Source organism: Camponotus floridanus, unplaced genomic scaffold, assembly GCF_003227725.1.
Source record: "Camponotus floridanus strain SB8 unplaced genomic scaffold, Cflo_v7.5 scaffold67, whole genome shotgun sequence".
NCBI lineage: Eukaryota > Metazoa > Arthropoda > Insecta > Hymenoptera > Formicidae > Camponotus > Camponotus floridanus.
This window is the reverse complement of record NW_020229835.1, coordinates 417,537-619,863: the sequence shown is the minus strand read 5'-3', so window position 1 is coordinate 619,863 and position 202,327 is coordinate 417,537. Positions and strand designations below refer to the sequence as shown.

Sequence of the window (202,327 nt, the reverse complement as noted above, 5' to 3'; positions counted from 1 at the left end):
ATCGATGCTGGCCAATGCTATGGATGGCCCATCCCACTTAGCGTTATAAATCCTTTGTATCCTTTGGCCAATCAAAATATGGATCAAAACAAAGGATCCCCACACGGTTCTTGAACATTGGTCAAGCATTTCACACAATGAAACTAAACAATGAATAGAATCTGGGCCAGTGAAGTCTGCCTCCTTTCATTTTTGAAGAATGAAACCTGCCTCCTGTAAAAGACATGATTTCATTACAATTAAAGTCCTATAAAAAAAATTAACAAGTATTCTTTTTTTTTATCAGTGCTAAGATGGTATAATTTTAACGTTATCAGAATTAATGATTTATGAAATTTTCTTAGATTAAATACATATAAAATATATGTTTTACTTAGAAATGTAGTTTTTCGTATAAATTTGATTAAATCCTGATTAAAGCAATTCTAGTCTTGATATCGAAAGATTATAATTTAGAAAATCCTGATGCAATTTCTTTGTTATTCAAAGAAAATCTTTTTCGCCGGAGCTTTAAATTAATACACTTGAATTTTTTTGAGCAATTTATCGAAATTGTATTAATCTAAATTTATTTGCGAAATTTCCTATAATTGAGTCCAATTCCAATAGAAATATCTGTAGCAATGTTTTCTTCAGCAAAAGATTTTTACTACGTTCGACAATCCTTCGATCTAGCCCATACAACACAGAACATTGCAATAATATTGTGGCAATATTGCAATGTTGCTGCAATGTTACAACAATATTAATAATATTGCTGCAATATTCTGTGCTGTATGGGAGGATGATTTGCCGGTTGGGAGGAAAAATGTCCGCGCTGGAATCGCTCAGCATATTTTCCAGCTAATCGATGACATTTTCGGACATCAATCTAATCGATCACTTTAATCTTTTTCTCGAAAAATCTCCAACATTCTCATACAGCACAAATTATTGTTATTACATTGCAGCAATATTACAGCAACATAGCAATATTGCTGCACTGTAACAATTCATACAGCACAGAATATTATAGCAATATTAATATTGTTGTAATATTGCAATATTGCCGCAATATGTTGCTGCAATATTGCTGGAACGTTCTATGCTGCGTGATGATGGTCAGTGCTGTATGGGATGGTCAGTGCTGTATGGGATGGTCAGTGCTGTATGGGATGGTCAGTGTATGAAATTCGAATACCTGGAATTTTCCACGCCTTTGTTCACATCCCAGCAAATCCCAGCAAACACGTGTTTAGTTATATAATTCCCAGCAAATGCAGAATATTACAGCAATATTGCAGCAATATTACAACATTGCAGAAATGTTGCGGCAATATTACAACATTGCAGCAATGTTGCTATAATATTCTGTGTTTGCCGGGTTGTTAATTGTAATTTCCCGCTCAACAATATAACTGTTACATATTATGTAACAGTTATATAACATGTAACATTTTTATTGTTGAGTGCGAAATTACAACTAACAGTTATATAAATGTTACTTGATGTTTTCTGGGAACCCATACAGCACAGATCATTGCTGTTACATTGCAGCAATATTACAGAAATATTGCAATATTGCTGCAATGTTCTGTGCTGTACGAGAATAACGATTATATACTTATTAATTGTAATTTCCCACTCAACAATCTACCTGTTACATGTCATGTAACAGTTACATAACATGTAACATTTTTATTGTCGAGTGCGAAATTACAACTAACAATTATATAAATGTTACTTGGTGTTTGCTGGGACAGCACAGACCATTGCAACAATATTGCAGCAATATTGCTGCAATATTGTTGCAATGTAACGACAATAGCCCGTGCTGTATGGGCGCGTGCCTAACATAATGCACACGTGCATGCCGGCGAATTTTGAAACAACGACGCGTCGCGTAGTTCCGGCCGCCATTGCTGAGGAGACGCCACCGGTCGGCCAATAGCGTCGCCCCTCGGACGGTCGTCGGTCGTGCGCGCTTTTGTGGGGACCAGCAGGCAGCGGGGGACCAGGGTGCTCATTTCCGTTTTCGATTCGACGTCACCTCCAACTCCGAAAAGCCCGTGTGTTTTGTGTTTCTTTCGGGCCACGATGATTATTATCGCTAATTTCACGTAAGTAAACTCTGTCGACCCCGTCCCTCGACCTCGCCTTGGCCGGCTCGCGCGGACTATCGCTCGACTATCTGGTTGCGTGGCCGCGAATCCGCGCGAACGCACGCCCCGGCCCCGAGGCTCCCCTTCCCGGGGGACGGGGGGGAAGAGGACTCCTCTCTTCCCTAACCCGACGAGACGACGTCGGACCCCGGGATCTGGAGCGACTCCTGGGGATCGTTCGACCCAGGTCGGACCCCCCTCGTCCCCCTCGTTTCCGGCCAGCCGAGGACCAGTCGACCTCGATCCACCCCACGGGACGAGTCGACCGGTCGAGAACTGGTCGTTGAAGACCCGGGCACCCGGTATAAACAAAGTAAACGGCGTCGGTCCCTCGGGATCCCGACCATCCTATTGTTCTCGTGGTCTCCGAGGGGGGCATTCTCGGCTTGTCCCGTTTGGCGCGTGGGGAGGGGGAAGAGAGACGAAGGGGCGTCTGTGGGCGGTCGAGCCTCGATTGTTTCCTCGGTTTTTTCTCTCTTCCTGGAGTACCTGAACGCGTTAATCGCCCTGGAATGTCGACCAAGCACATTGACAGATGATAGTTATATATATTTGACCTGAAAGCTTGACAAGCCAGCTTTTTTCCTTCTTTGCAGATTGAAGCTTTTGACACTGGAATTGAGTTTCTTCGGACATTAAGGCAAACACACATACACATACGTATATAAATAGTCTTCAAAATATACCGACGTAGCAGAGGAAACGCATTGCTGGTCTTACGACGCAAGGATAAAGGAAGATCCAGGAAGATAGCGAAACACATTCTCCGCATAAAGAGTAGTAATTGAAGACAAATTAAGGTGCGGAGATTGGTGACTGCAAAGCGCAACTCAGGAATATCGTAAACATGGGCATTCAAGACTTGCAAACTTTCCTGGACAGCAATTGCGTGCAAGGTGGATCCGTGCCTATAGATTTGTTGAAGATTGCACGTGTGGTTGCGCAAAAGTCACAACGTAATCGTGTAATTAAGGGACAACAGTTGCACACCTTTGGTAAATTCAGGCTAGTCCTTGATGGAGAGTGCTGCTTGGATCGATTATACGGTGGATTTTTCTCAGGTAATTATAAGATGATGAATCTCACAAGGTTCTCCTCGTGAAGTTGATATACAGAGCAATTATCTGCCTTTAATCAAACTGTATTTTATTTAAATTCATGCGATATGGTTTTAGCACACTGGTGATTGGTGACTAATATAACTTAATGAGAACTTAATAAAAACTTTCGAAAAGAAAGAATTCATTATAAAATTTTATCAAAATATAATTGAATTGCATTCAATGCAGCAGACTAATCGAACTATTAGAGTCACGTAGACAGACAATAGATGAACAAAATTGTTTTGCTAGAATATACAATTGTAAATGTCAACACACGTGTATCAAGACACAGCATGTAAAGCAAGATGCTCCGATTGACGACGAGTCGATGATCATTGAAGACAATGGCCTTCATCGCAAACCTTGCGTGATAATATAACATATTATTTTAATCATGTTATAAAGACACTTGAAAAGTTTAATTCAGAAAGACAGTAAAAATGACTTATATTTTCTATCAAAATTATAAACACGTGCAAATTAATAGCCGGCAAACAGGCGAGATTTAAAACTTAATCGTAACATATATTACTTTAAAAATAGCACTGATATAAAATATTTTCTGTTATTATAATAAACGTTTTAATTATTGGACTTAGAAGAAAGAAGGAAAGAAGAAAAAAGTAGAATTTATGATTGGGGAATAATAATTATATATTGAAGAATAGTGATATGATTTGCACTATTTTTAAACAGGAAGGGACCCTAATCATGCAGTGAGGGACCAGATAAATGACGATTTTGTAGCCAAGTTTTATGTTCATCAATACTATCCTAATATGTGACATATCGAAATATATCTTTTTCAAAACTGGTAACGCGATCATCTTATCATGTATATCACTTTTCGTATTTTAACATGACTAAAGTGTCATTAAACTTCTCCACGCATACCTGCATTTATCACATAGGTACGCATTTTATCAAACATTTATTAACAATATTTTTTTGTCAGTACAATATTATAATATAATATTTTATAATATTATAATATATATTATATTATTATATATATTATATTATTAATATAATATTTTATAATATTATATTATAATATTTTCATTATTATGTGTTATATTTTATATATCTTTACATCAAGAGTAATGAATGATAAATTGAAATATTGAATTGATAATCTCGTCACGAATTTTGAAAAAGATATATTACTATATTTATACATATGTGTATTTGTCTCTCTCTGCAATATATAATAAGATAGCTTTTTGCAATAAATTTTGAACGGATTAAGCCTTCGATTAAATCTGTTTCAATTTTGTTTAATAAATCACATATTTGACGTGCTTATCAAACTCACAGATTGGGCTTGCGGCGGACAGTGGAATCGCATGCTCCAGTTTCTCGCGGTTCTCATACAAGCGATGGAGATGTCAGGACTAGAAATAGCTGTATTCTTTAATGGATGTTTCGAGCCTCTCCGGCGAGCAGATTGGGTACAACATCAATTGCAAATGCGTGCAAAAGTTAACAATGTAAGTCTCTGCAGTTACGCCATTGGATCGAATAGAGAAAAATGATTCAGATGATGAAAATTGAGATTTATCAAATTATTGTACTAAACTATTAAGGTCCTGAAACACATAACAACGAAAGGTACGCCGCCGCCGAAAATCTGGTGGACTCCCCCAGTATGTTTAAGGACAAGCTTACGCATGGCTCTTAGGCATTTGAATGTCACAGTTGTAAGTTAACAAACATCTTCATTTTTTAATCATATTTTTGCACTTATAATCATCACACATTTCAAATTTTGATTGAAATGTAAAAATATGTATGTACAATAAGTTTAAAAATTATTAAACGTTGGCTAAATCAACAATATTAATTTTTTGACAGTTGTGTAGCATGGACGACCATCACCAGGAAGTCATTGCGTATTGTCGCGAGAATAATTACAATGGGTTGATAGCTGATGATGCAGAATACGCTGCATTCGACCCTCCACGATACTTTTCGTCTGAACAATTGAAGCTTACATACAAGGTATAGATGTGTTTAGCAGGGTTGGCAAAAAACTTGTTTTTTTTTATTTTAAACAAAAAAACATTGTTTTTTTTTGTTTAGAACAATGTTTTTGTTTTATTTGTGTTTTTAAGTAAAGTAAAAATAAAACATATTTTTAAAAAAAAGTATGTTTTAAACAAGCAAAAAACATAATATTAATAGCTTTGATCTGTGTAAATATTTAAATTTTTCGCTAGCGTTAAACTGTAAATAACGTTGCCAAAATTGACAACGCTATTAAAAATATAAATAATAAAATAAAAATAATAAGATGGATATTATTTTAGTAGAATATTTATTTTTGGATATTAAATAACAATCAATACAATAAAGATTACTTAGAAGATATTAATTGACTTTACATTTTACATTTTAGCATTTTAAATTAATAGTACATAACTCATAGCAGGTCAATAGTTCTAAAAAAAAGTTCTAGTTAATAATATTTAATATAAAATCTTTGGTTCCTTTCCTATTCTTATTAAGTAATCTCATGCTTAACTCTCAACATAAATTATAAATAAAAAATAAATAAAAAGTCACAATTCTTCTTTTTAAAAGAAATTTTTTTTAGAATTACTCACCTGCTATGAGTTATGTACTATTAATTTAAAATGCTAAAATGTAAAATGTAAAGTCAGTCAATACCTTCTAAGTAATCTTTATTGTATTGATTGTTATTTAATATCCAAAAATAAATATTCTGCTAAAATAATATCCATCTTATCATTTTTATTTTATTATTTATATTTTTATATCTATATGTTACACAAATATAGATAAAAAACTAAAAACACTAAAACAAAAACTTTTTTTCAACATACATAATATTAGTTTTTGTTTGTTTTTTATTTTTTTTTACAATTTCTCTTTTCCAAATGATCATATATTTTATTTACGATATTTTAAACGGTTTTAAATAATAGTTTAAAACAGTTTAAAACAAAAATGTTTAAAACAGTGGATACTGTTTTAATCAAACAAGTTTTAATCAAACAATTTTAATCACTGTTTTAATCAAACAGTTTTAATCAAACAGTTTTAATCACTGTTTTAATCAAATAAGTTTTAATCAAACAGTTTTAAACACATTGTTTAAAATATGCCAATCCTTTTTAGCAATAAAATAGCGAAAATTATTTTTTATAACAATAATTTACAATATATAAAATTTCTCTCTTCTTCCAACAGGGTTCTCTTGACACAAAAGAATATATGCTCTCTGAATTCACTAAAGCCCTCAACATACCATCCGACAGGCTGTGTATACTAGCAGCTTTACTTGGCAATTACATATTGACCGAAAGTGACTTGGCTGATTTCTACAAGAATCATAACATTAGTACTAACGTATTAAACAAGACGAGCGTCGAACAAATGATCAAGACGATTGCAAACTTTGTCAGGGAACTTTCGTCCGTAGAGTTGGATGTAGTTTCGCAAAAAGTCTTCGGTTCCACCTCGGACCCAAGGTGTTCTAAATTGAGACAGTCTGTCCAATATTATTTGAATGGAACAAAAGAGGGATTTCTACACTATAAGCCTGTGAAACCAACAAGAGGTAAGATAGCATAAAAAAGAAAAGTTTTCTTTAAACTATTTTCTTCTAAGTATTACAAAATATTTAGAAAAAAGAAACACAGGGTGTTTTAGACCACCCGTACCACCCATTTAAAAACTAGAGAAGTGGTTATTTCAAAAAAGTAAAAACATTTTCTTTATAAATCAGGCGCTCCATCGAATAGTGATATTTTCAACTTCTGGTTCCGGCCGGAAATAGGCGGTTCAGACCGGAAGTGTATTTTTTTAAACGAAACCCTTTATTTTTCATTGTATATTCTTGTAGCTTACCTCGAGAGCTTACCTCGAGAGCTTTTCAAAACATTATAATAAATTATTTTTTCATGTAGTACTTTTCGAGTTATGAGACTTGAAATAATTTCTTTATTTTACATAAACTATAAAATATCCTGTAAAATATTCATTTTTCGATTATCTTACCTTAATACTTTTATGTACAAAATAATGAGAGAAATCAATTGGGGTAAAGAAAACATACAGTTGTTTTTAAGAAAAAATATGGAATTGTTAATTGCAAATTACATATTTTTTCTTAGAAACAACTATGTGTTTTCTTTACCTCAATTGATTCCTCTCATTATTTTGTACATAAAAGTATTAAGGTAAGATAATCGAAAAATGAATATTTCACAATATATTTTATGATTTATGTAAAATTAAGAAATTATTTCAAGCCTCATAACTCGAAAAGTACTTTATGGAAAAATAATTTATTATAGTGTTTTGGAAAGCTTTCGAGGTAAGCTACAAGAATATGCAATGAAAAATAGGGGGTTTCATTTAAAAAAATGCACTTCCGGTCTGAATCGCCTATTTCCGACCGGAACCAGACATTGAAAATATTACCATATTCGATAGAGCGCATCCGATTTATAAAGAAAATGTTTTTACTTTTTTGAAATAACCACTTCTCTAGTTTTTAAATGGATGGTACGGGTGGTCTGAAACAACCTGTATATTTCTATATCAATCTCTTTCAGTTCACAAATTAGATTCCAAGCCGAGCTCACAGGCTCAATCGAATCTGTCGGACACGCCATCAGCCTCGGAAGGTGATTCCAACTTGGAAACATCGAGATTCGCGTCCGAAACTCTGGAGAGCGAACGCGAGAGTTTGAACGCGTACAAACAGGCAACTGCTAATGCCAAAGCAGCGCCGCAAATTGTGATCGATCCACCCGGGCTTCAGAGTCACGGAGACTCTGATAAAGACGCCATACGCACAGAGGATGAACAAAGTATACCAATAAAACAGATAAATGCGACTTGGCGGTTTATCAAGAGTTTATTCTCTAACTAAACATTCGGAATTCTTCCAACAGGTGATGGACACGCCATCAACGGTACTCACAATCTCCTGATTAGCTCGTCGAGTTCGAGTAGTAGCTCCTCTGCAACGTCACCTTCCCACGCAACAGCTGATTCTGCGAGGCAGCCGGAAAAAACGGCCAATATCCCCGTCACATCGCCGGAGGTCATGCGTACCGCTTCGGAGCGTCATCAGAAGGGACTGATGTCACCGTACATCTATCAAATTCTTATCGCAGGCGAAATCAAATTGCCAGTTCTGTTGGAGGATGAGAACCATCGCGAATTCCCTTCCATTCACGTGATTTACAGACCAATCCGACAAATGGTATATGCGATTCTGTTCAATCTTCATCATCGGATGTATCTAGCTACAAAGAGTAAAGAAAAGGGTGGTAAGTATCATACATTAATTTTATTTTTTATATTAAATCCTAATTCTGCGCGAATTTCTGCTCACTAGACAGCGAGAAAGTCGAAGTCCCAGATGTGATAATAAAGGAATGGGTATGGTCCAAGAGCAATCCATATCAGACTCCAGAATTGGTGAAGGCAGAACAGATTGGTTGGGGCGTTCCCACAATACAACGTTTATGGTTTGGGTAAGCAATTTATCTATTCAATTAAGTCGAAGAAATTCGCATGTAATTATTCAATTAGCGTTGTGTAAGTTAATTTGTTAAAATTGTCTGTAAATTGACAAAATTTCCTGTTCTTTAGCACAGTTATCGATGATAAGCGGCGTAGACTTAGGGGATTCCTAACTTGCATGAGGTCGGACACGCCTCTCATATTAAATACCTCATACGTTCCGCAACATCTATTGGTCATGGCTTGTGTCTTGAGGTAAACATCGGTTACAATTGTTTTAATCTAATTGTATAATTCATGTCTATATTATTTTTATTGGAAATAATGTAATCGACCAAAACTAGCCAAAAAATTTTTATTTATCTATTACAAATAAACAAAAAAAAATTTTTTTTGGCTAATTTTGGTCGATTACATTATTTCCAATGAACCTTTGATTAATTGATTAGCGATATTAAGATAATTTATAAAATTATTTTTATTTATTCATAAATGAAAACTGAAAAACTAATCAAGACCTAAATCAATCCTAGACGGATAAATCTTTGATATCTTTTCTTTCGCAGATACATCATGTCTTTCTCCGACAAGATAAAAATTCTACGCCGTCAAGAGCTGGATGCCTTCATCGCGCAAGCTTTCTCACCAGAACTTATGAATGCTCAGTATCTACAAGATCTGCAGGTAAACTTGAGTAATTTTTACAGCTGTTAGCTTCGATATTACCTCAGCAGACCGACGTTTAATGTATCATTGGCGTATGTAGCTTCCACTAGTGACGTCGCGCGGAGTACAACTGGCTACCTTGTTCATGGCTGGTATAGAGACCGCGCTATTAGCGAACGACGCTTGCGGCGCACCGATTCCATGGTTAATGTGCTGCCCCTGGCTTTATTTCGACGGTAAATTGTTTCATCATACGCTCGCTCGTGCCACTATTGCCAAAAATCTACTGGAGCTCTGCAGTGGCCACATTGACCGCGTGGTTAAAGTCGAAAGGATGAGGAAAGCGATACTCGAAGGAATTACCCCGATGTTTGCTCGCCCACCGTTGCCTGTCGCACCAGGTGTGTGACCAGATTCTTCATATTTCTTTAATGAAACTTACTTCTTGAGTCTATGGCGACATTAGCCAAGGGAGAAAGTGTTGGTGAAATCGTAGCCGAATTGGCAGAGCACTTGTTTGACTTCCGGCGAGTAATTAACTTTGTTCAATGCTTCTCTCCCTCTCTTCCAGTTTCTTTAGCATCCTACGATCTTTCGTAGAATGTTTTCGAATGGAAGTAGAGTAAAGCAGCTAATATTGCTTCGTGAGCTCCACCGATATGGCCTCACGAATCTCAAAACTGCGACAAAATAAATCAATAAGTGCATCTCTCACACGTGAAACTAATGTTTGGAAAAGATGGGATAGTACAAAATTAATAAACAGAAAAAATTCACTTGTAAACACAGTTTATTCTTATGTACAGGGTGTTTCAGATCACCCATACCACCCATTTAAAAACTAGAGAAGTGGTTATTTCAAAAAAGTAAAAACATTTTCTTTATAAATTGGGTGCGCTCTATCGAATGGTGATATTTTACACTTCTGGTTCCGGCCGGAAATAGGTGATTCAGACTGGAAGTGCATTTTTTTTTAATGGAACCCCCTATTTGTCATTGCATATTCTTGTAGCTTACGTCGAGAGCTTTCCAAAACACTATAATAAATTATTTTTCCATAAAGTACTTTTCGAGTTATGAGGTTTGAATCACTTCTTAATTTTACATAAACCATAAAATATCTTGTAAAATATTCATTTTTCGATTACCTTAATACTTTTATGTACAGATTAATGAGAGGAATCAATTAGTGTAAAGAAAATATACAGTTGTTTTATGAAAATATATGGAATTGTTAATTGCAAATTACATATTTTTTCTTAGAAACAACTATGTGTTTTCTTTACTCCAATTGATTCCTCATTATTTTATACATAAAAGTATTATTATTTTATACATAAAAGTATTAAAAGAGTAAGATAATCGAAAAATCAATATTTTTCAAGATATTTTATGGTTTATGTAAAATTAAAAAATGACTTCAAGCCTCATAATTGGAAAAGTACTTCATGAAAAAATAATTTATTATAGTGTTTTGGAAAGCTCTCGAGGTAAGCTACAAGAATATGCAATGACAAAGAGGGGGTTCCATTTAAAAAAATGCACTTCCGGGTCTGAATTGCCTATTTCCAGCCGGAACCAAAAATTGAAAATATCACCATTCGATAGAGCGCACCCGATTTATAAAGAAGATGTTTTTACTTTTTTGAAATAATTACTTCTCTAGTTTTTAAATGGGTGGTCTGAAACACCCTGTATATGATGAAAATTAATCGTTTACAAGTAATTTCTATAAAACACACACGCAAAGTATTATTTAATTTTATACTAATTTGTTTTATATGTATAATATCTCGTGTATTTGTCCACATATTAGTATAATATTAATATAATATATATTAGTATAATATATTAGTATAATATATTATCGACTCATTGATACATGTAATAACTTTACTCTTTATTATCACAGGTATTCGCGTATCAGTTCCCTCGAATATTCTGCCTGCTGGTTGTCCTCCGGCCATTAACGAGAATCTGATGCGCGGTGGTCGAGGCAGCGGAACGATGCAACCTCAACGGGGTCTAATGCGACGTCCTATCCCATCGCGAGGTGGTCAGTTGGAGATCGCTGGAGTGGTAGTGGGTCAGTGGGGCCCGAATTACGGGCAACCTGGTCGACCCATGCCACAACCGTTGCAGGGTCATCCTCGTGGACGAATTCCACCGCAGGTAGGATATAGTGGAGTTGACACACACTAGGCTATATGTGTATACATATATATATGCGTGTTTGCGATACCATAATATGTATATGGTTCCGTATCGTTGCGTGTATATGGGAGAATGTAAGGAGCACACGATGACGATATTCTGAACAGATTTTAGGGGAACGTTCGAGATATTGAATAGTCTCGATCCGCTTTCGCTATTTAACGTCGCCAACGTGCATTTAGGAGGGACATCACGTAATACCGATTTAACGCAGATTTAGTCGCATTATACATTTTATATAGTTTTTATACATATACTTATATATATATATTAATTTTTATATGTATAGACGCGTCTCCGATATCAGGTGGAAATGAATTAAAAAAACAAATCATGTGTATCTCCGAGAATTTATATATATATATATATATTAAGCAGTGGAGGATAATTACATTTATCATATATTATGCAATTTTGTGCATGTTATTTCCTTACTACGTTTAGAAACGTTTATGAATGCAAGTATTTTGACATTTGTATAATACTTTCTTTTTATAGCTTTGCAATCCTGTATTATCGCATTTGCATGTTTTTTGTATGTAGTATGGACACTGTTATAAAATAAAGGTCTTTATATCTTTTAATTCGGAATATTTTAACTTGTGTTCCTTATTTTAAGTTTTATTTCGATAGCTCGATTGAATGTTATGTACGGAATAGCTGGCTGAATCACAAGCAATATATGTGTACGTGAAGTAGTTTATATTTAGTTTATATATACATAGAAAAAAATCATATATATTAGATGAAATTGTATATCCATTTCCAAAAAGTACCTTACTTATTCCAGAAATATTGTATAATATTTATAAATATTCCCTTTATTAATTGTTTATGTAATTCACGCTATGTGTATGTAATTGTTATATTAATTGTTTAATTGTTCATTTATATATTACAAATTTCTCATTGATATGAAAAATATGATAATTTAGAAACGCTATTAAAATCATCATTAATCATAGACTCAAAAAAGATTAACAGAAAGATACAAGTATTTATTTAAATGAAACAAAGTGAAAATTTATGTAAATTATTTATTCGTGTAAATGTTAACAATGCATTGAAGATTTTCACAAATTTATTCAATCATATATATATATATATATATATATATATATATATATATATATAAAATAGAGCTCATCATTTATCCATAAATTGCCCCCTTGTAAAAGAATTATCATATGATATATTATAATTTTCTCTTCCTGTTTAATAATTTATACAAAAAAATGTCGCGCGTGTGTCGCAATCTAGATGACGATTTTGTTGCAGGTAACGTCTATTGGTGGGCTCAAGTACGGTCTTCCCCGTGGATTTAATCCGATAAATCGGCCGACCTTTCAGACACGCGGGACCAACCGTGCCCCGATCGCCGGACGTGGAAAGAAGACTCAAATGAAGGTAAAAGGATCTTGTAGGTATATAAAAGCGAGAAGAATAAATGTCGGGTACGAATAAATGAGAATCTTAATTTTCGCCTGTCGGATATCCGTTTTTATTGTTGAGATGTCATTAAGTCCTATAAATGAATATCTTTCCGCGTATGTTCTAATAAGACACTTTTCACTTGACGAATGAATGCATCTTAGTTTATCGATATTTTAGGTAACTGGCAAGAAGAAGACTGCTATTAAAAAGACTACTACCGAGAAAAAAGACGGCAGGAACCGTGGTACCATTAACGATGAAATCACAGATTATAAGTGAATATCTCAAGCTTCTCTCTGTCTAAAAAAAAACCGCGTATCGTAGAGCTAAAGATTCTTCCTCGCAAACCTGAGACTTTTTATTTTCTCGTTCAGTTTAGCGCAAAATTCACGTCACTTGTAATTTAATAATATATTTAATATATTATTAATTGTTCTCCTAATTAAGATTTTCATTACAATTAATCTAACATTTTGTCAATTCGTCCGTTATATATAGAAAATTACATGATTCACAGCATCTCATTCTCTATTTCAGCGAAACTGAAAGCGATGACGCAGCTCGTGGAGTGTTGACGAAGGACGCACTGCCAGTAGCAGGTCAGTTTGATGACGCGGTGGAAAATGGTGGTAAAGGCATGGAAAAGGGACAGGGTGATGCACCGCTCGTCGCTCCAGTGGCCACGGAAAGCTAGATATTATCGGCGTACAAAGAGAAAATCTCACGAAAATTGTAACCACTTCCCGACCATGACTTAAGACTGCTAACAATCTACGTATATGTTCTATGAGCGATTGTGCATTAGTAACACTTGAATATCCATTTCTGAAATTGTCACGCGGAAATCTTTCTTGGTAATGTCATTATCAAAATGTAATCGAAAAAATATTCACAGAAAGATTTATATATTATTAAGCTGACGTCAGACTATGCATGTACTCGTCATTCGTAATTCGTAATGGTTTGCGAAAATCCTGCGTGGATTCTCTATTCGCAATCGATATTTGCGATTTATGACTTTAGCGTTTATTGACAAATAGATGTCCATTTCGTTGTCGATTTGAAAATTTTCGTTTCATTACCAATTTTGTTCATTATAATTGATAATTCAGATTGAAAACAACAATTATAATTGATAATTCAGATTGAAAACAAAGAGATTATTTTATGCCACAAAAATGTTATAAAATGTAAAAAATAATATTTTGTTGGATGAAATCTATCATTTAGAGGAATATAATAATATAAACACATACAAAAATGTATATTATGCATACATCACAACTATTTATTATATATAAATAATATATTTATATGTGATTGTACATATATACATGGATATATTATTATATTCTGTCAACAGAAAATTATAGATTGTCAAATTTATTAACATTTGAAAACTATTTTTTAATATTATAAAACGACAATTCTAATTCTAGTTTTATTTTGCAGAGAGAATATGCAAATACATGATGCGAAACTTTAAGTTTGACAATGAAATGGATGCTTTATACATTTATCTCAATGCATAGTGTAGCGCCAGCTTTATGTGTAATGTTGTAAAGAAAGTTTTCTTATTTTATTTTCATTATCTTATTTTTCAGACAATTTATTTTTTATTATTCAATATCAGAAAATCTTTATCAAATAAATAACTGCAATGTGTGATTTAAAAACATATTTACTTGCAATTACCTGGCTTTATTTAAATTAAAATTTTGTAAAAAATATATATATATATATATATATAATATATATATATATATATATATATATATATATATATATATATATATATATTTATATATAATATATATATATATATATATATATATATATATTACAAAATTTTAATTTTTCAAAATTAAAACTGCATATTTGAGGATTAATATAAATATTTGTCAGATGAAAGGGATTTTCGAAGCATCAATGGCGTTATTTAAAAGCTGTCTGTTTCCTTAGTGTTACTTGCACAAAAGCTCGAATGGGTCCAAAATATTGAAATATTAATAAGAGACGAGAGATCTTTACTCAAACTGGTGAGTCCCGGTACCCCGGTGACACACGGTAAAGATTTTACCCATTTTTGACACGATGACCTCACTGCCAAACATACTATTCTGTATAAGATATAAAGAAAGAGACAAAAAGACGAGAAGAAAAGAAAAAAAAATCGTGCTTGTACTAAAAAAAAAAAAAAAGGGGAGAAGAGCGAGCAAATTTCGCTCGCATTATTACTCGACTGATTACGCGTGCGCTAATTTTACTACTCAAAGAACACAAATCGTCAGCTGCTATAAGTATTTAATTCTTAAGAATTATTTTTTTTACAAAAATATATATTTTCCGGTATTATATGAAATGCTCGCTGTGACGTTATCTCAGTGATCCGATCTGATCGATGAAGAAAGTAGTTCGACATTACGCGTACACAGATTACACATATATACATACACGCTGTACATTACACGATTATTGACTTTTGTAGATAAGAACGAGGCCAGATGGAGCATTGAGATAGTCATTAGCATATGGAGACTGATGCTTTTCATATAGGTAAAATATATATTGATATATATATATACATATTATTTAGATTAGAAAAGATTCCCACGCATATGCAGTATATTATACGTAAGTTGTGCCTGTGTACGATGCATGAATGTATTATACTTGCGAGTACATGAGAGCAATTGTACGAATTGTAGCGTGTGTATGAAAGTAAGAGGGAGAAATGAAGAACGAGAGAGAGAGAGAGAAAGAGAGAGAGTGAAAGGAGCCACGATAATGATGTACATAAACGTGGCACGTTATGCTGTTATGAATGCATATGTAACCTAGGTCATATATTTATTTGCGACGAAAGATTGTACGAATGAGTGTGTCTCGAGCGAAATTTGTGGTTTAGATACGATAGCGTTTCTATCTCGAGAGCAGACTTGAGGCTTATCGTGAGGGCTTATATAAAAATGTTGAGAAGAGTGATTTCTCTTACGGTATGCCTCATATTGTTTGGAAAATATGCTACATTACGGCTACATACGCGAGAGTTTACAAGTTGTTGATTCGAAATCATTTGTGGAGATACATACCTGACTAAAACGTATATTTAATTTTCGCAATTCAAGTGTGTTGAAGATTTGTTTGTTGAAAATTCCATGTTTAAGTTTGACAAAGGAAAAATGATGACACGTTCGAGATACATTATTGCCCTCCTAGATTAATTGTTAAATACGAGATTTGAGAAAAAGAGAGGATTAATATATATTACGTTTGAAAAAAAAAAAAATCACATCTTTTCGTACGCGCACGTCTAGTGTAGCATATTTCGAGAAATGTTCCTCCTTTAATTGTACATATGAACAGTTACTTTTTAGAAGTGACGAGTGTGATTGATATATATGATGTATATACAGAATCCAGGTGCGTGTGTGCTTATCACGCATCAGGGAATAGGAAGCGATTATGTTGAAAAAAATATACTATTTATGCGTAGAATAGTCTAAAAGACTTTCTACCAAAGATCATCGGAATTTAAGAGAGAGAAAGAGAAAGAGAAAGAAAGAAAGAAAGGGTTTTCTTTTGTCAGTAGAAATGATATATAACAACAAGATAACAAGACAGCACGACAGAACACGATTATTAAAATAAGTACCGAAGAGAGGGATGAGACGAAAACGTGTCCAAGACACGTGGGCGAAGGTAATTAAAGCGAGTAAAAAAAAAAGAGAAAACCATTTATTGAGGTAATATAATGAAATGATAAGATAAAATGTTATATTTTTGTAGATTTGTTATTGCGTAAAATGCATTAGGACACTGTGAGAAACTTTATATAATTTGAGTAAAATGACAGTTAACGAGCCTGAGAGTAGTTAAAAATGAAGTAAGATTTTGTGGGAGAGGGAGAAAGAGAGAGAGAGAGAGATACGAAAGTGCTTTAGATGGCATGTTAAGGAAGTGACATCCGTGGATAAATTTTGTCGAAAAGAAAAAGAAAAAAAAAAAAGAGTCGAGTCCCACGTTTTCCTATGTTTCCGAAGCTCTCAAGTTTTCCGAGTTGCTCGTAGGAACAGGAAAAAAAGAAAGAAAGAGATATATATATATACATATATATACACACGCATATATTAACATATATGAATACAGAGATGAATTATATAACTAATAATGTCAGCTTCAATGTGCGCCGAGCATGTGTGGAAGTAAAATTCGACCGTTTTATTTCGCGATGCGAAATCGACGTCAGCGTTCGCTTTTAACGCACTTTCTGCCCAAAAAAATTGGCGTGTGCATCTGTAAACCGTATATATCTTGGCAAACGCCAAGTAACATTTATATAATTATTATTTGTAATTTCCAACTCAACATGTTATATATAACGTTACACATGTTACATGTTATTGTTATATATAACGTTACGTATGTTACATGTTACGTAACAGTTATATAACAGTTATATAACATGTAACAGTTATTTATTTTTTTTAAATGGGAAATTACAACCAACAATTATAAAAAAAAGTTACCTGGTGTTTGCTGGGTACGTTTTTCACGTGACACATGATGTATGATTTCGAAATCATCCGAGTCTCTTATACGATAACGCAATTAGCGTGCGGCTTACTTTGCAAGGTACACGCGCCGATGAAGGTACGATTGCTGAAGAAAAAAAAAAATAATGTTTTTTTCCGAAAAACGTAAATTTCGAAAATTGACAATTGTATCGTTCGTTGTCGAATGATAAATGTTAACACTTATACACACACACACGCACACACACATACACGAAACATATACGACATACATACAACACGTACTAGAAGCCGACTTTCTTGAATCTGACGAAATACGAATTTGAGAGTAAAATGCCACTTTACGCTTTTACGTAAAGACATATGTGATTTTCTTTCCGAGAGAAATCGAACTCTTGATACATAATATATATGTATGTAATACCAGATATAAAACGAGTAAAGACACAAATAACGATGTAAATGCAACGTCATCAGTCGCCGCTGCGCTGATGCACGAGCAATATGCAATAATAATAATAATATAATAATAATAATGATGATGATAACGTGAAATAAATAATTTAATGTAAAAAAAACGCGAAATGCGTGTAATGCGTGCGAAAAAACGAAAGGAAAACGAGAATCCACATTGAATAACAAACGGAAAATACGGAAACTCGAACGACGTAAAAAGAAAAAAAAAAATGAAAACAAGAAAAAACAACAGGCGCAACCTTAAAGCTCGTCTGTGCTTTTCGTTATTGCGATAGATAGAAGGAGGAGAAGCGGGGCCCACGAAAAAAAAAACACACACACTCGTCTATGATAATAATAATACCGACATTACCGTTGTAAAAGAGTTACAAGTTAATCTATGCTCGTATTTATTATATATGAAGTAACAATCTCTATAAATGATCTTCTCAGATGCAATTGTATGTGTTGTGAACAGATAAACTAATAACGAGAAAAAAATTCACATTGTGCACCGAGTATAAAATATCGAGAGAGGGGCCCTCTCGAGGGGGCCGCCGATTATAATTATATATCTTGAAGAGACGAAGAGAAACGAGTCTGTTTTCGCTTTAAAAAAAAAAACGTTTAACGTTGATGAAGAAGGGACAAAATAAAATGGAAACAAAGCGCTCGAATGACGGCTGTTTTTCGTTTGATTTTTCGAGGACACGTATACTTTTTCTAGAGGGCACGAAGAAATATATAATATATTATTGCAGCCGATCGTAGGACTCTCGTTAATTAACGCTCTAAAAAACTCGTGTATTTCTAATGAATAGTCGTATCCTTTCTTCTCGGAAAAGAAACCTTAACTAACTATATATTTCTACGTTAATCTCAATCTTCTCTTTTTGTTTTAAACTTTGTAGAAACGTAGGTCCCCATACTCCACAGACCATTGTTGTTACATTGCTATAATATTGCTGTAATATTCTGTGATGTTGCTACAATATTGCTGCGACGTTGCTACAATATTGCTGCGACGTTGCTGCAATATTGCTGCGACGTTGCTGCAATATTGCTGCGACGTTACTGCAATATTGCTGCGATGTTGCTACAATATTGCTGCGATGTTGCTGCAATGTAACAATAATGGTCTGTGTTTTATGGGTCTCACAGAAACTTGAAGAAAAAAAAGGAGAGATCATTTAATTTCAATAACTTGTTTTAAATGATTCCAAAAAAAAAAAAGAAAAAAAATATATATTACGTTTCACTGTATGCTTTGATAGATGTAAAACACGCGCCAATGATACGTGTCATATTTTTTCGCGTGTCTCTTTTTATTTCTTAACTTAATTGTTGCTGCTATAGCCATATGTGCGAGTAGAATCAGAGATCTTTCATAGCGATCAAGGGTGAAATAACGTGAAACAGGAAGGGGGAGCTCTTTTTTAGGTTGCTATGTAATCACGACGCGATTTCTATAAATTTTAAGTTTTCTTTTGTCCTTAACCGTAGTTTTGCTTGCTCCATAACGTAAAATAACGCGAGATGTAAACTAAAGTAACGATATAGAAGCAAACACGCAAGAGTATATAATATTAATAAAGTAAAAAAGTATAAATATAAAAAAGAAAAAAAAAGATTGAACACTTATCGATGTAGCTGAAGAAAAAAAACGCGTGTGGGCCCCGACACACATAACACGTACACACACACACATACACACACACACACACACATGAAACACACACCCCCCCATGTATATTCTTATTAAAATATTAAACGTAACGTGTGTATATTCCGCTCTATTATTATTATTATTATTTTTTCTTTTCTTTTAATTCATAGCCGAGAAAAAGGAAAAAGGATTACACGCAATTAACGCGATAACATGTATGTTTGATAATCATTAGTACATTTATATATTTTCGTTTTTACTTTCTCTTCCTTAAATATTTAAAAGAGAGATGGAAGGATGTGTGTGGGATGACAAAGAGAGAAAGAGAGAGATGTACACCACGTGGGGCGTGGATGTATTCGTTGCGAGGGGTGAGAAAACGCCTTCAGGTATCTTTTAACATCCGGAATGTCGTTTCCGGTCTGCGAGAAGGAACCCAGCAAACACCCAATAACAGTTATATAACTGTTAGTTGTAATTTCTCACTCAATAATATAATTGTTACATGTTATGTAACAGTTATATAACTGTTACGTGTTATGTAATTATTATCTAATCATGTAACAGTTATATTGTTGAGTGGGAAATTACAACTAACAATTATATAAATGTTACTTGGTGTTTGCTGGGAACCTATACAGCACAGACCATTGCTGTTACATTGCAGCAATATTGCTGCAATATAACAGCAATGATCTATGACGTATGGGAAAAAGCGAAGAATGGAGAAGGAGGGAAAATCGCTGGTTGATCCGAAAATGATGAAAAACATGCGCTAAACTGTTATATCGATAATCATATAATTTGACCTCGGTGGGTCGGTCCGATGGTGGTCGAATCACTTTATCCAGGCACGCAAAATGAGCGAAAAAAAATGTAAACCTGCGTAAATTATGCATATAAATATATATAAATGTATGTGTGTGTTTGGAAATTAGGAACGCGCAGAGGGAGATAAATCCATCGTACACGATCCTAATCGATTAATCGACAATTCAAGCCAGATTCAAATTAACTCGTAGACCTCCTGGGGAGATTATATGGTAAATCGTCCACCCCACATACACCATAGCCGACCCATTCGCGGTCCCTCGCATTTATATAAACGCAAATTGATGTATTCTCTCGTTTATCAATACCATTGTAAACTTACTATTGTAACATGTATGCCCCATTCATGTCTAGTGTCGAGCAGAACTGATTCTACGCTTTCGCTAGTTCGAGAGGAGAGATCGTGTTTCCGAATATAATCTATTATTCACATGCAATTTTTATTACATGATGATTTGAGCCCAGCAAACACCAAATAACAATTATATAACTTAGTTATAATTTCTCATACAGCACAGAACATTGCAACAATATTGCAATATTGCTGTAATGTTGCAACAACATTGCAATGTTGCCGAAAATATTGCTGCAATGTTGCAACGACATTGCAATATTGCTGCAATGTTACAACAAACATTGCAATATTGCAACAACAATATGTAATATTGTCGCAATATTGCAGCAATGCTACTACAATATTCTGTGTTTGCTGGGATATAACTGTTACATGTTACGTAACAGTTACATAACATTATATTGTTGAGTGGAAAATTACAACTAACAGTTATATAAATGTAACTTGTTTTTACTGGGAGGGGACAAGAAGAGGAGGAAAGAGAATCAGTGCTGGCGAGGACACGAGGCAACCGAGAAAAAAAAAAGATTATCGTAAAACTCTAAAGTCACACACGTTTAAACTACCTTTAAACAAAAAGAAGGGATACATATTCGGAGAGTAGCAAAGATAAATAACTAATATAAATGTAGTGGCTCTAAAAAAAAACTCTATAATACTACCGCAAGGAGAAAAAAAGGAAAAAAAACGATGATATATACCGATGATTATTCGAAGTATAAAATGCAAAACGCACTCTTAATGAATGTTGTAACGATTTAGAGAAATATTTAAATTGCATTATTACTAATACTCGCTGTGTAAATCCGATTGCTTGGGGCGCGAGTGCTCCGCTCCCTCGATCATCCCCTGTGGATCCCATACAGCACAGAACATTGCAGCAATATTGCAGCAACATTGTAATATTGCTGTGACATTTCAGCAACATTGTAATATTGCTACAATATTGTAATATTGCTGCAATATTGCTGCAATGTTCTGTGCTGTGGGATCCTCGAGGAGGGGAAGAACGAGAGCAGAGCAGTCGGTTCCCAAGTGAAGCGGATAAATTTCAGTTTCTTTCTTTGTCAGTAATCTTTGAGCGTAATATTTAACCCTTCATTTATATATCTTCTCTATATAAGCAAAAACCTCTCACAACACACTCATACACACGCAGAATTAGAAGTATTTAAGATTCGTAGAGAGTCATCCGTTGAGTTTATTAAGAAGAAGCCTTTGCGCGCGACATGTAATGTGCGGCTTTTGTAAAAGACAACAAACTTTCAATCCAAGTCTTGTAAGAAAGCTCTTGGCGCGAGAGAGAGAGAAAGAGAGAGAGTGAGGTGGAGAGGGTGGCGGAGTGGCTTGGGTAGGGGGGCGAGGAGAGTTCTCGGATACGGTTGGCTGACATTTTCGGAAGTTTAATGATTTATTGAAAAACGTGTTGTCATGTCTTGAATACAATTAAAAAGAGTATGAAAAATTGCATCCCGAGCCAGTATTTTATTTACCAAGTACACACTTTTAAAACGCAATAAACACCCCCTCCTGAATTGTTCACGATTATCCTAATTCTCGTTTATTGCATTTTATCTCTTTTAAGCTCGCAAATTAAATAATTTATTTAATTAAAATTAAAATTCGAGGCGATCAACGATTTTTCAAAAGCAAAACTTTATCAAGATTTTTTTTTGTCTTTACATGTATTACTTAATTAAATCAGAATTGTGTGATTTAGTTTCAATTTTAGAATAGAAATACATAAACACGATATTATAAAACGAATTTAGAAGTATTTTTTTAATTTGACAGAATATTCATATTTTGATACATCTAAAACTTTATTCAAAATTTTTATATGCACAATTTTTCATCTGCATTGTTTAATATATGTACACAAAAATTTGTTCGTTTAACGTTACACAAAGTAGATGTATATTTTATAATTTATTTGTCACTAAAATGTATAACATATGTTTCCATTTTATTTTGGATTATTATAATATAAAAAAATTGCCACTGATAGTTGATATAGCCTATTGAAAAACATGTACAAGTCTGAAGATTTAAGGATTTGCGAGAAATCGCACGCGTTTTATAACATTTTCGTAATATATATTTTTATAATATATATTTTTTATTTATAATATATTTTCATCCTATCGTGTAATATCGCTTCCTAGATGCAAGAGTCAATTAAATAGAAACTTTTGATAAATAGAAAAGTATCGTAAAGTTTCAAGGCAGTACGACTTATTATTATTATTATATATTTCTATCTTCTTATTCTATTATCAGGACATTATTTAGTCGGCTTGAGAGGATTCTTTTTCTAATGATTCTTTGAGAGGATTAATCCCCTCGCTTACTGGATACACGTAGAGAGTTTTCTTCCATTCCTCTATGTCAGTAATATGATAAGCTTGCGTTTTTTTGTCCTGTTGATCGGTTATAAATTCCAAAGAATACTGCATCTTACGGTTATCCTCCGGAATACCTATAAATAAAAAATTGTTTAACAAATTTGACTTTCTAAATAGAAATACTATCTTGGAAGTGTACATGCATACTCTTATCTCGCAATTTTTAATTTCTTCATTCATACTTTTATGCATTTTTATTTGCAATCTTATCAAATTAATTCTAATTATTCACAGAATTATATATTCTATTGTGCTACAACAATCTTCATATCTTGCAAGAATGAGTAAAGCACTTGCATTGTAATAATGCTCTTTTACATGAAAAAATTTTGCTTATACACATTATATATTTATATTCGTCTTGAAGCAATAATGCAACAATAAGAAATACAAAATGTAAGCAAGTAAATAATACTATAAAACAATTTATACAATTGTAATATAATTTTCTGATAGAGTTTGGTGTACTTTGGTCGTTAAACAGTCAAAAATCGCTAAATGTAACAAGACTTGCATTCTTTATTACCCATTCATAAATAATAAGGTAGAGAGATGCAAGAATTATCATTCTCACTGATTGTTTTGTCTCCTTCGTTGTTTTCCTTCGAGTGATTTCCCACCACATGAATACTCAGTTTCCTAAAGTTACTTCCATGCAATGTATGCTTCGCAGTCCACTCTCTAAGATCTTTAAGCTTGATGTCCTTTATCGCGAGCACTTCTCGCTCAAGTCTGTCAAACATGTACTGCCAAGTCGTAATCTCGTTCCAGTTTCTTACAACTTCCTCATCTAGATCGATATCGGCGCACTGCTTCTCCTTTCTCAGCGCCTCCTTGACGTAGTCTAAGTCCTCTTCCGGTAAAGATTTCAGTGTCTTATTAAACGATTTCAAAAAGTCCTCGATCCGCTGGTCCACGTGCTCGGTCGTGTACTTGTTCGCCTGAGTTTGAATCGTAATCGAATATCCCAAAATCCCGTAGACGTCTTGGTGGGTGCAGGAAACATCGTAACCGAGCTGCTCCTTGGTTCTGAGCCGATTGAACAGCGGTTCCTCCATTATCATCTGAAATAATCACAGAACTTAATATTGAGCGGATAAAGCTAAATACGAATGTTAAGAATATTTGCCACATTTGGAAATCAAAATACAAATGTGAGACACGCAAATAAATATGAGGATTCTACAGATTAAGTATAATTGATGAGATGATGGGATTCATCCACTTACTATCAATAAATCAATCAAGACCGATAACTCGACCGACTTAGTTCCAGCCTGATAGTGATTCGTCACCACGGAATTCACGTCGGTCTTGTTGATGTTTCTCACTTTGCAATATTGTGTGCCTAGAGGTATCTGCGTAATTCTTATTTGCGGCATCATACTCGGGAGCAGCGGCTTGCAGTTGATTATTTCGATGTATTGTCGCACGTTCTCGATCACAGCATCTTGTGTCATGTTGCCCTGCACGAGACACTGGATGAAGAGACGTTCGTTGAAGGATGTGATGAAATTTCGGAATTTTTCGAAATTGGTGTCGCACAGAACGTTGTACAAGTCGATGTGCGTGTAATGGACAAACTTGAGTATATGCAACCTCACATCCCTACAAAAAAATCCAGAAACATATGCGTTAGTGATCAATTAAATATACAGGGTGGACCAAAAGTCTGGATACAGTCGAATATCTCGTATAGATTGCATTTTAGAACAAAATGCTTTAGACAAAAGTTGTAAGGATTAAAAAGATGTATTTAACTGTAATATCCATTTGACATTGAGTGGCGTCGCCAAGGCCACGGCAAGGTCAACTTGAATTTTTTAAATGGAATCCCCTATTTTTCATTGCATATTCTTGTAGCTTACCTCGAGAGCTTTCCAAAACACTATAATAAAATATTTTTCCTTCAAGCACTTTTTGAGTTACAAGGCTTGAAATCATTTCTTAATTTTACATAAACCATAAAATATTTTGTAAAATATTCATTTTTCAATTATCTTATTTAATACTTTTATGTACAAAATAATGAGAAGAATCAATTGGTGTAAAGAAAATACAGTTATTTTGAACAAAAAATATGTAATTTGCAATTAACAATTAAATATTTTTTCTGAAAAGTAACTATGTGTTTTCTTTACACCAATTGATTCCTCTCATTAATTTGTACATAAAAGTATTAAGGTAATCGAAAAATGAATATTTTACAAGATATTTTATGGTTTATGTAAAATTAAGAAGTGATTCAAGCCTCATAACTCGAAAAGTACTTTATGGAAAAATAATTTATTATAGTGTTTTGGAAAGTTCTCGAGATAAGCTACAAGAATATGCAATGATAAATAGGGGGTTCCATTTAAAAAATGCCCTTCCGGTCTGAATCACCTATTTCCGGCCGGAACCAGAAGTGTAAAATATCACCATTCGATAGAGCGCACCCGATTTATAAAGAAAATGTTTTTACTTTTTTGAAATAACCACTTCTCTAATTTTTAAATGGATGGTACGAGTGGTTTGAAACACCTTGTATAATTAATTTTACAATTAATCATTTTTTCTCGATTATTCAAGAATTGTGGCAGATATACTAAATATGAATAAATGAATAGGTACCTGACGAGTTTCTTGGGCTTTATAAATGTGTTGTACAGTTTCTTGAGTTGAAACTCCTTCAAAATCTCGAATAACTCCTTCGTAACAAGATTCGGGTAGTCCACTATGTATTTCATGACAGTGAGTACTAAGAGCTGTGAAATATAAGAATGTAAATAAAACTCAAAATTGTGTAGCTATAATTTAAATTTAGATCTTCTCTAAAAGGAATTCTTACAGGCAGTTTTTCGTTAAATCCATTAAACTTCATTTTAATACCCTTCTCACTAGAATATATGTTGAAATCAAATCCCACCACTATTGCTGCATATATTTCTTCAACCAATAGGAAGTGTAGTATATTGCAGTACAAGTCCAGGAGAGCTGCACTGAGATGTCATTAGTGTGAATGTTTTTTTTTGTTAAATAAAAGATGCAAATAAATATATAAAGTTGTAACATTTACAACAAATATATATTGAAGATAGATATTTTGAAATATGTATGTTCAAAATCTCAATTTTCATTATTTTTTATCTTAAAGGATGTCATGATAGTGACAAGTTTTTAGAAAAATTTAAAGTTTAAAGAAAATTAAAAGTAAAAAAAATAATAGAAAATTAAAAATAAAAGATTTTAAGTGAAAACAATATTTAATTGTAAGATATAAATTAAATAATAAACTACAATTTTTTCATTTTTCATTTCAACTTTCATTTTTTCATTTAGAATTAAAGATTTTAATTTCTCAGAATCTTGAAACTTGATTGACAATTCATTATCGACATATTAATAAAAAATTCAGAGAAATAATCTTCCAAAATATTAGTGTAGTGAAATATTTATCATTAGAATATTAATAATATAATTTAGAATAAAAATCATGTATATTTCAATACATATTTTTCACAGCTTTTTTGCTTATTGTTACTTACTTCTCCAGCGATCGAAGTCTCAGAGGAGAAACAAAGTGAAAGTTCATGTAACATTCTGGCAGACGAAACTTTGGATCCGGGCGATACCAAATCTCGGATATGGCATCGGTGTGAATTTTCACAGGATACTTTGGAATGTCCGCCGGAATCGGTATTAAAGTAAAGTCGCTGGTGAGGAATGTATTCGGTATTGGCAAGTGAAAATCTGGCAAGGGCTTGATGGTTTTCCAGCGCTCGACCCATTCCTGTGGTATTTCAACGTCCGTATACTTGGTATTGAACCAGGGCTCAGTCTTGTCCAACTCGGCGTTAAATTTTCCATTGAAGATCATGATATTCGCATTCTCCGGTCTCAGGTAGTTCAGGCACCTTTTTATGGCTTCCGGATCGTACTCGAAGTAAAGCTCGCTTCCAGTTAAGTAGTCCTGCGATGGATAGTAATGCATGCTGCCGCACAAATCCTCTACATACTCTATTGGATCCTCTTCGTCGGCAAATCTAGAAAGATCTATAGTTATATACTTGATGAAGAATCACCTGTCACATTTTGATACATTTTTACATTCCATTTTTTTCCCTCCAAAGCCACCTTAATCCTCCTTAATTTATTTATGAGATTCCTTTACCTGAAGTTATTCTCTCTGATTTTACAGGATTCGTCGTAGATCCTCTCCTGAGGGCCTTCTGTTCTCAACAAACTGATATAAGAAAATACCGCATCCAGTACTTCCTCCAAATGATTCTGTCCTTCATCCGTGAGCAACACAGTGACCTTGAATAAAGCGTACATAGAACTGTGCTCGAAACCACTCTCGGTGTTGCCGCTGAACAATTCGATTCCCCACATTTTTTTACGCAGATAACTAATTATGGAGCCTTTCCCTTCGTGCCCGACGAGCCACGAGACATATTCATGTGGTTTGCTTTTGTAGAAATCAAGCAGTGAAGGCATTGCCCATGTTATTTTCACCTGCGAAAGACAATCTCGATGTTACATGTAAATTTTTATAGGAGATATGAAGATTTATATGCATTTTAATTTGTATATTTCATTTAGTTTATGTAATAATCAGGGTTAGCATATTTTAAACAATGTGTTTAAAAGTGTTTGATTAAAACTTGTTTAAAACAATGGACACTGTTTTAAACATTTTTGTTTTAAACTGTTTTAAACTATTGTTTAGAACCGTTTAAAATATCGCAAATAAAATATATGATTATTTGGAAAAGAAATTGTAAAAAAAATCAAAAACAAACAAAAACTAATAGATGTGTATATTGCAAAAAAATTTTTGTTTCAGTGTTTTTAATTTTTTATGTATATTTATGTAACATATAGATATAAAAATATAAATAATAAAATAAAAATGATAAGATGGGTATTATTTTAGCAGAATATTTATTTTTGGATATTAAATAACAATCAATACAATAAAAATTACTTAGAAGATATTGACTGACTTTACATTTTACATTTTAGCATTTTAAATTAATATTACATAACTCATAGCAGGTCAGTAGTTCTAAAAAAAAATTTCTTCTTTTAAAAAAAAGAGGTTTTTTAATTTTCTTTTATTTATAATTTATGTTGAGAGCATGAGGTTACTTAATAAGAATAGGAAAGGAACCAAAGTATTATATATTAAATATTATTAACTAGAACTTTTTTTTCTCCAAAAATAAATATTTTGCTAAAATAATACCCATCTTATCATTTTTATTTTATTATTTATATTTTTAATAGCGTTGTCAATTTTTGCAACGTTATTTACAGTTTAACGCTAGCGAAAAAATTTAAATATTTACACATATCAAAGCTATTAACTGTTTTTTGCTTGTTTAAAACATGATTTTTTTGTTTAAAACATGTTTCTTTTACTTCACTTAAAAACACAAATAAAATAAAAAACATTGTTCTAATGACAAGTTTTTTGCCAACCCTGATAATAATGCATGAATAGATGCAATATTACAAAGATAAAGATAAAAAAACATTTAATAATTTTGATAATAATGCATTAAGCCAATGGCATTTCTTAATTAATTTTCCTTGGAACTATTACAACTCTTTAGATTCACAAATAAATATTATTTTATGTATGACTTAGTATATTATTATCAATCATTGAATTATAACACTGTATTTTAGATTTACATACTTGGTTAATATCTTCCACAGATTTAACTTTGTACATTCTTCGGAAAGCAGGAGTATCGAAGGATATGCCATCTTTGAATTCGGCAAAGTCCTCCGGAGGCAACCCGTTGCTCGGCACATCGGCGAAGCACGTGATGACGTATTGCTCTAAGGTATCCAGCGGCAATCTCGCCTGCAAACAGATGTACCTTACTATGAATTAGTTGATTAGATTCTCGTCGCAGTTTTAATGAAATAAACTCTACCTGTAGAGCCAGTTTCATTCTGTGGGCGCTGTAATGGTACTCTCTGAACTTGTGCAACTCCGCATACAGCTTGTCGTCTTCCACATTGTCGCGCAACGTTATCAGATTGCCCCAAATAAACTTGTTGGCTGGATGACCATCTCTCGCGAAGGAGGAGAACAATTGCTCCTTTCTATTGTCGTCGTAGGGCAATGCCGACTGAAATTCTACGTCAGAAAGCTTATCAAGACAAAGTGCATTAATATAACTATTATTACAATTATAATAAAATATAATACCGCTTTCCACAGCTTCTCGCTCGCGCGTGATGGCGTCTTTCTTCATCAAGGGTTTAATAAAGAATTGAGCGAAACGATCGAGGGCTTGTAACAGATGCTTTTCCTGGATATCAAAGTAAAATGTCGTATGCTCGCAATCTGTTTCAGCATTGGTGGAACCACCGCGCTTGCTGAGAAACGCATCAAAATCATTTTCCTGCGAATAAAATGGTTCTTGAGCATTTAAGTGCACGAACAAATGAATTTCTTTATAATGGATCTTATGTACTGTTGTTGAAAAATTATATTAATAGATATTAATTAAAAAATTTAATTTAATTATATATAATTATAATATAATATTATTATATAATTATAATTTTAATACCTGTTAATACCTATTAATACCAATTATTATATAATTATAGTTTTAATAAGTTATAAGTTTTAATAAGTTATAAGTTAATAGTTTTAATAAGTTATAAGTTTTAATACCTGTGGATATTTCTCTGATCCCATAAAAACCATATGCTCGAGGAAATGTGCCATGCCTGGAATTTCTGGTGGGTCGCTAAAACTGCCTACTCCCACGCACAAGCCACATGCTGCCTGTTTAAAGAAATAGATACATAGATTTATAAAGGTAGTAGACACGCAATCAGACTCAAATTATATAGCTTATTATCACCAATAGGTGAGGTAAATTATATTAGAAAAAATTAATATAATAACAAATCCAATTGTCTATACAAGTTTGTTGTATGTACCATCTTTTCATTTCTCTTGACTCGTTTAGTTGACGAAGAACTATCTTCATCATCGCTGGAATCTTCATCTTCGTTTTCATCCTCATCTTCTTCTTCATCATCTTCGTCACTATCCTCATCTTCAGTTTCATCTTCGCTACTACTTGCTATTATTGATAAATAACAAATATTACACATCTTTATATATATATATATATATATATATATATATATATATATATTACAAACAATTATGTTAATTTTTTTCTTTAATATACATTGTTTACGTTACCTATTTAAATACTTATTTTTCATATTAACATGATAAAAATATTTTTGCTCACTTTTATCCTGATCATCATCTTGGGAAGAAGATGTCTTGGGATGTATATCAGCTATTAGCAAAGCTGTCAAACCATTCTGTAATTTGATGACTCTAAAAAAATTTAGATATAATATTAGTGACAGAATGAGAATCCAATCAAAATTATAAAGTCAGTAATTATAAAAAAAATGTTTAGTCTAGTAACCAAATATTTTTAACAAAAAAAATATATATATATAAATTTTGCATCGAATAATCTAAAATGCAATCTTAAAAATCTTTTAAAAAATAACCCATAGATTTTCTTATTGTTATAATAAATTGATTGTAATATTGTTATAATAAATTAAATGCATCCAATATATCTTGTATGAATCAAAGATATTTTCATTAGTATTACAATTATATACAAACCATAAAATAATATAATAAACACTATAAAAAATATTATAAAAAATATAATAAATATGATACTATAAGAAATATCATAAAATACTACAAAAAATATTACTTTTTTCAAAAAGACGACTTTCCAGTTAAACGATTCAAAAGTGACTGAAATGACAGATAAAAAGAAATTATGATCAAATATCCGATATATAAAATAATAAATTGACAATTAAATCTTTTATGATATTTATGATAATTCTTATCTTCTATTTCTAGATAAGATGACACGTTATCAAGATTAAAAAAAAACCTCAGCTTTCCCAAAAAAAGGATATTCCTAGAAAATTAGACATGAGTATCTTTCGAGGCTTCAATTTTATTAATTGTCAACAAAGAGGGAAAAAAACATCAGTCTAACCTATACTCCTTCGTATCGTTCTCCGATTTTACGGGCGTCTCCAGGTACTCGACTTGATGACGTTTGTCGTCGCTTTCAACGAGCTTCACCTCCGGCATTATATCGGGACTAAGGTTAGATGGACGTGTGGAATAGGATCTAATCAAGAATTCTACGCCGGGATCTCGAGTTCCCTTCGGTCTCCTCTCAAACGGACTCTGCACGTGCTCCCTCAGCGCCTTAGCTGACAGAAACACGTGTCTTCTCTCGCATCTGACATCGATCAGCCGTAGAAGAAGAGAGAGACCACGTGTCATATGGGATAAAGCGGATAAAGTGACGACATTTTAATCATGGAAAGCGGAGATGTTAGATCGCAGAGTCTATTCTAATTTCAAGACTGCTTTAAGAGGCTAACACGGCTCTGTGATTGGTTGATAACAGCTTAAGGTTGTTCTCATGATGGGTTAAATATAAAATCGCGCTATGAATATCGGCCTTAATGTCCCCTCCGCTGATAATTGTAAGTGTATTGTAATTTCTGATATTTCTGATAAAAAAGTAATCTATCGAAATCGAACGAATCTCTAATTAATTCTGTCATGTTGTTACTGATGCTTCAAAGATAAAAATAATTGCATAAAATAAACATTTTATTTAAGGTAGAATGAATATGAATGAAGTGAAAACTGGTATGTATAATAACCATTTGACAGAGTTAATCTGATATGAATTTTTGATTTTTAAAAGCCAAACAAATTATAATGATGATGAAAGGTAAATATTTATGAAAAAAAAAAAACAATTTCTCAAAATAAATAAATGTATAAAATTCTAGAAATTTTTTTTTAATTCCATGATTCTTGGAATTTTTAATCTTTCTCTTTGTGCTATTTATTCTGTTGATTTTTTTTTCTAATCTCTTTAAAAATCCAATTTTGTCCATTCAAACTCTTTAAATTATTAGATTTTTTATTTTCGCAAATTTAGATTGATTAACATTTTTTAAAATATATTTATTGTTTAAATCATGGCTGATGATTTAAATGAATTTAATACGTTAAGCATTTATATCATTAGTTATATGTTTAATCATCAGTTGCATTTAAATTAATTATATTTTTATAAGAATATTTTTGTATTTATATATTTGTATTTTTATATTTTTATAAATCTACTCTTTATATGAGACTAAAAATATAATTAATTTAAATTTATCAAAATAATTATCCTTATATATTCATATAAAATAAATTCTCTTTAAGGAATAATATTAATATAATAAATAATACATCTAAAGGAATATTATATAATATATAATATATTTTTCAGGTTTTCGAAAATAAAAATCCAGAGGAGCCAATTTACTATTTAATAATAATAATAATTTTTTGGGCCAATTTTTCATTTTAATCCCGAGAAGAAACGCAAAGAATACACACAATGGAACAATTACTATTCGAGGTAAAACAAGAATACGCTTATATCGGAAGTTGGTTTCACCGAGGGAAACCGCGAATCGAAGTGGAACGGCCACTCGACACCGTGTGATTTAACGCGGGTAAGAACATGGCTATTCCTTCTCAAGGCTGTTCCTTTGTCTCATAGTCCCTCAATTAAGTTTTACTGCCGTAAACATCAGGGATCAGAGCCCAGAGTCTATTACCAGTACGATAATCTCTCACATATATACTCTGCAAAGGATTCGTAGGATCGAGGATCTTTAGAGAAGGCGAGAGGACGTCCGCGCCTTCCTTTTGCCTGCCCTCGACGAGGGAAAAGTCGTCGGGATCTTCGGGATCACGAGCTCCTTCGGGACACCCTGTAGAGAGGCATAAAAGGCCGAAGAGGAGAGAGGTGGAGTAATCAAGAGTGGGCATTAAGAGACGCAGAGCATGTGCGTTGGCCTCTGGTTCTGGTACCGTTGGTCCTTCACCCGCGATGGATCACGACGTATATAATGTAACCTTGGACCTCTCCCGTTTTATTTTCGTCAGTTTTCAAGTCTGGCTCCGGCTCTATCTATAAGATGCACTCGCGGTTACCCCTCTCCTCCGCGATGGGAGAAGAGGAGGAGGGAGGAGGAGTCTTGCGCCTACGACGTCTGTCGAGGATAATGCGCCAGTATGCGTTTCCTTTCCTCCTCTTCTCCTCTCCTCTTCTTCAGAGGGCTCTTCTCTACTTATTTCTTTCTTTCTTTCTCTCCTCTCATTCGGTTCAAGAGAGAGAATTTCCATTCAAAGAGATTAACTCATCTCCGGCAAGATGACCCGCATGGGACGATTCTCTTTAATACGAATGAAATTGAGTGACGAGATTTTCCGAAAAATGAGAGGGAAATCGGTGCGAATCTTCTCTCTTTTTTTCTATCAAAAACACGAAACGTCATGTAAATTAATAGCGAGTATTTTCTCCCAAATCTTTATCAATCTAGTCTTAATTTTATTTTTATAAATTATTATAGTTGGTATAAATTATCATATTATACTTTTTAAATTATTATTATTAATTATATTGTATTATTGTTTATTTTCTTATTTTATTTTTATTATTATCATTACTATTTTATCATTATTATTTTATCATTATTTTATCATTATTTTATCATTATTATTATATTATCATTATTTTATTATTAATTTTATTACTATTTTATTATTACTATTTTATTTTATTTTATTAATACTATTTTATTTTATTATTAATTTTATTACTATTTTATTATTACTATTTTATTAATTATTATTATTATTTATATCAGAGAGTTTTATTGTATCCTAATAGATAATTGTAGAGTCGAGTAGAAAAAGGGGCGCATTTTTCTCACGGTACAATTTATGTTAACAATTGAGATCTCTAACAATTAGAATGAATTCTTCGATAGGAGCGATTGTTTCATTTCACTCGCATTATCTCCGTCGTGTAGTTATTACTATGGAGTTTACGAATGCATTGTAGAGAGACCATAGTACTACGATGCGCCATGCATCGTGCACAGGTTCAGTTACTCGCTCCCCCTTCTCCCTGATACGGCTGATAACTCAGCATACATATATATATATATGTATATACATAGTATCCAGCTATCGCAGGCATCGCTCGAGTCATAATATACACGGTGTCGTGAAAATGACACGTAACTATAGCCTTCCTCTCGCGATACCACTGCTGAAAAATGAGACTGGTGATTCATTTGAAGAGTGAAAAAATTAGTCTTCTAGTTCATACGATTCAATAATTAAATTCAACGAATAAGGATAAATATTCCAAAGGTGACGTTCCCAGAAGCACAGAATATTATAGCAATATCATTAATATTACTGCAACATTGTAGCAATGTTCTGTGCTTTATGGGTTGTGATAAGATCAGAGGAGAGAATCGTCCCAGCAAACGCCAATTGTTGCTTGTAATTTCCCACTCAACAATATAACTGCTACATGTTATATAACAGTTATATTGTTGTGTGTGTGTGTGAGTGGGAAATTAAAACAGTTATATAACTGTTATTTGGCTGGGGTCATCTTTTATCGATTAGAGAAAAATCAATTTTCTAATTATGCTGATGCGATTTCTCGTCCCAGGTAGAACATGAAACTCATAATGACATCATTATGATGTCACCTAAAAGTCATTTTAGAAAAATCATAATGATCTCATTTGATATATTTTTGGCAATGGTGATTTATTAATATCATTTTATATATTTTGGTGATTTATTAATATCATTTTATATATTATGGTGATTTATTAATATCATTTTATATATTTTTGGTGATTTATTAATATCATTTTATATATATATATATATTACGCAATTATTTGTTTATTTAATTATTCATGTATATTTTAATTATATTTAAGCAACATAATCTTTTTAAAATTATATAAACATAAATGTTTATTGAACTTAAACATTTATGATTCTTGTTGTCATCTTTAACTCATTTTTGTTTAGGTAACTTTTAAGTGATAAATAAAATCATGATGACGTCATGATGTTATGAGTTTCATGTTCTACCCGGGAGGTGTACGCTTTTCATACGCATCCCGATATATATCTTACATACGCGTAGATGGAATATAAACGTAAATAGTCGCGTAACTTTTCGATCGGAGAGTCGTTTCTCAACTTTTGAGACGAGAGAAAGGATGGAAAACGGAGAGGGGAAAAGAACGAAAGTCTGAGAGAGAGAGAAGAAGCGAAGGAAAGTGGGAGAGGGGGATAAAGGGAGAGTACTACGAATGCTTGCGTATGGTAAGTGGACTGTAGTAGTTATGAGTCAGTCACACCCACAAAGCCGGTTGTGGGTTCAAGATCCTCTCTCTCTTTCTCTCTCCCTCCCTCTATTTTTATTTCTCGACGAGTGATATCTCTCTCTTTCACATCCATATCCGCACAAGCACGTGATTGTGCATACGAGCACGAGGTCACGCGTACGTCTCGAATCTCTCGGCCTTGTTACTCGTATATCTTGCTGATAAGAGCGCAAGGTAACGTGGGAATTTTCGAGGATTGACGATGAGAGAGAAAGAGAGGATATCTTCTATTTCGATTGGAATCTTTTAAATGGAAAATCATGAAAAAAAATCATGAGAAATGAATTTTCTTAATGTAATTATTCTTAATAATCTGTCAATGAGATATTTTTATCCTCGACTTAATTTTTTTTATTCGCCAGGTTGATCTGTTGGAGGCTCCTGGTTATTGATAAAGGCGCCACTTGGATCACTCCAGGAGCTCCTCGCGATCGTAAACCGGTCCTGAGTGTTGCGCGTTTTGTCGGTGCCTGAAACACCTGACGAAACGACGTCCGCGACGATGCAACTGATAAATAAGGGGAGATTCTCTGAAGGAGAAGGGCAGAAGGTAGGGCGCGCATTCGGAATGCGAGCGTACACACGGTCGAAACGCGATGCCTGTTTGTCTCTTTGTAGCTGGCCGAATGAAACGAGGCGATTCGAACCCCCAGGTGTATTTCCTCTTCCATTATTTTTGCTTTCGTTGATTAAAAATTGAGAAAAAAGGAGAAGAGCGAAGAAACTTGTACATAGCTTCGACGAACAAAACGAGATAAAGCACATTTGTTGAATTTCAGGAATGAAAAAGGTTTAGAGATAATTGTAGAAAATTATAAAAATTATATAAAATTAGAAATAATTATGTAAATTATAGAAATTATAGAGATAACTAAAATAGACAGTAAAAATAATAAAAAATATTATTTTTATGGCAAATTTACTGATATTATTTATGAAAAAAATTAAAAATTTAGTAATATTATTTATAAGAAAAATTATAAATCTGCTAATATTATTTTATAAAAATAAAAATTGAGAAAAAAGGAGAAAAGCGAAGAATCTTGTACATAGCTTCAACGAGCAAAACAATGAAATAAAGTACATTTGTTGAATTTCAGGAATGAAAAAGTTAGAGATAATTGTAAAAAATTATAAATAATTATGTAAATTATAAAAATTGTATAAAATTAGAATAATTATAAAGTTAGAAATAATTATGTAAATTATAGAAATTATAGAGATAATTAAAATAGAGACAGTAAAAATAATAAAAAATATTATATTTATGTCAAATTTACTGATATTATTTATAAAAAAAATTATAAATATATATATTGTATGTACAAAATAATAAATTCACTAATATTATTTATGAAAAAAATTAAAAATTTAGTAATATCATTTATAAGAAAAATTATAAATCTGCTAATATTTTATAAAAATAAAAATTCCTTAATATTAATAAAATATTAATAAAATAAATTCCTTAATTTCCTTAATACTTATTAATATTAATAAATCTATTAATATAAATATAAAATAAAAATTCCTTGATATTAATGAAATGAGTAACGTTTGCGTGGAAGGTGTTTCAATCTCGTAAATACTTCATCTCGTTATTCCCGAACGACGGCATAAAGAGAAACCGACGCGAGGCGCAGCGATACAAAGACGGCTGTTACAAAGTAAAGTCGACGGCGGGGAATCGTTTCAGTGGGAATCGCGGCCCCGATCGAGGGCCGGGCGGCGATCTCGCGTGAGCGAGGTTCTTTGTGATCGGGGCTCGACCGAGAAACCGGTTTCATTGGCGCGGAGAGTCCCTCTCCTCCCCCCCCCCTCTCTCTCTCGTACGCTCTTTATTTCTCTGCGAAGTGAACCGGCCTGTTTCAATGTAAACTCGCTATCGCCGATCGTATGTAATCGGACGACACGCGTGCGATCGCATATCGATAAACGTACGGTTCGCAGATGCGCGTCAACCGCTTCCTTCCTCTCTCACCCCTCTCTTTTTTTCCACGCTGGATTACGCAAGCGAAGCAGTTAGATCGGCGGGAGAAAATGAATAACGTCGCGTTACATCGGAATAAAATATTGAACGATCGACAAGTCGATCTAACAATAATAACATCGATCGTTCAAGAGGAGAGTACATGATTACTCGAATTAATATTGTCTCATGAGCGACGCCGCGAATAAAAATGATAAATAATCGATTTATAATCGACGAAGAGTATACATGACGTGAGGTGCGATCGCGATCGTGTTCCACGCGTGGAAGTGTGCTTATCAGCATTTTATTACAAATTGCAGTCATTGCACATATACATCATCTGTACGCATTTTTAAATGTCGTGCGTCCTACACGAACGTTACACACTCATTATACTTATGATAGAAATATTACAAACAGGTACAAAAACTACGCTACGCTAACTTAACTCGCTACCTTAACTCGCTATCGACCTCCCTTCGGTGTCGCCTATTTTGTTTATCGCTAAATGCACTGTAAGCGTTATGTAGAGCTTGGTCTCGCTCGCCTGGAATGAAATTCAACGTTCGAACGCAACGAACGATTTATCTATTATTTATAAATACGACGTACACGTGGTGTACATCGAGTTGTAACTAGATAAAATGTCGAAGATGGAATTTCGCGTAGCCACTTTCTTCTTCAACATTTGTTTTTTCTCGTTTTTTTTCGACAAAAATCTCTCGGTCCGAGTGGAAAAAGAACTTTGTTATCAAAAATTCACTCTAGTAGGCGGACATTTTTGTTTATAAATTTGAAAAATCTTGCCAACTATGTATTTCGACATTTATTTTATAATTAAAATTGTAAAATAGATCGGGGACTTTCTATTGCTAATTAGTAATATCAGTCGATGATGCATAAAAATAATGCCTCTGCTGAAAGAGCTGGATACAATAATTCGGTAGAGGAGAGAATTAAAAAAGATTTGTAAACATTTTACGCAATAATCACAGGGGAGGGATAGCAATATATACGTGAATTATATCGTCGAAAAATCGATATGAGATCGTATGTCATGTATCTTTACTGTAGTCTACACATTAACGCTAACGTTTTAATTTTATCTTTGACCATGCTTGGCAGTGTTGAGTTGCGAACTCCCTTTTCGTATATTTATTCCTCGATTAATTTATCTTCTATTCGCGCGGACGGTACGAGAAAGCCGACGTGCGTCATCTCTGTGCGCTTTTATCATCTTGCAAAAATCGCAAAACGAGAGAAATTGGAAAATCGATGATCGGAAAACGTTTATTACAAAATGGCACACTGAGAGAAAAATAATGCTGAATCAACGTCGATGGAATTATTTTATTAATTCAACAACGTTACCGAATCAATAAAATCTATTCCAATTCCAACACCGATGTTGTTTATTCAAGATAATTTTTTTCTCAATGAAACTTGATATATATCCGAAAGTTTTTAGTAGTGTAATGGAAAAATGAGATTTCTCCGTTTAGAATTTTCCCCGCGTGCATGTCTATAAAATGTACAAATAGAGTAGAATGCCAACTGATCGCTCATCGGGTGTGAAACTTTTCTACGCGCGCGCGACTGGTCCCGTGTCACGTTTGTAAAAAAAGGAAAAAAAAAAACAGCCTTTGTACACTGCATATATACACGTAATTTGTACATTTTAAAATTACAGTTATTTACAGGAGCATTGTATATATAAAAAAAAAAAAAAATACAAATTATCCATACAAAACACAAAATCGATTATTTACAAAATCTAGATATAAAAAAGTACCATACACAATTATTTACAATATAGTCTGGCGATAAAAAAGGTGCCTCGTGTAATCAGGACGAGAGGGTTATAGCCCAAGGGACGACTCAGTCGGCCTCGAGAAGGGACCCGGTGATCGCGCCAGTTCCAGGCCGAAGCGCAACCAGGTGCGATTTCTTTCGCGGCGACGTCGCGCTGACCTGCTGATAGACGTACTTGCTCTGTATCGGCGAACTCGAGAGGCTAGCGGTCTTCTGGCGTTTTGCGCATGAGACGTACTCGTACACGAAGGACTGCTCCTCCCTGGGGAAGTCGGTCAGCCGGGTGTCGAGGAGCTCGGCGGCGTCGCCGAGATCGAGGCCCTCGTAGAGCTGGCCGACGACGATGTCGTCGTCGACGATGTCGATGTGCTTGCTCTCGTCGTACGTGACGTTCTCGTCGTCGTTGATGATCTCGTCGGCCGCGGAGCCGCCCGTCTCGGAGTCCGCGTAGCTCTCGGCGTCCTCGAAGAGGATCTCCTCGTGCCTCTCACCCTCGTACTTCATCTCGCCCCGTTCGAGGAGCTCGAGATGATCGGGATGCACCATGGCTCGCTTGATCGCGATGGGATCCTTCCTCGACCACTTTCGCACCTCCTCGTCCATCTTGGCTACCTTCGACGGATGGATCGCCCAGAGGCAGCCCTTGCGCTGGCTACCGTTGCCGGGGGGCTTCTCGATCTTCTCGAAGCACTTGTTCAACGACAAGTTATGCCTCACAGAATTTTTCCAGCCCGTTGGCGCGGTCTTGAAGTAGGGAAAGTGTCGGCTGCGTGAAGGAAACGAGAAAATGGAAGATGAAATTTGCACTAATCTTGGATGGGTTTAATTAAAAATGTATGTATAATCTGATAGATAATTAATTAAATTAATTTGCGAAATTATATAATATCTTTGGCGAGTCGAATTTACATAAATAATTTATAATAGAAATAAATAACAAATTTTATTTATTTAAATTTCATCTTAAATAAAATAAGATATTAAAATAAATAAAATAAGATATATTTTAATAAAATTTAAAAGCCAAGTTTTTCTCCCTCCCTCTAATAAATATACTTCAATATATTAATGTCAAAGAATATTTGAAGAAAACAAAAAAGAAAACGAAAAAATGGAAGATTCGCACTTCTTGGATTTAATTAAAAATGTATCTCTAATAGATAATTAATTAAATTGGATAAATGTACGAAATTATATAATATCTTTAGCGAGTCGAATTTACGTAAATAAATTTTATTTAAATTTCATTTTAAATAAAACAAGATATTTTAATAAAATTTAAAAGCCAAGTTTTTCTCCCTCTCTCTAGTAAATATACTTAAATATATTAATGTCAAAGAATATTTGAAGAAGACAAAAAAGGAAAATGAGAAAATGGAAGATGAAATTCGCACTTCTTGGATACATGTAATTAAAAATGCATCTCTGATAGATAATTAATTAAATTAGATAAATCTACGAAATTATATAATACCTTAGCGAGTCGAATTTACGTAAATTTTATTTAAATTTCACTTTAAATCAAATAAGAAATTTTAATAAAATTTAAAAACCAAATTTTTCTCTCTTTAGTAAATATACTTAAATATATTAATGTGAAAGAATATTGAAGAAAACAAAAAAGGAAATGAGAAAATGGAAAATGAAACTCGCACTTTGTGTTTAATTAAAAGTGTATCTCTGATAGATAATTAATTAAATTGGGTAAATTTATGAAATTATATATATATCTTTAGCAAGTCCAATTTACATAAATAAATTATAATAAAAAATTTTATTTAAATTTAAAAGAAAAATTTATTTCTCTCTTTTTCTCTCTCTCTCTCTCTCTCTCTCTCTCTCTCTCTCTCTCTCTCTCTCTAGTAAATATATTTAAATATTTTAATGTCAAGGAATATTTGAAGAAAAAAATGTAGAAGATTATCTCTTAACTATGCTCATTCTTAGAGAAAAATTTCTTTGATATTTTAAAACCGTAAATATTTCAAAGATAAATTTCCTTTGCTTCAACATTTTTGTTTTGACAAAGTTTTAGTGAAACTATATTACAAAGTTATTTCAGTGAGACTCGAATGAGACTTCGTTCCATGAGTCGTGTTAGTCATAACGGCAGAAACATAGGCAGGTGGTAAACGACGAGAAAGCAGACCCCTGCTGTTGGTTTTAAAAGAGACTGTACCTCGGCATGTGCCCCTGGTTGTTCCAAGGGCCCCATACAAAATGGCAGCTTCTCGTTCTCTCTTTCAGCTCTCCTTCCCTCCCATAAAACCCAGGAATAAAGAGGAAAAAGACAATACTTTTGCCCTTCGTATCTAAAAGAGGAGGCAATAAACGACAGCACACTCCATTTATTCTTCCGCCAAAAAAGTCAAAAATAAACAAAGACAAATTAAAATAAAATTAGCTCGAATTTTCAAAAGTTCAAAAGATTTTGAGGAAAAGATAGTTTTTCTAAAAAGGTGTCTTTTTAAAAAATTAAAATCTGTATCGAAATTACTTTCTTCGTAATAAAATTAATTAATAGTAATATTTAAAATAATTAATATAATATTAAAAAATATAAGTAATATTGATAGTAATATTAAATTATAATAAATAAATTCAGATATAAATAATTTCAAATATAATAAATAAATTCAGATATAAATAATTTCAAATATAATAAATAAATTCAGATGTAAATAATTTCAAATATAATAAATAAATTCAGATATAAATAATATCAATAATTAATTGAGATGAAAAATAATTTAGGTTTGAAAAAAGAGATGATATAATGACTTGCAGCTTGAAAAATTTGATCGAAAGACCCGAGTCGAAAACTGGAAAGATTCCACTTTTCACGAAAATTAATTAAATATCTAAACGATATTTAATTATTGAGAGCAATTTTGACACAAAATTCTTTCGATCGCTCGCACTTTGCGACAATAATTTGCATGACACTCACCACATGAAATTGTAGATTTCGGAGACCGGCAGCAGGCCCGTTTGGCTGTTTTTCAACGCCATCGCGATGAGACACGAGTACGAATACGCGGGCTTAGGATAGGGGTTGTCGCGCCCCGTGAGATCCTTTTCACGTTTCGCTGCTTGAATCATCACCGTCGTCGTCGCAGCCGGGCTAACATCGTGCACATTATTATTATAAATCTGCTTGCGTATGTGACTGCCCGGGCTAGAGGTCAACATCTTGATGTCCATCGTGCCGGACACGGTCCCCATCTTGGGGTGCTGCATCTGCACCCTCGTCAACTGTATCGTCGGCGAGGAGGAGGCCACGGTCGTCCTGACGCCGGTGGACGATGACGACGACGATATCGACGTCGGGGTTTCCGCGTTCGAGGGTGCGAGCAGTCGTTGAGCCGCATCCTGCTGCTCGTCGTCCTCCGTCTCTTCCTCCTCCTCCTCCTCCTCCTCCGTCTCCTCTTCCTCCGTCTCCTCGTACTCCGTTTCGTTGTGCTCGTTTTCCTCGATCTCCTCTTCCTCCTCTTCCTCCTCTTCGCTTTCGTTCTCCTCGTCGTTTTCGGTTCGCTCGACCTCGCTTTCGTTCTCCGTCTCTTCCCCCTCGTTCTCAACAACGTTCTCTTCCACGCTCGCCGTCTCCAGCATCGCAGCTTCGCTGTTGGACGCGGGGCTACGGATGGGCATGCACATGTTGCGAGGCAATATCAAATTCGGATCCAACGTCAACGCCAGCTCGCTGTCGCTGTCCAGATTCAGCTCCTCCAGGTTGCTGTTGGAAAATAGAAGGATAGAAATTTAGATTTTCCGTTAACAATCATTTCACCGTGTCTTTCCCGACCCATCGGAGTAGATGCTGAGCTCTAGAGAGCCCCGAGTTCTCACCTGTTCGAGCTGCGGCTTTTGTCGTTGAAGCCGACCGGGTCCTCCTCGGTCTCCAGGACATCCTCAAAGTCGAACCCAAGACCCGGGCCGTGCCAGCCGATTCTGCCCGTGTTGTCGCAACGCCGGATGTCCATATGGAACATATCCGGACGGCCTTGGAAGGCGTCGGAGATGCTGTCGCTGCCGAACAGGCAGTCCCACGGATCCCCGGACAATCCCTGCTCCATCCCGATGATGCTGTACGCATTTACGGTATCCAATTCCATTCACTCGACTGCAAAGGACACGAAGCGGACTGTCAGAAATCTCTATCAGTTAATTCGCTGGATGAATTATAATCTTCGAAGGCAGTTTTATTTTCCTAAGAGCGCATCTATAATACTTTTATAGCCCTAAAAAAAGAACAAGCTTTTAGATGACATTGTTTTGCAATTTTTTATCATATTTATATTTAATTTGAGCGATATATTTTTTTATGATAATAATATTATTTATATATAAAAATATTTTAATATATATAAAATATATATATATATATATATATATATATAATATATATATATGAAATATATAATATATAAAATATATAAATATATATATAAAATAAATAAAAAAAAATATATATATATAAAAAATTTATGCATAAAAAAACATATAATTTTACACTCTTTGGCGCACAAAGAGAGAAGATACTCGTCTATCGGTTTATGCACTAGTGACTGCAGGGCTTCCAAAAAGTTCCCCCCCCCCACCCTCCCCTCCTGGCACTTCACCCCTGCGGATTCATCCATATTTCAGCATGTGTGCTTTTTTTAACGACACCCAGAATGCATCTCGGATTAGTACTATAGCTCAAGCTCTCTCGTAGATCGATCATTTTCATGGATCGGCCTTCATAAGGGCGCCCGGATTGGTACCTACGGCCCCGGCATGTTGTGCGCTTCGTCGAAGAAATAATAGCCCGCTCAAGTTGAGACGTGAGACTTCCCGAGAGAGTTCCTCGTCCCGAATGAAAGCAGATCTGTACATCGGGACGCTTATTCGCTGATCGAGACGGTTCAGGAAACGGTGGAGCTCTCGCGAATCTCTCGTGCCTCCTCGAACTCGTAAATTGCCCTCGAGCATGCTGATGATTTTTCCCTCCTGAAGAATTTTCCCCTTCTCTGTTTATGCTAATATTGCATTAATTTTATTCTTTGTGTATAAGTAGAAATTTGTACATATATATCACGAATTATATATATATTATATAAATATTATATAAATATTATATAAATATTATATAAATATATTAATATATTATATATAAATAATATATTATAATATATTATATATTATATATATATATTATATATATATTATATAAATATTCTATAAATGTTATATAAATGTTATATAAATATTCTATAAATATTATATAAATGTTATACAAATATTCTATAATTTATATTATTTATATTATTAATATTTATATTTTTAATTTTATCGAATTATTGGTGATAATTTTATTTGCAATTCTCGGTTCCTTCTGAATTTTTTGAGCGATTTACGAAGTAGATATGAAATAATTTGCTTCGAAAAATTTTTCACAATATCCCTATCAACATATTCCACACTATACGAGTATTGGATTGTGTTTTACTACGCCAGGTAAAGCCAATAGATTCACGTAGGTGCGCCAACGTGTCTACAGTTGCGAGTACACATTTGTGCATGTATGTGTATGTGTGTGTGTGAGAGAGAGAGAGAGAGAGAGAGAGAGAGAGAGAATGTGTACAACGAGGATCTTGAACCCACAATCGGCTCGTGGGTGTGACTAACTCATAGTAGTATAGTCGATTTACTATACGATTTATCAGACTCTCATAGTACTCCTCTCTCGCCCTTCCCCCTACGCAGCTCTTTCCTCGTCTCCTCTCTTTTGTCCTCCTGATTCTCATTCAAAGATAAAATAACAAATGACGAAAGTAAGTAATGCATGCGGAGAATTTTTTTAATTAAAAAAATAATAATAATAATAAAAGTTTGATATCTCGATTTGATATCCTAACTGATTTGATGGAAGAATTTTGAGAGAGAGATTGTTTCCAACATTGCTGAAATAAACGTTGAAAACAGAAACGAGGGAGATTATTTCTTTTTTTATTCTTTTTTTATTCTTTTTTTTTTTTTTAGAATAAATTCCAACAAACTTTGTTTACGCTTATTTGATTTTAAGCGCAGCTGAAACGAGCAGACCTATCTCTCCCCTCATTCTTGCCCATACACGCACTGAGAAAAATCGTTTGACTGTACCAACAAAATATATGATTGAAGGCATTTTGGTTAAATTAAACAAGAATTTCTAGTTATCATGATAAGACTCGATTTTTTATAACTAGAACGTTTAATAAATTTTACTATAAGGATTTAATTAATATTTTCTGGTTGGATCTATAAAATTTCTTGTTACATTAATTTCTTTGCTTACTTCTTAACTTAACTCGTATTCAATATTTGCCACGAAATGTATATAAAAAACTAGTATTAACATTAATTCCGAAGTATATATTTTTTTTCCTTACGAGCAGTAGTGCCAGAAAGAGGACGCTAGCTCTCTGATTGTATGTGTTTGAGCTGCATCCTCTTCTTGCATCACTGTTTATCAGTTTAATTTCTAACAAACTGAACTTAAAATAATTTACTCAATAATCTGGATTGAATTTATGCAATAATCGTGTTAGAATTCAGAATATTAAACAGACTTCTGAGATTAGATGGAACAAATTTTAGACGACTTGATGCTGGCGAGTTTAGTATTATTAACCAGAAAATTTGGTAAATTTAACAGGAAGAAATTAATCAGATTCATCTGATAATTCCTACAGGAATTCTGGTTCGTCCGTTTTTCAACAGACATACTGGTTGAATCTACCAAAATTCTAATTAATGCAACCAGATTTTTTTCTCAGTGCAGTTTAATTTCTAACAAACTAAACTTAAAATAATTTACTCAATAATCTGGATTGAATTTATGCAATAATCGTGTTGGAATTCAGAATATTAAACAGACTTCTGAGATTAGATGGAACAAATTTTAGACGACTTGATGCTGGCGAGTTTAGTATTATTAACCAGAAAATTTGGTAAATTTAACAGGAAGAAATTAATCAGATTCATCTGGTAATTCCTACAAGAATTCTGGTTCGTCCGTTTTCCAACAGACATACTGGTTGAACCTACCAAAATTCTAATTAATGCAACCAGATTTTTTTCTCAGTGCAGTTTAATTTCTAACAAACTGAACTTAAAATAATTTACTCAATAATCTGGATTGAATTTATGCAATAATCGTGTTGGAATTCAGAATATTAAACAAATTTTTGAGATTAGATGGAACAAATTTTAGACGACTTGATGCTGGCGAGTTTAGTATTATTAACCAAAAAATTTGGAAAATTTAACAGAAAGAAATTAATCAGATTCATCTGATAATTCCTATAGGAATTCTGATTCGTCCGTTTTCCAACAGATATATTGGTTGAATCTACCAAAATTCTAATTAATGCAACCAGATTTTTTTTCTCAGTGCAGTTTAATTTCTAACAAACTGAACTTAAAATAATTTACTCAATAATCTGGATTGAATTTATGCAATAATCGTGTTGGAATTCAGAATATTAAACAGACTTCTGAGATTAGATGGAACAAATTTTAGACGACTTGATGCTGGCGAGTTTAGTATTATTAACCAGAAAATTTGGTAAATTTAACAGGAAGAAATTAATCAGATTCATCTGGTAATTCCTACAAGAATTCTGGTTCGTCCGTTTTCCAACAGACATACTGGTTGAACCTACCAAAATTCTAATTAATGCAACCAGATTTTTTTCTCAGTGCAGTTTAATTTCTAACAAACTGAACTTAAAATAATTTACTCAATAATCTGGATTGAATTTATGCAATAATCGTGTTGGAATTCAGAATATTAAACAAATTTTTGAGATTAGATGGAACAAATTTTAGACGACTTGATGCTGGCGAGTTTAGTATTATTAACCAAAAAATTTGGAAAATTTAACAGGAAGAAATTAATCAGATTCATCTGGTAATTCCTACAAGAATTCTGGTTCGTCCGTTTTCCAACAGACATACTGGTTGAACCTACCAAAATTCTAATTAATGCAACCAGATTTTTTTCTCAGTGCAGTTTAATTTCTAACAAACTGAACTTAGAATAATTTACTCAATAATCTGGATTGAATTTATGCAATAATCGTGTTGGAATTCAGAATATTAAACAAATTTTTGAGATTAGATGGAACAAATTTTAGACGACTTGATGCTGGCGAGTTTAGTATTATTAACCAAAAAATTTGGAAAATTTAACAGAAAGAAATTAATCAGATTCATCTGATAATTCCTATAGGAATTCTGGTTCGTCCGTTTTCCAACAGATATACTGGTTGAATCTACCAAAATTCTAATTAATGCAACCAGATTTTTTTTCTCAGTGCAGTTTAATTTCTAACAAACTGAACTTAAAATAATTTACTCAATAATCTGGATTGAATTTATGCAATAATCGTATTGGAATTCAGAATATTAAACAGACTTTTGAGATTAGATGGAAAAAATTTTAGACGACTTGATGCTGGCGAATTTAGTATTATTAACCAGAAAATTTGGTAAATTTAACAAGAAGAAATTAATCAGATTCATCTAGTAATTCCTACGAGAATTCTAGTTCGTCCATTTTCCAACATACTGGTTGAATCTACCAGAATTCTAATCAATGCAACCAGATTTTTTTCTCAGTGCGTGTATGTGTGCATTATGGAAACAAACATCAGGCATTGATTCCAGTATTCCAGCCAGTAGATTGCGCGTAGTCGCGCACAGACACACATACACACACACATACATATAATAACAACATCCGTATCTCGCGATGGACCAGCCGTAGATACAAGGCAGCGCGCCGTCTCTGCTCAGCCCGCGCTTTTCGCCGAGTATCGATCTGATATGTCTGCCCTCTCTTCCCCTTCTCACTCTCCCCGACCTCACCCTCAACCCCTGTCATCCACCCTCGTCGTATCCTTTCCCCCCTGGCTGGTATTTGTGAGCTGCAAGAGCGTGCACCAATGCCGCGTTCGTATTCGTCAGGGTGGCACCCTTCCTCTCCCTCCCCCAGCGTATTCTCTTCCTCGGGAGCCCGTTTGAAAATTCACCCCTCTCTCTCTCTCTCTCTGTCTCACCCTATTTCTCGTTCTCCCCTTCGGGTCCCTCGCAGAGATCCCCAACGCAGACCGCTCGTTAACCCTTAATGTCGCTCGCTAGGGTCGAATTAATGCTTCTCCATCTTTGCGAACAAAAAGGCGGATTTTTATCACGGAATTTTATGTTACATGTTATTCCCGTTGCTTTCAGCGAGATTAAAATATCCGAGTTTCGATTCGTCCAAGATTCGCGCTTCTGTGTATTTCCGAGCTTAATAATTTACAAGCCCCCGGAACGTTTGTTTTTAAAACGGAACGGCTGCGCGAAAATAGTCTCGCGATCGAAGCGAGAAGCGCCCTGTACAACAGAAGATACGTCGCAATTATAAAAAAAGAGAGAGAGTGTGTGTTAACTGATCAATCGATTCGATCTTTGGAAAAAGCATATTTCCCCCTTCTTACACGTGTCATTAAAGATATCGATTAAAACAAGAGCCTATTTTTGGACACGCGTTAAATTTTATACAACCAAGAGTTCTTTTGCAGAAGGGCGAGGCGAGTTTATTCTCGCAATCGTCGTCCTCTCGACGGATTAATATCGATATGTGTCACTTATATGGGACGGCGCGTCGCACAATGACGTGTCTGTGCGCGCGATGACGTTTGCACGCGTGGCACTGAACGCACGTGGCCGCGTGGAATTGGCGCGAAAAAGTACGCCCTCCCCCCAACCGCTCTCCGCCCCCTCGCCGTCAACGTCGCGAAGTTATCTCGCGTGCCTCGCGATCCTCGGATTTTATATAAATGGAAGGATAGAAGAATGAGAAAATAAAATTGTCGCGTACTTCAGATTGTTATGAATTATTTTTTTATTATTAATTATGATAAAATAAAATAAATAAAATAAATAAATAAAATTTGTCGCGTATTTCAGATTGTTATGAATTATTTTTCTATTATTAATTATGATAAAATAAAATAATAAAATAAATAAATAAAATAAATAAATAAAATTTGTCGCGTATTTCAGATTGTTATGAATTATTTTTTTATTATTAATTATGATTGTTAGGTCGATGGATCTTATAATAACATACTTACCAAGATTAATCGAGCGTCAAAAAATTGTATGCAATTTTAATTATCTTATAAATATATAATTGTTACATAACTATTATATAACTAATATACAGGGTGTCACTTAATTGGCGCCCACTATTTGTACAGCGATATTCCTCGTGGAAAACTGAGTCGAAAAGTCCTGAACTATTTTTTTCTATAATGAAAAAATTTGAAACCATTTTTTTTGAAAAACCATTTTTTCTTCTATAATGCGAAAAACTTTATTTTGCATTAAAAATCATATTTCTTCCGTTAAGAGCGTTTCCTTAAAGAAAATTTCGTCAAGGAGGCTAAAGGTTGGTGCTTATTGGTGCAACTTTACTCAATAATTACCGCTTTATTAAGCATTATAGAAAAAAATGGTTCAGGACTTTTCGACTCAGTTTTCCACGAGGAATATCGCTATATAAATAGTGAGTGCCAATTAAATGACATCCTGTATAACTAACATATAACTATATAAATAAAATTATTTCTAGACATCCAGCCATCTTTTAGGTCTTTATAAGCGGCAATATCGAGATTAAGGAGAGTTTTGTGCATTAATGATTACTTTGCGATTTCGCTTACGTAAGAGGCGGCATGAAAATGGACTTCTCTCTAACTTAACGTCGATCTCACGGTATATTTGCTAATCCCGTCTACTGCTAATTCAATGGATTTCAGGCTTAGAATTCCTTGCTTTCACTGGCCAAACGAATGAGTCCAATCGCGAGGTCCTTTCCTCGAGGTCTTGCAAAATTTCGCACGTTGCCGCGAAACCAAAATACACGCGATCCACAATGAAACGCGTTTCTCAATGAGCCTTTAACATACATACACACACACATATTCCAATCTCTCTCTCTCTCTCTCTCTCTCTTGAAGATTCAAATGAAACGACGGACTAACACGAGTGATTCCATGCAATTGTGGAATTGAATGTTTCTAATAGAACGGGGTATATTATACTTTATTTAAGAGAGGATATTCTTCGTAATCGCGTAAATGAACATGTTGCAAATTGGCGTAAATCAGAGAAGACCGTGGACTTGGGCACTAAACGTTCTAAATGCGGACGGTCGGCTCTAAATTAGGCCGACCGTTAAAATCTTCTACGCTTCGTCCGCCTTGATATTATCAAAGCGCCGCGAAAGTGACCGGGCAAATGTTTCCATTCCGCTCGCGTCATCGCTAAAAATGCAGGAGAGACGCGACGCGAAAGCACAAAAGCACGAATGGCGCGTTGCAATCGCGAGATTATGATTAACGACGGGCGAAAATTGCCGATTGTCCCATCGCGAAATTCGTCCCGCGACGAAACAAGAGAGTCACCCTGTACATTCGAAACGCGCTTTCTCGATCTAACACCTGATGCTGCGGAAATTGAATGCGCTCGAAAAGTAATATTAACGGACATTCTGGACACATTGTATAGATTCGTGGATCGAGGTTTTATTCGATAATAAAAAAACTTTGCAAGAAGATATTCATATTTTTTCTTTCATCGAAATCTGTATTTTCTGAAGATTCATCCTTTTTGAAATTTATTATTATCATTTATCATATTCATTTTTTAGCGAATTTTTTTAAATGAAAAGTATAGGTATTCCTTGTCAAGAAAATAAATAATATAAAATAAATATGTATTATAATAAATATATTTTTTTCCTTCGACCGAAATCTAATTTCTGAAAATTTATTTCCATGATTTATTATTTTTATTATATTCATATTTTAATTTAATTTTTTTATAAAGTACAGAATTTCTTGTCAAAAAGATATTCATATTTTTTCTTTCATCGAAATCTGTATTTCTAAAGATTTATCATTTTTGTAATTTAATATTATTATTTATCATATTTATTTTTTAATGAATTTTTTAAATGAAAAGTATGGATATCACTCGTCAAAAAAATAAATAATATAAAATAAAAAATAAATAATGTATATTTTTTTTTGTTTAATCGAAAGTTAATTTCTGAAAATTTATTTCCGAGATTTATTATTGTTATTTATTGTATTCACTTTTTCAATGAATCTTTTTATACAGATATTTCTTGTCAAAATATGCATATTTTTCTTGTCAAAAAAATATGCACATTTTTTCTTTGAAATCTGAATTTCTAAAAATTTATCGTTTTCGAGATTTATTATTATTATTTATTATATTCAATTTTTAATAAATTTTTTTGTGAAATAGATATTCCTTGTCAAAAAAATATTCACATTTCCTTTGATGAAAATCTAGATTTCTGAAAATTCGTTTTATTGTTTCCGAGATTTATTATATTTATTTATTTTTTAACAAATTGTTTTATAAAATATAAGTATTCCCTGTAAAAAAAAATATATATTTTTTTTTCTCTGACCGAAATATTTAAATTTCTGAAAATTCAATCATTTCCGAGATTTATTCTTATTATTTATTACATCTGCTGTTTTTTTTTCGACTAATGATCCGAATGATCCTGCGCATTTTCTGACAAGGAACACTATCAATCTACTTTATCCTATCTACAAAAGGCCAGTATATTCTGGCAGAAAAAATAATTCCGTTTCTCTCATCCTTTTTTACATCGCAAACAAAAAAAAATCCTCAAGAAGAGAGGATGACGTTGCGTCATCCTTCTGTCCTTCGTTTCTTTGTCTCTCGTTCCCTTTCTCGACCCGCAAAAGTAATCACTCGAGGACGCGAGAATCGGCAAAAGAGGTGGAGGAGGAGGAGGACGAAGAAAATGTGAATTTCGATCGTGAATCGTAGAAACTGCGCACTTCCCGCGCGGTGGGCATCTGGCGTGGAAGAGGCCAGAAGGGATACCGAGGGGTAAGAGGGGTTTCCCGGAAGGTTCTCACGGTCAATAGCTTTCCCGGCGGTATGCGGCTGGAAAGTGCTCGAGGGGCTGCCCTTCCCCCCCGTCCATCCCCTCACCCTCAACCCCCTCGGTTCCCTCCTCTTCCGTCCTCTTGCCTGCAGGCTGCATTCGCATTTTGCGCTTACGTCCCTTATTCCGTCGTCCTTTCGAGGATTTTCAAAGTCGAATATTCCCCATACAGCACAGATCATTGGCAGCAATATTGGAATACTGCAGCAATATTACAATGTTGCTGCAATATTGTAATACTGCTACAATGTTGTAATATTGCTGCAATGTTCTGTGCTGTTTGGGTCAGCAAGAGTCCCTTCTTCCCTTCCCAGGGAAAATATAATACCTGGCGTGACAAATCGAAGGGACAGAGATGACGTTTGCGGAATTTCTCGGATAGATCGAAAGGTGGACGATGGAAAAAGTGAAACGAGGAGGCGAAAGGACGAGTCGGGTTATTCCGAGGCGGCCAATTAACGTTCGCGATCCGCGCGAAATTACTATTCGCGGCTATCAATGGAAATCGATACCGCCGTTGGCGGTTTCGGCGACGACGGCCGCCCGCCACCGGCCTCGGATAATTACGCGGGAAACGTCGCGGGACGACGGAGGAAGGAGAGGGAAAATTGGAAAATCGACGGATATTTCGGGCGATTTGCGGTTTCCGAAAATTCCCTCTCGTCTCGGAAAGGAAATCGAACCTCGTCCTATTCCTAAAATATAAGTAAGGCGGATTTTCTCCCATTTATATTTCGAGGAATCCTTCCTCCTTCCTCCTTCCTCCCCCCTCGTTCTTCGGGAAAGGAATTTGCATATTGCTCGTACTCTATCCTTCACGGTCCGCGGATTATCGGATCTATCCATTTATTTGATTCGCTTAAGGGAACGACGAGCAGCGCATATAACGCTTTCTTTTTCTCTATCTCTCTCTCCTCCTTTCCCCCTCTCGCGCCTCCCCCCCTTTCACTCCATCGTACGATACGCGCGCGCGCGCATAACACACACGCGAGTTTTTTGTTTACATATATTCCTGCAGCGACGTTCCTGAATACGTCGCATTGTTTTCGCCGTGTATTTTTAGAGATTCTTCCCAGAGCGCCTAATAAATTATCCTTTCTCTCTCTTTCATTCTATCTTTCTCCCCGTTTCTTTGTACATCACGCATCCCATACAGCATAGAACATTGTAGCAATTTGCTGCAATATTACAACAATATTATAGCAATATTGCTGCAATATTACAACAATATTATAGCAATATTGCTACAATATTACAACAATATTATAGCAATAATGCCGCAATGTAGCAACAATATTATAGCAATATTGCCGCACGTAGCAACAATATTATAGCAATATTGCCGCAACATTGCAGCAATATTATAGCGATATTTCGTGCTGTACGGGATCTTGGTTCTTCCCGCCGAAATTCACGAGGCCGACACTCCCGCGCCCGTGAACCGCTCATTCACACGCCGAGCGATTTGACACACAAGACGAGGCAAGGGAGGAGGGGGCGATGAACGGGGGTCTCCGATTTCCGAGTGTCGTCCCCTCGTCATCGCCGATGACGGATTATCGTCGCGCGCGATTCAGCGCCGTCGCGGAAATATAACCGCGAATCGACCGAAAATACCGACGACATGCGCGAGACGAGGACAGCGAGAGAAAGAGAAAGAAAGAAAGGGAGAGAGAGAAGACACAAGTGTCGTCGACGTGACGTTGCAAGGCGGGTATTTTTCGATCGCGACGTGAGAAGGAAATAAACAAAGGAACCTCCTCTCGCTCCTGACAGACGAAGGGAGAGAGAGAGAGAGAGAGCGAGCGAGAGCGAAAGAAGGAAAGAGAGAGAGCGCGCGCGCCGGTCGGAAGAGCCCGCGAGAGACGAGACGAGACGGGACGGGCAAGGATGCTTTTTACGCGCGGGGTATACAATTTTACGCGACGCGTAATAATGGCGCGAGGAGCCTTACCGTGTATCGATACCGTGCCTCCGAAGATCTCCCGTATCACACTGCCCGGTCGCGACCGCCAGCACTTTCACACATATATTTACGAGCGAGCCGCAGTGGATTTTCGGCGCAGCGACCATGTATAAACGTACACCGACACGGGTCCCCCTTGACGGAACTGAGGCAACGTTGGCCTGACACGAGCAGGCCCGTGAACAAAGACCACAAGATTTCAAATCCCGCGGCGCCGATTGGCCGGGGCGGGTCACGTGGCCGGGACGCGCGGCCGCCTATTGGCCGGGCGCCACGGGGCTGCCAGGACGTTTTGAACGATGCGCCGCAATGCACATGGCTGACAAAGAGCGGAATTTTCGCGGGGCCGCCCTCGCCGCCTCTCTTCCTATCCACTACGGGTCACCCGCGAGAAGCCGCGATCTGTCAAACGGGGCGCGCGCGCGATCAGCTGGATCGGCGCCGCGTCACCTGTCAAACGCGCCGACCGTCGCAACGCTTCCCCGACACTACGTATATACACGATATACACTCGTCTCTCGCACACGCACGTTTCCCTAACCTTCCCCACAGAGAAAATGGCCGAACCCAAACAACACTGCGCGCGCGGACACAGTCACTCACCTCGATGGCGTATCGCGATATTTATCCCGCCTCGTGGATCCTACGATCCAGATGGGTCTCCTGACAATTTTTCCCGGAACGCACCGAGCCGCGTCTCTCACGCGCCGCGCGACAAACAATCGCCGTCCCCTCGGACGAGGTTGAATCGACGATGGGCGAGTCCATCGTGGCCACTATAGAGGGGTGTCGGGCGGCTCCTCGGTTAAGAATGAAGCACACTACGCGATAATGGCGGGAAGCTACGTATGTACGCGGGCCACATGGCGATTTATCGACTCCGAGCGGGTAAATACCCCCCGCTCCTCCCGCAGCACCACTTCGCTCTCCTCGTGGAATTTCGCGCGAATTCGAATCCGATTTTTTTTTCCTTCCAGCTCCGGCAAATTCGTCGTCCCTTCGCTCCAGGTCCCTTACCTCCGAGATCGATAGACGGTTTCTCTCTCTCTTTTTTTCTTTAATTGAGAATTAGCTCTTTGAATATATGTGTGTCTCTCGAAATTTTTTATTTCCCAATAATATTCCTTACCAGTGATTATTACATGGCCCACTGTGATACTTTCTTAAAATAAGTATTATAATACATTGTTCATTTTATCTCAGTCTATTCGGCTGCTCGGTTACTTCGATGGGTATACATTAATATTTTTGTTCTCTTCGTTGCTTCAGTCCCATAAAAATATATAAATATATATGTATAAATATAATATATATAAATATATGTATATATATATATATATATATATATTTATATATTTATGTACATATATACTTATATTCAAGCTTATAAAAATATTTATTCTAAAATAACATTCATATATGTACTTTATAGCTTTGCTTATTTCAAGAAAATTCTCTATATTGAGCAATATGCGCGTATTACTTTGGTCCCAGTAGAACTATATTTACAGCACTGTTGTTTTTGTACTCCATTTTCGATGAATCCATAGAGATAATAAATAGAAACTGTTTAATCTTCATTGGATTATGCTGAATCCGACTCCAATTTTCTAGATTCTTGATATCGTTATTTACATTTTCTTCCATTCATTTTTATACATCAGTCAATCTTGATATCTCTTGTGTCCTGTCGTTATTAGACTTGAATCATTTTTCGTATTTGTTTCTTCATGAACATTGGCACGTTATTCTTCATCATTGTTTCCTTATATTTATTGCTCGAGGATATAGCTTTTCGAGATAAATATATCCAACAGTCGTAAACTTTCGAAATTGCGTAACATTAATATATATAAATGCAATATATATAGATATATATTGACTTGGTATAGTATTGCACATATAATTTGCAAGCTTAAGAAGAAGACTCAAACTACTATTATTGGCAAAATTGTAGAGCCACTATTGTATTCCCACTAACTCTAAATATCTAATTATGGCACCTTTTAGACTTTTATAGTATAATATACTGCTTGTTGTATATATTACTGTTGTGTTTAGGCATTTGCAACAGCCGGTATTATTTTCGTATATATTTCTACTCCCTTCAGAAATATGTCTTTGTTTAAATATTCATTGTGATTGTGAAGAAGTATTTTTGTCTTGTTCATTGGAGAAAAGCAGATAGCAGGAATTCCCACCTGAAAAATAAAAATATATTTAAAATTATTTTATTTTATAAAATAATGATAAATTAATACGATGAAGCAAAAATTACAATACTATAATGCTTAATTTATAATGATTGCTTATATTCTCAATTTGACATTTGGACTACGCATGATTTATTATTCAAATAAATAATCATCTTTAGAAACAAAAGTGTATAAATTTAAAGATTTATAAAAACGTTGAAAATAAAAATTTATAAAAATGAATGCAAAATTTTTATAACAATTCAACTATTAAAATCTTAAAATCTTAAAGCTACAATTTTAAAGTCATAAAGACAATACTTATGTAGTCTTTTCTACTTAAAAATAAAACATCAAATTTTAATATAAAGAGAGCAATTCAATATGCTCACTTCACGAATATAAATTTAAAATAAAGATTTATAAATATGTTGAAAATAAAAATTTATAAAAATAAATGCAAAATTTTTATAACAATTCAACTATTAAAATCTTAAAGCTACAGTTTTAAAGTCATAAAGACAATACTTATGTAGTCTTTTCTACTTAAAAATAAAACATCAAATTTTAATATAAAGAGAGCAATTCAATATGCTCACCACACAAATATAAATTTAAAATAAAGATTTATAAAAATGTTGGAAATAAAAATTTATAAAAATAAATGCAAAATTTTTATAACAATTCAACTATTAAAATCTTAAAATCTTAAAGCTACAGTTTTAAAGTCATAAAGACAATACATATTTGATCTTTTCTACTTAAAAATAAAACATCAAATTTTAATATGAAGAGAGCAATTCAAGCTCACCTGACGAATATAACGGCTATCTGTGCCTCCTGGAAAGATGGCAATTTTCAACTCAACACCTATTTCGTCGCAGGATTTTTTAAAAGCGATCCAGAAAGGATTAGAATCGTCAAGCTTCGTATTTTCGATTTTCGGATCTTTCGCGTCGAAGGAGTAAGTTACATCTGGACCGGCTTCCTCGCACCAACGTTTTATGGTAGCCTCGAGTTCTTCGTGATCGACACTGGGCGTTATACGAATATCGAATGTAGCCTTGAGCTCGGCGGGTATAACATTATTTTGCACGCCACCCTGCAAAGACATATTTAACAGATTAAATTTAGGAAATGTTGAATAGAAAGACTGGATAAGAAAGAGAATGTAGAATTCAATAAAACTGCAAATTGGCAGAGAATAAAATTCCAAGCTAATTGTGTAAAGTAAGGGAAAATGTAAAGCAACAAAATACAATATGATACGCATATCATCATCATCATTGAACGCAAATAATTGGATATATTATTAGGTGAACATATTAAAATACTCACTGTAGAATATGAATCCCAATGGAATAGACATGTAAAATAGTAAAATAAACAACTATCATGTAACAGCTTGAAAACTAAAGCTAATTCATTTATTTGAGAGAATAATCTTTTTTCTTCATTCTTCATGTAAATTCTATTCTTTTGATATGTAATTATATTCTTTTACATACACGTGAATTTAGTAGAAAATTAAATGGACAAAAATGAATGAAATGACTCAATGCATAACTTATGATTTCATTCTCAAAAATAACGAATCGATGCTCTTGCATCCGTTGGGTGGTAAAAATGCATACACAGGCGGTAAATACCTACCGAAATCTTTGTAAGATTGACAGACGTTACTTCGCCAAGTTTGATATCAAGGGGAGTTTCCAGCTTCGCTTTCTCGGCTTCTCTGAACTCCATGAAACGGTTGATTACGACTCTCAATTTCTCCCCAGCCGTATTGTTCAACATAACCGAGCCGTGACCAGTAGTGCCGGCACAATTTACAGTCACTTGCCAGATGGATCTCTCTCCATAGAACATGGCAAAATACTCCTCCGGACAGGCCAAACCCTCGTCCAGGGAAAAACCGATGTTCAGAGCTTTAAAATCCGCAGTGTGCACGAAATCCTTCATCCCGAGAACACCGCCAATCTCCTCATCCGGCACGAAAGAGATGTGAATAGTGCGTTGATAGCGTTGTCCATTCAGCTTGAGTCTGCGAATCGCTTCCAAGTATTGTATCCCGACGCATTTCATGTCCTGGCTACCGCGAGCGTAGATATTACCCTGCTCGTCCATGTGAGCGCTGAACGGTGGATAGGTCCATTTGTCCTGCATCAATCACGAGAGGTGAATCACGATATTCTAGTCTCGTTAACGTGAAATTTAAATGCCAATAAATGCCACTTACCTCGAAGACTGGCACAACGTCCATGTGGCTGTTCAAGAGGATAGCCGGTTTTGCCGGCTCTGTTCCTACCCATGTGAGAACCACGATCGGTTTATCGGGATGTATGTGATAGACCTTAACTGGCAAGTCGAGCGACTGCGCTTGTCTCTTTAAAAATGCCACGCATTCATCTGAAATGAAAGATACAGAATGTAGAATGTTTAGCCTCTAGAATCTTCAAGATTCAAACAACAAGAATATTCCAATAATTAATTAGATAATAATTTTAGTTAATAATTAGATGATAAATTAATATCTTATATAAGCAATTATTGGAACAATCTTCTTGTTTGAACTAATATAACTGATGAGTCTTATCTAGGATATTCTAAATAACATGTGGGCTCATAAACTTTAAGACTCTCTAATTTAAATCAATCTTTAATTTAAAAATCTTTGCATTGTAAACATGAGATCTAAAACGTTAACAGGTAGAAGCTGTTATCTTTAATTCTCTCTTATCATGTGAAAATTTTTGAACATCTTGAAGTATTTAGTGGCAAAATAGCATCTAAAAAAAATGTTAATCTCAATGTCGGAAATTGAGTCCCATCAACAGCAGCTTCATCACGCTTCATGTTTGTGTTTGTGTCTATTTTCCAAATATCTTCATGATGACTAGAAAGCTCAATAAATTTTTTAATAAAGCAGCACAATTTTTCAGCACAGTTTTGATCAATCATCCCTAAAGGAGTCTAATGAGACTTTTTCCAGGAACCTGTTAAAAAAAAGAAGTCCAGCAACTTTTTTCATTATTAAAAATTAAGGTCAGGTTGCACTAACATTAATTTGGACTTGAGTGAGATCGAAGTAGCCTGTCTACATCTTTGTCTTCCTTCTTACCTAAAAAGACAGACATATATCTTTGAGTCTTCTAGACCTTGAGACTAGCCTGGACTAATATTACTATAACCGGGATCCTAAATAACGTGGTACCAGCGTGACAATAACCTACATATCGCGACGACTAATTCCTCCGATACCTACCCGGCAATCATCCGAGGGGCTAGATGGTTGCAGCAAGTGAACGGAATTAGGCTTGATTGCCAATTGCGGCCTCTTATCTATTTTATCAGAGATAGACGGAGACGATAGATCAATTATAACTGCACGTCTCTTGTCAGGGAACCGGGGGGGCAAATTTTCCAAGGACTCGTAAATCATAGGCCCCGAGCACGAGACGGGATCCCGGTAGCCCGAATTACGTAACCAATTTGCTAGATGAACGTTCGAACCCGAACGATCTACGAGCTCGACGAGGACGAGGACGTACGCATCTCCCGGGAGAGGTGAGCGTTCCTCGATCTGGGTCACGCTCTTAATCGAGGGGGGGAGGGGAGCAGTCCTGGGATATCCTGGACGGACCGTCCAGGATCGTCTCCGGGGGGGACGGGGGGGATCCCGGCGAGGGCTCGGGAGGAGGAATAAAAATAGCGACAACGTCGTCTCGCGCGCGCAGGGTGGGGCCTGGCAATGGCTGGATAGCGTCACCGACGCTATCTCCACGCGCTCGTCGCGTCGCGTCCCCGACCAGGGGGGGAGGGGGGAGAGGGGGCGTCATCGGCGAAACGAGCGATTTAACGCGATCCAAGGAGGAGGTCGTCGAGCGAGAAAAGTCCTGGGCGACCCCGTTCGCGCGACCGGCGTGGGTTCCCCCCGTCAACCCCTTCATCGCCTTTTTTTCTCACCCGGTATGTAACGTGTGCGCTTTCTCCCACTTTTTCATCACGATTTTCCGTCCCGGACGCTCTCTCTCTCTCTCTCACTCTCTTTCTTTCCAGCTATCTCATCTTCAGGGGAGTTTAAAGCTACTTCTCGGGGAACTTCCCGAGGCTGTACTCACCGTAATTAATGTTGGGCTGCACCGACGGTATCCGCAGGTACTCGCGAAAGTTCTCCACAGCTGTTTCATCCAGCTCGACCCGTGACGGCGACATCGTTCCGACTCCTCTCACCTTCTCTCTCTCTCTCTCTCTCTTGTATCTGTCTCTTTCTCTCGCTCTCGATCCGCCTCGGCGTGCTCTAGCCGCGGCTGGTTATCCTCGGGCCGCTGTCAGGCGCTACAGCGTCCGAACGCTACCGCTGTCAGGATCCCGACTGTCAGACAGCAGAAGACAAGACGCCGCGCCGTGAGCCGGAGCGGAGTCGCGCGGCGCGGGCCAATGAGCGGCGCCGCGGCGCCGCGGCTCGCCCAATCGCCGCCGCCGCCGGCGCTGACGTCACGGCCGCGCGCTCGAATCGAATGGCGCGGCCTGGCAACAGGCGCCCACGCGCCGCGCGTCCGTCACGTCCGTCGTGAGTCTGCAAACGCGAGCCCCTCGCAGCTTCCTTCACGCTTTTCTGCGATGTTTCTTAGGAACTCAGGATTTTTCTCTCGTCTTTAGTTTTTAATATTTTTATTAAGTGAGGATTGATGCGAGCGTCTTGCTTTTAAACATGAAGGATTTTTCTCGTTTTTTATACGTCAAAATTGTATGAATAATCGGAATTCTCGAGACAATTTTAGAATTTTCTCTCTCAAATTCCGAAAATGCGATTATTTACCATTTTTGTTCTCTTAGGGTTATTGTACGATGAGTTATTTGCTCGCAAATTGATTATTTCGAAAATAATCGATTGTAATGGATCAATTTGCTTACGACTAGTGGAATGACTTGTAGAATGGACCTTATTTTGAAAAACCAAATGAAATCTCAATATCCGCCTGCAATAAATTAATAATTTAAGTTTAATTAAATTCGTAATTTCCTTGCAGCTTTCTGCGATATTTTTAAGATTCTTTCATATTTATTTTTTAATTAAATTTAATTTAACTTAATTTCCTCATTTTTTATATGTCAAAATTATACAAATAAATATGACTCGAGAAAGTCGATAATTAATAATTTACTAAATGAAAACGCGATTTCCTCACAGCTTTTTCTAGGATTTTTTCATATTTCTTATTTTCTAAATTTAAATACAAAAAACATTTTTTTTTCAAATCTCAAATTTTTCTCTTTCCTTCAAAATTATATAAATAACTGGGAAAAAATTATATAAAACAAATGAAATCTGAATATCTAACTATACCAGAAATTAATAATTTAACTTTAATTAAATTCGTAATTTCCTTGCAGCTTTCTGCGATATTTTTAAGATTTTTTCATCTTTATTTTTTAATTAAATTAAATTTAATTTAATTTCCTCATTTTTTGTATGTCAAAATTATACATATAAATGTGACTCGAGAGAGTCGATAATTAACAATTTACTAAATGAAAACGCGATTTCCTCACAGCTTTTTCTAGGATTTTTTCGTTTTCTTTATTTTTTAAAATTTAAATACAAAAAACATTTTTCTTTCAAATGTCAAATTTTTCTCTTTCTTTCAAAATTGTATAAATAACTGGGATTCGAGAGAGTCGAATTTATAATTTCCTGTCTCAAATTCCGAAAACGCGACAATCTATAATTTTCCTTTTCTCTCCTTGAAAATAATAAACTATTAACAATAAAACCGAATCTCTTTGTTCATTTGCTCGGTGTAATTAACATCGATAATGCGGGGCAATAAATAATTGCTTCTGAAGAACCGAGAAGATAAGTGTTTATCTTAAACTTGATAACAACGCAATGAAATAACTCCTGTTATTAACGCAATGAAATAACTCCTGTTATTAACATTTAGTGCAATGTCACTTTTGTCCACGATTATTCGGTCTCGATAAGCTTTATTGTTACATTTCAGATACGTGTGAAAAACAAGGGTGAAGCGAGTAACAGCGTTAAATTCGTAAAATGTATTCCGATTTATTAAATTTCACGTACGCCTAAATATGAGTTCTTTACACGTTATAATAATATATATCGTGTAAAGTTTGATATCGAAGAACTTATTATACATTTATTATAATCGATAGTACGTTGATTAAATTATCGTACAGTGTAATAGATAATAATGTAACATGGCTATAGCTAGGCACATACATGTAACAGTGAATCGCAAGTAAAAAAATTATGTTCACAGCCTATCTTATATAAAGCTGAATATAATAATATATAATATTAATATAATATATAATATAATAATATATATATAATATAACTGCTATGTTTCTCTCTCTCTCCCTCCCTCTCTCTCTCTCTCTCTCTCTCTCTCTCTCTCTTCAGCGTGTATTTCTCTTATTTACAACATTGAAACGATTATCTCTAACAAGTTGCTTTATATCTATCAGATATAAAGCTCTACCTACTTTTAATAATAAAGTCGCTTGTTTTTTTTTTTGCCTGCCCCTCTTCATCAGAATGTCATTATACAGATATATTAGTATTAGAGCTATATATGTAGGAGAATTGTACAATGGACAATACATTTACGGATTTAGCTGCAAAACAATATCCTTGTATCTTTCGAATTCCACGAAAGGTTCAAGAGGATAGAGAAAGATTAAAATATATATGTATATATATATATATATATATATATATATATATATATATATGTATATATATGCGACGGATTTTAATATATATATATATATATATATACTTAAAATTATGTTACAAAAATATTTACATATTCTCAATGTATACTCGGATGGCGAACATGAGCTGTACACTCTATCATTCTCTGTCTCACCCTCTCTCTCTCTCTCGGTATCCGATGTTTACGCCACCCGTAGCAATTTATAACTTATATTAGTACACACACGTTTCTTTTTTCTTTTATTATTACAAACTATCGGCTAAAGTACAAAGTAAACACCAAATGCCAAAAATATGTCTGATTTACATTTTGAAATCGCAGCCGAACGCAATATAAAGAGGGCTCTCTCTCCCCCTCCACTCGTCTAATTTTCATCACGCTCTCGACCCCAAGAGAACGTTACGTATATATATGCGCCCAGAAGAATTCCGTTGTAATACTTTTGCAGAGAATACATAAATACATATTATATCTTAATTTATGCCCCCGAACCCCCCCAACCCCCCGCTAACTTTCTAATCACAGATCTTTAATAACTTTGATATTTGCTTAAGAACCGATGATTGAAGTCGATTGTTTCTTCTTTTGTTATACACGTTTCGGAAAAATTCCACGCGTTTTATACGTTTTTTTTTTTCGTTATACAAGTTCAGGTGGAATCTCGATCGCAAATCACGTAAAACGGACCAGCGATCCATTCGGTCGAACGTCAGATTTTTTTCTTCTTCCTTTTACATATTTATATAAATTATATTTTTTAAATTATATTAGTAATTATAATTTTAAATTATAAAATTATGCTTTTAAATTATTAAATTTATATCTAAATAAATTTATTAATTTAAAATTATAATTTTAAATCGTTAAATTTATATTTTATATGAATTTATTAATAAATTTATTAATCGACCGTGTTTCGTAAGATTTCGAATGAAAATTCTTCCAAGCTTTCCAGCGGAACGTGGATTTCGTAGCCGCGGTTACGTGTTCCCGACCAAAGAGGACCGTGAAAATGAAAAAAATTTGGAGACGTTGAAAAAGAGTAAAATTAACGCGATTCGTTGAATAAATTAAGATATATATTTATAATGTTCTCTGCCAATTCTCTCTGTCGAGACGTTCGCTAAATATAAGTTGTTCTTCTCTTCGAATCGATCCTAATTAGTCGTTTTTGACGAGCGAGGTGTCTCGAGCACCTATAGCATAGCTATAATTTTTTTTTTACGAGAGTCTCTCTAAGATTGTACCGCCTCTAATGTTGTACTATAATTAATTTCGCGAGCGACGCGCGTTCTGTTGCTCCGCAGAAGTTGAAATACCTATGACAATTGTTACAGTGCATCGAAAAATCTGAAATATATAGCAAGGAGTATCTCTAACGACAAGTTAGAGATCGTTTTTCTATTCATCGTTGTTTTCCCTTTGAATATTCGCCATCGTTCGTCCTCTCTCAAGAGCCCGCGACAGAAAATACAATAAACAATACATGAATTAAAATCATACAAACGGAGAAAGATCGACTTACGAATTAAAGAAATGCAAAACTCGGCTTCTCTCCTCGCCTTTAACAAGTAATAACATAATAATGTACAGCTATTAATCATCACGCCTCGTCAAAATCCGAAACTCTTTTTTCACACATGATATACACATACATGCATACACACGTAGACATAGTATGTACGTGTGTGTATATGTATATAATATATAATACATAGTATGTACGTGTGTGTATGTGTATATGTATGTATGTATACCTATGTGTGTATGTAGATATATATACAGGGTGTCCCAGACCACCCGTCTCACCCGATTTTTTCGTAAACGCGACATTTTAAAGAAAAATGTTTCAGACAAAAGTTTTGTGACTTCGAGGGGGACATAAGATGGTGTCATTGGTTTGACCTTGGATAGTCGTTTGAAGATCACGTGAAGGTCATCTTTAATTTCTTAAATGGAAACCCCCATTTTTCAATGCATATTCTTATAGCTTACCTCGAGAGCTTTCCAAAACACTATAATTAAGTACTTTTTTCTTAAGTACCTTTTTGAGTTATAAGGCTTGAAATAATTTCTTAATTTTACATAAACCATAAAATATCTAGTAAACCATTCATTTTTCGATTATCTTACCTTCATATTTTTATGTACAAAATAATGAGAGGAATCAATTGGTGTAAAGAAAACACATAGTTGTTTCTAAGAAAAAATATGTAATTTGCAATTAACAATTCCATATTTTTTCTTAAAAACAACTGTATGTTTTCTTTACACCAATTGATTCCTCTCATTATTTTGTACATAAAAATATGAAGGTAAGATAATCGAAAAATGAATGGTTTACTAGATATTTTATGGTTTATGTAAAATTAAGAAATTATTTCAAGCCTTATAACTCAAAAACTACTTAATAAAAAGGTACTTAATTATAGTGTTTTGGAAAGCTCTCGAGATAAGCTACAAGAATATGCAATGAAAAATAGGGGGTTCCATTTAAGAAATTGAAGGTAATCTTTATGTGACCTTCAAACAACTATCCAAGGTCAAACCAATGACACCATCTTATGTCCCCCTCGAAGTCACAAATCTTTTGTCTGAAACATTTTTCTTTAAAATGTCGCGTTTACGAAAAAATCGGGTGAGACGGGTGGTCTGGGACACTCTGTATATATATATATATATATATATATATATAATAATTTTAATTACACATATAAAGTACAATATATCCAGCAAACAGCAAATAACGGTTATATAATTGTTAGTTGTAATTCAATGTATTATGTAACTGTTATATAACATGTAACTGTTATATCGTTGAGTGGGAAATTATTATTAAATTATATTAATTTATGATTAATTAATTATATTAAATTACAACTGACAATTATATAAATTATATAAATGTTATTTGTGTTTTCTGGATACGTCCCAGGTAGCAAGATGACGACTTCAGACGTCTTAATGACGTACAATGACGTCATTAAAACGTTATTAAGATATCATTTGACGTCACTCTGTTACCTGGGGTATAATTTTAATTACACTGGGTCGACATTGAAACTCTAGAAGACTATATATATAATAGTTTCAAGTTCGAGAGCAATCACTTCTCGCTGTTTATAATCAAGTCGAGTTGCAAATGTTTACGATATCCGGTTTTATTTTCTTCCAGCTCCGGCAAATTCGTCGTCCCTTCGCTCCAGGTCTCTTACCTCCGAGATCGATAGACGATTTCTCTCACTCTCTCTTTCTTTCTTTAATCGAGAATTAGCTCTTTGAATATGTGTGTGTCTCTCGAAATTTTTTATTTCCCAATAATATTCCTTACCACTGATTATTACATGGCCCACTGTAATACTTTCTTAAAATAAATATTATAATACATTGTTGATTTTATCTCTATTCAGCTGCTCGATTACTTCGATGGGTATATATTAATATTTTTGCTCTCCTCGTTGCTTCAGTCCCTCATAAAAATATATAAATATATATATATAAATATATGTATATATATATTTATATATTTATGTACATAAATACTTATATTCAAGCGTATAAAAATATTTATTCTAAAATAACATTCATATATATACTTTATAGCTTTGCTTATTTCAAGAAAATTCTCTATATTGAGCAATATGCGCGTATTACTTTGGTCCCAGTGGAACTATATTTACAGCACTGTTATTTTTGTACTCCATTTTCGATGAATCCATAGAGATAATAAATAGAAACTGTTTAATCTTCATTTGGTTATGATGAATCCGACTCCAATTTTCTAGATTCATGATATCGTTGTTTACGTTTTCTTCCATTCATTTTTATACATCAGTCAATCTTGATATCTCTTGTGTCCTGTCGTTATTAAACTTGAATCATTTTTCGTATTTGTTTCTTCATCAACATTGGCACGTTATTCTTCATCATTGTTTCCTTATATTTATTGCTCGAGGATACAGCTTTTCGAGATAAATATATCTAACAGTCGTAAACTTTTGAAATTGCGTAACATTAATATATATAAATGCAATATAGATATATATTGACTTGGTATATTATTGCACATATAATTTGCAAGCTCAAAAAGAAGACTCAAACTACTATTATTGGCAAAATTGTAAAGCTACTATTGTATTGCCACTAACTCCAAATATCTAATTATGGCACCTTTTAGACTTTTATAGTATAATATACTGCCTGTTGTATATATTACTGTTGTGCTTAGGCATTTGCAACAGCCGGTATTATTTTCGTATATATTTCTACTCCCTTCAAAAATATGTCTTTATTTAAATATTCATTGTGATCGTGAAGAAGTATTTTTGTCTTGTTCATTGGAGAAAAGCCGATAGCAGGAATTCCCACCTGAAAAATAAAAATATATTTAAAATTATTTTATTTTACAAAATAAAGATAAATTAATACGATGAAGCAAAAATTACAATACTATAATACTTAATTTATTATGATTGCTTATATTCTCAATTTGACATTTGGACTGCGCATGATTTATTATTCAAATAAATAATCATCTTTAGAAACAAAAGTGTATAAATTTAAAATAAAGATTTATAAAAAAGTTGAAAATAAAAATTTATAAAAATGAATGCAAAATTTTTATAACAATTCAACTATTAAAATCTTAAAATCTTAAAGCTACAGTTTTAAAGTCATAAAGACAATACATATTTGATCTTTTCTACTTAAAACATCAAATTTTAATATGAAAAGAGCAATTCAAGTTCACCTGACGAATATAACGGTTATCTGTAGCTCCTGGACAGATGGCAATTTTTAACTCAAAACCTATTTCGTCGCAAGTTTTTTTAAAAGCGATCCAGAAAGGATTAGAATCGTCAAGCTTAGTATTTTCGATTTTCGGATCTTTCGCGTCGAAGGAATAAGTTACATCTGGACCGGCTTCCTCGCACCAACGTTTTATGGTAGCCTCGAGTTCTTCGTGATCGACACTGGGCGTTATACGAATATCGAATGTAGCCTTGATCTCAGCGGGTATAACATTATTTTGCACGCCACCCTGCAAAGACATATTTAACAGATTAAATTTAGGAAATGTTGAATAGAAGACTGGATAGAAAAGAGAATATAGAATTCAATAAAACTGCAAATTGCCAGAGAATAAAATTCCAAGCTAATTGTGTAAAGTAAGGGAAAATGTAAAGCAAGAAAATACAATATGATACGCATATCATCATCATCGTTGAACGCAAATAATTGGATATATAATTAGGTGAACATATTAAAATACTCACTGTAGAATATGAATCCCAATAGAATAGACATGTAAAATAGTAAAATAAACAACTATCATGTAACAGCTTGAAAATTAAAGCTAATTCATTTATTTGAGAAAATAATCTATTTTCTTCATTCTTCGTGGAAATTCTGTTCTTTTCATATGTAATTATATTCTTTTACACACACGTGAATTTAGTAGAAAATTAAATGGACAAAAATGAAGAAAATGACTCAATGCATAACTTATGATTTCATTCTCGAAAATAACAAATCGATGCTCTTGCATCCGTTGGGTGGGAAAAATGCATGGACAGGCGGTAAATACCTACCGAAATCTTTGTAAGATTGACAGACGTCACTTCGCCAAGTTTGATATCAAGAGGAGTTTCCAGCTTCGCTTTCTCGGCTTCTCTGAACTCCATGAAACGGTTGATTACGACTCTCAATTTCTCCCCAGCCGTATTGTTCAGCATAATCGAGCCGTGACCGGTAGTGCCGGCGCAATTTACAGTCACTTGCCAGGTGTTTCTCTCTCCGTAGAATATGTTAAAATACTCCTCTGGACGGGGCGAACCCTCGTCCAGCGAAAAACCGATGTTCAGAGCTTTAAAATTCGCGGTGTGCACGAAATCCTTCATCCCGAAAACACTGCCAATCTCCTCATCCGGCACGAAAGAGATGTGAATGGTGCGTTGATAGTGTTGTCCATTCAGCTTGAGTCTGCGAATCGCTTCCAAGTATTGTATCCCGACGCATTTCATGTCCTGGCTACCGCGAGCGTAGATATTACCCTGCTCGTCCATGTGAGCGCTGAACGGTAGATAGGTCCATTTGTCCTGCATCAATCACGAGAGGTGAATCACGATATTCTAGTCTCCTTAACGTGAAATTTAAATGCCAATAAATGCCATTTACCTCGAAGACGGGCACAACGTCCATGTGGCTGTTCAAGAGGATAGCCGGCTTTGCCGGTTCTGTTCCTACCCATGTGAGAACCACGATCGGTTTATCGGGATGTATGTGATAGACCTTAACTGGCAAGTCGAGCGACTGCGCTTGTCTCTTTAAAAATGCCACGCATTCATCTGAAATGAAAGATACAGAATGTAGAATGTTTAGCCTCTAGAATCTTCAAGATTCAAACAACAAGAATATTCCAATAATTAATTAGATAATAATTTTAGTTAATAATTAGATGATGAATTAATATCTTATATAAGCAATTATTGGAACAATCTTCTTGTTTGAACTAATATAACTGACGAGTCTTATCTAGGATATTCTGAATAACATGTGGGCTCATAAACTTTAAGACTCTCTAATTTAAATCAATCTTTAATTTAAAAATCTTTGCATTGTAAACATGAGATCTAAAACGTTATCAGGTAGAAGCTGTTATCTTTAATTCTCTCTTATCATGTGAATATTTTTGAACATCTTGAAGTATTTAGTGGCAAAATAGCATCTAAAAAAAATGTTAATCTCAATGTCGGAAATTGAGTCCCATCAACAGCAACTTCATCACGCTTCATGTTTGTGTTTGTGTCTATTTTCCAAATATCTTCATGATGACTAGAAATCTCAATAAATTTTCTGATAAAGCAGCACAATTTTTCAGCACAATTTTGATCAATCATCCCTAAAGGGGTCTAATGAGACTTTTTCCAGGAACCTGTTAAAAAAAAGAAGTCCAGCAACTTTTTTCATTATTAAAGATTAAGGCCAGGTTGCACCAACATTAATTTGGACTTGAGTGAGATCGAAGTAGCCTGTCTACCTTTATCTTCCTTCCTACCTAAAAAGACACATATCTTTTAGACCTTGAGACTAGCCTAGTCTCTCTCTTTCCAGCTATCTCACCTTCAGGGGAGTTTAAAGCTACTCCTCGGGGAACTTCCCGAGGCTGTACTCACCGTAATTAATGTTGGGCTGTACCGACGGTATCCGCAGGTACTCGCGAAAGTTCTCCACAGCTGTTTCGTCCAGCTCGACCCGTGACGGCGACATCGTTCCGGCTCGTCTCTCCTTCTCTCTATCTCTCTCTCTCGTATCTGTCTCTTTCTCTCGCTCTCGATCCGCCTCGGCGTACTCTACCCACGGCTGCCAGTAAGCAAAATGTTAGCAGTCTGTCGGCAGCATGCAAGCAGATTCAAACAGAATATTGCAGCAGATTGGCATCAACTGCGTCCGCATTAAGTTTGGGTTCTGCTAGCAGAATCTGTCAGCATAAACTGACAGCAGATTGACAGCAGAAATCGAGTAGGATCTGCGCGTGCAATTTGATGTTAGATTGTCAGCAGAAACCGAGCAGAATCTGCGGATGCAACCTGATGGCAAATTGACAGCAGAAACTTCACAAGATTTGCGCTTTTATTAATGTTATATAAATGCAACAAAATTGATTATTACAGGTGCTATAGTAACAATAAATAACAATAAATAACAATATTATCGGCAAGTTAATTAGAATTTTCTTAGAAAATGACATATATGTAATGTATTATATCGTAGTTATATCTCATATAACGAAGGACTAATTTCAATTCAATTTAATTAAATTAATAATAAATTAAATGATGAAAGTAAATGTAACTTGTAAAACTTGAGATGTAATTTATTTAGAATTAAATTCTTGCTTTATGCCTCAAATAGGCAGTACATGAATAATTTTCCATTTATCATATTGATTCTAATCAATTTAATATTCTGACTCTCACTTGCTTGTATCAGATATCAGAAATTATAGTGATAAAAATTAAAATAATAATTACTATATTTTTAATCTTTTACTCATATTTACGACGTTATATATACTTCTGACAGAAATTCAATTACGAGTAAGTACAGCTCACGTAGCGGTAAGTGAAGGAACTATCGAATCATGCAAACCCTGTTCCGTTTCTGCTATCAATCTGCTATCAGAGATTGTGTGCGCAGATCCTGCTCAACTTCTGCCGACAATCTGTTGTCAAATTGCGTCGCACAGATCCTGTTCAATTTCTGCCACTAATCTGCTATGATAATTTTAAATTTTAACAAATCCTGTTCAGTTTCTGATCACAAATTATGTCAGCAGCTTTTGTAACATTTCTGCTGACATTCTGTTAGCATTATTTGATATAAGAAATTTTTTATACAATCTGCAATCATACTGTCGACAAAAATTTGTAGCAGAAATTGACAAAATCTGTTTGTACAGACTTTGTGGACAGGGTGGTTATCCTCGGGCCGCTGTCAGACGCTACCGTGTCCAGACGCTACCGTTGTTAGGATCCCGACTGTCAGACACCAGAAGACAAGACGAAGACATCGCGCCGTTAGCCGAAGCGGAGTCGCGCGGCGCGGACCAATGAGCGGCGCCGCGGTGTCGAGGCTCGTCCAATGGCCGCCGCCGACGTCACGGTCGCGCGCTCGAATCGAATGGCGCGGCCTGGCAGCAGGCGCCCGCGCGTCCGTGACGTTCGTCATGAGTCTGAAAAACGAGAGCCCCTCGCAGTTTTCTTCACGCTTTTCCGCGAAGTTTCTTAGGATTTTTCTCTCGTCTTCAGTTTTTATTATTTTTATTAAGTATGGTGATTGATGCGAGCTTTTAAACATGAAGGATTTTTCTCGTTTTTTTACACGTCGAAATTGTATGAATAATCGGAATTCTCAAGACAATTTTAGAATTTTCTCTCTCAAATTCCGAAAATGCGATTATTTACCATTTTTGCTCTCTTAGGACCATTTTACGATCAGTTAGTTGCTCGCAAATTGACTATTTCGAAAATAATCGATTGTAATGGATCAATTTGCTTACGATTCATGACTTGTAGAATGGATCTTATTTTGAAAAACCAAATGAAATCTCAATATCCGCCAGCAATAAATAAATAATTTAACTTTAATTAAATTCGTAATTTGCAGCTTTCTGCAATATTTTTAAGATTCTTTCATCTTTATTTTTTAATTAAATTTAATTTAACTTAATTTCCTCATTTTTTATATGTCAAAATTATACAAATAAATATGACCCGAGAGAGTCGATAATTAATAATTTACTAAATGAAAACGCGATTTCATCATAGCTTTTTCTAGGATTTTTTCATCTTTCTTATTTTTTAAATTTAAATACAAAAAATATTTTTCTTTCAAATGTCAAATTTTTCTGTTAATTTCTTTCAAAATTGTATAAATAACTGAGATTCGAGAGAATCGAATTTATAATTTTCTCTTTCAAATTCCGAAAATGCGATTATTTATTTTATTTTTGCTCTCTTAAGGCCATTTTAAGATGAATTAGTTGTTTGCAAATTGATTATTTCAAAAATAATCGATTGTGATGGATCAATTTGCTTATGACTAATGACTTGTAGAATGGACCTTATGTTGAAAAACCAAATGAAATCTCAATATCCGCCAGCAATAAATTAATAATTTAACTTTAATTAAATTCCTAATTTCCTTGTAGCTTTCTACGATATTTTTAAGATTCTTTCATCTTTATTTTTTAATTAAATTAAATTTAATTTAATTTCCTCATTTTTTATATGTCAAAATTATACAAATAAATGTAACTCGAGAAAATCAATAATTAATAATTCACTAAATGAAAACGCGATTTCCTCACAGCTTTTTCTAGAATTTTTTCGTCTTCCTTATTTTTTAAAATTTAAATACAAAAAACATTTTTCTTTCAAATGTCAAATTTTTCTCTTTCTTTCAAAATTGTATAAATAACTGGGATTTGAGAGAGTCGAATTTATAATTTTCTGTTTCAAATTCCGAAAACGCGACAATCTGTAATTTTCCTTCTCTCTCCTTGAAAATAATAAACTATTAATAATAAAACCGAATCTCTTTGCTCATTTGCTTGGTGTAATTAACATCGATAATGCGGGGCAATAAATAATTGCTTCTGAATAATCGATAAGATAAGTGTTTATCTGAAACTTGACATGATAACAACACAATGAAATATCTCCTGTTATTAGTTAACTACTGCATTGTACTATAATTAGTGCAATGTCACTTCCTCGATTATTCGGTCTCGATAAGGTTTATTGTTACATTTCAAATCGTGTGAAAAACAAGGGTGAAGCGAGTAACAGCGTTAAATTCGTAAAATGTATTCCGATTTATTAAATTTCACGTATGCCTAAATATGAGCTCTTTACACGTTATAATAATATATATCGTGTAGAGTTTGATATCGAAGAACTTGTTATACATTTATTATAATCGAGATAGTACGTTGGTTAAATTATCGTACAGTGTAATAGATAATAATGTAACATGGCTATAACTAGGCACATACATGTAACAGTGAATCGCAAATAAAAAAATTATGTTCTCAGCCTATCTTATATAAAGTTGAATATAATAATATAATATAATATTAATATAATATAATATAATATAATATTAATACAATATAATATAATAGAATATAATAGAATATAATATAATATTAATACAATATATAATATAATAATATATATATATATATATATATATATATATATATATATATATATATATAATATAACTGCTATGTCTCTCTCTCTCTTTCTCTCTCTCTCTCTCTCTCTCTCTATATATATATATATATATATATATATATATATATATATATAATATATCCAGCAAACAGCAAATAACGGTTATATAATTGTTAGTTGTAATTCAATGTGTTATATAACTGTTATATAACATGTAACAGTTATATCGTTGAGTGGAAAATTATTATTAAATTATATTAATTTATGATTAATGAATTATATTAATTTATGATTAATTAATTATACTAAATTACAACTGATAATTATATAAATTATATAAATGTTATTTGTGTTTTCTGGATACGTATAATTTTAATTACACTGGGTCGACATTGAAACTCTAGAAGACTATATATATAATAGTTTCAAATTCGAGAGCGATCGCTTCTCGCTGATTGTGATCAAGTCAGGTTGCAAATTTTTACGATATCCGGTTCTTTTTTCCTTCCAGCTCCGGCAAATTCGTCGACCCTTCGCTCCAGGTCTCTTACCTCCGAGATCGATAGACGGTTTCTCTCTCTCTTTCTTTCTTTAATCGAGAATTAGCTTTTTGAATATGTGTGTATGTTTCTCGAAATGCTTTATTTCTCAATAATATTCCTTACCACTGATTATTACATGGCCCACTGTGATACTTTCTTAAAATAAGTATTATAATACACTGTTAATTTTATCTCAGTCTATTCGGCTGCTCGGTAACTTCGATGGGTATATATTTTTGCTCTTCTTGTTGCTTCATTTCCTCATAAAAATATATAAATATATAAATATAATATATATAAATATATGTATATATATATATATATATATATATATATTTATATATTTGTGTACATATATATTTACATTCAAGCTTACAAAAATATTTATTCTAAAATAACATTCATATATGTACTTCATATATGTACTTCATATATGTACTTCATATTTGTACTTTATAGCTTAGCTTATTTCAAGAAAATTCTCTATATTGAGCAATATGCGCGTATTACTTTGGTCTCAGTAGAACTATATTTACAGCACTGTTGTTTTTGTACTCCATTTTCGATGAATCCATAGAGATAATAAATAGAAACTGTTTAATCTTCATTTGATTATGCTGAATCCGACTCCAATTTTCTAGATTCTTGATATCGTTGTTTAGGTTTTCTTCCATTCATTTTTATACATCAGTCAATCTTGATATCTCTTGTTTCCTGTCGTTATTAGACTTGAATCATTTTTCGTATTTGTTTCTTCATGAACATTGGCACGTTATTCTTCATCATTCTTTCCTTATATTTATTGCTCGAGGATATAGCTTTTCCAGGTAAATATATCCAACAGTCGTAAACTTTTGAAATTGCGTAACATTAATATATATAAATGCAATATATATACAGATATATATTGACTTGGTATAGTATTGCACATATAATTTGCAAGCTCAAGAAGAAGACTCAAAGTACTATTATTGACAAAATTGTAGAGCTACTACTGTCAGTTGTAGAGCTGCTACTATTGCCACTAACTATAAATATCTAATTATCGCACCTTTTAGATTTTTATAGTATAATATACTGCTTGTTGTATATATTACTGTTGTGCTTAGGCATTTGCAACAGCCGGTATTATTTTCGTATATATTTCTACTCCCTTCAGAAATATGTCTTTGTTTAAATATTCATTGTGATTGTGAAGAAGTATTTTTGTCTTGTTCATTGGAGAAAAGCAGATAGCAGGAATTCCCACCTGAAAAATAAAAATATATTTAAAAGTATTTTATTTTATAAAATAAAGATAAATTAATACGATGAAGCAAAAATTACAATACTATAATGCTTAATTTATAATGATTGCTTATATACTCAATTTGACATTTGGACTGCGCATGATTTATTATTCAAATAAATAATCATCTTTAGAAACAAAAGTGTATAAATTTAAAATAAAGAATTGTAAAAATGTTGAAAATAAAAATTTATAAAAATAAATGCAAAATTTTTATAACAATTCAACTATTAAAATCTTAAAATCTTAAAGCTACAGTTTTAAAGTCATAAAGACAATACTTATGTAGTCTTTTCTACTTAAAAATAAAACATCAAATTTTAATATAAAGAGAGCAATTCAATATGCTCACTACACGAATATAAATTTAAAATAAAGATTTATAAAAATGTTGGAAATAAAAATTTATAAAAATAAATGCAAATTTTTATAACAATTCAACTATTAAAATCTTAAAATCTTAAAGCTACAGTTTTAAAGTCATAAAGACAATACATATTTGATCTTTTCTACTTAAAAAAAAAACATCAAATTTTAATATGAAAAGAGCAATTCAAGCTCACCTGACGAATACAACGGCTATCTGTGCCTCCTGGAAAGATGGCAATTTTCAACTCAACACCTATTTCGTCGCAGGATTTTTTAAAAGCGATCCAGAAAGGATTAGAATCGTCAAGCTTCGTATTTTCGATTTTCGGATCTTTCTCGTCGAAGGAATAAGTTACATCTGGACCGGCTTCCTCGCACCAACGTTTTATAGTAGCCTCGAGTTCTTCGTGATAGACACTGGGCGTTATACGAATATCGAATGTAGCCTTGAGCTCGGCGGGTATAACATTATTTTGCACGCCACCCTGCAAAGACATATTTAACAGATTAAATTTAGGAAATGTTGAATAGAAAGACTGGATAAGAAAGAGAATGTAGAATTCAATAAAACTGCAAATTGGCAGAGAATAAAATTCCAAGCTAATTGTGTAAAGTAAGGGAAAATGTAAAGCAACAAAATACAATATGATACGCATATCATCATCATTGAACGCAAATAATTGGATATATAATTAGGTGAACATATTAAAATACTCACTGTAGAATATGAATCCCAATAGAATAGACATGTAAAATAGTAAAATAAACAACTATCATGTAACAACTTGAAAATTAAAGCTAATTCATTTATTTGAGAGAATAATCTATTTTCTTCATTCTTCGTGGAAATTCTATTCTTTTGATATGTAATTATATTCTTTTACACACACGTGAATTTAGTAGAAAATTAAATGGACAAAAATGAATGAATGACTCAATGCATAACTTATGAATTCATTCTCGAAAATAACGAATCGATGCTCTTGCATCCGTTGGGTGGTAAAAATGCATGGACAGGCGTAAATACCTACCGAAATCTTTGTAAGATTGACAGACGTCACTTCGCCAAGTTTGATATCAAGGGGAGTTTCCAGCTTCGCTTTCTCGGCTTCTCTGAACTCCATGAAACGGTTGATTATGACTCTCAATTTCTCCCCAGCCGTATTGTTCAGCATAATCGAGCCATGACCGGTAGTGCCGACGCAATTTACAGTCACTTGCCAGGTGGTTCTCTCTCCGTAGAACATGCCAAAATAATCCTCCGGACTGGCCAAACCCTCGTCCAGGGAAAAACCAATGTTCAGAGCTTTAAAATCCGCGGTGTGCACGAAATCCTTCATCCCGAAAACACTGCCAATCTCCTCATCCGGCACGAAGGAGATGTGAATGGTGCGTTGATAACGTTGTCCATTCAGCTTGAGTCTGCGAATCGCCTCCAAGTATTGTATCCCGACGCATTTCATGTCCTGGCTACCGCGAGCGTAGATATTACCCTTCTCGTCTATGTGAGCGCTGAACGGTGGATAGGTCCATTTGTCCTGCATCAATCACGAGAGGTGAATCACGATGTTCTTCGTTAATGTGAAATTTATGTCAATAAATGCCACTTACCTCGAAGACGGGCACAACGTCCATGTGACTGTTCAAGAGGATAGCCGGCTTTGCCGGCTCTGTTCCTACCCACGTGAGAACCACGATCGGTTTATCGGGATGTATGTGATAGACGTTGACTGGCAAGTCGAGCGACTGCGCTTGTCTCTTTAAAAATGCCACGCATTCATCTGAAATGAAAGATACAGAATGTAGAATGTTTAGCCTCTAGAATCTTCAAGATTCAAACAGCAAGAATAATTAATTATTCCAATAATTAATTAGATAATAATTTTAGTTAATAATTAGATGACAAATTAATATCTTATGTGAGCAATTATTAGAACAATCTTATTGTTTGAACTAATATAACTGATGATTCTTATCTAGAATGTTCTGAATAACATGTGAGCTCATAAACTTTAAGACTCTCTAATTTAAATCAATTTTTAATTTAAAAGTCTTTGCATTTTAAACATGAGATCTAAAACATTATCAGGTAGAAGCTGTTATCTTCAATTCTGTCTTATCATGTGAATATTTTTGTACATCTTGAAGTATTTGTAGTGGCAAAATATCATCTAAAAAAAATGTTAATCTCAATGTAGGAAATTGAGTCCCATCAATAGCAGCTTCATCACACTTCATGTTTGTGTTTGTGTCTATTTTTCAAATATCTTCATGATGACTAGAAAGCTCAATAAATTTTCTGATAAAGCAGCACAATTTTTCAGCACAATTTTGATCAATCATCCCTAAAGGAGTTTACTGAGACTTTTTCCAGGAATCTGTTAAAAAAAAGAAGTCCAGCAATTTTTTTCAGTATTAAAGATTAAGGCCAGGTTGCACCAACATTAATTTGGACTTGAGTGAGATCGAAGTAGCCTGTCTACATCTTTATCTTCCTTCCTACCTAAAAAGACACATATATCTTCGAGTCTTCTAGACCTTGAAACTAGCCTAGACTCTCTCTTTCCAGCTATTTCACCTTCAGGGGAGTTTAAAGCTACTTCTCGGGGAACTTCCCGAGGCTGTACTCACCGTAATTAATGTTGGGCTGCACCGACGGTATCCGCAGGTACTCGCGAAAGTTCTCCACAGCTGTTTCGTCCAGCTCGGCCCGTGACGGCGACATCGTTCCGGCTCCTCTCACCTTCTCTCTCACTCTCTCGTATCTGTCTCTTTCTCTCGCTCTCGATCCGTCTCGGCGTGTTCTTCCCACGGCTGCTTATCCTCGGGCCGCTGTCAGGCGCTACCGCGTCCGGATGCTACCGCCGTCAGGATCGCGACTGTCAGGGTACGGCCACGTGGACTGATATTTAACGCGTACCGTGTAACCAATTAGAGGCGTAATTCTGTTATAGCATAACAGAAGCACAACAGAATTACGCCTTTAATTGGTTACGCGGTACGCATTACTTGGAACATATCAGTCCATATGACCGTAACCTCAAGGTGCAATTTCATTGACGCTAAAAAGTAGCGTCAATGAAATTGCACCTTCAGACGGCAGAGGACAAGACGCCGGGCCGTGATCCGGAGCTGAGTCGCGCGGCGCGGGCCAATGAGCGGCGCCGCGGCTCGCCCAATCGCCGCCGCCGCCGCCGGCGCTGACGTCACGGCCGCGCGCTCGAATCGAATGGCGCGGCCTTGCAACAGGCGCCGCGCGTCCTTCACGTCCGTCGTGGGTCTGGAAACACGAGTCCCTCGCAGTTTCCTTCACGCTTTTCCGCGATGTTTCTTAGGATTTTTCTCTCGTCTTTAGTTTTTATTATTTTTATTAAGTATGAGGATTGATGCGAGCGTCTTGCTTTTAAACATGAAGGATTTTTCTCGTTTTTTTACATGTTGAAATTGTATGAATAATCGGAATTCTCGAGACAATTTTAGAATTTTCTCTCTCAAATTCCGAAAATGCGATTATTTACCATTTTTGCTCTCTTAGAGCCATTTTACAATGAGTTAGTTGCTTGCAAATTGATTATTTCGAAAATAATCGATTGTGATGGATCAATTTGCTTACGACTAATGACTTGTAGAATGGAACTTATTTTGAAAAACTAAATGAATATCCGCCAGCAATAAATTAATAATTTAACTTTAATTAAATTCTCTTAATTTCTTTCAAAATTGTATAAATAACTGGGATTCGAGAGAATCGAATTTATAATTTTCTGTCTCAAATTCCGAAAACACGACAATCTATAATTTTCATTCGCTCTCCTTGAAAATAATAAACTATTAACAATAAAACAGAATCTCTTTGCTCATTTGCTCGGTGTAATTAACATCGATAATGCGGGACAATAAATACTTGCTTCTGAAGAACCGAGAAGATAAGTGTTTATCTGAAACTTGATAACAACGCAATGAAATATCCCGTTATTAACAATTAATGCAATGTCACTTTTGTCCACGATTATTCGGTCTCGATAAGCTTTATTGTTACATTTCAGATACGTGTGAAAAACAAGGGTGAAGCAAGTAACAGCGTTAAATTCGTAAAATGTATTCCGATTTATTAAATTTCACGTATGCCTAAATATGAGCTCTTTACACGTTATAATAATATATATCGTGTAGAGTTTGATATCGAAGAACTTGTTATACATTTATTATAATCGATAGTACGTTGATTAAATTATCGTACAGTGTAATAGATAATAATGTAACATGGCTATAACTAGGCACATACATGTAACAGTGAATCGCAAATAAAAAAATTATGTTCTCAGCCTATCTTATATAAAGTTGAATATAATAATATATAATATTAATATAATATATAATATAATAATATATATATAATATAACTGCTATGTCTCTCTCTCTCTTTCTCTTTCTCTCTCTCTCTCTCTCTTTCTCTCTTTCTTTCTTTCTCTCTTCTGCGTGTATTTCTCTTATTTACAACATTGAAACGATTATCTCTAACGAGTTGCTTTATATCTATCAGATACCTTTAATAACAAAGTCGCTTGTTTTTTTTTGCCTGCCCCTCTTCGTCAGAATGTCATTATACAGATATATTAGTATTAGAGCTATATATGTAGGAGAATTGTACAACGGACAATAAATTTACGGATTTAGCTGCAAAGCAATATCCTTGTATCTTTCGGATTCCACGAAAGGTCCAAGAGGATAGAGAAAGATTAAAATATATATGTATATATATATGTATATATATGCGAAGGATTTTAATATAGATATATATATATATATATATATATATATATATATATATATGATATATATATACTTAAAATTATGTTACAAAAATATTTACATGTTCTCAATGTATACTCGGATGGCGAACATGAGCTGTACACTCTCTATCATTCTCTGTCTCACCCTCTCTCTCTCTCTCGGTATCCGATGTTTACGCCACCCGTAGCAATTTATAACTTATATTAGTACACACACGTTTCTTTTTTCTTTTATTATTACAAAATATCGGCTAAAGTACAAAGTAAACACCAAATGCCAAAAATATGTCTGATTTACACTTTGAAATCGCAGCCGAACGCAATATAAAGAGGGCTCTCCCTCCCCCTCCTCTCGTCTCATTTTCATCTCGCTCTCGAGCCCAGGAGAACCTTACGTATATATATGCGCCCAGAAGAATTCCGTTGTAATACTTTCGCAGAGAATACATAAATACATATTATAACTTAATTTTTGCCCCCCGCCCCCCGCCCCCGGCTTACTTTCTAATCACAGATCTTTAAACTTTGATATTTGCTTAAGAACCGATGATTGAAGTCGCGCGATTGTTTCTTCTTTTATTATACACGTTTCGGAAAAACTCCACGCGTTTTACATGTTTTTTTTTTTCGTCATACAAGTTCAGGAATCTCGGTCGCGAATCACGTAAAACGGACCAGCGATCCATTCGGTCGAACGTCAGATTTTTTTCTTCTTTTTACATATTTATATAAATTATATTTTTTAAATTATATTATTAATTATAATTTTAAATTATAAAATTATGCTTTAAAATTATTAAATTTATATCTATATAAATTTATTAATTTAAAATTATTTATATAAATTTATCAATTTAAAATTATAATTTTAAATCGTTAAATTTATATTTTATATAAATTTATTAATCGACCGTGTTTTGTGAGATTTCGAATGAAAATTCTTCCAAGCTTTCCAGCGGAACGTGGATTTCGCAGCCGCGGTTATGTGTTCGCGACCAAAGAGGACCGTGAAAATGAAAAAAATTTGGAGACGTTGAAAAAGAGTAAAATTAACGCGATTCGTTGAATAAATTAAGATATATATTTATAATTTTCTCTGCCAATTCTCTCTGTCGAGACATTCGCTAAATATAAGTTGTTCTTCTCTTCGAATCGATCCTAATTAGTCGCTTTTGACGAGCGAGGTACCTCGAGCACCTATAGCATAGCTATAATTTTTTTTTTACGAGAGTCTCTCTAAGATTGTACCGCCTCTAATGTTGTACTATAATTAATTTCGCGAGCGACGCGCGTTTTACTGCTCCGCAGAAGGTGAAATAGCTATGACAATTGTTATAGTGCATCGAAAAATCTGAAATATATATCGCAAGGAGTATCTCTAACGACAAGTATTCATCGTTGTTTTCCCTTTTACAGTGAATATTCGCCATCGCTCGCCCTCTCCCAAGCGCCCGCGACCGAAAATACAATAAACAATACATGAATTAAAATCATACAAACGGAGAAAGATCGACTTACGAATTAAAGAAATGCAAAACTCGGCTTCTCTCCTCGCCTTTAACAAGTAATAACATATTAATTTACAGCAATTAATCATCACGCCCCGTCAAAATCCGAAACTCTTTTTTCACACATGATATACACATACATGCATACACATGTAGCATACTGTGTACGTGTGTGTATATGTATGTATGTGTACCTATGTGTGTATGTATATATATATATATATATAATAATTTTAATTACACATATAAAGTACAATATATCCAGCAAACAGCAAATAACAATTATATAATTGTTAGTTGTAATTTAACATGTTTTATAACTGTTATATAACATGTAACAGTTATATCGTTGGGAAATTATTATTAAATTATATTAATTTATGATTAATTATATTAAACTACAACTGACAATTATATAAATGTTATTTGATGTTTTCTGGATATGTATAATTTTAATTACACTGGATCGACGTTGAAACTCTAGAAGACTATATATATAATAGTTTCAAGTTCGAGAGCGATCGCTTCTCGCTGTTTGTGATCAAGTCGAGTTGCAAATATTTACGATATCGGGTCGTAATGCGCTGCCCACAATTTTTAAAACGCAAAGAGGAAAGAATACACGCACATTTTCATCGACTAAAAATCGTGTTTCGTAGATGAAATAAGAAGAATTTTTCTCGTTAATAAAATAGCCCGATGTTCTCTCTCTTTCTCTCTTTGCATTTAATTGATTTAATTAATTTATCTCTCTCTAGGCTCTCTTTTGTTTTGATGCACTCTTCTCTTCTTTACCGCTTAGTAAATTTTGTACTTGAATGAGTGTTGAATGAAGAACGAATAAAGTTTCGGGAGATTGACTTAAAAGAAGAAACGAATTCATAAATAAAATATTATATTATCGCTCGATTTCTCTCGCTTTCTTTTTTTCGTACAACTAAAAAATATATTCCACATATCGTTTAAATGACGAAAACAATAGTACATGTAATTCAATATCGTGTAAATAGTACGCACATCTTCTTTAAACATTAATATAGATTCAAGGGTAAATAACGCATTTAAATAAAATATTAACTTTAAAAGCAAAAAAACGTTGCTCGTATCGTATAACCGTTCTACCTTGTGAAAAAATAAACGAAACGAAATTTCCAAAATCGAACTAAAGCTTACATATTTCAACATTTATTCTTTATTATAAATAATCTATCATTTACAGTGAAATATAAAATATAGAAAATTCCACGCTCTCCCCCCCCCCTTTTTTTGGCTCTGCATCATCAAAAAACTTCACGATGTAGTACCATCTCGCTTATCTATCGTTAGAATAAGTTTGTGTTGAGATTAGGAGAATAATCGCGTTTCCTACAGACTAGTCTAAATAGCATCGTTAAATATATATATATAACTTCGTATATCGTTAGTATTATGCATTTTATTTATATAGATACACACACACACATGTATCTATGTATATATACACACACAGAGATAAGTTGAATGATACAGAGTGTGCACATTGTAATGATAACTGCTTTTAGAAGGGATATATCGCGCGAGCCAAAGTGTCAATCTCACTCGCAAACGCCTCCAACTTTAATCTTATCAAAATTGAGTGTGTGTGTGTGTGTGTGTACGTGTAAACTACATGACTATATATAAACATTTTAGGGCACCGCATTTCGCCGGTATAAAAAGTGTACGCCATTCGAGTATACACTTTTGGCCGTGAAAGAGAGTCGCCGGATTATTCTAGATACACGCTAGTTGAAATGCGCCGCTACATATCCTCGAAATACTCAGCCTTAGGCCATCACCGCGCGAGTCCCGTCCCGAATATTTTGAGAGAGGAACCGTCAGATGAACGTCTACTGATTAAATCCTTTCGATATCCGCGCAACGATTCTAGAAGCGATCGATGATACACACTAAGCTCCAAGGCTTCTCCTCCTAATTATTTAGCGAACCTACATACACGCGCCTGTATCCATCATTTTGCAACAAGAGAAGGACGCGCACGAACTTCCGGGTTCAGCTAGAGCTCGTATTTCTTCCTTGCGAGAAGGAAAAAGACCGTGCACGAGGGTCCAATCGCTTAGGGACTTCGTTCCCGATCGAGAACATGTAAAATGATATCAATTTGGAACTCGAGAATTTGCGACAATCCTACCCTCCTCTACCGGTTACGATCTCGGCGGTGCTGGGTGATTGAAAAATGGCTTTTGCGGCTGTCCCGACGACGTGGGGGGGTACGCTTGGTTGGCCGGTGGCGGTGGCGTCGTCGACGCTGATGCCGTAGCCACCGTTGCTGCCGTTGCTACTACCGCTGGTGGCGGTGGTGGTGGTACAAATTGAGGCGGAGGATACGGGTTGGAACCCGGTGGCGCTTGGGACGCTTGAGGTACCAGGAATTGCTGTTGCACTTGCTTGCTGGCGGCTCCACCCGCCTGCGATGGCACGGCAGGGCCGTACATCGGCTGCTGAGTACTGGAGGTGGTCTGCGGGGGCATCGCAAAGTTCGGATATTGCACCGGAGCGGGTTTACTCTGGAACTGGGGATAGTGAATGGACGCGGAGCCGGGTGGCGGGATGTACGGCTGAGGTGGCAGCTGCTGAAGTCCGGGATACCCTGGCGGCGTGTTGGCGACCAGATTCTGAGGCGGGGATTTGTGCGCCTTCAGTATCGCCTCGGCTGTCAAACCTATAATCCAGAAAAATGATGGAATGAACACTGAACAACGGAGGCTGCCTTTTGGTCTTATAGCATCATTATCATGAGTCTCTTGAAACGTTGCGAGATAAAAATTAGTAGCTTCAACATCTAATCCCTCTAAGTCTATTCCTCCAAGTTTATATTATTTTTCGCCCACACATATACAGGGTGTTCCATTTTAATCGATCACCCCGAATAACTTTTTTAATTTTGATTGTAGAAAAAAATGTTTCAGACGAAAGTTGTACGATTTTAAGTGACGTATTACACAGTAATATTATTATGACCTGGAAGAGTGTTGTTAAGGTCACGTGAAGATCATCTTAAATTTCTTAAATGGAACCCTCTATTTTTAATTACATATTCTTGTAACTTACCTCGAGAGCTTTTCAAAACACTATAATAAAGTATTTTGTCATTGAGTACTTTCCGAATTATGAGACTTGAAATCGTTTCTTAATTTTACATAAACCGTAAGATATCCTGTAAAATATACATTTTTCGATTTTCGATTTCGATTATTTTTCGATATTATTTAATACTTTTATGTACAAAATAATGAGAGGAATCAATTGGTGTAAAGAACACACATAATTGTTTCGAAGAAAAAATATGTAACTTGCAATTAACAATTCCATATTTTTTCTTAAAAACAACTGTGTTTTTCCTTTACACCAATTGATTCCTCTCATTATTTTGTACATAAAAGTATTAAGGTAAGATAATCGAAAAATGAATATTTTGCTAGATATTTTATGGTTTATGTAAAATTAAGATATTATTTTAAGCCTCATAACTCGAAAAGTACTCAATGAAAAAATATTTTATTATAGTGTTTTGGAAAGCTCTTGAGGCAAGCTATAAGAATATGTAAAAGTATGTAGGGTGTCCCGTTTAAAAAGTTGGAGATGACCTTCACGTGACCTTCAGGTGACTCTTCAACGTCAAACTAATCACACCATCTTATGTCCCCCTTCAAGCCATACAACTTTTGTCTGAAACATTTTTTTCTACAATCAAAATTAAAAAAGTTATTTGGGATAATCGATTAAAATGAGATACCCTGCCTTTTTTAAATATGCTAAATTACAAGTTTCAACTCGGTGCGTACCGTGCTTACGAGCTCTCTCCTCTTCGTCGTCACTGAGAAACAATCCGAATTCGCGTTTTAGTCGCTCGGTGAGATTTTCTCGCTGACGTTCTACCAGAGTTGGCGCCGCGGACCAACCGATCGTACCCTCCTCCCCACCTGATTCGAATATTAATCTATTTAATCGCGTTAGATTAAGCCAGGAAAATACCATGAAAATTTACATATGTGTCACCTTATATCTTTGTCTAGATTTAAGCATCTTTTTCGAGAAATTTTAATCCTGTCAAAACTCATACATGTTTTACTCTCCTACAAGTTGGATCGCTACCTTTCTTTTCATCGTTCTCGTTGGTGGCGTTCGGGAAGAGCGTCAATGTGGTAACGCCTGATAAATCCAGGGTAGCAGATGCCTTGGAGCCCTCCTCGTCGGAGCTGAGCGAAGAGGTGCCGCTGCTGGTGCTATCCGATCTACCTCGCGCCCCATTTTTATCAGAGATGGAATCATCCTTGGACGATTCTGGCTCAGCTCCAGCTCCTCCGGACGATTGTTGTTTGCGTTTGCGATATTCCGATATGGACAACTGGAAAGGTAAATAGAAACATTTTCCTATAACACATTCGCCATTTTTCATCAGGAATAATCAGTTGAAAAAGAAGCAGGAATGAAGCAAATGAAGAAATTATATCTGGTCCATTTGGTGCGTACTGATGCAGATAAAATGCTGATGAAGAAAGAAGGAGAGAAACAATGGACACCCTACCTTCTTAGCAACATAAAAAACCTTACTACAGCCCTACCGTTCTAACCTTGCGCTTGACGGGAGGAAGAGCGTCCGGTTTAAAGGCCGGTGGTGCAGGCATGTTATTTGGTACGACGGTTCTCGGGTCTTTCAATCGTTTGATTTCCTTGGGTTTGGTCTCCTCCTCCTTGACAGGAGTCTCTTCCGGCTTCGGAGCTTCTTGGGCTGTACTCGAGTCTTGTACCACGTCTAGACTATGTTCAGGAGAGATGTCTGATTTTGGTTGAGTTACTTGCGACGATGCGCTAATCTCGTTATCAATGTCATTTTTTATTACTTCAGGCTCGTCGTCCAGCTTCGCTTCCAGGAGCTCGCGCAACGCGGTCGACAGCATCGATTTCTCCTCGCCGTTCGTCGACTCTTCCACCGTGTCCATGGTTATCGTGGACTCTATGATGGCCGCCTCAAAGTCCATCTTGGGTGCCTTGGGCGCGGCTGGATCAGCCTTCTTGCGAATGCGCTCGCTCAAAGGTGGAATCGAATGGAAGATCTTGGGAGGATCCAAGACGGACTCTGCGTTCGACGAAGTCGACTCGAAGATAGACTCCTCAGACAAAGCCGTGAAAGTGGACGACTCCGTTTTGGGAGCCTCATCGCTCGCGTCTCCCTTGATCGTCTCCTTCACGTCGTCTTCCATAAGGGAGACCTGCTCTGATTTCTCATCAGGCTTAGCGTCCAGTTCGTTGAAAGGCGCCTCTTCGTGTTTCATGTCGAACAGCTTGAAGGACTCATCGTCGTCCATGTCCTTGTCTTCCGAATCCGAGTCCTCCTTCGAGCTTTCCATCAATCCCTCTATTCCATCCATGCTCTTGTCCTTCTCCGAACTCGTGTCGATCTTTTCTTGGTAATCGTTGCCGTCGTCGCCCGTGATCTTCTTCATCTGCGCCTCGACGTCAAACTCGTCGATGGACGCGTTATCGTCCGATTTCTCGACGACGATCTCCTGACACTTTGCGACGCTTTCGGACGACTTATCTTCAGATTTCTTATTTTCGTCGCTGGCAACGTTCAACGAGATTTCGTCGATGCCGCCAAATTCCAGCTGCAACTCGGCCACTCGTTGCTCCAGAATCTCATCGGGTTCCATGGGAGAGGGATATCCTTCTATCTCGGTGTGCGATATATTGTGATGGATTATCTCGACCGTTCCTTGTTCCTCCTTCTTCAAGAAGGGCTCTTTCTTCAGATTCAAGTCACTAAACGACACTCCACTTTCCACGACCTTCTGAATCTTTGCGAATATCTTCGGGTCCAGGGAGCTGTAGTTACATTCGGTCTTTATATCACCTTTCTCCCATTTTGGGAAAACCTTTTCCTCCTTTATCGTGGCACTTTCCGCGCTCATTACCGGGGAAATTTTCGCCTTGATATCCGAGAAATCCGAGCATTTCTCTTCATTACATGTCACGAAAAAATCCGATTGGGAAAAGGTGTCGACTGATATCTTCTTCCGAACGACCGACTCGTCGGAATCTACCGGTCTGCCGTCAACGTTCATCTCTTCTTTCACAGATTCCGACTCGTACTGCCCCTCGTCGTTCTGTTCTACGAAAGGTGACTGCGCACGTTCCGCATAGTCATCCTGGAAAGACAGTAATATTGACCCTATATTAAAAAATGTCGAATCATATTATATATTAGACACGTTAGAATAATGCATCATTCAAACGCTGAAATATGCATTAGCCAGACTCACTTCAGTGGGACATAACGATCTGTTGTTTGACGCCGCCTCGGTTGGTAGCAGCATAGTTGGGGTTGTCGGTGGAGTGTAGTTCTCCGACGACAGACTCTCCCGGGCTATTCTGCGCTTCTTGGGCGGAGCTACCGTCTCGCTGAGCGATGGGGGACTTTCGGGCCGGCTGTTAGGGGAGTCGCACTCCTCCGAGATTGCCTGACGCAGCCACCGTTTCTTTGCCGAGCCCGTGGGACAACCACCGCTGCTTCCACCGTTGTTGTTGTTGTTGCAGGGAGTGGAAGCGCCCTGCTGCTGCTGTCTACGCTGCGGTGGAGAGTCGCATATACCGCTAACCGAGTTGGCGGCTTGCACGAGAGTGGCCAGGCTCTTGGCCGCGTAGCTCTGCGAGAGAAATTCCGCTGTTGGATCTGTCGGTAGCGGTGGGAAGTGTCTGCCGCACAGCGGATGGTTCACGGAATTCGGCAAGGTCGGAGCTGAAGGTAGAGCCGGCAGCGGTGATACCTGGGGTACGTTGGCCGGCGGCGGATCGGGCGACTCCTTCAGCCACTCGTTCATCAGTACCTTCTTCGTTTTGGGGAACTTGAAGCCTGGCGCCAGTGGACCAACCGCTGCAGCCACCAGCAAGCAGGCGGATGATAGCGGGGTGGATGGCGTGGAGCTTTGAGAGCTACTGCTGGCCCCGCTGTCGCAGGTAGGGCTTTTGACGGGGGTGGGCTGTTGCAGAGGGGGCGAGCTCGGAGGACCTGGAACGTTGGAGTTTGCTAGGGCCAATAGTAAACCGGCCGCTGTTGGAATTCCACTGTGATGGCCACCAGATGACGGTCCGATGTTGCTCGCACTGTCTCCGATCGCGACTGTGTTCTTGGCCGGTGTGTGTAAGTGCGACGAATAGGGAACTTCCCGGCTGGGTGGGCGACCCAGCAGAGGCGGCGATTGCATGGAATTGCTTTCGTCTCCGGAAGATACGTCGGACTCGGCCGAATTCAACCTTGTTCTTCGATTGTTAGCATTCTGCGATTGAGACGTGCTCGTCGTCCTCGCCCGACCTTTTCTCCTCTTCCGCCGCAACGGTCTATCCGAGCTTGCCTGTTTACCACTCTTGGACGACTGTCCCGTCGTCGGATTATTATCCTCATTGTCGCTGTGGGTGCCACTAGACTCCTTTCGTTGCGCGTTTCTCGCTTGGACCTCCTGCCGCCTCTGTTCCGCCTTTTCCATCCTCTCAATGGCCTTCATGATAGCCTCCATCTTCCTCTCCTCCCGTGTCATCTTCTTTTTATCCTTTTTCGTTTCCGGTGTCGCCACCGATTCCCTTAAACCGGGTGATGATTGAGGCTGTACGTTCGTTACAGTCGCGGTAGGTTCTTCCTTGGGGACTTGACGAGTCGTGGAAACGGTAACCGTGGTCGTGACGGTTTTTCTCGGCGTCGTGACCGTCACCGTCGACGGTGCGGATGACGTCGCGGTCGAAGTGACTTGTTGCGCGATGCTCGTAGGAACTGGCGGCGCCGGGGGATCAGTTTCCTCGCAGACGGTGTTTCTTCTACCTCGTCGCCTTCGTTCTCTGCCACTGTAAGCAACAAAAATACATAATGAAATATATACAGGATGTTAGAAAAGTCTGGAAACAGTCAAATATCAATAAGGAAGAATTTTACTAGAAAGTGTTTCAGACAAAAGTTGTATGGTTTCGAGGGGGACATAAGATGGTACCATTAATTTGATCTTGAAGAGTCACCTGAAGGTCACGTAAAGGTCATCTCCAACTTTTTAAATGGAACCCCCTATTTTTCATTGCATATTCTTGTAGCTTATCCCGAGAGCTTTCCAAAACACTATAATAAATTATTTTTCCCTCAAGTACTTTTTGAGTTATAAGGCTTGAAATAATTTCTTAATTTTACATAAAATATCTTGTAAAATATTCATTTTTCGATTATATTACCTTAATACTTTTATGTACAAAATAATGGGAGTAATTAATTGGTGTAAAGAAAACATACAGTTGTTTTTAAGAAAAAATATGGAATTGTTAATTGCAAATTACATATTTTTTCTTAAAAACAACTATGTTTTTCGTTTTTTCGTTTTTCGTTTTTCGTTACACCAATTGATTCCTCTCATTATTCCGTCCATAAAAGTATTAAGATAAGATAATCGAAAAATGAATATTTTGCTAGATATTTTATGGTTTATGTAAAATTAAGATATTATTTTAAACCTCATAACTCGAAAAGTACTCAATGAAAAAATACTTTATTATAGTGTTTTGGAAAGCTCTTGAGGCAAGCTGTAAGAATATGTAAAAGCATGTAGGGTGTTGTTGTCCCATTTAAAAAGTTGGAGGTGATCTTCACGTGATCTTCAGATGACTCTTCAAGGTCAAATTAATGGCACCATATCATATCCCCCTCGAAGCCATACAACTTTTGTCCGAGACACTTTCTAGTAAAACTCTTCCTTATCGAGATATTCTACGTTATCTCATCAACTTACTCGGCATTTTCGATGAGAGCGCCGTTACTACCTCTTCTGTTCAGTTGCTGATTCGTCGCGTTGGCGATCTGACACTCCCGCGGATTGTTACACGCGCACACGACGGGCAACGCGGGAGAGGAGCCGGGATTGGGCGATAGCAATAGGTCGTGCTGCTCATGCTTGATTGTTATTTCGGCGTTCTTCTCGATCGCACAGGTCGTGACGATGTAGAGGTGCAGCGTGCCCTTCTCGATGCAATGCTTCACCTCGGCGTTCGGCTTGCAACTGCGCCGCACGAACCTCGCGTCGTTCCCGTACGTTCGCGTGTCCACGCACACCTCGGTGCCGTCTCGTGGCAAACGATAAAAGAAGACGAACGGCCCCGGTCGCTGGGCGTGCTGTCTACCACCCTGCGGATGCTGCGACCGATGCTGCGTACTGAGCATGTACTTGCCGCGTAGTTCCACGACGGGGGTGTTTGGCGGAAGGTACATGGTCGCCACCAGGAACTGTATCAGTCATGAAGAAAAGACATTCTGGTATAAATTTCGTCATATCTTTCCAATATGAGACAAGAATGAGCCAGTAGGTGAAAAGTGTGTTTTCGATCTTATTCTAAAAGTGAATGATTCAGGTGAATAATTGTGATTATTAATACATGATATCGAAAGAAAGAATAATAATTGAAGAGATATAAAAGATAAAGTAATGATTCTTTCTTCCTTTCAAGATGATGGCTTACTTACTCTGAGATTATTACTGTGCACGTTCAGCCTGCATTTGCCGGTGGCTATGACATTCATGTTAGTCTGCCTGAGATCGCTATGCGTGCCGTTGACCTTGATGCTCGATATCCTGGCACGTAATTCGGGACTGTAATGATTCGTGACGGCCTCCTCGTATCTCTCGATCCACTGCCTGAGAGGCGCCATGTTGCTGCCCCAGGCATCTTGCACGTCCTCCTCCTTGTCCTCGAGACTCATCCTCCTCTTGGCTTTGCGTTTCCCGGGTCCTCGCTTCGGCGTCGCGTTCTCCTTCTTGCGAACCGCGCTCGATTGCCGAGCATGCGAGTCCCTTCTCTGTCTCTTCGCCACGTTGTTGTTATTGTTGTTGTTGTTGTTCAGCCTTCGCACCTGCGCGGATTGAGCGGGCGCGTCAGACTTGCCGCGTCGCGGGATCTGCGACGATGGCTGCTGCTGCTGCTGCGAGAGCGATCGTTTCTTCTGGACCGTGGCGTTCACCGAGCCAACGTCCGTGTCCGCTGAACTGGTGGACGATGTATCGGACGACGTGTCCGAATTGAGCAGCTCCTCGCGCTTGCGCATTTGCAGAGTGCGAGCTCGCTGTCTGTCCACTCGTCGCGGCCGACACCTCTCGCAGAGATACTCGTCAGGAATGTTCGAGCGGTCTATGCCCATGCAGTCGACATGCTGCCAGACTCTATAATGTTATAAGTTTTCAATAAATGACTTCTTTCCGATCTGGAAAATTGCGATTTCCAGATGATGATCTGGAAAGTTGCAATTTCCAGATGACTTTTTTCGTCTACAATGGATATTTAGCGTTATTTAAAGCACAACAAAGCGAGAATATTTTTTATATATAAATTAAAGTACTAGGAAGCGAGAATATATAAAGTTTCTTTATACAGGGTGGACCAAAAGTCTGGATACAATCGAATATCTCGTATAGAATGCATTTTAGAACAAAATGCTTTAGACAAAAGTTGTAAGGATTAAAAAGATGTATTTAACTGTAATATCCATTTGACATTGAGTGGCGTCGTCAAAGTCAGGACAAGGTCAACTTGAATTTTTTAAATGGAACCCCCTATTTTTCATTGCACATTCTTGTAGCTTATCTCGAGAGCTTTCCAAAACATTACAATTAAATTATTTTTCCCTCAAGTACTTTTTGACTTATGGCTTGAAATCATTTCTTAATTTTACATAAACCGTAAAATATCTAGTAAAGTATTCATTTTTCCATTATCTAACCTTAATACTTTTATGTACAAAATAATGAGAGGAATCAATTGGTGTAAAGAAAACACATAGTTACTTTTCAGAAAAAATATTTAATTGTTAATTGCAAATTACATATTTTTTCTTCAAAATAACTATGTGTTTTCCTTACATCAATTGATTCTTCTCATTATTTTGTACATAAAAGTATTAAGATTAGATAATTGAAAAATGAATATTTTACAAAATATTTTACGGTTTATGTAAAATTAAGAAATGATTTCAAGCCTTGTAACTCAAAAAGTGCTTGAGGGAAAAATATTTTATTATAGTGTTTTGGAAACTCTTGAGGTAAGCTACAAGAATATGCAATAAAAAATAGGGGGTTCCATTTAAAAAATTCAAGTTGACCGTGCCCTGACCTTGGCGACGCCACTCAATGTCAAATGAATATTACAATTAAATACATCTTTTTAATCCTTACAACTTTTATCTAGAGCATTTTGTTCCAAAATGCATTCTATACGAGATATTCGACTGTATCCACTTTTGGTTCACTCTGTATATTTTCGCTTGTCGTTCTCTAATCTATATTTTGTACTAATATTGATAGTGACTTACAAGCATCGATCGCAACAAATCATGTATCCATCGTCATGTTCAAAGTCGCTAAAATCATATATATATACATATATATATATATTTATATTTATATCTATGTGTAAATTTATATTATAATTCTATATTATAATTATATAATAATATTATCGTCAAATTATATCATATCCACTAGTTTATCTACGGGTCTAGTGTAAATGTACAGTGTTGTATGATCGTACGCTTAAGAATCATTTGCATACCAGATACATCTAGTGACGCTGTCTTCGTCGTCGCCTTCCCCTTCAGGTGCCGTTTCGGTTTCTTCACCCTCCGGTTCCGCTTCTCGTCCCGCTTCGCTGCTGATTGTGCTGGCGGCGTCATCCTCTGTATTGGTATTGCTCACAACTTCAAAATAAGTAACATTTATTATCATCAATTTCGCTATAATCATCATGAAAGATATCGGAAACAGTTTTGATAACGGTTTGTATAAGATCTCAAGGATGTACTTTCTTAAACAGAAGAGACTTGGGCAACTTTGCGCAATGATATACAAAGGCATTACCGGGACCAAAGATGTAAGGATGCTGAGAGGTGGCTGTGGAACTGCCGGCTCCGTTAATGGGTTGCTGCTTGGGATGAGGCGGCGATGACGGAGGTGGTGGCGGAGTTCGCGGTGGTGGGGCTCCATAATTGTGATCTTGGAGAACAAACTGAAGACACTGGAATTAAATAGGTACACATGATGTCTATGTAAATTGAGAATATTTTTTTTAATCAAGAAAATCTAAATATCAATCGTGCAATCTTGCAAAAAAAAAACACAAATAAATATGTAATTCAAAGAACTTTCCAAGCCAAACACTGGATTTAGCTTTATACCTCGTAAGGAAGTGGCATTCTTCTCACTGGCGATTTACGGGCGCTTTGTTCCTCTTCTTTGGAAATTCGTAACTCGGTTTCATTTCTACAAAAGGAAAAAAAAAAACATTATTTTGTATCGCTTAAAATATGGGCGATAAAAAGAGAAAAGATTAGTCTACTGGTCTACTTGAACTTACTTTATTTCAATGAGGTCCTTACGAAGGTTTTCGGTCATGGTCGAGGATACCGGCAACAAGGTCTTTATTTGCCCGCTCTGTTGCCTGATCTGTTGGGTATATTGCGGTGTCATGATTAGTTGCTTTTGCTGCATCACTTGTGGTTGGATCTTGATCGGAGAGCTCTTGTGCGCGGCCAGTACGTTGGACGATGCGACCGTAGCTGTTTGCTGCAATAAGGTCTTGATACATCCTTTTTGCGCAATTTGTATCGCGGTCGAGCCCTGAGCCTTCGGCAACGCTGTCACGTTCGTGTTCAACGAGGTTTTAATACCGCTGCCGCCAACTTTCTGGGCGTGATTCCTCTGCACAGGCTTCTGCGGTGGAATAGTCTTGATGCAGCCAGGTTGCTTCTGCGGAGCGTTCTGCGGATTAATTACATTTTGGTGTTGTTGCTGTTGCTGTTGTTGCTGCTGTCGTTGTTGTAGCAGCTGTTGCTCCCTCTGTTGTGCCAGAATCTTCATGGTTGGGATATTCATAGTCGGGCTATTTCTCTGTACTACGGGCTGTTGAACGGCGTTATTTTGCGAATTTGCAGTAACTTTAACAGGATTCATCATTTTCTGAGAGACGCTCTTTAGGCCTGCCGTAGATTGCGAAGCTTGCGGCGCCTGACCCTTCGATATCCCTACCCTCATCATCATCTGCTGCAACGGCTGTTGCTGCTGTTGAATCTTGGAATTTATCACAGCATGAGTCCTTTGATTATTCGACATGCTCGCCACCACTTTCTGATGCATATTAGTAATACTGTGACTTCTTTGAGCCTGTAGATTATTTGCGTTTGTCGGTTGTTGCGACTTTTGCATTATGGATTGTTGCTGCGAGGTTTGTACAATTTGCTGCTGCAACTGCGTCGACGTGGACTGCTTATTACCAAGCACGTTCGAATTTTGCGGTGGCACTTTAGAAATATTTGGGACGCTGTTACTCTTACAGACGTTACTCATCGTGGTCGGTATTCGATTAGTGTTTAGTATCGTCTGGGATTTTTGCAAGCCAGTCGATTGAGATCTCTGATGAGGCGCCTGCACCTGTTGTTGATTCGCTGTAGGTTGTTGCTGCTGCGTCTGAATCTTTTGTAGACCGGGACCGCTAGACTTTGGGACATTGTTTACCTGTTGCACGGTCAATTGCTGCTGCCTGGTCATCGCCAGGGTCTTCTGGGGTCCCTGTAATTTCTGCAAATTTTGTTGCTGCTGTACCTTATGATTCGGATGATGGCCACTGCTCAACAGCTGCGATGAAACCTGATTGTTACAGACAGATTTTTGCGCGTTGACACTTTGCGCCGTCTTTTGTATCACCGGATTAGTCTGCTGAATCTTTTGGGAATTCGCGATCGTTTGATTGTTGACCGTCAATTGATTCATCTGATTAGTCAACATCTGCGACTTTTGCATGTTCTGGGCTCTGGATAAGGAGTTGTTACGTTGCGCGCCTCCAGACTGAGTAGTCTGATTGGTGTTCATTACGGTCTTTCCCTTCTGCGCAGACTGGCTGGTTATGACACTCGAGGATCCCGTTTTCACCTGTATCCTTTGGAGATTCGTCGCCGCCATCGTAGCGATAGTTTTCACGGCCGCGGCGGTGCCTACGATGTGCTGTTGAACAGAGACGGGATGAAATTTGGGATGCAACGCCTGCACGTTGCTCGCTACTAGTGAAGATTGAGTGGATACAGGAGAGGTGTTGAGGATGGCCAGCGGAACGGGTTGCGCCTGACTCGATGACGACGGTAGCTTTTGCGAGATGACGCGCGTCGTCAACACCTGCGTAGTGTTGGTTTGCGAACCGGCGATCATCTTCTGCACCTGTTCCCGGGCGCCTTTGGCGACCGGATAGGTCACTACAGGCTTGACCGTCGTGAGGGCAGACGCAGTAGTGGCCGTGGTTTGCTGTATCTGATTGCTCGCCGCTTCTAGACACTGCAACAGCTGCGACTTGCCGACGACGTCGTCGCTGCTCGCAATCATCACAGCGTTTCCCGTCGAGGTGTTATTGGTATCGGTGGCGATAGCAATGGGTTCCTGGGACCGCCAGATTTCCCGGGCGAACAACAACGTCGGCGGTTGTCCCTCGCCACCCTTCGTCACGTTTTCCACCACCGATGCCGTCGTGGCCTCCACATCCACATCCAGCTTGAGCACAAAGCTCATGGTGGTTTCGGCGGCCTGCCCGTATTCCTCCTCCATTTCCGCGGATTTGCTCGTTCCAATCGTCGCTGGAACGACAGCTTGCATCGCTTCGTCATCGTTGTTTGCCGACGCCGCTGATGCGTTCTCGTTGCTGCGATTGTCACCGGCTAGTGGAGACACCGGGGGAGGTGGGCCAGGCCCTGGGGACACTTGCTCCCCACTGCCAGCTGTTCCACCCCCCGATAACTTGATTACCGACGGGGTCGACGTTTTGGTAGTCTTGTGAGAGCACGCCAAGTGGAAACTCTGCCGAGTACAATTGGCTATCGTCCTCGCACGGGCTTGTTCTTACCAAGTCTAGTTCTCGATTCGGCTATTTGAGGACCGTGGACCATACGCTGCAACAAAAAGTAGCTGTAGTTAATTTTTTTTCGGGTCCCGATCATCTGAAAATCAATATATCGAGAGGACTAGACGTGTGTCACGCAATGTTTCGTAGATTAATTATACTTTTAATGAGATTGAACGAAACATCAATATCCTTGGTCTGGCTGTCAGTAAAAAAGGAAACCTTTTTTTCCTTCCAGGTGCAAAAAACATCTCAATCAAGGTTCCTTATTTCACTCAAGACCTAAAATCATCAAATTTCACCGGAAGTCCTGAGCTCATCGATCAACGGATTGTCGGCTTCGAGAGGGCTTGACAATAAATCATGCGATACTATCTTTCCAAGTGGATATCGCTCCTTCCGTAATCAACACTAGGTCGAGAAAGACGGAAGCGAGAGATCCTCGCGGATTCCGAACAACTTTCTCGACAAGTAAGCCGTTTCACGCGCGTTCGCGAGTTGTTCGCTCGGTCATTGATCACCATCGGGAGCGTCAACTTTCGTGTCTCGTTATCGTCGTATCGTAATGAGGAAGCGTGTGGGAATTTCGACGATATCGAGAGCGATGACACTTGACTCGGAAATCAAATAATCTTAACTACCCAAAGTCGAAGACTTTCCCCAAACTTGGGGTACTTTTCGTTCGGAGACACCAGCATCATCCTTATCTAGGGTTGCACGAGATACCAAGATCAGTCTTGATATTGTCTTGTCTTGTCTTGAATTTCAAGACAAGATCAAGGCAAGATTTTTAATTAGTTGACAAGACAACATCAAGACTAAGACTGTCAAGATTATTAGTCTTGTCAAGATTATTGGTTCTCAAAAAAAAATAAAATATTTGTATTTGTAAATGAAAAAAAATCATTATATACGAATTTAAAAAAATGTTATTCAATAAAAACATTTATATTAATAAATTTAAAAACATGTAATATTAATGCAATATAACATTTTTATAAATTAGAAATCAAACTCGCAAATTTTAGACATTAAAGAGCATTTCATCCAGGAATTGATGCACATTACTGCTTTTAAAGATTTACTTTGTCTGGTTCCATTTTTTGACAGAGTTCCTATTGAAAAAAGTCTTTCTACTGGCACGGATGAGGCAGTTGAACTTAAAATGTCTCGAGCCATTTTAGTGGAATAATAAATATGAACCTGATTTTTTTTATCACTTCAAAATATTTATATCTGCACATTTCCTTGGAGCCTGTAAATAGTTATTAATTTCTGATTTCTATGAAACAGTAAATGTTTTTTTATGTAAATAGACGGCATTTATATCGATTACATAGTAATAATTATAATTAAAATATAATACAATAGTAATAATTATTTCAAATTATATTACAAAAATTATGTTAAATATTATTTAAATAATTTTTTAATATTACATAAAAAATTGTTAATAAAATCGAGACAAGACAATACAAGACGAGATTTTTGCTACCAATATTCACTCAAGACCAAGACGAGATTTAAATTTTTCAAAATTTTCACTATCAATACAATATTTTTACGAATATTGTCTTGGGTCTTGTGCAACCCTATCCTTATCGATCCTCCTGATGTTGGGAAAGACAAAATGACGCTCGTGTCGCTAAATGAAAAGCACCTTGATTGTTTTTCCGAGGTATCCCGATTGTTATTTCTGCGCGGGTACTCGAGATACTGCGTTACTTTGACCCTGCGATAAGTCGGTTACTCGCTAAATGAGGATACGCAAAAGAGGGAAGATGAATGACACGCGCGTTATCGACCAAGATAACGAATAAAGGCGAGGTTTAGCGGAGCGTATTGTGTCTAATCTCTTAATTATCATACGCATCCGCTTGTGTTCGACACAAGCGACGACGATACCTTTTCCACTGGTGCGAATAGGTGTGTGTCATCAGACGTAGACGTATCACGCTGATCGTCTCGCGAGGAGCGTAACCGGAACTTATTTATACGAGGGGGAAGAGGAGGGAAGAGGGCGATTGTTTCCGGCTCTTTGAAAAATTTCATATTCAAGTATCTCTTATGATGATCCTTTCTTCAGGGTGCGAACGTCAGTCAGATTACGCGTCAAGTTTGATGTTTAATTTTAAACGGAAATGTGAATCATCGCGAATATTATTTCAGACGATCCGACGAAATCTCGGGTTCTCCTCGCGATTTGCCGGGGGAAATTGCAGTTCTCTCGACTAAATATAATGTAACGCTCGGTCGCACTTGTGCGTTTGTTACATAAAATGTGAGAAAGAGAGACTGAGAGAGAAATATAATATTGAGATTGGGGAGATTTTTTTCAGATTTTTCAGATCGAGAGAGAGAGAGAGAGAGAGAGAGAGAGAGAGAGAGAGAGAGAGAGAGAGAGAGAGAAAGAGAAAGAGAGAGAGAGATAATGAGAACTGTTCCGTGAAATCGTCATGATGTTTTAAGTCACGTTTGAGCAAAATGACAGCTACGTCGAATACTTGAAATTAAAATTATATTTATATTTATATTAAAAATTATTAAAATTATATTTATATTTATATTAAAATTGTATTTATATTAAAATTATATTAAAATTATATTTATATTATATTTATATTAAAATTATATATTATATTTTTATAAAATTTGTATAAAATTATTTATTAAAATTATTTCACAGATTCTACGATGTTCTACTAACTAATGTTACCAGCTGGATCTTGTCGAAGTCCTCACGATATTTTAGGTCTGAATAATTTTGCTTAAAGATTCTTGTTAAATTTCTTGCTAATCAATGGTTGGATGATCACTTTTTTCGAGCTTTAGCTAAAAACGTTAACCTATCGCTTGTGAACGATCTTCAGCAAAGGTTAAAAAATTGAATGACGAGATTAATATCGACGGCGATATACGAGCAATCGATATACCACTTTCAGAGTCGAGTCAGGGGGATCGAGAGGGGGTAGTAAAACGGCGAAAAGTTGGTTGCAGACGGAAGTAACGTATAAATATGCGTGATTTTCCTTGGAACGCGAAGCGAGGAGGGAATTAGAAAGTCTCGTCAAGTATGTACGATTTTTGGAATGTTTCGCGGCCCAACGATTGCATTTGAGCGAACCTTAAGAAGTCGATTTTACGGTGAAACCTTTTCTCTTTCTCGTGACCGACTTTGAATGGCATTGTCCGTCCAAGAGAGAAAGAGAGAGAGAGCTGTTCCGTGAAACAAATCGTCATGATGTTTTAAGTCACGTTTGCGCAAAATGACAGCTACGTCGAATACTTGAAATTAAAATTATATTTATATATTATATTTATATTAAAATTATATTAAAATAATATTTATATTAAAATTATATTAAAATAATATTTATATTAAAATTATATTAAAATAATATTTATATTTATATTAAAATTATATTTATATTTATATTATATTTATATTATATTATATTTATATTAAAATTATATATTATATTTTTATAAAATCTATATAAAATTATTTATAAATTATTTTTAAAATAAAATATTAATATATATAAAATAAATATATATAAATATATATAAATATGTATAAAATATAAATATATAACATATATAAAATAAAATATTAATATATACAAAATATAAAAAATTTATAAAATATTAATATCAAATATTCGACAGTTGCAAATATTTCTTACAAACAGAGCATCGAATAAAATTATCAATATTTAAATATATCGATTGCAGATATGTATATCTTCATGATTGTATCTTGATTTAAAAAAAATAGAGCAATATTAAAAAATTATAAAATTTACAAACAAAAATCAGATTTTACTTTTGAGAGACTCACGTAGCACGAGATATCGCAAACATTAAGCTATATAAGCGATTAAAAGTACGTCTATAGACTATATATAACTATACCGCATCATATACTGTATAAAAGTTCGATGGCTCTCTGAGAAGATAATTGTTTGTCGGCGCAACATTTTCCAAGCGGCGGTCTATCGATATCTAAAATCTTGAGCCGCGAGCAGGCGAGGGCGAGTATCGATCCTGGCAAGTCTCGGTTGCCGTCCCTAGCCCGCGATTATCCGCTCTCTCGAGCTCTGAAAGCGCGAGTAAGAGTCATCGATCCTCGTCCTCGTCGTGCATGCAACGTTTATCGGTTGCATCTCGGCATCGCCAGCTTCGCCCGAGGATCCGTTCAGACGGACTCGCTCGGGGAAACTCGCTGTCGCCTTCGAAGAGGAATTAACGAGCTCTCTCTGGCAGTCTAGGGCGAGAAGAAGCTTCCTCCTCGTCGTCGTCGTCGATGTCGAGGTTGTTGTTGGCAGCAGTGACATCAGTGACCTACTTGCCGTGCCTCGACCCTCCTCTCTCTCTCTCTCTCTCTCTTTCTCTGGCGGCATCGATTCGCATCGAAATTATTCTTCTCGAGCCGATTATTGTTCGCGCCATCCCCTGTCGAAGTTGCTCCCCTCGCGAACGCTCGAATATTTGATAATATTTTATAAATTTTTTATATTTTATATATACTAATATTTTATTTTAAAAAATAATTTATAAATAATTTTATATAGATTTTATATAGAATTTAATAATAATTTTATATAGAATTTTATAAAAAATATAATGTACAGGGTATCCCAAAAGTCCCGATCGAATATTTCATAAACTATGTACTTTAGAAAGAAATGTTTCAGACAAAAGTTGTATGGCTTGAAAGGGGCCATCAGATAGTGACAATGATTTGACATGGGAGAATCATTTGAAAGTCACGTGAAAATTATCGTCAATTTCTTAAATGGAACCCCCTATTTTTTATTACATATTCGTGTAGCTTATCTCGAGAGCTTTCCAAAACACTATAATAAAGTATTTCTTCATTGAGTACTTTTCGAGTTATGAGACTTGAAATCATTTCTTAATTTTACATAAACCGTAAAATATCTTGTTAAATATTTATTTTTCGATTATCTTACTTTAATAATTTTATGTACAAAGTAATGAGAGGAATCAATTGGTGTAAAGAAAACACATAGTTGTTTAAAAAAAAAAAATATGTAATTGTTAATTGCAAATCACATATTTTTTTCTTAAAAACAACTATGTTTTTTCTTTACACCAATTGATTCCTCCCATTATTTTATACATAAAATTATTAAGGTAAGATAATCGAAAAATGAATATTTCACAAGATATTTTATGGTTTATGTAAAATTAAGAAATGATTTCAAGCCTCATAACTCGAAAAGTACTCAATGAAGAAATACTTTATTATAGTGTTTTGGAAAGCTTTCGAGATAAGCTACACGAATATGTAATTAAAAATAGGGGGTTCCATTTAAGAAATTGACGGTGATCTTCACGTGACATTCAAATGACTCTCCCATGTCAAATCATTGCCACTATCTGATGGCCCCCTTCAAGCCATACAACTTTTGTCTGAAACATTTCTTTCTAAAGTGCATAGTTTATGAAATATTCGACCGGTCCGGGACTTTTGGGACACCCTGTATAATTATAATATAAATATAATATAAATATAAATATAATATAAATATAAATATAATTTTAATATAATTTTAATATAAATATAAATATAATTTTAATATGATTTTAATATAAATATAAATATAATTTTAATTTCAAGTATCCGACGTGGCTGTTATTTTGCGCAAACGTGACTTAAAACATCATGACGATTTGTTTCACGGAACAGCTCTCTTTCTCTCTCTCTCTTTCTCTAGCGGCATCGATTCGCATCGAAATTATTCTTCCGAGGAGATTATTGTTCGCGCCATCCCCCGTCGAAGTTGCTCCCCTCGCGAGCGCTCCTCTTGAAAACGGAGGCCCCACGTGTTTTAATATACGTGCGCATTTCTCGCAGGCCACTCGCAATAAAGGTGCCTTTGTGCGCTCGAGGGATTTTTCAATTTCCTTCATCGCGCACTGAATTAATTTCCCTCGCTTCTCTTCCCTTTTTTCTTCGATATAAAGTCGAGGTGTTTGGAAACGAAGGACGAATCGGAATTGGAGATGCCTGACCAAGAATAGTCTCTCGAGTCTCTTGCTACAAGATGTATGTCGATATCTCTAACAAGGCATTGGCAGGCGACAGCCGCATTTCTGCAACGTAAATCGCTCTAGGCGCAGCAAAGGAGCGCCTATTACGTATTTATCTGTTGGAAACAATGACCTCATCGTGACGAGTGTTAACATGAATTATTTACGATCACGTGTGAAAAAAATTCCTTTGTTTCTGAGCTGCAACAAATAACGTTCAAGCATATTCTATTCCTCCACGATTAGAAAAATATTTAAAAAAAAAGAAATACGACAATGTGATTTTAATAATCAATCAATTTAATAAGGTTGTGTTCATCAAAAATAGTAATAAATAAATTTAAGAATAAAAAAATAGTAAGAAATAAATTGAAAAATAAAAAATAATAATAAATAAATTTAAAAGTGAGAAATAGTAAGAAATAAATTGAAAAATAAAAAATAGTAATAAATAAATTGAAAAATAAAAAATAGTAAATAACAAATAAATTTAAGAATAATTAATTTCTAACTGTTGCTTCAACTAATAATAATTAGTCGAAAATATTTCGTCAAAGTTTACAATTTTTTTTCTTAGCGAAAATTTTGAATTTCGATCGATCTTTAATTCCACGAGACCCACGAGGAAATTTGCAAATTTTAATTCGCGCAATTTTCCCTCGTTACACCCAATTACTGTGATATTTAAACAAGGTCGATCGGGTCGATTTAACAAAATTGCACCGAGGGAAGCAGGGAGGCGAGAAACCGCGGTGGATCGTCGTAATTTCGTCGATCGATAATTACAAGGGTAAGCTAAAGATAATTAGGATCATCGCGGCTGGAAGCTCAAACGGATCGCGTATCTCTCCCTATCTGTTCGCGGTGCCATCAATCGAGCGTTTGCTCGCTCGTCCTCGGCCGAGCTCCGTCGTTTCTCTCGCAGAATCGCTTTTACGGACGCTTCCGTCGCTGACCCTTTAGGGAGAAAGAGGGGAGAGAGGGGGAGGGAGGGGATGAGGGAGAGACTGGAAGGAGAGAGGGGAAGGAGAGAGAGAGAGAGAGGGGCTATCTCTCCGTCTCTTTTTTTTTTTCGCTCCCTCTCTGTTCTTCTCGGTTGACGTTACAGGAAAACGACGCTGCGCGCGCGCGCGCACGCGCATTCCATGTGTTCCATGTGGTCAACCTGATTACAAGAGAGGCCCCGCCGATGTAACTGCCGCGCAAACGTCACGGATGCAGGGCCGGATGATTCTCGGCGAGGGCTCGAATCGCTTCCCTGACCTCCTCGAGCCGATCCATAAATCTCACCCCTTCCCCTCCCCCCCTTCGTTATCACGCGACGTGCATGTTTTACTCGGTTTTTTTTTGTGTGTGTGTTTTTTTTTATTCGAAACTCGAGAGAGACTCGCGCTAAGATTATATCTCCGATAGGACATTTCCCGATTTTTTTCCAGATTTTTCGTTAATATTTTTTTTCACATCATTAATCGTGGAATAATAGATACCCAGCAAAGGCCAAATAACAGTTATATAATTGTTAGCTATAATTTCCCACTCAAAATATAATTGTTATATAACACATAACAGTTATATAACAGTTATATTGTTGAGTAGGAAATTATAACAGTTATATAACTGTTACTTGGTGTTTGCTGGGTACATATCGAGTATCGAATATTGCGAGGATAAGGGAAGAATGATAAGTCGTGATATCTGAAGCTGCGCGGATTTCAATCCGCTCCTGTTTGAAGCAGGCTGATGGTGCGAGAAGAGAAAGAGAGAGAGAGAGAGGGAAGGGGGAGGAAGGGGGGAAGAGAGAGAAGGGACGCGGCTGGTGAAAGCGAGAGATGCACTTTAATAGCGAATACGTGTAAAACGTGGCCTATGCAGTCAATTTGACGATTCCAATATTGCCTATAGTAACCGCGGGCAATGTAAACCAATAACAATCCCCTATATCGTCGCGTTCGAGCGTTCGATTAAAACTGCGACGTAAAAGCATCTGGATTAAAGATCCAACCGCTCGCAAAAGCTGGGATATCCAGATTACGTTTCAGATCCCTATCCCAAGAGTTGTAAACTCTTCGCGTATCCTTCAATTCCCTCGAGAAAGAATCCCGAGATGAGCCCCTCGTATCTCACAATCAGTCAAGTCTCCAATGTAATCCAATTAAAGCGCCTTTAAATGTCGAGTGATCAGCTGATCTGCTTCTCTCGTTCCTCCCTCTCAATCTCTAGAATAGGTTTCCCGAATACTCAATTGCTACCCCCATACAGCAAAGACCATTATTGTTACACTGCAGCAATATTGCCACAATATTGCTGCAATGTAACAACAATGGTCTTTGCTGCATGGGATAGCAATTGCCCATGCAGCAAAGACCATTGTTGTTACATTGCAGCAATATTGTGGCAATATTGCTGCAATGTAACAATGGTCTTTGCTGTATGGAGGTAGCAATTGAAGTATTCGATAGTCTTTGCTGCCTGGACACGATACAAACTTATTATCGAAGGCAAGAACCACCATCGAACTCTGCGAGGAACCGCGAAGACCCGAGGAAGAGGCAAAAGAAGGGTCCGATTCTTCATCAGGGCAAGGAAAGAGGCGTCAAGAATTGCTACGTGTTTTTTTTTTTCGCTTCCTCTATTTTTTAAGCAGCCTCTGTGCGGTCGCCGGAAAATATCGATCGCGTGGATACGCGTCATTTAGATACTCCCAGCTGCGTGTAGGTGTGTGTGTGTGTGTTTATACATGTGCGTGTAGCGCATGTGTTCGGTCGCCCCGCGCATCCCTCAAACGAACGCGACGCACCTACGACTAGGTTCCACGCCGTTGAATAAACGTTCCGTTTCTCGGTCGCTCTCACTTCTTCCACCCCCTCCCTCTCCCCCGACCCCATCTTCTCCCACCACCCCTCGGGGGTTCCGCGTCGTCACCGCGTCCTCCACCCCTGTCTTCCGCGCCGCTCCTTCCCAACCCTTCTTCCCCTACCCCTCCCACCCGTCCTACCGTTCCCACCCCTCTCCCCTGCCCCCTTTCGCGCGTGCTGGTATACAACGGCGTGCAGTGAGCCGTACACAAAGGCCTGATTGCCGGACACCCGGTGAAATATGCCAGTCCCCGCCAATAACCGGTATCTCTCGCTGCCCTCTCTTCATTTTTGCGCTGTCTTCGCGCTGCGGGTTCACGAAGCGGCGGGGAGGAGAGCCGGGGAGAAAAGTCACGGAGAGCAGTAAGGGTGAGAAGGAGGGAGGGGATGGGAAGAGGCAAACAGGACGGAGCTGGAAGTGTATCGAGATGCGAGAGACAATGGATGCCACGCAAGAGATCGAGGAAGAGCATTCGTTTGATCAGTTTCAACCCCCTCCCCTCCCTCGGGGTGGAAGAGATTTGCCCGTAATTCGCGATGTGACGTAAAATGAATAAATGGCGCGTCGATTGCGGAAATGATGTCACTTTGGGGCAAAATCGCCCGGAGATGTATAGGTGTCCGAGAGCAACTTTTATGTAAATCATCAATGGGGTTCAAGCCACTGTGAATCGAATGACGTAAATTATACCCGCGCATGCGCGCGGATACGTTTTATTCAACGAGATGAATATTCGAATGGATGAGAGGAGGTATTTTTCTGCGGATGCTCGCTTATTTAGGTATTTTTTAAACGCCTTTCATTATACAGTTGCGTCGATCGAAGATAAGCGGGTAGGGTAGGGTAGGGTAGGGTAAGGTTAGGTGAGGTTAGGTGAGACTCTAGGGCACCGATGCGAGGTTGTTACCAACATTACCGCGAGAAAATCGCGTCGCCTCGTAAATTCACGCCTAAAGATCATGCAGCTTCTCTCATATTTTTTAAAATCTTATTGTTAAATAAAAACGTTATTTAAAATCCTAAACTAACCTAACCTAACCTAAAAAATATGTAAAATCCTTCACAAAAATAGGTGAAAAATATAATTCTAAAATTTGTCAATACCCGTACAGCATAGAATATTGTAGCAATATTATTAATATTGTTGTAACATTGCAATATTGCCGCAATATTGCTGCAATTTTTTGCGCTGTATGGCTGAAGAATAACGAGAAACGAAAGTAAACTCGCGTACACAGGGTCTAAGGATTTCTCGCGGTCTCCAGCAGTTCTCCAAGTTGACATAGAATGTAATTATCGGAGGGGGGAATACATCGGCGGGTATAACATCAGGCCTAGTTTCATACTCTCGAGGTTTACGCGGTAGTCACGCGGCGCATTTCGGAATGCAATATAGAGACCCGGCTGGGAACCGCGCATAATGGGCGATAGCAGTGATTGCAGCGGGAATCGAGTAGCTGGCTATTCGAGAGCCGCAAGTAGTTGGGTACCGGGAGTCGAGGAGACTCGAGATATGCCATCCGCCACGTCCATTCTAGCTATACACATGCCTATCGCCATGTTTGCGAGGAATCTCCATCCTTCTCAGCTATATTAATTAAAATGTACACGTATAAATTTCCTCATGTCAGAAAGGAACTATCTATGAGCCTTGTAGCTTACAAAACTCTGAAGCCAGCAGGTTTCTTCTAAATATTCAGTTTTTAGATACTTTGTTTCGTTTTGTCAAAATCAGCTGATTTCGAGAAAAAACACATATGATCGATGGTAAAAGATGCGTCGTGGAAAGAAAATTTATAGGAATCTAATCTGGGGTTATTTTCACCCCAGTCTACGAGAGATTGTCCATCTTTATAAAACACCCGGTATACGAAGAAAGAGGGAGAAAGTTGTATTTTTTCGGAGCCCCCGTTGTATCGTATCCTCAATTGAGCTATTATAGCGATTCTAACTCGATGTTCCTGATGTAATAGAAATGCGAATCGGGCTTTTCGCAACAATCCCCTTTTTCGTACTTTCACGACGGTCGATATGCGTCGGTTTCAGCGGCTCGTTCAGCCAGTCGCTGAAAGATGGCCGCGTTTCCATGCGTGCGACGCGCGCATAGACGTCCCACAACACATGTCTGTCCTTCTCTCTCTCTCTTTTTCTCTCCTACCTTCTTCCTCCTTTACCCCTTGCGTCCCTCCTCGTCCATGAGACAGACTCGTGTCTCCAATTCTAGAATCGCATCTCGTTCCTGAGATTTATAAAAAAAACATTTATCCGTCGAACTCTCCCTGCACCAGAGAACATATGTCCTTCGACATTCTTGTTTATTTTTCAGCAAAAGTTGCAGCGATACTTTTTTTATTTTGCCTTAATAAAATTCAGTTTTAGATTTTTTTTTTCATATTAAGTTTTTCAAAATTTTTATTGATGTCAAATTTGATAGGTTCGCTTTTTAGAATTGAATGAACCATTTATTTATTTATCTATCGATTTTGATAAGAGGGAAAACATTTTTCAATTTTATTTCTGATTATTTCAACTATTTTCAACTGTCTTTCTTTAAATCATTAATTAATCGCAATTATAAAATTTCTTATATATTTTTGATATCGTCCATGTATGAATAATCTTAACTATAATTAATTTGAAAAAAGCAAACTCGATCATATTCAATTCTGTTACAAGAATACTTTAGGGGAAAAAATCAACTTTGACTTTTGAGCATTTTTAAACTCGACGACGGATCATTACTTTTGACCCTTAGCATTTTTGTTTACATATCAAGGTGCATGTTTGATGAGAGAAGGGCCTTGCATCGTGGACAGAGATTCTTCTTCAGTCATAGCAACCTGGCATTGCGGTTCTGCGGATTAATCAGTTAGGAATGCCAGATCACGGCGAGGAAGGACCGGAGCAAGGAGCGAGTAAATTGGACACGGAGTAGATCGATCTACGATCGCATTTTAAATCGCCGTAGGGACGATTTACAATTGGCGACAAAATTCCATGTATAATTTCCTACGCCATTCGCGAGAAATCCCGAATTGTTTATAAAATAGACTAAAAGGTAGATGCTATTTTTTTGACGGAAAATCACAAGTCCTTTACTTAAAAGTAAAACGACAGAGAGACGATGGCATTCGCTCCATTGGAAACTGATGTTTGTTCGATATCGCGCGAGCGAATCGCGGGGACTAACGGGTGTCCCAGAAGAACGGAGGGAGGGAGAAGGAGACGACGACCTGGCATTGTGTGCGCCTTCACTATTACATCCAAGGTTACCCCCGACGAGACCCAAGTTCTCTCTTTTTCTCTCTCTCTCTCTCTCTCTCTCTGCCTCTCGGTCCACCTTGTCTTTCGCTCTCGAGCATCAACCCTGCTTATCCGCGACACGGAATCATGTTTCAAACGTATCTCGATAACGTACAAGGTGTCGCGCATCTGATGACACCGAATTGACGTTTAATCGCAAATCAGGAATCGCACGAGAATGGATATACACGGAAATTAAGCAACGATAAGATAAGATAAGGATTACACGTCGGCCGGAAAATTTATGCAACACTCCAAGAACAAGTGTATCGATCGCCCCAAACAAATGATGTAATCGGTATTTTTCCGATCGGGGTATCATGCACTCTCTCACTTTGACAGGCAGCTTAATCTCTCCTAGATTATTCCATATTTATGATTTCATCTTCTTCAACAAGTGGAACTTAATTCGATATTTATATCCGTTTTCCGACTACACTTAACGTTCATTCTTGATTAAGGTCTCAAGGGTTATCAGCGTGGGCGGAAAAACGGAGGCAGGAAATGCTCTACGCAACCGCCAAGATTTTTTTTTAATTGTTATAACAAATAATAAACTAATTTATTCAATATAAATTTATATAACAGAGTTTATTTATTATCTACAATATTAATTATTTAATTTAATCGAGAGTTTAATTTATATAATATAAATTTATATATCAGAGTTTATTATTTACCGTATTAATTATTTAATTTGATCGAGAATTTAATTTTATATAATTTGAAAATCCATCCCAATTATGTCAAATTTAAAAAATAAAGAAAGAGAAAGAAAAGGAAAGAGAAAGAGAGAGAGAGAGAGAGAGAGAGAGAGAGAGAGAGAGAGAGAGAGAGAGAGAGAGAGAGAGAGAGAGAGTGCAAATTTTTCACTTTGACAGAAAATTATTTACAATATTAATTATTTAATTTAATCGAGAGTTTAATTATATAATATAAATTTATACATCAGAGTTTATTATTTACCGTATTAATTATTTAATTTGATCGAGAATTTAATTTTATATAATTTAAAAATCCATCCCAATTATGTCAAATTTAAAAAATAAAGAGAGAGAAAGAAAAGGAAAGAGAGAGAGAGAAAGAGAGCGCGAATTTTTCACTTTGACAGAAAGACGGATGGCGTGGAAGTAAAGGGGGAGGGGGCGGAGGGGGCGCGAGAGATTGCGCGGGAAAATTTTCGCCGGATGAGAAACGAGCTAAAAACAGAGATCGGCATCCTTCTTCCGTCTGTTTTACACACATAAGTACACACGCGTGTTCATTATATTGCTGCACGTGATCGTCCGGCCCGTTAGACACGCGCGACGCAATAAACGTGTGCGATCCTCACGTGAGCGCGACGAAGCGTGTCGATAAAAATACACCCACACCTGATACGTGAAGTACAAATTTTTTTATTTTTTTATTTTATTTTATTTTTTTTTTTAGTGTGATATACACGTGTAATATTGATTAATTCGTCGCGCGCGATAAGCAAATTGTCCTCCACGTTTCCGTTAAGCTTGTAGCTTAACAGGCGGTTTAATTTATGAGACAATTACGAATTGAAGTAACCGCGATGACACGGCTGCGCAAATAACAGCGCATTTAAATTTTCGAAGTGACCTCGGAAGCTCGTTTTTGAAAAAAGAAATTTGACAATCGATGGATTTTTATATTATACAATTAAATTCCCTATATTAAATTAAATAATTTTGATAACAAATAATAAATTAATCCATGTAATATAAATTTATACGTCAGAGCTTCTTATTTATCATAATTATTGATTATTTAATTTAATATTTAATTTATTTAATATTTTATTATTTAATTTATTTAATATTTTATTACTTAATTTATTATTTATTAATTATTAAATTTAATCGACAATTTAATTTTATATAATATAAAAATCCATCCCAATTATGTCAAATTTAAAAAATAAAAAATATATATATATATAAAAAGGTAATGAATTTTTTATATCGTATAATTTTATCAGAAAAAAATTAAACGTCTCTCATCGAATGACCGCCTGTACTAATATCGGACTGCGCTAAATCGATGTAATAACCGTGTCGTGCACGTATATTATGACTTTATTTTCTTTCTTACCCGCTTCTTGCGCCTTCTCGCACTCGGGAAAGATCCGCTTTACTCTACATTGCGTGCCACAAGATTCTCGAACACCTCGGGAATTTAAATCGCCGCGCGAGCGATAAGTTAATCGCGACAATCATTGATTACTTTTACAGGTGAGCAGCAATGTCGAATTTATAAATGCGAACGAAACTTGTAATACCTCTATGCTTTGAGAAACTAACTTTGCATATGATATTATGTAGAATTAGATTGTGTGTGTGTGTGTGTTAATTGACATGCAGAATTAGCTTCCATTGTGATTTTAAATATAAACGTGACGTTATACTTGTCATCATTCTTTTCTATTTGCTGTGATACAAATCAGAAGATATTTGAAATTGGATGAGATATTTTCGAATATTTGACAGTTAATAATTTTCTAAATAATATTAGTCCAAATTTTTTTTTAGACCTACTATTTCCACAACATTCTATAAAAAATGCGTTGAAAATAAACTAAAATAAATTATTTGATAAATTATTAAAAATAAATTAATTATTTTGTAATAAATAAAAATAAATTATTTTATTGACGAATAAAATAAAATAAAAAAAAAAACAGTGCATGCGTAGTAAAATCCAGAATCTTGAGAAGAATAATATGTGGTTAAGAGATACAAAATAATCGAGAGATAAGTAAATTCTTAATCGATGCCCCTCCTCCCAATGTCGGGGGAGGGTCAGATCCATCGACAAATAGGCGTTATCGTTGAAGGGTGAATGCACGAGGGCACGGCACGTTTTTTCCGTTATCGCGGACCCATGAATATGTTTATAAATGCGTTCGCATGTAAAGTGTTTATTATCGCAACAAGGCCGTTTTAATATCGCGTGTTATTATTCCGATTCCGCGCGAAAATATCGCATGCGTGTACGTTTCATCGCTCTTTCTCGTCGCGCAATCATCGATTACAATACACCCCCCCTCCCCCTCCCCCACCTGTTTTCCGATATGGAACAATTTAACAGATAAATTTAACAAATATTTAACAAATAAAATATTTAAAAATAAAATATTTAACAAATAAATATTACATCAGATACACATATTTGGATTGTTGTGGAAAGTTAATCGTCTGTCAACTCGTTACGAAAATATGATCGATCCGAGAGAGAGAGAGAGGGGGGAGAGAGAGAGAAACAAGAGGAGGAGGAGAAGAAAGAGGAGGAGAGATAAATATTAATTTCGCAAAACGCTTGCCAGAGAAATCGCGTTTTCAGATACGACTTACTATTCGGCACGAATCCGTCTGATGTCAGAATCGCACGTGCCATTAATACGCGCTGACGTCATCCCGCAGAAACGCACCGGATCCTTGCGATATTCAAACGCGAGGAAACGAAAGTACACCTCTCACCTTTATAGCATGTAAGGCAATAAAAAAAGTATCGCATGTCTTACATCAAATCTTCATTTGAGATTCTCGAATTACGTTTTAAATTCGATCAATTTTGTAATTTTGATTTAATTTCTTTTCCGATCAATTGGTAATTTTTCGTTGAATGGAACTTAATTAATTAATTAAATTCTTTTACGTTTAAATAAATATGTAATAAAATAATATTGTAATTAAATTGTAAATTATACATGTAATTTATGTAACATTTATATAATGTTACAGTTCGCAATTTTCAAGGGAGATTATATTAATAAAAATAAAAAATGCGTGAAATAAAGAATTAACAAGAGAGAAAGATATTTGAAATGTTAATAACTTCTAGATTATTAATGATCTTATTAAAGCGAGTAAATATTAATACAAAAAATATTACGACTCCCTAATAAAAAAGATACACGTCAAATATAAATATTGCTTTAATTGTAAATATCAAACGTACTGTTTCATTAAAACGCAATGTGTCTAATAATAAAACCCGGACTAGGATGTTTCCACAACTCGGATCACTGATAACACGTGTTTGTTTGCATTAACGCATACATACTGATATCATAACGAATACAATGTTACATCCGTCTCGTTCGAGTCCCCCTTAATCAAGATGGGACATTATTAATCCTCGTGCATACAAGTTACGATAGCATCTAACAGCTTAAATTGAGCTTGAATTAAACTTGTTTGAACGTCTTAAATTTGCCCCCAAATAATTCCTTTATTCTTAATTACTTTATTCGATTTCTTAAATACTTACTCGATCACTTCACTGAGAAAAAAATCTGGTTACATTAATTAGAATTCTGATGGATTCAACCAGTATGTCTGTTGGAAAATGAACGAACCAGAATTCTTGTAGGAATTGCCAGATGAATCTGATTAATTTCTTTCTGTTAAATTTACCAAATTTCCTGGTTAATAATACTAAACTCGCCAGCAAGTCGTCTGAAATTTTTTCCATCTAATCTCAAAGGACTGTTAAATATTCTGAATTCCAACAAGATTATTGGATAAACTCAATCCAGATTATTGAATAAATTATTTTAAATTCAGTTTATTAGAAATTAAAATGATAAACAGTGATGCAAGAAGAGGATGCAGCTCAAACACACACAATCAGAGAGAGAGAGCGTCCTCTTTCTGGCACTACTACTCGTAAGAGAAAAAAATATACTTTGGATTTAACGTTAATACTAGTTCTTTATATACATTTCATGGCAAATATTGAATTCGAGTTAAGTTAAGAGGCAAGCAAAGAAATTAATGTAACAAGAAATTTTATAGATCCAACCAGAAAATACTAAGCAAATCCTTATAGTAAAATCTATTAAATGTTCTAGTTATCAAAAATCGAGTCTTATCATGATAACTAGAAATTCTTGTGCGAACTATAACATTATATAAATATTATATAAATGTTATATAAATTACATGTATAATTTACAATCTAATTACATATTATTTTATTACATATTTATTTAAACGTAAAAGAATTTAATTAATTAATTAAGTTTGATTTAACCAAAATGCCTTCAATCATATACGTCTTGTTGGTACAATCAAACGATTTTTCTCAGTGCTCGATCAAGTATCTCGATCGCTATCTTTAATCTTTCGAAATCAATTCCACCTACGAAAATCTTTAATTGCATCGATTGTTGGCCAATCGCTCGATAAATCGCGTATCATCTCGTTAACGTCCGATAAACGACCAATATTTCGAGGGGCGAGGGGATGATGGACGATGACAATCGACCGATGGAAGAGGCTCCTTGTGCAACGTCGTGATTTCGCACGACATCGTGACCTGGCGATGATGCGACAACGGTCAATGATCCGCAAAAATTGCACGTTCACCGTCCTACCTTGGTTCGATTGCGCGAGAGAGAGACAGGTAAATGTGAAGCGCCGATCTTTGCTCGGGAAAAGTGACTTTGACAGAAACGTCATCGTCGAGCGAAGACCCTATTCGAACGTTGGTCGTGATTTTTTTCACTTTCGGCGTCGATTACATCACGAATTCTAAATTAAATATATAAATTAGAAATTAAATAAATAATTTCTAAATTAAATAAATAAATTAGAAATTAAATAAATAATTTTTATATTAAATAAATAAATTAGAAATTAAATCAATAATTTCTAAATTAAATAAATAAATTAGAAATTAAATAAATAATTTCTGAATTGAATAAATAAATTAGAAATTAAATAAACAATTTCTAAATTAGATAAATAAATTTATAGAGGAGTTAATAATAATATAAAATTAAATACGTAAGTCAGGTCGCTTCCCTTTGACGTTTATCTGTCAATCTTTGCGGAAAAGGAAGATCCTCCCTCCGTCTCTCGCGTCAAACGTCACGTGCCCGTAAAATAATGAGTAGAGGATTGCGAGAAAATAAATTCGCGAAACTTACACGCGACCGCTAGCTAACCGAATCGGCCAATCACGGATCAGGGATCGGATTAACGGGGCCAAAGCGACGCGCGTTGATTGGGATTTGCATGACTCATGAATTATGCACGGTGCCGGGTTTAAAAGTCAATCGCGCCGCAATTAGGATCCACACGGCGGCGATGACGGAGAGAATGCAGCCTATCGATCGCCCGCCGAAACCCGGCCCGGGTTAAGGTTAAAGGGGGGAAACGCGATGCCCTTCGCGGCCACCTCTTCTTCGAGCGCTGCTGCTGATGTCGAAATGCTAGAGACTGAGACAGAGATCGTGTCGTCTCACTTAACTCATTTAATTTGACTTTTATGTATTTAATTTTATATTATAATTAACTCCTCTATAAATTTATTTATTTAGTTTAGAAATTATTTATTTAATTTCTAATTTATTTATTCAATTTAGAAATTATTGATTTAATTTCTAATTTATTTATTTAATTTAGAAATTATTTATTTAATTTATAAATTATTTATAAAAAATGGAAATAATAAACTATGTCAGAGGAGACTCCGAATAATTCTATTCGCCAAAAAACAGGATTACATGGATGCTTTGATAATAATATTCTCAGCTGGGTTTTCATCTAGTTACATAATAGCAATATAATATTAATGTTATTCTCTTTCTCGTGAGCTGTACAGAAATTGTAAATTCAAAGAGTGTCTAATCTCTGACTTTATGTATTTGTGTGTGTATTGTTCGTTCAGTTCACGCGACTTCCTTTCCTTCGCGGTCGATACGATTTCACCTCGCGACCAACACCATCGCCGGCCACTCGCCCACGCAGAGACGATTTTGCCGTCGATATATCGTATCGCATGAATTTTCTACTTACAAAAAATAAGATACTAATATAACGATCGCGTTATCTCGCGCTCGGATCAATTCCAGAGTCAATTTTAATGAGAGCTCGTCTCCAACTGGCATCTCTGCAGTGCATTATTTTTATAATATACTGGGTGTGTATAAAGTGCGCATCAAGTAGCAATTTTGCACGAAATTCTGCATCTTCTATCCACTTTTAACTTTAATCGTTCTCGCTCGAAATTGATTTCGCTCTATCAAAAATTTCGCGTTTCGAGCCAACTTGGTGTCGCAAAATTTGGTTACGCGACAAATGTGTGCAAATTTCATTGAAACGCGCAATACGCTTCGATTAAAAATATTTCGCTGTTCCGTCTCTCCGGTCCGTTGCGTATGAAAAAAAAAAAACGTAATCGACGTTGCGAAACACAGCTCGCAAATTGACGTTCATAGTACCTGTGAAAGCAGCGCTTACGGGTTCGGATAAACCGATCGATAATTGATTCGTGCATGGATGCACGACGCGTAATAGAATCGGGCAAATCAATAGCGCATTAATCGAACGCACTCGGAGCGATAGCACGAGATCGACCAATTAATTTCCACGCTTTGGCGATGACGAGATCAGTTCCTATCGAAGAATTTAAATTATGAAAATTATCGCGAAGAAATCACGGCGATTTGTTAATAATCATGTCGATCTGGTTAATAATCCAGTCGATCTGGAAAATAATTAATTTAAGAATAACTAATTTTATAATAATTAATTTTAGAATAATTAAGAATATAAGAATAATATGTAATTAATTTTAAGAATAATTAATCTTAATTGATTATTCTTAAACTTAATTATTATTCTTATATTCTTAATTATTCTAAAATTAATTATTATAAAATTATTTATTCTTAAATTTATTATTATTTTAAATTAATTATTTTCCAGATCGACTGGAAGGATGATAAAAAAAAAGGGCGAATCGACATCGTTAGATCAGTCCCTATCGAAGAATTTAAATTATGAAAATTATCGCGAAGAAATCGGCGATTTTTTAATAATCAATTAAAATTAATTATTCTTAAAATTAATTATTATTCTTATATTCTTAATTATTCTAAAATTATTTATTCTTAAATTTACTATTATCTTAAATTAATTATTTTCCAGATCGATTGGAAGGATGGTTAAAAAAAAAAAAAATACGAATCGACATCGTTAGATTCTTCAATGGCGAAGCTAAAACGACGATTACGGCGCGGATAGACAGCGCGCCGTCTTGTTTAATATTTCACTTCCGGCGGCACCGGGGCTCGGAGTAGACCCGGCTCGGGTGCGCGCTGCTTGTCTAAAAATAGGAATATAGATCTGCGCGGATGTAAATCCGGGGTAGGAGTGGATGAGGCGTGAGCGTGGCCAACATTTCGCGGACAAATCTCACGCCGAGCGAAATTCCGCGGCGGAATCGACGGGGAAGGACGGGATTTTTCAGATGTAAATGTTATAATTACGCGTCAAAAATAATTTAAAGAGAATAATTGAAAATCAATTTTTTTTCGAGCCTCAATCACGGGCAAAATTTTTTAAATCGCGTCCGGGAAAATTTAATTTTCTCTCAATTCGTCAAAAAATGTCGTCGGTTTTATTCTATTATTTTTCACGCGTGATTATAATATTTGCATTCGTGTAATATTCCTATATTTTTCGTGAAAAGTAGTCAGTGTCGAGATGACAGATAATTGATATCCTTATTTTTTTTTAATTTCATTATCCACTTTGATTTTTCGCTCTCTAATAAAAGCTCTCTTTGTTATAAATTTGTTATAAATTGTTAGTTATAAATTGTTATAAATTTGTTATAAATCACTATAAATTGTTAAAAATTTGTTATAAATTGTTACAAATTTGTTATAAAATGTTATAAATCGTTACAAATTTGTTACAAATTGTTACAAATTTATTTGACCATAAAAAAGAGCTTTTTTGTTCAAATCATTAAAAGCGTAATGAGAGAAGCATCCTGAATATCGCCGAATTTTTTTCTATCATCATCTGTCATCTCGGGGAAAACATATGTTAAAAAAGCGCTTGAAATTCTTCCTCAAACATACATGTTTCCATGCTAATCCTCCGCACGCTAAAGGGTAAATTTAACGCCGAAGGGGTACGCTTTTGTAGCGGCAAGAAATGCGAGGAAACTTGGCGAGAGAGAAAGAGAGAGAGAGAGAGAAAGAGAAAATAAGAACGAGCGACGACGAGAGGGAAAATAGACGACGAGTACATTTCACGAGAGTTTACGCGAAGGAATCGCGCACTCTCTCGCGAAGAGATCCTGTAAAAGGTGGACAACGGTGAGAGGCCATCGCACGCGTGCGCGGGGGAGGGGGTGGAAGGTGACGGGGGGTGAGAGAGGGGGGGACGGGCAGGGCGAATCGGCAACATGGCCGCCATCATGAGCGAGACGAGCGCCGCCTGGCAAGATTTTTCTATTCCCGCCGTGAAATAATTCCCGATTCCGTCGTTTCCTCTAATCCGCTTAGGTTAGATCCGCGGGATCTCGATTTTCGGACGAGGCTGGAAATGGATCACGTCACTCGAACCGACATCTATCCTCAAACGCTGCGAAGGGAAAGCGATGGCCCGGGATTATTGCGTTTCGGAAAAATAATTCCACTTGAAAATCCGCCCTAATGCGATGTAAAGCCGCCTTAATGTAATCATTCGCGCGCCGCTACTCGATCCTGACGCTAGTTTGTTGACAAGTCTTGATCGGGATGATGGTAAATCTCTGGATAAATACGTATGTTTGAAGACTCGACACATCCGGGATGCTTTTGTACATATTTTGAGTCGCGATGACTTGGTGAAAGATTTGTCCTTGTAGCTGTGGGATTCGAGTCTACCTGTGCTCTTGCAATAAAACAGCTCTTTATACACCAATAAACTGTTATCATTCCCACTGCGGTGGCACTCGTGTTCCTTGCACTTAGCTTCCTCACCTCTCTATCTAGTTAGTCTACCCAAAGAGACTTAAATGCCTCCTCCAGAGAGGCACAGCAGATGGTTTTGTTTTCATTTAGGTCGACTGATACGTTCTACTACTGCCACGAGGGAGGAAACCTTCATTGGACTTGGAATCGACAAGAGGCACCTAAAACCAACTGATGGATAAAACACAATACTTGATTGAACAAATGAATAGAACAAATACAAGGAAGGACACGTCCACTTGTGTTGTCTGGGGGTTGCATGTCGAGAGATACATATCGCGTGGGGTCCTTTCAAGAAGGAAAGAAGGCAGGAAAATGTAACAGACACCAGCAATGTGTACAAGATTTGAAGATTGTTCAGTCCAGACTGTGCAGTCAATGATAGAGGCTCTCCAACGGATTTCCCGTCACGGGATACCCGAGGAAGATGCCGAGAGTCGTCTCCTCAGAAGCCGCCCGAGTCGAGGAGGAAAATGCGAGCATCTCGCGACACCAAGTGCGTGCCTGACCTGCCCTCGCTCATCATCTTACCAGGCATTGTTGCCACCATCCGGGACGAAAAATTGCGTCCACGTCCAGGATTCATCCGCGATATTCCTCGATGACGACGCGACCGAGGCTTTCTCTCCCCCGCTGCTCTTCCTCCCCTTCGTCCTCGGGGGCGAAACTTTTTTTTTGGTTAAGTACGACGGACTCGCTTCTCGGGAGCGATCTCGCGGACACTCGCGCGATTTCCCGGTCCCCGGGGCAGATCGAGGCAGACGGGACGACGAGACTCGCGACCCCGGACACTGTTGTAGACCAGGACGAGGAGCAAAGGATGAGCGACGACGACGATCGTCGTCGTCGCCGACCGAGGGGACGAGCACGTCCCGTCGACGAGGACCTATTCCCGTCGCGTTTCCCTCGCGGAGGGGCTCCTCGCGCACCCGGGTCCGCGAAACCGAGGGACAGTCGCGACTCGCGGGAGCGTCGCTTACCTGAATGTGACAGGAACGCAGAGGCTCGGTTGTATCTTGGATGTAAACACAGGCATTTTTCGACCAAGATGACACTAAGGCAGTCGGAACAGCTGGTGCACGGATACCGCGCGCATCGCGGCCGACGCGGGGGCGTCGCGCGGGCCGATCTCGCGTTATTAAATGCCGCGGGAGACACGGGGATCCGGGATCTCCGCGGAAAACATTAATCGAAAACTGAAGACGGTAGCCATTACTTTTGCGCGAATGTACAAAACAAAGGTTCACATCCACGGACTCGCGAGCGACCGAGCCTCGAACCCAGCTCGCCTTCCGGCGCCTCGGTCGCGCCCCGCGAGATTCGAAAATCTCCCCCACCCCCGGATCCTTCCGCTCTCCCGTCGAGGATTCGGATTCGCTTCTTTTTTCTCGATTAAGAGTAACGCGACGCGAATCCGGGACCCGAGAGATTCGCGCGTTCGATAAAACGACGGGATCACTCGCGAGCCTCCCTCGAAAACTCGAGCCAAAATGACAGGCGCTCAGCTGGCCGAGCCTGCGCGCGGTGCCGACAGATGGCGCGCGGCGCCCGCGCGCCATCTGTCAGAGCGCCGCGCCATCTGGCGGCGCGCGCCGCAAGCGCGATCGCCACGCGCTGCCAACGTTAGGGATGGGCGAGGAGTGAAGCGGGGGGAGACGCGAGGCCGAAGAGCGCCGAGGGGGTTCGGGTTGATTCGGCGCGCGATGTGCGGAGGAAAATCACGACGATCCCGAGGAAAGGAAAAAAGGTCGAGGCGCTTCGTCGAAATTGCCGGAAAAAAAAGCGGAGCGCGTAGGCGTATAATGTTGGCACTATTTGCCGCTTCGCGCGAAACGCGGCGATCGCCGGTCGCCTGTTATTGATTTCCTCGCCCCCTCGTACATGTGTATCCCGTCCAACACCTGTAAACAGTCGCGGAACATCGTCGAGTATCGATGTGATTGATCGCGAGGAGGTATCGCCGATCGGGAATTGCCCTTGTTTCGGCGAGATATGCTGGACCGTTCGAAAGAATCGCGCGAGAGATCCCTGCATGAGGAGAGAAGAGAATGAAATAAAGTCCGGGGCACGGTAGAAAAAATTGGAAAAGATAATAGTGCGTCTAGAAAATCTTAAATTCGCGAATCAACGAGATATGATATTTCGCTGTAGTTGAAGTAATAACTTTTTCATTCTAATATTATTAATTTATTATTATAATAATATTATATTTTTTTTATAATTTAAATATCATAATAGATAATAATATTATTATAATATTTGAATATTATAATAGATTATAATAATATTTACAGCAATTTTGTTTGATGAAAAGTAATTATTTTATACATTTGTCCCAATTTAAATAATAATATAATAATATTTGAATATTATAATAGATTATAATGATATTTATAGCAACTTTGTTTGATGAAAAGTAATTATTTTATACATTTGTTCCATATATAAAATACATTTGTAAAATACATTTGTAAAATACAATTGTACAATTTAAATATGATTTACAAATATATTTTCTTTTTTACTTTATAAGAAACTTTAGCTCATGTAATATAAATAAAATTATCATTTGATTTGTATTTCTACCTCATCTAATACAAGTGAAAATTATCGTCTAACTTGTATTTTTTTGCACATATAGAAATGGCAGACACAGACCCACAGTTCAAACGCCTTTTACTGCCAGCGGAGGAGACTCTGTTTGAGCAATTGTTAAGATTTGGCCTCTATGTCGGCGCAGTGTTCCAAATTATCTGCTTGTTGTCCATAGTGATATATCAGGCAGGTCCATCTGATGGCGTGGCAGCTTTAAAGGTATCATTTTATGATTATATTAGGTTGTTGACTTGATATAATTTGTCGTTCATGCCTTCTATGATAATAATATAATTGTTATAATTGCAGGATGACCCAAGCGACGTAGAATGTTCTGAAAACAGTCCTCAAGTAACGCCAAGAAGACCTCATCGGCCGCGCAAACAAGAGAAGAAGAAGAGGCGTTGAGACATTCTTTGTGCAACGACTAAGCATACTTTAATTTATACTCTAATTTATATGTTTTTACATTTGTATATTTACATTCTATGATCTGAAGCATAATTTGAAGACTGGCCTTTACTCTCAAGAATAATTGCTTCCTTGTTATACATGTCTAAAATATATATAAGTTAGTTGAAAGAAAACATTTTATATAATATTATAATCTCTTAAATATATGTTTTTAATCTTATATTCAAGTATTAAACTATTCTTTCTTTTTTTATATAATTATAATTATATAATAATATTTTTTAGTAATTATTATAATTATTATATAATAATATTTTTAGTAATTATTATTATAATTACTATATAATATTTTTTAATAATTATTATATATTATTATAATAATAATTATTTTATGCAAGAAGTAATATAATCAAGGATAGTGAGAAATTCGTTGAAGATTTTTTGAACACCCTGTATATTACAATATAACATAACCTCTCAATCGAGAGTGCCACGGTATTTTTGACACGTCGTATGATGAATTTAAATTGACTGAATTGATCAGGAATGCAAATATAATTGATCGATGTCCTGCGATTGAAGGATCACTACTGATAATTTGAGGATGCTGCATAATACGGTGACTCTATCGCCCCAGGACATCCTGACCGAGGTTAGAAAATTTATCTCCGGCGCCGTGTCCAGGTCTTCCCACAGCGCAAACACGCAAGACGTGACGCGTACGGCCTTGTTTCTGCTGAAAAATGTGCCCGCGGCAAGGGACGCCGTCCTCGAGTACTTTTGCAGCGTATTTTTCACCGCGGTGTCGAAATACGTTCGTCAGATCGAGGTATCAGTTGATTCGAATTTTATTCACACCCGTTATACACGCCTGATGTGAACAATAGTAGTAAAAATTGCAATTTTTGCAGACAAATCAAAATATACCGATACCCGAGGAGGGTATCATAGTGGAGATTCACGCCGTTCTCAGCAGCTTCATAAATGGGAACCCAGAAGCTTGGGCACCTATCATATCAGCCTGGTCGTTGGACTTACTCGGTATATATTTCATGTACAGTTGAATGGAAGCAGAGTACAATTTTAAGTGACGTTTCTTTCGCAGGCAAAGTATCCTCCGATTACTCGAAACGTCGCAATTTGCCTGTCGACGCTGGCATCAATGACTTTCTGCAGCAGTGGATGTCTTGTCGGGCGACACGAACTCTGATAGACATTACGGCGCAATGTTTGCAATGCCTCATGCATTCCGACACAGAGTCTTGCATCAAAGCATTGTTAGACACCAGCGTTCTGCACAGTCCCTATTTTGATTGGGTGGTCGCTCATGTGGGAAGCTGTTTTCCAAATACTGTGATTACTAGGGTGCTATCGTGTGGATTGAAGGACTTTTGTGCCATGGGCTACGAGCATAACGTTAAGAACCCAAAGTTAAATTCCGTTGTTGGCATATTGGGACACTTGGCGGGTAGTCATTTTCAAGATATTAGAAAAGCACTGTTGGATTTGTTCCAGGCAAGTCCTGATAAATGCTTGCATATTTTAGTCTCTGACTTGTATAAGAATTTATTGATACATTTGTGCGATAATTTTCTTATAGTGGAGTTTGGATGAGGATGTGAATCTTGATGAGGATATTAAGAAGCAGAAATTGGCCACAGTGCCTTTCCTTTTGAATCTAGCCTCGCTTTCGCAGACTCTTTTGAAAGCGATGACCAACAATGTGTTACAAACATGTGAGTCTAATAAAAATTATATTTTCTCAGGGAATTATACGATTAACCATGTAAATTTTTATTACAGTGCGACCCGACATCATACCGCGTCTGGCATTGTTCGCGGCAGATTGGTGTAAATACTTTGACAATCAATCAGCAGCATTGATAGACCTGACTGTGCACTTGATATTGGGATGCGAGCAGGGCGCATCGCAAATAATCAATATATTGCTAGACACGAGTTTGAACACGAGCAATGTCGGCTATCACAGCGTTAACGCGGCGCAAAACGTGAAGAACGTTTGTCGGGAGATTCTGGAGCTGATTTTACAAGAAATTGATCTCTTGCTGAGACGCACGGACCGCAGTCCGCCAATATCGCTCTTCTGAGTTCTATCAAACAGGAGATATCGTTGATTGTGCCAATGTTATTGAATTCCAACCCGCTGCGGGTGCAAACGGCTGTTAGACTGTTGTGCTTCCTGAGGAGCCAGAATCCAAACATAGTCGTTTTTATGGCGTCTCATATGCTGGTGAAGGCGCCAACAACGTTTCATCTCGCAGCCCTGATACGTCTCATCACCAACAACATTGTTCTGTTTCCTGCGAACAAATCTGGAACCGAAAACATTCTTGCTGGTCACGATTATCTTACACAGATCTTAGAGCAGGCGCTTAGAGAGATATACTATAAAAATGTCATAAATGAGGAGGACTCGAGACAGTTGTTTAAAAATCTCACTATAATGTTGAAGCAAGTGTCAATAATATTCAGCACAATTATGCATAATATTAAAATTATAATAATTCTTCATCAATTTATTAATTTGTTAAAATTATAATCATTTTATATATTTAATTTAGGTGGGAGAAATCGAATAAAGCGGCGATATTACAATCGAGGATGATTACTAGAGCTCTTAGATCTAATTTGTATCAAATATCTTCCCTGTTGATGAGAACCGACAACTTTGATTTGGCAAACGACATCGTTAGCCTGTTAGATCTATTGAGCACGTCCGAAAAGGATTATATTTTCAATGTGGAACTCGTGCTGAAATTGACGAGAGCAGTCATACAATATTTCTTCTTGTCCATTGCACAAACAAGTAAATAAAATTGTTTAACGTCTTTCATTTATCAAAGTAACAACATATAAGATAATCCACTTTGTTCCTTATTCCTAGATATCATAAAGAAGGAACAAGGAGTGAAGATGGTTTGCCACTTATTGAAGGATCTGACGTGTTATTCTCCTTGCGCGCGTGTGTTGGCACTCAGAGAGATTTTAGAGAATAGTATCGATAACGAGCAGGCAAAGTACTTTGGTGCAAAGGAGAAATTTGAGCCTCGTTTCGAGGAGACGTCATTGTTGCATCAGAATCATAAACAAGTTTGTATAAAAAATATAATTGTAAAATATACATCTTATAAAACGTTTTGAATCTTATAATAAGTTTATTACCATATTCAGTTTCATTTATAAAATTTAATATTTGATTATTTTAAAGTTAGATTAGGGATATAAAAAAAAATAAATTAAAGTAGATAAAAAGAATAAAAATAAAAAAGATGAAATAAAAATTAATATTCATAATATAGGCATTATATGAGGAATAAAAAAATATTTAAAATATAGAATATTACAAAATATTATTAAATTGACAATTTAGTGTTTTTTTTTAACTAATTCTTTTCATTAAAAATAAAATTAAATCTATTGTGAAAGATATTTGATACATGTTGCAATATTTCATTGATACTGAATTGATTTGATATATCAATACATGTGGAATTTAAATGATTTCATTTGCAGGTGACGAGCACCATGTTAGCACAGCGACATTCATCGGTATTTCACGCCGGCGTAATAGGACATGGTCCGCGAAAATTACCGCCGGAGAATTCGATTAATAGGGAAACTATAGCCTTAAACAAAATGTTGTTAATAGACGTTATAAAGGTAAAGAAAAATTCGACAGCAATTATCATATCTGATATTACATCTGATATTTTGTTAATTAAAAAATTTATTTATTATTCTTAGTTTAACCGCAATTGCTGACACTAATTTTTATTAATAATTTTTATTAATTCTCTATTATTAATTTTCACATTAATGAAATTATTTTAAATATTAAATTAAATATTTATTATTAAATTATTTAAATTTAATAAAATCTTAACAAATAAATAAAATCTTAACAAATTATTTATATTTAAATTATATAAACAAATTTATATAAAAAAATTAACTAATTTAAAATTAACTATTTTATTATTTTATTCATTTTTTCTCCTCTTTTCTCCCCTTCTTCCTCTTTCTTTTTTCTTCTTATTCTTTCTCTTTTCTTCTTATTCTTCCTCTTTCTCTTTTCTTCTTTATTATGCATCTGATAGGTCGAATATCGCGTTAAACAGTCTAACGTATTTTCTAGGCTTGTTGCAGCAACCAGGAGTCAGATCGATACCCCGTCAACTTGGACGCTCTGACGATGGTCAGTTTGTTGCTGGTCGAATTGGTGTCCCCCGACGTTATGTACAATGGTCTTCCATGGCCCGACGAAGAGTTTACAAAAGTAATTCTCATTATTCACCTTCTTTAAGATATTTGTTGGAATAAAATAATGATTCCGATTGTGTGACAGGTGACGATAGAGAGGGATTTGCAAATCCGTCGCAAATTTAAGGAGGTACCTTTACTATGGACGTTGCTAGAATTGACCGCCTGGTACAGACCAGCGTTGGCTTATTGTTCCGTTTTACTGAGAGGCATCACTGCAACCGTGATGGCTAATTGGAATACGGAGGAAGGCGTCTCGCTCGTCACTATAATGGCACTCGGTCAATTATTACCGCCTCCATTGGCGAGTATTAGGGATATTCTACCTGTTTTACAGCCACACCAGGTATATTTTTAAGTTTACAATCAATATTTCAATAAAATACACTTGATAAGCGGTTCCAATTTGCATTGCAGATAAATACGATAATGAGGGAGTGCTTGTGGGCGTACATGCGCGAAAATGTGCCGTCTCCGGCGTTATTCACGCGGAGCGAAGGTGCCAATATAGCTTGGAGGGACATCGACACATCATCGCCCAATGCACGCTTTACAGACACTCTTCGCCTAGTACTGCTGGCAAATATTCATACTTTGGGACCTCTGTATTCGACATTATTTTATAATGAAAATAAGTAATATGCAGAGAGAGAGAGAAAGAGAGAGTACATCTCTGACGAGATCTAAATCGATTTTAATTAATGTGTAATTACATAAGGCTTGTAAATACTCTCTTGATAAAAATAACACTGTAATTTGAAATTGTATTGTCATACATATACACACATTTACATATATGTATATAGAAAACAATAAATATATAAGTACTTCATATATATAACGGATATAAAACTTTATAAAATTTTACTAAATCAAGATGCATGCTTGAAAATATCAAAAATATCAAAATGTACATCTATTTTATAAGAAAAAAATACAAGAAATATATTTATATTATTTAATATTAAAAATGTTTTTCAAAATAATAATATATGTTAAATTTAATTAAATATTTTTGGAAGTTTCATGTATTGGCAGTAAGTACACCATTAACAGTAAGTACATTTAGTATTCCTTTTTCTTCTTCCTGTTTACATATTGATATTCTATAACAATAGTTATAATTCATGTATATCTCTTATAACAATTCTATGTATAAAGTAGAAAACGACACAATTACACACTGTATAAAATAGGAAGTAATTTTTACTAGTTTCTTGTATACACATTCTGATTTATGTATATAACATATTACATAACACATGAATCTTATTTTTTTTTCTTAATGGCATAACCGATCACGTGTGTGTCTTATTATTCTCGATTAATGACAATTAATGGATATAGAGATTTATTCTATGCGACTCTCGGACGACATTATTATTAAATGAACGATGAAATGAGATATCACGCGTACAAATAACCGACGAAATACGATGAAATGTCGAGGGACAACAAAATGAGGAGAGATGAAACAAGGAAGACGAAAAAAAAAAGATGTTTTAATATTTATAAAAGCACATTTTCTTCTTTTCTCCTAAATACATACACACATATACGCATATATATGTGTGTGTGAAAAAATATTAACTTATTTCATATTATTATCGATACAGGAATGAATGGTACCCAAGATGAGCGAACGCTGTTCGAATTGCTGTACGAATACCCTAGGTGGGTGTCTCGTCCTGACTGAAATGACTATTCATAATCATATATAGGTTCAATTATAATATAAATGTCACGATTTTACTCGTATGTATATGCAATTGAGTCTTCATGTGGCTCTTCTTCATGTAGCAGAGCCCAAAAAACGCTAGTAAAAAATGTTGAAAATATTTAATTACTTTCTTATATTATGTACACATTGCTCGTTGTACGAAAGATATTATTGATCGCGAGATATCTTTCGCGCTTAGACTTTGCGAGCGTTTTAACCGTTGTATGTCTGAGTTATTATCTTCTATCCTCTGTCAATGTATGTACGTTCTTGCCTTCATTAGGCTGATGTTTTGTACAGTTTGACACGTGGCGTAGAATTAATAATGTTTAATGTAAAAATAAAGAGTATGCTCTCTCAACACAAGAACAAGATCTCATAGATGTAACATAGCTGTATTACTTTCCAGATTCCAAAATATATCGTGTGTTTCAATAATCACGTTAATGTATCCTACAAAAGAAGCACATGTAGATTTTTATTTGTTTGCAAAGTCACTGATAGTTATAACCTTTTGAGCATGGAATCAACAACGTATCAATAGTAAGTTAAATATGTGCGACTTTATGTATAACGAGCGAAAAGGGGGAGGAAAATCTTCGATTAGTAGTATGTCTACATCCTGTGAGCTTGACATACATAACGCACACTTTTACACACACGCACACATACATACACCGACATACACACAAACTCTGCCAAACTCTTACAATAAATTATATGGTTCTTCAGAATTAAAAAAAGTTTACTTTTCAAATCTATAGTTGAACTAAGCTTAGAAAAGTAACGTGCTCATGCCACCCATTTCACTTTGTTCCTTGACAAAAATTTCGAAATATTGATAAATGATGGTGACAGCGAGCAAGATACCGGTACCAGAACCAATCGCGCCCAGGAAATCTGCCAGCACAGAGAGCGCACCGATGCACAATCCACCAAACGCTGCGGCAGTTGGGATATACCGATTCAATTCGCGAATCATAGAATTGTCCCTGTGGCCTCGCATTACCATCTGCTGTTCCCTTAATTGTTTGGCGACCTACAAATGACATGTTATTAATTTTTATATTATATTACAAAAGATTTATGTACTTTATTCTCAAGGAATGTTGTACTAACATCCTTTGCCGAGCTTCCAGAAACCTCGATCCACGTTTTGGAGAAGAAGGCGCATGAACCAAGCATAAAGAGAATATAGAGTACGGCATGGACAGGATCTTGAACGATGTGGCCGACCGATTCCGGTGGTGATAAATAATAACATAATCCGCCGACTGGATACGATCTGGCTGGACCACCACCACCGACATCCGACCAAACGCCTAACAGATTTACTATAAGATTTCCTTGGAACTTGACAGCCAACATCTGAGAGATGACGTATAGATTGGACACTAAGGCTGATTGCAAGATGATTGGGATATTGCTGGTGTAAAATAGTTTGATTGGATAGCTGCTGTATTGACCGCGATATCTAGCAGATTTGATCGGAAGATCTACACGGAAGCCCTATAAATAATATGTACCTTTCAATATAATCATTATCACAATGAAACATGTGTAGACAAACTTTAGAAATTAGTGTATATGTTTTGAATAGTTTAATAATAAAAATAATTGATCTAACAAACAAAAACTTATGGTTTTCAGTTTCAATATTCTTCAACTTACTTGGAAGTAGATAACAATAGCAAACACTAGAATGGTGGCGAGAAGATTCATCAGATTTGGAAGATTCTGTCTGTAGAATGCTTCTCGGAGAGCACGGACCTTGTCTTGTCTGGTGGCCAGCAAATGGAACAAAGCGATTACGGCTCCTTCAAACTCTGTACCACGACCTATTAGACATAAAAAAACATATATATATACATACATATATATATATATATATATATATATATATAAATTCAATTAATATATATTAAAGAGTTTGAATTGCCAAAAGAATGATACTTCTGTTCATTACAAAATCTTTCCCTGATAATGAATAAAATCATACCAGTGTTAACTGTAGCTGGTGAAAATGCTTTCCAAACAATAGTCTCGCAAATGTTAGTAGCGATGAAGAGAGATATTCCACTGCCCAATCCATATCCTTTCTGGAGAAGCTCGTCCAACAACAATACAATAAGTCCAGCAACAAACAATTGGATAATAATCAAAAGACAGACTCCAGCTCCAATCTCGGTTGGATCTCCATACATTCCAGTCATTACATAAACAATAGCTTGCCCAACAGTAATAACCATGCCAAACACTGTGTAAAAAAAAAAAACAAATATTAATGATGTTTTCACAGTTAAATCTAATAACAGTATAAACATATTTAATTTTTTATATCAAAATTTAAATAAAAATGTCACAGAGGACTAATACAAATCATTATTTAAATTTATTCTCTGCATGAGAATTAGTTTTAATTTATTGGAACACTTATTTGGATTCCCTTTAATCAAAAGACAATTGACTGAATGAAATTATAGATTTTTTGTTTTATATTTAGTTAAATCTCAAACTATAGTTTTTTAAACATAATTTAGAATTTTTTTAAGAAAACAAATTAATATTTATTAAACCAATTTATCTTCTATCTCATCTTTATATTAAAATTACTTATCAGTTTTATTTATCTTTTTATTTATATATTTTTATTTATCTTTTTATTTATATATCAGAAAAAATTTTATCAAATTAGCAAACTTAACTTACATTTCTGTGCACCGTTGAATAACGCTCTATCTTTTGGCGTATCGCCGACTTCTATAATCTTCGCGCCATGCAGCAGTTGCATAATAAGTCCGGAAGTAACGATTGGAGAGATACCTAATTCCATCAATGTTCCTCTGTTGGACGCGAGAATCACACGTATCCAATAAAATGGATCTGCACTGTCCGAAGACATGATACCGAATAATGGAATCTGAAAATGACAAGATTATCCATCAGCGTTACTTATAAAATTTTAAATTAACTTTGAACAATAGTGCGACTTATCAACTTACCTGGCAACATACTAGAAAGATAAATAACGTGATCGCCGTCCATAGCACCTTCTCCCTGAACTGGATCTGTAGAGAAACATCAGTTGTAACAAACTCACATCAGAGGAGAATTTCTTCTTTAAATTAGAAATATTTTTTATACATTGCATATGAATGTCATAAACAGATGGTAGGGTATATCTCACTCGTCGGGCTTCGTACAGGTCGGGAAACGGAGGAATTTCGGAAAAACGGTACACGAAACTGTAAATACGCGAGAGAGACAGAAATAGATCTTACCTTTCGTTGCGGCTTCGCTATTTCCGGCAGTATGCTGCAGAAGGGCTTGATCACCTCGAGGAACTTGACTGAAAGCAGAAAGAGGAAGGACGACTTAGACACCCGAAGAGGGCGAAGACGAGAACAGGCTTAAACGTCAAGCGATTCGCGTTGCCAACAATATGTTTTCGCGACGAGCAAAGAGGTTACGAGCGAGAGGTTACGATTAACGCGATCTACGACCGGGGTATTTCCGAGCAAAATACTCACATCCCATCTTGTCTCGACGCGATTAACACCAAGAATCGAATGACCGTCTCTCGCAGGCACACGAGAATCACACTGCCACGAGAATTCGCTCCCTCGCTCCTTCCTTCTCTGTCATAAAAGCGACGAAAAAGCGGCCGCGTATACGCTCGACTGGCAAAGCGTAGCGGAGTCGTGGCTCACCCCGACACGTATCAATATGCGAGTATCACGTGACCTGATGATGTTGGCCGGCACGTTTCCAATCGGTCGCCGTTGCGCTTGTCGTCGCCGGCGCCAGATGGCGCGGCGGGCGCGTCAGCTGAGCGCGCGCGCGCGTCAGCTGTTCGCGCGTCAGCGATGACAGATCAGCTCCCGGGCTCCCTTTGTTATCGTGCACGCGCGACGTAGCGATTACAAGTGTACAGGGTGTTTCAGATCACCCGTACCACCTATTTCTCGTTCTTTTTCGATTGTTCGAGATTTTCTTATTTTTCAAATCATTTTTCGAGGAAAGATTTTCTTATTTTTTTAATCATTTTTCTTGTTACGCTTGAACTAGATATTGCATTTGATTCACGTGCGAAAAAAAATTCTATTTATCGATATAGTTTTTATTAAATTCACGATTCCCAAGCTGCTGCTTTTTTGCAGCAACGTATGACGGGTTGCATAGAGATAGGAAATATTTACGAGCTGTATCTTTCAATGTTGAATTTATTATAGATTGAATTTAATTATAGATTGAATTTAATTATAGATACAAAGAAAGTACGTGTGGTTAAAAGCCCCATGTAAGTTCGCATTCATATATTATACAATCAACTATACATTCGATGTTGTGCTGTGATTATTCAAATATCCTTAAATATCTATAAATATCAAATTGCTTTCCTACTGTATTCCTAGAGAAGATTATGAACAACATAAATCAAGAAGTATTTTACAGAAACATTTTAAAATTTTTACAAAATTCGTGCACAATATTGCAACATACCTATTTGCAAAACATAAATATTGTTATTAGTAAAATAATAATATTTACATAAAAATAGTATTTGTATATTGAGATATTTTTATCAAAATTATTGCATAATAAAAATTATGTAATTTACTGTCATGTTTTCTTCCAAGTGCTCGCATGATTGGATATCCGTATATATCGGTCAAGGGCTTCATATTTTATACAAAGAAACTTGTGTAATAAATAATGTGCTGCAAATGATTAATTTTATTTTATTCTATAATAATTAATTTTATTTTTTATCTTATTCTATAATAATTAATTTTATCTTATTCTACATGAATACATGTTTTTATGTGCATTTGTATATAATTATACATATATGATAATAATTATTCATTTTTGACTATACATTAATATATGTTGCCGGATATTTTCAACGATTCTTCCTAGATGGTATAAAATTGTAAATTTCATCAGATTTTACACAATTTTTTTCTTATAATATCAAATATATATTTAAGATTGCAATAGATAAGATTGCAACAGATTCGGAAAAATGTCTTTTTCGAGCATTTAATATATTATTTTGTGTAAATTTAAAAACAAACAATGTATAAGTGAGTAGTATTTCATGTAATGCATGTTTAATACGTTTAGGCATATTTTTTTCCTGTTATCATTCGCTACGCAAAAAATTAAAAATACAAATAAAGAAAGGCACGTAGCAAATCTAATTATCTTAATTATTAATTTTTAATATTATCTTTAATCTTTTATATATTTTATTATTATTTTTATTTTATTATCATTATATCTTTATTTTGTTATAATTATATTTTTATTTTTTTGTTCTTTTTTATTTTATTCTTATTTCATTATCATTATATCTTTATTTTGTTAACATTATATTTTTTATTTTGTTCTTTCTTATTTTATTATTATATTTTTATTTTGTTATCATATTTTTAATATTTTATATATTTTATTATTATTTAACTTATATATTTATATATAAATTTATATATTATCTATATACAGAATAAAACATTTCCTGTAAAGCTTTTTTTCCCCTCTCGTTAACAAAAGGTTGCGTGATATATTTTTGCTGTACGATAAATCATCATAATCGATTACCGTAACCTTTCCTTGTCAAAGATTACTATCGTTAAGTAATATCGATCACGTTAAAAACTGTCCCACATTTCCGTGTACCATTAAATTATTACACGACTTATGCAATTTAGTTTCGCTCATCATTGTCAGAAAGGCGACACCAAATAATTTATTATTATCAATAAATTTACATCAGTTGATGCTATCTAACGCCAAAATGCGTTTCTCGTTAAAATATCCAACTCCCCTCACAGGTTTCGACCGAATCGGTGAAGGTAGGAACGCCTATATAAGTCGGTGCGTTTAAGTTTTACTCGTTCTTTTTAGTCTATCCTGAAAGAGAGAGCATTACTTTCGAGTTAGACAGTAATACGAGATATATAGACTATCATGAGAAGAATAATTTGCGAATACCTATCCTTGGCGTGCGTTCTCGTCGTTCTCATTCATGGCGGGTAAGTGAAAGGATTTCCATAAATCGATGCATCGCGCACGCATTTTTAATGAAAAAAATATCAGCTCATGCGCTGCGAAGTGATACTTTTAACATTAAAATAGTGAGAAACAAAAAAACAAATTTGTACATGATATTTGCTTAGTTTGATAGTTTTGTTTAAACTAGGAATAATATAACGTCATGGTGCATGCTTCCCAGATAGCACAAAAAGTTTCAAAAGAATTCATTTTTCATATCACAAATTTCGAGTTTATTCTCAGACGAAAAAGAATCCTTTTACATAAATGAATCATTTTTAATTCTATGCTGTCTGGGTTGTATATTTATGTGTAATGATAATATTTAGAAGTTACCAGATAAAAACTGTATCAAACGCAAAAAAAATAAAAAAAATGCCTCATCAAAATACAAATTATTATTTATAGACTGTGTTTATTGGAATATTATCTCAAAATATTTCCAGAAGATTTTAGTCCCAATAATAAGATAACTACAAGTAATTAAAATTTAATTGTTTTTCGTTTGTTATCGATAATAAGAAAAAGAAAAGAAGAGGAACCGTTAATCGGTTGAACTTTGATTACAGAAGTCGTTTGAACTAAATCGCTTGAATTATATAACTTATTAAGAACGGTGGTAAACATCTTATCAAAAAATATCACAAATAGATTCTGCACAAAAATCTGCATCATCATGACTTTATAGTTGGAATCATCATGTGACATTGGAAATATCTTGTTGAAAACTCATAATTTTCCACGAATTACTTAAACTATAATTTTATCTGATAGAGAAAGATAAAAAGGGGAATTATATAAAGATAATCTCTCTTCGTCTTCTCTTCTGTCTCCTATATTTCTTTCGCCTGCAGAAACACTGCTATTTATATCCAATATTCCATCAGAAATGTTAATATCTCGTAAATATATCTGCTGGACGTAACATTTGACGTTTCCATATGATATCTATATAATATCCGTTTCCATATAATATCCGTATTCTGCAAAAATTATGTAAAAATTTAAAATTAATGTAAATTTAATATTTATATAAATTTAATATGAAATTAATTTAATTTAAAAATTCAAAATTATATAAATTATATAAAAATTTAATATTTTTAATGTCACCGCTACATATTTTTGTAAGAAAGATCTTAAAATATTTTGTATTTAATGTGTGAAAAAGATTGAGTTATATCTTTTTTAAATTTGTCATTATTAATAACATTATTTCATATAAAAGAAAAAAATTAAATTATACGCTAAAAAACGCGATATTTTTTTATTATTATATATTATTAGCATATATGATATCTTTATTAATTTTCTTAATATTTTTACCTTTGAAAAATATTACTTCACATTATGAATTTTTCAATATGTATAATTTGTTTAATATGTTTGGAAATGTATTTTGTGACACATTGAAAAAACAAGTTGTTAACTTGATTGAATACGTCCAACTATCTAGCTAGCAGAATGACGTCAAATGACATCTTAATAACGTTTCAATGACCTCATATTACGTCATTAAGACATTATTTTGCTACGTGGGAATTTATTTTTCAATTATTACTATTATAATCGAAATATTTAATATACATTTAATATAATTGAATATTTACATTTAATATAATTGAAATATTTAAATTATAATTGAATATTTACATTTACTATAATTGAATGTTTACATTTAATATAATTGAAATATTTAATTAAATTATATACGACATATTAAATAAATTTAACATAAAATACTATTTAACTTAAAATACTTAAATAATTACTAAAATTCAATTTAAAAAAAAAAATAATTAGTTGAACGCATTTAATCAAGTTAACAATTTTTTTCCTCGGTGCGCATCTAGAATATACTGTCGTTATTTATAAACGAATGTTTGAAGCCTTAAAGTGTAAAATATGAAACAAAGCAAATTTATCGATAACCCTTCGATTTCAAGTAGCACCAGGCCTTATCAGCGTTCAATAAATAGCCGCATCCGTCTTCTGTCACACAGTATCATCATCGTCGGGATAATCAACACTTGATTTACGTAATCGGAGCGATTACCTTGTTCCGCGCCGCGCACGAGCTGAATTATAATTCGTCAGCTGTTTGTTCTGACAGTTCGCGACAGGTCGACTCTTCGCTTCTTCGCCTTCGGTTTTCGATTTCTTTCGCAATCTTTCGGTTTTTCGAACGGAAATGACAACGTAAATATCGCTTTTGCATAACTCGTTTTGACAGATTGCGGACGCTTTCTACACCTTTTTTTTCTTCGCGATAAGAAAGAAACGAAAGGGGGAATAAAAGTGCAAAAGAATGCAAAGAGAGCATGTTTATTCCTTCCAATTTTCTCTGCAATTTCCTCCTCTTCTTTTTTTTTAATATATAAATCTTTCAAATGCAGAATATATTGCAAGTGCAGTTGAAAAGAACAGGCTGTTTTATTTTTTTAAATATTATGCTTTTGTTATAGAAATTAATAAAGTGCGATCAAAATCATTCTATAGTCTTTCGTTTAGATCGATCATGTTCCATCACTTGTTTATATCAGCATCATATAATAAGGACTTTTTCACTGATTCGAACGATTGAGGATAATAATACAAAATTAAATGGCTATTTTTATAAAGTTAAGAAAAATAATGCGTGTGAATATCACTTCCTGTAAAGTGTAAAATGCATATCCTAAGCTGCAACTAATCAATTTTTTAAGCTTTACTTTACTTTAATATGCAATTATTTATTTATAGGGAAGCTCATCATCACCTCAAACCTAAAATTAAGATAGAGCGAGTGACAGACGCTTATGGCCTTTCCGAGGGTCCTCACTGGGATTCTGACGCTCAAAAGTTGTACTTTGTTGACATATATAATCAGTACGTACGTAGACTGGATCCTGCGACAGGTGTTGTAACCAGCACTTACATAGGTAAGAGTATATAACTTTTTTTGCAAGTATCACTATCACACATAATTCATCATTTTATATTTCTAACATTAAATAATATTATGATTTCTTAAACTACTTCACAGACCACGGTCCTGTTAGTGTTGTGGTACCTGTGCATGATAGTCCTAATAAACTCGTAGTTGGTAGTGGAAAAGATGTTATTTTAGTCAACTGGAATTCAGATGCAAATCAGAAAGTGACACCATACAATGTTCTGAGTAATCTTACATCTGGCGACGTAAGAACTAATGATGGAAAAGCGGATTCAGCTGGAAGATTATGGATTGGTAAATTGAAAATATATTATAAATAGAAATGCATCTTTTTTTGAACGCAATAAATATTGGCTATCAATTATATTTTCAATAGGTACTATGGCGAATGAAATTAATGGACAGATAGCTCTTGATAAGGGATCATTATATCGCCTTGATGATACGCTTAAACCTAAAACAGAAATAACCCCTGTTTCAATAAGTAATGGATTAGCGTGGAATATCGAAGACAATACTTTCTATTACATTGATTCAAGTACACGTGAGATTGCAGCATACGATTTTGATCCGAATAGTGGGACAATATGTAAGAGACTTCATAATTTAATTAAAATTACTTTTAATTAAAATTATAAAAAAGTATGCAAGTATAAATGTAACTGAAAATTGAAAGAATTATGAAAAATATGAAAGCATAAGAAAATATACATTCAAGGAAAAAATCTCAAGGACTATGCATTTATAGTTTTTATATTATATTTTTAGCTAATAAAAGGATTGTACTTAATTTGAATCATACTAAGTTAGAAGGAGTACCTGATGGAATGACCATAGATACAGATGGCAATCTTTGGGTAGCATTGTTTGGAGGACATGGTGTAAGTATATATAGTCATGGATTTTTTTAAATGCAATGAGAAACTTGTTATCTGTGACATTATTATATAACTAATTATTATCACTTTCTGACAACAATATCATATATGACATAGTTGTTTTACAATCATTAAGTGTGCCAGAGATCTGAAATATTTTCCTAATTAGTAAATTAATATTTTTCTGGATATTAATTTAATATATGTTTTAAGCACTTGAGAATTTCCCGATCGAATTTAATATATAAATAAATTTTTATATCAAATGCAATATTGCAATATGAAGTATTTACTCAAGAATAGATGATTTAGTAAACAAAAATATTTTATCTAGCTCATCAAAGTGGATCCACACAAACACAAAGTGCTGGAAAAAATTGAGCTTCCTGCTAGAGATGTATCTAGTGTTGCCTTTGGTGGTCCGCTTCTCGATATTTTATATGTAACTACATCAGGTCATGGTTTAACTGCAGAAGAGCGAAAGAAGACTCCCTATGCTGGTTCCGTGTTTGCAATTCATAACTTGGGAGTTCATGGGATTCTTGCAAATACCTTTTTGTTTAACAAAGTAGACGAATCATTAGATGAGGAAAAGATAATTGAAGAAAAAGATATGTGAAGACATCTTGCTTCTCATGAAAATTTATATGATTGCATGTATTTTTAAATTCTCAATACGTTAAATAAAATTGTGTTGCAATATAATAAGTACTGCCTCCGTATAAATTACTTTCATATATTATTTTAAAGAAAATTGTGTAACAAATCCCTTTCAGAACGATTATTAATTATTAGAAGCTATTATTTCATCATGATATCCCAGAATTATAAAATGTAGCTTATCATTTAAGTTGGCAAACTCTGTAAAACGAAGAGAAATCGATAACTCATAATTTCAGATATTCCTTTAATACAAGAGAGGGGTCAGTTACAAATTTTAGAAAACATTTACCGAGGCTAACCATATTTTCGGTTGTTATGCGAGTTTGTAGAAGAAAGTTCTGTTGTATTCAATGTTGTATTCAAAGTTCTATTGTATCAAATGTGTATGCGGTAGAAAAATAATGTCTCTTTATCCAAAAATGTTTCTGTAGAATTATTGTGAAAGTAATACATTTTTTTGTTCATATTATAATATACAAATTAAATAAATATATCAAGTAATTAGAATGCGATTTTTAATGAATATAAGAGAAAGAGATGTCTATATGTCAAAACTTTGAACAACACAAATCTTTCTTTTAATCTACGAGTTTGATATATATAGAATTGTAAAAAATGAAAGAATGAGTTTATACACTTTTCTCTGAGAATCGTAGAATAAAAACAAAAGATACGTTTTAATACATAAATTTGTTAATTTAAATTGTTATAAATCTAACTGGGAAAAAAGTAATTTAATGTGATTACTTAAAATGCAAAACGAATGTTTTTGTATCGCAACCAATAGAATTCTTTTTTCTCACTATAAAGAAATATAAAATTTATATATACAAGAAAAAGAAATATACTCTTATAGTACATATATATGTATCTATGTGATTCTATATAATATCTCTATCATTTTTTTAATATACTAAAATCTAAGGATAAACAAATTGTATAAATTAGTATATCAACTCATTGCGTTAAAACTAATTTATTATAATTTAATTTTGACTCGAGATTCTCACATAATACACAACATACAAGAGAATAACATACCAAAAGAGCCTATTTAATAAAAGCATCATTATCTCTTGTAATGTTATTGCTGCTGCATAAATAAACGTGACTTGTCTCATTCCAATGCAAGGAGTTGGCATTTCAATTCAGCAGTTATTATCGTGATATTTGCATTTTTCTTGAGAAATAAAAATTTACATCAATTTGTATAAAGTGGGTCCACTCTTAATCGTCCAGTGTTATAATTTCGACACTTTCGTTAATGAGTTTGTCTTGAGTCTTTTTATTCGAAACGTTAGCAGGCTTTGCCCTCGGCATATCATATACGGTCAAGCAATCGGCGGTCGTCGACGGCGTGGCCGATTTTTCTGAGATCACTTTTTGCGGCACCACACTCAAGGACGAGAGACTCTTGGAGTAATCCAAGCTGGGCTTCAACTGCGGCGATTTTTGCTGTGGTATGATCTCCAGATGCGAATGCTGCTGTAACTGCGACAACATGGAAAGCGCCTCGACTGTGCTGCCTAAGGGGAAAGGAGGTCGAGCTCGACAGCGAGCTCGACGGCACGTCTATCGCCGGCGTCGGTTTCGCCGGTTTGTTGCCAGTAGATGGTTTCTTATACCCATGATATTTGACGCAGTCTTGATACTGCTGGCTTGAGGAGTGACTACGGGACTCACCGAGATGCCGCTCAATCCCGGCGGTATAAAAGGCGATTACGATATCGCAGTGGAATTTCTTGATGGTATCACCTGATTTAATATTCCTGGAAAGTTGCCGGGCATCAACACGGGCATCGCCGCAGACGTCTTCGCAGTCTTCCTCACATTGGAATGCACGTTTTGCAAGCTCGAGTAAGGTCGCTGGCAATTCTTCTTCGACAATAGTTTGTGCTGCAGGGACGTGCCGGATCGTGACGCGGTCATAGGTAGGTTCACGGCAGCGTCTGCTGTGGTTTCATAAATATAGGCGCATCCATGGACATGTGAGCGACCTGGGGATTCGTCGTCACGATGCTACTGCCGTTGCTGTTCTTCAAAAGCGAATGGGACAGAGACGAGTTGTTGTGCGCAGGCTGCGGCTCGGTCAACGATTTCGAAACGCGTATCTGTGGTGCGATTATCTGCTTGGGCGGGCTGCTCTTCACCTGCTGAATGATGGATGGCTTGAGTAAGGACATTTGCGCTGCTGTAGTCGTCGTCACACTTGTCGAATGTAATACCGGCTTTGTCGGTGATATCTGAAGCGATTTTGGAATGTGGACAGGATGTAACGCTGCAGCTGAGTCAGTCTGTAAGTTTGGCTGCTTGCTGGTAGGTTTTGTCTTGTGATGAGACGGCGCTGTTGCTGCTGCTGCTGTTGTTGTTGTTGTTGCTGCTGCTGCTGATTCACTGGCGTTATGGATATGTTAGGTCGATCTTTTGTTATGGACATGGTCGTGCTAGTTTTGGCCGCTGTTTGATGGTACATGGGTCGCGACGTCGACGCCGTAGAATTGCTCAAACTTAATAATTGCTGCACCGTCATAGAGTCTAAAGATCCTTTCAAATTACCTAAACTACTGATATTACTCGAAGTGTTAACGCTGCTAGATGTACTCATCGTCGAGACGCTACTGATGCCAGTGGTCATTGTAGTACCTGGATTGCTTAAGCCGCTGGCGAGATTGGTTAAGGACGACAGATTGTTCTGATACTGCCTGAGGATATCCTGATAGCTTCCTACTTGGTTCAAGTAACTCATAGCCGATATGGGATCCATCATATTGCCGCTCAGTCCGCTAGTGAGTATGGCTGATAGCATATTCGCGTCGACTAGAGAGTTCATGAAGTAAGGATTTATCATGGAGCGATTTGGCTCGGACGCGCTCATGAAGTTCGTAAAGTTACTCTTGGAACCGAACTGATTCATCACATTGCTGCTCTGCTGCATGGCGTGCTGCAGGTATTTGTTAGCGTTAGGCGGACGTCCCCTCGGACGTCCGGTGGACATCAGATTTCTATGCGGTTTGCGATTCTGCAAAGTGTGCGGTGATGTTGAGTTTACTGGCATCTGCGGCGTAGGCGCCTGAAAGATAAGAGAGTCGTTTTCGATATGTATTGATGTGATAATCGTCATAACAGCGATGATAAAGAAGTTTATTCACCGAAATAGTAGAAGTGGTTTGAGGTTGCACGTGACTGCTACTGCTGTTGTTAATCGATGCGAGTTTGTTTGCCTGTATCTGTCGTTGACAACATTTGATAGCGATTTCCAGGACATTTCCTTCCAGATTCTAAAAGGTAATGCAAAAAATATGTTAGCATTTGAAATTGTTATTTGATAATTATCCTTAATTTTAATAAAGATAATGTTTTTTAATAAATCATTTTAATCATTTAATTCTCTTCTCTTTGATTCTCGAAAAAATTTTTGTTAATCACATAAAATAATAACAAAGTTATAAAAGAGATATTCCAAAGATTTGTTCCAAATAAAAAGATTTTTAAAATACTTTTATGCGAGATATTTTACTATCATAAAAATCTAATCTATTTTGTTTATAAATATAATTTGATCGATATAGTTTTTATTAAATTCACGATTCCGAAGCTGCTGCTTTTTCGCAGCAACGTATGACGGGTTGCATAGAGATAGGAAATATTTACGAGCTGTATCTTCCAATGTTGAATTTATTATAGATTGAATTTAATTATAGATTGAATTTAATTATAGATACAAAGACTGTACTTGTGATTAAAAGCCCCATGTAAGTTCGCATTCATATATTATACAATCAACTATACATTCGATGTTGTGCTGTGATTATTCAAATATCCTTAAATATCTATAAATATCAAATTGCTTTCCTATTGTATTCCTAGAAAAGATGATGAACAACATAAATTAAGAAGTATTTTACAGAAACATTTTAAAATTTTTACAAAATTCGTGCACAATATTGGAACATACCTATTTGCAAAACATAAATAATGTTATTAAATAATGTTATAAAATAATAATATTTACATAAAAATAGTATTTGTATATTGAGATATTTTTATCAAAATTATTGCATAATAAAAATTATGTAATTTACTGTCATGTTTTCTTCCAAGTGCTCGCATGATTGGATATCCGTATATATCGGTCAAGGGCTTCATATTTTATACAAAGAAACTTGTGTAATAACTAATGTGCTGCAAATAATTAATTTAATTTTGTTCTATAATAATTAATTTTATTTTTTATCTTATTCTATAATAATTAATTTTATCTTATTCTACATGAATACATGTTTTTATGTGCATTTGTATTTATTTATACATATATGATTATAATTGTTCATTTTTGACTATATATTAATATATGTTGCCGGATATTTTCTACGATTCTTCCTAGATGGTATAAAATTGTAAATTTCATCAGATTTTACACAATTTTTTTCTTATAAAATCAAATATATATTTAAGATTGCAATAGATAAAATTGCAACAGATTCGGAAAAATGTCTTTTTCGAGACGGCATTTAATATATTATTTTGTGTAAATTTAAAAACAAACAATGTATAAGTGAGTAGTATTTCATGTAATGCATGTTTAACACGTTTAGGCATATTTTTTTCCTGTTATCATTCGCTACGCAAAAAATTAAAAATACAAATGAAGAAAGGCACGTGGCAAATCTAATTATCTTAATTTTTAATATTATCTTTAATCTTTTATATATTTTATTATTATTCTTATTTTATTATCATTATATCTTTATTTTGTTATCATATTTTTATATCTTTATTTTGTTATCATATTTTTATTTTTTTGTTCTTTTTTATTTTATTCCTATTTCGTTATCATTATATCTTTATTTTATTAAAATTATATCTTTTAATAAATTGATAAAGAATACGGCTCTATGTATTTAACAACATAATAATTATGAAACGAGCGATAAGAGTCTAAAAACGCGGATGGTATTGCGTAAATTTTTTTTTTTTTTTTTAAACATTAATTGTTCGCGAATTTTTTTTTTTTTTTTTTTAATTAAGACGTGCACAAGACATTTATACATATATTTTACTTGGTGTATGTGCCAAGTTATAGATATATATTCTCTTGGTTTGAGACTTCTATAACATCCTCTTTACCCCCCTGAAGAGATGTAAACAGGAAAAATATCGGGGCGAAGTCGCTGAATCGGGAATCGAACCCGAGTCTTTCGCTTCTACATCTCTTCAGGGGGGTAAAGAGGGTGTTATAGAAGTCTTAAACCAAGAGAATCTATAACTTGGCACATACACCAAGTAAAATATATGTATAAATGTCTTGTGCACGTCTTAATAAAAAAAATAAAAAAAATAAAAAATTTTTTTTCGCGAACAATTAATGTTTGAAAAAAAAAAAAAAAAAAAAATTTACGCAATACCATCCGCGTTTTTAGGCTCTTATCGCTCGTTTCATAATTATCATGTTATTATATTTTTTATTTTGTTCTTTCTTATTTTATTTTGTTCTTTCTTATTTTATTTTGTTTTTTTTTATTTTTATTGTTATTTTATTATCATTATATCTTTATTTTGTTAACATTATATTTTTATTTTGTTCTTTCTTATTTTATTATTATATTTTTATTTTGTTATCATATTTTTAATATTTTATATATTTTATTATTATTTAACTTATATATTTATATATAAATTTATATATTATCTATATACAGAATAAAACATTTCCTGTAAAGCTTTTTTTCCCCTCTCGTTAACAAAAGGTTGCATGATATATTTTTGCTGTACGATAAATCATCATAATCGATTAACCATAACCTTTCCTTGTCAAAGATTACTATCGTTAAGTAATATCGATCACGTTAAAAACTGTCCCACATTTCCGTGTGCCATTAAATTATTACACGACTTATGCAATTTAGTTTCGCTCATCATTGTCAGAAAGGCGACACAAAATAATTTATTATTATCAATAAATTTACATCAGTTGATGCTATCTAACGCCAAAATGCGTTTCTCGTTAAAATATCCAACTCCCCTCACAGGTTTCGACCGAATCGGTGAAGGTAGGAACGCCTATATAAGCCGGTGCGTTTTACTCGTTCTTTTTAATCTGAAAGAGAGAGCATTACTTTCGAGTTAGACAGTAATACGAGATATATAGACTATCATGAGAAGAATAATTTGCGAATACGTATCTTTGCGTTCTCGTCGTTCTCATTCATAGCGGGAAAGTGAAAGGATTTCCATAAATCGATGCATCGCGCACGCATTTTTAATGAATAAAAAAAATGTCAGTTCATGCGCTGCGAAGTAATACTTTTAACATTAAAATTGTGAGAAACAAAAAAATAAATTTGTACATGATAGTTGCTTAGTTTGATAGTTTTGTTTAAACTAGGAGTAATATAACGTCATGGTGCATGCTTCCCAGATAGCACAAAGAGTTTCAGAAGAATTTTCATTTTTTATCTTTATTACGTTTTATCTTTATTAATTTTCATAATATCTTCACCTTTGAAAAATATTACTTCACATTATGAATTTTTCAATATGTATAATTTGTTTAATATGTTTGGAAATGTATTTTGTGACACATTGAAAAAACAAGTTGTTAACTTGATTGAATGCGTTCAACTATCCAGGTAGCAGAATGACATCAAATGACATCTTAATAACGTTTCAATGACCTCATATTACGTCATTAAGACATTATTTTGCTACGTGGGAATTTATTTTTCAATTATTACTTTTATAATCGAAACATTTAATATACATTTAATATAATTGAATATTTACATTTAATATAATTGAAATATTTAAATTATAATTGAATATTTACATTTATTATAATTGAATGTTTACATTTAATATAATTGAAATATTTAAATTATATACGACATATTAAATAAATTTAACATAAAATACTATTTAACTTAAAATACTTAAATAATTACTAAAATTCAATTTAAAAAAATAATAATTAGTTGAACACATTTAATCAAGTTAACAATTTTTTTCCTCGGTGCACGTCTAGAATATATACTGTCGTTATTTATAAACGAATGTTTGAAGCCTTAAAATATGAAACAAAGCAAAGCGCATTTATCGATAACCCTCCGATTTCAAGTAGCACCAGGCCTTATCAGCGTTCATTAAATAGCCGCATCCGTCTTTTGTCACACAGTATCATCATCGTCGGGATAATCAACACTTGATTTACGTAATCGGAGCGATTACCTTGTTCCGCGCTGCGCGCGAGCTGAAATATAATTCGTCAGCTGTTTGTTCTGACAGTTCGCGACAGGTCGACTCTTCGCTTCTTCGCCTTCGGTTTTCGATTTCTTTCGCAATCTTTCGGTTTTTCGAACGGAAATGACAACGTAAACATCGCTTTTGCATAACTCGTTTTGACAGATTACGGCCGCTTTCTACACCTTTTTTTTCTTTGCGATAAGAAAGAAACGAAAGGGGGAATAAAAGTGCAGAAGAGTGCAAATAGAGCACGTTTATTCCTTCCAATTTTCTCTGCAATTTCCTCCTCCTCTTTTTTTTTAATATATAAATCTTTCAAATGCACAATATATTGCAAGTGCAGTTGAAAAGAACAGGCTGTTTTATTTTTTTAAATATTATGCTTTTGTTATAGAAATTAATAAAGTGCGATCAAAATCATTCTACAGTCTTTCGTTTAGTTTAGATCGATCATGTTCCATCACTTGTTTATATCAGCGTCATATAATAAGGACTTTTTCATTGATTCGAACGATTGAGGATAATAATACAAAATTAAATGGCTGTTTAAAGTTAAGAAAAATAATGCGTGTGAATATCACTTCCTGTAAAGTGCAAAATGCATATCCTAAGCTGCAACTAATCAATTTTTTAAACTTTACTTTAATATGCAATTATTTATTTATAGGGAAGCTCATCATCACCTCAAACCTAAAATTAAGATAGAGCGAGTGACAGACGCTTATGGCCTTTCCGAGGGTCCTCACTGGGATTCTGACGCTCAAAAGTTGTACTTTGTTGACATATATAATCAGTACGTACGTAGACTGGATCCTGCGACAGGTGTTGTAACCAGTACTTACATAGGTAAGAGTATATAACTTTTTTTGCAAGTATCACTATCACACATAATTCATCATTTTATATTTCTAACATTAGATAATATTATGATTTCTTAAACTACTTCACAGACCACGGTCCTGTTAGTGTTGTGATACCTGTGCATGATAGTCCTAATAAATTCGTAGTTGGTAGTGGAAAAGATGTTATTTTGGTCAACTGGAATGCAGATGCAAATCAGAAAGTGACACCATACAATGTTCTGAGTAATCTTACATCTGGCGACGTAAGAACTAATGATGGAAAAGCGGATTCAGCTGGAAGATTATGGATTGGTAAATTGAAAATATATTATGAATAGAAATGCATTTTTTTTTTAACGCAATAAATATTGGCTATCAATTATATTTTCAATAGGTACTATGGCGAATGAAATTAATGGACAGATAGCTCTTGATAAGGGATCATTATATCGCCTTAATGATTCGCTTAAACCTAAAACAGAAATAACCCCTGTTTCAATAAGTAATGGATTAGCGTGGAATATCGAAGACAATACTTTCTATTACATTGATTCAAGTACACGTGAGATTGCAGCATACGATTTTGATCCGAATAGCGGGACAATATGTAAGAGACTTGATAATTTAATTAAAATTACTTTTAATTAATTAACTTGCATACTTTTTTATAATTTTAATTAAAATTACTTTTAATTAAAATTATAAAAAAGTATGCAAGTATAAATGTAACTGAAAATTGAAAGAATTATGAAAAATATGAAAGCATAAGAAAATATACATTCAAGGAAAAACTCTCAAGGACTATGCATTTATAGTTTTTATATTATATTTTTAGCTAATAAAAGGATTGCACTTAATTTGAATCACACTAAGCTAGAAGGATTACCTGATGGAATGACCATAGATACAGATGGCAATCTTTGGGTAACATTGTTTGGAGGACATGGTGTAAGTATATATAGTCATGGATTTTTTCAAATGCAATGAGAAACTTGTTATCGGTGACATTATTATATAACTAATTATTATCACTTTCTGACAACACTATCATATATGACATAGTTGTTTTACAATCATTAAGTGTGCCAGAGATCTGAAATATTTTTCTGGATACTAATTTAATATGTGTTTTAAGCACTTGAGAATTTCCCGATCGAATTTAATATATAAATAAATTTTTATATCAAATGCAATATTGCAATATGAAGTATTTACTCAAGAATGTCTTGATTTAATAAGCAAAAATATTTTATCTAGCTCATCAAAGTGGATCCACACAAACACAAAGTGCTGGAAAAAATTGAGCTTCCTGCTAGAGATGTATCTAGTGTTGCCTTTGGTGGTCCGCTTCTCGATATTTTATATGTGACTACATCAGGTCATGGTTTAACTGCAGAAGAGCGAGAGAAGACTCCCTATGCTGGTTCCGTGTTTGCAATTCATAACTTGGGAGTTCATGGGATTCTTGCAAATACCTTTTTTGTTAATAAAGAGACGAATCATTAGATGAGGAAAAGATAATTGAAGAAAAAGATATGTGAAGACATCTTGCTTCTCATGAAAATTTATATGATTGAATGTATTTTTAAATTCTCTATACGTTAAATAAAATTGCGATGCAATATAATAAGTACTGCCTCCGTATAAATTACTTTCATATATTATTTTAAAGAAAATTGTGTAACAAATCTCTTTCAGAACGATTATTAATTATTAGAAGCTATTATTTCATCATGATATCCCAGAATTATAAAATGTAGCTTATCATTTAAGTTGGCAAAACTCTGTAAAACGAAGAGAAATCGATAACTCATAATTTCAGATATTCCTTTAATACAAGAGAGGAGTCAGTTACAAATTTTAGAAAACATTTACCGAGGCTAATCACATTTTCGGTTGTTATGCGAGTTTGTAGAAGAAAGTTCTATTGTATTCAATGTTGTATTCAAAGTTCTATTGTATCAAATGTGTATGCGGTAGAAAAATAATGTCTCTTTATCCAAAAATGCTTCTGTAGAATTATTGTGAAAGTAATACATTTTTTGTTCATATTATAATATACAAATTAAATAAATATATCAAGTAATTAGAATGCGATTTTTAATGAATAAAGAAAAAGAGATGTCTATATGTAATCAAAACTTTGAACAACACAAATCTCTCTTTTAATCTACGAGTTTGATATATATATGGAATTGTAAAAAATGAAAGAATGAGTTTATACACTTTTCTCTGAGAATCGTAGAATAAAAACAAAAGATACGTTTTAATACATAAATTTGTTAATTTAAATTGTTATAAATCTAACTGGGAAAAAAAGTAATTTAATGTGGTTACTTAAAATGCAAGACGAATGTTTTTGTATCGCAACCAATAGAATTCTTTTTTCTCACTATAAAGAAATATAAAATTTATATATACAAGAAAAAGAAATATACTCTTATAGTACATATATATGTATCTATGTGATTCTATATAATATCTCTATCATTTTTTTAATATACTAAAATCTAAGGAAAAACAAATTGTATAAATTAGTATATCAACTCATTGCGTTGGAACTTTTTCAACAATGTATTTTATATACGTGATTTATTATAATTTAATTTTGACTCAACATTCTCACATAATACACAACATACAAGAGAATAACATACCGAAAGAGCCTATTTAATAAAAGCATCATTATCTCTTGTAATGTTATTGTTGCTGCATAAATAACGTGACTTGTCTCATTCCAATGCAAGGAGTTGCCATTTCAATTCAGCAGTTATTATCGTGATATTTGCATTTTTCTTGAGAAATAAAAATTTACATCAATTTGCATAAAGTGGGTCTACGGCGAGTCCACTCTTAATCGTCCAGTGTTATAATTTCGACGCTTTCGTTAATAAGTTTGTCTTGAGTCTTTTTATTCGAAACGTTAGCAGGCTTTGCCCTCGGCATATCGTATACGGTCAAGCAATCAGCGGTCGTCGACGGCCTGGCCGATGTTTCGGAGATCACTTTTTGCGGCACCACACTCAAGGACGAGAGACTCTTGGAGTAATCCAAGCTGGGCTTCAACTGCGGCGGTTTTTGCTGTGGTATGATCTCCAGATGCGAATGCTGCTGTAACTGCGACAACATGGAAAGCGCCTCGACTGTGCTGCCCTGGGGAAAGGAGGTCGAGCTCGACAGCGAGCTGGACGGCACGTCCATCGCCGGCGTCGGTTTCGCCGGTTTGTTGCCGGCAGATGGTTTCTTATACCCATGATACTTGACGCTCGCAGTCTTGATACTGCTGGCTTGAGGAGTGACCACGGGACTCACCGAGATGCCGCTCAATTCCGGCGGTATAAAAGGCGATTGCGATATCGCAGTGGAATTTCCTGATGGTATCACCTGATTTAATATGCCTGGAAAGTTACCAGGCATCAACACGGGCATCGCCGCAGACGTCTTCGCGGCCGCCACCGTCTTCGCAGTCTTCCTCACATTGGAATGCACGTTTTGCAAGCTCGAGTAAGGTCGCTGGCAATTCTTCTTCGACAATAGTTTGTGCTGCAGGGACGTGCCAGATCGTGACGCGGTCATAGGTAGGTTCACGGGCAGCGTCTGCTGTGGTTTCATAATTACAGGCGCACCCATGGACGTGTGAGCGACCTGGGGATTCGTCGTCACGACGCCACTGCCGTTGCTGTTCTTCAAAGGCGAATGGGACAGAGACGAGTTGTTGTGCGCAGGCTGCGGCTCGGTCAACGATTTCGAAACGCGTATCTGCGGTGCGCTTATCTGCTTAGGCGGGCTACTCTTCACCTGCTGAATGATGGATGGCTTGAGTAAGGACATCTGCGCTGCTGTAGTTGTCGTCACACTTGTCGAATGTAATACCGGCTTTGTCGGTGATATCTGAAGCGATTTTGGAATGTGGACAGGATGTAACGCCGCGGCTGGGTCATTCTGTAAGCTTGGCTGCTTGCTGGTAGGTTTTGTTTTGTGATGAGACGGCTGCTGTTGCTGCTGCTGCTGTTGTTGTTGTTGTTGCTGCTGCTGCTGATTCACTGGCGTTATAGATATGTTAGGTCGATCTTTTGTTATGGACATGGTTGTGCTAGTTTTGGCCGCTGCTTGATGGTACATGGGTCGCGACGTCGACGCCGTAGAATTGCTCAAACTTAATAATTGCTGCACCGTCATAGAGTCTAAAGATCCTTTCAAATTACCTAAACTACTGATATTACTCGAAGTGTTAACGCTGCTAGATGTACTCATCGTCGAGACGCTACTGATGCCAGTGGTCATTGTAGTACCTGGATTGCTTAAGCCGCTGGCGAGATTGGTTAAAGACGACAGATTGTTCTGATACTGCCTGAGGATATCCTGATAACTTCCTACTTGGTTCAAGTAACTCATAGCCGATATGGGATCCATCATATTGCTGCTCAGTCCGCTAGTGAGTATGGCTGATAGCATATTTGCGTCGACTAGAGGGTTCATGAAGTAAGGATTTATCATGGAGCGATTTGGCCCGGACGCGCTCATGAAGTTCGTAAAGTTACTCTTGGAACCGAACTGATTCATCACATTGCTGCTCTGCTGCATGGCGTGCTGCAGGTATTTGTTAGCGTTAGGCGGACGTCCCCTCGGACGTCCGGTGGACATCAGATTTCTATGCGGTTTGCGATTCTGCAAAGTGTGCGGTGATGTTGAGTTTACTGGCATCTGCGGCGTAGGCGCCTGAAAGATAAGAGAGTCGTTTTCGATATGTATTGATGTGATAATCGTCATAACAGCGATGATAAAGAAGTTTATTCACCGAAATAGTAGAAGTGGTTTGAGGTTGCACGTGACTGCTACTGCTGTTGTTAACCGATGCGAGTTTGTTTGCCTGTATCTGTCGTTGACAACATTTGATAGCGATTTCCAGGACATTTCCTTCCAGATTCTAAAAGGTAATGCAAAAAATATGTTACCATTTGAAATTGTTATTTGATAATTATCCTTAATTTTAATAAAGATAATGTTTTTTAATAAATCATTTTAATCATTTAATTCTCTTCTCTTTGATTCTCGAAAAAATTTTTGTTAATCACATAAAATAATAACAAAGTTATAAAAGAGATATTCCAAAGATTTGTTTCAAATAAAAAGATTTTTAAAATACTTTTATGCGACATATTTTACTATCATAAAAATCTAATCTATTTTGTTTATAAATATAATTTAATTTTTATAGTTTTTAATTTTATGAAAATCTATTCTGTCTATAAATATAATTTAATTTTTATAGTTCTTAGAAAATATATTTTCCCAGAGCAATTAAACAAACATTACCATGCCATAATCATGTACAAGTGTACTGTAATTTGCAACTGTAATCTGATAAGACAGAAAAGATCCGATAAAAGATAAAACAAAAGAGAAAAGTGTACACGAGTTGGCTTGTTACAAAAATTGAATTAGATGGAAATAGAATTAATTTCTATAGTATAATTATTTATAAATTGTATATATACCGGGTGTTCAAAATAAAGCGTTACAAACTTATATCTCGGAAACAAAGCATTTCAGAGAAAAATGTTTCAAACAAAAGTTGTATGGCTTCAAGGGGGACATAAGATGGTATAATTGGTTTGATCTAGGATAATCATTTGAAGGTCACCTTCAATTTCTTAAATGGAACCCCCTATTTTTTATTGCACATTTACGGTTTATGTAAAATTAAAAAATGATTTCAAGCCTCATAACTTGGAAAGTACTTAATGAAAACTAACTATAGGGTGTCCCATTTAAAAAGTTGAAGCTGACCTTGACGTGACCTTCAGATGGCTCTTTAAGATCAAACTAATGACACCATCTTATGTCCCCCTTGAAACCATACAACTTTTGTCTGAAACATTTTGTTGTATCTCATCAACATTCAGAGATATTTTCCATTATAGATTAAAATGGTCCACCCTGTGTGTGTGTGTGTGTGTGTATATATATATATATATACATATACATATATATATATATATATATATATATATATATATATATATATAAGTATACATTATAGCAAAAAATGTTTCAGACAAAAGTTATTTGACTCGTAATTGTTAATCGGAAATTATATATTTTTCCTTAAAAACAATTGTCTTTTTATACCAATTAATTCCTCTCATCATTTTGAGCATAAAAGTATTGAAGTAAGATAATCGAAAAATAAATATTTTAAAGATATTTTAAAATTTATGTAAAATTAAGAAATGTTTTCAAGCCTCATAACGAAAGGTATTCAATGAAAAAATACTTTATTATAATGTTTTGGAAAGCTCTCAAGAAAGTGTAATGGACAATGGAGGTTTCCATTTAAGAAATTAAAGGTGATCTTCATGTGACCTTCAAATGACTATCCAAGATCAAACCAATAACACTTTCTTATGTCCTCCTTCGAGTCAAATAACGTTTGTCTTCAACATTTTTTGATATAATAATGTGTACTTTCAAAGATAATAGCTCGTAATACTTCAAATACCCCACCCTGTACACACACACACATATATGTATATATATATATATATATATATATATATATATATATATGTATGTACTTACTTTATTTCCTATGTACATTTTATAAGTGTCCGTCAACAATGTCGCAAATGTTTGTATGGTAGACTCTTTTCCCTGAAGGTGCTTTTGCACAAGTTGATATGTTTCATACACGTCAAGCAGTACTTGCGTTCTGGCATCGGTTCTAATAAGGTGGACGCTGTCGATCGTGCTTGCAGAACTCATTGCCTGAACTCTGCTTCTAAGTGATTGTTGACAAAGGGTCAGAGCTTGTCGGGACAACTGCTCTCTCTCGGAGTCACGTAAATATTTTCTAGAAAAAAAAAATAATAGTATAGATTTTCATATTTTTCTTTTGCACAAAAAATAAAGTGTAAAATAAGTGTCCTTATGTCTGTTGCCTAAAATTTTCCCAATGTGATTAAATTTTATTTTTGGCTTGAAATTTATGACGGGGATTGCCCGATTAGACACAGCCAATCATATCGATGCCTAGGGTAACCAGCACGATCAAGTACGATTAGCCAATCAAAGCCAGTTGTGTCCAATTGTACTGTGTCTAATCGGAGGTGTCTCTTTATGACACGTAGATTACAAATATGCAAGTTTCTAGATGGAAAGTCATTTATATATATTCTTATCTAAAAATATCAATTTTTACCCTTAATAAAAAGTACTGTTATTTGATCATTTTTTCTAGAAAAGTATTAATTGTCCGCATTCCTTTGTTTTTAATTTTGTAATTATTCAATAGAGAGAATAAATTATATACAATTAGTCCTTTAATTATTTATTTTAACTTACTTGTCTGAATCTGGAATCTTCCCGAGTTGTATGCATAACTGCATCAACATCCGACTATCGTTACTTTCCTTTAATACTTGCATGAGTAATGTCACGCATTTCGACATGTGTGAGGCAAAGCTACCAGGTCTGTCAATTTCATTGACCGGTATATGCCATACTCCCTAAAAATCACATAATATTAGAACATATACATCACATAATCGACGACATAAAATAGAAATAATTGCTTCAATAACTTTATATATTCATTTTATATATTGTATTTACAGAGTATCAGAACAATCGACGGAAATGGATCTAATTCATGGCATATCAATGATTATGATATTGTTATATCTACTCTGTATCGCCACTAGGTAATTGACAAATTATTATAAAGAATAAAATAAAAGATCCATGTTAAATCCATCATATTATTATCTTGAATTTTTTTTTAATATAAAAAGTATTACTTTTATATTTTATTATTTTTATTTTATTAAGTATTAAATATTAATAGTAAAATAAAAATAATAAAATATAAAAGTAATACTTTTTATCCTAAAAAAAAATTCAAGATAATATGATGGATTTAACATGGATCTTTTATTTCATCATTTATAATAAATTATCATTAAAGGATGCATTATAGAATAATTTCATGTCGAAAGATATGATAAGGAAATAAATAATTTCTCTAAAATGATCAAAGGTACTGTAAAACTGCGCCTAGAAAAATGATAATAGATACAGATGCTGGGGGAGATGATGCTCTAGCAATAATGTTGGCCCTCATGTACGAGACCAAGACACATGACATCGAAATTCTAGCTATAACTGCTACATATGGTAACACATACTTGGAGAATGTGGAACAGAACGTTTTAAAGACTTTAACAATTGCCAATAGAAGCGATGTAAGTACATGCTTTTGATGACCGAGTGCTTGACATGCTATTCAAACTTCTACAATTTAATGATCTCTAAAATTTCACTAACACAATGTGTGCTTAATAATTTGTTATCTATCAATATTGTTTATGTTATTCATTATCTCTTCATTATTAATGTAATAATAAATTATAATAATATATTGTATATTATAATGTATTATATCTAATTATTAAATTATTAATTATTAATTAATAAATTGTATCTCTCCAAAAACTTGACAGATACCTGTATACAGCGGTGCCCAAAAACCATTGATAAATGTATATGAAAATAGTGATTATTTTGGCAAGGACGGATTTGGAAATTTCAATTTTACCAGAAACATAACTGCAAAAGTAGACAAATCAAAACACGCTTCTGTGCTACTTGTAGAATTGGTGAAAAAATATCCAGGTATATGTATGTGTGTGTATGTGTATTATAATATAAATATTGAATTTTTAAAATTTTTTTAGGCGAAATAACTATAGTCAGTCTTGGACCTCTGACAACGATTGCTACAGCAATCGCGTTGGAACCTAATTTCCTGCATCTAGTAAAGCAACACGTTGTAATGGGATCGAGCCTCGACAGTAGTAACATTGAATTTAATTTCCAACAAGATCCGGAAAGTGATTGGATTGCATTGAATAACACCAATAAACCTAGTATTATATTTCCATTAGACACAGTACAGGCTAATTCTATCTCAAAGGTAGTGTAATATTTATACAAGTATACGTGAATTAAATTGATTTATGAATCATGGAATATTATTTGATACACAGGAGGAATACAGAAACATTTATAGTACTCTAAATGGTTCTATCGCAAACTTTTTGCTTCAAGCTGAAAGAATAGCTTTGGAAAGAACCGAAATGTGGGAAGCAGCAGACGGAATGGCTATGGCAAGTGCTCTACGATCGGAAATAATAACGGAACGTTATAAAACTAACTTAAAACCGATAATCGCCGGTGATGCAAGAGGTTCAGTTGTGAAAGATGATAATAATAATCAAGTATGCAACGCAGAAATTATAAAAAATATTAACGTAACCGCATTTAAAAATCTGCTATTGGAATATCTTTCTTAACAATATTTTTTTTAAATTGTGAAATTATAACTATACCATAAATTAAATTAAATTATTATGTTATTCGTTATATTAATAACATGTACACTTACATTAAAAAAGTTGGTACTTCTTCTCTCGGCGAAAAGTCCTTGAAAAGTCTGTCCGACATAAAACTGACAACTGTATGTCCTTAACAAGAGATCCTTGCATTTCACGGTGTCTTTCGCTTTTTTATTGTTAAAGAAGAAGTGTGCAAGTCTATAAAAGGATTTGTGATGTTCGGCGAATCTTAATATACACTGTTCTAAACCAGCTAAACAATATGCAATTAATGTCGCTACTTCTTCTTCCGGCATATGTTCCTCTAGAAGTTAAAATATTAAGATAACATATGTATAAATCTTTTTTTTCATTTTAATAAAATATATTATATTAAATAAAATTAATAATTATATTTAATAAAATATTACATACAAGCTATAGTAAAATGTAATGATGAAAATAAAGAGTAATAGTATATAATTTACCATTGTCTACATTGGCAGGCTCTTTCTTCTTCTTTTCTGCATCGCTGTCGACAGAATCACTGTCGCTATCGCTAGAGCTATCGCTATCAGAACTATCGTCGCTACTGCTAGATTCTTCACTGCTACTGGAGCTCGAGTTATTTGTCTCTGTAGTCGTAGTTGTAGTTTGCGTAGTTGTGGTGCTTTCTTGAGAACCTCTTCTGCTCAAAGTCATTTCTTCATTCGCACTGGCTTGTGCTTTTCTCTTCTCTTCCATCTTGTCTTTATCTTTTCCCTGTCAGAGCAGAATAATCGTAATGCTTGCATCAATTGATTTCAAGAATTCACATGTTAGCAAAGTATATATTTAAAGAAAGAAGGAAACAAGATCAGATAAACGTACAGTAGATTGCAAGTCTTCATTTTGCAACCATTTGCCATCGAATTTTCTGGTGTCTTCGTCATCCGCGGAAGATTGTTGGGTTTCTTGACTAATTTCCATTGCCTGTTTCATAAGAGCATCCATTAAATCTTGTACATTGTCAGTTTTTCGTTCAGGATCAACTGTTAATATATTTACTGAAATTTTTTTATTCTCTTCTGTTTTTGTCTGCGATTTTGTTTTATCAGCACTCTTGTTCTCCAGCTTCTTCTTTTGCAACTTCGATTCGTTACTCTCATCACTAGATAGAATCATCACGTCGTCGCTCGTTCCTTCCTTTCGCGATACCATGTCGCAAACTTTAGTAATTAAATCGTCTATTAAGGCTACGACGTCTTGCATCAATTGTAAATGCGAAACGTTACTTAATTTAATTTTTTTCGTATTGTCATGTAATAGTTCATCGGGAAGTCTCTTGCGACTTTCAGACTTTCCTATTTCTGTCTTAACTTCGGAAATTTTGTTCGATCTATCTATGATTTCTATTTCTTCGATACTATTTGAGCGTCGACATATTGTAATTACGTTCTTATCCGCATCATTTACAGCATCGGCTTCCTTCAAAATATTTTTCTCAACATCGGCGTTCTCCTCTCTTTTCTTCTCGTTAAGTTTAGACTGATACTTCATAAAGGGACCCTCAGAACAATTTTTAAGGTGCCAATTAAACAGCTGACCCAACGATTTCTTCAGTGGTTTACCTTCGTGTTGCTCCAAATACTTTAATATACTCGCGTGAATGCGATAATGAACTTCTAGCGCCTCTATAGATAAATTCTGAGGACTCTTGTGACTTATTCTACGTGGATATTGAGCGTTATTTTCGTATAATAATTCACTAGCCTAAAATTAACGTAAAATAAACGTTAATGTTAAAGCTATTGACAAATATATACAGGGTGTTTCAAACCACCCGTACCACCCATTTAAAAACTAAAGAAGTGGTTATTTCAAAAAAGTAAAAACATTTTTTTTAAACCATAAAATATTTTGTAAAGTATTCATTTTTCGATTATCTTACCTTAATACTTTTATGTACAAAATAATGAGAAGAATCAATTGGTATAAAGAAAACACATAGTTGTTTCTAAGAAAAAATATGTAATTTGCAATTAACAATTCCATATTTTTTCTTAAAAACAACTGTATGTTTTCTTTACACCAATTGATTCCTCTTATTATTTTATACATAAAAGTATTAAGGTAAGATAATCGAAAAATGAATATTTTACAAAATATTTTATGATTTATGTAAAATTAAGAAATGATTTCAAGCCTCATAACTCGAAAAGTACTATGGAAAAATAATTTATTATAGTGTTTTGAAAAGCTCTCGAGGTAAGCTACAAAAATATGCAGTGAAAAATAGGAGGTTCCATTAAAAAAAATGCATTTTCGATCTAAATCGCCTATTTCCGGCCGGGACCAGAAATTGAAAATATCACCATTCCGATAGAGCGCACCCGATTTATAAAGAAAATATTTTTATTTTTTTGAAATAACCACTTCTCTAGTGTTTTAAATGGATGGTTTTAAACGAGTGGTTTGAAACACCCTGTATATTGGTAGAAAATAACATGGTAGATAAGATGATTGACCTTTGCATAATGTTCCAAAAATATGGGAGGATCTTGATTTTTCTTTTCCGCGACTTTACCGAGCATATATTGATAAAGCCATCTTTCGTCGTGCTGTATAGACGGTTCCTCGATAGTTTGGCATATTCGATTGGCGGATTCGAAGCACTGATCCGCAATCTCCAGCATCTCTTCCTTTCTGGTTTCCAAAATTTCGAATCTCTCCATGCTCAACGTGTCGGTCTCTTGCTTGAGCAATCGCGAGCAAAATGAATGAACTATGTAAACGAAATTCCCATACTCTGTCCAAATGACGGAATGGCCAGGCGCCAGCTCAATAGCGTGTTGGTAACTCGATTGTGCCATTTTTGCCTTGTTGAGAAATTTATCTTTTCCTCTAAATGTAATAGAAAATGTATGTAATACATATAGATGACAGAGAAATGAAGGAAAAAATTTAGCAAAAAAAAGGAATGATACTTACATGGGTCTATAATTGTTCAACCAATTCTCTATTATACTGCCTGTCGCCATAGCTAGACCCGCCCACGAATTTAATCCCCTTGGACATAGACATAGATCTAGTAAATAATATCGGCAAGCATGCTCCCATTTGTTGTTCTTAAAATAAAAATCACCCAGTAAATAGTAAATAGGGGATATTGCATGCGGTAGAGGCTTCACTACGCTTGGCATTTTATCCCGTGCGCCGATTATGTATGCCGTCATCTCGTCTACTATTTGATTTGGGTCGCTCTCCCGCGGAATTAATCTGATTATTCTCTTAAACAGTATCTCCGTGTCCATGCTGATGGAGAGTAGACGGGGAGATTGAAAATTGGGTAGCTGCTTCGGTTTGTAAAAATCGAATAGCAATTGCGCTCCTTCCCAGGTTAATTCCATCTGCGGCACCATGTGATCCTGTAGATACTTTGGACGTATCTTGTTGACCCTGTTCGGATGGCCGTACAAACAGAAGAATATTTGTTCCAGATACTTTGTGAGTCTGTTCTTTATGGAAGCATACAAGGGAGTTTCGAGCTGCGGTATGATATGATTCATGATGAAGAATAAGAGTTTTGCCTCGTTGAAGCAACACCAAGAGTGTCTGCCGATAAATTCGTGGGCGGTGAACAGAATCATGATGGATGGCGGGATACCATCGTCCTCGTCATCTGATTCCGAATGATGAGAGCTGTGCAATTTATTCTTATAAGGCGACTCGACCTTTGCTCTCTCCTTATCTTCCTCGCTATTAACACACAAAAATTTCACTTTGCAATATATATAAAAAAATACGCATGCACAGTTGTCTGACAAACTTACTATTGCAGAATATAATGTAACAGGATCCAGGGTAGAACAGTCTCCAATGGCATTTCAACAGCATTCTCTGGTACGTCCAATTGATGACAGACGATGTGAACTAAATTCTGCACCAATCTCGTCAGACGAGACTCCGGCAGATATTTCACTGAAATTATAATATAAAAAATTGTAAAAGAATATTATATTAAGTCTCTTATATAATACAACTTTGCAATGTGATCTTACCAATGAATACACTAACTTCGATCGTGCAAGCTTCCAATTTTTCAAGTGCCATTACAATAGAACTTGTCCATTTCTTTTGTTCAGCTTCATCAGAGGAACTCAAGTAATTTTGCCACGATTCGTTGAGACAAGCTTCTGCCCAGACATAACATTCCTAAGAGTATTTTATCAAAAATTTAGCCTTCTTACATACATATTGATGTATTATTGTTATTAACACTAGTTATTAATAGTTACCTCATATTGCTGAAGTTGCCATAAGCTATCGAGTAACATGGTTAATTGCCGAACTCTGTCGACAATGTTTTCATTGGTTATCAACAATTTGTGCCTCTGTTTGGCAAATTTGAAAGTATCCTGCAGTATACAAGATAATTCCGCATATTTCTTTTCATCATACAAGTGTTGAATTTCGCCTAATTTTTGACCCCTAAATGATTATAAATTTAATTATACTTAGTCTAATATATTCAGTATCTTGACAATAAGTAATATACATTAGAAGATATTAAAATTGAGAATAAACCTCTGAATTGATGTGAGCTTTCTCTTTACAAGTTTGGCACTGATTTGAGAATTATTTTTACAATTTAAAAGCTTAATACATAGACTTGAGTTTTTACTTTCCATTTTTTGCAGATGATTCAACAACTGAAAATTCATATTTAATTCGTAGTTTAAAATATTATATTCGTAGTTTATAATAATATGCTTTTTTAAATATCGAACATAAGTTTCTTACCAATTCTAGCGTCTCTATGACTATGTCGATATCACCTTGACATAGAAAGATGCTAGCTTTAAGCCATAGAATTCTTAATAATATACTTAAGTTTTCGTCATTTGAGAGATCCTGTCTAACGCTTGTAAATATTATGTGTCCTAATTCTTCTGCTGGCATCCCAGTTCCAAGTTTATCTAATCTACAATAATAATGTATAAAATGTTATTCATGAATATCGTAAAACGAATAAAGATAAGATTTTATCAAAGGCTTACGTTGGGTTTGGCAAAGTGTCTGGTTTATTTTCCAGCCATCTATCTGTATGAAGTTCCCCAAATAGTAGTGTCATTTCAGTATCTAGCTTTAGAATCTTATCATCGACATCTTCATCGAATGGTGACAAATGTGGAATATGTTGCCTGAATAAGATTCGATAATCTAGATTCTTATCTATACACACAGTAAATAATCCTTAATCCGTTTTACCTCATAAAGACATATGCTTGTAAATAAATGTCCGACATTCCTTTCGGCCACATCTGATTCCATTTGGCACACAGAAATTCCGTAAATTTCGCGATAATTATCATCAAATTACTTTTACTGCTATGCTGATTTATAAATGCGTCCACATCAGCATTTTCTGCCTCTGTCCCAAAGTATTGCTGTTGACTAATAGACATGAGACTAGATTAATAACATTTCCTATTACATTACTAGGCAAAAAAATTAAATCTAGAGGACGAGCACCTTGAATCGGGGCTTGGTGATTTAGAACTTTCCGAACTCTTGAGGATTTCCACATTAGTATTATTCTCTTGATTCGTGAATAATTGGTACATATCCATCGTGTCCATAGATTCGTCGAGGTTTTTAGTGACATCATCTTTAGTCAATCTTACTCTATCGGGTCTGTAGAAAGAAATTATATCTTCATAATTATAGGAGATTTACATCTCTAGGCCACAATATACTTAATTATTTGATATACTGTGCCTACCAAAAGTTCCGGGACGGTCGAATATTTCATAAATTATGCACTTTAGAAAGAAATATTTCAGACAAAAGTTGTATGGCTTGAAGGGGGCTAAAAGATGGTGTCATTGGTTTGGCCTTGAAAAGTCGTTTGAAGGTCACGTGAGGGTCACTTTCAATTTTTTAAATGGAACTATCTATTTTTTATTGAATATTCTGATAGTTCACGTCGAGAGCTTTCCAAAACACTACAATTAAGTTAGTTTTCATTAAGTACTTTCTGAGTTATGAGGCTTGAAATCATTTCTTAATTTTACATAAACCGTAAAATGTCAAATATTCATTTTTCGATTACCTCACCTTAATACTTTTATGTACAAAATAATGAGAGGAATCAATTGGTGTAAAGAAAACACATAATTGTTTCGAAGAAAAAATTTGTAATTTGCAATTAACAATTACATATTTTTTCTGAAAAACAACTATGTGTTTTCCTTACACCAATTGATCCTCTTATTATTTTGTACATAAAAGTATAAGGTACGATATTCGAAAAATGAATATTTTACTAGATATTATATGGTTTATGTAAAATTAAGAAATTATTTCAAGCCTCAACTCGAAAAATACTCAATGAAGAAATACTTTATTATAGTGGAAAGTAGAGATAAGTTAGAAGAATAAGTTAAAAGAATAAGTAATAAAAAATAGGGAGTTCTCTAGAGATAAGTTAGAAGAATAAGTAATAAAAAATAGGGAGTTCTATTTAAAAAATTGAAGGTGGACCTTCACGTGACCTTCAAATGACTTTTCAAGGCCAAACCAATGACACCATCTTATGGCCCCCTTCAAGCCGTACAACTTTTGTCTGAAACGTTTCTTTCTAAAATGCATAGTTTATGAAATATTCGACCGTCCCGGAACTTTTGTTTGGCACTGTATACGTACAACAGAGTACTAGGGAACAATCTTCTAAGTGTTTCTTCCAATTGGACATCGTCTCTCTCTGCTTCCCGTCTGTTTGAGCCTCTGACTCTCGCGGATCGTCTCATGCTGCTGCAACTCCAGGCCCATTGTTGCAGAAAGCACAGCGCGCTTCTGCGCCTTTTCTTCACCTTCTGTCCCTCTTCCTTCCCGTCAGTTTTCTCAGAGTGAGTTTTATCGTCTGCCTTGTGCATCGCGTCGCTCGCTTTCTCGGCGCCCTTCTCAGAAACCTTATCGTCGCTCGATTTATCGCTCTCCTTGTCGCTAGATTTTTCATTGGGTGCCCCATTATCCGTGCTGTAGACATCGTCTGTGACTTTGTCGCTCTCCAACTTATCAATATTCACGTCCGTTTCGGAATGCATCTGCTCCTCCGAATCCACGTTTTTCGTTTCGCTCTGCTCCTCACATTGCAAACCGTCCGTATCGGACATTCTCAGTGGGTCTTCATCCTCGATTATTTGCACGTCGGTCGAACAAGATTTTTTGTCGTCTTCTGTTTCAACCTCCATCGCGATATCCGAGGCTGCGTTGAAGGCCTGATTGTCGTCCGATATCTCGCAATCTTCCAATCTTTCGATCTTGACAGATTTGCCGACGTCATTTTCCTCATTCGGAGTTGGATCATTCACATTCTGCCGATCTATTTCCATAACACTAGTTTCTTCAATCTCGCACTCTTTACTCACTGCTGCACCCTTGTCGTCGGGCTTTCGAACCGATAATATAATTCTACTGACAAAGTTTAAATCATTCTCAGCGACATACCTGTGCATGTCTAGTAGACTCTCTCCGAGAGCCAACCATGTGTAATTCGTTAAAGGCATTCTCAAAGTCAATTCTGGCAACGGTTTTGGCATAAACTCTGCTTTACAAACCTCTGCCCACTTTACAGAAACCTCTCTCGCCTCTGCTAATAACTTGTCACCCAATACATGATCGTACTCGGTATCCAGAGGTGGATCCAATTGCCAATCGCTGTTGTATAATTTATAACAATCTTCCATGCATGGAATGTCTTTAAATATCCTATCGCGGAATGCCAGACCCTTCACATAATTAGAATCCATCTCCAAAGCCACAGAAATATATAACAGACAGTTCATGTAATCAGGAACGGCATATAAGGCAGTTATTAGATTATCCAAGCATGGCCAGTGATTGGAATTGCACTTTAAGCCCTGCTTGAAGGACGAACAGGCTAATTCTAAATTAGAAATCTTCATGGCTAACGTGCCAATCCTATACCATAGCATTACATCAGAATCATCCAAGTTTGCGGCTTCCCAATAATTCTCCACAGCATCCTTGTAATTTCCACAAGCCGTTTGAATAGCGCCGACATTCTTGAAGCAGGAATATTTCAAGGACAACATTGGTCTTGACCTGCCATCCGGCACTTCGGGCTTCTCCACCTCATCTAGCAATTCAGTCTCCAAAAGATCCTTAAAAATAACTAGCGCCTCTTCTTGCTTATCCTTCTTCAACAAGTCCAAGGCTTTATTGTATTCCGTCAGCGCTATTTGTTCCTGGAAAAAATCGCTGTTTTAATGTAAGCATCAAGTATACATTTCCTATTCTTAATTTAATCCAACGTTCTCGTATCTGTCATCATATAATTTTATTATAAATATTAATAAATGTATATATTCTATCTTCAATAAATTGTACATCCTTTTCAATATTAAAAGAGCCTATCCAAGGATTAAAAGTACAAATGATGTGTATCAAATGCGAGAGACAGATACAGATCCCTAAGCACTAGGTTGCCAATCAATTTTTTCTCTTTAAATACTGATCAGTGGACCCTGAACGAGCAAGTTTCATATAAAAATATGTGAGAAAAGTGAAAACTTTCCTTTTAATTTTTCTTTTAAGGAACAAGAATGCGACACGAAACGTTGGCGAGGCTACTGCTCGAGGTTATGGGCGATGTAAACAGACCGTAAACATCTCTCTCATACTTGCGCCTCCTTCGTGATGGTAGGCACATCCTCCTCCTCGCTCTCCTCGCTCGACTCCTCGTTCAGCGCCGATATCTTAATCATTCTCCGCCGAGAGATTCCGCATACGAAATGTCAACAAAGCACAGCCGCCGGGTTTTTTTCTCTCTCTCTAACACGCCGCCATATCACGTCGAGTGCCGCGCATTCTGGACGACGAGCCCGTCATCCGCTGGTCGGAGATCATTGGAGGCGACTCGATCAGATGGCTCCTTTTCCTTTCGATAGCTTCCAACGCGTCTCCAGTAAATGTCTCCTCGAAACGACGATTGTATCGCAAATTATGGCTGTGCTTTAAGCCCCCTTTTTCCTCCCCTCCTCTTCTTTTCTCGCAGATAAGAGCGACTGAAACGAAAAAAGTAATATATTTTAATTAAAAAAAAAAAAAAAACGTATTTAAGTTGTTCAATTTAAAATTGTTAAAGTCGAAGGCTGAATTTTTTTTTTTTTTTTAATCAATTGCAATTGCTAGCGATTGAACTTTCAACTTGTTATTTATCTCCATTTGCTCGACAATGCATACTAATGCGTACACGTACGACACACAAGTATAAAGGGAGACGTTTCCACGATTAATTCAGTCCTGGTTTGGTTTCCAGCGTAAATAGGATGTGCTTGTGCGATGAATTCTCCGAGCAGTGATAATAATGATACTAATAATCAGTCTGCAAGAATGCTTCCAAGTGAGTATCTCTGTGTCCTGTGGAAGTGGAACTCTCTATATATCGTGTTACCGGTTGTAACAGTTCGTTGCCACCCGCGGACAGGGCAGGTCGAACGTGCTTCAGCATCACATACGTGTCTTCTGTCTAGATGCTATTTTTTTGAATTTTGAATCTCTTCTTAAAAGAGCAGAATATTTTTCTTCTCTCTCTTTGAAAATTGTTTTACAATTATTTCTTATTTTCTACTCATTTTCACCTGTTGATAGCCAGTCGGATTAGACCCATTCTTTCTCGCTGATTAAATATGTAGATTATTATGATGCAAGATTCTCATTGAATTTTATAAGAAATTCCTTTTTGTGTAGATTGTTGACTATGCGAAATCATATATATGTCATTATATCATGAGCGAAGGGGATAAAATTTGAGATACAAAACATATGTTTTTTATTTTCATGCTTAATTACAAATGGATTTTATACGATGCAATTTTTCCTGAAAGTTAGCAGGCGACTCTGTCCTATTTCATTCTTACAATAGTTTCACTCTTTCGGTTTAATCAGTATGCGATAGGATTTATAAATAAAAATCACGAGTAAAAACACTAGTAGTTTATATAAACGCATAGTTACATTATTGTTCTCAACATTCAATAAACAATCAAATTGTTTATTGGTTTGAGTTTAATGTAAAATTGGAAGAAATCATTCTGTATAATGTCATATATATATATAATACTAATAATTGAAAATAATCAGAAAGAATCAGTAACAATCTTTCACGACAGCACATTAAATTGTTAGATTACAGAAATGGTAAGGTTGCAGTATCAATTAAAACTTGGCAGTGGTATCTAATCTTACCATATAAGAAAAAATAATCTTTGAAAAATAATCTCTTTAGAGAGTAAATTGTGAGATGTTGAAGTATATATATATATATATATATATATATATATATATATATATATATATATAACAATAACTTAAAACTAACAAAAATACTTGACATTCAACAAAGCATCCTTACCATAAACTGTATTCCAACAAGATAAAGTGTACTACAATTCATTTTTCTTGGCACTTTAAATCATTATACAAACAAATTCCCTTATCATATAGTGGAAAATTCACATTCAACAAATGTACAAAATCAAAATTAATTTCAAAAACTGCAAATGACGATTTTTCGATACTCTGTTTCAGTCGTTGTACTAATAACATAAATGGATAATATGTACATCGCAGGAGACCAGTTGAAGGGTGATGGTATGCAAACGATACATACACAGAACATGTCCAATTCTGTAATTGAAAGAAACAAAAATATTATAACAAAATTTCCGTTTCCCCTCTACAACAGATTTCATCAAAATTGGCGTATAGGTGTGTAAGTCTTGTTTTATTTTATAAAAATAAAAAATGGGATGCCCATTTATTTGTAGGACTGTTTTAAATTAAATTTAACGCAACATAATTTTACTTTATAGATCCTGAAATGTCGAGGCATTATTGGACCGCATCTTTTTTCTTACCAGTCGGATCGATTTTCATTCTTGGAGTAGTTGTTTTGCTAATGGTAATGTCTACAAATTTATTTGATTTAAGATCATGCTAATGGTAACGTCTACAAATTTATTTGATTTAAGAGATATCAAACTATTTCTTTCTCGCTCTTTATCCAGCATACAAATTGAAATTGAAATCGAAATTGAAAAATTTCAAATGGTGATTGTAGGTATTGTTCAAACGATGTCCACATACGGTAGCCGCGATTGTTGCCGCAATCCTTGCCATCATTGTCATATTGACAGCTTTAGTGTCACTTAATCATGAGCCAATTTATACTTAATATTGAAGCCAAATAATTACCGACTGTTATATTTAATAATTTTTTTCTCTTTTATATACATTAAACTTTGAGAGTATAGAACTGATCGAATTTTATAACAATTGTATACATTAAATAAATACATACATTACTTACTACTAGGAGTGTTCCCTCATCGTTCTCATTTTAATCATATCTTCGGAAACGCGTTCCGCTGTTTCTAAGTATTTCTCCAGCGTAGAATTTAATCTATCGTAGCTCTAAAATATAAATTGAAGCATATGTATTAAATTGCGACTTGTTATCATGGTATTAATAGATGTTAACTTTAGAAAAAATTTTTTCGTACCTCTATATAAGTGGAGTCTTTACTTAAGTATTCTAATTCATTTAACAATACTTCGATGGTATTAAGCGGCAACCAGGTTGATGGCGCAGTAGCCACCAATGGTGTCTCAAAACCAAAGTGTTCCTTTCCGCTACCTAATGCCGCATTAATATAATCTACAGCCAACTCGCTAGCTTCCACTAATCGGCCGGTATTTAACATGAGACGAAGAAGCTCCGAAGCGTTGCGTTTCTGCAACATTTATGTGGATCTTATATTTTTTTATAAATATATTTTATAAATATATTTTTATAAAATATATATATATATATATATATATATATATATATATATATATACAGGGTGTCAATTAAGTCCCGGGACGGCTGAATATTTTCTCATGTAAGGTATTTTTGAAAAAGGTCAAGGTCATTTCTGAAGTAATTTTCAACGAGGAATTCAACGGTGACCTTCAATTTGACCTTGAGCTTGACCTTCAAGGTTATTTGAAGGTCAAAGTGTTTTTTTTAAATAGGAACCCCTATTTTTAATTGTATATTCTTATAGCTGACCTCGAGAGCTTTCCAAAACACTATAATAAAATATTTTTCCCTCAAGCATTTATCGAGTTATGATGCTTCAAATCATTTCTTAATTTTACATAAACCGTAAAATATCTTGTAAAATATTCACTTTTCGATTATTTTACCTTAATACTTTTATGTACAAAATAATGAGAGGAATCAATTGGCGTAAAGAAAACATATAGTTGTTTCGAAAAAAAATATATAATTTGCAATTAACAATTACATATTTTTTCTTAAAAATAACTATGTCTTTTCTTTACACCAATTGATTCCTCTCATTATTTTGTACATAAAAGTATTAAGGTAAAATAATCGAAAAGTGAATATTTTACAAGATATTTTACGGTTTATGTAAAATTAAGAAATGATTTGAAGCATCATAACTCGATAAATGCTTGAGGGAAAAATATTTTATTATAGTGTTTTGGAAAGCTCTCGAGGTCAGCTATAAGAATATACAATCAAAAATAGGGGTTCCTATTTAAAAAAAACACTTTGACCTTCAAATAACCTTGAAGGTCAAGCTCAAGGTCAAATTGAAGGTCACCGTTGAATTCCTCGTTGAAAATTACTTCAGAAATGACCTTGACCTTTTTCAAAAATATCTTACATGAGAAAATATTCAGCCGTCCCGGGACTTAATTGACACCCTGTATATATTTAAATATATATAATATATTTATTATTTAAATATATATATATATATTTTTTTTTTAAATAAAGGAAATAGAGAAAACCCAAAGAAAACTTTTTCATTATTTACTTTATACGATATCAATAACCATTGCGGTAGAAAGGCTCCATCCTGCAATAATTTGCGCGCAACGGCCTTGTGTAATTCACTATTGTCATCTTTTTCATGCTTCAACACAAAGTACTCTAATAATCTCCAAGCGGTATTCGCAATAGTTGTATTAGATATTCCAATATCTAGAGAAGAATATCAATTATCATAAAGCGCTTTCGTAGAAAAAAATCTACACAATAATAATCAGGGTTGGCATGTTTTAAACAATGTGTTTAAAACTGTTTCATTAAAACTTGTTTAAAACAGTGGACACTGTTTTAAACATTTTTGTTTTAAACTGTTTTAAACTACTGTTTAGAACCGTTTAAAATATCGCAAATAAAATATATGATTATTTGGAAAAGAAATTGTAAAAAAAAAACAAACAAAAACTAATAGATGTGTATGTTGCAAAAAAGTTTTTGTTTTACTGTTTTTAGTTTTTTATCTATATTTATGTAACATATAGATATAAAAATATAAATAATAAAATAAAAATGATAAGATGGATATTATTTTAGCAGAATATTTATTTTTGGATATTAAATAACAATCAATATAGTAAAGATTACTTAGAAGATATTGACTGACTTTACATTTTACATTTTAACATTTTAAATTAATAGTACATAACTCATAGCAGATCAGTAATTCTAAAAAAGTTCTTCTTTTAAAAAGAAGAATTGAGGTTTTTTTATTTTTCTTTTTTTTTATTTAAAATTTATGTTGAGAGTTAAGCATGAGGTTACTTAATAAGAATAGGAAAAGAACCAAAGTATTATATATTAAATATTATTAACTAGAACTTTTTTTTAGAACTACTGACCTGTTATGAGTTATATACTATTAATTTAAAATGCTAAAATAAAATGTAGCTTAAAAGTAAGCTTTATTGTATTGATTGTTATTTAATATCCAAAAATAAATATTCTGCTAAAATAATACCTATCTTATCATTTTTATTTCATTATTTATATTTTTAATAGCGTTGTCAATTTTGGCAACGTTATTTACAGTTTAATGCTAGCGAAAAATTTAAATATTTACACCGATCAAAGCTATTAAGTGTTTTTTGCTTGTTTAAAACATGTTTTTTTGCGTTACTTAAAAACACAAATAAAAAAACATTGTTCTACACAAAAAAAAAACGTTTTTTGTTTAAAATAAAAAAAAAAACAAGTTTTTTACCAACCCTGATAATAATATACTAATACTAAATTATTAACTAATGCGTACCAAATATATCATTTTGTATTAACCAGTCCCAGGCATTTGGATCCTCGCGTTGACTCAACTTGATGCATTGAGAAGTTAAACTTTCGAGTACAGAGGCTTTGCTAATTTTAAATTCGTCGCACAAGTGTAGCGCCGTTGTGTACAAACCGGTACTGCACAAAGTGATGATCAGCTCGGATGGTTCTGTAAACGTATAGAGATATTTTCAAGATTAATCTCGAGGCTTCGTTTCTTCATAAAAATAAATTATAATCAAGAGATGCTTACCAGTATGTGCGACTATGTGCATGTCCGAACTGGCTTTCGATATCTTCAATCTCGCGTCCACTATATAATACTCTTTCTTGATATCTTCCAATTCAAGGACCTCGACCTGCTTCTTTATCTTGTAATGCAAGATCTCTTTTCCATCTATGTTTCTCTTCTTTTGCGCGCTCGAGTTGAGCTCGCCGGAGAGATTCTGATCGACAGGTCTTACGATCCATCTATACTTTTCGCTTACATGATGCAAGGCATTGATACACGCCAGTAAACATTGCGCTTGCTTCGCTATGATCGGCGCGGAATGAGGTTCCTGACTTAAACGCATAGCTTGCTCGTACATTACGGATGCGGCTATAAAAATACAGTAAGATATACAGGGTGTTTCAGACCACCCGTACCACCCATTTAAAAACTAGAGAAGTAATTATTTCAAAAAAATAAAAACATTTTCCTTATAAATCGGGTGCGCTCTATCGAATGGTGATATTTTCAATTTCTGGTTCCGGCCGGAAATAGGCGATTCAGACCGGAAGTGCATTTTTTAATGGAATTCCCTATTTTTCATTGCATATTCTTGTAGCTTACCTCAAGAGCTTTCCAAAACACTATAATAAATTATTTTTCCATCAAATATTTTTCGAGTTATGAAGCTTGAAATCATTTCTTAATTTTACATAAACCATAAAATATCTTGTAAAATATTCATTTTTCGATTATCTTATCTTAATACTTGTACCAAATAATGAGAGGAATCAATTAGTGTTGAAAAACACATAGTTGTTTCTAAGAAAAAATATGTAATTTGCAATTAACAATTCCATATTTTTTCTTAAAACAACTGTATGTTTTCTTTACACCAATTGATTCCTCTCATTATTTTGTACATAAAAGTATTAAGGTAAGATAATCGAAAAATGAATATTTTACAAGATATTTTACGGTTTATGTAAAATTAAGAAATTATTTCAAGCCTCATAACTCGAAAAGTACTGCATGGAAAAATAATTTATAGTGTTTTGGAAAGCTCTCGAGGTAAGCCAAAACAATATGCAATGAAAAATAGGCAGTTCCATTTAAAAAATGCACTTCTGGTCTGAATCGCCTATTTCCGACCGGAACCAGAAGTTGAAAATATCAGCATTCGATAGAGCGCACTCGATTTATAAAGAAAACGTTTTTACTTTTTTGAAATAACCACTTCTCTAGTTTTTAAATAGGTGGTACGAGTGGTCTGAAACACCCTGTATACAAGTATAACAATCTACTCAGACAATTAGATGCTTCAAGTTACAAAAACTTACCTTTCCGCATGTTTTGCTTATTGACGTGAAAACTATACAGAAAGTTATAATAATTATTCTCCATAAGATCGACGCTTCTGGCTCTGCCCTCTACTATTCTCTCGAGATCCTCATACATGTCGACGTAGGGGAAGGAAATTAAGTCTATCAACAATTTTTTCTCGAATAACGTTACGACCAGTTGCCGTAAACAGTCCACTCTTCGAGCGGCGTCCGGATTTGCGTTCAAATAGTGGTAAGCTTCCGCGTGGTGACCCAAACCCAGGTGTTGCGCGAATACTATCGAGTGAAGGGTCGGCAAATTCGGATCGTCCGCGTCGGCGGTCGCTATAGCCGTCTCGGCAATCTCTATGATACAATCAGACGCGTTGTGCTCCTCGAACAACTTGATAACCTTTAGATAATAATGGACCAAATCCCTGTTTCTCGATGTTACGTTAGAGTTGAGTAAAGCGTCCACCAAAAACACATCGGTCAAAATTCCGTTGGAAGCACGAAGGAAATTGTCGCACGCCTTTTGCACCTCTCCCATTTCTAATAATGCAACGGCCAGGATAAACTTCCTGGAGGCGCTATTCCACTCACACCACGTGTTCAAAAGTCTCACATACTCTTGAACGAGCAGGAATTGACAACTCGAGAGTAACCATTCGGGGAAGATGAAATTTCCGGATATCGGCCACCTAGTTTCAATTATTTCAGGAAATGTATGTAAAAATATATGATGAATGTTGAATCTCATATACAGGATGTCAGGGCTATCTGTTGCCAAAAAAAGCTCTTGTAGCTTACTTCGAGAGCTTTACAAAACACTATAATAAAATATTTTTTCATCGAGTACCTTTTTTTCAATAATTTCTTAATTTTACATAAATCAAAATATCTAGTAAAATAATCATTTTTCGATTATCTTATCTTAATACTTTTATGTACAAAATAATGAGAGGAATCAATTGGTGTAAAGAAAACATACAGTTGTTTTAAGAAAAAATATGGAATTGTTAATTGCAAATTACATATTTTTTCTTAGAAACAACTATGTGTTTTCTTTACACCAATTGATTCCTCTCATTATTTTGTACATAAAAGTATGAAGGTAAGATAATCGAAAAATGAATAATTTACTAGATATTTTATGGTTTATGCAAAATTAAGAAATTATTCAAAAAGTACTTGATAAAAAAATACTTTATTATAGTGTTTTGAAAAGCTCTTGAGGTAAACTACAAGAGCTTTTTTTTGGCAACAGATATAGCCCTAACACCCTGTATGAAAATTAATACTTACACAAGTTGCGCGATAAGCGTTACATGCGTCAGCATACTATAATGCCAAGGAATTAGAGTCGTTGGATCCATATTCGCCTGGGCCATTAAAATATGAGCGTGTTTCCCACCGCTGCTATGGATAAACAGTTCTAAGAGCGACAGGGATCGATGTTGCCTCTGTCCAACGTTGATTCGCGGATCAACGAGCTTCAACATTGAAAGACGCTGCGAGCTGGACTCGCTGGAAATGTTTCACAATTTTTTTTTTACATGTTTCTTGCATCGACATTTAGAAATATATGAATATAAATTTACACACACATGTACATATATTTCCCATCTATACAGAGTTTCAGACCACCCATTTAAAAACTAGAGAAGTGGTTATCTCAAAAAAGTAAAAACATTTTCTTTATAAATCGGGTGTGCTCTATCGAATGGTGATACTTTCAACTTCTGGTTCCGGCCGGAAATAGGCGATTCAGACCGGAAGTGCATTTTTTTAAATGGAACCCCCTATTTTTCATTGCATATTCTTGTAACTTACCTCGAGAGCTTTCCAAAATACTATAATAAATTATTTTTCCATCAAGTACTTTTCGAGTTATAAACTTTGAAATCATTTCTTAATTTTACATAAACCATAAAATATCTTGTAAAATATTCATTTTTCGATTATCTTATCCTGATACTTTTATGTACAAAATAATAAGAGGAATCAATTAGTAAAGAAAATATACAGTTGTTTTTAAGAAAAAATATGGAATTGTTAATTGCAAATTACATATATTTTCTTAGAAACAACTATGTGTTTTCTTTACACCAATTGATTCCTCTCATTATTTCGTACATAAAAGTATTAAGGTAAGATAATTGAAAAATGAATATTTTACAAGATATTTTATAATTTATGTAAAATTAAGAAATTATTTCAAACCTCATAACTCGAAAAGTACTTCATAAAAAAATAATTTATTATAGTGTTTTGGAGAGCTCTTGAGGTAAGCTACAAGAATATGCAATGAAAAATAGAGGGTTCCATTTTTTAAAAATGCACTTCCGGTCTGAATCGCCTATTTCCGGCCGGAAGCAGAAGTTGAAAATATCACCATTCGATAGAGCGCACCCGATTTATAAAGAAAATATTTTTATTTTTTTGAAATAATCACTTTTCTATTTTTTAAATGGGTGATACGGGTGGTTTGAAACACCCTGTATATATTATTTAAGTGATAAAACTTACAGTAAGGATTGCGAAGGAGTATACGTTGCCGTAGACTCGCAGATCCATGTGACGACATAGTAAGCTTGAGTAAGTACAACGGTTCTTGGCGCTAACGATGATTTCACGGTGTGCAACGAACTCGAGTGAAATATCTCGGGGCGTAGTAATATAAACTGCTGTAAGATCAGTAGATCTCTGCAGATGGAGAATCTCAGAAGCGCTATTTGCGTTATGGTTTCCGCTACCGCGGAAATTCCCAGCTGGCTGCCGAATAGATGATTGACGTTCAACAAGATTCTCGAGGCGTCGTGATCGTTTTCAAATTGCAGCTTATTCGGTTGTCCGAGATCATACGTTAACGCATCGAGCAACATGGCCATGGCACGCGATACGTCCTTGATGCTACTTAGTTTGTGATAGAGTTCCGATTGGAAATCAAAATCCGATAACTGTTGGAGACACACGAGTGATTTTTAGTCAGGAACGAAAAGAAACAACATGTAAGAGCTAATTAAAGAATACTCACCGGATCGTCGGGTTCCAACATCACCTTGGACAATAAATTATCGATTATAATATCTGGACTTCTAAGATGATACAATTCTCTCTCAATTTCAGTTTTAGCCTCCTCGGACAATTGTTCTCCCAATATGACCAACGCGGACATTAGCGTGATTAGATCTTGGCACGTGTCTTCGTCTTGCGATAAGACGGGCGTTGTTTTGAACCGGGATGTGTAGGACTTGTCGTTGCAAAATACCAGGTGTTCTAGAGCTTCCATGGGTCTCAGAAGCGATAAGGATGATTTTTTCAATAACACAATGCCGTAAACACTCGGCAGTAGTAGTAGACCTACGGGACGAGTGCCGTTAGCGTGATACTGAACGACGCACGAATAAAATTTCGACCAGCATCGGTTAGCGATCTCGAGGTAATCCTCATCCATGATCACGTCCGCCTGTATGTCGGCGGAGTCCATCACTTCCGCCTGTATTTCGGCCTCCACCGCCATGCACACTCTCTCCTTCAAGACAGCCGGCGAGAAGGTCATTTCTGCTATTACGTTGGACCTTCTGTAGATGCTAAGCGCTTTCGTGATGTCGACCAACGAGAATTGTCCAGGATGAAAGATGTAATTTATGTAAGCTTGTCTCGGATCGGTTCCAGGATCGGTTACGATATAATCTCTGTCGCGCGCTTGTTCCAAAATTGTGGTCTCCCATTCAGAATTAATGCGTTGCATGCCGTTCAGCGATAATTGCGCGTGCGTAACCGCCACGGCGTCCATGTCTGCCGTTCTCCAGACTGCCCACAACCTGGTCGGCGTGAATGCAAAGTCTACCAGGTGTTGCTATTTAAGAATAATATAAATTTTGTTACGTTTTCTCTTATACAGCGAAATACACGGGAAATACATCGATGAAGGTATACTCACGTCCGGGGCGTATAACGTACATAATCTAACAAACTTGAATATGCCGTTATCTTGGACAGGCTTCAGAAAACTGAACTCGCATCCGCCGCTAAATTTTAAAAACGTTCCAAGATATAACTCATTATCGCTGCCCAGGGCTTTCCTTAAAACATGACCTTGCGCGCCTTGAGACACAATACGATTCTCCACTGCCGCGTCCATCACAGACACACATTGCGTCTTATTACAAGACCATATACGCACGTTACCCCCTCGACATAACGCGAACAAATACGTATCGCTACCGATACTGTGTATAACGAGGGACATGGCAACGTGAGCCTCGGTATTACGGCCTCTAAACGCTGTGGCTATACCGCTCAAGAATTTAGGCACTATCGAATCTTGCTTCAATTCACTGGTGTGTACAAGACCCGTGAGCGTGTCGAGCCTCAGAAGCAATATAGTTGCTGAACTATAGGCAAGAGCAAACAGTGCCTCTTCTTGTGGCAACGTAAGCCACGATGCTGCTGCATGGGGCACCGGAGAATCTACGAGTCAAGTGAAACAATTGAGTAAGTGACCAATATGTAAATAATAGTGACATAATACACAAAATGAATTTATTGTATAATTATATATGTATATAGATATATATACAGGATGTCAGAGCAATCTCTCGCCAAAAAAAAACTTACCTAGAGAGCTTTTCAAAACACTATAATTTATAAAGTATTTTTTCATCGAGTACTTTTCGAATAATTTCTTAATTTTACATAAACCATAAAATATCTAGTAAAATATTCATTTTTCGATTATCTTACCTTAATACTTTTATATACAAAATAATGAAAGGAATCAATTGGTGTAAAGAAAACACATAATTGTTTCAAAGAAAAAATATGTAATTTGGAATTAACAATTGCAAATATTTTTTTGAAACAATTATGTTTTTTTACACCAATTAATTCCTTTCATTATTTTGTACCTAAAAGTATTAAAGTAAGATAATCGAAAATGAATATTTTACTAGATATTTTATGGTTCATGTAAAAATTAAGAAATTATTTCAAGCCTCATAACTCAAAAAAATATATAGTATTTTGAAAAACTCTCGAGGTAAGCTACAAGAGCTTTTTTTGCCAAGAGATTGCCCTGACACTCTGTATATTACTTACTTGTGGTCCCAGCATTGGAAATAATGTGAAACGTATGAGGATCTCTGGCATTTTGTGCAGAAGCTTCGCTAAATATAGATTGTACACTGAGATCTGTATATGTACTCAATAAATTTTCCTGAAAGAAATTATTAATTATGTTATTATTAAAATTATTACCAACAAAATGATTCAAAGAACACGAAGATCAAAATATTCCTGGCCACTTACTTGTTTGTGAATCTTATCAGGGTGAGAAAAGGTAAGTTTGTGAACACTGGAAACGGTGACAATCAGGATAATGACAGAGTTGATTGTCTCGTGAATAGAAATCCCATCCAAGATTGGGGTATCCGTAAATTTGTATCTCACCCGACAGTTGGCAAGATTAATATCCAGACTGTGCTCCACCAATTCGAGTATATCGTGACAAATGCGCCAGTAAATAAAACGGTTGCGAGTGAAATACTTGGACGAGTCTTTGTACGAGTAGCCACCCGCTCTTTCCGGCACCTTTATATCCTGCAACGTACTCTGGCTTCCACCTGCAAAAATAAAATCATTACAATATCTGTTTCTAGTCACAAAAAAAAGCGACTTCTCCTGAAGCCATCAAACTTTATACTCATCACACATTATTAATTTTGTCAAATCATGGGTTTACATTTGACAAGCAATCTCTTGACACCTGTCAGATTTGGCGCTTAATCCTCAAACCATCCAGACGCTAATTTATATAACGGGTGAGTAACAGGTAGACGGAGGTTAGAAAAGTTGTACAAAGGGATGCGACCAGCAAGGGTCGCCCGAGACTTTTCTCGGCGAGCGCTGACGCTCACGTCATCGCCGTGACTAGCTCCTCGAGGCGTCCTTATGTTACATTACGGGAGAAATTTCGATTTGCCGGGCCAGTCACGTGGAGGTTAGGACGTGCTCACCTGTGTTGAGGGTGATCTCCTTCCATTTGTCCGGCAGAGTCTGATCGGGCACGACCTCGCGATATCCCAGCGGGAACTCCACCATGTTCCGGCAATTTTCCAGGAGACGACGCAGGAGAAACTTACGGCGACTCGTTCATTTGCATCACAGAAAACCGCCGGAAATTCGAGCGGGCATCGAACGACTTTTGGCGCTCGTCTCGTGCCTACGTACGCGTCGTGTGTTCGTATGCACGTGTGTGCACCGCTGTATGTGTGGGTATGCACCCGGTGTCCGATTCGCGTTTTTTGTGAAAAAAAGATCACGCTTCTTCGAGGTATCGATGGAACCCTCGAACTGGAATATTCAAAACCGGCCAATCGCGGCGCGAGATTTGCTATTTTTATTTACTATTTAAATAAATATATTTATATAATAATTATACAATAAATATAACATTTTTATAATCATTATATAATAAATATATAATAATAGTTATATATTTATTATATATTTATTATATAATTATTATATAAATATTATAATTATAATTATAATATAATTATAATTATATATATATATTATAATATTATATATATTATAATTATAATTATATAATATATATATATATATATAATTATTATATAAATATTATATAAATATTATATTTATTTAATATTTAAATAAATATATAATAATACTTTACTATTTAAATAAATAATTATATAATAAATAATAAATAATAAATAATAAATAATAAATAATAGTTATATAAAATTATATAATATGTATATATAATAATTATGTAATAAATATAATATTTATATAATAATTGTACAGGGCGTTTCATAAGTGGTGGGCAAAATTTCAGGAATGGATTTCTCATGCTTAGAGAAGAAAAAAAAGCTAATCAATATAGGTCCGGAAATGATTAGTTTTTGAGTTATTAAGATTTTTCTAATAGAAAATTTTGTCTCATTTCTCATCTTAGAACTTGAAAAACATTGTTGATGCCTGTAAAAGGATTTCTAAGATGAGAAATGAAACAAAATTTTGTATTACAAAAAAAATCTTAATAACTCAAAAACTAATCATTTCCGGATCTATTGATTAGTTTTTTTTTCTTCTCTAAGCACGAGGAATCCATTCTTGAAATTTTGCCCACCACTTATGAAACGCCATGTATAATAAATATAATATTTATATAATAAGTATATAATAAATATATATAATAGTTATATAAAATTATATAATAGTTATACAATAATTATATAACAATTATATAATACATGAATACATTTATATAATAATTATATAATAAATATAATATTTATATAATAATTATATAATAAATATAATTATTATATAATAATTATATAACAAATATAATATTTATATTTACATAGATATAAAAATATTTGATTATTTATAGAGATTAAAGCGGGAGATACGTTTTTTCGGTAGCGAGATAAACCGCGATTGTCCAAATTCAAACGTTAATTATCTGATTATCGATATCTCGACATTTCGCGCGGGACACCCGTTGTATTCGGAAAAAAAGCGTCACGTGGAGCACTTGTAGTAGCGTCAGTCGAATGGTCGCGATTGATGCGATGAAACGTCAAATAATTGGTAAATAAATATATATATTAATTCCTCGAACATGGCATATTATTCGAGAGATATCAATGAATTAACAATCAGGAGATGAAGAAATAATATGAAGCGATTGTAATCTTCTTCCTCTGGACAAGTCTCTGATACTTGACATGTGCGAGACGTAACCTGAAACGCTAAACGTCACAGTACGCTAGCTGTCAAAATTACTGGTTCGAGGAAACGAACGATAACACATGAGCTGGTAAGATGAACAAGAAGGTGGTAGTCGCGTTTTACCTCCTGCTAAACGTAATCTTCTCGATCGCGATTGTACTGTTGAACAAATGGCTCTACATCCACACCGGCTTCCCAAACATCACCCTGTCAATGATACACTTTGTCATGACGTTCGTCGGCCTGATAATCTGCGAGAAGCTGGACGTCTTTTGCGTCAAGGACATCGACATCAAGGAGATGCTGTTGATCGCCATGACCTTCTGCGGATTCGTCGTCCTGACGAACCTAAGCTTGGCCCACAATACAGTCGGGACCTACCAGGTGGCGAAGATGCTGACGACACCCTGCGTCATTGTGATGCAAATGATATTTTACAGGAAGCGTTTCAGCACGCTCGTTAAATTGACGCTGATACCGATTACCCTGGGAGTGGTGATCAATTTTTACTACGATATACAATTCAATGTCATCGGCACTGTTTACGCGACACTTGGAGTGCTTGTAACGTCCCTGTACCAAGTGGTACGATTGTTTCTCAATCTGGAAACCGTATCAAAATTTACATATAAATCTAAAATTAAATATAAGAGTGTACACAATTTCATTATACATGTACCGTTATTTTTCTTGCAGATGGTAAACAGAAAACAGAGGGAATTTCAGATGGATCCGATGCAGTTGTTATTTTATCAAGCTCCGTTATCTACTGTTATGCTCTTGATCGTTATTCCAATTTTCGAGCCAGTTGGACAAACGTTCACCCACAATTGGTCACTAATGGATGTAGTATGTTTCCGACAGCTTTTTCAAGTCAAGATTGTGTGCTCTCTTGACTAAATTATCTCATCTTTATGTTTCCAGGTCATGGTGATCTTATCAGGTGTGGTTGCATTTTTTGTGAATTTGACTTCCTACTGGATCATAGGAAAGACCTCGCCTTTAACGTATCCTTATGTAAAATTATTACGAGAAATTTCTAAGCTCGTATATTGCACACTTTAACAAGATATTCAGATATAATATGGTTGGTCATTCCAAATTCTGCCTTCTTTTGTTGGGAGGCTCGCTACTTTTCCATGAAACATTGGCAATAAATCAAGTCATTGGTATAACTTTAACATTAGTGGGAATTATACTATATGCTCACGTTAAAGTATGATCAGCTTTTACGCAATGGCCTCTCTATATGTCAGTAGTTTATATTTAAAATATTTCTCCTCTCTTCCAGATGAAAGACAGCCAGACTGTGATGCCAGAATTTAAAATCAGAGAAACGAAACCTTTGCACAAGGTATGACTCTGTTTCAGGGAAGATATTTGACGGCAGAGAGAAAACCTGGAATTAAAAGAAATTTATCATGGTACTTAATGCATATAAATTTTGTAAGAGTCTAAAGTCTATTACAATAAAGTTTATTTATTATTCCCGAATTTATTCCACAACCTCTTAATTCTAATTAAGATAATAGATGTTATGTATTAAATGCCTATTTAATTCTGACATAAAATTAAATTTCAAATAAAACATTTCAAGTTTTAGCTCTAGTTTTTTTACTGTTAGTCAATTTAATTTAATAAAAATAATTATCTAAAAATAAATAATATATATAAATAAAACAGATAATATATATAAATAAATATATAAATAAAAATAGATAAAAAAATTTTTAAATCGTTAAGTGTTCTTTACCGCGATATTAAGATTAATATCAGAAATCGAGTTGTAGAAGAGCATAAATTGAATGATATAAAAAAATAAAAATAAGCGAAAAAGTGGCAAAAATATGATAGAAGAAAAGGATGTTCAGCAAAATGGGTCGACGTCGCACCTTGGGCTGAGATAGTTGAACTGTATTGAAATTAGCGGCAACTTCAAATTAAGATTACGATTTATCGTTAGCTTTTTCCCAGGTGCACCGGACCCGAGAGCAGACTCCTCGGAAGGCCTTTATATACGAAATCCAGGTATTCACTGCGTTCTCGAGAAACTATTCGTCCCAAGAGACATCTAGTTTCCGGAAAGTGTATTAATCGCTAGACAGCTTGCGAGCATCGTTCGATATTAATCATCTCTTGCCGATATATTTTCGACACCCGATATATAAATGCATTTTTGTCTTTCGAACTTTCTCTTTAATTTCATCGAAAAGCGATAAAAAATATATTTATGAAGCCAGGAGCGATAAATTCCACGAGCTTGAGCTTCGGGGGGGTAACTCGAGGCAAAGCTCGGCGTTTGATTTCCGCCAATCACGAGCGACGTAACAACGGTGGTGGGGGAAGCTGTATCAATCAAACAGGCGTAGCTAGCAACGTGTTCGTCATCGTGGTACTTTGTTTCGCTCCTTTTTGCCGTGGAAAACCGCGATGAAGATCGAGGAGGTGAAGAGCACCGCCAAGACCCAGAGGATCTCCGCTCACACGCACATCAAGGGGCTGGGGCTCGATGAGAAGGGCACAGCCATCCAAAATGCAGCCGGTCTCGTCGGCCAGGAAATGGCACGAGAGGTTAGTATCTTCTCAGAGAGACGATTTTTGATGTAGGAATTGTATCATGTTACATGCACGTCGGTTTGTCCTCTGGATATAAATAAAATTAATAAATATAATAAATATATAAATATAATAAATATTAAATATATAATTTAATTTAAATATAAATAAATATATAATTTATTGTTTATATTATTTTTTATATTTATATATAAAAAATAATATAATAATTATTATATGAAATAATATAATAATTATTATATAAATTTATTATGTAATAAATATATAATAAATCTCCTTATCCTAAGCTTTCTCTCTAACATTTTTTCCTTCTTTTATATATTAATGATAAGTATGTGATGAAAATGATTAAATATAGCATTGTCACCCTTACAGGCAGCAGGCATTGTTGTCGATATGATAAAGTCCAAGAGAATGGCGGGACGTGCTATACTGTTGGCCGGTCCACCAGGCACAGGCAAGACTGCGATAGCTCTTGCCATTGCTCAAGAACTTGGTAACAAGGTGCCTTTTTGTCCCATGGTTGGTTCAGAAGTCTACAGTTCGGAAATCAAGAAAACAGAGGTCCTCATGGAGAATTTCAGGAGGGCCATTGGTTTGAGAATCAAAGAAACAAAGGAAGTATATGAGGGTGAAGTCACAGAACTGACACCTATAGAAACGGAGAATCCTATGGGTGGTTATGGTAAAACTGTGTCACACGTAGTCCTTGGATTGAAGACTTCTAAAGGCACAAAACAGTTAAAGCTGGATCCCTCCATATATGAGTCTCTGCAAAAAGAGAAGGTAGAGACTGGCGATGTAATTTACATCGAAGCCAATAGCGGTGCGGTAAAGAGACAAGGTCGGAGTGATAATTTTGCTACCGAATTTGATTTGGAAGCAGAGGAATATGTTCCCTTGCCAAAAGGTGATGTACACAAAAAGAAGGAAGTCATTCAAGATGTGACATTGCATGATTTAGATGTTGCCAACGCCAAGCCGCAAGGAGGACAAGACATAATGTCCATGATGGGACAATTGATGAAGCCTAAAAAAACCGAAATTACAGGTAAATTAAGATATATTATTTACATATTTAATATATCTTCTAACAAATTATTTATGTATTATAGATTTTTTAAATTTAATATATATATATATATATATATTATATATATTAATATATATATATATATATGATATATATATGTTATATATATTAATATATATATATATATATATATATATTGATATGAAAACAAATATATCTATTTAAATTATATATACAATTATATGTACAAATTAAAAAATATATTTAAATTATATATACAAATTATTTTAGATAAATTGCGGAAAGAAATAAACAAGGTAGTAAACAAGTACATCGATCAAGGCATTGCCGAGTTAGTACCAGGCGTATTGTTCATAGACGAGGTCCACATGCTAGATATAGAAACATTTACCTATCTGCATCGCGCGCTAGAAAGCGCTATAGCACCGATCGTCATTTTCGCTACAAATCGTGGCCGTTGCGTGATCCGGGGAACCGAAGACATCATCTCTCCACACGGCATCCCTCTCGATCTGTTGGATCGTCTGCTCATCATCAAGACTCTTCCATATTCCAGACAAGAGATTGAACAGATAGTGAAGCTGAGAGCTGTGACAGAAGGACTTCAAATCGAGGATGAAGCTCTGTCTGCTCTTAGCGAACTCGGCACGAAAACGACTCTGCGATACGTAGTGCAACTTTTAACACCCGCAGCTTTGGCTGCAAAGATTAATGAAAGAACTAGTATCAAGAAAGAGGATGTTGAAGAAGTCAATACACTTTTCTTGGATGCTAAATCATCTGCTAAGATACTCACACAAAATCAAGATAAGTTTATGAAATAAAGACTAGTCTGTTCAATAATAGTTTTTCAAATGTGTTTCAAATTTTTCTTGCATCCGAAACTGTTTTAAACTAAAACTTAAAAAATAATTTGAAAAGTTCTGAAAATATTTTTCTTTAAATATTTTTCCATTATGTTTTACTTTTTCAGTTTTTCAATCGCTCATTTATACTCTAAATAGAGTAATAAGCTTTAGGTGTACATATGATACAGTAATGTTAAATGTATTATTGTGTAGTGAAACAATCTTACTCATATTAGAGTATTTCTCATATGTGATCTATTCTATATAAATATTTTTGTGTGTCAAAGATACAAATAAAAATAGTTCTTATAAAATATATGTATATATATTTCTTTATATTAAATATATTTATTTCTTTATATAAAGATATAAATTATATTGCAATTTATTCTTTATTTAGATTTAAAAATTAATTTTATTTTCGCTTAATTAAATATATAACAAATTATTATAATTAACAAAATCTTGTATATTATACAACGTTTAAAATAGGAGTAGAAACAAAAAATAAATAAATAAACATCATATAATGTTTAATAAATTCTATATTGGATTAGACACACTGAGATATAATTGTGAAAATAATTTTTCACTATTGTATAAGCTAAGGTTAAAGTTCAAGCTGTGTAATCAAGAATTGTGACATATGATATCGATATACTGTACTATATCAATATTTATACAGAGTATAAAATCTTCGTCAAGTTCATAACGTTTCTTAGTTTTGTGACGATCCTCGAGTGGTATATACGTACAGCATTTATCGCTTTCTCTACGCGGTCTCTTTTTAACAAGTTACAATGCAGCATACTTTAAAGATGGGACGATACTTGAAACTTTTAAATAAACGTAATATTGTGACTCAACGTGCGCATGGATTGCGATTGAGTAATTTGCGAAAGAATCTCGCTAAATTACTCCCGCAAAAAGAGGAATTTCAAGCAAGGCACATTGGACCCAGAGAACATGAGCAGATTGAAATGTTGAGATTAATTGGATTTAAGGTAACATATACTTGTGAATTTTTTTTTCATTCAGTGAGAAGAGTACATTTGTATTCAATTAATCGTGGATTAATTTTATTTGCAATCCGATATTGCAGAATCTTGACGAATTGACAGAAGCGGCGGTACCAGCTAAAATTCTTCACAAGGGAGATTTAAATCTCGATGAGCCAGTTAGTGAGTAATATATCCTCTTAATTAGTATATATAATATTTAGATTTTATTAAGACGCAATTAGATATCTCTCTCATTAATTTAGAGCGAAATGATGGATCTTTGTTCCTTGCTTGCAAAGTTATCCGAATTTTTTTCCGGATGAAATATATAAATAATAATTGTATTTTTTCGCTTTTAAGATAATCGTCATTCTGTAGAAACGTGACAAGTCACGAGACTTCGGGATTCGACTTGACCTTAAATTGATAACCCTCCATCGATTTATCGTTATCTTAGGTCATAGTTCAATCTCGTGTGTCCGTTTCGCATTCACGTGATTTCAGATAGAATTGAGTTTATGTCGTCGCATAAATTTAATCTCATTTTGCAATAGTACAAACATAAGACCTTATATTTTGTTCATCGTATAAAATTCTAATTATGTATTATTAATATCGAAATAATATACTAATTAGAGTTTTGAATTATTATGGAGGATGAAATTTATATAAATTAATAATTTATATAAATTAAAAAATTCAATAAAAGGCTTAAAGGACCAGCGCAATGAAAAGATGCGAAAAAACGATTATATTAGTGTAATAAATCCAATAAAACGTTTATTTAATTTAAGTGACAAACGCTGCGTTTCGATCAAATTCTGATCCTTTTCTATGTCAAATCGCGAAATAACAGTAAAAACATACAAATAAAATGAAATAAAATCAAATTAACAGTCATTAGTAATAATAAACGGAAAGACGCAAAATAAATAATAATAAAAGAATCAAAAAAGTCGAAAATAAATTAACGCAAAATAACGGATGAATTCAAACGGACAAAGAAGCGCAACGCATTGATAAGCAAACCCATATTGCAAATTCTCCGTGTGCCATGAAAGTGCCGTAAATTAATTAATAAATATTAATTATATAATTAATTCTGCAGCCGAATACGATCTGATGAAACTGGCAAGCAAACTTTCGGAAAAGAATGATGTATGGCGCTCTTACATTGGTATGGGATACCATAATTGCTGCGTGCCTCACGCAATCATGCGTAACATCTTCGAAAATCCAGGATGGTAAATCGTGCTAGAATAAAATCGATAACATTGTATGAAATGTAGGAAAATATTATATAAATATTTTTATCTCATCTTACCTCAGGACGACGCAGTACACTCCCTATCAACCGGAGATCTCGCAAGGACGATTGGAAAGCTTATTGAATTTCCAAACCATGATATGTGACTTCACGGGGATGGAAGTGGCGAACGCTTCCCTCTTGGACGAGGGAACAGCAGCAGCAGAGGCCCTTGCGCTCGCATGCAGACATAATAAGAGAAAAAAATTGTTTCTCTCCAACCAAGTGCATCCGCAAACCATCAGTGTGATAGCAACACGAGCCGCGTCTTTAGGTTTAACGCTGGAAATTGGAGACGTATTCAACGTGGACACAAGTGGGAAGGATATCGCTGGTATTCTCTTGCAGTATCCCGATACGACTGGTTGTATACACAATTTCCACGACGTTATCGAAAAGGCGCATGCTGACGGGGTAATAATTATCATCGAGAACTATAATACAGGGTCCCATAACTTTTTTAATTTTTATTGTAGAAAAAAATGTTTTAGACAAAAGTTGTATGACTTGAAGGGGAACATAAGATGGTGTCATTAGTTTGACATTGAAGAGTCACCTGAAGATCACGTGAAGGTTGCATTCAACTTTTTAAATGGGACACCCTATATGCTTTTGCATATTCTTATAGCTTATCTCGAGAGCTTTCCAAAACACTATAATTAAGTTAGTTTTCATTAAATATTTTCCGAGTTATGAGGCTTGAAGTCATTTTTTAATTTTACATAAACCGTAAAATATCTTGTAAAATATTCATTTTTCGATTATTCTACCTTAATACTTTTATGTACAAAATAATGAGAGGAATCAATTGGTATAAAGAAAATACATAATTGTTTCGAAGAAACATGTAACTTGCAATTAATAATTCCATATTTTTTCTTCAAAACAACTGTGTTTTTCCTTTACACCAATTCCTCTCATTATTTTGTATATAAAAATATTAAGGTAGGATAATCGGAAAATGAATATTTTACAAGATATTTTACGATTTATGTAAAATTAAGAAACGACTTCAAGCCTCATAACTCGGAAAGTACTAATGAAAATTAATTTAATTATAGTGTTTTGGAAAGCTCTCAAGATGAACTATAAGAATATGCAAAAGTATATAGGGTGTCCCGTTTAAAAAATTGGATGTGACCTTCTGGTGACTCTTCAATATTAAACTAATGACACCATCTTATGTCCCCCTTCAGGCCATACAACTTTTGTCTGAAACATTTTTTTCTACAATCAAAATTAAAAAAGTTATGAAGGTGGAACTTTTAAAATGGGACACTGAGAAAAATAAAAAAAAATTCCCCTTATAAACATTTTTTACATGGGAGATACAGTTCTTTTGTAACTATTACATATTATAAGACTAATAACATAACGCACTGCGTTTCAGACACTCGTTTGCGCGGCTACGGACTTACTGGCGTTAGCTGTACTTCAACCACCGAGTGAATTCGGCATCGACGTATGCGTGGGTACGAGTCAACGTTTCGGGGTACCTCTTGGATATGGTGGACCTCATGCCGCATTCTTCGCATGCAGACAGAAGCTGGTACGATTAATTCCTGGTCGAATGGTAGGCGTTACAAAAGACTTGAATGGACGGGAGGCCTATCGGTTGGCTCTGCAAACGCGTGAGCAACACATCAGGCGGGATAAAGCTACCAGCAATATCTGCACCGCACAAGCGTTGCTGGCCAACATGTCCGCAATGTACGCTGTGTATCACGGTCCTCAAGGAATACGCGACATCGCGAGCAGAGTGCACAATTTAACGCTGGCCCTGACGAGAGGTTTGGAAGAGGCTGGAAACGTAATACACAACATGTACTTTTTTGACACTATTAGAGTGTCGCCAAAGATTTCTGCGCAGATGGTGAAAGAGAACGCGAGCAGAGCTAAAATCAATTTAAGGTTTGTATACTTTTTTCTTAATAGACAAAATAATTTATAATTTTGGTGATAAAATAATGAACGAAAATTTGCAGATATTACAACGACGGTACTGTTGGAATATCCCTCGATGAAACTACAACGATAGAGGACGTGAATGATCTTTATAAAATATTTTTGGCCAACACTATAGTTGAAGATGTTATCCAAGACGAAGATCTGCTCGCAAGAAGTTTGGACAAGTCAGATTTCCATCGTACTATTCCATATTTGCAACATCCTGTCTTCAATAGCTATCATTCCGAGACAAGGATAGTTAGATACATGAAATCTCTGGAAAACAAGGATGTGTCTCTCGTACATAGTATGATTCCATTGGTAAATAGCTGCAATTTTACAAAAATAATGCATTCTGATGTAGTTTTACGTTAATTAACATCAACGTTTTATAGGGTTCTTGCACCATGAAACTGAATTCAACAACGGAGATGATGCCGTGCAGTTTGAAAGGTCTCACGGACATGCATCCCTTTGCTCCTCTCGAGCAGGCTAAAGGATATCAACAATTATTCACTGAATTGAAGCGTGATCTCTGCGCGATTACCGGTTACGATGGCATCAGTTTCCAGCCGAACAGCGGGGCACAGGGTGAATACGCGGGTTTGAGAGCTATACAGTGTTACCACGAATCCAAAGACGAAAAGCATCGACAAGTATGCTTGATCCCGGTATCCGCACATGGCACGAATCCCGCGTCCGCTCAAATGGCGGGTATGCAAGTGGAACCAATCTTGGTGCGTAAGGATGGTTCTGTTGACATGGCACATCTGACAGAGATGATTGACAAATACCGAGAAACGTTATCGTGCCTGATGATTACGTATCCGTCGACAAACGGAGTATTCGAGGAGACAATTAGCGACATATGTAACATGGTGCACAGTGTTGGCGGGCAGGTATACCTGGATGGCGCCAATATGAATGCTCAAGTCGGCTTGTGCCGACCTGGCGACTATGGCAGCGATGTGTCACATCTCAACTTGCACAAGACGTTCTGTATTCCACATGGAGGTGGCGGACCCGGTATGGGTCCCATTGGAGTGTAAGTAACGTTTATCCTAATCTTGAAAAGAATTTTGTATCAAATTATATAAATATATATATATATATATATATATATATATATAATTTAATTTACAGAAAGAGACATTTGATACCTTTTCTGCCAAATCATCCGATAATAAATTGTTCTGGCAACGATAATGGTGATATAAAGAATCTTGGTACCGTGTCTGCCGCACCTTTTGGATCATCCGCCATTTTACCAATCTCGTGGGCCTACATCAAAATGATGGGTCCGAAAGGCTTGCGTAAAGCTACGCAAGTGGCCATCCTCAATGCTAATTACATGAGCAAGAGACTGGAGAAGCATTACAACACGTTGTACAAGGGTGAAACCGGACTGATTGCACATGAATTCATTCTGGATATAAGAGATTTAAAGAAAACTGCCAATGTCGAGGCCGTTGATATCGCGAAGAGATTGATGGATTATGGTTTCCACGCACCGACCATGAGTTGGCCTGTAGCTGGTACCTTAATGATCGAACCGACTGAATCCGAGGATAAGACTGAGGTGGATAGATTTTGCGATTCTCTGATCTGTAAGTTTAAAAAAAAAAACTTTTGTGAATGCTGTGCTTAAAATAATGCAATATTTCTGGCATTCTTACTTGCGTTTCTTCTGATAGCCATAAGGAAAGAGATTGCCGACATTGAAGAAGGAAAATTAGATATTGAACAAAATCCTTTGAAGATGGCACCTCACACGCAGGAGCAAGTAATAGCAACCGAATGGAATCGAGCATATTCGCGAGAGTTAGCGGCTTTTCCCGCTGTAAGTATCTCTTAAATATTTTAGTTGAACGTATAAATGCAATTTAAAAAAATTTTATATCTATATAATTTTTCAGCCATTTGTTAAGGGAAGCAACAAGATTTGGCCAAGCGTAGGAAGAATAGACGATATATACGGTGACAAAAATCTATTTTGTACATGTCCGCCTATTTTAACAGAACAATAGTGTTGTGTAATATTTTTATATATATATCACATGTACAGTTAGTTATAATAGGATTATTTAAATATTTAAATCAAAAAGGTTCTAATATATTCAATATAAAAGTTCAAATAGAAAACTGTTTAATAAAAGCTGCGCGCAGCAAATAAGCGCAATTAAATTATGTAAGTCTTTGATTTCAATAAACATTTTAATTCTTTAGGTCATCTTCTTCAGTAATTCAAATGACAAAGAATAAATTCATATGACTTGATCTTCAGTTTCCATCGGGTTTCGTTTTCAGTAAAAAACGATATTCAGATTAATTTCTTAAGTTATTTATTAATAGCTGCAACCGATAGGAAATTTATATGAATTTGATGTTTATAATTTGGATTACTGCAAATGGCCTAAAAAAGAACCGAAATGTTTAATGGAATTAAAAAAGATTTTTACACAATTTAATTGCTTCTACTTATATTGCGTTCGGTTCTTATTGACTCTCTTCCTACTTGAAATTTTATACTTAAATATTTATTATGTAATTTTTATACAATATATTATTTATATAAAACATAATGTGCTATTTTTTTATAGATAAGAAAATAGAATGACAATCTGTGTCAAAGATTTAAATTTTTCTTGCAAATAAACGATATACATTTTTCTTTTTGTTTTCACGCTCATAATTTCATTCTACTCATTTTTATCTAACTTCATACACATATTTACACAATTACCGATAACTGTTATGCTTTAAACATTTTGTACATATATTATAGACCAGGCATAAGATAAGCAATGTTATCGAGCATTTGGGAAAGCGTCTCTGGTTTAGCTCCGTTAGTTTCCGGCAATTGTTGCGTTAAACAAATTAATGGACCTAAGGCACAGAGCAACGAATCCAACAGAACCGAAAGACTGCCAGAGACTGCTATTTGACCATCGTGCTCCTTTAAACGCTCCCCAATGATCGTCAAGCTCTCGCCAAGTAGTTTGAGATGAGCCGCAACATCAATCGGCTGCGTTCCAATCACCTTGTACATTCCCGTGCCTATCACCGGTTCATTGACTAGATCTTTACCGGTGCGATTCGACGGCGGGGAGATTGGGATATTCCCGACAACAGACGGCATGCCAAGTTGGATAGTCTTTTTTGCAGAAGCAGTCTTCGTTTCTTTCCCATTACCTGAAATACAATGCATACGGGAATAATTTATTAACGTTGTATCGTTCACATTTAAACGAAAGGCATGCACACTAAACAAAAATAAAAAAAAAGAAAAGAAAAAGTAACTACAAAGAAGATTATAAAGGACGGATATATATATGTTTGATCCGACAAGTATTTTCGGCTGATGCACATGCACACGAAGAAGACAAAGGTACATAGACTACTGCACAACACGACATACAAATCGTATACTGCTTATATACACGAGGAACTAAACAAACCCACCAATTTTATTAATGAATTTTTTTCGCGAGGCGGGTGGTGGCATTTTCCAGATAGGCTCATCTTTACTTGCTGGTAAAGAATGAGGTTTTGCTGCTAGGCGTTTTGCGCGTCTACGCCAATTATATTTTTCCAGATGTGGTACTGTAGCCCACAGCTCTCCTAATCGCTTAGAAATTGCCGCAAAATCTACAAAAAGCAACAATCAATAAACAACATCAAAGTTGCATGCGTTTGTACATGTATGAGAAAGAATAAATGTAGCTTAAATACCCATATAAGGAGATTGTTCTAATAGTTCTTGTCTAATTTTCTTTGCCCATAGCATGTAAGCGGTAAATCTCGTCTTCTAAAAATATCAAAAGATTAAGGCCATTCTTTGGTATCGCTCTTCATTAGTACGTACCCCTTTGTCTTTACGCTGTGCCTTTGTTTTGCCTATAATTTTCCCATCCTTAATAATAATCTTTTTTTTACATTTTTCAAGCATATATAAACTATTTGCTTGCGATGGTGTTTCCTGACCTGATGGTGGTTCTAGCTTCCTAAATCCCGTTTCTCTATCGTCGATCATAAGAGGGTCTACTTCATTGTCGCTTCCAGAGTCCATGCTGTATCTCTCATCCTCGTTTATCCCAGAGGGATCGTCGGATTCTGAACCTGACGATTGCATCTCATTATCGGACAGGGATTCCACCTTGATCCTTTGCTGGACATGATTGGAACCTGAATTTTTTCTCTGTCGCCCAATTTGGTTAGATTGGGTGGGTAATATTTGCTGTTGCTGCTGTTGTACTTCATACTGATCCAAAAGTTGTTGGGTTTGTATCTGTTGCGCCTTCTGTCGCTTGAGTTTATTCTCCGTAAGGTCATCGGGGGACTCAAAGTCAACGAGCTTGGAGGACTTCTTCCTTACACGGCCACTGCGAGAGATACCCGTGACCTCTAGATCTGAAAGATAAAGCAGACTGCACCTTGCCAAACGTGGGAAAGGATCTAATATACTTTGCAATAGCTAACTACCAGGCTTAAACATCTATAGAGTCAGGATAGAAGGCACAGTATAGAAACACTACTTTTATGCAGGCTACGGTGTATCAGCTACTAAAGGTGTGGGCAGCCAGTTGCGGTACAACTTGGAGATTTTTTTCTTGCAAATTCTGTAGTACATTCTTATAAAAGACAATTATTCGATTACTCAAACGAGACCAGACGAGACATAAATTCGACAATAGAATATCTCTACATTTCTCATCCAGGACATTATTTATACTTTTGACAAGCTTTTATATCAGGGTTTAAAGGTCATGGAAAAACCCCCCTTAAATCTGAATCTCCGAAAAATGACAATCTAATCGCGAATATCTCGTGTTCGGGCGCCAGCAACACCCGACGAGGTGACGCACCAGCCAAGTCGCAACAACCGAGTGTCGCCGGAGGAAAGGACCCCCGGCCCATTTTCTAGCAGCGCGCGATATCATATATCCATGCGAGTCACCGCAAGCGATACCAGCCGAGCAAGCAAAAACCAACTATCGCGATGCAGCCGCGCGTTCGAAAACGATCGAAGGCGATCCTCACCGTCGCTCTTCTGCGTGCGTGGTCTCGACGATCCGTACATATCCATAGCGTCCCTCCGCCTCCGCCGTGATGCGTCAACGCGGGCGCTGCGCCTGCGCAGTGCTCCGATTCCGTGCGCGCGCATATGCGGTTCTGCGCATGCGCGACTTTTGAAATTACATTGTACTTTCACGGTCGCGCAAGCGCAGAGCTTGTTGGCGCGAAATTGTCGCGGGAGCTTCGCGCGCCTCGTGTTCGCAGGCGCAGCGCGGGATATTTGAACGACGCGCGCGCGGATTCTGACGAGCGAGCCTCACTTTGGGCGGTAGTTTCGTATACTCGGTGCTCGTTTTTTGCACGAAACTCCCTCCCTTGAATTATGGAGATTATTAAGGATTTTATTTTGAGGATTTTCGCGGAAGGAACTAGATCGCCCCAGGTAGAACATGAAACTCATAATGACGTTATCATGATTTTATTTATCACTTAAAAGTTACCTAAACAAAAATGATTAAAAAATGAATTAAAGATGACGAAAAGAATAATAAATTTTTAAGTTCAATAATCGCATTATATAATTTTAAAAAGATGTCGCTTAAATATAATGAAAATATACATGAATAATTAAATAAACAAGTAATTGCGTAATATATATACAAAATGATATTATTATGATTGATTCTTAAGATTTCATACGCGAAGTATATATATATATATATATATATATATATATATATATATATATTCTCTAACAGAGTTCGATTGAATTGTTTAATATCAAAAATAAGTCATCAAAACATTGCCGAAAGTATATCATTATGATATTATTATTTTTCTAAAATGACTTTTAGGTGACATCATAATGTCATTATAAGGTTCATGTTTTATCTGGGATCCCTCCCTTGAATTATGGAGATTATTAAGGATTTTATTTTGAGGATTTTCGCGAAAAAACTGGATCGCTCTTGTGTATAATTGCGAGTGTACTAATTATTTTAATAAATAAACACGTGCGATATTGTTATTTTGTAATTCTCGCATTTATAATTAATTTGCTAATGAATTCGAATTGTCGAATAAGACAGGATTTTCTACCGGTGCATCACGAAAAATAAAAATTATTAAAATTCGGAAAATAAATCCTCTTGGAAAAGAAATAGAATTTGGATCAAAATTTTCCTTGTCGATTCGCGAAGCGCAGGAAATGTAATGAAAACTAAAATTTAAATATAAATTAAGTAAAATAATTAAATATAATAAAATTTAAAATTATCTCAATTGCTAATTTTGTTTAAATCATCCGCGAAAGGAACAACGCCCTCTACATTTTTCAACTTTTTGCATAAATTCCGAAGCAGATGATGTGATTCTCTACGGATTTCTTTCCATAGAAAAGCAAAGTCGACAATGCGACGGCCTTCAGGCAAATTTTCTTTGATATCATCTTTATTCAAAGAGCCCTTTTCAATCGTTTCTACAACAAAATATTCGTCATCTTCGACACCATTTTCTACATTGGATATATGTGTATTTGACACCTGGTATTGCATTTCTTGGATATTAGAATCCATTGTATCGGGAAATGATTGTACCGATTTTTCAAAAACAATGGATTTATCATAATGCATGCTTTTGGAGTCATTTGAATCATCAATATCCATGCTTTCGGAGTCATTTGAATCATCAATATCCATGGTTTCGGAATATTTATTATTATTGCTAAATTCTACATTTAACTCTACATTAGACATACCTGTATTTGATTCCTGATACAGCATTTTCGAATCCATCATATCGGTAAATAGTTGTATTGATTTTTCAAAATCGATGGATTTATTGTCAATAGCCTCAACGCTTCTCAAGTCATTTGATTCGTCAATTGATTCGTCATTATCTTTAAAAAATCGAATATCTTGTTCGACATACATATTTGTATTTGACTCGTGACATTGCATTGTTGAGATATTTGAATCTGTTATATCGGGAAATGACCGATTTTTTAAAATTGACGGATTCATTGTTAACATCTTCAATGCTTCTCAATTAATTCTTCGCTATTTTTTAAAAATCGAACATCTTGTTCGACATTATACATACCTGTATTATAGTTCTGTTTTATTTCAAAAGCTTTTGAATTCATCGTATTGGGAAATACGGATTTCTCAAAATCGATGGATTCATTGCTAACAATTTGGCACATCTCCGACAACAAGTCTTTTATGTCTTGCTCTCTCTTTTGATTCACTAATAACTTTCGCCTGCAAAGAAAAATTAATAGATTAGTATTTTGTAAAATATTTTTATAAAAATATTAAAATATTTTTGAAAATATAAAATCTCTGAAAAAGTACAGTCTTTTGTTTAAATTTTTATTCACTTGTACTATTAAAAAATAAATTATTTAGATAAATAATAATTAAAATAATTTATTATTGATAAAATGGATAATACTTTGACAACATAAATACTAATTAAAGCGCACATGTAAATCGCATGTAGTGTTATATTTTTTGAAGTTACCAGCACACGAATAGACCGCCTCTGGATTTTATATAACCAGCACACGAATAGATCGCCTCTGGTACTAATTACTGCAATAGTAAAACTATTATTTATATTACTACAACTACTACACTACTACTAATACTCTATAATTTTATTATATATAAATAAAACAATTTTTTAATAAATTATTTTCAGAGATTTTATGTTTTTAAGGTAGCTAACAAAATACAAGAAAGATTTATGCATTTCTGATTATATATTACACATCAATGTTCAATAATGTTAATTTTATTTATTTTGATATAAATATCCTTTTTTATTAATAATCTCGTCACTCTATCATAAATAAAATGCATAAGTCATTCTGTTTTCAATAAATTCAAATAAAATTATGTATAATGTATAAAACTTTATATTTTAATATTATACCAAGTGTTTTATTTTAATTGCCTCAGATAAATAAAAAAAATGTGGAAAAAATAAAAAAATGTTTCAGAGAAAAGTTATATGGTTGAAGGAGAATATATGGTACCATTGGTTTATCCTTGGATAATTGCTTGAAGATCGCATAAAGTCACCTTTAATTTTTTAAATAAAACCCACTATTTTTCATATTTTTATAGAATTCATATTTTTCTTTGACAATTGTGTGTTTTTTTACACCAGTTGATTTGTGTAATTATTCTGTGTATAAAAGTATTAGGGTAAAATTATCGAAAAATTAATTTTTTTGTAAGATATTTTGTATTTTATGTCAAAATACTGAAACTTTGAAGCCTTATAATTCGAAAAATACAATGAAAAAACATTTTATTATAGTGTGTTGAAAAACTATCCAGATAAGCTACAAGAATATGCAATAAAAAGTAGCTTTCCATTAAAAAATTTATATATAATTTTTACAATACTTGACACCACTTTTAAGGTCATACTAATATTGCTACGTAATGCGTTACTAACCCGACAACTTTTATCTGAAACATTTTTCTCTCTCGGGCTTGGTTTTTGAAATATTCGACTGGATTAAAATGGGACACCCTGTATACACGAGATATTTTTAATGCGTTCGAAAATATGTTTGGTTGGTGTTGGGAAAAAAGATAAAGTTGGCAATATTGAAAACTTCCAGTGCTGCGTTTCGTTTCTTCCACTGGGATCATTGGGATTGTATTGTAACGTAAGTACAATATATGAAAGTGTTGCAATTACATTAATTATTATTATGGAACAATATATTTTACTCGAAAACATAATTTTTTAATCTTCGAGTAGTTCTTCAGATAATGATGATGATAATGAAGAATTACAAAATATTTTATTCGAAAATAGAAGTAATAACAATAGAGGTGAAAGGAATATATTTGTTGACAATCTGTAGTTGACACTACAGATTTACTCATTTTTTCTTTGTGTTGTAAAAAATTACAAAAAGATTAGTATATTCAATATGTACGCGATATATTGTTACAGGTGTAATGAATTCATATGTAGATTTTTGAAGAGTAATAACTGAAATATAATTCGTAATAGAACAAGAGAGATGTAAATATAAACAAATAAAAGTAAGCAGGATGCGTTTATTTATAATTTTATAATTTTATTTTAGGCAACTTTTTTTCTTTATTATATATTTTATTTCATAATAATGTAAACACAAAATATGAAGCAATAATAAAATTTATCGAAATGTGTAAACAAAATGTGAAGCAGTAATAAAATTTATCGAAAAGTATTATGAAATAAATATTACAAAATATAAAATTTTGTAAAGTAAATCAAAATTCTCAAAATATATACCTATTTGACAATAAATATACCAATATAGCAAAATTATAAATAGAACAAAAATGAGCACATTTGCAAAAATTATTAATACATTTATTTTTAATCTTTACGCACTCAAAGCTTGGAATTCATTGAGATACTCTGCCTGAATTCGATAAAGCAAATCTGAGACGTTGCAATGCTCTTTTATTTTACTCTATTTTTTTTTAATTGCAATAAATAACAGACAGAATGTGTTAAAAGAGGCTCCAGATTTGCTTTGCCGAACTCAAGCTCTGTATAATATATAAAATTTTGTTAACTAACCTTTTCATCCATCCTTTCTTGAATGAAACTCTGCGGCGAGTGAGAGGCAAATACTTCTTATTATATTTCTTTCCCATCACTGTCACTTCGTCTAAAGGTAAAAACACTAACAAAAATGACTATTACAACACTCTACTACACGTATACTCCGTAGACACGTCGCAACGAGTAACACATTTTCTCGCGTTATTATCACGAACAACGTATGTATAGCAGTACGCGATGCGCGCGATCTGCCAGGTCATGCGCGTAACAGATATTATTGGCGCGTAAATGAGAAAATAATAATTACTACAGCTCTGATTTTAAAATAATAATTACTACAGCTCTGATTTTATTCTGTTTTTCGAATACGTATACAGGATATTTGATATAATAACCGTATCGACATATCGATGAAAAAATTTACTTGTAGGAAATGTTTACATGTAAACTTGCTATTGTACACTCCGCGACAATGGATCTGTTCGTTTTAGCTGCATTGCTGCACTAGTGCAATAAGTTAGAAAGAGACAAACATACTTTCTTTCACTCTAACTAATTGCACTAATGCAGCAGTGCAGCTAAAACGAACAGATCCAATGATTCGTTCCGTGACTTCTCTCGCGAGGCAAGGGGAGCGTAGCCTCTGACCAATCAGCTACTGCCACGCTGCTAGCTGATTGGTCATTTCTACGCTCCCCTTGCCCCGCAAGAGAGGAGTTATGGAACGAATCGTTGTCGTGGAGTGTACATAATGATATATATATATATATATATATATATATATATATATATATATATATTGCTCTGTTGTCGGCTGTTGGCGTCCCATATCATTATTTTAAAAGTTTAGCAGCTTGTATATACAAAATATGACTACTCCGTGCAAGGGATTGCATGAAAGAATGTAAATAAATTTTTAAAAATGAGTTTCATAGTATAATAAAACGAATTTCGGTTCACAAAAATTTGCATTTGCACGCGTTCGAAATCGAAGCACGAAAGTGAAACAGATTGTAGTGCCGCCTATCGCGAAATGCGGCAACTAAGTTACAACTCTGTTTTTTAACTTTTTTCGTTTTTTACTTATAAATCGATTATCTCGTCGTATGTTTATATGCGTATTTTAATTGTGAAAAAGGATTTGTCATTCTATGTAACCAATACAAATTTTTCAGAAGTAAAATAATCGATCAGTCGATAAAAAAGAACATTCAGCATCCCCTTAAGTCGACATTATATGTATCGTATCAAAGTGCTGTGACTGCTAATGATAATATTATCTGCGATAATATTTTTTTCAACTACCTGCAACTAAAGGTGCAATTTCATTGATGCTAAAAAGTAGCGTCAATCATTGGTTGAACAAAGAAGTAAGTAGTTGCTTCATTGTTTAACCAATGGTTGACGTTATTTTTTAGCGTCAATGAAATTGCACCTTAAGATCATCTTCTGCCAACCAAGTCGAATTGCAGTAAATATTTTATAAATATATGTGATATTGTTATTCTGTAATTCTCGCATTTATGATAATTAATTTGCTAATAAATTCGAATTATCGAATAGGACAGGATTTTCTACCAATGCATTGCGAAAAATAAAAATTATTAAAAGTCGGGAAATAAATCTTCCTGGAAAAAGAATTGGATCAAAATTTTCCTTGTCAATTCGCGAAGCGCAGGAAAAGTAATAAAAACTAAAATTTAAATATAAATTAAATAAAATAATTAAATATAAAATTTAAAATTATCTCAATTGCTAATTTGTTTAAATCACCCGCGAAAGGAACAACGCCCCCTTTCTTCTTCTGATAAAATAACGTGAGTAACTTCAAGTGAGACGCGGCGGGTTCTTCTGTTCGCGAAACTTTTCTCGAGTGTCGTAAATCGTGAAAAATATCGAGAATCAGAGGAGAAATGAGAAAAATATTTGCAAAAATAATTAAACAAAAGTTAAGTCGACATTATGTGTATCGTATCAAAGTGCTGTGACTGCTAATGATAATATTATCTGCGATAATATTTTTTTCAATTACCTGCAACTAAGACAATCGCCATCTTCCTTCTGCCAATCAAGTCCAATTGCAGTAAATATTTTAATAAATACGTGCGATATTGTTATTCTGTAATTCTCGCATTTATGATAATTAATTTGCTAATGAATTCGAATTGTCGGATAGGACAGGATTTTCTACTGATGCATTGAAAAATAAAAATTATTAAAATTCGGGAAATAAATCCACCTGGAAAAGAAATAGAATTGGATCAAAATTTCCTTGTGGATTTGCGAAGCGCAGGAAATGTAATGAAAACTAAAATTTAAATATAAATTAAATAAAATAATTAAATATAATAAAATTTTAAATGATCTCAATTGCTAATTTTGTTTAAATCACCCGCGAAAGGAACAACGCCCCCTTTCTTCTTTCGATGAAATAACGCGAGTAACTTCAAGTGAGACGCGGCGGTTTCTTCGGTTCGCGGAAACTTTTCTCGCGCGTCGTGAATCGTGAAAAATATCGAGAATCAGGAGAGAAATGAGAAAAATATTCGTGAAAATAATTGAAGAAGAGTTTAGTCGAGATTATGTGCATCGTATCAAAGTGCTGTGACTGCTAGTGATAATATTATCTAGCGATAATATTTTTGTCAACTGCCTGCAACTAAGACAATCGCCATCTTCCTTCTGCCGACGAAATCGAATTGCATTTCCAGCCGGAATTTTCTATAGGCACAAGATGCAAATTATATCAAGCATCGAGAAAAAAAAGGCGAAAAATCTTTGTGGAGAGAGTGACACTGGATCGAGGCCTTCGTTTGTCGCATCGAAGCGTAATAGCTGTTAAAAGGTATGTAATAAAATTATCTTTTCAAATCGCGTAATTTACAAAAAATGGCCACTTCTTCACGCATAAATTAGAATCGCGCGATTTCTTTTTAAGGCGCATTTATTTTATTTTAATACATTTAAGATACGATCTAAAACTATATATATTCGTAAAATTTGTGCTTTTATGTAAATTTGGATTTTATATATGAAATAATTACCAAAAAGAATATTAAACAATTAGTAAAGTAACAAGTATAATTAATGTTAATTTTATAATCAAAATAATTTTTATATTAAAAAAGATATAAAAAAAGGGAGAGAGAAGTCATTAATTAGTTATGTGAACAAATATAAATATCTTCTAACAAAATAATATAAAATATCTATAATTTAATAAAATCTAATCAAATATCTATTATAATTTTGATATTAGATTATTGTTTTTATAATTTGAAAAATAATTTCTTTATGCTTCACACACATGTATATATGTTGTATATAGTCAATAATTTATATGCATGTTTTTCACTATAGCATTCATTGTATATAAATCATCAAATATTAATTGAAATAGAAACATTGATATGTTATCTATGATTATTTTATATTTATCATATGCTATTTTTATATTCTATTGTATATTTGATATAATGAGTATATTTCTTATATGTACAAGAAAACTTTTTTATTATACATATAAAAGTATTAATATGATTTTATCTATCTATTGAATTACAAAACTTATTATATAAAATATTAATACTTTTACCTGTAATAATTTATATTAATACAATTAAATTATATGCTATCTTCTTGCTGCCAGCCATCTTCGTTGGACAAAAATCTCCTTTTATGACTTGTATTCATATAAGGCCTCAAGGCCCATTCCGTGTCAGCCGTTGATTCAGTGTCCAGAGTTCCTAGTTTAATCTCATACAGCTTCATCTGGAAACGTGGTCCAACTTCTGTCATCTCGATATCCTTCCTATGGACCTTCTTATATGTATGATGTCGGAAACATATATAATCATCATGATTAGCAAAACTAATGACTCTTTTACTATCTTCTTTCGGCACAGGGAACAAATACTTCAGAATGTTCATCACTCGTGCTCCTAGTTTCGTCTTGAAA

The 202,327-nt window shown here is 35.1% G+C and overlaps 21 protein-coding genes and 1 long non-coding RNA gene across 45 annotated transcripts in view; 10 read left to right on the top strand and 12 right to left on the bottom strand.

Annotated features, from left to right (window-relative positions):
- The first annotated feature begins 1,921 nt into the window (after positions 1 to 1,921).
- Positions 1,922 to 14,223, top strand: LOC105254161 (constitutive coactivator of PPAR-gamma-like protein 1 homolog). Of its 3 annotated transcripts, XM_011262667.3 has the most exons (16): positions 1,922 to 2,099; positions 2,738 to 3,202; positions 4,562 to 4,734; positions 4,831 to 4,944; positions 5,099 to 5,245; positions 6,458 to 6,827; positions 7,828 to 8,085; positions 8,170 to 8,550; positions 8,619 to 8,757; positions 8,876 to 9,001; positions 9,313 to 9,430; positions 9,513 to 9,813; positions 11,325 to 11,584; positions 12,905 to 13,033; positions 13,238 to 13,335; positions 13,598 to 14,222. In XM_011262667.3, exons 2-16 carry the CDS (start codon positions 2,989 to 2,991, stop codon positions 13,752 to 13,754), a joined length of 2,985 nt encoding a protein of 994 aa, XP_011260969.1. In that variant the 5' UTR covers positions 1,922 to 2,099; positions 2,738 to 2,988; the 3' UTR covers positions 13,755 to 14,222. The 3 variants fall into 3 exon arrangements, with proteins under 3 accessions (XP_011260969.1, XP_011260970.1, XP_011260971.1); XM_011262668.3 differs by lacking the exon at positions 13,238 to 13,335 and having other exon boundaries at positions 13,598 to 14,223; XM_011262669.3 differs by lacking the exons at positions 12,905 to 13,033; positions 13,238 to 13,335; positions 13,598 to 14,222 and adding an exon at positions 11,734 to 11,967.
- An 8,649-nt stretch (positions 14,224 to 22,872) lies between these two features.
- LOC105254177 (nardilysin) lies at positions 22,873 to 31,701 on the bottom strand. The gene is made up of 14 exons (XM_025413487.1): positions 31,375 to 31,701; positions 30,586 to 30,677; positions 30,263 to 30,408; positions 29,991 to 30,104; positions 29,517 to 29,712; positions 29,239 to 29,444; positions 28,995 to 29,165; positions 27,462 to 27,805; positions 26,836 to 27,333; positions 26,139 to 26,289; positions 25,922 to 26,055; positions 24,538 to 24,916; positions 23,883 to 24,372; positions 22,873 to 23,382 (listed from the first exon to the last, which is right to left on the bottom strand). Exons 1-14 carry the CDS (start codon positions 31,668 to 31,670, stop codon positions 23,192 to 23,194), a joined length of 3,408 nt encoding a protein of 1,135 aa, XP_025269272.1. The 5' UTR covers positions 31,671 to 31,701; the 3' UTR covers positions 22,873 to 23,191.
- Positions 31,702 to 37,208: 5,507 nt separating this feature from the next.
- Positions 37,209 to 55,778, bottom strand: LOC105254160 (Forkhead box protein N1). 3 transcript variants are annotated; one of them, XM_011262665.3, is made up of 4 exons: positions 54,443 to 55,778; positions 43,305 to 43,578; positions 42,406 to 43,191; positions 37,209 to 40,221 (listed from the first exon to the last, which is right to left on the bottom strand). In XM_011262665.3, exons 2-4 carry the CDS (start codon positions 43,568 to 43,570, stop codon positions 39,522 to 39,524), a joined length of 1,752 nt encoding a protein of 583 aa, XP_011260967.1. In that variant the 5' UTR covers positions 43,571 to 43,578; positions 54,443 to 55,778; the 3' UTR covers positions 37,209 to 39,521. The 3 variants fall into 3 exon arrangements, with proteins under 3 accessions (XP_011260967.1, XP_011260968.1, XP_025269240.1); XM_011262666.3 differs by having other exon boundaries at positions 55,058 to 55,778; XM_025413455.1 differs by lacking the exon at positions 54,443 to 55,778 and adding an exon at positions 44,226 to 44,481.
- A 164-nt stretch (positions 55,779 to 55,942) lies between these two features.
- LOC105254159 (aminoacylase-1) lies at positions 55,943 to 61,043 on the bottom strand. Its single transcript, XM_025413456.1, has 5 exons — positions 60,771 to 61,043; positions 58,889 to 59,058; positions 58,303 to 58,809; positions 57,461 to 57,751; positions 55,943 to 56,655 (listed from the first exon to the last, which is right to left on the bottom strand). The coding sequence occupies exons 1-5, from the start codon at positions 60,862 to 60,864 to the stop codon at positions 56,512 to 56,514; spliced, it is 1,206 nt and encodes a 401-aa protein (XP_025269241.1). The 5' UTR covers positions 60,865 to 61,043; the 3' UTR covers positions 55,943 to 56,511.
- Positions 61,044 to 67,007: 5,964 nt separating this feature from the next.
- On the bottom strand, positions 67,008 to 72,003 carry LOC109610062 (aminoacylase-1-like). Of its 5 annotated transcripts, XM_025413467.1 has the most exons (7): positions 71,810 to 71,948; positions 70,571 to 70,783; positions 70,330 to 70,452; positions 69,573 to 69,742; positions 68,987 to 69,493; positions 68,146 to 68,436; positions 67,008 to 67,763 (listed from the first exon to the last, which is right to left on the bottom strand). In XM_025413467.1, exons 4-7 carry the CDS (start codon positions 69,594 to 69,596, stop codon positions 67,620 to 67,622), a joined length of 966 nt encoding a protein of 321 aa, XP_025269252.1. In that variant the 5' UTR covers positions 69,597 to 69,742; positions 70,330 to 70,452; positions 70,571 to 70,783; positions 71,810 to 71,948; the 3' UTR covers positions 67,008 to 67,619. The 5 variants fall into 5 exon arrangements, with proteins under 5 accessions (XP_025269252.1, XP_025269250.1, XP_025269248.1 ...); XM_025413465.1 differs by lacking the exon at positions 70,330 to 70,452 and having other exon boundaries at positions 70,571 to 70,757; positions 71,859 to 72,003; XM_025413463.1 differs by lacking the exon at positions 70,330 to 70,452 and having other exon boundaries at positions 70,571 to 70,757.
- A 3,144-nt stretch (positions 72,004 to 75,147) lies between these two features.
- Positions 75,148 to 79,361, bottom strand: LOC105252213 (aminoacylase-1). Its single transcript, XM_025413462.1, has 5 exons — positions 78,968 to 79,361; positions 77,948 to 78,117; positions 77,368 to 77,874; positions 76,531 to 76,821; positions 75,148 to 75,928 (listed from the first exon to the last, which is right to left on the bottom strand). The coding sequence occupies exons 1-5, from the start codon at positions 79,059 to 79,061 to the stop codon at positions 75,785 to 75,787; spliced, it is 1,206 nt and encodes a 401-aa protein (XP_025269247.1). The 5' UTR covers positions 79,062 to 79,361; the 3' UTR covers positions 75,148 to 75,784.
- A 3,656-nt stretch (positions 79,362 to 83,017) lies between these two features.
- Positions 83,018 to 120,777, bottom strand: LOC105252212. 4 transcript variants are annotated; one of them, XM_011259505.3, is made up of 13 exons: positions 120,537 to 120,777; positions 95,046 to 97,620; positions 94,867 to 94,951; positions 94,550 to 94,706; positions 94,245 to 94,389; positions 94,006 to 94,053; positions 92,167 to 92,860; positions 91,439 to 91,929; positions 88,940 to 90,512; positions 87,242 to 88,825; positions 86,772 to 87,024; positions 86,462 to 86,599; positions 83,018 to 85,338 (listed from the first exon to the last, which is right to left on the bottom strand). In XM_011259505.3, exons 2-13 carry the CDS (start codon positions 97,325 to 97,327, stop codon positions 84,821 to 84,823), a joined length of 7,968 nt encoding a protein of 2,655 aa, XP_011257807.1. In that variant the 5' UTR covers positions 97,328 to 97,620; positions 120,537 to 120,777; the 3' UTR covers positions 83,018 to 84,820. The 4 variants fall into 4 exon arrangements, with proteins under 4 accessions (XP_011257807.1, XP_011257809.1, XP_011257811.1 ...); XM_011259507.3 differs by lacking the exon at positions 120,537 to 120,777 and adding an exon at positions 120,088 to 120,199; XM_011259508.3 differs by having other exon boundaries at positions 83,019 to 85,338; positions 87,251 to 88,825.
- Positions 120,778 to 121,221: 444 nt separating this feature from the next.
- On the top strand, positions 121,222 to 122,731 carry LOC105252211 (protein anon-73B1). 2 transcript variants are annotated; one of them, XM_011259504.3, is made up of 3 exons: positions 121,222 to 121,651; positions 122,198 to 122,370; positions 122,461 to 122,731. In XM_011259504.3, exons 2-3 carry the CDS (start codon positions 122,200 to 122,202, stop codon positions 122,557 to 122,559), a joined length of 270 nt encoding a protein of 89 aa, XP_011257806.2. In that variant the 5' UTR covers positions 121,222 to 121,651; positions 122,198 to 122,199; the 3' UTR covers positions 122,560 to 122,731. The 2 variants fall into 2 exon arrangements, with proteins under 2 accessions (XP_011257806.2, XP_011257805.2); XM_011259503.3 differs by having other exon boundaries at positions 121,225 to 121,712; positions 122,461 to 122,729.
- A 289-nt stretch (positions 122,732 to 123,020) lies between these two features.
- LOC105252209 (integrator complex subunit 5) lies at positions 123,021 to 127,646 on the top strand. The gene is given in 12 exon segments (XM_011259502.3): positions 123,021 to 123,394; positions 123,477 to 123,606; positions 123,671 to 124,080; positions 124,166 to 124,301; positions 124,369 to 124,644; positions 124,647 to 125,037; positions 125,148 to 125,392; positions 125,471 to 125,676; positions 126,100 to 126,246; positions 126,722 to 126,862; positions 126,932 to 127,192; positions 127,264 to 127,646. Coding segments are annotated over 12 exon segments (2,790 nt in total). The 5' UTR covers positions 123,021 to 123,169; the 3' UTR covers positions 127,486 to 127,646.
- A 249-nt stretch (positions 127,647 to 127,895) lies between these two features.
- On the bottom strand, positions 127,896 to 132,301 carry LOC105252208 (protein transport protein Sec61 subunit alpha). The gene is made up of 8 exons (XM_011259501.3): positions 132,097 to 132,301; positions 131,848 to 131,915; positions 131,569 to 131,634; positions 131,276 to 131,486; positions 130,566 to 130,823; positions 130,238 to 130,404; positions 129,686 to 130,075; positions 127,896 to 129,605 (listed from the first exon to the last, which is right to left on the bottom strand). The coding sequence occupies exons 1-8, from the start codon at positions 132,101 to 132,103 to the stop codon at positions 129,342 to 129,344; spliced, it is 1,431 nt and encodes a 476-aa protein (XP_011257803.1). The 5' UTR covers positions 132,104 to 132,301; the 3' UTR covers positions 127,896 to 129,341.
- A 2,105-nt stretch (positions 132,302 to 134,406) lies between these two features.
- Positions 134,407 to 139,147, top strand: LOC105252207 (regucalcin). 2 transcript variants are annotated; one of them, XM_011259498.3, is made up of 6 exons: positions 134,407 to 134,607; positions 137,369 to 137,547; positions 137,652 to 137,855; positions 137,938 to 138,150; positions 138,330 to 138,442; positions 138,774 to 139,147. In XM_011259498.3, exons 1-6 carry the CDS (start codon positions 134,543 to 134,545, stop codon positions 139,056 to 139,058), a joined length of 1,059 nt encoding a protein of 352 aa, XP_011257800.2. In that variant the 5' UTR covers positions 134,407 to 134,542; the 3' UTR covers positions 139,059 to 139,147. The 2 variants fall into 2 exon arrangements, with proteins under 2 accessions (XP_011257800.2, XP_011257802.2); XM_011259500.3 differs by lacking the exon at positions 134,407 to 134,607 and adding an exon at positions 136,636 to 136,825.
- A 1,734-nt stretch (positions 139,148 to 140,881) lies between these two features.
- On the bottom strand, positions 140,882 to 145,383 carry LOC112639470 (probable basic-leucine zipper transcription factor R). Of its 2 annotated transcripts, none has more exons than XM_025413494.1 (3): positions 145,069 to 145,383; positions 142,252 to 142,380; positions 140,882 to 142,172 (listed from the first exon to the last, which is right to left on the bottom strand). In XM_025413494.1, exon 3 carries the CDS (start codon positions 142,155 to 142,157, stop codon positions 141,306 to 141,308), a length of 852 nt encoding a protein of 283 aa, XP_025269279.1. In that variant the 5' UTR covers positions 142,158 to 142,172; positions 142,252 to 142,380; positions 145,069 to 145,383; the 3' UTR covers positions 140,882 to 141,305. The 2 variants fall into 2 exon arrangements, with proteins under 2 accessions (XP_025269279.1, XP_025269280.1); XM_025413495.1 differs by lacking the exon at positions 145,069 to 145,383 and adding an exon at positions 142,836 to 142,859.
- Positions 145,384 to 146,273: 890 nt separating this feature from the next.
- LOC105258502 (regucalcin-like) lies at positions 146,274 to 148,778 on the top strand. The gene is made up of 6 exons (XM_025413493.1): positions 146,274 to 146,469; positions 147,009 to 147,187; positions 147,292 to 147,495; positions 147,578 to 147,790; positions 148,019 to 148,131; positions 148,441 to 148,778. Exons 1-6 carry the CDS (start codon positions 146,462 to 146,464, stop codon positions 148,687 to 148,689), a joined length of 966 nt encoding a protein of 321 aa, XP_025269278.1. The 5' UTR covers positions 146,274 to 146,461; the 3' UTR covers positions 148,690 to 148,778.
- A 931-nt stretch (positions 148,779 to 149,709) lies between these two features.
- LOC105248679 (calcineurin-binding protein cabin-1) lies at positions 149,710 to 165,642 on the bottom strand. 2 transcript variants are annotated; one of them, XM_025413489.1, is made up of 20 exons: positions 165,245 to 165,642; positions 163,245 to 164,809; positions 162,072 to 162,233; positions 161,808 to 161,993; positions 161,597 to 161,740; positions 161,340 to 161,520; positions 161,124 to 161,248; positions 160,835 to 161,027; positions 160,598 to 160,751; positions 160,370 to 160,517; positions 159,528 to 160,295; positions 159,065 to 159,440; positions 157,605 to 158,309; positions 157,428 to 157,529; positions 157,046 to 157,319; positions 156,629 to 156,882; positions 154,528 to 154,691; positions 153,766 to 154,036; positions 151,982 to 152,110; positions 149,710 to 151,902 (listed from the first exon to the last, which is right to left on the bottom strand). In XM_025413489.1, exons 1-20 carry the CDS (start codon positions 165,326 to 165,328, stop codon positions 150,037 to 150,039), a joined length of 7,851 nt encoding a protein of 2,616 aa, XP_025269274.1. In that variant the 5' UTR covers positions 165,329 to 165,642; the 3' UTR covers positions 149,710 to 150,036. The 2 variants fall into 2 exon arrangements, with proteins under 2 accessions (XP_025269274.1, XP_025269273.1); XM_025413488.1 differs by having other exon boundaries at positions 157,428 to 158,309.
- LOC105248628 (inosine-uridine preferring nucleoside hydrolase-like) lies at positions 150,644 to 156,592 on the top strand. Of its 3 annotated transcripts, none has more exons than XM_025413492.1 (6): positions 150,644 to 150,761; positions 154,800 to 154,886; positions 155,222 to 155,426; positions 155,685 to 155,856; positions 155,919 to 156,157; positions 156,231 to 156,592. In XM_025413492.1, exons 2-6 carry the CDS (start codon positions 154,822 to 154,824, stop codon positions 156,534 to 156,536), a joined length of 987 nt encoding a protein of 328 aa, XP_025269277.1. In that variant the 5' UTR covers positions 150,644 to 150,761; positions 154,800 to 154,821; the 3' UTR covers positions 156,537 to 156,592. The 3 variants fall into 3 exon arrangements, with proteins under 3 accessions (XP_025269277.1, XP_025269275.1, XP_011251828.1); XM_025413490.1 differs by lacking the exon at positions 150,644 to 150,761 and adding an exon at positions 151,998 to 152,117; XM_011253526.3 differs by lacking the exon at positions 150,644 to 150,761 and adding an exon at positions 154,008 to 154,025 and having other exon boundaries at positions 156,231 to 156,551.
- A 120-nt stretch (positions 165,643 to 165,762) lies between the features above and the next one.
- LOC105248636 lies at positions 165,763 to 167,921 on the top strand. Its single transcript, XR_002192419.2, has 4 exons — positions 165,763 to 165,966; positions 167,154 to 167,333; positions 167,438 to 167,526; positions 167,686 to 167,921. It is a non-coding gene; the product is annotated as an uncharacterized LOC105248636 (long non-coding RNA).
- Positions 167,069 to 178,646, bottom strand: LOC105248643 (nuclear pore complex protein Nup160 homolog). 2 transcript variants are annotated; one of them, XM_020026631.2, is made up of 14 exons: positions 178,284 to 178,646; positions 177,577 to 177,890; positions 177,367 to 177,484; positions 176,210 to 176,739; positions 175,301 to 176,125; positions 174,793 to 175,223; positions 173,569 to 173,790; positions 172,282 to 172,964; positions 170,984 to 171,331; positions 170,717 to 170,899; positions 169,457 to 169,623; positions 168,128 to 168,358; positions 167,926 to 168,038; positions 167,069 to 167,252 (listed from the first exon to the last, which is right to left on the bottom strand). In XM_020026631.2, the coding sequence occupies exons 1-13, from the start codon at positions 178,366 to 178,368 to the stop codon at positions 167,937 to 167,939; spliced, it is 4,239 nt and encodes a 1,412-aa protein (XP_019882190.1). In that variant the 5' UTR covers positions 178,369 to 178,646; the 3' UTR covers positions 167,069 to 167,252; positions 167,926 to 167,936. The 2 variants fall into 2 exon arrangements, with proteins under 2 accessions (XP_019882190.1, XP_019882192.1); XM_020026633.2 differs by having other exon boundaries at positions 167,071 to 167,252; positions 167,935 to 168,038.
- A 1,177-nt stretch (positions 178,647 to 179,823) lies between these two features.
- LOC105248655 (solute carrier family 35 member E3) lies at positions 179,824 to 181,516 on the top strand. The gene is made up of 5 exons (XM_011253568.3): positions 179,824 to 180,621; positions 180,733 to 180,885; positions 180,961 to 181,043; positions 181,114 to 181,252; positions 181,328 to 181,516. The coding sequence occupies exons 1-5, from the start codon at positions 180,130 to 180,132 to the stop codon at positions 181,394 to 181,396; spliced, it is 936 nt and encodes a 311-aa protein (XP_011251870.1). The 5' UTR covers positions 179,824 to 180,129; the 3' UTR covers positions 181,397 to 181,516.
- Positions 181,517 to 182,363: 847 nt separating this feature from the next.
- Positions 182,364 to 184,510, top strand: LOC105248616 (ruvB-like 1). Its single transcript, XM_011253513.2, has 3 exons — positions 182,364 to 182,607; positions 182,989 to 183,664; positions 183,938 to 184,510. Exons 1-3 carry the CDS (start codon positions 182,467 to 182,469, stop codon positions 184,489 to 184,491), a joined length of 1,371 nt encoding a protein of 456 aa, XP_011251815.1. The 5' UTR covers positions 182,364 to 182,466; the 3' UTR covers positions 184,492 to 184,510.
- Positions 184,511 to 185,239: 729 nt separating this feature from the next.
- Positions 185,240 to 191,020, top strand: LOC105248607 (glycine dehydrogenase (decarboxylating), mitochondrial). Its single transcript, XM_011253492.3, has 10 exons — positions 185,240 to 185,519; positions 185,618 to 185,696; positions 186,625 to 186,760; positions 186,846 to 187,236; positions 188,213 to 188,733; positions 188,808 to 189,090; positions 189,165 to 189,814; positions 189,913 to 190,376; positions 190,464 to 190,609; positions 190,686 to 191,020. The coding sequence occupies exons 1-10, from the start codon at positions 185,316 to 185,318 to the stop codon at positions 190,794 to 190,796; spliced, it is 2,985 nt and encodes a 994-aa protein (XP_011251794.1). The 5' UTR covers positions 185,240 to 185,315; the 3' UTR covers positions 190,797 to 191,020.
- A 330-nt stretch (positions 191,021 to 191,350) lies between these two features.
- Positions 191,351 to 198,534, bottom strand: LOC105248565 (HMG box-containing protein 4). 6 transcript variants are annotated; one of them, XM_011253439.3, is made up of 8 exons: positions 198,385 to 198,530; positions 195,886 to 196,046; positions 195,542 to 195,760; positions 192,754 to 193,179; positions 192,635 to 192,666; positions 192,502 to 192,577; positions 192,232 to 192,417; positions 191,351 to 191,961 (listed from the first exon to the last, which is right to left on the bottom strand). In XM_011253439.3, the coding sequence occupies exons 1-8, from the start codon at positions 198,459 to 198,461 to the stop codon at positions 191,549 to 191,551; spliced, it is 1,590 nt and encodes a 529-aa protein (XP_011251741.2). In that variant the 5' UTR covers positions 198,462 to 198,530; the 3' UTR covers positions 191,351 to 191,548. The 6 variants fall into 6 exon arrangements, with proteins under 6 accessions (XP_011251741.2, XP_011251718.2, XP_025269310.1 ...); XM_011253416.3 differs by having other exon boundaries at positions 192,635 to 193,179; positions 198,385 to 198,529; XM_025413525.1 differs by having other exon boundaries at positions 192,635 to 193,179; positions 195,542 to 195,682; positions 198,385 to 198,528.
- A 3,435-nt stretch (positions 198,535 to 201,969) lies between these two features.
- The window catches only part of LOC105248555 (U3 small nucleolar ribonucleoprotein protein IMP4), a 1,114-nt gene continuing 756 nt past the window's right edge, over positions 201,970 to 202,327 (bottom strand). The window contains exon 1 of the mRNA XM_011253405.1: positions 201,970 to 202,327. This exon is cut by the window's right edge and continues 756 nt beyond it. Within this exon, the coding sequence (XP_011251707.1) occupies positions 201,994 to 202,327 (334 nt within the window). The 3' untranslated portion in view covers positions 201,970 to 201,993.

Excerpts from the sequence above, each read along its gene's own strand:
- LOC112639470 (XM_025413494.1), bottom strand. The coding sequence starts at position 142,157 with ATGCCAGTAAACTCAACATCACCGCACACTTTGCAGAATCGCAAACCG.
- LOC105248655 (XM_011253568.3), top strand. The coding sequence starts at position 180,130 with ATGAACAAGAAGGTGGTAGTCGCGTTTTACCTCCTGCTAAACGTAATC. Across the intron at positions 180,622-180,732 it reads TAACGTCCCTGTACCAAGTG|ATGGTAAACAGAAAACAGAG; the intron begins GTACGATTGTTT and ends TTTTTCTTGCAG. Across the intron at positions 181,253-181,327 it reads TACTATATGCTCACGTTAAA|ATGAAAGACAGCCAGACTGT; the intron begins GTATGATCAGCT and ends CCTCTCTTCCAG.
- LOC105248679 (XM_025413488.1), bottom strand. The coding sequence starts at position 165,328 with ATGATTAAGATATCGGCGCTGAACGAGGAGTCGAGCGAGGAGAGCGAG. Across the intron at positions 154,692-156,628 it reads GAAGTACCAACTTTTTTAAT|GGAGTATGGCATATACCGGT; the intron begins GTAAGTGTACAT and ends TGTGATTTTTAG. Across the intron at positions 152,111-153,765 it reads AAATGTACATAGGAAATAAA|AATCTGGAAGGAAATGTCCT; the intron begins GTAAGTACATAC and ends ATTACCTTTTAG.
- LOC105248607 (XM_011253492.3), top strand. The coding sequence starts at position 185,316 with ATGCAGCATACTTTAAAGATGGGACGATACTTGAAACTTTTAAATAAA. Across the intron at positions 186,761-186,845 it reads ATCTTCGAAAATCCAGGATG|GACGACGCAGTACACTCCCT; the intron begins GTAAATCGTGCT and ends ATCTTACCTCAG. Across the intron at positions 190,610-190,685 it reads AGTTAGCGGCTTTTCCCGCT|CCATTTGTTAAGGGAAGCAA; the intron begins GTAAGTATCTCT and ends ATAATTTTTCAG.
- LOC105254177 (XM_025413487.1), bottom strand. The coding sequence starts at position 31,670 with ATGACACGTGGTCTCTCTCTTCTTCTACGGCTGATCGATGTCAGATGC. Across the intron at positions 29,713-29,990 it reads GATCAGAGAAATATCCACAG|GAAAATGATTTTGATGCGTT; the intron begins GTATTAAAACTT and ends TTTTATTCGCAG. Across the intron at positions 26,290-26,835 it reads AGACTTCGATCGCTGGAGAA|TGCAGCTCTCCTGGACTTGT; the intron begins GTAAGTAACAAT and ends ATGACATCTCAG.
- LOC105248643 (XM_020026631.2), bottom strand. The coding sequence starts at position 178,368 with ATGGTGGAGTTCCCGCTGGGATATCGCGAGGTCGTGCCCGATCAGACT. Across the intron at positions 177,891-178,283 it reads GGAGATCACCCTCAACACAG|GTGGAAGCCAGAGTACGTTG; the intron begins GTGAGCACGTCC and ends TTATTTTTGCAG. Across the intron at positions 170,900-170,983 it reads GCACATAGTCGCACATACTG|AACCATCCGAGCTGATCATC; the intron begins GTAAGCATCTCT and ends ATACGTTTACAG.
- LOC105248628 (XM_025413492.1), top strand. The coding sequence starts at position 154,822 with ATGGATCTAATTCATGGCATATCAATGATTATGATATTGTTATATCTA. Across the intron at positions 155,857-155,918 it reads ATTGGTGAAAAAATATCCAG|GCGAAATAACTATAGTCAGT; the intron begins GTATATGTATGT and ends AAATTTTTTTAG. Across the intron at positions 156,158-156,230 it reads AGGCTAATTCTATCTCAAAG|GAGGAATACAGAAACATTTA; the intron begins GTAGTGTAATAT and ends TTTGATACACAG.
- LOC105248616 (XM_011253513.2), top strand. The coding sequence starts at position 182,467 with ATGAAGATCGAGGAGGTGAAGAGCACCGCCAAGACCCAGAGGATCTCC. Across the intron at positions 182,608-182,988 it reads GCCAGGAAATGGCACGAGAG|GCAGCAGGCATTGTTGTCGA; the intron begins GTTAGTATCTTC and ends TCACCCTTACAG. Across the intron at positions 183,665-183,937 it reads TAAAAAAACCGAAATTACAG|ATAAATTGCGGAAAGAAATA; the intron begins GTAAATTAAGAT and ends AAATTATTTTAG.
- LOC105252212 (XM_011259505.3), bottom strand. The coding sequence starts at position 97,327 with ATGCAAGCTGTCGTTCCAGCGACGATTGGAACGAGCAAATCCGCGGAA. Across the intron at positions 94,707-94,866 it reads GAATGCCACTTCCTTACGAG|TGTCTTCAGTTTGTTCTCCA; the intron begins GTATAAAGCTAA and ends ATTTAATTCCAG. Across the intron at positions 90,513-91,438 it reads GCTCTCATCGAAAATGCCGA|TGGCAGAGAACGAAGGCGAC; the intron begins GTAAGTTGATGA and ends TGTTGCTTACAG.
- LOC105252207 (XM_011259498.3), top strand. The coding sequence starts at position 134,543 with ATGAGAAGAATAATTTGCGAATACCTATCCTTGGCGTGCGTTCTCGTC. Across the intron at positions 137,856-137,937 it reads AGCTGGAAGATTATGGATTG|GTACTATGGCGAATGAAATT; the intron begins GTAAATTGAAAA and ends TATTTTCAATAG. Across the intron at positions 138,151-138,329 it reads TCCGAATAGTGGGACAATAT|CTAATAAAAGGATTGTACTT; the intron begins GTAAGAGACTTC and ends TTATATTTTTAG.
- LOC105254159 (XM_025413456.1), bottom strand. The coding sequence starts at position 60,864 with ATGTCGCCGTCACGGGTCGAGCTGGATGAAACAGCTGTGGAGAACTTT. Across the intron at positions 59,059-60,770 it reads GCAGCCCAACATTAATTACG|ATGAATGCGTGGCATTTTTA; the intron begins GTGAGTACAGCC and ends CTTTCATTTCAG. Across the intron at positions 58,810-58,888 it reads ACGTTGTGCCAGTCTTCGAG|GACAAATGGACCTATCCACC; the intron begins GTAAGTGGCATT and ends TGATTGATGCAG.
- LOC105254160 (XM_011262665.3), bottom strand. The coding sequence starts at position 43,570 with ATGGAATTGGATACCGTAAATGCGTACAGCATCATCGGGATGGAGCAG. Across the intron at positions 43,192-43,304 it reads AAAAGCCGCAGCTCGAACAG|CAACCTGGAGGAGCTGAATC; the intron begins GTGAGAACTCGG and ends ATTTTCCAACAG. Across the intron at positions 40,222-42,405 it reads GAAATCTACAATTTCATGTG|CCGACACTTTCCCTACTTCA; the intron begins GTGAGTGTCATG and ends TCCTTCACGCAG.
- LOC105252208 (XM_011259501.3), bottom strand. Across the intron at positions 130,824-131,275 it reads ATTCAACGGTGCACAGAAAT|TGTTTGGCATGGTTATTACT; the intron begins GTAAGTTAAGTT and ends TTTTTTACACAG. Across the intron at positions 130,405-130,565 it reads ACCAGCTACAGTTAACACTG|GTCGTGGTACAGAGTTTGAA; the intron begins GTATGATTTTAT and ends TATGTCTAATAG.
- LOC105252213 (XM_025413462.1), bottom strand. The coding sequence starts at position 79,061 with ATGTCGCCGTCACGGGCCGAGCTGGACGAAACAGCTGTGGAGAACTTT. Across the intron at positions 77,875-77,947 it reads ACGTTGTGCCCGTCTTCGAG|GACAAATGGACCTATCCACC; the intron begins GTAAGTGGCATT and ends TGATTGATGCAG. Across the intron at positions 75,929-76,530 it reads ATAGCCGTTGTATTCGTCAG|GTGGGAATTCCTGCTATCTG; the intron begins GTGAGCTTGAAT and ends TTTATTTTTCAG.
- LOC105248565 (XM_011253416.3), bottom strand. The coding sequence starts at position 198,461 with ATGGGAAAGAAATATAATAAGAAGTATTTGCCTCTCACTCGCCGCAGA. Across the intron at positions 196,047-198,384 it reads AAGAAAGGATGGATGAAAAG|GCGAAAGTTATTAGTGAATC; the intron begins GTTAGTTAACAA and ends TTTTCTTTGCAG. Across the intron at positions 191,962-192,231 it reads AAAATTCATTAATAAAATTG|GTAATGGGAAAGAAACGAAG; the intron begins GTGGGTTTGTTT and ends ATTGTATTTCAG.
- LOC105258502 (XM_025413493.1), top strand. Across the intron at positions 147,188-147,291 it reads TGTAACCAGTACTTACATAG|ACCACGGTCCTGTTAGTGTT; the intron begins GTAAGAGTATAT and ends ACTACTTCACAG. Across the intron at positions 147,496-147,577 it reads AGCTGGAAGATTATGGATTG|GTACTATGGCGAATGAAATT; the intron begins GTAAATTGAAAA and ends TATTTTCAATAG.
- LOC105252211 (XM_011259504.3), top strand. The coding sequence starts at position 122,200 with ATGGCAGACACAGACCCACAGTTCAAACGCCTTTTACTGCCAGCGGAG. Across the intron at positions 122,371-122,460 it reads ATGGCGTGGCAGCTTTAAAG|GATGACCCAAGCGACGTAGA; the intron begins GTATCATTTTAT and ends TTATAATTGCAG.
- LOC105254161 (XM_011262667.3), top strand. The coding sequence starts at position 2,989 with ATGGGCATTCAAGACTTGCAAACTTTCCTGGACAGCAATTGCGTGCAA. Across the intron at positions 5,246-6,457 it reads AATTGAAGCTTACATACAAG|GGTTCTCTTGACACAAAAGA; the intron begins GTATAGATGTGT and ends TTCTTCCAACAG. Across the intron at positions 8,551-8,618 it reads AAAGAGTAAAGAAAAGGGTG|ACAGCGAGAAAGTCGAAGTC; the intron begins GTAAGTATCATA and ends TCTGCTCACTAG.
- LOC109610062 (XM_025413465.1), bottom strand. The coding sequence starts at position 70,664 with ATGTCGCCGTCACGGGTCGAGCTGGACGAAACAGCTGTGGAGAACTTT. Across the intron at positions 69,743-70,570 it reads ACAGCCCAACATTAATTACG|ATGAATGCGTGGCATTTTTA; the intron begins GTGAGTACAGCC and ends CTTTCATTTCAG. Across the intron at positions 67,764-68,145 it reads ATAACCGTTATATTCGTCAG|GTGGGAATTCCTGCTATCGG; the intron begins GTGAACTTGAAT and ends TTTATTTTTCAG.